This window comes from Onychomys torridus, chromosome 1 (genome assembly GCF_903995425.1).
Source record: "Onychomys torridus chromosome 1, mOncTor1.1, whole genome shotgun sequence".
Taxonomy (NCBI): domain Eukaryota; kingdom Metazoa; phylum Chordata; class Mammalia; order Rodentia; family Cricetidae; genus Onychomys; species Onychomys torridus.
In genome coordinates, this window is record NC_050443.1 from 120048595 (window position 1) to 120331373 (window position 282779).

The 282779-nt window shown below is 51.1% G+C and overlaps 8 protein-coding genes, 1 long non-coding RNA gene and 1 pseudogene across 12 annotated transcripts; 6 read left to right on the forward strand and 4 right to left on the reverse strand.

The window, feature by feature from the left end:
- Positions 1-18542: 18542 nt before the first annotated feature.
- Ifitm10 (interferon induced transmembrane protein 10) lies at positions 18543-36195 on the reverse strand. The gene is made up of 5 exons (XM_036177831.1): positions 36049-36195; positions 33562-33705; positions 33372-33464; positions 32120-32572; positions 18543-19148 (listed from the first exon to the last, which is right to left on the reverse strand). The coding sequence occupies exons 1-5, from the start codon at positions 36193-36195 to the stop codon at positions 18999-19001; spliced, it is 987 nt and encodes a 328-aa protein (XP_036033724.1). The 3' UTR covers positions 18543-18998.
- Positions 36196-37112: 917 nt separating this feature from the next.
- Positions 37113-49345, reverse strand: Ctsd (cathepsin D). Its single transcript, XM_036204895.1, has 9 exons — positions 49152-49345; positions 46925-47084; positions 44671-44794; positions 43953-44071; positions 42134-42354; positions 38582-38704; positions 38185-38329; positions 37993-38091; positions 37113-37902 (listed from the first exon to the last, which is right to left on the reverse strand). The coding sequence occupies exons 1-9, from the start codon at positions 49217-49219 to the stop codon at positions 37735-37737; spliced, it is 1227 nt and encodes a 408-aa protein (XP_036060788.1). The 5' UTR covers positions 49220-49345; the 3' UTR covers positions 37113-37734.
- On the forward strand, positions 49338-104622 carry Syt8 (synaptotagmin 8). The gene is made up of 13 exons (XM_036177846.1): positions 49338-49527; positions 91695-91746; positions 92132-92227; positions 98005-98319; positions 100656-100783; positions 102433-102543; positions 102663-102835; positions 103212-103310; positions 103449-103607; positions 103681-103848; positions 103966-104071; positions 104173-104306; positions 104389-104622. Exons 1-13 carry the CDS (start codon positions 49338-49340, stop codon positions 104620-104622), a joined length of 1965 nt encoding a protein of 654 aa, XP_036033739.1.
- Positions 86597-86682, forward strand: LOC118576835 (annotated as a pseudogene).
- A 1519-nt stretch (positions 104623-106141) lies between the features above and the next one.
- On the forward strand, positions 106142-108697 carry Tnni2 (troponin I2, fast skeletal type). The gene is made up of 8 exons (XM_036208424.1): positions 106142-106203; positions 106810-106839; positions 107041-107047; positions 107489-107530; positions 107620-107748; positions 107889-107978; positions 108211-108387; positions 108504-108697. Exons 2-8 carry the CDS (start codon positions 106832-106834, stop codon positions 108597-108599), a joined length of 549 nt encoding a protein of 182 aa, XP_036064317.1. The 5' UTR covers positions 106142-106203; positions 106810-106831; the 3' UTR covers positions 108600-108697.
- Positions 108698-130883: 22186 nt separating this feature from the next.
- Positions 130884-166386, forward strand: Lsp1 (lymphocyte specific protein 1). Of its 3 annotated transcripts, none has more exons than XM_036177000.1 (11): positions 130884-131036; positions 155821-155964; positions 157771-157929; positions 159858-159954; positions 160292-160384; positions 160573-160616; positions 160744-160825; positions 161649-161783; positions 162104-162181; positions 162323-162429; positions 166007-166386. In XM_036177000.1, the coding sequence occupies exons 1-10, from the start codon at positions 130969-130971 to the stop codon at positions 162410-162412; spliced, it is 990 nt and encodes a 329-aa protein (XP_036032893.1). In that variant the 5' UTR covers positions 130884-130968; the 3' UTR covers positions 162413-162429; positions 166007-166386. The 3 variants fall into 3 exon arrangements, with proteins under 3 accessions (XP_036032893.1, XP_036032895.1, XP_036032894.1); XM_036177002.1 differs by having other exon boundaries at positions 130931-131036; positions 160750-160825; XM_036177001.1 differs by lacking the exon at positions 130884-131036 and adding an exon at positions 143023-143510.
- LOC118577559 (proline-rich protein 33-like) lies at positions 163543-164841 on the reverse strand. The gene has a single exon (XM_036177861.1). It carries the CDS (start codon positions 164839-164841, stop codon positions 163543-163545), a length of 1299 nt encoding a protein of 432 aa, XP_036033754.1.
- A 4214-nt stretch (positions 166387-170600) lies between the features above and the next one.
- Tnnt3 (troponin T3, fast skeletal type) lies at positions 170601-187795 on the forward strand. 2 transcript variants are annotated; one of them, XM_036190997.1, is made up of 18 exons: positions 170601-170658; positions 173403-173437; positions 173585-173598; positions 174518-174535; positions 175872-175889; positions 176087-176101; positions 177077-177088; positions 177292-177306; positions 179908-179949; positions 180532-180550; positions 182845-182890; positions 183473-183589; positions 183681-183758; positions 183995-184108; positions 184213-184322; positions 184468-184558; positions 185560-185600; positions 187562-187795. In XM_036190997.1, exons 2-18 carry the CDS (start codon positions 173421-173423, stop codon positions 187614-187616), a joined length of 822 nt encoding a protein of 273 aa, XP_036046890.1. In that variant the 5' UTR covers positions 170601-170658; positions 173403-173420; the 3' UTR covers positions 187617-187795. The 2 variants fall into 2 exon arrangements, with proteins under 2 accessions (XP_036046890.1, XP_036046882.1); XM_036190989.1 differs by lacking the exon at positions 185560-185600 and adding an exon at positions 186230-186270.
- Positions 187796-206189: 18394 nt separating this feature from the next.
- Mrpl23 (mitochondrial ribosomal protein L23) lies at positions 206190-213782 on the forward strand. Its single transcript, XM_036196017.1, is given in 5 exon segments — positions 206190-206242; positions 208715-208837; positions 209778-209860; positions 210405-210478; positions 213564-213782. Coding segments are annotated over 5 exon segments (432 nt in total). The 5' UTR covers positions 206190-206225; the 3' UTR covers positions 213699-213782.
- Positions 213783-248035: 34253 nt separating this feature from the next.
- On the reverse strand, positions 248036-250677 carry LOC118587520. The gene is made up of 5 exons (XR_004945460.1): positions 249353-250677; positions 249137-249272; positions 248920-249049; positions 248715-248842; positions 248036-248632 (listed from the first exon to the last, which is right to left on the reverse strand). It is a non-coding gene; the product is annotated as an uncharacterized LOC118587520 (long non-coding RNA).
- Positions 250678-282779: the final 32102 nt, after the last annotated feature.

Below are 282779 nucleotides of genomic sequence, written 5' to 3' on the forward strand. Positions count from 1 at the left end.
CTCATGCTGTTTAATTACCCGATGTTTTCCTTTGGGGGAGACCTGAAATTGCAGAGATCTTGGGGATTTTGGAGGAATGCAAGGCCTAATTTTGCCTAATTAGGAACCGTCTGGGCGGTGACGGTGATGCATCCCAGAGTTGGGCCATGCAGACCCTGGGCCTCCTGGGCGGCGGGGGGCTGGGGGCCGCTGACGCACATGTTTACCTGAGGTCCTGGGCCACAATCTGGTTCGCATTGGGAAATCAGACTGTTTACAGGAGGCCGCAGCTGTCTCCCTGTCTCCTTGCCTTTCATTTCTCTGTGACGTTTTGCAGGTCTCCCTGAGCCCCCTCGGGAGGGTCAGCAACATCCTTCGAGTCTGCCTATACCATATGGCCCTCAAGGGGACTCAGAGTTCCAGACAAGGCCTCAGAGTGGGCAGTGTGGAGCTCAGTGGACTGTGGAGATGTGGAAAATCCAGGACACAGGACACAGGGGCACTATGGGCATAGGCCCCAGGGAAGAACACTAAATCTGCACCAAGACCAGTGGACACAGTGGGAGCCTAAGCTCTTTGGAATGTTCTGGAAGCAGAGGATGATCAGCATGGGCACAGGGTCTGTGACTTGCTTGGAAGCTTAGCTTCCGTCCACAGAGGTTGAGGCTAGACACACTCAAAGCTTCCTATTCTGGGCAACTCTGCGGCCTATAGTGTCCTGATGGCCTTAGCCTTCCTCCCACTGAGGACACCCCTTCTTTCCTCCTGCTGCCTCAGCAGCTCAGGCCCTCCATCCACTGGGGAGGCTTCCTTGAGGGCTCCTGCCTCCAACACTCTCAAAGATGAATCCTCAGCCCTCAACTGCATTCATGTCCTTCAATGGAGACCCCAACCAAAGAGGGCCAACTATGTCCCTCCTCTTCATCTTCATCCTCCAAAACAGGACTGGGAGTAGAGAAAGCCCTTTCCTCCTGAAGGCTGTCCTTTCTAGCAACCCTCCCAGCTCTAGTGCATTGTCCCCTTTGCAGGCCCAAAGTGCCCGCTCTGCCACTAATACCTGTCCCAGCTGGGAAAAGTGGAGAAGAAGCAGAGGGCCAGAAAGCCTGATCAAAGCTGTGATAGTGCTTGGTGTCCAACCTGGACACAGGACCTGTCAGTGGCAGAGAGGAAAAGCTCCAAGATGCTGCAGAAGGGACAGGATGGGCAGAGTCACTTCTCCATGGGTTTGAGTGGGATGTACAGGGGCAGGACAGGGTCCAGCAGGGCCCCAACAGTTGGAGACACTTCAAGAAGAAACTGTTGTCTTCCCAGAGGTCAGAGGACCATGCTCTTACCACAATTTCTGCCCTGTTTCCTTGTCAGCCTCTTCCTGTAGGGCCTGAATCATCTCAGGGACTCTTTACGAGGTGGGTCTGGAGGTGAAGAGTTGGAGATCACAGCACTTAACAACCTGGCCCACAAACGGGCCAGTGGGAGCCTCCACACACCAGCTTAAGCTCCACCCTTCAGACACCCACTGCGGGGTTCTGAGCTCTCACTGCCTGAAACCCTGAGGTCTCTGCCTCAGTGCCTCCAAAGTTGGGTCCTGTTTTTCCCAAAGTGTGCAGCCACCAGGGGGCACCCATGCACTACTCAGCTGAGGACTTGTCTAAATTGGTTCCTTGCCTGGTTTGGTGGGCTCTTCCAGAACTGACTTCTGCAGGCTCACAGGAGTGACAGATTGTGTGTGGGAAAAAGGAAGCAGCAGATGATGGATGCCTGGGTTTAGAGGAAAAACCAGCCTCTCACAGAAAGCTGGCAATTTGTTCTTCATGACCTCTGATTTCCAAAGTCCTCCCCACCAAACTGACTTTTTAAGATAGAAGATGGAGGGCTGGAGACTTTCTGTGATTGTTTGATGCCATGTAGCTGGGAAAAGAAGGCTATAAGAGACTAGCCCAGCCTCTCAGTCTCTAGATTCCATTTTTTAAGGAGGTGGGTGGAATGGTCTCTGCAACCTTGTCCATGGATGCAGAACAAAGTGCCTTCCATCTGAGGGACTGAGATGCTCCTTGGAGTAGAATGCTACTTGTCTAGGGTGCACAGACACCCTGGATGGAGCACCCAGCTTTCCCCTCTGAGTATCTGAGTTCCTCCTAGACTATGTGTTTTCGATTTGTACCAGGGCCTGCAGACTCAGGGGTGGTCCTGAGCCCACATAATAATACCACTCGGGTTTTTTTTGTTTTGTTTTGGGTTTTTGTTTTGTTTTGTTTTTTGTTTGTTTGTTTGTTTGTTTATTTTCGAGATGGAGTTTCTCTGTGTAGCTTTGGAGCCTGTCCTGGAACTCACTCTGTAGCCCAGGCTGGCCTCGAACTCACAGAGATTTGCCTGCCTCTGACTCCCGTACCACTCTAGCCATGTGTATATCTATCCATGCCTGTGCTCTGGCTACTCCAGGACCATAAGGACATACTGACAGGGTTCCCTTGACCCTGGCTTCTGATGGGACTCTACATATGTAGTCACCCATGCACTTTGACCCTTTCCAATGTTCACCCGGATTGACCATATGTTACTTCTCTTCCAGGGGACTCTGTCCTGTGTATGGGATGGGGATAGACCTTCCACAACTGTGGCTCTCAGAGCTCTGGTCACTGTGCTTGCCCATCAGGCAGACTGGCCACAGTGGCTCCCTGCTAGCTTCTGTGTGTTGTGCCTGCTTCCATCTGTCTCCATTTCTACCAGCCAACCAGCCAGTGCCATCAGTGATCACAAGGTGCCCAATGACATACCATCTTGGTACCTTGAATAAGCCTGAGTCAGCCAGTCCTGAAGCCTTAATTCTGCCGGACCCAAGTTCTTAAGCTGTAGGCGTCCTCCACCAGCCATCCAGGATCTCACAGGATCTGAGAAATTCTGATTCCTGCCCTGGTCCTGATCCCTGCTCTGATCCCCAGAGATGCACTAATCCTGAGTCCTGCTGTGGTCCTGATCCTGAGTCCTTTCTGATACTAATTCTTACCCTGATCCTGAGTCCTGTTCTGACCCCCACTGGTGCCCTGACCCTGAGTCCTGTTCTGACCCCCACTGGTGCCCTGACCCTGAGTCCTGTTCTGACCCCCACTGGTGCCCTGACCCTGAGTCCTGTTCTGACCCCCAGTGGTACCCTGATCCTAATTCTTATCCTGAGTCCTGTTCTGACACTCACTGGTGCCCTGATTCCGAGTCTTACTCGATTTCTGAGGCCTGAGCTGATCCTGAGTCCTGCCCTGTGGGAAACATCAGAGACATAAACACAGAGGACAGGACCATATGAGGAGAGTCACAGAGATTGGGAACATATGAACATAACAGTATACCTAGCAATCAGCAGAAGCTGGATTAGGCAGGTAGGATCCTCTTTTAGAGAAACATGACCTTGTCGCCCTTGATCCCGGCCTTCTATCTTCCAGAGCTATATTACAGTAGTAGCAGATACCTGGTCGTCTGTGTGTGTTTATGCTTGTGTGCACACACGTGTGTGTGCCTACACATGTGTGGAGTCCAGAGGTCAATGCTCGTGTTTTTCTGAGACAGAGTCTCTCTTTGGATCTGGAGCTCTCCAGTTCCACCAGTCTGGCTGGCCAGTGAGAACCCAAGATCCTCCCATCTCTGGCACACGTATGTTGGGACTACAGGTGCATACTGCCACATTTAGAGTTGACCTGAGTGATGAGGGTCTTATGTTTGCTCTGCAGTCACCTTACTATCTCCCCAGCACCAGAGGCCTGATCTTTATGGTCACTTAAAGTCACCAACTGGTCGGTCATTTGCTGCAACAGCATAGGAAATGTGTGAAAGTGACAGAACTGTGTCTCACATCACCTAAAAATGACAGGGACTGTGCTACTGTTTCAAGAGCCTGTGAGGAAAATCCTAAGCTAATCAGAAGAAATTATGATACAAGCGTGGTTATCTCAACACAAAACAAAGAGAATTTCTCTTGGGGAATGGCACAACCAGGAACCAGGAAGTGACTGTGTGCCAGCCTCCAACCTGGTCCTGAGCAGGGAGACAAAGGGAGTTCCACATCTGCACACCCCTCTCCCTCCTTGCTCCTCTGACCTACTCCATTATCAACTGACTACCAGAACCATGACTTGCTGTGGCTGTGGCTGTTCTGGAGGCTGAGACTCCAGCTGTGGGGCCTATGGCAGATGTTCAATGTAAACTGGCCAGGTGCATTCTGGGACTCACATTGTGTTTTCTGGCAGATGCAGTTTCCTGGGTGCCTCTGTGGCCACTACACTATTAATACCAGAGAGCAAAGGCCACCTATCTTCACTTTTGTCTTGGAATCAAATGGGCAGGAGACTTGATGGCAGAGGCCAGGAACCAGGCCATGCTTCTTTTGGTCAATCCCTTTCTTGTGTCCCAAGTTCTGTTCTTTGTCTCACCCTCGGGGCAGCTGGCGGCAGGGGGAGGGGAGGCTCCAAGGCATCCAAGGCCTCTAAGATGGGCTCCTGCTGACCCACACGACTGGCTTTAGATCCTTTGCCTGCTGCAGTTGTGGGGTAAAATGGATGTGTCCCTTTCCAGAGCTCGCAGAGCTCACAAAACTAACTGGAAGCTGGGGCTTGTAGCATTGATCCCTATGCTGCCATCCGGAGCCCTAAGGCACTGTCCTTGCTGCACTGTGGCCATATTGATTTGGCCTAACACTGCAAAAAGCAAAAACATCTTCTCTTGGACTGAATTGAGTTTCTGCAAGCTGAACAGCCTCCTAGATCAAGATCGAGAACATTCCAGCTCCCCCAGAACACCTCTGTCCTCACCACCTCCACACAGGTGGGACCTTGAACGCTCTCATCCAGTACTGGTTTTGCAGGGCTGGGGCTGAAGAAGGTTTACTGAGTATGCAGGAAGGCCTAAGTTTAATCCCTAGCAGCACAGAAACAAGATACCGTGGTGCACTCCCATCATCCCAGCACCTGGGAAGTAGAGGCAGGAGGATCAGGTCATCCTGCCTACACAGTCAGTTTAAGGCTAACCTGGGCTACAGGAGAAGTTGTCTCAAAAACAAAGGTTGAAAGTGTGGACTTTGCTGATACTGCTCTCTGCAAGTGCTCCTTTGCCTGGGGCAGCTCCCTAGCTCAGCAGGACCCAGCCACACTGTCTCCCGTGGTTCGGCTCCTTGCCCCTTTTGTGGCCTATCTAGCAGTACATTGTGAGGACTGTGGGCAGGTGAAGAGGCCAGGACTCCTGCGTGGAAGAGGACACTGCTTCAGGGGAAGGGTAGGTCCAGACCGGCGGCCACAGCAAGGAGGGACACTGTTCTGAGCTGGACGGCCAGGGCCACCTGCTCACAGTGTGAGGCTCAACGATGCATTTATTTTGACATCTAAAAACCCCACCTGTGCCCAGAGCTGCCTAAAGGAGGCACAGGAAAATCCTAGGCAGGACCACAGAGAGCCAAGGGGCTGAGCTCCAGGAACACGCACCTGGACCCTGAGGAAAGATGTAGCTGAGGAACAATGACCTCAACTGACCATGCTATGACAATAACAGAAATGTCAGTCAGGTGGGTAACTTAAAACATTGGTGTTCGTATTGATTTTCTTTTTATTTGTATGTGTGTGTGTGTGTGTGAGAGAGAGAGAGAGAGAGTATGAGTGTATCCGTGTGTATGTGGGTGTCTGGAGAGGCCAAAAGAGGGCATCAGATCCCCCTGGAACTAGAGTTACAGGTGGTTGTGAGCTGCCATGAGGGTGCTGGGAACTGAACCCAGGTCCTCTCAAGAATAGCAAGTGCTCTTAACCACTGAGCCACCTCTCCACTTTGACAGTGGGTCTTTGGCTGCATGGGACCTTGGTCAGGGTGAAAGATGGCTTCCAGTTGTGGTAAGTATAATCATGTAGCTCAGGCTGACCTCAAACTTCTATGCAGCTGAGGGTGACATTGAACACCTGATTCTCCAGCTTCCACCTCCCAAGTTCTGGGATTACAAGTGTGTGCCGTCATTACGTGTTTACTTCTTATGTGCTAAGGATCAAACCCAGAGCTCCACGCATTCTAAGCAGACACAAGCCTAGTCATAGGAACCAGCCATTCTCATTGAAATGTGCCTATCACTGTGACAGCTAGGCTGTTTTGAGGACTCCGTGTGTGCACATAACCAAGAGACAAGGACAAAAGAGACCCAAGGAAGGGCTGTGTCCTGTGAGGTTTCCTTGTTCACCAAAGGCAGGAGTATGCTGATTAGAATTAGCCAGTGAAAGGGGACTACATATCCTGCAACCCCAGAAAAACATGCACAAGGAAGGTGATTCTTTTAAAAGATCAGGTATTTAAGGACATCTCAGCAACACCTATACACCAGATAAGAGAAAGGAGACACAAATGACCACTATTAGGAATGAAAGGGGAATCGCTTCAGACTCAACTCCATGGACAGAGAAACAGATTAAATCAAGCTTTAAAATATCTATTTGAGGGTAGAGAAATGGCTTAGAGGTTAAGAGCACAGGCTGCTACTTCAAAGGACCCCAGTTTGGTTTCTAGCATTCATGTTGGGTGGGGCAGCTTATAAAGGTCTGTATCACTCTCTTTTGGCCTCTGCAGGTACTATACACACATGGTGCACACACAGTAGACACACGCACAATTTAAAATAAATAAATAAATAAAGCTTCTGTCTGCTCAAGAATCAATCAAGAGAGCAGAGAGACATCCTGCGGGGTAGGAGGAAGAATTCACCAGCTTCAGAGGGCTAACATCCAGGATATACAAGACATGCAAAAAAAAAAAAAAAAACCCAATTCAACTAACCCAACCCAAAATGGGACACTTAATCATATGAAAGAGTACACATGGCCACAAATACAGAACACAGCAGTCAAAACAATGTAGAGACTAGGTGTAGTGCAGGAGTAGAGTTCACCTACCCAGCTTGGAGTCCTGGGATCCATTTCCAGCACTGCTGGAAAGCAAACCAACCTACCGTTCATTCCATTAGAATGGCAAGTAAAGATAATGAAGCCAGGCATGTGGTCAACATGGTTCACACATATGATAATACTATGACTTGGTAGGCCGAGACAGGAGGATTGCCTTGAGTTTGAGACCGAGCTGGCCTACAGTGTAAGAACCTACATTGAAAGAGAAAGAAAAAAATATTCTGGCAATAGCACAGAAGAAGAGGATGTCCGTACGTTGGCAATGGGAATGTAAACTAGTCCAGCCATTAAGGAGAGCAGCATGGAGACTGCCCACACAGTTGAAAATAGACCTACTTCATGATCCAGCTAGTCTACTTCTAGGTTTATAGCCAAAGGAAATGAAACCCACATACAAATAGACACCTGCAGATCCATGCTGTCTTCAGTCCTGTTTGCAAAGCCTAAGCTGTGGAATGGCCCAGGAGCCCATCAATAGATAGATGGATGAAGAAAGGGTATGTATGCACACTGGAGTATTACTCAGTCATAAAGAAGAATGAACCCCTGCTGTTGTGAGCAAAGTGGAAGGGGCTAGAGGGCACTGGTGGGTGAGATGAGCCAGGTTCAGGGGAAGTCCCTCTCCTTCTCATTCACAGTGGAAGCCATGAGCTTTGTAACTGTGATACCATCTACCGTACACCGACAGATTTTCCCAGTGAAGATGAAATGAACCAAGTTCTATAGTGACATGAGCCACCAACTTCTCTCAAGATGAAATAGATGAGCGGAACCATCTTTTGCCTTTTCAAGTTTAAGAAAAGGAAAAGGAAAAGCAAATGCAGAAGAAAGCCCTCTAAGTCTGGATGTTTTCACTAGTGAAGTATATTAAGTTATTGAGGAAGCAATAACACAAATTTCACATCATCTTTCCCCTAAAATAGAAGAGGAAGAGCCACTTTCAAAGTCTTCTTCTTCTTTAAAGTGAAGGGCATGACCAGGACCAAAACCAGACCAAGCAGGTTTAGACACATGGACACACGGACATGGAGACGACGCCTGAGGAGTGTCCACCATGGCTGCCACATCCATGTCAGTCCACACCACAGCCAAGCGTGATTGTTCAGGGAATGCACAGCTGGGAAAAGGTTGGACATGAGCATAACTGGCCATAAAAAGACTCAAGAGGCTGGATAGCCCACCAGACAGAGCTCAGCTCCATTCACAGGAAGGCAAAGAGTAGGGTTCCTTCAACAGAGGCCTGAGATGTCCACAAGCCCACAGCAGCAGTGTACTTAATGATTAAAGAAAGGGGGCACTTACCCTGTGACCAGGAACATGACAGGAAAGTCCACTCACCCCTCATGTGACATAGCCTGCTCAACTGCAAGGCACCCGGTAACACAGAGATGTCGAAGGGAGCCCTGAGAGGCAGCTCAGTGAGTAAGGAACCTGCTGTGCAAGCACGGGGACCCCAGTTCCATTTTCAGCACCCTGTAAAGGCTAGGCAGGGTGGCACACACCTGTAATTCCTGTGCTGGTGAACAGGTAGGGTCAGGAGGATCGCTGGGCTCACAACCAGATGTTCTAGTCAATTGGTGATCTCCAGGTTCAGGACAAGACGCTCTTACACAGGTATAGAAGGGAAAATGAAAGCATGCTGACCTGTGGGTGTTGTCGTTATGTATTCATTTAAATATTTGATGTGCATTGTGTAAGTCTTTGTGAATTCAAGTGCACCACATTCACAGAATGCCCCCAAAGGCCAGAAGAAGGGCATTAGATCTTCCGGAAGTGGAGTTGCAGATAGTTGGGAGCCCTTATGTGGGTTCTGGGGAGTTTTGCAAAAGCAATGGGTGCTCTTAACTGCTGAGCCATCTCATTAGCCCTCAGATGTCATAATGAATGTGATTTAAAAATTTACTTTGGGGATTTAGCTCAGTGGTAGAGCGCTTGCCTAGCAAGCGCAAGGTCCTGGGTTCGATCCTCAGCTCAAAAAAAGTTTGTAAAAATTCACATCATTCCACCAAAATTGCTAGAACTAGTAAGTGAAATCAAGGTCACAGGGCATGAGACAACCCCCCCCACACACACACATACACACACAAACCCAGTCGTTTTATGACTCGTTTAGTGAGGAACAGAGAGAGGCCAGACTTATTAGAAATATCATTCAAAATGGCTTCTACACAAACAGGCCTGTGAAATATTCATGATGTCATTCATTTTCAGGGAGTTGCTTCTCACAACGACAAAGCAGTACGCTGCACAATGCAGGGCATGCAGCATGAGGACCCGGCTGGTGCGGACGTGAGCATCAGGAGCTCTCATCCTCAGTTGGTGGGAACGCAAACTGGTTGGGCCACTTGGCAGATGGTCTGACAGCATCTCACACAGCTGTGTTCGCCCAGTGACTTGTAAACACATCCACACACAGCCTTGTGTGTGGGTGTTTGTGACAGCCATAATTGCTGAAACTTGGAGACAAGCCAGATTTTGCCCTTCAGTGTGTAGATGGATAGACAAACAGGTCTATCCAGACCGTAGATTATGATACAGTCACAGAAAAGAGTAAACTAGGACTGGAATGTAGCTCAGTGGTGGAACCCTTGCCCAGCATGCTCAGTGCTCTGGCTTCTATCTCCAGCAGCACAATGAAGAAATGATACAGTTCTCAAAACCTTAAACAGAACTACCGCTCTGTGATTTGAGTGTGGAATGTCCCCCATGAGCTCCTATGTTTGGGCACTTGATGCCCAGCTAGTGGTGCTGTTTTGGAAAGTTGTGCATCCTTCAGGAGGCAGGGCCTCATTGGAGGAAGTCTGTCCCTGGGGATGGACCTTCAAGATCCCTTTCCTGTCCACTCTCTGCTTCCTGACTTCAGAGTATTGTTACCAGAACTCTCGGGACTATCACCGTGTACTTGCCTTCCCTGCCATAATGTGCCTGCTGTACCTGCACAAACTGTGATCCAGAATAAATCCTTCTTCCTCCCTCAAGTTGCTGCTAGTCAGAATTTTGGTCACAGTTACAAGAAAAGAAACTAATACACAATGTAATCCAGGAATCCCATTTCAAGGTTTATACCCAGAGGAACTGAAAGCAAGGAGTCAGTGGCGAGCTGCATATGCAGCAATATTCACAGTGTTGCTCAAAAGTGGCAGCAGTGTCCATCAATAAATGACAGGGGCAGCAGTGTAGCCATGTACACAGCAGAATTCAGCTATAAGAAGGAAGGGCTTCTAACATCTGCTGAAATGGGGATGAACCTTAAAGCCACTGTGCTGATGGAGATAGGCCTGTCACAAGGGGACACACACTCCCTGTGAGATCCCACCCTGGTGAGACCCCCAGAGTCATGGTATCCACAGGGCAGGATGAGTACCAGTGGCTGAGAGTGGGAGTCACTGTTTTATACCAACAGATCTTCAGTATGAGAAAGATGTATGGGGGTCTGGGGACTTTGTTTTAGGGTTTCTATTGCTGACACCATGACCACAGCAACTCATATAAAGGAAAACATTTAATGGGGGTGGCTTACACTTTCAGAAGTTTAGTCCATTGTCATTGTGGCCAGACATGGTGTGCAGGCAGACCTGGTGCTGAAGAAGGAGCTGAGAGTTCTATATCTTGCAGGCAACAGGACATGAACTGTATCACTGGATGTGGCTTGAGCATATATGAGACCTCAAAGCCTGCCTCCACAGTGACACACTTCCTCCAACAAGGCCATGCCTCCTAAGGGTGGCCCTCCCTTTGGGGATCATTTTCTTTCAAACCACCACAGGCTTTTTTGTTTTTTGTTTTTTTTTACTTATGAAAGCAACCAACCAAAACATTTTTCAATCAGATATGATGAAAACTTATAACCAAAAAAGATTTGAAGAAAAGCATGTGGCTTAAAGACAAGTATCCTGATTCCCACCATGACTTTGTTGTTCCTGAGAAGCCTTAGAGTAGAATACCAGGAGGCAAAATAGGTCCATTGGTTTGATGAGTAGATTATAATGGGCTCCACCTCAACCAAGACATCAAGGTGGTTTTAACAAGTGAAACCATTGGGTCATGTGTCGATGCCGCAGCAGGAGATAGAGAGTCAGGGGTGAACCGTGATCACTGGAAAAAGTCACCGTTCTCAACACTGAATTTCCACCAACCACTTTGTCACTGCCTCTGTTGCTTGGTACTCAGTCAATAAAATGACAGCACAGCTGGGTAGTGGTGGTGTACGCCTTTAATCCCAGCACTGGAGAGGCAGAGGCAGGCAGATCTCTGTGAGTTTGAGGTCAGCCTGGGTTACAGAGAGAGTTCCAGGACAGCTAAGGCTACACAGAGAAACCCTGTCTCAAAAAAAAAAAAAAAAAAAAAAAAAAAGACAGCACAGAAGACACCCAAAGGGAAAACAGGAGCTGAAGCTGAGAGCAGGTCCACACCCACCCACCCATGGTCTACAGCAAAGTGACATGAACCCCAGCCTTCCCCTTTAGTGTGTGCAAGCTCGGAACAGTGTCCTGGGGTCACCAAAAAGAGGTGTGTAACCCAAACTGTATAATATCCTCTCTCTAGTGAAAAATTCTGTGTTGCATAAAAAACAAAAACAAAAAGCAAAAATCCATGTTTTTATCTAAAGCCCCTATGCCAAACTTACTTCCTTGGTGTTCATGTGTGCATGTCTGTGAGTGTACATATGTGTGTGTTGTATGCATGAGTGCATGTATGTGTATGTGGTGTGTGCTTGTGTTCCTATGTGAAGACCAGAAGTCAACACTGGGTGTCTTTCCTCAATCACTCTCCACCTTCTTCTTTAAGACAGTGTCTCTCAGTGAACCTGGAGTTTGCTCACTCAACTAGCCTGTCTGGCTAACCAGTTCCGGGGTTCCTCCTGTTCCAACCTCCCCAGCACTGGGATTACAGATGCCTGCCACCACACCTACTTTTTACATGGGGATTTGAACTGGGGTCCTCATGCTTGTATGGCAAGCACTTTAGACTGAGCTGTCTTCTGTAGTCAGACTTTTTCTTCGGGACCATCAGCTCCCCAGTAATGGCACAGAGACTTATTATTGATTATGAAAGCTCAGCCAACAGCTTAGGCTTGTTTCTAACTAGCTCTTATAACTTAAATTAACTCATTTCTATAAATGTACTCCCACTGGAGGCAGACCAAATTTTCAACCACTTTCGCAATGAAGATGCAATAAAGGGCAGCATACTCTCTGTGTTTGAAATAAGAAAAGATGGCTGGCACGGTGCCCCACACCTGTAATCCCAGTACTTGGAAGACTGAGGCCAGGGGATTATAAATTCTAGGCCTGCGTGAGCTACACAGTGAAACCCTGTCTCAAAAAAAAAAAGTCAATAGAAGAAAGTCCCTTAAGAGGAGGGAGGGCCCGGCGGTGGTGGCGCACGCCTTTAATCCCAGCACTGGAGAGGCAGAGCCAGGTGGATCTTTGTGAGTTCAAGGTCAGCCTGGACTACCAAGTGAGTTCCAGGAACAGGTGCAAATCTATACAGAGAAACCCTGTCTCGAAAAACAAAAACAAAACAAAACAAAAAAAGAGGAGGGAGGATTTCCTTTGCCTGATGGTGCCATGTGGGGAAGGCCAGGCAGCTGAGGCTTACAGCGTGGCTTATTACATCTCTGTGGATCAGGAGGCAGAGGGGTCATTCTGGAAGGGGAATCAGCCTGTGGGCCCTTAAGCTTTGCCTCTGCAGACACACTATGGCTCCATCTAGACTGACCCCATGTCCTAAAGGCTCCAGGGACTCCCAGGACAGCACCAGCCTCTGGAGGCCCAGTGTTCATACATTTAAGCCTGGAGAGCACATTTCAAATTTAAAGCATGACTTCTTCCCACTTAGAAACTCCAGGGCACGTGGCCCCATCATCTGCTGCTCCAAACACAGCACAAAGACACCCCACTCCCAGTGACATGTCCCTAAGGGAGCGGGAAGAACACCAAGTCTATCACATGCCTCTGTGTCTGAAGAACTGCAAATAAAGCAGTGTTTTAAGAATACTAATACAAAGAAAATACTTTAAATTTGGCCCAGACACACAAGGTTGTTTCAATGATAAAAAACAACAAACAGTATAATTTACAATCCTTTTTTCAGATTTATGTGTGTGTGTGTGTGTGTGTGTGTGTGTGTGTGTGTGTGTGTGTGTGTGTGTGTGGTGTGTGTGTGTGTTTGTGCATGTGGTGTATGTGTGTGTATGTGTGTGGTGTGTATGTTCGCATGTGTGTGGTGTGGTGTGTGTGTGTGTGTGTGTGTGTGTGTGTGTGTGTGTGGTGTGTGTGTGTTTGTGCATGTGGTATATGTGTGTGTATGTGTGTGGTGTGTATGTTCGCATGTGTGTGGTGTGTGTGTGTGTGTGTGTGTGTGTGTGTGTGTGTGTGTGTGAAGTGTATGTGTGTTTGAGTGCTTATAGTGCTTGTAGGGGCAAGAAGAGAGCAATAGATCCCCTGGAAATGGAGTTACAGGGAATTGTGAGCTACCCAATGTAGGTGCTGTGAACCACATCTGGGTGCTCTACAAAAGCAGCCGGTGCTCTTAACCATGGAACCTTCTTGCCAGCTCCAGATTTATTTTTAATTTTTAGTTATGTTTGGTGTGGTGCGGTGCGTGCCTGTGAATGCCGGAAGAGGACATGAGAACCCCAGGAGCTGGAGTTACAGGTATTGTAAGCTGTCTAATGTGGCTCCTGGGAACTTTTCCAAAAGCAGCCAGTGCTCTTAACCACTGAGCTATCTCTTCAACATCTACTTTAACGTAATAAGGAAGAAAAAATTATGTAATCAAATTAGAAGATGGAGAAACACTGTTACAGAGCCCTTAGTAGAAACAATGTAATTTGGCTGGCAAGGTAAGTGAAGGAGCTTGTTGCCCAAGCCCAGTGACCTCAGCGCAATCTCTGGTCCTTGGAAAGAGAGAGAAAATGGACTCCAAAGAGTCTGACCTTCTTGTGTGTTCAATGACACACATGTGGCCATGCTCACACTATACACAGAATAATTTAAAAAAAAATTTTTTAATTGCTGGAAAGCTGACTCATGGTTAAATGCACTTGTTTCTCTTCTGCAAAGGACCCAGGTTTGTTGGCCAGCACCCACATGATGGCTCACAACCGTCTATAACTAAGGGGGCTGATGTCCTCCATGGGCACCACATGCACACAGTATATAGATATATGTACAAACAAGATACTCAGCCAGAGTGAGGGCTAGGAGAAAAAAAACCCAAAGCTTCCTTCTTCCATGTCCTTTTATATAGGCTGCCATCAGGACTGTATCCCAGATTTAGGGTGGGACTTCCGGCTTCGGGGAACCTGATCAAGAAAATCAATAACAGGAATGCTCAGCAGCGTGGGTTTTAGTTGATCCCAGATGCAGTCAAGTTGACAACCAAGATTGGCCATCACATATCATTGCCCTCTGCTGACTTCAGACTCCACCCTGGCTGAAAAGAATACCACTGTGGATCTGCATGACACTTTCTTTGTCCATTTCCCCGTGGACAGACACCTAGGCCAGTTCTGTAACTTACCAACTGCAAACAGTATTGCAGTGAACACTGATATGCAGATGTCTCTGTGATGTGTGCCCAGGAGAAGTATGAGCTTTGTCATTTTATTTTCTTTCATCTCATTTGTGTGAGGGTATATTTTTGGATACGTGTACAAATGTGTGTACTCATATATAAGTGTGCATGTGGAGGCCAGACGTTGACGTGGGGGGAGGGTCCCTCAACTGCTCTCCATTTTATCTTCAGAGACAGATTTTCAGTGAAACTGGAGCTCACCAATTCTTCTTGGCTGGCTGGCCAGCGAGGCCTGGGATCTGCCTTTGTTTTCCTCCCCAGTGCTTAGGTTACAGATGTGTGCCAGCACCTGGCTTTTCTACGGCTTCTGGGGACTCAAGTTCAGGTCCACATGCTTACAGGACAGGCACCTCACCCATTGAGTACCTCCCTAGCCCTAAGCTTATTACCTTTTAATGTACATTTTTATGGAATGCAAAAATCCATCCTAGCATCTTTGCAGTCTAGCAAGAAAGCCCTTGATGGCATGTTATGAATAGTAGTGAGCTTCCCTATGCAAATTCAAGAGAACTACAAACAGCTAGAATAAATATCATAGGCAGTCCCATGGCCTTGAAGGACTTGCCTTTCCCCTGAGGGTTACACAGATAAAGCCTGCTTTGCCAGCTGCTATACATACAGTAAATGAGGCCTTAGGAAAGTCAGTCAGTCAAGAAAACCAGTGTTTGCAGATAAGATTAGATATTCTGGGAGCATACACAGATAAAGCCACAGAACTACACACACACACAAAAATCAAATCAAAAGATAGGTTGAGAATGATGCTGACTGTGCACTCAGTTACATTTCATGACAATAGGAATACACACCCAGAGAAGAAAATAGTTCAGGCTGTGACATTTACAACCACAAAAAGTCCTAAGTCGAGAAATCAACCTGACAAACTCTTTAAGGCTGTACAGGAAACTAGAAAGCATTCTGAAATTAAGAGAGGCCTAAGTAAAGGCAGCCTAGTGCACACTCGGGGATTTGGAAAATTCGATGCTGTTCTACAAATGTAAGTTCTGCCCCGATGTGTCTATGAATGTAACCAAATCCTCACCAGGCCTTTGCTTTTGTTTTTGTTTGATATTTGCCAGATGGATCCTAAAAAGCAAATGAGAAGCAGAAGTGGAGTAGTCGGGGGTTCTGAAGAAGAATGGTGTGAGGTAACCCCAAAGACTGGCTGGAGCAGGCCTGGAGCGCACCCAGGGAAAACCCTTCAGAGACTCGGGTCGGCAGGGACTAAGAAAGAGTGGCTGTCCAGAAAAGCAGGCAGGTGTGCTTCTACTCCGACAGACTGTGTACCTATGTGTGCAAAAGTGCAGGCAAATTAAAGCTGTCTGTGATTTAAAAAAAAAAAAAAGTCACCATGGGAAGGGACTGCCTTGCACAAAGGGATGTCATAGTAGGTGACATAAACACCACAGCCACCAGGAAAGACAGATGGCAGAGCAACTAAAACAGTGGAAACCTATCCTCCACCTCTCCCTTTCTGGTCTTTCTGGGGCAGGGCAAGAGTCCCGGGGCTGGTCCAGTGTCCACCATGACAGCCGGTGGAGAAGACATCAGCAGAGGAAACAGTGGACGGTGTCTCCACTAGATCCCCAGCCCTTCAGGCTTTTGTATCCATCCATCCCCACTAACAGTGACGATCCTGAGTGCCATAAACTTTAACACATTTACTAATACGGCCTATCCCTTTAAGGCCAGCCTCCATCCCCAGTCCTCATACCCGCGTCCCTGGAAACTTCTCCATCTGCCCTTGCTTGCCTTTATGTGCCCTGCCCCGTGGATTCTCCCCCACTCTTTGTAGTTGTATGAATGACTTCAGGATGACTACCCTCAGGGAAGTTACTGGAAACTCAAACCAAGATGTGTTCATGGACATATTTTATTTTCTTATGTGTATGAAAACATATATTAATGGGTGATTTGATTGTCTCCTATTTGTGGCACTTATGAACAACATGCTGTAAACATGTACATACATATGCACATTAGACAGAAGCTGCATAGAGCAAAACCTGTGATTTAAAAATTTGGAAAATAGTCGGGTGGTGGTGCCATGCCTTTAATCCCAGCACTCAGGAGGCAGAGGCAGGCAGATCTCTTTGAGTTCGAGGCCAGCTAGTTCCAAGACTGCCAAAGCTACACAGGAAAACCTGTCTCAAAAACAAAACAAAGCAAAACAAAACTGGAAAATAAATGTTCATGTGACCCCCACCAGCACCCCCACAAGTCCCTCATGGGTACTTCGATGGTTATATAAGTGGTCTTTTCATCCCAATGTCTTCAATTAAGAAAAAGAATTACTTTTAAACTATTTATTTCTTGTTTTATTTATGCTATGTGCCTTCTGTTTTGTGAATGTATGTGCAGCATGTGCATGCAGGAGCACCAGATCCCCTGGAACTGGAATTACAGATGTTTCTGAGATGACATATGTGTGAGAGAAACGGACCTGAGTCCTCTGGAAGAGCAGTGTGAATTCCTAATGGCTGAACTGTCTCTCCAGCCCCCAAATGTCTTCTGTTGACAGGTTACAGAGAAGCAATAGCCATGTGATGCTGTCAGAGATGTGAGGAGCTGCCTGCCACACCCTCCAAGCACTGGCTGACAAGGAAGATGTTAAGAAATGACAGCCCCATAGGAAGTGGTCAGGACTCTACACTGTTCTACCAAAGGGGCCAAATATCCAGGGAGGTACAAGCTGAAGCTGCCATTGAACACCACCATGGGCTTGGTGGAGACAGACAGCAGGCAGCAGGGAGGACATGGAGCCAGAGGGGCGTAGCCTCTGATAAAAACAGAGGTATAAGTGCTTTAAAACTGGCATCTCCATGAACCCCATGGCGCAGCAGCCTGCCTAAGGATGAGCTCCAAGAAATACATTATTTCCTGCAGTGCTAAATATTCCATCATTTTTTAATGAACCTCTCCCCTTCAGCTTTGAAAATAACCACCCCTGCCGCCACACACACTTTAAAATCCCTTTGCTTCTTGTCTTTGTTGTTCTGCAAACGTGCAGTGGTTCTCTTGTCTCTGTGTTCAGATGCCGGAGGAGGTGCAATGGAGCACATAAGTGTATTTGGCTCATGGATTAAGGGTGGGGAGGGCATGGCTGCGGCGGCGGAGTAATGTGGGCTGCTAGTTCACATCTCGGTGTACCTGGTAGAGAGCACTGGATGGGGCTACTCAGCTCCTGTTCTCCTTCCCTCTTACTCCACCCCAGCCCCCAGCCTTGGTTTGTTGTTTTTGTTTTTGCCATGTAACTCAGGATGTGTTGAACCCCCACTAACCCCGAGTGTCCTCATCTCTCATTCTTGTCCACGGTCTTGTCTAACCTTCCAGCTATCTAGTTAGGATCAGCTCACGCTTCTGCATGTGCTCAGCCCTCCACTGACCTCCATCTACACCCTGTGCCCACTGTTAGTGACAGCTTCTATTCCTGCCCTGTCCTGTCCTGACACTCCTGAGAGTATGATCAGAAATCACAAAGTGGGCCAGGCCTCCCCACCACTGAGCATGTCACCTGAGCCCTACAGTATCTCTTTTTTCAAGATCCATCAGGACCTCACAGGGTGGAGTCCCTGTTCACTCAGACCAGCATCCACTTTTCAGCTTACCTGCACTCCAGCTCGTGGGGCAGCACCCTTCTGTGGCAGCACCTCTTCCAGGACCAGCATGCTGTTACTGATCTTGACCTTTGGACAGTGACCTTCAGTTGACAGGGAGTCTCTTTCCCCATTTCAGGGCCTAAGTAGGTGAGAACCTCATCAACACCCTGTGGGGTACCTAGAGGCTGGCAGGGCTTCACTATCATTGTAAGATATTTCTCCTGGACACTGCACACCATCCCTCCTACTCCATACAGGCTGCCCTACTCTGAATCCTGTGTGGAGTCCCTCCACCTAAAACTCCTCATTTCGCCATCCCAGGACCACTTGGTTTCTGAGCAAGCCTTGTCCAGAATTAGCTGTGTGCAGGTCCTGGGGTCATGGACTGCAATGAACATCTGATAAAGGTCCCCAAACCTCCGGGTGACACCTAGACCCTGCTTAGAACATGGACAGAAGATGAAGCTGAGCTGGGCACATGTTTTAATGAAAGTTCACAGATACAAGAGCTTGGAGCAGGGGGTCACAGCTTGGAGGAATTTGGGGTCAGGAGTGAGGGAGCCCCAGGTGCTGGCAGCCCCTATCTGGGGGGCTCCCACATAAGCCCTTCTTGCTGGGTGTCAGGTCTGAGGGGTGCAGGAACCTGGGTGGGGTGCATAGGTCAGGGAGGGCAGCCACTGGCAGCCAGGCAGCGTCGTGAGGGGGAGTCCAGAGACCCAGTGACAGCAGGATGGGGCAGGAGGCAGATAGGGTGGTTGGGAGGAGTGCGCCACTCCATTGGGCACTCAGCTTCTGGTGGCCTTGCTGCCATGCATGGCTCTGGGCCTTGGTCGAAGCCCATTCTGCCCCGTACTCTCAGCATCCTGAATCTCTGTGACCATCAGTCTCAGTGATGTGTCTCCAAGGCCACTGCCTGCTGGGCTCAGTAGTCGGTGAGGGGGTACCGCAGGAAAATGAAGATGAGGATGATGCAGGAGGCTGCCAGGGCAGAGCTGGTGATGTTAAACAGCCGTGCTGTCTTGGCATCTTCCACGGCTCCATTCAGGTCATTCAGGAGCTTCTTGTCCCGAACCTGGAGGCAGAAGGAGAAGGAAGAGAGGCAGGGGTCAGAGGAGGTGGTAGGTGGAGGTCAGCAGAGAAAAAAAGACAGAGGTCAGTGCAGGAGGAGGAAGGAAAATTGGAGCTGTCAGAGGAAGCAGGAGGAGGAGGAGGCCAGCAGAGGAGAGGGGACAGTGGTCATCAGAGGAGGAGGAAGAGAGGCAGAAGTCAGGAGAGGAGGCAGGGCAGAGGTCAGCAGAGGAGAGGAGGAAGAGAGGCAGAAGTCAGGAGAGGAGGCAGGGCAGAGGTCATCAGAGGAGAGGAGGAAGAGAGGCAGAAGTCAGGAGAGGAGGCAGGGCAGAGGTCAGCAGAGGAGAGGAGGAAGAGAGGCAGAAGTCAGGAGAGGAGGCAGGGCAGAGGTCAGCAGAGGAGAGGAGGAAGAGAGGCAGAAGTCAGGAGAGGAGGCAGGGCAGAGGTCAGCAGAGGAGAGGAGGAAGAGAGGCAGAAGTCAGGAGAGGAGGCAGGGCAGAGGTCAGCAGGGGGATGGGGATAGAGGACAACACAGGAGAACTGACGTCAGTAAAGAAGGGTCTGGAGATAAGAGGAGGGGATATGGAGGCTAGCAGAAGAAGGGTAAGAGGTCATCAGTGGAGGTAGACAGAGGTCAGTAGAGGAGGGAGGTTGGGGTGCTGGGGAGCAGGGATGTGAGAGTTGGGTAGTCTCAGGACCTCTGTCCTGCAAGCACCCACCCTTGGTCTGGGAACATAGTCAATGAGAAACTCATCTTTCACAGTTTGTAAATGGTGTCTAGTCAGAGAAGGAAATGAGGACAAAGGACACAGGTACCCTGTGAAGGATGCCCAGGACTTTCTGTTTTATTTTGTGCAACTGCTCAATGAGTTTCAAGTGATTTAACATAAAAGAGGAAGGTGACCCCGGAGACAGCAGATGCATGGTGGTGAGGACTGTGACACCAGAGACAGTGTGGGATGTGATGACATGTGTGTCCAATGTGTTGTAATTGATCAGTTCTGCCTAGCTAGACATTAACTAGGATGCTGAGTGGACAAGACATCCTAGGGAGATGGGGACAGAGCTGGCCATTACTAAGAGGCTACTTGGTCAGGGCAGACACGTCTTAGGACAGCCCCCTTGTGCTCCATCATCCAGTGAGTGCCAACTGCATACGATGTCAGCTGAAGGCAGAGCCTAGAAGAAGATGGAGGTGGAAGACAGCACAGGAGGAGATGGGGATTGCCGTATCCATGGAGTGGGTTGGGTTGAGAGATGGAAGGAGGGTGGAAAGACACTTGGACTGCTGATGGCAGAGTCAGGGAAGAGGTTACCTGAGGAGGAAGTGGGGTGGGAGGAAGGGTGGTGGGGGAGTGGGGTTGGGGTATGGACAGGCAGCGGACAGCTGAAGCCTGCTGGGAGGAGGGATTGAAGCAGAGGGGAAGCGGTAGGGCAGGAGCCAGGGAGAGGAGGAGGTGTGTGATGGGTACACAGCAGTGGGCAGAGGGGGCAGAGGGGAGGCAGGACAGGGCTGGGGGAGAGCAAGAGGAGGGGAAGGACCCAGAAAAGGGCAGGGGGTGTCAGGAGAGCAGAGGTGGGAGCGAGGCTCTGCCCTCTGGTGATTTGGGAGGGAGCCAACACCTCCGTCACCAAGAATGAGGTGTGTCCGCATTTACTTCGCTTCCACGGTTTGAGTGAAGTATTTGACAAAGTTTTATCATGTTCTCCAGAAAATTAAATCCCGTCTTCCCTCGGGTTTGGTATTAGCCTACTTGTTTTTCAACTATCACTTAAAACTCTTTCCCCACAGCTGCTTGCTGTAGACGCTGGATCTCTAGCAAGTAAGATTCTATATCCGGTTCAGCTGTCCCACCACGATCATTAGCCAGGTGTTCTCTTAAACAAACCAGCTGTTCTACTTCCTCTAGCAAACCCCTCCTCCAGGCTGCAGCCATGTTAGAGAAACTCTGGGCCTGGGTTTTCCCTCCGCAGGTGCCCGCTGGTAACCTCACAGAGTTAATGGGCCTGTTGCCTCTCCTCATGCCTGCCTGTGGCGTGAAGACAGTGGAGTGTCCACCTCACAGTGTTGGAAAAGGCCATGCTTAGGCTCATGTTCCTGGCATAGCTTCTTGCCCATAGACTCCTATGAGGAAGACAAAGATGATTCTAGAACAATGCTGACTAGCAGAGAGTATGCAGAAGAGCCTTGGCTCACCCTTGTTCTCTCTCTTTCTTTCTTTCTTTCTTCCTTCCTTCCTTCCTTCCTCTCTCTCTCTCTCTCTCTCTCTCTCTCTCTCTCTCTCTCTCTCTCCCAAGTGCTGGGATTAAAGGCGTGTGCCACCACCGCCCAACTAAAACAAGGTGGTTTTGTTTGTTTGTTTGTCTCTTGGAGCTGAGGACTGAACCCAGGGCCTTGTGCTTGCTAGGCAAGAGCTCTACCACTGAGCTAAATCCCCAACGCTCTTTTTTATTTTTTAAGAAAATAAATACTTATTCTTTTACAATTCTGGAGGCTAGAAGGTAGCTATAAATTCAGAAGTGAATATCAAGTGAACAGTGTGGATGGGCAGGTAAATGAACTCTCTCTCTCTCTCTCTCTCACACACACACACACACACACACACACACACACACACACCCCAAGTAGCTAAGGCAAGCAGGGCCACTGGTGTTTTTATGCGTGTTATGTAGACAGGAGAGGCAGTAGGTGAACTGTGTCACATGCTGCATGAGTGGAATAGGTACACAGAGGGACATATGTCAGATGGAAATAAAGGACAGACAAAGATATGAGTGGATGCTTGTTGTGGGGGCAGGTAGACAGGTGGGTGTATGAATATGTGTGTTCTGGATGAGTAGAACAGGTAGTGTGAAGAGACAGAAAATATGTTGGTTTTGTAGGGTGTGTTGGATGATTGGATAGGTACATGGGAAATAATAATGTATTTTATGTAGTTAGGATGCATACCTAGATAGAAGTGTGCTGGATGGGTGGGGCAGGTGGGCAGATAGGTTTATGGAGGTGTGTCAGATGGTTGGACTGGTACATGGGGTATAGTAGCACATGTTGTATCTTTGGGAAGGATTCTTGATATGCATGCTGGACGAGTGGAATGGGTAGACAAACAGATTTAGGATTACATGTGGGATGCATAAGGGGAAAGGGGGAGGTTAAAAGAATATGACATTGACTAATGAATGAGAGATAGGCACAGTTTTTGAAATTCATTGATCAGTCAGTCAGTCAATCTTTACTTAGTGCCTGATCTGGCATCCTGGGTGTGTACCAGCAGCCATGCATATCCCAGCTGTGCCCTGGTGTGTAGCAAGGATAAAGAAAAGCCTCCATCCTCATGGTTCACAGACCAGGAGAAGAGTCACAAGGCACAGGGCAAGTAAGGCAGGTATCCACAGGATAAGGAGGCTAGAGAGACATCTGAAGACGCCAGAGGTCTATGGTGTCCTCAGTCTCAGCAGGTACCCTAGAAAGACTTCATTGAGTGGATGTCTGTCACCAGATCAGTGATGGGTTTGGTCCCTTAGTGTTGGCGGAGAGCAGAGGCCCATGAGGGTGGCTGAGGCCAGCCTGGGGCTGCTGTTGGAGGTCAGAGCACAGACAAGTAGGGAACAAGGGAAGCTGTCGAGAAGATGGTGGGGCTTTGTGAAGGCTTTTCAGAATGACATAGAGCCAGAAGAAAGGGAAGGCTGGACAGACTCTAACAGAACCGTTGGCTAAGGAGTCAGGTCAGACAAAGAGGAGACAGAGTCTGGCCTGGAGATCGGAGGCTAATTCATCAACCAAGGGACATGGTTCTAGCAACATGAACAAGAGCTGTGGAGTGAAAGGGATGAGCTGGCAAATGGGTTCTGGATCTGTGATAAAGGCAGCTCTGACAATGCCAAGTTCCGTGTGGTGGATGATGAGGAGATGAAGCTTGAAATGAGGTGGCCTTGAGAATAAACTAAAAGTGAGTTGCAGAAGGAAAAACAGGAGGCCAGGGAGCTTGGCTGCTTTCTAGACTTGTGGCTGGGCACTGGGAACAGCAATGCTGCTGAGTCTGCAGTTCAAGGATGAGGTGGAGGGCAGATCTGAACATATGAAAGGCATCACTGCAGGTGTTACAAGACCATGTTGGGTACTGGGGGAGCTGGCTCCACAAAGATGAGAAATCCAAATTCAAAGTCCAGGAAATCGATGTGAGCAGTAAGAAAACTTGGGAGAGTGCACAGAGAAACAATGGGAAAACTAAGAGGAACAAGGGAGCTGGGTAGGGCAGGGGCAGAACACTAGAGATGTAACCAGAGCAGGAAAGACACACAGTGCTCAGTGGGCCCAAGAGGTGACAGATAAGATCTGTTGTGGAAAAAAAGAATGGAGGGTAGGTCCTAGAGAGACTGGTGGGAAGTTGGATGAGTCGATCAAAGTAAGTAGGGGAAGAAGATAAGTACATTAGATGAGATGGGCAGATGAACCGGGCGATGAATGGGTGGCCTTTTGGTAAATGTTCGTGGTTTGACAGATGAATCCATGAAAGGAAGGGAGGAAGGACAGGCACTGGGTTGGCAGACCAGTGGGTGCTAGCTCATCCCGGGGTACTGAAAGAATAGGGAAGGGAAGCTGATGAGGACCGAATGGTCAGGAAGTGCTGAGCTCTGGGTATTCACTCCACCAACTCACACAATGAAGGTTCTGGCCCCCAGCCATGGGAGGAGGTGAGGCCTTTGAGGGTGAGGCCCTCACATAGAAGGGGTCCCAAGAGACCTTTAACCCTTCCACCATGTGAGAGATGTGAATAGCCTACAGCCCAGAAAAGTGCAGACCTGACCGGAGCCTGACCATGCTGAGGCCTTGTGAAGTTCCAGTCCACAAAACTGTGAGGAAAATCACACAGTGTGGAAACAATTCACTCATGCAGACCAAGGCAGGTGACTCATACTGGGGGTGCGTGACTAGCAGGTATGGACACATGACGGATGGGAAAGGGAAGTGACATGGTAGGTAGCCAGAGGATAAGTGAGTGAAAGGAGAAAGGAGAGAGGCTGGAGGGTACATGGATAGGGATTTTGGAGTGTAATGATGAAACACCCGGGAAGAGTGGTGGGGTGAGTATTTAGAACAGGCAGGGCAGAACAGAATAGGCTTCACTTGGATAGAAGGATGGAACAGTTGAGATGGGAAGGAAGTACTGGAAAGTAGACAGAGAGGGGCTGGGAATATAGCTCAGTTGGGAGGGTGCTTCAGCGTGCAAAGAGCCCTGGGTGTGACCCCCAGCACCACCACAAATGAACGGGTGAATGTGCTGATACACACCTGTAATCCCAGCACTTAGGAGGCAGAGGTAGGAGGACCAGGAGTTCAAGGTCATCCTTGGCTACTTAGTGAGTTAGAGTCCAGCCTGGCTAAGAGAAAGGGAGAGAGGGAGGGAGAAAGGAGGAAGAAGAGGAAGAGGAGAAGAAAGAAGAAAAGAGAACAGAAAAGAAGATAGAACATCCAGGAAAGAAAGGTAAAGGATGGACAGACAGAGGGACAAAGGAAGCCCAAAGTCAAAAACAAGAGTCCATGACACCCTGGTGTGATCTCCAGGGTGTGCCTTGTAGTGCTGCATCTAGCTTCCCAGTTTTTTGGAACTTACTTCATAAGGTTAATTAAAATATTCAATTTAATTGAGGGGGGTTGGGGCCACGCCTGGAATATACTAAGAGCTCCACTACCGCTTGATATTTTATGGTTCTTGTTTTGCAGAAGGTAAGAGGGTGACTCAGAGGAGAAAGATGAGGTAGACAGTGGGAGTAGGAACTGAAGAGAGAAGTGGGGTAGACTAGCAGGTGAACAGGGAGCAGAGGAAGAAAAAAAGAAGGGACAATATGTGCCCGTGACCAGACCTGGGAATTAAATATGTGAGAGAGCAGACAGGGGCGTGGTCGGTATTTCTGAGGGGAGCCAGGAGGAAAGGAGCAGCTGGGTAGGTGACTTTACTGGGACATGAATGGTGGAAGCAAGGGCGGGAACTGGCAGATAGATTCTTTGTAGGATGGAGGCTGCTCCTCCCATGATGCCTCTCACCTGTGTGGATTGCACCTTTAGACAGCTTGGGTGAGACCTGTCCTGGCAAGCATCTCCATCCATCCTCTAGATTCTCTCACTCTGAACCTCCCTCCATCGGGACAGTCTGTTGACTATGGGTCTCAGATTTGGGAACTCCCTGTCTGTAGATTCAACTAAAGCTACCGATCAAAACAATATTCAAAACAAAGTGGAATCTGTGCTGAATGTGTAGGCTGGTTTTCCGAAGTGATTCATAAGAACAACTGCTCTCTTCCTCTTAGTAGGGTTGTATATCACTTAGAGACGATGTTGAGATCATCTGAGCATGTGTGTGGGTCCCACACACATGCTGGGCTGTTTTAAATAAGAACTTGTGCATCCACAAACAGGGAACTAATCCCCTGTGTGAATAAATACTAAATACTAAAGGAAGGGCTAGGCCTTCCACCCCCACCTCCCTGGACAACCCAGTATCATTAGGAAGCTTCTCCCATTTGGGCTCCAAGTTCTATCTCTCTGCATCCTTAGTCTGTCCCCACGTGGAAATTTCATCACATGAACCCACACATAGTAGATGACAAAACCCTCACTGTGGAAAACAAGGCTGTGCCTCAGGCATGTCTGGTCCCTGTTTCCCTCTCCTGTTTCAACCACACAGGCTGTGGAACCTTGCCCCTGGGCTTCTGCAAGGTCTAGTCCTCATCCTGTGACACACTTTCTCAGACACACATGTCTATGGCCTGGACCACCTTGGGCTTACACGCAATACACCAACATGGACTTCTGTCTGAGCCCACCTTATATGAGATAGCAATCCCAGCCACTCTCCTCAGTCTTCACAGACAGCAGTGAGTTTCATCTTCACAGTGAGTTTTATGATGGTCTGGTTTCCTGCTACAGGGAAGGCTCCTATGGTCAGGGGCACTGTGGCCGGTCACCCCTCACATACTGGGCAGTTATCTGCTCCATGTGAAGTAGGGCAGTGGGAGAGTGCTGTGGCATTCCCATGAACCTATGACTACATGGCGGACTAGGGAGATGGCTCAATTCATGTAAACTGTTTGCCAAGCAAGCAACAAGTCCTGCCTTTGAGCTGAGGAACCTGTGCTTAACATCAAAAACAAAAAACCAGGGAGGGGCTGGAGAAATGACTCAGAACACTTGCTACTCTTGCAGAGGACCCAGGTTCAGCTCCCAGCACCTAAAGGGTGGTTCACAACCATCTGTAACTCCAGTTCCAGGGCATCTGACAGCCTCTTCTGACCTCCTTGGGCACCAGGCATGCACATGGCACACATACATACACTCAGGCAAGATACACATGCACATGAAATCAATAAATCTAAAAACATATTTTTCAAACTTCAGGCATAGCAGCACACATGCCTATAACTCAGCACTGGAGAAGCCAAGGCAGGCAGATCTCTAGAGTTTGATGGCTATCCAGTCTAACTTAACCAGTGAACCCCCGGTCCCAGTGAGAGACCTTGTCCCAGAAGACAAAGTGGGGGTCTGAGGAGATGGCTCTGTGGATAATGGTCCTTGCTATCAAGCTGAACAATGTGAGTTCAGTCCCTGGGATTCCCTTGGTGGAAGGAGAGAGTAAGCTCCACACAATACACACAAGTGTGTTTCATGCACACACAAAATTGTGTCATATTTTTGCTTGCTTGTGCATTGCACACACAAATATGCAAACATACATTCCATACATGAACATGAATACACACATAACCCAACACAGACATGGAAGTGAAGGGAGATGGATAAACATGTGGACACAGGGCAAGTTCATGGACAGAAGAGGGTGAGGAGGCGGCAAGAAGAGGAGGAAAAAACATGATAGGTGTGTGGGTGACCAAGGGTGGAGGAGGCAGCTGGTCTGTGTGCAGTGGCAGGGTGACCATGGGGGCAGGAAGGACAGAAGAACAACTGGGCAGGACACAGATGGAGACAGAATGTAGAAAGGGAAAGAAGGAAGATAAGCCCGGTAGATTACTGGATGAACCGTTAGTAGGATTTGTAGTGATGCTGGTGGGTTTTTTCTTTTTTCTTTCCCCTTTTCTTCCTTCCTTTCTTTCCTTTTTGTTCTCTTTTTTAAAGACTATGTAACTGAGGCTGGCCTTGAATTCTAAATCCTCCTGCCTCTGACTCCCGAATGTTAGGATTTTAGGTATGCAGCACCAAATCTGATGCATCTAGGGTGTGTCGATGTCTAAGAACAGGAGAGGGCAGAACATGAGGGAGCACAGGGAGAGCAAATGAGCACACGGCTGAAATGAGTGTGCAGTCAGGCAGTGAGAGTGTGCAAGCACGATCACACACACAGGGACTGATAAATTATTGGATGAGACAGACAGAGACGTTGGGGGAGAGGAGAGAGTGAAGAAGATATAGGAGAGTAGATGTTTGGGTGGACCTAAAGCTGGAGGAAAGACAGAGGTTTGAGGCTGATAGATCTGAATGTTGATAGAGGGATGTGAGAGTAAAATTCTACACAGTGGAGGGGGGGAGCAGAGGGTAGGAAGGTTGGAATGAAGAGAGGATGTATGTATGTATGTATGTATGTATGTATGTATGCATGGATGGATGGATGGATGGATGGATGGATGGATGGATGGATAGATGAGTTCAGCCTGTGAAGTTGAAGGGGAGACTACAAAAGAGGAGAGAAAATTAATGTGGACAAATGGGTACATGGGTAGAAAATAGAAGAAAAAAGGGTAGAAGGATGGATGAACTGAAAGGGGAAAGATGCAAATGAGGAAGGCGAGGAAAATGCATGCATGGCTACTTGGTGTGATAGAAGGGAGGACGTGGCAAAGCATGAATAGATGGAAGGCAGTGCTGGTGAGCGAAATGGGAGTGTCCTGAGAAAATGACTTTACAGAATAGTTTACCGGATCGGTATTAAAGTTGGTAAGGATGGAATGGGGCAGCAGAGGAGAGAGTTAGAATGGCTGTGTGTCAACAGATGAGTGGAAGGCTGATGCTGTCTGGAGGTGGTGAATGGAGTGGATCATGAATTGACACAGCCATGCATCACTTAATGAGGGGTATCTAAGAAACTCCAGATGGCCTCATCATCTGTTAACACCACAGAGTATATACATAAATCAACTATGACACTAGTAGGTGATATGTACGTGACCTGTTGTTGCCTGAAATGTCACTCTACTAATAGATGGAAAGGTGGGGGATAGGCTGTGAATGTGTAGAGGAGTGAGTGGATGAATAGTGGGTAGATGGAAAGACAGATGTGTGTGCAGATGAATGTTTAGGAAGATAGGTGTAGTGTGGATAGATGGATGGTAGATGAGTGGATGGGTGGGTCAGTGGATGGGCTGATGTGTGGGTGGATGGATGAGTGTGTGGATGGGTAGAAGGGGGTGGATAAATGATAGGGTGGGTGAGTGGATGGGTTAAATTGGTGAATGGACAGGTAAATGCTGACTGGGTGGGTGGGTAGATAGGTAAGTGGGTGAACCGGTAGGTAAGTGGATAGGCAGATGGTTGGGTAAACAGATAAGTGAATAGCTAGATGTGAATGAGTGTGATTTAGATAGATGAATGGTACATGGGTAGATGAATGAAATAAATGGATGGGTGTGGTGTGGATAGATGGATAGCTCGATGAATAAGTGGAAGGATGGACAGCTGAACTAGTGGATGGACAGGTACATGAATAGATGGATGGATAAGTAGATGAGTAAACGGGTATGGTGTGGATGGGTAGATGGGTAGGTGGATGGGTGGATGGATGGGTAAGTGAACAGACGGAATGATAACAGTGATATTCAGAAAGGATGAGATGGACAGATACATAGAAACTGAACCAGAATCTACCCTCCTAATCTATTCTTTAAGGCTTTCCTGTGACAGGAAGTCCTCAGGCCTCCTGAGCTCAGATCAGGCATCTGCCACATGCTGGCTGCACTGCACTTCCTCTCCTGTCCTTCATGCCTCTGCTCCTCACAGAGGATGTCTGCTCCTTTCTCTAGGTAAAACTTTCCCTCACCCATCCTTCAAGGCCCATGGGAAATACTGCCTCTTCCCAGAAGCCCTTACCCTGAAGAACTCTACTTTGCCTCAAGCTCAGTGTGATGTTTCCCTTTTCTAAGACACTAGACTATCTATCCCATCTGATGGCACCCTCTGTCCAGCCAAATAATATTCTTAGACCATGATGATCACTATGCCTTGGGTACTGAAGGGTGGTCCTGGGGTGAGGCAAGCAAATGTGACCAGGGAAGGAAGACCCTAGAAGTTCTGCAGGAGAGACACAGGCTTCATACACAAGAGAGGATACCTGTGAGCCAGTGTGTGCACATAGCTCAGTATTTCCCCCAGAAAAGGTGTAATGACAAACTATGAAGGGACTTGAATACCAAAATTGGATCCTGGATACTGTGCAGCTAACAGTGAGGCTGTGTGATTATGAGGCAGTGTATGGAGTCTGCATGGAGACTTGATCTACTGGATCTTGCTCTTCCCTAGATACAGAGCAGCCTGCACAGAGCTGACCTGACCCATGTGGTTGGAGGAGTGGGTGGTGGCCTGATGGGATATGGACAGACAGGGCAGGCAAGAATGCCATCATCTCACACTAGCCTGCCAGCCCCACCTGATCACATGGTGGCTTGAACAGTGTTGTCTCTATTGTGAACAGATGAGGGGATGGGATCAGCTAGGAAAGATGGCTGGAAAAGCAGCCAAGTCCTCCTGAACCCTGGTACACCTGCTGTCCTTGGACATGCTTGCATTGGGCTGCATGAGTGGCAGGTGCAGCTGGTCAGGAGGCTGCAGCTAGATACACAGGTGGACTGATTTCCAGGCATCAGGTCAGAGTTAGCCTGGTCTATGCTGACTCTGCACATCCTTCCAAGAAGCCCTGAGGCCTGACCACTGTCACCTGAGAAGATCTTAGGGAGCAAAACAAGGGAGAGAGATTAAGCTCTCTCTCCTCCCCAAAGCATCAACTTCACATCCCAATACAAACCCATAGCCATCCAGAAATGCCTGACCTACCTACAACCCACACCAGATGGGCTACCCTGCCCAGCCAGCCGGATGCAGCCTGAGCCAGGGGAGGAGGGGACAGCTCCCGGACCAGAGCCCAGGCAGCCGTGCCCAAATCCTCAGGCTGTAGACAGTGCAGGGAAAGAGGGCACCAGGGGAGGCTATGTTCCACTAACAACCTGGCAATGGTGCCCTCTGCCCAGCACTGCCCCAGAGAACAAAGTTGAGCTGATCTTAGGACATCCCAAGTTCCTAGGTCTCCTCGTGCTGCCTCTCAGCACAAGCATGCATGCATACACACACACACACACACAAACACACACACACACACACAAACTGTGGTGCATGTATATGCAAACACATATTGACTCACAATATTTTCATGCACACATATTATACTCAAACGTGTCCACTCACAATATACCTACATGTTGGCTCCCCTTGCATGCAATTGGACATACATTTCTACCTATGTTCATGCACACTTACACACAATTGCATTTGCTCACACATGCATATGTGCATGCACATGATTATAGGCATACAATAACGCTCAGACATATGCTCAAGTGTGTGTTCAAACCCAAACCCATATAAATATACCCACCCATGCAACAAACTCAAATGCACCCACTCATACTCTCCACACATTTGGTAAATTACACATATGTGAGCACATGTGTACACACATGGAATCTCATGCTCTCACAGACATGCCCACTCATGTACACAACTCCCATGTGGTAAAGCTCAAGGTGAGGAACCCAGGCCTGGAGATGAAGGTATGAAGATGGTATGATATGCTGAGCATAGGTCAGGAAGAGGTGGGGAGAACCTGGTGGCCAGGCATGTGATATAGGGCAAGGTGGGGCTCGTGTCTGCAGATGAATTGTGGGCTGAGCTGCCTGGGCAGCCTTCCTCTCGGTCAGTCTTGTCCTCACTTTTTTAGTCCCTGCAGCACCCTGCTGCTCTCCCAGACCCTGGTACCCCTCCTTGTTGGGCAGCTGCAATCTCTGGACTGCATTTGGCTTGGCCCATTCAAGCCTGGGCTCAGGAAGTGATGATCTGTGTAATTGTGAGCCAAGCCCTTCCTTCCGGAGATGCAGGATGGGAGGAGGGCACCCAGGCACTATCCCCGCACCCGGCTGGTGGGGCTCCAACAGACCAAGGTTGCTCAGTCCTCACCTGGGACACAAGGGCTGAGCCGCTCTGAAGCTACCTATCACAGCTCCCCTTAGGCCCACGCAGTGTTCATTTCTCTCACTTTGCTGTGGGAAGGGTTAGGAGTAAGAGTGGTCGAGGGGTCCCACAGCCTTGCTGCACTGTTTGTTCCCAGCCACCCTCGGTGCAAAGGGGAGTTGTAGCCACTGTGGGTGCAGAATAGGTGGGGGGTACGATGAGTTTTCCAACTTTTCCCCTGGGCCAGCCTTTGGCCTTCCACCACACACCTGGCTGGGTAGGCATAAGTGTCTGGCAACAGATCCCCCAGGGAAGGGCTGACATAAGAGGTTCTGCAAGGGCCCTGAGACCACCCCTCTGCTTTCCACAGCCACGGGATTTCAACTCCTTTGGCTCCATGAAAGGCTCCATCCCATTTACCTAGGTGTGGCTACTGGCCGTGTTGACTCCCATGTCCCCTGACGGAGGAGAGGACCTTGAGCTCTGAATGCCTGCTCCCAACGACTTAACTAAGTTAGTTGGACAGAGAAGACAACCCTACCCCACTCCCCAAGCTGAATCAAGCTTTCTCAGTTTAGGAAAGGGAAGTGGCCATTTGCTGCAAGTCCAGACCTGGCCAACAACCTTACCTCCCTGAATCCATAACAGATTTCCTGGCTGGGCTTGCATGCTCTGCCCTGGGCTCCACTACATGACATTCCATCTTGCTAGTCCCATTAACCCTGTCCCGCTCCCCTGCCCAGGCTCACTTTGAGGGAGTAGGCCAGAGCAATGAAGCCCAGGCAGCAGAAGTTGAGGTAGACGAAGTTGAAGATGGACCACAGATAGTAGTCGTTCACCTCCGTGGTGTCGGGGTAGACCTCGATGACTGTTGTGGGGTTCGTCATGGTCTTCTTCTCAGCTAAGTGCTTGCAGGCCGGGGGGACACCTGATGCCCGAACGCTGTCAGTCTTGCTGCTTTTAGATTCCATGGGGAACAGAGTGGGCGCCATGGGGGGCGAGGCCGAGGGCTCAGGGGCTGGGGCCGCTGCAGCCTGCAGGGCGGGAGGCTTGGACACACAGGTGAAACAGCCCTTGGGTGAACCTGCTGGTGGCCTGGGAATCCAGAAGGCCCCGTCCAGGGGGACTCGGGCTTCCTGGGTGCCGTCCGTGGTGCTGGCCGGGGCTCCCAGCAGGGCTGGGGACTGGCTGGGGCCCTGGGCCTGGAGGGAGGGACAGAGTGAGGAGGAGCTGGGTCCTGAGTGCCCAGTAGCACCCACCCTGGAGCCTCACAGCATCTCCCCTGCAGCCCTATAAATGGCCTTCGGGAGATGGAAATCCCTGCGAGCTTGCCAGCTGCCAGCCTGCCTGCCACCTGCCTCCCCCACCCAGCCGGCCACGGCCAATACCAAAGCCATTCGCAGTAGCCTTGGCAAACACATCGGGGCTTTTCATCGCGTTGCCATCTGCATCCACTGACACACACAACAGCACCCCCTCAGCACCCTGCCTGACACCCTGTTGCGAATAAGCAGAGCTCCCCTGCATCCCCACGCACTCAGGGTATTCAGACCTACAGGGACACTGCTCTAGTCACCGACTGGCGGAATGAACAGCTCTTGCTGAAGCACATACACACCAAGACGCACCACAGACATCATCACCCGCCCGAGCTCTCCAGTCCCAACACACCCGCGCGCCCAGACGCGCCGGGTAAACAACTGCCCACCAAGAAGCGCAGCACTACACACATCGCCCCACAGGCTCAGACATAGCTCCGGAAGATACACGCAGGTGCAGGGCTCCAAACTCTCGCACATCGCCACCCACCCCCCCACCCCACCCCCCGCCCACCAAACCAGGCAGAAAGAGACACCTGGTACCCTAAGAGCGCACACGGTCACACGGAGCCACTCACCTCCCCCCTGCACCCGTGCCACCAACAGACCCACAATGACACTCAGCGAAATGGACACTTCTAAGGGACAGCTTGGCGCCGGAGCCCTGCGCCACAGGGCGCACCTGGCACCCGTGAGGAGATAGCAGGGGGCAACGGCCGAGCTGGGTGGCCACTGGTCTGACCCCGGGGCTGCAACAGCCACCAGGACCGCTCACCTACTGGCGACGCGGCAGCGACTGGGCCAGACCCCTGCGCCTAGGAGCGCTCGTCCTTCCGCCGTCCCGGGCCGCTGTCTGTCCGCTGATCGCGTACCAGCGGCCCAAGCTTGGGGGCGGGGAGCGAGCGGGGCTGGCGCCGCTGCCTCCCCCGCTGCCCGCGCGCGCTCCGCAGCGCCAGGCCGGCCGCGGCAGCAGCCAGAGCCTGACTCACAGCGTCGCAGACACCTCCGCCTCCTCCCTAGGAAGGGAGAGGGCCCTCGAGCACCAAAGCCAGGAAGGACCCCGGGAAGTGGAGAGCTGGGACCCATGCAAACCAAGAGTTGTGTGGCTCCCATATCCACCGACCTCGGAGCTGCTGCCCTAGGCCACCTGTCCTCATATTCTCCCGCGGGTGGGACCTCAGGTGCCCGACAAGTCTGTCTGCTGAGTACTCCTCCTTGTTTCCAAGGCTGATTCCCTCCCTTTCCCTGTATTTCTCCCACTGAGCCTTACTAGCTCCAAGACCTGTGCCTTCAGAACCACTTGCCCTGGAACCTCTTCCTCTTGCCCTGTTGAGTCCCACCTGCCACCCTCAGTCTCCGTGGTAGCCCTTGCACTTTCCCCATGAGGCCCTGTCCTGATATCGGCTTCCCAAGCTCCCACTCACCTCTTCCTCGATCCTGCACAACTGGACTCCATCCTTACTAGTGGCTAAGCCCCTGTCTGAGCTGGTCCAGTCCCCATCCCTAATCGGACTTCCTTTTGGAGTCTCTGGGTCCCTTGAAGCCTCCTGACTGCAGATCACAGTTCCTACCCAAATGGGATGCAACACACCCAACCTCAGTGGAATACTCATCTTTGTTCAGTCCTGTCTCTCAAGTCCCTCAAGGTCAATGTCTAAGGTTTTTCCTTCTGAGCCCACCAAGTCCAGGGCCTTCACCAAGAATCTTCAGAATGCCCCCCCATATCCCATCCCCCAACTCAATTCCAGTCCTGCTGGATTGGAGATCTCCCAAGTCTGACCCCACCAAAGCCTGGTTCATTCATGCTAATCCTGTTCATCATAAATCCAGCTTGAAGAATCTGACCTATAACAGGCTGGCCTGTCCCTGCACAGCAAGCTCCCCTCTGTCCTCAGTGTCAGGTGCTACTCCAAAGCCCCAAACCCTGGTCCCTCTCAGAGCCCCCTACACTGATCTCCTTGGAGCTCAGCCTATAAACCTGCTCATAGCCCCTCCAACCCCCATCCTGGGCCCCAGTGCCCTGACATTGCTCTGTCCCTAAACATTACTTGCCCTAAGCAATATTGTCTTCTATGATTCTATTCCATCTCTCTTCCCTCATTCTCAATCCCTCTTGGACACTTGTCCCAGACTGAATCCCCAGCTCCAGATAAGTCCAATGGGTTCCTTTGGAAGACCCCCTATAACAGTCCTCCCTCCTTCAGAACCCCTACCTCACCATGAGGGGGTTCTCCAGTAGGTCCACTTTACCCTACTCAGCACAAGAGCCCTGTTTTCTGCCCTCTTGTCTGGATTCCCCCCACCCCCCTTCTCCCTAGCTCTTCTCTGGGACCCTTTCCAGAGTGACACAGGACTGCCTGAGCCCTGAGTCTGTCTGGTCTCCTGGAACCTAGGCTGTCTGAACCCTGAGTCCTTCTCCAAAGTCCTGTCTCCTGGATAAGCCCTGCCCCATGCCAAGATCCTCCCTTTCCAGCCCAAACCCCACCTCCGACCCCCGCTGACCCCTGGCACTGCTCAGTTCTGCATGTCAGGAATTTTCAGTTTGAAGGATCTTAAGAGTAGATTAAAAAACAAAAACAAAATAAAACAAAACACCAAACAAACAAACAAAAGTCTTTAGGTGGGTGGAATTTCCAAGCAAGCAGGGACCCCACCCTTGTATTCTTGGCTTTCTTCTAGACACTCCCTAATGGAGCCTAGCCTTGTTGGGCCAATGAGCCTGGGGGCAAATGGGCTTTGGCAGAAAGCCAACTCTCCCTCACCCAACTCCACCACCCCTTTGGATCCCAAGGGCCTGGCAACCAGACTTGCTGAGGTCTGAATTGAGGAAGGTTCTTCCCAGCCTGGATGTAGCTGTGTACCATGCAACTAATTTCCATCTATTTTTGCCCTTGACTTTCTCCTTGTCATACTACCTGGGTCAGGTGCTGCCCTTGGCATATCTGAGAGACTCAGAATTCAGGAAGCAGTAAGGTTCTTTGGCTCTCAGGGCAGGGTCTGCTCAAGGTCACTGGCAAGGTGAGGGCTAAATTGGGGCCTTCTTCCCAGAAGTCAGCTTCAGGGCTTAGGAGTCAGTGTCCCAACTCTCAGATGGTGAGGAAAGGGCTAGCCTTGGGTATGGTCATGCCTCACTGTCCCCCAGATCAGGGGTTTGAGGGAAGAAACACTCACCACGAGAGAGCTAGGGTACAAGGTTTTACAGGCAGCCTCCCTACCCCTGCCTGCAGCAAGTGTCCTGCTTCTTCCCAGGGACTGGAGGTTGATGTGTCATTCAGCTAGAAGACTGGATTTTAACTAGATTCCAGGGCATCCCTGGGTGGTGGTAGTGGCTACAGCAGCAGCAGTAGCAGCATGCAGGCCTGGCAGTGCAGCTCAGCCTCAGGCCCGCAGGGGAGGGAGGAGCTGTCTTCAGCTTTGGTGCACAAGCCTTTGATAACATTAGTCTCCAGAAGCCCTGCCAAGCCCTGCAGGACTCCTGCTCGGATTTCAGAGAACACTGGGCACATGTTTACTGGCCTTCTGGCAACCTTTGGTAAACTGCTCAGCTCTGAGACATAGTCCCCCAAACTCCTCCTACTGAGACAATGATAGCCACTGACCAGCAGGTGAAGGGTGCCAGGAAAACCCCAAAGGGGGTCAATATCACCTGTATCCTGCACCTGGTGTGGGGAAGGGGCTCCAAGACCAGACTTACTGGTTCCAAAAGGAATCCCCGCCCTCCCAGAAAGGCCTCGGAAATTCTACTCTATCTGAAACCCTGCTGGTTGCCTCCACTGCTGTATTTCAGCCTGTGCTCTCTCCTTTTCTCCTGTGACCACCCATCACACTAATGCTTGTACAGTGACTGCGGCCCAGAACTAAGGAGTTCTAATCTATGAACCCCAAGATCCCAGGCACGCAGACTCCAGCACGAGCTTGACTCAAAAAACAGAGGTCCAGACAGGAGGGAGGCTGCCCACAGTACCCAGCAACAGCTGAAGGACTGACTGACTGTTGAGAGGGAATGTATGGAGGCCTAGATACCCAGTGGGGCTCATTCCATTTCCTCTGGGGACAAGGTGGTTTCCCTGGCAAAGTGTAGCAGGTGTTGGCCTGGCTACCTCTGAAAATGATGCAATACAGGCCCTACCACAGAATTCTAGGCTTGCACCAGTCTCTAGCCAAGGCCACATCCGGCTGCTGACTACTGCCTAAAGTCCCAGAACCTGCCAGTTCCAGCCCAGACTCATCTTGCCCACAAGGCCAGACAGCAAGCCAGAGCCTTGAGAGTCCTCTCTGTGGGCTTGCCTGACCCTGAAAGCCAAACCTGGGCTCCAGCCCCGCCCCACCCCAGCCAGCTTGACCCTGAATGATCGAATGAGCCCTCAGAAGCACATCCCCAGATCCCAATTCAGAAGCAGTACAGAGCACACAGACACAGAGAAAGAGGTCCAAAACAACTGTATTTGTATACCAGCTTTGGCTCCCAGCCACACAACCCAGGACGAAGGCAGCAGAGGCCAGCCAAAACCAGTCAGCCATCCTGCCTCTGCCCCAGGCTAAGGCCTGCTTTCCCGGGTGGATGAGGTCAGGCCCCAGGTGACACCCCAGGTTCATGGCTTTCCTTCCGGCTCATCTTCAGGCCTCTATCAGGCCAGGATACAAACAGTGAGGCAGTGGAGCCTGGTGCCATCCCAAGGCTGGGTGAGGAACCTAAGTGAGGTTTCTAGGAGAGATCCCAAGAACTACTGGCCTGCTTTGGAATGCTGCCCCCGCAGCAAAGGGCAGCAGGACAAGGAAAGCTACCAAACCAGTAGGGGCCTTTCAAGGCAGCCCTTGTACTGGGTGGTCCTTGGCCTCCTTCAGACAGGCAGAGGGCAGCAATCTGAACCCAGGGACAGAACCACAGAACAGAACAGCTGGACCAGCTCCAGCCAGGCCTCCCAAGGGCCCAGCAATGCCAGGCAAGTGTGAATGTGTGTGAGTGGGGCAGGTAGAAGGGTGGGGCTGGCTGGCTTCCTCTACTGGACTCTGATCCATTTCCCTGCTGGTGGGCAAGGGGCAAGCTAGAGTGTGGTAGCCTTGGCAAAGCCGACTCTGTTGTTGTCTCTGTCAAACACAGTGTAGTAGGTGCCAATGAAGACATCGCCCAGGATCCAGAGCGGCCCACTGGGAGGAGGTATGTCCATCCCCATGAAGCCACTCAGGCAGATGGTCTTTCCACCCTGCGACACCTGCAAGGCCAGAACGGTCACATGATCACAAGGTTCCCATCTCACCCAAGGTGTCCCAGATTCACACTGCCAGTGCCCGCACCCACTCACCTTGAGTATATACTCCTCTGGGGATAGTTCATAGTTCTTGCCTCCTAGCTTCAGGGTGACAGAGGGCAGGCTGGACACCTTCTCACAAGGGATCATGTACTAAGAGACACAAAGAGAACATGGCATTGAGGGTATGACCTCTGGAACCCCCTCTGCCTGCCGCCAGCCAGCCCACATAGGCCTGTGGCTTACCTCGCCCTGGATAAGAGGTATTGCTCCAATGGCTTTCTGCAGCTCCTTCACCTCATCCACAGGCCCCACCAGAAGAGACGTCCCTGTGTCCACGATAGCCTCACAGCCTCCTTTGCACAGGGTCAGGCCATTGGCCACATCCAACCTATGGGGCAAGAGTGTTTCCATTACTTCATCCTGTCACAGGTGAGTCTGGGGTATAGCGTGTCTAGATATGGTCCTGGAGACATATACTTCTTTTTCCTCAGGACCACCAACTCATATAGAACCCTGAACAGTCCAGGGTTGCAAAATGAAAAGACTCAAATGGCAAAGTAGTCCCAAATGGCTGGTAGTTCCCACATGCCACACCTATATAACATTCCCACCCACTCCCCCAGCCACACCCATGACTCACTGGTCCATGTGCACCTGCCAGTAGGCCATGCGGGTGACATTCACGTAGGACATCTCCCCCTCGTAGTACTTGGAGTCAATGCCGCCAAGCATCAGCTCCCCTCCAGGTTGCCTGTTGGGGTCCCTAGGAAGAGAGAAAGTAGTCAGTCTCCACCCACTAGCATAAGAGGGCCATCAGAGGGCCAGAGATCAGAAGGAAGGAGTCACATGGGGGCAACCAAGGAGGGCTTCCTGGGGGACGGACCTGGAGAGCTGCTGAATACAGCTGGACCTGCTCTGGGTCACTATATTGTCCATAATGGCAACTTTGCCTAGACTCGAGTTACTCCACTATATAAAGTCCAAGTTATTCCACTCTGAGTGTAAGCAGCAGGAGTGACTCCACATCTTATTGACACCAGCAAACCCCCACATCTATCAGCACACCAGGAGAAACAAACTGATAAATGACAACTGCAACTATCAGATCCCAGCTCAAACAGACTCCAGCTTATCAGCCACACCAGAGGGAAACCCCTTACCTGGGACTCCAAAGAGACAACCCAAGGCTGAAATGCAGCAGGCATACATCACTCGGCATGAGCCTGGTCCAGGAATACTAACATGGCAAAGGACCCTTGATTCTGTCCCCAGGCTGTTAGGCTCAAATAGATTCTCTTGCCTCTGAACTCAGTGTACTTCCAAAGTGACCCTGAAAAGGGCCTGCTGCCAAAACCTACAACTGATGTTGAGTCCGAAGACTTCTTATGTGGTTCCCTACATTCTTTCTGGTGTTTGTTTCAGCTCTCTATCTGCAACTTCTATACAGCCTCTCCCGGGCTCTACAGCCTCAGCAACACTTTCTTAGCTATTTTGGAATGTGAACATATAGAAGTATTGTGTGAGGGGTAACATGTGGCCTGTTAGTGTTTATAATTAAGATTTGAATCAAAGTGAATGGAGAGATGGCTCTGTGGTTAAGAGAGCTTGCTGCTCTCACAAAGAACTGATTTTAGTTCCTAGCACCCAAGTCAGAAAGTTCACAAAGAGCTATAACTCCAGCTCCTGGGAATCCCAGCGCCCTCTTCTGGCCTCCACTGGCAACTGCACTCATGTGCACATACTCCCACACAGACACACAACAATGAAAACATTGTAGTAAAAACCTGTGATTCCAGTGGCTGGCCATCAAGCAAAATTGGGATTACTTGGCAAACTGCAATGAAAACTTATTTAGCTTGTGAATTTATAGTTATTCAATAAATTCTAACACTGTGGAAAGACACAAACATGTCCAACTATATTTCCAACACGACACACTCATGATGCCCTACCTGGCCAGGGATAAGCCTAGAGCACAGCCAGCCTAAAGCTGAGATCCTAAGCAAAATTCCTATTTCTAGATCTGCTGCCCTGCTGAGCATCCTTGATCCCACAGGAATGGGAAGATCCAGAGACAAGAGAAAGGTGGAGCCTTTCACCCCAGGGAGGGGCTTCCAACCTAGTCTCACATAAGCTACTGGGTACAGCTGGCCCTTCTCTGCAGGATTGCTGGCTGGGGGTGGGGGTGAGGGTGGGGTAGGCTCAGCCATTGGTGGCCAAAGCCAAGACTAGAGTCAGGCTAGAGCTAAGACAGGGATGCTCTCTGCCTGGCAAAACTCAAGGCCACTTCTAGGAGGAAGCCAGGGCCATGGCCCTGAGAGGCTAAGCTGGCTTCATCCATAGCTGTAGCAATTACTGTCTAGGAATACTCTGCACCCACTCTCAGCTTCTCCTCCAAAGCCTTCCTCAACTCCCCCACCTCTAGTCTCATTGGAAAACCCACCACAATACCTTAAGCAGATAAGGGAGTGTGGTATGTAGCTACAATGCTGAATGTTCTTAAACAATAAGTCTAAGCTTGTCACCTCTAACCCGAGGGGCAGGGGAATGTGAATGTCATGCCTGGCCAGGCATCACCCGGGGGCACAACCACCTAAAGCTGAGAGAAAATTTTCATTTCAGGATCTGCCATCCTACCAAGCCTTCCTACCTGGGCTCCGCACCTTCCTCCCAGCCTGTGTTATATTCAGGAGCCCCAAGCCTCATCCTGTTCTCCTACCCCAGACTCTACCCTGACTGGCTTTGGCTTGTCATCACTGCTGAAGGCACAGATGGAAAAATGATGGGTACTGGCCCTGCCTCTCCCCTCCTCACCCAAGTTCCACCCACACAGCTGGTCACACAGCCACAGTCCCTTACTTTGCTGGTTTCACACCTGCTTGTTCAGCAGCCACACCTGTGGGCCATCAGCCTGAGACCTGGCTGGCAGAGTAAGTGTCCTGGGGCCTAAACTGTAGCTACCACACCCTTTCCTACTTGCTGAGCCTGGGGTGGGGGTGGGAGGGGCACTCCTCCTAGAAAACAGATTCCAGCAAAAGAGGTTATCTTGAGATCCTAGAACCAAGCCTTGAGACTTACAGGCAGGTGGCATTTGAAGACCACTAGGCCATAATGCACCATGGGCCTGGGAAAAGGCTACTATTGATAAGTAAAACAGAGGTCTCCAGTCTGTGACCTGGCCAATATTTTCAGACAGTCTCTATATGTAGTACTGGCTATCCTCAAACTCACAGAGACCCTCCTGCCCCTGCCTCTTGAATGTTGGGATTAAAGGTATGTGCCACTAGGCCCAGCCTGGCCAAGTTCTGGGCATCCTCCTGCTCTAGAAAGCAGAGCCCATGGGTCTAATAACATTGTCCATTCAACCATGCCCCTGCCTCTAGGAAGCCACTTTGACCAGAGCTGAGCAAGGAACAAAAGTAGACAGGGAAAAGCAAAACTAGAAGATTCTGGGCTGGCACGGGGCCAGTGACCCACAGTCAGGAGCTAGGGACTCAGGCCTGGAAACAGCACGCAATGGGCATTTGGAGGCTACCCTTGCTGAGGCATGCAAGTAAGTGAGCCCAGAAAGGAGGGTGTGGTCAGCAGCAGCAGCAGCTCAGAGTATGAGGCCACCTACTTACACCCTGCTCACACCCAGGAGCTGAACCCAGTAAGTGAGGAGCCCCATAGACTCAGCTGTCCATCTTGTATGAAACATTGGACAGGCCTGCAGAAGGCAAGAAATTGATGGTGGTGGCTCCTTGCCAGGTTGTGTGTGTGTGTGTGTGTGTGTGTGTGTGTGTGTGTGTCTGTGTGTCTGTGGTGTGTGTGTGTGTGTGTGTACTGTGAGAAGGATCTCTGCTAACAGGAAGGTCTACCACTCTCAGTGTACAACCAGGGCTCTCATTCCACTCCATTCCCCACCCCCCTCCGCCAGTGACTTCTGACCATGGAAGGCTCCAGAGTTGTGTCACAGATCAGGACTCATACCTATGTCTCTCCTAGCCACCAGCAGTCCAAGCAGGGACCACATCCGCTCTCACCAGTCCCAGAACCCCAACAGCCAAGACCTCCTAGCTGAAGCCCCTGGCATATAGCTTTCTTTCCCAGGCAGATACTAGTAACTTCTGCCTGCCAGACACCCCAGCCATATCCCTCCCTCTGGAGCTGAGCCCGGGGGAAGGTGTGAGCCACACCTCTCCTGCTGCACCTGTTCAGGTAGAAGGAGAAGACGTTCTTGTCCACCAGCTTCTGTTTCATCAGGTTGTCAAAGACTGGAACCACATTGTTGACAGAGATACGAGGGTATGCCATGCCCAAGATGCCATCAAACTTGGCTGCGATGAAGGTGATTCCAGGCTGCTTGGTGGCTTCCCCAAAGATCTGTTTCTCCACCTTGATACCTCCCGGTTGCTGGAATTTACATGGCACCTGCAGGCCAGAATACATATGTCACAGCTGACATTCCCTTTCAAGACAACCGAAAAAACAGAGAGGGTAGAGAGAAGGGCTGAACATAGCCACACAGCTGGAGACAAGGACATGGTGTCCAAAAAAAAAAGAAAAGAGTCCCTCTCTGAGGGACTTATGAGGACTCTGTGTTAACCAGAGATGAGAAGAGGAAGCAGAGTGAGATGCTACAGCCTCAACTCCCAGCTCCCCTACAAACCCCCCCATATCTCTATCAACCAGGACAGTGTTGTTCTTGCCCTCAGACATGAGGACAAGCCACTGAGCCTGCAGCCTGAGCAGCTAGGTAAGCCACAGAACTGCCACCCTGAAGCCACACTCACTCTGCCCACCATCTGCCTGCCTATCATGCTGAAGCTGCAGACAGAGCCAGAGCAGGAAGTGCAAAGAGCAGGAAATGGAAAGAGCCGCTGCGGACATGTCAGAAGGATGTAATGCGGGGAGTTAACATCCTGTGTACTGAGGGGTCCCTGAGAAATATCACAAGGAGCCCTCCACAGACAGGAAAGGGCAGAGCTCAGATCTCATAGGTATAAGGTGTCACTCTCCAGACAAAGGCCAGATGAACAGGATGCTAGCTGGACTCCCGGCCCCAACCAATAGGGCCCAGTTGATGGGATTTGCAGCTTCCTGCCCTCTGACCCCTACAGCCCTTCTGTCCTGATGCTAACTCAGGAGTGGTGAATGGACTTTCCTTGGGGAAGAGGGCTTAGCCCTTAAGATTCCCCTATAGACAAAGAGCCCATCCCAAACACACTCTCTCTCCTGGCTCCTTCATGGCATTCGTGCCAGCATGGACAGGAATTTCCAAGCCATCTCCTCAGCCTCAACAAGCTTCAGGGACCTTTTCTATCCCCAGGCCTGGCCCCTTGGCCCAAACTTTCCTCAAGGTCTTAAGACACTCTGGTGGCTGCTGGGTGGTGGTGGCATATGCCTTTAATCTCAGAACTCAAGAGACAGAGGCAGGTGTATCTCTCTGAATCTGAGGCCAGCCTGGTCTATAGAGCAACTTCTAGGACAGCCCGGGCTACACAGAGAAACCCTGTCTCAAAAAACAAAAACAAAACAAAAAGACACCCAGCTGGCACCTCAAATCTAAAGCATCCAGCACGGTCCTCCTCAGCCAGTGCCCCAACACCAGGCAGCAAGCAGCAGATCTGCCTATGGCTCCAGCAGCTGCTCAGGGTGGTAGTCCCTACTAGTCAACACTGTACACCCCAGCTTTGCTTCTCCACTCACTTTGCCAACCCTGGGAGCTCCTAGCAGCCCCTCCAGTTTGCACACAATAAGGCTGCCCACTCCCATGTCCTTCCCATTTGCTTTCTTAGCATCAAGCATGCTGGGCTCTCTTTCCCCAGGGCCCTGTTCAAGTGGCATCCTAATCTAGCAGGTCTGTCTCTGTTCCCTGTCACTCAGCACTGCCATAGCCATCTAAATTCAGCCACCCTCTCAGATGGCTGCAGTTACCATGCCCTCTCTCCTCAGCTGCAGGTGCTCACAAGATGAACCCCTTGCCTCAGCAGGGCCTCTGAGCTCCAGGACGAGCCGCAGGGACTCACCGACACAGTGTCCTGACTCAGGTACCCAGAGAGGCTACCTGAGCCGTAGTGGATGTTGAAGGATGTGCCGTTCTTCACAAAGGTGCTAGACTTGCCGCTGTTGTACTTATGGTGAATCCCTGCAGGAGAGCAGGACTGTTAGTCTGCTTGCCACTACCATGGTCTCTGGCCTCCCTGGGATGCTGTGGGAGGAGCCCAGGCCACTTCTCTAAGTTGGCCTTTGGCCATGACCTATGCCCACACACTGATGACCCCTTGAACCATATTCCCAAAGCCTTGATCTTGGCCTTACATGTGGCCCAGCCCTCAGGTTGCTCCATCCTTGACCAGCAAGATTCCCAGCCTCCATGACAAGGCTGCAGCTGACAAGACCTGGTAAGTGGGTACCTCAGGGCAGAGCAGAAGAGCAGGGCCGGTTGGACGTGGTGGATACGTGGGAAATCATTGTCTAGGAGGTGGTCTGGATCTCAAGCCCAACCCACCTCCCATAGCCTCCCAGAAAGGTTGGACTTCAACCTTTCGGATCAAGAGATGCAGCTGGAACCCCAGCTCTCCAGAGAGAGGGAAGTCAATACCAGTTGTTCAGGGGCCCCCACAACAGGGGCTCTGTCACCCTGATTGTTCCAAAGGCCACTGAGCATGGCTGAAACGGTGCCCCTAGTCTCTCCTCTAGATCCTTGGCAGAGGTGCTGGGACAGAAGACAACAGGGAGACTCACAGCAGGCTATGTCCAGCAGCTTGCAGTGAATGGAGGGGACCCACAGGTTAGAAGAGCCGGTATCAAAAACAACTGTAAAGCACTGTGGGGGTGTCCCGATGCCGATCTCACCATAGTACTGGGCCTAGGAGAAGAACAATGTTCACCAGGGTGACAGGAGGTATCTGAGAGGGCTTCTGGCTGTCTTGGAAACCAAGCCTAAAGGGCCCAGGCTGAGGGAAGGAGTGCCCTGGGGTCCAGGACTCAGCTAGCACATCTATCTCCACCCACTGAACCCTGAAGGGGTAGGGAGATTTCCAAAGACTAGATTCTAGAAGGGTGGGCCTGAGACCCCAATACAGAACTCCAAGACTCTGGGTCCCTTCAGCAAATGTACTATGGGGCTGGGGAAGAACTGGACAAGTGGAAGGTGACACCAGTGGTCAGGCAGGCCTGGCCCTCCACGAGCCCAGTGATGGAGAAGGCCAGCCAGGAAGGCCCCTCCGCTGTTTGAGAGTGTCACACCTGACTCTGAGGGCCTTCGTGCCTGCCCTGTATCTGCTCCACAGGCCTTAGTCTGCAGGCTGTCTTGTGGAATCAATGATGAGATGGACCACCCCTGCAGGCAGTGGTACTGCCCTCAACTTGGTCACTGCTTCATAGCAGAGAAGGCTGGCCTTAGCTTCCCATTTATTCACAGAGACAGCGGGGACCACCAGGGCTGCCAACTCCAGGGGCTAGGCAGACGTACAGGTTCCCAAATCCCTCTGAGGGGAAACGTAGTTGTGAACTAGTGGCTATGGGTCACACATACTCAGTCTCTCAGGAAGGAGCCTGAGCCACTGGTGGATACAAGACCCAGGGTCCAATCTCATTTAACTCCAGCTAACATCAGAAAACCCAAGAGGAGAGACTAGAAAGGGGAAAGAGCATTACTCAGCCAACTGTACTTTACATGTCTATCTCTGTCTCTCTCTCTGTCTCTGTGTGTAGTAGCCAGCTGGACTCAGACAGGTAGACCCTCCACCTTCTTCAGTCAGTCATGAGCCTGGGTTTCATGCTTCCTGTCACTGCCACAGCTTGAGTGAGACAAGACAGAGGGCACTGCCAATTTAGCCTAGTGGGCACAAAGCCCAGGGCTGTACAGCCATCCTGGGCTTATAAGACTTGGAGACAGGAGCATAAGAGATGTCAGGCTCTAGCCTAGAACCTTCCACAAAGCTGGGACCAGCTCACCATGTGACTTCCAGAATGTTTTCTCTCTGGGCCTGTTTCCCCTTCAAAGACAGTGGTGGGCTGCTGAGCAAGACCTGTAATCCCAACTACTCAGAAGGTGAAGATAGGAGGATTCCAAGTTCAAGGCTAGCTTGGGCAACTATCTCAAAATAAAAAGTAGAAAGCGGGAGTTGGGGATTTAGCTCAGTGGTAGAGTGCTTGCCTAGCAAGCGCAAGGCCCTAGGTTCGATCCTCAGCTCCACAAAAAAAAAAAAAAAAAAAAAGTAGAAAGCAGGTACAGAGCACAGTGGTAGAACAATTGCCTACCATGCATAAGGCCCTAACCAGTTCAATCCCCAGAAAGGGGGTGGGGGCTAAAAAAGCAAGGAGGCAGTTGGTTCTGGAGGATGGCAAAGTGATGGTACTGAGCCCAGGGGATCAGTCTAGTCTCGCACTGGACCACGCACACAGAGGTTCCAGCAAGTTATACCTAAGTAGATCCAGTGACTGCTCCCCCAGGCTCCCACATCTCAGCCCTAGGGCAGGCTCAGGCCAGACTGGGTTTGATTCTAGGACACTCTACACACCATGGGATAGTCCCGATAATGAGACTGGACACCAGCAGCAGTTCTGAGCTAGCAAGCCAGCTCTGAACTCAAAGTCAGTATCTTAATGTAGGGTTGGGGAGGGCATGACTGGAGCTGTAGCTCAGTGATCAAGCCTTTGCCCATCCTGCATGAGGTTCTAGGCTCAATCCTAGTACCACAAACAAAACAAAGGAAAACCCTCAAGACCCAGAAGAACCTTCTGAAAGTACCAAGCAAGGCCACCCTAATCCATCCTTTAGCCTGAGCAGGCCCCTGTCAAGGCAGAAGGAGCAAGGACTGTACGATGGCAGGAATGAGGAGCTGCTAACTAAGGAAGGAAATGGCTGAACCTGGAAGCCCACCTGACTGACTTCTGCCCCATGAAGAACTAGTTGGCTACTGATCCCAGGGATCAACTAGCCCCTCCCACATTCACCCCTCAAAGCAAGCCCCCCAAATACAACCCCACTCACATCCAGGTAGTTTTTGAGTATCTCTGACACTGGCCCTTTGGTCTCAGCAGGTGACTCCATGGAGTACTTGGTCATGGGACCCTTAAGGATCAGATCTTCCACAGAGCCACCCATCTCCGTCATGGTCCGACGGATAGATGAGAATTTGTGCAGAGATATTCTGTCAAGATGGGATAGAGGTATGTTAGGGCACAGCTTTGACCGCTGTCCTGCCACCTCCCACCCAAGGATACTCCAGGCCGGGCTAAGGCAGGCCTCTTAGTACAGAAGGACTCCCAACCAGCATGTGCCCAGTGCTTCTGAAAACTAGGTCCACTCAGGTGACACCGTATACCTCAAACTGGCCACAACATATAATAAACTCCTGCCCCAAAGCCATAGGCCTAGTGGCCCACCAAACCAGCTAAGAGCACCAGACCCCTCAGTTCACAGTCAGTCACAAAAGGCTCCAGCCTGCCTCGCTCCCCACATCCAAGTGCAGCCTAGTGTGCCCACCCTTCCCTTCACCAACCACATCCCAGTCAGGTGCTTCTCACTCCAGAAGCAAAACAAACAACACATACTGGTCCCCAGCCTTCTCTGTCAGCCTACTCTAGTCTTGCCTGGGTTAGTGGCTAGTGGGTTGCATTAGGCTGTAGCCAGGCACTTGTGCCCTATGCCCTGAGGAACCCAACCCTGCAGGAGGAGAAGGCAGCGGCCCAGGTGCATCCAGAGCAAGATGCACACAGGACTCCAGGACTAAACCACCAAACCTGGTGGCCCTTAGCTGCATCTGTTGCCACGTGGACTCTACAAAGATGTGCTCCCCACCCCACCCCCAGGCTTTGACAGCATCATCCTGACCTCCCCAAAGGTTCTTCCCCTAACCATGCAGATGCTTGTTAGCCAGCCCTGTCACCCTTCACAAAACCCAGCACTCTAACCCAGGTATACCTACATGTCCTACCACCACACAAGACTCATGGTCCACACATGCTCCTTGCAGCCCACTAAATAGGGAATTTTCCCATTAGACAGCAGAGCAAGGAGTCACTGCCCTGTCATCCAGGCCACCTCTCCACCCCCAGTTTGCTGCTGCTCCCAAGGAGATCTGGCCTGAGTCTGTAATCACTTGACCAAATTTCCCTGCCCTGGGATTTGTATTCAAGGTCACAGCTGGCCTTTCCTGGCACGCTGAGGGAGTACTCTTCAAAGATAGGAGTCTTGCCTAAGAGTGGTGGGTTGGAAGAGCCAGGCTTCTGGCCTGGGAGTGGGTGAGGGGCACACACCCTGCAGAGGTCAGGAAACATGCCAACAGCTGAAGGTAGTACCAAGGATCATAAGCGTGGCTTTGGTTCTGGTGCCTAGTCCCCCGGGAGCTTGGCGTTCCCTTCACCACTGCAATGTCACCTCTTCTCAGAGAAGGGAAGCTTGAGGGTAGGGAGGGCAAGGCCAGGGCAGGATCAAGGCTAGGCCACTCCCTACAATGGCTCCACTGAGGCTACCCACTCCCAGCTAGCAGCCTACAGGCTGTACTTCTTCCCACCCAGCTCTGGTGCCCAGCCGGCCAAGCCAGCTCTGCTCCAGCAGCCTATGGCTTCATCCACCTGCCACAAACAGGACTCTATTACAGAGTGGGAAAACAAAGGCCACCACAACGGCCCCATCTAGCACAAAGGCTGAGTCCACAGGCCTGAGAAGGGTCTGGTCACAAGTGGGGCAGACCTCGGGCCCAAAGTATTTGAACTGGGCCACTCCATACCTCCTCTCTCTGGGACTTGTGCGACTCAGGGAGGAGGGAGTGGTTCACCACCCAAGACCAGAGAGGAACATCTTTGAGTAAACTTCTGTGCAGTAAACACCAGGGCACAGCTGTTAAACAGGGTCCCTTAAAAAGAAAGGCCTGCCCAGGTTCTTGGGGACACGAGCCAACTGGGTCTTCCAACTTCCACAGCTGAGTTGGTAGTCACCATAATCCCACCCAGGGAGCAGCTCTGCTTCTCGGAAGCCCCCCACGCTGGGGAGGTTAGAACCAAACTCATTTATGGCCACTCTACTGTCCCCTCCGTCCGACCACAGGAGTGGAGGGGGGCTCAGGAGACCCCTATAGTCTGAGTCTCTCGCCCCACAGTCTGCAGGGCCCTGTGGAAGGCCTCGTTGAGCGGAACAGGTGCATTCCAGCACCCGCTGGAGCACGCGGGACTCTGGAGGACGGCCCCGCATCACCGGATACAGGCCGGGTCCTCACCTGATAAGCGCAGAGGCGGATGCGGCCAGGAGGCCGAGGGCGAGCAGCAAGACGCAGGGGGTCTGCATGGTAGCGGCGGCCCGGCGAGAGCGAAGCTGAATGCTAAAGGTCGCGCGCTTATAGCCGGGATGACGCCGCAGTCCGGCGGAGTCAGCTGATCGCTTGTTTGCACCCCCGGCCGGTCACATGGGACGCGGGCGAGGGGCGGGGCGACCCGGAGACCGCCTACAACACCTCCCGGGCGCAGGCGTGCACTGCTCCAGGCTTGCGCACTGCCGCTCAGGAATCGGGAACCGGAACGCGCCCTCTGACTTTCCCGGGACCAGAGAATTCTTGGATGAGGGTCACGTGGGGAAAGGAGACCGCGCCTATCCTAGTACCGGAAGCATCCATTGGGGCGAGCCCCGCCCTAAGCACTGTCCCTCCCCAGCCTGTCTTCTTGCAGAACTGGGGTTCTTATTACCAAGATGTCATCATTGTCTGGTTGAGCCCTGACGCTCTTCTGGACAGCAGCTTAAGCCCAAGCCTCTTCCCTGTCAGCGCTTTTCCTCCTCAAAGCCTCTCTCTGGACTCTTGAACCATCATCCTCCATTCTCTTTTAAGGGCCCACTACCTACTCGCCTCCCCAGAGCGATGCCCCTTTTCTTCAGGCTAGAATACCTAGCATGCATATTCATAACGGAGCACTGTCCTGGGACCCTGTGTAAGGGTCCAGGATCTATGTGAGTTTGTCGAGGAGGTGGGGGAGGGGAGTGCACAGTGAGAAGAGGACGGGATTGTGATTGCCCTTTGGGTCTTCACTAACTCACTCCTAAATGCCCTGCTTGATGTCAGCAACTGAATTAGGTGCTGTTGGAGAGAGTCAGCAGGGTCCATCTCTCAATCTTGAGGAGTTCACAGCCTGAAGAGGCATTTAAGGAGAATGTCCTCTCTGAGAGGTAATGTCCAAGTAAAGACAGGAACACTGAAGTGCTTTGCAGAGGGACATATGAAATGTTCCGGTTCCCAGGTCCAGGGCTGCAATTCTCATCTGTTCCGGCACCAAGAGGTCACTCTGTCAAGGCTCCCCACTCAGGGTCAGTGTCATGGCCACAAGTGTGTCAGCACACCCTGCCTCCACAGTCAGCACTCCACACATTGCCAAACTTTGGATGTTCTCCAGCTCTTGCCCTCTACTTCCCTGGGTCTAAGACTATCCTCTGGTAGCCCAATAGACAGGACCTGGCCTGGAGTTGTCTCTTGCTTTCTAGGGCTGCTATCTAGAGATAACTGCTGGACCATGGGTGGGCAAGGTAAAATGTCCTCTGCGACACTCTGCTGGGTCCTTTAGCCATGCCATAGATAGTGTTGCAGGGTGCTCAGGTGCCAATACAGGCATTTGTGAAATGACTAGGCTGCTGAAGTGAATGGACAGCATGTGTCAGCTGTGCTGATGTGTGAGGCTGACACAAGAACCAGGCCAGAGCAGCTGCACTCAGTAGGGATACAGGCCTTAGCTGGTGCATAGCTGAGGGGAATGAGGAGGCAGGTAGGGGAAGCCAGACTAGATATTCAGCCTGTGCAGCTACAGAGTAACCAGCTGATAGGGACCCTCAGACACCCTCTGCCGTCTGGTCTCCTCTCCAAGGAACACTAGCTGCCTCTGTCCCTGGGGTTTCCCATACCTGGTACATGTAGGAGCCCCACAGTCTGTGTGAGTGAATGCCTGGATGCATCCAGTCCTAAAGTTGCTAGCTCCTAGAACCTGGCAGGCTCAGAGGTGGAGGTGGAGGTGGAGGTGTGTGTCCTTTTAACTTACAGAGCTCAAGGGTGGGCCACAGCTTCTCGAACTCCTGAGTTTCCCCAACCACCGCCATACTGGAGTATACCCTTTCTCTCTGCCTCTCTCAGGCCCCCAGACCCTCCACACTTGCTAGGCTGACTGAAGCCCTCTTTGCATCAGGCTTGCTTTTGGCATTCTCTAGCCAGTGAAGGAAGGGGGTCAATGTGTTCAGGCCCTGCAGTTCTGTATTTAGTCATCCACCTTTGGTTCAGAGATACACTCAGCAGGGCCCATGGCCCTTGCCTACTGTACCATACATTGACCCTGGTGGATTTAGACCGGCCTTTTGACTTATAACAGAGCAGAGGGATTTCTTGGGGCTCCATGTGCACCAGGCCAGAGCAGTTGCATTCAATAGGGACACTGGTCTTATCTGGTGCACAGTCTGATGGGAATGAAGAGGCAGGTGGGGAAGCCAGCCTAGATAGCCAGCCTGTGCAGCTACAGCACATGGGGCTGCCTCCAGAAAGAGGAGTGGCCCTGGGTCCTCCCTAAAGGCTGGGCCCTCGGGTTGGGGAGCTCCCTAGCATCTTCCCATCCCAAGCCTCTCCTGTCCATGTAACAAAGGGTCCAGCAACAAGGGAAGGGCAGAAAGGGAAGCAGACCTGTCTAGTACCCTCTGTGTAACACCTCCTCCTGTGGAGACATTCCTTGCTTAGAGACCATCCCCACCCAGCCTTGGCCCTGAGGTGAGATAGCCCAGGCTCCTGTGAGCAGAAGCTACTTTCCTGGACTTCTGCTTCAGAGCCCACCCCCACCACCCCCCCGGGGGGGGGAGAACTACACTATGCCTCCTGGGCCAGGCCCTCTGAGCCTTCCAGTATTGGTGCATTCATCTTGAGTTCCCATGACTACTGAATACCAACTGCATGGCAGGCTCTGCTCTGAGTGTCAGGAAAAGGGAACAATACAAAAAATCCTACCTTCCTGGAGTCTGTACTTCAGGTGAGAACCGACAGAACAGGAACCAGGCAGTTCATGCAGACCTCGAAAGCTGGTGCAGGAAGTCATGGGGTAGAGGAAGGGGTTTGCAATCACAGAGGCCTCATTTGAGCAGCTCTAAGGAGGTGGACAAGAGCCAGGGATACTGGAAAAGTAAGAGGCCAGAAGGTGGCTTGAGTCTTGTTCTATTGGGGGAGGGGAGAAAGACAGGGAGAGAGTGGAGAGGGACACTGGGTGCTCAGGAGAGGGAGGAGGCCAACTGAGAGATGTAGCAGCTGCCCAGGTAAAAGGAAGCAGTAGGGCCTGGACCATGAGGCAGGGAAAAGAAGTCAGCGTATGCTCTGTAAAATTTCTTCATTGGCTCCACAGATTGGAGATCAGTTGTGACAATGCAGAATGGCTATCTGAAACAGCTGGACTAGTGGTATCTGATGGGACAAGAAGGGTGTTCTGTCGGACGAAGGAGCCTAGGGAGGAGAGCAGGAGCTCAGCTTTGCATGTTCAAGTCCACTGTGTGCCTGTAGGGTATGCCTAAGGTACTGGTGAGTAGCAGTGACTGAGTTGGGAGTCCAGGAGACAGGGCCACCTGAGTGGAAGTAGTGCATCATCCTCATCCAGAGTTTCATCCCAATCAGACTAGGTGAAACCAAATACTAGGTTTGCAAAGCCTGCACACAGAAGAGGTCTAGAGATTGAGCCCTGGGTTTCCCAACATTATGAGGCTAAATTGAGGGGACACAACAAAGGAGACCAAACAGTGGTCATCTGAAGACAGAGGCCAAGAGAGAGGAGTGCCTGGGAGCCCTGAAGAAAGTGTCTTATGGGAGGAGTGGCCATGAGGTTACTAGGCACCTTTGCTGAGGCGTGGGGTGGAAGACAGAAGCCACCATGAGACTCTGGTTTTGGCAATCTGACTTGGACATCAGTCATTTCAGTGAAGAGGGGGTGACTATTATGTTCAGTAATCAAGACAGTATGGTGTTGACAGATAAGTGGGAAGGAAGAATGTCACCCGTGTATCTGTCCAGGTGATAGGAAGGGCATTGGAGAAAAGACAATCTTGAATAAACTGCAGTTGAAGTAGAGTTAATGACTCTTCTCTTACATCAAACTGAACAATCAATAAATCCCAGAGGCACTGGAGATTTAGGGGGAAGCAAACACACAAAGATGACTTTTTTCGTGACTTGGGAATCAACAGATTTGGGAATCAGCAAGTGTGGGAAGGGGATTACTGTGAGTTCCAGATCAGTCTGAGCTATAGTGCGGGAAACCTCCTTTAAAACACACACACACACACACACACACACACACACACACACACACACACACATAAAATAATAAACAAAAATGGCCAACTGCTCTGAAAAACCACATGACCAAAGATAGAATCTCAAGGGCAATTATTCAGAACAGATGCCTGGTACCTGTCATCACCAGGGAATTAGAGATTGAAACAACAATGAGACACCACTGCACACCTACTAGATAGCCCAAATCCAAAAGGGTGACAGCATTGGTTTAAGGCAGGGCAGGGAGATAGTGGGCAGTCCCACTCATTGTGGTTAGGGTGCAGAATGCCATAGCCACTCTGGAAAATAGTGTGCTGTTCTCGTTCAAAACCAAATGTTCTCTTGCCATACAATCCAGTGATTGTTCTCTTGGGTATTTACTCGGAGAAGTTAAAGATTGAAGTGAAGCATGAAGGCTTGTGACCGTGAGGAGGAAGAGGTGGGTAGGAGAGTTGGAGAGCAGTCTGGGCCACTAGGCCCTTTCTCAAGAACCAGAACAGAAAAAAAACAAAACAAAACAAAACAAACAACAACAACAACAACAACAACAAAAACAAACCTTACGTTCTCACAAAACCTTACACATGCAGAACAGTGGGGACTTCGTGCATAATGGCCCCAAGCTGATGGAACCCAGATATCTTTCAGGAAGTGGTTGGATTGAAGTGTGGCATGTGTCCACAAAGTAGGATAGGACTCGGGTGACAAAGACTTGAGCTTTGGAGTCATGATATGAGGACCCAGAGATGCACATCGCTAACTGAAAGGGCAAAAACACTGAGACAGTGAAGTGAATTAGGAGAAGAGTGGGAGAGGAAGGCAAACAGATGTATCCGAGGGCTTCTTCATGATGGTGACACTCTTGTCTAATGGGAATGGTGGAAATGTGACATGCAAGAGGCCGAAGGAGCAGCCCAGGCCTGCCTCTGGTCCTGTGTGCCTCGAGCTCTTAGGTAAGGATGACTAGGAGTAGAGCAGGGCTCCCATGCTGTCTGAGTACCTGTCAGCGGTCCCTCTGAGCCAGTTCCCAGACCCCATTTTCCCATTTTCCCAGCTCTGTCGGAGGCCAGGAAATGTCTGTGAGGGGTTCTGGTTGGAGGTTCCTACTCCTCTCTCACATCAGCTGGCCTAAGCTCTGCTGGAGAACCTCTCTTCCTTGCTACCAAGATGCATGGTCAGCAGAGCTCAGCTTTGGCTGGGCTTTGGCTCACACAGCTTTCCTTCTACATGCTTCAGATAACTAGATGACCTTGACAGTCCCTAGCCCCAGCCTCCCCATCTCTCTCTCCTTCTGCCTTCCAGGCCCTGTCATCTGTGCATCCTCCATTTCACTCTCTACAGAGGGCTGGGTATAAACTGGGGACATCAGGATGGGAAGAGACTCCAGTGTGTGTGTGTGTGTGTGTGTGTGTGTGTGTGTGTGTGTGTGTGTGTGTGTGGTGTGTGTGTAAGCCTTCCTTGGAGTTAGCCTCCAGGCCTGCCGCCCTTGCATATAGGCTCTGAGACCCCTGTCCCATTAGCAGTCATTAAATAACACAAGGAGGAGCCATGTCCAGAGCCCCTTGACCCCCACAAAGCACCGAGATACCCATAGACTCTCTAAGTGCAGGGGCAGAGGGGCTGTGCAAGAGAAGGGGTGGAAGGGGCAGATGAGCTAGAAGGTTGTGGGTGGCCCCAATGCTAAGTGGGAAATGGTTCCACCCCAACCTCCAACCTTGTGATGAGCTGCTGAGTCACCCCATTCCTCCTCCTTGCCCCTCCTCCTCTTGGCTGAATCACTGATATGAGCCCTCAAGGCCTAGCTACTCAGGCCCTAGGAGGAAGGGGGTGTGGATCCCTGGCACCCAACAAGTTTCCCTACAAGTTTTTCACGGGGCATCTGAGGCCGTCTGAAAGAATGAGCTGCAGCTCAGCTGAAAGGATGGCCCTTAGCTGGTGGGGGGAAGAGCAGGGTTGGGGCAGCTGGCATAGTTAAGGCAGGGGGCTCCCCTTAATACAAAGGTAACTGGGGATCGCCTTCAGCCTTCATGACATCCTGTTCAAGACTCCCTGGGTGCCTGAAGGTCTCTCTAGTGATTGTCCTAAACATGAGGCCAGCTTGGTTTCCAGGAACAGCAGAACCCTGCAGACAGGTCACTCCACAAGTAGATCACCCCCAAGCTAGAGTAATCATCTTCAAATCTCCCTACAGAGCCAGAAGTGAGATACTGGCCAGCTGGACCAGAACCACTCACCCAGTCCACCTCCCACCCTGCCCAGTTCCTCCTATTTAAGCTCAAAGCTCTCACCAGTGCCCTGAAGTGCATCTTCCCCAGCATGGCTTTGGGGATTAAAATCCCTTCTTGCCACTTTACTGTGACTTCATTTTACTGCTTCTGTGGGGTGAGTGGCCATAGGTGACATGTTGGCAATCCTGAGTTGGGCCTCTGGCTTAGGACTCATAACTAGCAGATGTAGGGTATAGGGCTGAGAGCAGACAGGGGAAGGGAACTGATGAAAAGAAATCCAGGGTCCCAGTCACCCATAGGCCCTCTGGAGAGGTTAAGCCTAAGAGTCAAGCCCTGGGCTGTGGTTTTCCTCCATCTTGGTTGTTCTGGGGGAGCTGGGCATCTGTCAGTCATATGGATACCCCAGGAGCCCACAGATATGTGTGCCTTATAGACCATTGCAAAATGGCTGGGTAGGTGACTTGCTATCTTCCAAGTTGGCCATTTTGGAGAACAAGGTCAGGAGAAACAAAGGAAAAAAGAGGAACCTGCCCAAGAGAGGGGTTGGTGGTCGAAAGGGACAGCACACACAGACTCTGGGGGGGCAAAAGTCTCCGGGAGCCTAGCAGGTGAAGGAAGGCTTGTGAGGAACCTAGAGACAACAGGGCCAGCTAGTCAGCTATGAATGGTGTGTGTGAGCATGAAGCTGGGGTGGGGGGGGGGGACAGAAGGCAAATTTACCCTGCTCCACTTCATGCCTGGAAAGCTCCATCACCATCACCTGGGGGTAGATGGGATGCTTGCAGGTGCTCCACGTCTTCCTGTCAGCTCTGAGTGTGATGGCCAGTGTGTGTGTGTGTGTGTGTGTGTGTGTGTGTGTGTGTGTACCTAGCTGTTAGTAGACACCTGTCTTGTGAAGGTATTTTCTAATGGAATTAAATTCATCCTCAGCAGGTTATGAGGAAAGCACATGATGTGGGCAGGCCATGTCTAATCAGGGAAAGACCTTAGAGAAAAAATGTTTCCCCAGGAGCAAGGAACCCTACCCCCTTCTTGGAGGTGCAGCTGCTCCTCAACTAAGGCCAGTTGTTTAAAATAAGCTTCCCTCCCTCCTCATATCCCCTGTGTTTGACTTCTAGAGGACTGTGATGAAGACAGACAGACTTGAGGAAGGAGTCCCGGGAGATTTCTGGACAGTCAGAAGCCACGCCGTCTTGCCACACAGTTCCCATGGTGGGGAGGGGAGTAGCAAGGGGCCAGAAGCAGCTGAGAGGCCCAGAAGCTAGAGGGCTGATCTTGAGGTAGAAGAGAACAGGCTTGAACGAAGACTGTGGCACCCAGGATAGGAGGACTTGAGCACAACAACAGAGGAGGGCTTGCCTGGAGCATAGGACATCCTGGATCCTACCCTCAGGACTGTAAGAGGTGGAGAAGGAAGGAGGCAGGATGGGGGACAGGGAGGAGGAAGAGGGAGACAAAAGCAGTAGATGCTGGGACACAGAGATGCAGTCACGCTGCTTCCTGTATCTGTGTCTTGTGGCTGCTGTCATAAGAGAATACAAACCGTGGGACTTAGAACACCACATGTTTATTCTCTTGCAACTCTAGAATCCAGAAGTCTAAACTTAGTGGCTCTGCACTGCATGGTGTTCCATGGGCATACTGGGCTGGTCCAGGGAAGGCTCTAAGAGAGTCTGTTCCCTTCTTCCTCAGCGTCTACTGGTCCTAAAATCCTAGGCTAAGACCCTACACTGCACCTCCAAAGATTCCACTCTACTCTCCACTTCCCCCTTCACACCTCCAGCAGCCATCTTGCTTTCTCTGGAAGAACCCAGCTTTTGCACTGTGAGGTCCTATCTTCCATCTCAGCTGTCAGGGGTCCAGAAAGAGACATCTCAGAATAGGATGTTATTCTATCTACCATACTACGATTGGTGGAAATGGAGAAGGCTGTTTGGAGTGGAGAGCATGTGGGATCTGGGAGTTGAATCTGCCACTGGAGTCCCCAGGACCAGCAAGTGAGGTTAGGGAAAGGCTGGAGAAGTTTGCATGAGGAGATGATTGGTTGAAAACAAAGGCTGGGGGAAGAGCAAGATTACAAACGGCTGAACCCTGATGATGAGGGGAGGTCAATGGGGAAGGAGAGGTGAAGTTAGGTGTCATGGGCCATTTGGGTCAGAGTTAGGTGCCATGGGCCAACAGGAAGAACATGAGGGACATATTCTGGGGGTGGGCTGGTGGCCTGGACTGTGCATTTAGGATAGTCATAATGATCATCACAGTGACTTAGCAGGCCTGGGCTGGGTTCACTTTGGGGCCTTGTTGGGTATATCAGGTATCTTGGAGCATTGCCTGAGAGCCCTACAGCTGCCATCTCTTTGCTTTCAGAACTCAGGCATGGGTGTGTTTGCTTGTTTGTTTGTTTATTTGTTTGTTTGTTTTCTCACAACTGAAGGATCTTTTCTGCCCCAAGTTCTCAACCCCCAACATGAACATCACTGCAGATATGGTAACCAACAATATCACTGAAAATAATAACCACCATCAACATCACTATAGATACGGCCACCAATGTTTTATTAGGAGAGAGGCCAGTCTGACCTCCATTGCCAGCTGCACTAGGCCAGACCTTGGCAGATTCTGACTTCCCAACACTGAAGGGACACAGTAGCCATTCTGCTCTACAGAGTGTGCCCCTGCTGCAAAGTGAAAGGATGGAGATGGCCTCTCTGTTTTATGTTTGTGGTCCAGCTCCTATACCTGAGGCAGGGCCACATCAATCCTAGGATGACCTTGACATGTATGGTGAGCCTGGGAGAAGAGAGCTGGCTCCTGAGATGCCAGAGCAGGGGTTTATCCTTCAGTCCTGCCCAGGGAACCTGTTTTGCAGGGGCTCCAGGAAAAGACTTTAATGTCTGCTCTCCACCCATAGCCACAAGGCCTGTTCCCCAGGGTAGGCTGGTGGTGGCGGTCAGTACCTTTCTGACTTTGGGATGCCAGCTTCCTGTGGCACTTGCCCCTCCCAGACAGCTGGACAAACGGGTCTGGGGTTACAACACCCCCTTCCTTGGAGCAATGACTCAGGAGGAAAGGGAGTAGTGGGTAAGCCATGTGTCCCCTCCATTCTTGAACAGAATGCCAGTTCTTCTGGCCTCGATGGCCTCGGTGAAGCTGGCCAGAAGGATGGGGCAGTTCATCTCAGAGGTGAATTTGAGAACCTCCACTTCTCACTGTGGAGAGCGAGTCTGGCAGTGACACAAGACTGCCCTCAGCAAGTTCCTGCTTCACTTGTACCAGTGAAGACAGATCACCCCATGGCTGTGGGTGGAACTGTCACCTCTACAGACCTCAGTATCTCTACATGCGCTGTTGGTTCTGTGGTTCTGATGAGTGCAGGGTCTGTTACCTAGCCACTCTGTCCCAGTGTGGATGTAGGCACAAAGCTGAGGGACTTTGTCTCCCAAGGCTAGAAGGGATCGGCAGAGCATGAGAGAAATGTAATATCAGGTAGGGTCCCAGAGGCAGGGCCAGAGGGCTCCCAGGAGTAGCCTGTCTAATCTGAGTGCCAGGAGGGAAGGGTGCCCAGAGGCTGGAGCCCAGTGGGTGAGTTCCACACACAGCTAAGATCAAGGAACACAAGCAGGACACAGGGGAGAGGCTGCAGATGCGTAGCTGAACCCTTCCCTCGTATCACAGGGACACTATAGCTTTAACAAGGCATTCAGTGGGCTTCAGCTGTACTTAGCCTGGAGCTTTCGGAAATCAAAAACCTGAAGGATGGAGGTGTAGCTCCATTGGTACTTGCCTAGTATGCACAAAGCCCTGGACACATCCCTAATACCACATAAGCCAGGTGTGGTGCACACCTGTAATTCCAGTACTTGGGAAGTATAGGCAAGTAGGGTCAGTAGTTCAAAGCCATCCATGTGTACCTAGGGAGGTAGACTCCTAGGCTAGCAACACCTTCCCTGCAGGGGGATCTGGGACAAAACCTTCCAGAATCAAGCTCTCAGGACAAGAATTTTGTGTTGAGTTGTCACAAGAGGGTGTAAAGCTTGAACTATAGTTGGGTTTCATGTCTGGACCTGGGCAGGGTCCCAGGTTTCTGTGGCCTGCCTCTAAGAGAGAGAGGTCAGGGGTGGGAGGCAAGAGGGCAGGAAGGCGTCACAGGGGGTCCCCAAACTCCCTGAGTCCATAATACTCAGGCGTACCAAAATGCTACTCAGAACATGTGAGGTACTATGTTCTAAGCCTCAGCAAAGAAAAGTTGAGCTGTGGATGCTGCAGAGAAGGGTGTGACTCTGTGTCCAGTTGAGGCAGGTCAGAGGTTATTGGTAGTGCTGGAATCAGGGTCCATTAGTGGTCAAAGTCTGGACATTGTATTCCCTCTAGCTCTCCCATTCTTCTGCATGGGGTTTCCAGGAGTAGACTTTGTCTGTGAGACAGCTTCTTCTGCAGGAGTCAGTGAGCAGGAAGAGAATAGTGGGGTTCCCTGTGACCCCATCACATCAGGCTTCTCCTCAGGGGTGTTCTTGGAACAACCTGAAATCCAATGGGAGGCAGCCTCTTGGGTGGGGTTCTGTATCAGTGTATGCAAAGTCAATGCCTGTCCCTTCCCAGGATGGAGAGTCTGCAGTAGGGCAGGGGCTTTTCCATGGTTATCCCCTCATTCCAGGCATGCTTCTGGACACAGGAAGAAAGCCAGGCTCCTGAGCACAAGGTCAAGGGACAGCAAGAAGAGATGGAAAGGACTTAGATGGCTTCACTCTTGTGTCCACAAGGCCTTCTACAGACTGAGCACTGCAGAGGGATGGCCACCTTTGTAGTTGCCCAGGGAAGGGTGTGCTGTGGGAGATGTGGCAGAGACAGACCTTAGCAGGGCTGATGATGAGCACCTGACTTCAGAATGTCACACCCAATATGTCTGAGGACAGAGAAAGGCCACTTCCTCTCTGAGTGTCCATCACCATGTGACTGTTGGCCCCAGGGTGCTGACCTCTGAGCACATGACCAAGGGCTCTTCCTGTAGATTTCATGCCAGCCAGCAACCTCCTTCCCTTTCTGGAAGCTGCTGCTCTTGCTGCCCCTATATTGGGACTGTCATGTGATGCTAGTCTTGGCTCCTTGACCAAGCCCTGGTCCTCAGGGAGGCAGCCCCTTCCTCTGTTGGCCACAGATGACCACCCCACATGAACAGAACTGAATCTCCCCACAAGCCAGAGCTTTTTCGGAAGTAAATCCTGCACATATGCTCTGCTGCCTGGCCTTTGAGCCAGGCTCTGCCTGCATGGGATGGTCTTCCTGCCTTAGAGGCCTGGCTCTCAGCAGGTCCTTCCCCTGAAGAGACCACTGTGAATATGCGCTTTCAACTAGGACATGTCCCCAGAAATATTCCAAGGAGAGTGGAGAGGTACAGTCACCTGGCCCTGCTGCCTATGGGTCTGTGATCCTTGATGCTGATTGTAAATGTGACAGATTCTAGAATCACAGAGAAGTCATACCTCTGCACATGTATGTGAGGGATTTTCTAAATTGGATTAATTGGGATAGGAAGACACCCTAAATATGAATGGTACCATTCCATGGTCCAGAGTCTCAAACTGAATAAAAAGGAGAGAAAAAAAAAAAAAAAGCTGAGCAGCAGTGGTTTATCTTGCTTTGTTTCCTGTCAGCAGATTAAATGTGAGCAGCTGCCTCATGCTGCTGCAGCCATACCTTCCCCTCTGTGGTAGACTGTGCTCTCAAACAGCAAGCCAGGGCTGGAGGTGGTGGGACATACCTTGAATTTCAGCACCTGGGAGGCAGAGGCAGGCAGACCTCTGAAAGCTCCAGGTCAGCCTGGGCTACATAGTGAGACCCTGCCTCAAAGAAAAACCAAAACCAAAGAACTACATCAAAGGAAGCTTTCCCTGACTTAGGTGGCTTCGGTCAGGTCATTCATCACAGCAGAGGGCAAAGTAACGGATACAGGGTCTGGCCTACCAACTTCATGTATGAACTTGAATAGGGTACAAGAAGCCTAGGATGGGAGGTGACATTTCAGACCCCCAGAGGGGACACCAAGATGAGATCAAGATGAAGGGCAAGAGTTACTTGTAGATTGTGGCCATCGGCTGCTGTTCACACCCACAGACACCACCACAGCCACCAGACTGTCTAGTCTCATCCCCTCCACCCTGGCCCAAGGGGCAGGCTGGGCCTTGTCCCTATGCCCCAGATGAGGACACCTAGGCCACCCACAGGAGGAAGTTGCTCAAGGACATGGCATCTCCTGGTCTGGACTCTTCTGCCACCTGCACAGTTTTGAGGAAGTGCTTGTCTCCATCAGGGATATGGCTGATTCTCCCCTTTAGAAGCTGTATCCATGAGTCAGGTATGAGGATCCATGGTGGGCACAGGTTCTGGTGCCCTGGTTTAGGATGTCCTAGCAGCACTGCTAACACAGCGCCTCACACCTGTGAACACCAGAGTGGGGCTCGCAGGTCCTGCCCGGTCCTCTCCCTGCTAAGCCTGAGCAGGAAGAGCCTGCAGGTCCTGAGCCTGAGAGGTTCTAGCCACATACCACTGGTGGACCAGAAGGGAGGCCCACACTCAGGCCCACAGAGGCGGTCTCTCACTGCCTCTCACCTATATGGGTGTCCACCCACACCTCTATCTTCCATCTCTGCCCCTCCTACTTCTTAGTCCATGTCTTGTCCTGGGCTGGAATTAGCCCCAAAGATGCCCACATGATCCCTAGAATCAGAGGATAAGGAATTTAAGATGAGCACTGGGCTTGAATCAGATCATATCTCTCTCTCTCTCTCTCTCTCTCTCTCTCTCTCTCTCTCTCTCTCTCTCACTTTATAGCTTGAGCTCTGTTTTAACTCCCATGATCAGATCCACTCACTGCAGTGTGGTGATGGAGGCATCTAGTGTATGCAGGCTCTTCTCTCCTCTACAGGACAGCCAGAAACTTCCAGGGTTCCTCCTACCCAGACCCAAAGCTCTCACAGCCTTAGCCTGCCTTGATCATAGGGTGGCAGCTCCATTACCCTCCCCAGGACCTACCTGGCAGGTACAGACCCCTCTGCCCTTCTTGCTGTCTAAGGATACTTCATTGTCTCCCAGCCAACTCTCCCACATTCTGACATATCAAGATATTAGACATTTTTTTGTTCCCATCCAAGTGTTTATCATCATCTTTCTTGAAGTTTGATCGTATGCTGTAAGCTGAACATGTTGGGGTGTAGACACCTGAGACATTCTGGGATATGTCTCCTGGTACGATGCAGAATCTTCAATTCCCCATACTTCATGCTGCTCCCTCCCCACCCCCAAAGTTCCCCAGCAGATTCTGATCAGCTTGTCCCCGCAGATGAGTTTAAGTTTTATATAGATGGAGCCAGACATCATGTGTCTGTCCTTGTCTGGCTTCCTGCACTCAGCGTGATTATTTTAAGATGCATCCACACTGCCGGGTATTTCACTGCATTTGTTTTCTACAGCTGCAGTAACAACTTGCTGGGACTTAGTAGATTGTGGAGGTCAGAATTCCTAAGGGGTCACTGAACCTAAATCTGGTGTCAACCGGATTATAGGAGGAAACCCCCAGCTCCTTTCCTCCCGGCTCCCAGACCTCTGCTTCCCTTGGCTCTGGGCCCAGTCCACCTGCAGAGCAGGCATTGGCCATTGGAATACTGATGTCACCAGGTCAGATACATCTCCCAGGCCTCAACTCCAGCTTCTATAAGCACCTCGTGATTACATTCCTCATTCTGTTATCCTTGATAATCTCCCACAGTGAGGTCGGCTGCTTAGCGACCTGAATTCCTTGTACAGCTCTAATTCCAGGCTGCGGGGAACTAACCCACATGGGTTCCCGGAGCCTGGGGCATGAACCTCCTTGGGGGCCACTCTTCTGCCCGCCACTCTCGATCCCTCATTAGTGTTAATTGCTGACTAGTTTTCCAACATGCATAGGCCACGGATGGTTTAGTCATTTAACTGAGGTCTTTTGTTGGATCCCAGGTTGGGGCTATTACAAGAGAAGTTGCAGGAATTTTCACACACAAGCCTTCTCTGGGGCTTATGGTTTTACATCTGTACAAAGACTAGCCAGGGTTTGGGGGACACCGGGTAAAAACTTGGATAACTGTTTAGTAACACTCAAGTGGTGTCTACAATACCCTTGTCATACCACCATTTAGTCTGGCTAGTTCAGTTCCAGCCATTCTGGTCAGTGTGTGAGACAGCATGTGGAGCATCCTTCAGGCTCTAATTTGCATTTCCTTAATGGGCTAGCAGGCTGTGGGATGTGTTCATTCAGATGTTTGTCTTACTACTGAAGAGAAATAATTGTTTCTATGTTATAAATCTAAGCCCTTTCTCAAATCTAATATTTTGCAAATATTTTCTCCTAGCCTGTGGCTTTTCTTTTCATTCTTCTGATTGTGTATTTCAAAGAAGATGATTTTTGTTGTTGTTACTATTTTTTTCCTCTGTAGCCCAGGCTGGCTTGGAACACACTATGCAGCCAAGACTGGCCTTGCTCTCATGAGAATCCTACTTCCTCACTTTCTTGAGTGCTAGTATTACAGGTGGGAGCTGCCATTCCCATTTTTTCCTACGAAGCATTTTATAAATGTATTGATTACTTTTCTTGAATTCCATTTTATGCTGTGTTTTAAAAGATTTTGCGAAATTCAAGTAAGTGTCAGGGTTCTCGTTAATTGTCAACTTGACACGACCCTGAATCAACAGGAAAGGGAGTATCAGCAGGGGACGATCTATGAGGGGTTGGCCTGTGGACGTTTGTGAAGGATTGCCTTGATTAGTTGATGTGGAGGAACCCAGGCTGCTGTGAGCAGCACCATTCCTTAGGCAGAGTGTCCTGGAGAACCTCCACCTGAGTGTCAGCTGTAGTCTGGGATTTGACTTGCAGGCCTGACTGGAGAGATTTGCATTTATGCCTCAGACTGTGTTGGTTTCTTTTCTTACAGAGCTTTTGCCTGGGTGTGGAATCAAGACAGTGCTGCTTTCTGAACAAGTTTGGAAGATGTGGCTTCTCACCTTCATGGAACAATTCCCTGACAGTTAATGCCACACTTTAGAAGTTGAGAGGAGCTTACCCATAGGGTCATCTGGAGTGTTCCTTGCAGGAATATTCTGTGTGTGCATGTTCATGTATGTGGAGGCCAGAGAACCACCTTAGGTATTATTCCTCAGGAACTATCTTACCTCCTTTAAGACAGGGTCTCTCACTGGCCTGTAACTGGCCAACTAGATTAGACTGGCTGGCCAGTGTGTCCCAGAGAGCTACCATTCTCCACCTCCCCAGCACTGGGATTACAAATCCACACCATTACACCTGGCTTTTTACATGGGCTCTGTAGAGGGTGGGGTTTGTTTTGTTTGGGTTTGGTTTGATTTTGGTTTTTCAAGACAGAGTTTCTTTGTATAACAGCCCTAGCTGTCCTGGAACTTGCTCTGTAGACTAGGCTAGCCTCAAATTCACAGATATCTGAGGAAGTTGGTTATTAGTTAAGAATATTCCTTCATGCTGAGCAGTGGTGGCACACGCCCTTAATCCCAACACTTGGGAGGCAGAGGTAGGTGGATCTCTGTGAGTTCAAGCCCACCCTGGTCTACAGAGCAAATTCCAGGACAGCTAGGGCTACACAAAGATACCCTGAATTGAAAAATTAATCCTTCAGGACTGGGAAGACAGATCAGTCAGTACAATGCTTGCCTTGCAAACATGAAGAGCTGAGTTTGGTAGAGCACCCACTCACCTAAAGTGCATGAAGCTCTGGGTTCCATCCCCAACACCCATAAACCAGTGGGCTGGAGCACACTTATCATAACACTCGAGAAATAGAGGCAGGAGGATCAGGAGTTCAAGGGCATTCTCAGCTACAAAGAGGGTTTGAAGCCAGCCTGGACTACTTAAGACCCTGTCTTTTTAAAAAAAAATTCAAATTCTGGGGTTCCATTAAAGAAGTTTAGGTAACTGGCTCCATTTGGGCCTTCCTTCTTCTCCAACTTGTGTAGAGTTAGGTAAAGCTTCACATGCTGTAGTTTTGTTTGCGTTGAGATCAGAATGCTTCCTGATTTCCTGCTGGAGTTCTCTGGCTCCTGTCTGCCAATCTCTGCATTATATCAGTGTTCTGTTGCTGTGTAACAAATGCAATGAGATATCGCAGTGCCAATCCATCCACACTTGTTGCTGTACAATGGTCAGAAGAGTGGGCTCAGCTCTGAAGTCAGGGCTTCTGCTGCCTGTGCTCATGCCTGGATCATGGGGTCCACTCCTAAGATTCTGTTTGTGAGTAGAACTCAAGCCCTTGTGGTTGCAAGACTGATAATAGATCTAAAAAGGGGTGGGGGGAGGGTCTGAAAAGATGATCTGGCCATTAAGACGGCTTGATGTAAAATCAGCAGGATTAGAGTACAGATCCCAGCACCCATTTAACAAGCTAGCATCTTATGCACTCATCTCCAAGGAGAGTGGAGACATGAAGGTTTCTGGGGTTTGTTGGGTTCTACACTAAGCTAAGAAAACATGAGCTTCAGGCTCATGGAGAGATCCTGCCTTAAAGGACCAGGTGGAGAGAGGTAGAGGAGGATATTGGAAGCCCTCCTCTGAACTCTGTGTGCACACAAACATGCACACCCATACACAGATATAATTTTTTTTTTAAAGGAGAGCTGGGTATGGTGGCATACACCTGTAATCTCAGCACTGGGAAACAGAGAAAGGAGAATCATTTGTTCAAGGCCCAGGCCAGCCTGGGCTATATGACATTCTGTCTGCAGAAACCTCACTTAGAAAAAGCAACTGAAGAGAGAAAAATGTTTATTTCGGGTTCACAATTCCAGATAATAGCCCTTCATAGTGGAGAAGTTAGCCTCAGGAGCTTTAAACAGCTGGTCACATCATATCCACAGTCAGGAGCAGAGAGAAATGCATACATGCATGCTTGTCTGCTTGCATGTACTCACCTCAATCTTTACACTCTTCACTCAGGAGCCCCTTCCTAAGGAATGGTGCCGCCCCACATCGCGAGCCGGGTCTTCCCAGTTAACAATAGACAGTCTATTACAGACACGCCCACGGGCCAGTCTGATCTAGACAGTTCCTCAAACAAGACTCCCTTCCCAGGAGAGTCTTGGTTGTGTCAGGTTGACAGCCAAGATTAAGCAGTACAGGTGCTTTCACTACGTGTGTGCAGCCTTTGTGTGGACATCTGTGAAGGTGCCAGGTGGATTCTACAACCAATCAGGTTAAGATTTAGAAGAAACCGCCAAACTGCCTTCCAAAGTGGCCTTGCCATTCTGTGTGCTCATCAGTGGTGAGGAATGCTTTCTGCTGCCTGGCATCCTTGCCAGCCCTCTTCTAATAGCAAGGCAGTGCTATCTCATTGTTGCTCTGGTTGACATGTGACACTGAGCATCTTTTCATATGCTTATTTGTCTCCTGCGTGGTGGTGTCTTTGTTGGTGAGACATCCTTCTATACCTTTGCCGTTATTCTAAGACATCTATAGGATATATTAGTCTTTGAACTCAGAGCTTTGTACATGCTGGGCAATCCCAACTGGGTTATGTGCCCAGCCTCACCAATTTGTAATTTGAAAAAAAAGTATCTTTATTCCATTTATTCATTGGTTGAGAGAGGGAGAAGAGAGAGTGTGTGCCACAGTTTGAGTAAGGAGGCAAGAGGATAACTTTCAGGAATCTGTTTTCTCCTTCCATCACGTGGGTCTTGGGATCAAACTGACATCATCAGACTCAGCAGCAAGTACCTCTCACCACAGAGCCATCTTTCCGGCCCCTTTGCAATTTTTTAAGCGTTTATATACTTTGGGAGTCAAGTACATTATCAGATAAATGTTTTACAAAAGCTTTCTGCTCAGAAACTTTAAATTAAAAAAAGAATGACTTATTTTATGTGTACAAGTGTTTGCTTGCATGCATGTATATGCACCACATCTACAGAGGCCAGAAGCACATTGGATCCCCTGGAACTAGGTTTACAGACAATTGTGAGCCATGAGTGGGGGAGGGGTAGGAATGAAACCCGGTCTTCTGCAAGAGCAGCCAATACTCTTAACTGCTGAGCCATCTCTCCAGCCCCTAGAAGTTTTACATTGTAATGAAGCCCAGTTTATCAACCCTTTCTTCATAGTATCTCTGGTGTCTTGTCTAAGTCAACTAACCGGCTCTTCTGTACTGGTTATCTTGGGGGATTTTGTGAGTTTGTTGTACGTCTGTGATTCATTTATTTGTTTGTCTATCTATTATCTATTTATCTGCCTGTTTGTTTATTTATTCATTGTGGTGCTGGGATCAAACCCAGGACATTGCTTATGCTAGCTAAGCCTGTGCTCTTCCAGTGAGCTGTACCTCAGTCCTGGGGTACACCCTGAAGTGAGTTTTGAAGTCAATGCCTAGTATTCTTTCTTTATTGTGCTTTGCCTGTGGAAGTCCAGGTGTTCAGCACCATTTGGCACAAATCTAATCTTCCTTACCTGGTCAGAGCCCAGTGGATTCCATCATGTGAGTCTCTTTCTGGGTTACAAAAAGTCTATTGGGCTATTTGTCTATTCTTTTGCCTGAACTACACAATTTGTAGTCTTTTTAAAAAGATTTTTATGTGTGCACACACACTTGTACATGTGTCTGTGTGCATATGCTATGTGTGTGCAGTGTCCAGAGCAGCCAGAAGAGCGTGTCACATCCCCTGGAGCTGATGTTACAGAAGGTTGTGAGCTGCCTGATGTGGGTACTGAGAACCAAACTTAGGTCCTCTGAAAGAACAGCAAGTGCTCTTAACTGAGCCACCTCTCCAGTTCCTGTAGTAAATTTTGAGGGCAGGTAGTGTGTCAGTCATTGGAGTGTGTTTCTCTTCCACACTGTGTTGGCTGTTTGTGGGTCTTCTACCTTTTTATATCATTTTTACACTCTATTTTTCCTTAGTCTTGAAATCTCCTGCTGAGTTTTTTGTTTGTTTGTTTGGTTTGGTTTTTTGTTTTGTTTTTGTATTTGCTTTGGTTTTTGGGTGGGATCTTGCTATGCAGCCTGGACTTGAACTCAAGGTATCAGCCTCTCAGATGCTAAAGTTACGGGTGTCTACCACCATGCCTGACTTACCTGCTGAGATTTTTTTTTTCTTAATTAGAATGGCATTAAGCCTACAGATCTAATTAAGAAGAACATGAATATTCAGGATATTAGCTTTCTATTCAGGAGCATGAAGTATCTGTTTAGCCTTAGAGTTACGATGTTTGTCTCTGTAACTCTTGTGAAAATTTTGTTTTGTTGGAGCTGAAGTGGCTCCTCTATGTTAAAAGCACGTGTTTCTCATATCAGATGGCTCACACCTGTAACTCCAGTTCTAGAGGGTCTGATGACCTTGTCTGGTCTCCACAGATACCAAGCATGTACATGGTGAACAGATATACAAGAAGGCGAAAGACCCAAATACATTTTTTTTTTTCAAGACAGGGTTTCTCTGTGTAGCTTTGTGCCTTTCCTGGTACTCACTTGGTAGCCCAGGCTGGCCTTGAACTCACAGAAATCCACCTGGCTCTGCCTCCCAAGTGCTGGGATTACAAGCATGCGCCACCACCGCCCGGCCCAAATACATTTTTTTTTTTAAATAAAAGAAACATTAAGATTGAAAAAGTGACTAGGGAAAGTCATGCTTTGGTTGGTTTAGTCTCTGGATCTATTTGAGATTTAAGGACAGAGAACTGAGTTTTAATGGGTCAAATAGGAGGAAATGGTTCTAACCAGCAAGCATGTTTCTGGGGTGCAGGTGGAGCTCAGCCACCCCTCCCTAGATGTTCAAGGAAGATTTTCATCTGCAAGGGACCAGCTCCAGGTGTGAGCACAAAGTACCCAGACCTGAGTTCACTTGCTCATGGTCCACCCCAGGACACTTGACCTCAAAGAAGATGAATAAGGGAGACACACACCCCAAGCCTTGGGCAGTCCTTGTGAATCAGAGTGAGAATCCCGGAACTGGAACAGGCCAAGGGCCCCTGTTTCCAGAAGCAACATGACTGGGCTTGAGGCCCTAATTGGACCAGGAGACAAGAACAAACACAGTCCGTATCAGAGATCCTATCTCTGCAGCCTTGCTATAGATGGGCATTTCCTTGAGTAAGGGCACAGAACAAACTCACTGCCTTGATGTGTGCTGCTAGCAGTCTGGGGCTCTGGAAGGGAGCCAGGGAAGTGATAGCTTCAGCTGGAGATGACATATGTGGGTGTGCATGTTCATTCCGGTGCATGTGTGTGCATGCTTGTGAAGGCCAGAGGCCAGCCTTGAGTATTGATTCTTAGAAGCCAAACACCTTGTTTCAAGACAAGCCCTCTCACTGAAGCTTGTGTTTGCCATGGATGCTGGAGCGACTGGCCATTGAGCCCTAGAGAGCTGCCTATTTCTGACTTGCCAACACTTGGATTATAGGAGTGTGGCATCAGTCACACATGGCTTTCTTATGTGAGTTCTGTGGTTGAATTGGTGTCTTCATGCTTGCAAAATAAACACCTTACTAACTGAGCTATCTCTCCCCAGTCCATGTTCTAATATTTTAGTTTTTTAAAGAAAAAAATTACAATAAGTGTGTGTGTGTGTGTGTGTGTGTGTAAGAGAGAGAATATGTGTGGAGGTCAAAGGACAATTTGAACTAGAGAACTTTCTTCTTCCACCATGTGGGTTCCAGGAATTGAACTCGGGTCATTAGGCTTAATGGCAAGCACCTTTAGCCACTGAGCCATCTTGCTGGGCCAATACTCTAGTTCTGAATAAGAATTAATTGAGTATGCTGATGGATTATGTCTGGGGTTTGAGGGAAATGGGCAAGTGTTTACCCTGGGTCTGAGCTCAGCTGATAGCCAAGCTAAGGCAAGCGCAGGGTCCTGTGGAAAGCACCATTTGACTGCTGGTAATTCCTGGCCAGTTTTGCAACAGGTTCAGCCACATGAAAATGTGGAACAGAAAACTAGATTTCTGAGCTGAGCTTGGAAAAGAAATCTAGGCTGCACTTGAACCTTTGGCAGTTGGGGCATCCAAAGCCATGGAATAAATGAACCCATTCCCTGGGGACAGAGGCTGCCTCAAGAAGAGGCTGGATGGAGGCTGTAGCAACGTGGCCTCTTAATATAGGGGAAAGACAAGTAAACACAAAGCAGTACTTAATAATGGAAGGCTAAAATAATACTGCAGGCAGGGGTGACAGCAGGAGAACCAACCCATGCCCCGCACACCTCTCAGTAAGGCAAGTATGAACCACACAGCGACCTTGGAGAATAAGCAAGGTGCTGCGTGCTCAGCACGTACAACAGCCTGATGTGTATGAATCACCAGGTGTCAGCTTGATGACAGTATTGCCTTACGTTATTGTCATGTCACCATGTTGGTATGTAGAGGACCTTTCTATGTGAGAGACCTAGTTAGTCATTGGCCAAAATGGAATACATAAGTAGCCCAGAAGAAGGACAGTTCCCTTAATGGACAGAGGCTTCCAGTAAATAATTGCAAAGAAAATATTAACCACTACTGAGCTATACAGATTCTGTGTGCATGTTGTGTGTGTTTGCTGTACGTGCATATGTGTGCATGTCATGTGTGCTTGTGCGCTTGAGCATGCAGGTATGTGTTTGTGTGCATGCATGTATGTGTAGGCCAGATGTCAACCTCAGATGTCATTCCTGAGAAACCGTCCACCTTTTGTTTGTTTGAGATGGAGTCTCTCCCTAGCCCGGAGCTCTCCAAGTAGGCTAGGCTGGCAAGATCCTCCTGTTTCCACTTCCTCGAACTGGGGTTACAACCGCATGCCACTGTGCTCAGGTTTCCTTTTCTACACCTGAGTTCTGGAGATAAGACTCAGATCCTCACATTTGCAAGGCATGCCCTTCCCTGACCGAGCCATCCCCTAGACCTTGTACTCCACCCCTCTCTGCCCAGAGCTGAGGATCAAACCCAGGGCCTTGCTAGGCAAGTGTCCTACTATTGAGCTAAATCCCCAACCTGCTCAATTTTTTATTCTCTTAACATGACAGAAAATAAATTCAAAACAAGTACCAGAAGTAATAGCGTATGCCTTTAATTCCAGCCCTCAGGAGGTGGAGGAGACAGAGGCGAGTAGATCTCTATGACTTCCGGGCCAGCCATGGCTGTACAGTGAGACCCTGTCTCAAAACCAAGCCAGATCAAAACAAAACAAAATGAAAGAAATGCAGATATGAACCCTGAGATACCTCCTGTCATCTGTATTCATTACTTCTCTTCTGATAAAATAATTTAGGGGAGTAGGGATTTATTGTGGCTCACAGTTTCAGAGGGACTTGTCATCGTGGTGGGGGGCATGGTGGTGGACTCCATGACAGCCATGGCCTATTAGTTGCTGTTCATGTCAAATGGCAGAAACGGCGTAGAGAAAGAAAGATGCATTTTAGTTCAGTCTCATGGTAGGGGTGGGCACAGTGCTGCAGCTCCAGCTTTGGCCTTACCGCTTCTGGCTGGTCACACCTTGTGGACAGATAAAGATGCCGAGGAAGGCTCAGCCTGGAACTGGAACTGAGACCAGGCTACCCCATAAGCCTCTCATGCAGCTCATGGCCAGCCACAACCTTCTGAAACAGTCACCAGCTGGGCACCACATGTTTAAACACATTAAACACCAAAGGTTAACTGTTTGAATAAAAGAGGTCCACCACAGAATTGTGTGTTCAAATTCCTTTTTCCACATGGAGCTGGAGTTTGGGATAGTTGTGAAACTTCATGTGGGTGCTGGGAACCGAACTCCAGAAGAACAGTAAGTGCTCTTAACTGTTGAGCCATCTCTCCAGCCCCACGAAGGAAACTTTCTTAATTTGGTAACCATTAACTGCCCAAAGTCTGTGGGGTGGCCAGAGAGATGGCTCCGCAGGTAAAGGCATTTGCTGCAGCCTGAATACCTGAGTGTGAAACCAGAAATGGTAGAAGGCGCAAACTGACTCCTGAATGTTCTCTGACCTCTGACCTCCAATACAAGCTGGGACACAAGGGTGTCCTCCCAAAATAAATAAATAAATGTATTTAGATATTTTTGTTGTTGTTGCTATTTTTCCAAGTCAGGACTTCTCTGTGTAGCCCTGGCTGTCCTGGAACTCACTCTGTAGACGAGGCTGGCCTTGAACTGAGAGATCTGTCTGCCCCTGCCTCCTGAGTGCTGGGATTAAAGGCATGCACTACCACTGCCTGGAAAGAAAATATTTTTTAATGTTAAGACAACTACTGTGATTAAATGCTCATTGTTGAGTTCCAGATTAGCTTAAGCTATGGTGTAAGGCTATATCATAAAAAATAAAAGTGAAAGAACAGAAAGTAAGAAAGAAGGAAGAAAGGAAGGAAGGAAGAAGGGAGGGAGGGAGGGAGGGAAGGAGGGAGTGAGGAAAGGAAAGAAGGAAGAAAGGAGGGAGGGTGGGAGGGAAGGAAGGAGAGAGGGAGGGAGGAGGGCAAGAGGAAACAGGACAAGAATTCCACTGTCACTGTTTCCTCTTTAGCACTGGCAGAACTCTGACCCATCTGGGGGTGGGAGTAGAGAAAGTCAGTATGTAAGGGAGAAAACGTGTGAGGATATAAAATAAATGGGAAGAAAATCTTTTTATTCTCGGGTAACAGGACTGTTCACCCAGAAAACACAAGAGAATCTACAGATAAAAAAATAAGCCGGGCGGTGGTGGCACACGCCTGTAATCCCAGCACTCGGGAAGCAGGTGGATCTCTGTGAGTTCGAGGCCAGCCTGGTCTACAGAGCTAGTCCAGGACAGGCTCCAAAAGCTACAGAGAAACCCTGTCTCGAAAAACAAAAACAAAAACAAAAACAAAAACAAAAACAAAATAGCAAGAGGACCTAGCAATGGTCCTGAGTGAAAGATGACACAGCACACAGGTCAGAGCACATCTCTGTATGCAAGGACAACAGAACACATGCTTTTAAAACCACATTGGCTTTGAGGCCGGAGAGACGGGTCGGTGGTTAATAGTGTGAACTTCTCCTTCTGAGGTCCTGAGTTCAGTTCCCAGCCTCCTTTAAGTTGGCTCAGAACACCCTATATAACTCCAGCTCTCTCTCTCTCTCTCTCTCTCTCTCTCTCTCTCTCTCTCTCTCTCTCACACACACACACACACACACACACACACCAAAATTAAGCCTTAAAACAATTGTTAACAATTGTTAGTTCAGCATGGTGGCTCACACCTACATCTCCAGCCCTCAAAAGGAGCCAGGGGCCAGGCGGTGGTGGTGCAAGCCTATAATCCCAGCACTTGGGAGGCAGAGGCAGATGGATCTCTGTGAGTTTGAGGCCAGCCTGGTCTACAGAGCTAGTCCAGGACAGGCTCCAAAGCTACAGAGAAACCCTGTCTCAAAAAACCAAAAAAAAAAAAAAAAAAAAGGAGGCAGGAAGATTTCTGTGAGTTCTAGGCTAGTCTGTCTCAAAGAAAATGCATTATCAATAACAGTGGTAATAAAAACATCCTAGAAATAACTCTGAGGTACATGTCTGTGACATTGATGAAGGAAACCATAAACAACAGAATGGACAGAATTAAAGGACCTTGCTTTGTCCCCCAGACCTGTAGCCAGAGCCACCTCAGTAGCTGTGGTTGCTGCCACAAGGTGGGTGGGGCTCATGCCTTCCTGACTCTGAGAAGGAAGAAATGGTTAGGGCCAGAGTGAGCACTGAAGAAGGGTTGCTGTGCATTCTTAAGGGGGCAGTGAGAGGAAGGATGTATCTACACCCAGAGGGTTGGGTGTGTAGCTGTTGGAGGAAGTAAGGACTGTGGCCCAGGGCCAGCATTCAAAAGGCCTGTTTCATGGCCCTCTTAGGCTCAAATCCATTTGAGGAAAACTTCAGCAGGCCAGGTTGCAGGGTGGTCAGGCCACTGAAGTTTTTGGTCAGGATGCACAAAATCAGTGGAAGAGAGCCCAGGATTCCTGCAGGGACTGACACAAATGGAGAGGCTTGTGTCAATTTTTTAAATTAATTAATTAATTATTTTTTTTCAAGACAAGGTTTCTCTGTGTAACAGTCCTGGCTGTCCTAGAACTCACTCTGTAGACCAGGCTGGCCTCGAACTCACAGAGATCCGCCTGCCTCTGCCTCCCAAGTGCTGGTATTAAAGGCATGCAGCTGAGGCCCATATTTATGGATATGTGACAGCTAGTTGTTTTTCAATGCTGCTGGCTCAAGAATCAGCATGGAAGGAAACCTCTAGGCCCATCCTTGAGGGAGTTTCTGGGTTGAATTAATTAATGGGGATGGCAGCCTCCCATGGACTGGAGTCTAAAACTGAACAAAACAGAGGAAGTGAGCTGAGCGTGGATATTCATCTCTCTCTGCTTCCTGACTTTGTGGCTGGCTACCTCACGCTCCTGCCTCCGCACCTTCCCCACCATGATGGACCCACTGTGAACCAAAGCAAAGCTTCTCTCCCTAAATTGCTTTTATCAGGTATTTTGCCCCAGCAGTGAGAAAGGCCAGTGGGCCAGTACCTGAACCAGAGAGTCAAAACATACAGAAAAGAAACCTCATTTTGAATGCAGACTCTTAAATATATATCAACTTGTCCTATTGTGAAATGGAACAAAAGTTCCTGACCAACATGGGTTTGCCCCATAAGAATTACTCAGCATCAGTGTCTCTCGGGTGCTAAGGTGAGGTCAGGGATGTGGGTGGGCTTAGGGTGGGGCCTTGTTTCAGATAAGATTTGGGTGAGCACCTTCCAGCCAAGCTCCTGGGGCTCCCATGAACAAACTGAGGAGCCCTTGTTGACTGAGGATATAACTAAGAGTGGACAGACAGGTGGGTATTGAGACATCACCAGGTGTGGTGTGTGTGTTCTGGATGAAGACAAAATCCAGCAACAGGTGAGCTGTTTCCCAGTCACACTTCCTGGTGGGATAAAGCCCTAGCCTGTTCTTTTTCTGTCTCCCGTCTGCCATCTGTGTCCCTTGGCTGGCTCCATGTGTAGCAGGAACATAGAAGGTCCACTAACCATGAGGTTATTCTTGACCACACTGCTCTTGGATGTAAGTTTTACAAAAGACACAGTTCTAGAACAGTTTGGAGAGAGTGAGCCTCTTCTATATTGAATGGTTCCATTTCTATGAATTATTTGTCTCTTTGCTACAATAAAATACCTAACAAACGAAGCTTGAGAAAGAAGGCGTTTTTGTAGGCTAAAAATTTGAGGGCATAGCCCGTCGTTGGGGAGAGGTCTGGTGACAGGAGCGTGTGGCTGGTCACGGTGTGCCCAGTCAGGAAGCAGAGAGAGCTGAATACTTCTGCCCATCCCAATTTTTCTTTTTTTCAGTCTGGGACCCCAACGCATAAGGTAGTGCTGCCCACATTCTCAATGGGTCAGTTAACCCAATCCAGAAACTTCTTTATAGACACATCCAGAAGTTTGTCTCCTAGGTTGACACTCGTATTAACCATCACAAACACTGAAGATAGGCCTATCCCATAAGATGATGTGGAAAATGCAAAAGCAGGTCCTGGTTGAGACTTCTGTCCCTTGGCCTTTTGTAAGAAGTCTCCAGGTGTCATCTGTTGCTACAAAAGCAGTCAGGTTTTCTTTTGCTGTCTGAGTCAGATGGGGCGTTAACTTCCCCAAGAGCCACATACAGTTTCAGGGTATTTGCCAGGGAGCAGTCTACAGCCTTCGAGTGTTTAAACACCAGGTTCATTGGCTTAGAAGTCTTTGTCTCTGATGGCGATGTGGGTTGTTGTCAAAATGTCCTGGCTCTGTCTTTTCAGAATTGCCATTCTCAGACTGCCCACTTGTTTGTGGGTCTCATGAGCATCTCTGATACACCTTTGTTTGAATCTCATTAACGTTATTGTGGCACCGGAGGGTGTCTCAGTGGCAGAGGCCTTGCCTGACCATGCACAAGGCCTTTCATTCCATCCCTACCATAGAAAATAAACAAGAACATTGTGTATGTGTGTGTGTGTTGCGTTGCTGTATAAACTTGTTAGTATGGGTGTATGCACGTGTGAACATGTGAGCATGGCAGCCAGAGATCAATGTTAGGTGTCTTCCTTGATTACCCTCTACTTTAATTCATTTTATTTATTTTGAGATAGGGTTTCACAATGCAGCTGGTACTTGGTGTGTAAACCATGCTGGCCTCGAACTTAAAAAGATCCCCCCAACCTTTGCCTCCCGAGTGCTAGGATTAAAGGCATTCGCCACCATGTCTGACTCCATCTTTTTTAAAATGTTTTATACTATTTATTTTTAGATTTATCTTAGTGGTGTGTGTGTGTATGTGTGTGTGTGTGTGTGTGTGTGTGTGTGTGTGTTTACAGATGCCCACAAAGTCCAAAAGAGGGCATTAGAACCTGGATCTGGAGTTAAAAGTGGCTGTGAGCCACTGATATGGGCACTGGTAACCTAACTCAGGCCCTTGGCAGAGTGGTATGCACTTTCAACCTTTGAGCCGTCACCCCAACTCCCACCCTTATTTTTGAGACAGTCTCTCACTGAACCTAAAGTTTACTGACTTGGCTAAAACGGCTGACCAATGAGCTTAAGGGATCTCTCATCTTCACGCTGGCCCAGTGCTGGGTTACATTACAAGTAGAAGCCCTTACGTGGGTTCTGGGAACCTGAACTCAGGTCCTCATGTTCATACACCAGGCACCCTACTAGCTAAGCCATGTCCCTATCCTACACTGTATTATTTTTAAAAATCCATTTGAATTCCAGGGATGGGTGACTACCTGCTAATTTCATCCCCCCATCCCCACCCTATCTCTGTCAAAATGCCTGGTTTTCTTCTAAGTATAGTTTTATCAACTACATTCCTTAAACTTCGATGGACTCTAGGAATATGATGGAGTTTCTGATTTCATTATTGTTCCATTTGAATTCCATCTCAAAGATCTTCTAAGATAACTATTCCCTGACCTCAAACTACCTAGAATGTCTTTGCTCTGAGTTTAAAAGAGTCTCTCCGGTTCCCTTTCTTTGGTTTTCTAAGAGCATTCTGCTCAGACTGAGGTCTCTATGAGACAACTAGACAAGAGTGCGGGAGACTTGTATGAATGGAGGTTCCCAGAGGGAAAAAGCCACACCTTTGTTAAAGATTCTACAGGCTGATGGACTGATAAGAGCTTCTGTGAGTGTGGGGAGCTGGAATGTTGCAGGTCCAGAGCCAAATTAACTTGGGCAATCTTTAAAAGTCCCATAAAAAGCCCTTTATTGGCCATCGTGTGTGTGACCCAACATCCTCGTGACTATCGGACTCTTGAGACCCTTTTCCTCCTGCTGGGTTGCCTTGCTCAGCCTTGATGTGAGAGTTTGTGTCTAGTCTTACTGTATTTTGTTATTCCATGTTTGGTTGTTATCCCTGGAAAGCCTGCTCTTCTTTTCTGAAGGGAAACAGAGGAGGAGTGGATCTGAGGGATGGGGGGGGGTGTCAGGACTGGAAGGAGTACAGAGAGGGGAAACTGTGCCTGGGATGTATTGTATGAGAGAAGAGTTTTAAAAAAGAATAAGCACAAGAATAGGAGACTCGCTCATTTGCACACTCAAGAGTCCCACAAAAACACTAAGCTGACAGCTGTAATACATACACAGAGGACCTGGAACAGACTCCTGTAGGCTGCTTTAGTCTGTGTGAGTTTAAATGAGCCTTGCTCAGTTGATTCCGGGGGCCGTGTTCTCCTGGTGTCCTCCATCCTCTCTGCCTTTTCCACTCTTTCATCTTCCATGGGATTCCCTGAGCTCTGTGGGGAGAGATGCGATGGAGACCTCTCATTTAGAGCTGTGTGTTCCAAGGTCTCTCTCTCTCTCTCTCTCTCTCTCTCTCTCTCTCTCTCTCTCTGCATAATGTCTGCCTGTGGATCTCTGTATCCTTCTGCTGCAGGAGAAAGATTCTCTGATGATGGCTTAATATGAAGGCACCAATCTATGAGGATAGCAGAATATCATTAAGAGTCATTTTATTGCTTATTATTTATTATTATTATTATTAGCCAGTAATATTTGGTTTTACCCCAGGTCTTTGGGATATATAGTCTCTGGTTCTTGGTCACTCACTGTCGGGTATAGATTCTGTCTCACGGAGTGGGCCTAAGTCAAATCAGACATTGGTTGGCTATATCCACAAGTTCTATGCCACTATTGCCCTCTTATATCATGTAGACAGGACATATTGTAGATCAAAGGGTGTGTAGCTGGGTTAGTGTTTGTATTTCTTTTTTGGTAACCTGCCAAGTACCTTTCTGCACCAAAGACACTAGAACATGGGGGTGAAGGCTCTATGTAGGCTCCAGCTTGACTTCTCCATGTTCAATGAATTGTGTGGATGTTATCCTCAGCAATGGGGCCCTGAAATCAGTTTTCAGAGAGCAACCCATTGTCTTAGCAATAGCCTGGGTTGTTTGGGGATTTCTATGGAACCCTCTTGGCCAACAGCTCAATTGAATACAACCCAGTCCTGGTACTGGAAGACTTGTTTGGTGGTGAGAGGGCCAGTTAGGACTCCATCACCCCATTATTAGGAATCCTCTTTAGGATTTCCTCATGCATTTTAGGGATTTTCCCACAGCACTAGGTTTCCATACCACCCCTCAAATGTTCCTCAATTTTAGCTGTCCCTCCTCACATTCCCTCCCACAATTGAGCCAGCATCTCTCTGTTACAAGAACTTGTGTTACACAGACTAGCCTCAAATTCCAGATTCTCCTTCCTTGGCTTTCCAAGAGCTTGGATTATAGGCCTGCACCAACACATCCAGCTAAACAGATACCCCTAGCCTCTGACGTCAAAGAGTGCATTGAGTCTGAACCCCACCCACACAGAGAGAAGGTGGCTCAGCACTGTGATGTACCCAGGACCCTGGGGGACCTTTGCATAGGAGGGAGACTACAGTCCAAATCTGAGCAGCAGCCTAGAGGTTAGTCTAGATGTCCCTGTGCCTGTAAAAAAGCTGAATTTATAATCAAAAGGCTACTAAAGAGGCTGAAGAGGTGGTTCCGTTGTAATTAGGTTATATTGCTCTTGCAGAGGATCAAATCTGGATCCTAGACATGTCAGGTGGGTCACAATTACCTCTCTTTCTCGCGCTAGGGTTCCAACACCCCCTTCTGGCCTCTGCAGGCCTCTGCACTCTCATGCAAATAACCCACACACAGACCTACACATATATACACAAAACTAAAAATAATAAAAGAAACCATTTTTTTAAGTTCTAAATATTAAATCCCCAGGCCATAACGTTTTCTCTGGGCACTTCTACAACCCTTTGTGGAAGAGCTGATTGTTCATGCTCTCTCCCAGTTAGGAGCCTGTTGCTCAGCCGTGAAACCCACACCAGCCTGACAACACAGCAGGTGAAGGTGTGTGAATGCACCAAACACTCCAAAGTTTTGTGCCTTCTGGACTATGTGATCTGAATCCTGTGGAAATTAGAAACCAGCAAGCAAGGCATGCTGGAACATTCCTGTAAACCCAGCACTAAGGATATAAAGGCAAAAGGATCAAGAATTCAAGGCCAGGGAGCAGGCAAGATAGCTCAGTGGCTATAAGTACTCATGTAAGGTGGAGAGAGAACACTCTGACCTGCACATATACATTCAGATGCACACACACACACACACACACACACACACACACACACACACACAAAACAATAATAATAAAATAAAATAAAAAACTAATTCCAGGTTACCCTGAGATACACAAGAGTCTGCCCCTCAAGCTGCCCTTGTTTCTTTTGTTCCCAAAAGGCTGGGCACAGAGGTGCATGCCTGCAATCCTGAGCCACTCAGGAGGTGTAGACAGGAGGATCAGTTCAAAATCATCCTCAGTTGTATAGTAAGTTCTAGTCCATATGGGCTACATAAGTTCCTGTCTCGGCAAAACGAAGGAGGAAAAGGAGGAAGGGAGAGAGGGAGGGAGGGAAGAAGAAGAAAGAGGAGAGGGAGGGAGGGAGGGAGAGAGGGAGGGAGGGAGGAAGGAAGGAAGGAAGGAAGGAAGGAAGGAAGGAAGGAAGGAAGGAAAACACAGTTTACCACCATCCTAACAGACCATGCAGCATAGGTCTGACATTCCTGCCCCTGGCACACAAGCCATTTAAGCCAAAGGCGCCTGAGCAGCAGCAGGTGCAGGACAATCGCTCTGACCTTCTGGCTGCTTCTGAAAAGCAGAAGATGAAATTCTGTTGTGAGTGACACAACATCCTTATCTCCAACGGCCCAGAAGATGCAGCATGGACCTTGTTAACTCTTATCTTTTAAGCCTCCCAATGTAATTTCATTTTCTCCTCCCCAACTTACACCTCGTATCCAATTCAGCTCCTGAATTGAAGATTTCCAACTGCTTCTTTGCGGGGGAGGGTGGGGGATCTCAGTTCCTTTGAAAAGCTCCCAGGCTCCACAAAACCAGGTTTCTCTCTGGTTCATCTGAGCCCTCCTGGGACCAGCAGAGGAAGCAGCAGAATGCATTATCCCCATGCTTTCTGCCTATGATGTTTGTGGAACAACCAGGCTCAGGGAGAAAGTGTTCAGAGAGGGTGGGATGACTCAGCAGGTAAAGGGGCCTACAGCCAAGTCTGACAACCTAAGTTCAATTCCCAAGACCCATGTGCTAAAAAAAAAAAGAAACAGTTCCTTCAAGTTGTCCTCTGACCTCCACATGCTCATTGCCCCACTCCCACATGCAGAATACATAAGTAGAATGAAAGTTAAAAAGGGAGACTGGAGAGATGGCTCAGTGGTTAAGAGCACTTCCTGCTCTTCCAGAGGACCTGAGTTCAGTTCCCAGCACCCACATCTGGCAACTCACAATTGACAACTCTAGCCCCAGGGGCTTGATGCCCTTTTCTGACCTCTGTCCACACTTGCAAACATGAGGCACACATTTATGTGTGTAAAAGACCCCCAGACCTTAGCGCAGTTGACTATGATGGAAGTTCCATTCAGGACATGAAATTTAGTATGTAAACAGCACCACTTGCCAAAACTAAAACAAAGACTTAATCTAGCAAAGTTAATAGTTCTGGGAAAATCTCTAACTGTATTAACTTTGTTTTTGGGCTTCTGTAGTTCTGGCTAACTGCTGTTGTTAACTGAAGTATGCCAACCCAGGATATTGTTTTTGTATTTAATAGTTCACCCTTAGAAAGAACCACACTGGAATCTTGAACACTCAGTGTAGTTGCTGGCTCATAAAGGCTTTCTATTATCTTAAACTCATGTCTCAGTAGTCTTCTCTGGTGGACACACCGCAACACATAGACACACACAAAACACAAATGAAAATAAGTCTTTTAAAAAATGCAAAAAAAGGGAGGGAGCAGAAAGTAGACTTTCTGGGAGAGTAGATACAGTCCTCCACCAGTTCTGGGAACAGTGAGGGCTGCTCTCTTAAGAGACTAGAGTTTTCCAAGTCTGGGCTTGCTGGGGGATGTAACCCACTGCTCACACAGCTCCTCTCCACAGTTCTCCTCTTCAATGGGACATGAGACTCAGCTTCCTGGTTCTGAGGAACAGTGCTTTGGTCCCCAGGGATGCCTGTTGCTCCTGGGAAAGGTAAGGAATAAGATAGGAAGAGAGAGAATCAATGAAGAGAACAGAGATACTTAATGAACTGAGAGCCCGGCCTCTGTGCTCAGCAGTCAGGAGACTCAGAATTGTTAATAGCAACCATCTTTGAATTCCTCTAGAGGTTTATTTAATATAAGTCCATCAAGATGCCAGCAGGATTCCGAAACATGTGTAGAATCTAAAAGAGCCAAGATGTTTCAAAAGGACAACATTAATGGGGTCCTGCCACCTGCTTTTCAAGTGGAACGTATTTTACTAGGACGCTGTGGTACTTGATACCCTGTGCCATCAGTGAAGGTCAGTTAATTGTAATAGAATAGCCATAACAGATACTACGAAAATAGTTTCACAGTCTCAATACACTTCAAAAGTCCAGTCTCTTCTGAGACTCAAAGCAATCTTGTAATTGTAGCACAGAGATCTCAGAACCCTAAAAATACAAGTGGCAGGTGAGAACACAAGCCTTTGACTTTGTTGACTTTGAAAATGTTTGCTCTTCCAAAGGCATGGACTGACAAGACAGGAGAAAATGCTCAATAAAGAACACTTGCCTGGCATATCCTAGACCCAGTTTCCCATCCCTAGCCCTGAAGAAAGAGGAGGAGGAGGAAGCAGGAGAAAAGGAAAAGGCAGAAGAGGAAGAGGAAGTGAGGGGAAGAGAAGGAGGGGGAAGAAGAGGTGGTAGTGGTGGCATGGGAGCTCAGGAAGCCTTGAATGAGTGTATAAAGAGTGAATGAAGTCCTGAGTGACTGTGTATTACTGACCAAATCCCCAAGGCCTCAAACCCATGCCTTCCTCCAGTTGAGTAAGGTTCAGAGGCAGCAAAGTCCCTTCTATTCCAGCCAGTCTCATAATTGGCAAAACCTTCCTCTTGTCCAAGTACCAGTGTTTTCAAAGGATTGACCAATGTGTCAGGGCTGACAGTGTATGCTGTGGAATATTCCCTTACACTCTGTGCAGATGTGTCACTGGTTTAGTAAAAAGCTAAGCAGGAGGTATAGCAGGGACTTCTGGACAGAGAGAGCTCTGGGAAGAAGAAAAAGGTAGAGTCACCAGCCAGATCACAGTAAGCAGAATGGGCAAAATGGAGATGAGGTAATGAGCGTGTCAAAGAATGTAGATTTAAAAACATGGGTTAAGTTATAAGAGCTAGTTACAAACAAGCCTAAGCTAAGGCCGAGCTTTCATAATTAATAATATATCTCTGTGTCATTTTTTGTGAGCTGGAGGCCCAAAGAAAAATTGGTAAAATCAGTCTGTAAGTGTATGCAAAAAAAACAAACAAACAAAAACAAAACAAAACAAAAACAAACAAACAAAAAATGGAGCAGCTGCAGCTTCCTCCTCCTCCCAGATGATGGTAACCTGAGACTGCTCTCCTGCAGAGATCTCCTATGAGACTAGCTAATCTCTCCTTCTCCTGGTGTGTAAAATAAACCTGCTGAGGTTGGTGCTACTCAGTCAGAGTGATCGTGGCCCACCTGATTCCAGCTTCAATCTCCCCCACCTCTCTCTCTCTCTCTCTCTCTCTCTCTCTCTCTCTCTCTCTCTCTCTCTCTGTGTGTGTGTGTGTGTGTGTGTGTGTGTGTGTGTGTGTGTGTGTGTGTGTGACTGACTGTCCTTTCTTCATTTCCTTGCTGTCTAGTTAGGTTTTCAGGACCAACTCAGGCAGGACCCGGTGAGGAGGGGAATGGGGAGAGAGGAAGACCAGTAAGAGGAGGAGGAAGAAGAGAACAAGGAGAAGGAACTAATCAAGCACACAGCAGTCAAGGGTTAAAGAAGGGTTGTTGGGGAGTGGCTTAGATCTGTGTTTCTCAGTGTGCTGTCTGTGGCCCAAGTGGACACTGATTCACCCAGGGAGTGTGTTATTCTTCTTTCAACATGTTCAAAAAACAAAAAACAAAAAACAAAAAACAAAATTTATTTGGGTTTAAAATGCTTGACACACCTTTAAAATTCCCCTTTTAAAACAAAGTCTTGAGCAAGCAACTATTTTCTTCTAAAATGTAATATCTTTGTTTATTATTCCTTCTGTTTGTTTTTGCAAGCTCTTTCTAAAGACAATTAGCATTAGGCTATTGTGTACTGTAGTATTAAAACATCCCTTTTGTACCAGCAAGATGACTCAGCAGGAAAACTCCCCACTAAGCCTGATGATCTGAGTTCACTCCCCAGGACCACACCACACAAGGAGAGAACTAATTCCTATAGGTTGTCCTCTGACCTCCACATGTGTGCCATATCAGGAGTTCATACCTCTGCAAAATAAATAAATAAACAAAACTTAAAATGAAAAATTTCTCTTAATGAAAAAAAAAAAAAAAAGAAAGAAAAGAAAAGACATAGCAACAGACAATCCAACAGCTTAGAGGAAATACTTGCAATTCCCTTATCCAGTGATGGACTTGTGACAAGACTAAGCCATGGGCTCTCCAAATTTAAGAAGGGAGCAAAAACTCAAAACATCAGGTGTAATGTTTAAGCAAGTTTACCAGCATCAGCAGACAGTACAGACAGAGACACTATAGCACACATACACATACACACACATACACACACCACACACACACACACACACATACACACACACACACTCTACAGGCAGAGACACTGTAGCACACACACACACACTACAGCAGACACTGCACACACCATACAGGCAGAGACACTGTAGCACACACACACACACTACAGGCAGAGACACTGTAGCACACACACACACACACACTACAGGCAGAGACACTGTAGCACACACACACACACACACTAGGCAGAGACACTGTAGCAGCACACACATTACAGGCAGAGACACTTTTAACACACACACACACACACACACACACACACACACACACACACACTACAGGCAGAGACACTTCAGCAGTTGCTTTTCTTGTTGCTGTGACCAAATACCAAAGAATGAGCAGTGTTCACAAGGCTAGGTTATTTTGGCTCAGAGACTGAGGTAGTTCAATCTGTCATGGTGGGGGAAGCCATGGTGACTGTGGGGTGGGCAGCTTGTTCACATCTTAGCCAACCAGGAGCAAAGCGAAGCTGCCAGAAATCCTAGGCTGGCTCTAACCCTCAAGGTTCCTTTTGTGCAGCTACTTCTTCCTAACTGAAGCATTCCCTCCTTGAGAGTGTGCTTAAGATCAAAGATGTAAAGGAAAGTTACAAGATTTGGAAGATCATGAAACGTAAGACTCGGAAGGCCCCTCCAGAGATTATGTGAGTAGTAAAGACAAGTAGAGAGGAGACTCTTCAGTGGAACTGCCTACATGTTGTGCAGGGAGCTCCAGGGATGCAGCCTTCGCATGCTGCACTGATGCTGGGTGGGCTCTTCAGGGCTGCCTTTCGGTTATCATGCTCCGTAAGTACACTCACCATAGCTACTATCAGATGCACCACAAGCTCACTAAGCTGGACAGACTTTGCGTCTGTTGTCTGTGATGTACTAGGATGAATAGACATTTGTTCATAACTCTCCTGGAAAAATCACACAACAGCTCCCTATCCCAGTAATCAGCTTCCAATTAATTCCCAACTCTCAGAAATTCCCTAGCCTCCGAGACGACATCACCACTAGACCAAGTGTTCCAACAATTGAGCATGTGAGGGATATTTCACAACCAAACTGCAACAAATGCTCAACACACTGAGAATTGTGGAAATTAAAATAGAAACCACAAGTTCCGACCTCCTGCCACTCAGAATGACTGACAGTTAGGAAATAGGCAGTTCCAAGAGTTGGGGAGGATGTGGAACTGAGGCCTCACCCTGGGCTTGTGGGAACCCACAAGGGCCTGACTCTATGAGAACAAGCTAATAGTTTCCTATAAAGTATAGTGGACATTTACATGGGACCACACTTGGCACTTCACAATGTCAGAAATGACAAGGAGGCTCATGTTGAAACATGCACACACACACATATGAATATACAAACATAAATGTATGCACATACATGTACTCACACACACATGCACACATATCACACATACACACAAGAGCTCATGTTCACATATGCATTCACATACACATAAACATCACACATATACACTCACAGACATACACACCACACACAAGCTGATGCACACATGTTTAATAATACCACATATACACACTACACACACATGAACTCATGCACTTACATACATATATACCACTTACATAAATTTATGTATGCATACACACATGTATACATGTACATATGCAACCAAATGTTACCTCTGGGCATTGTGATGCTCTGAGAGTTGGCTGAGTTGACCTTAGGCTTCCTGCTCCTGGAGGGTGTCTTGCTCTTGGCCCTGTGTGTTCATTCATGTGCACAGCTCCACAAACCCAGGTGGAATAACGAACATCTTTAGCATCTTAAGATTTTAATGTGCTCACTTTGGCGTATATTAAAATTAGAACTCTAGGCTGGGCATTGGTGGCGCATACCTTTAATCCCAGCACTTGGGAGGCAGAGCCAAGCAGATCTCTGTGAGTTTGAGGCCAGCCTGGGCTACCAAGTGAGTTCCAGGAAAGGCGCAAAGCTACACAGGGAAACCCTGTCTCAGAAAACAAAAAACAAAAACAAACAAACAAAAAATTAGAACTCTACAGAGAAGGTTAGCATGGACCCTGTGCGAGGATGACACACAAATTCATGAATCAGTTCATATTTCTAAACATTTTTGGCTTTCGAAAAAAGAATTTAAGAAATAAACATGCACAGCCAGGCATGATGGCACATACTTTTAATCCCAGCACTCAGGAAGAAGAGGCAGGAGGATCTCTGTGAGTTTGAGGACAGTCTGGTCTACAAATCCAGTTCCAGAACAGCCAGGGCTGTTGCACAGAGAAACCCTGTCTCAAAAAACAAACAAACAAACAAAACCCCTTCCCCTCCCTAAAAAAAAAAAAAAAAGAAAGAAAGAAAGAAAGAAATCAACTTTTATTTGTTTTTTATTTATTATGTTGAGATATTCAGAACAATGCTCACAGCATGTACATTAGTGATAGCAAAGCATACATCCATGCAAACCCTTTAAAGACATGAATGATAATTTCCACACCTCTGCACTGTCTCCAAAGTGTGTGGTACGAGTCAGTGCACTGGCCACATGTGCATCTCAGCAGCGACACAGCCTACCCATGCCCAAGGAGCCGGGCTACTTCTAGCCAGATCACGGCCTTCCCATGCCTGGCAAATGGGCTTTGGAGTCACTGCTGACCAGCTACTTGCTTACTCTTGCTGTGAATTGAATTTCCCTTTTCTCAAATGAGCACCTTGCCATATGCTTATTGCAATTTCAATGAGCAGCCAGGCCTGGTGGCTCAAGTTCTCATCCCGGCTACATGGAAGGCTGATGTAGGGAAATCTCAAGTGCAAGGCCAGCTCAGGCAACTTAGGGAGACCCTGCCTCAATATAAAAAATAAAAAGAGGCCCAGGGAATACCTCAGGGTTAGAGCGCTTTCTCAGCACATGCAAGTCCTTGGTTTCCATCCCCAGAAATGCCACCCAATCCTGCCAAACACTTGGGTGCACTGTGCTGTGAAATGCCAGCTTGGGTCACTTGCCCTTTTATGATTTAGTCACCTGCCTTTTGCAATGTAGCAGAGCCCTGAAGCATGCTCCCTTGCATGACCTTCTTCACTGCTTATGGAATTTTCCCCACTTTATTGAGCTGTGATAATGTAGAAGGAAATGTACACACCAAGTGCTGCTGAATGTGCTCATTCAGTCACTACTGACTTCTCACCCTGTGTTGGAGCCGGACCTTGGTATTCCTTTTTCCTTAATAGCAGGACACCGATGTGATATACGCTCTTTCATCAAATGCCTGCAGCCTCCAGCCCACCTTCGCCCTCTGCAGGTGACTGTGGCCAGGAGCTCAGCTCTGGTCAGCAGGCTGCAAGCCTGGGTCTTGCAGCGCCTGAGCTTTGCTCAGGAGACAACAGCAGTTTGTCTCTTTGATTCTTCTTCTTCTTCTTCTTTTTTTAAAATTATATTCATTTGTCCGTGTGTTCCTGAGTACACACATATACTTTCATTACAGATGTACTTGCACACACACATGCACTTACATACACACGTTTTACACACAGATGCACTTATACACACATAGGTACTTGCAAACATACATGTACCTGTACACACCATCCCACAGACACAAACAGACACGGACACACACACACACGCACACACACACACACACACACACGCACATGCATACGTACACATAGGTACTGGAACACACATACACCATGCCGAGGACAATTTTAAGAGCCATGCCATATTGCCTGCCTGAGTTAAGTTTCTGTTGTCCAGTATTGAACCACTAACCAGAAAACTTTTGACATGCCTGGACGAGTCTTGAGTTATTAGAAAATAACTTATTTCCTTATCTTTCTGCTACAGTGACCATTAGTAACAATGTTTTGTGGTTAGGTTGCTTGGTTGGGTTGCTTGGCAACTCAACAGTGCCCTGATCTTTTCCCAAAGAAAGTTTCCTGATCTGCTTACTATAAAACCCACCTGAGAAAAATAAACTTTTGCAGCTTGATCAGAATACTGTCTTGCTGTCAATTCTTTGTGTCTCTTGTCCCTTTCATTCGCCATTCTCCCTTCTAGGGTCTCTGCTGAAGATCCCGCTGGTCGGGACACACCACAAATACATTCCCCCCCACCCCCGGCTCTATACACACACATATACACACATGTGCCTATATACACATGAACCCCAAGTGTGTACAAACATACACATATATAGCTGCATTTGCAAATGCATCTTCACAAATGCACCTCCCCACACTAACACACATATGCACTTACATTTGCACACACTCTAATATACACCCATATCTACCCTGTCTCAAAAATAAAAGGGCGGATGGTGCCTGAGGAAATGATACCTGAGATCCTCTGGCCTTCACATATGCATGTCCCTGTGTGTGCACATCCTTCAGACACGCCAAAATAAATAAATAAATAAATAAATAAATAAATAAATAAATAAATAAATAGTAAGTAAAAAGAAATGATGGTCTAACTGGCAGGGAAAGAGCAGGGGGCAGGGACTTTCCTGGGCTTTTGTCATTTAGACTTCAAAGTTCTAGAAATGGTTTACTTGAGTGTGGCACAGTGAGACCACACTGAAGAGCAGACATGGCCAGTGTCAGGACCTCTCCCTCCTGGCAGGCTTAACCACCAGGGGAATCTATTTCAAATACCTTACAGTGCAGTCATCTGAGGATACTCTTGGCTGCATGGAGGAAAGGGGTCCCAAGACTCCTGGTGCAGTCCTCCACCTTCTGAGGGGGATCACAGGAGAGCTTCTGGCCTCTGAGATGACTCTTTTGTCCGGGCTTGGAGGGCTCACACCATTCCCCCTAACCAGAACCCAAATGGCATGGGAGGTCAGATTGTGTTCAGACCTCCAATGGAGATTTTTACAACCGTCTTGAGGCTCATCATGGACAGCTATTTTAATAACAGGTTCAGGGTTTGTAACCCCCACAGCTTGCTCTGCCCCATGTGGCTGATCTCCAAAGTTAATTCCATAGATGATGACTCCTCGGACCAGCAGGCCCTGTGCAGAAGATTCCATGCTCCTAACAAACTGGCCTCAACCAAACCACCCTGGTTGGTCTTTGGGGCCTAATGACTCTAACAACTTCTCTGATCAGGGAAATGGGCCAGTGAACCAGGCTGGCATGGAGTCAAATACGGCAAGAGAAAAGGAGGGAGGGAAGAAAATGGGAAGGAAAAAGGGAAAATGGTGGTGGATGGGTCGTGAGATGAATGAAGGAATGGGTAAACGGAGAGATGGATGGGCAGGTGGATGGATGTACAATGTGCATCTGTATACATAGATGTGTGAATGTGTGTGTGGGGGTAGATGGATGCTTGGATGGGTGAATGAGTGAATGCATGGGTGTATGGATGGATGGTGGGTAAATAGGTGGGTGAGTGGATATGTGAATGGATAGATAGACAATGGGTGGGTGTAGGGATGAGAGAGGAGGGAATGAGGGAGTGATTTTCAGTAGGTAAAGCCTGGGGGAGAAATGGCAGGCTGCGCAGACACTACAGCAGCCTGCAGAGTGAAGTGTTCTCACGGGCAGTGGGAGCAATGCTAAGGTTCCGCTGCCATTCCCACCATGTGAGTGGTCACAGCAGCCCTCAGAGATAGGGCCTGATACCGCTCCTGTCTACAGAGAAGAAAAGTCAATAGTCCCTAGCCTTGTTCAGAGTTACATGGCTGGCTCTTAGGTGGGGACCACACCAAGTGGTTCCTGGCACTATGCTGAGGCTAACAAGGATGCAGGATCACATGGGTGCACAAACATACTCTGGGTCTGGGATGACCCAGAAACCCAGATTCAACCACAGGTACAAGGAGGTTGACCAGGATCTACAGACACACAGAGGCTATAGCAAGCAAAGCCCAAGGAGAGAAGGCCCTTAGTATTAAATCTCCAGGACTGGACCAGACACTGGCCTAAATACTTCTATGACCCAGATACCAGCTCAGTAACTGGAGATAAAGGGACCCTGAGGCCCTGCCTAGCTAGGAGTCACAGGCCCAAGGCTGACCTCACTGATTGCCATACACATCCCTGAGCACTCTCCTGAGGATGGACTGGAGCATCAGGTAGACCTGTTTGACCCTTGAGGTTGTTTCCAAAGCTTGGGGACCTCAGCAGGGCTTCCAGGGAGGGCACATGAGGAGAGGGAAGGCTAACAGAGGCCAGCTCAGGCAGACAGAATAGATAGGAGAGGCAGCATACTTAAGGCTCTCTATTCCTCCATCCATGCAGACCCTGGTCCTGCAGAGGCATCAGGGGTAGAGACATAGGACACTTTGGTCCCAGAAGAGGTGGGCACAGGAAGTTCTTACCCTCCACATTATGATGAGCAGGGGCAAGAAAGGTAGGAGAGGGCATCTAGAGTGTGCTATAGGAGAGTGGACCTCTTCCCCATCCTGCCCAAGGTTGTGTCTGCTTCTGGACCAGGTTCTGGCTGCTATCAGACCCATGTATCTTGTATGAAGTAAAGGCTATGGCTGTGGTTAGGAGTGAAGCAGGACTGGGCAAAGCATGGACTCTGGTCAAGTATGACTTGAGGAGGCTGGCAGTCTAGCCTGTGCAAGGGCACAATCCTCATCTGCCAGGGTCTGCTCGCCCTGCCTAGGGCCAGGGCCTCCAGGATGCACATGCCAGTTAAGAATCCTGCCAGGTGAGGCTAGTTACATGGAAGCTGGTGTGCTGTGAAACCAAGATATGGTTCTTGCTGTGGAGGGCCCATGGCCTTGACGAACCACTACCGAGGTTAGAATAAAAAAATCCTCACTACTGCCTTGTCACCTGGAGGTCAAGACGGCCTCTTACCTTTCAGACAGAGTGTATTTTCATGCATGTGTGCACTTGTGCATTTGCATATCTGTGCAACTTTTGCATGTGCACACATCCTCGAATGTGACTGTGAATACTCCACGCAGGGTGTGTGAGCAGGCTGCACTTCCTGGAGATGCCAGATAGCAGGTGCCCCATCATGTGATCAAGGCTGCCCCCTTGCCTGGATCCCTGGGAGCCTAGTGCCTGCGCTCTTTACCTTCCTTGATCTGGGTCAGTGAAGTCTCTTCGCCTCAGCCTGGCCACTTCTCCTCATGTGCCTTGAGCCACATGTTTCCAGCTGTTTCTGCCAACTTTCTCTACTGCTCCGTGAGCCGCCAGCCCTCCAACAGGTACTACTTTCCTTGATGGCAGGGCTGTCACTGCAGAGGGTCTCATCTCCCTACACCTGAGGGGTTGACGCCCTCTTCATTCATGATACTAGATGGTCCTCTCTTCTGATCCAACACACCTGCTTTTCTGCTCTGGAATATGTAATGGCATCTTGCTCTGGGATGTTCCCCATTCCTTCTCAGCAGTGGTCTCTGATACCTAAACACTGAGGCCTTGGCCTTGGCCTGACCCTGGGTTGAAGACTGGGGAAGAGTCAACTGGGATGCTAAAGTCTCTTGAAAGAGAGCCACTGAAGTCCTGGGGTCCTAGCAATTTCCCTGCCTACTTAGAGTTTGTTTGGGAGGGTCTGGAGGAAGGCATAGCTTAAACTTCCCCCTCCCACAGATTTTTGCTCAGAAAGCCGGAGATCTGTACTGCCAGGGGCTTACGACAGCCGCTCCGTGAGGAGGAGGGTCAGATTTCTGCGTTTGCTGGGACCCTGTAAGAGGCATGTGTACAGAAGGGGGCGCCCAAACGCCTGCCAGCCTTCTGGTCTGGGCAGCGCAGCCAAAGAGGAGCTAGGCTGAGAGGCCCAGCAGAGAGCAGGGGTCGGGTAGGAGCAGGAGGTCAGGCTGAGCTGTCTGCAGACAGCAGGGGGAGCTGGGAGCCCAGCTGGTTCAGCCTTGCCTGGCGCCTGAGTCAGCCTGGCGCCTGCCATACCTGACTTCTGGGTGCAGATTGGATCATTGTTCCTTCTAGGACCAGTAACTGACCTTGGGTTGACCCCAGAGGGCAGAGATGAGCTCTGAAGGCCAGATTCTGAACCATCCTCATACCAGCTCAAGGACCATCACTCACTCATCTATAGACTCTACACCAATAGTGAGGATTTCCAACTAACCTCCAGGCTCCAACATCAGTGAGCCAGGCACCCCTGGGTTTAGGGAGATCTTCTATGTTCACAAAGAAAGGCTGTGAGCTATGGTTACCTGGGTCCCTTTCTTTTTCTGAACTTGGAGTTCACTGCCTTTGGGCCTAGGAAATCACTGTAACTCTCTCCAGGAGTCTCTATACTGTAGTACCCTGCAAAGCAGGGTCTGCACACACAAGGGTACCCTTAGAGAAAAGTCCCTGCACTCCAGGATCCCCTAGAGCAGGATACCCACACAACAGGGTCCCCACACAGCAGGCGTCCTATACACCAGGGTCCCCTTAAAGAAGGGGGCCTAAATAGTATGGTTTTACCAGAATAGGGACCTACACAGGACTCCCCGCAGAGCAGGGTCTCTGCACTCCAGGATCCCCCTTGGACAGGGTACCCACACACAGCAGGTCCTCCTGAAGCAAGGTCCCTATACAACTTCCGCCCCCCACCCCTGAACAGAATCCCTGAACAGCAGAGTACCCACACAGCAGAGTCTCTGCACAGCAGGGCCCCCACACAGCAGAGTCCCCCAGAACAGGGTCTCTGTACAACAGGGACCCCACAGAGTAGGGATTCCACATAGCTGAAGCAGTTCTCTCAATACTTTGTCTGTCAAAACCCCATCAGACAAGTTTAGGAAAACCTTAGCCACCATTAAAAGAATGTGGCTTGTTTGAAGGCACTTCATGTCTATCTTGACAAAAACCAGGTAGGCTCAGGGGCCAGATCTCTGTGATGGGGGGGGTACCTTGGGACAATGGAACAGCAGTGGACAGGAGAGAGCCAGGATCCTGATGAAGTGGCAGAATAGGAAAGAGGATACCCTACACCAGGACCAGAACACAGGCTGTCCAGAGCTGCAGAGAGCAAGCCAGGCCAGAGAGGCAGAGCAGGAAGGGAGATGCTCTGGACTGAGGGCCTGAAAGAAGGAGCCCAAAGCTCCAGCCCTAATAGCCTCCCTGACTCAGAGACACCAGATAGCCAGACACATGCTTTCACATTCAGAGAACATGAATGGTCATTTATACCCAGCAAACACAGACGGCCCACAATACTCAGAGAACGTGGATGACTTACACATACTTGGGGAGCTGTGACCAGTTTGTCTATCAAGAACCATGGAAAGTAGGCCAGGTCTTCACTCACACAGACTTCTAGACCACCAGGCAACATCCATGTGACCCCAAGAAGTCACTTCTTCTCTGACTTCCACTGGCCTGGAGACAAGATGAGCCAGTGGCCATCTTATAGAGAGCCTGAGTGGGTCCAGGAGCCAGATAGCCACTTTCCAGTAGCCCTCCCAGCACTGAGGGTCCCCATTAGGGTTGGTGAGGGGCTAGGGTCTATAGCAACAGAGATGGGACCCCATATTCACCTCTGCCCATCTCCCCAACCCCCCAGCCTGGGACCTCGCCCAGGCTGAAGCTGATGAGTCTGCCAGTGGGATGTCTGTGGGTGGGCAGCTGAGGGAGCCTGGTCAGGAAATAGCGGCTGTGGTGGAGGGCTCTTCCTCCCACACTGTGCATACAGCTGCTCCTGCTGGCAGCCAGTTCAGGACAGGCCTCTGTCCCAGGCTGGCTTTGGCTTCCCAATGTTCCCTTGGGTGGAGGACAGTGTGTGTCTAGGGAAGCCTTTGATCACATGCCCCCAAACTGAGGGTCTCAATTCTCCCTCCATGCCTGCGCTCCTCTCCTTGGTTAGCCCGAGCCCCGCTTGCTGCTAGCGCCAGCAAAGCTGGGGTTTGCGTTGGCTTCAGGCCAAACCCCGGAATGTGCCTGCTGGCTGCCCGGCAGCTGTTCCTGGAAGAGGGGCGACAATGCACAGACTGTCTGTGAGATGGGGGTGGACGGGGTGCAGGCCGCCCAGAGCTGTGCATGAATAGAGCACAGAGGCCCTGAGACAGGGATGAATGGGTTCACTGGGCCCAGACACCCCTGAATGGGTTAGGACATCCAAAGATGCACTGGAGCTTGGAACTGGCCACCCAGGAGTCCCAACCTGGGATATGGGCCTATGTGAGGTCTAGAAAGAGGTAGTTGTGAACACATGGCACCCAGAGACCCTAGTGGAATAGGGAACAGTGGACCTCAGCACTGCGCTCCACAGGTATACTCGATCCAGGCACTCAGATAGGGGTTACAAGGGACAGTGCCCCAATTCCAGACACAACGTCATTTCACCTACACACTGGTATGTCAGGCACAGCATTGTGGACACCCAGATTCTTACATCAGTGGGGTTCATATCTCCCACATGCTGCTAGATTGTGGGGGGAGGGGTCTTCAGATATCCACAGCAGGAACTCTGGTGCTCAGAAAGTGAAGCAGTCAGCCTGGCGCCATGCATGAATAGAGACTGGGACCAGAAGGGATATGGACTCACATGGGCCGTGACGCCTGCTAGTGATGAATGGGCAGTGGACATCCAAAGACGCAGTGGATCTTGGAACGGCTGCTGGGGGCCCTTGCCTTGGGATGTGGGCCTACGTGAGAGACAGGCAGTGGGGTGTTAGGCTGCCAAAGACCCTGGTGAAGGAGGACAAGCTGTCCAAACCTCAGGCGATGATGAAGAGGAAGACTGGGGCCTCAGAGTGGGGTTCATGTCAGCATCAGCCAGCACTCTTGGGTTGGCGGAGACTCTGGAAACTGGGGCGGGGGAGCTGTGGTGTGATTCCTGAAGTCTTTTCTACCTAGCAGTTTAGAGGAATGAGAGACAGACTGCCAGACACCCAGAAAAGCAAGGGTTCCCAGGAAGAGGTTGCAGGGTGCAGCTAGCTGGGAACATGAGCATAATAAGCTCTCTGTTTAGCCCAAGAGACACTACCCATCACCATATCTCCAGCTATGTAGGTGAAGGGACAGGGCTGTGCCCAGCCTTAGATGACCAGGTATGCTTGTGGAAAGGTACGAAAGGTCCTCAGATCTCTGAGAACCTGTTCACAGCACACAGACCCCTGGGGGTGGGTGCCAGCTGTACTTTACCTCTGCAGAGAAGACTGGGGTGGGCCATGGAGCCCCTCACGCAGGATACAGGACAGTGAACCTGTTAAAGTGGGGCTTTTGGAACTAGTCACTGTAACTCTGAAAGTAAGGGTACCCAGACACCCAGACAAGTGAGGAATCAGTTCTCCAGGCTCTGATCACCCTAGTACTCAGGTGAGCAGAGTACCCGCATAAGAACTCCAACAAAGGGTGACAGAGAATCTACCAGGGAAGGCTGGGGAGGAAGCTGACAGGCAGAGTGCTTACCTGTACACATGCAGCCCTGAGTTGACCCACAGCACTGTAAACTGAGCTTGGTAGCCTACAATCCCAGCACTCAGGAGGTGGAGGCAGGGGGATCAGAACTTCAAGGTCATCTTGAAGGTCAGCTACATAGTGAGTTCCAGGCTCACCCAGGCTACGTGAGACCCTGTCTCAAAAACATAAGGAAGCTCCTTCTTCTATACCTTTCAAGGCAAGGAATTGGGTAAAGGCCGTAAAGGGCAACTGTTCACAGAAGCCACTCTGATGACATGGGGTGGCAAGGGTGGAAATGCTAAAGAGATCGTGAATGGGAAACTCAGGTCCACAGTACAGCGGGCTGTGTGGACTCTATGTTTAGCTGATGGGGTATAGGTACAGACCCATGGGGTACAGAGATCAGCACTCAGCGATCACCTCTTGAGCAGGCTCAGCTCATGGGGCACAGGTACAGGGTACAGACACCTGGGCGGCTGGGGGTGGGCAGGCAGCCCAGAGCTCAATGAATGGCACACAGAGAGCTGAGACAAGGGTGAATGGGACACACACAGCAGTGTGATGCCCAGGAACGGCGTGTCCAAAACCACAGGAACGCGGCGCCGGCCCTAGGCCTCCAGCTTGACATACAGGCCTATGTACCTTGTGTCAATAGGCAATTCAGTAGGCCCAACAAATGGGGTACAAGCTGTCCAAGACCCTCATGACCACAGAATGGAGCTCCTGTTCCCAAATGAACAGGGAACAGGTCATCCAGCTGCAGACACTTGGGTATTTGGAGCATGTACCCCAGGTATTCACAAATGTAAATTAAAGACACCATTCTACAGTTTCCTTGGACAAACAGAGACCTCAAATCAATTTGTATGAGGCCTTCATAAAGCTATATGATAGATGGGTCCCTGGACTCCAGTTCTCTGAAGGCTTTGGGAGATACATCCAGCCATTCAGTGAGTTCCACCATGATAGGGCCTGTGTCCCCATACGTAGAGGAGATGGAAGACTCACCTGGGCACTGAGGAGATCAGGGTTCATATCCCATTCCTGGAGTCTCTGACAGAATCTCAAAACTCAATGTGTCATGTTCAAGAAAACTGCAGCATAACATCATGCTCAAGTAGGTCCTGATGTAGCAGTGATGTGTACAACCTATGCCAAAGCACAGGCAGGAGGCCCTTCCCTAGAGACCCCAATAATGGTGTCATTTCTCTAGATTCTGGGATGATGGGGTGTAGCCTCCCTTGATGGTTAAGAGATAGGGACTGGCCAGGCGGTGGTGGCGCATGCCTTTAATCCCAGCACTCTGGAGGCAGAGCTAGGCGGATCTCGGTGAGTTCAAAGCCAGCCTGGTCTACAGGTGAGATCTAGGACAGGCATCAAAACTACACAGAGAAACCCTGACTCAAAAAACAAAACAGTTGGGGATTTAGCTCAGTGGTAGAGAGCTTGCCTAGCAAACACAAGGCCCTGGGTTCCATCCTCAGCTCAAAACAAACAAACAAACAAACAAACAAACAAAAATGCTTTAGCCGGGTGGTGGTGGCACACGCCTGTAATCCCAGCACTCGAGAGGCCGAGGCAGGTGGATCTCTGTGAGTTCGAGGCCAGCCTGGGCTACAGAGCTAGTCCAGGACAGGCTCCAAAGCTACAGAGAGACCCTGTCTCGAAAAACAAAACAAAACAAAACACAACAAAAAAAAGAGATGGGGACTGTGCTCCTTGGCTGCCTAGGTGGTGGATCAGTGTGTGTTCTCCAGTGCTCAAGAGATAGGATGCAGCCTTACCAGATATTCAAGTAATAAGGTACAAGCTCCCTAGGTGTTTAGAAATTGGGGTTCAGCTCCACAAAGTGCCTAGATAATGAGGCTCAGACTTGTTCTGATGCTGGAATGTTAGGGACGCTCTGCCTAACGTGTCTCTCAGTGCAATAAAACATAGATAACCCGAGTGGACAAACAAGCTACTTAAAGAGGTCTGAGACAAGTTGAGCACCCATCTTTGGCTGTCCAAGACCCCAGGTAAAAGGGGTGCCCAGAAGGATAGGGCCCTTAGCAGGGTCAGTACAGGCAGGGAGCACATGTCTCATCCCAGCACGTCTCCTGCTTCTTTGCCAGAGGCTCCAGGCTCTCCCGCCAGCGTCTGCCGTGTGTTCTGACCTCAAACATTCCCCAGGCATCCTCAAAGGAAGCATATGAGTCCAGGAGCCCCGCCAGGGTCTCCACGGGGCTTCTGGCTGCCAAGCCGCTGTCTGGGGGCCGCGGGCCTGGCCGTGGGCTGCCAGCTCTGTTTGGTTTTCTCCTTCCTGCCTCAGAACCTCAGACGCCGTCTCGCCACGGAGGCGCCCTCATTCTGGAGAGGCACAAAGCCCCTACACAGCCGGGTTGTGGGAGCTACTTGTGGGGCCTGAAGCTCTGCTCTGCAGGGGCCTGGTAGGTCCCAAAATGCAGGTGTTTGCTACCAGGGTGCCTTGGTATCCCTGCAGGCACACCTCTGGCCCCTGTGATCTTATTTACAAGTCTCTGTCACATCACCTGAGTCACAGCAGAGGATGAACCCACCATCTCATGCCGGTGCCCATGTACCCAGAGCCACTTGTGAGCAGCATGCCTGTGCCCCACATGTGGGGGTCCCAGAGCATTTCTCTAGCTGGAGTTTCCTCAAAAAGACCCGTCTGATCAGCTCAGAGACTTGGAGACTTTGGGGCTAGTGAGATAGATAGGTTGTTAACCATTAACCATCCCAATGTCTGACTGGCAGCCACAGGTAAGTGGCTGTGGGGTGACAGGACCAGACTAACTGGTCAGAGCACAGTGAGGAACTCAGACACCAACTCCGGTGGGTCTCGAACCGATGGAACAGACCCCTGAGGTTGGATTACTGCAAGGACCTCGGACACCAGGAGGAGGGCTTGCTCTTTGGGAAGCTAAAAACTCAAAGGAATGGGTCAGAATGTTCTCTGAGGGTAGCAACAAAGCTAATCAGGTCCCCACAGCCCCAGGACAGCACCACATAGCACCAGGCAGCTCCCCTACAGGGTTCCACCTTCTTTGTTCATGGTTCTCTAGGCCTGCACTGCCAGGAGGCACATTCTTCAACCATGCTGTTATGACTCAGGCCTTCTGGGTGTGTGAGCCTGCACAGAGGTCAGCCCAGTGGGCCTATCACCCACCCCACCCCCGTTTGCTAAGTCTGGTGTGGGTGGGGTAACCCCCAGCCTTGAGGAACCCCTAGAGATAGCCCAGAGTCCAGACACCAACTCTAGGAGTGCAGAGAAGGGGGGGCCTTCTCTCTCAAGGGAGTTTCCTGGCTTCTGAGGGCCAGCAGTTCCGGCCATGAGGTGGGGCTCCCCAAAGCCCTGCCTCCACGCTCCTTCCTCCCCCCAATATTCTTTTGATCACTAGCAACAGGTGCTGGCTCTACCGTGGGCTCCAGGTGCTGCCTAAGAGTGAACCAACCAGCCTCCCCGTGGCTAGGGTCTGAGCAAGAAGGCCAGAACCCACCAGCCACAGGAAGCAGTAGGCATCAGGTGAGGAAGAGATCACCACTGTATGTACTTGGGGGCAGGGGTCTTGCTTTTCTGGGGAAAGAGAACATAGAACCCGCTTCCCGTAAAACGTTACAAGGTCTGGTTAGACTGAGGGTGGATAGCAGGTCTAACCCAGAAGTAATGAATACTCAATCTTGGGCTGCCAGGGAATTTGGAAGAGAGGCCCAGAACACCTGTGCATGGCTCCTGTCTTAAAGAGGGCACTGGGTGGCATCTAGCCTAAGACTGGGTAATTTTGTGGGACCTGGAAGGGATATCTGGGGAAAGTGGGGTCCAAGCAAGCCTTGGAGGGTGAATACAGTGAGAGAGGCTGGGCAGTGGAAGCAGGCCTCAGACCCAGGTGTGAGTCAGATGCCCTGCCTGGGAGGGATTTACAGAGCTGGATGCACAGAGCCACTGGGAGGGAGCCTGGAGATGTAGCAGTGGCTCCCAGCTCCCTTTCCTGGGTCAAACAGTGCTGGTTCCTTGAGAGAGTCTTCCCCAACCATTGTCGTAGGCAGACTCCTGAAGTCAGTAGGAAGGGCCTGCCTGCTGCTGAGGGTGGGTGCTGCCCCAGGCCATACAAACAGGGATAGCCAAGTCCCTGGGTTGGGGCTGGAGAATCATAGAGCCTCTTTTCTGTTGTCCTGCTCAGGCTCCCCTTCCCTGAAGTCCTTTATCTGCAGGCTGTAACCTCCTGGTAGGTGGGAACCAGTGGGGAGAGCGGCTCCACCTGGTGGCTGTATTTTTACGTGCACCTTTACCACCGTGGAGACCTGGGGGTCCTAAGGGACCTTTTTCTCTCCAGGCCTTGAAAATCTCTCTAGTACCAGGAGCTGGTGTTCGTGAGGCCCCAGAACCCTCCAAATCTAGCTTCCAGACAGCCTGAAGTCCCTTGTGGACATCCAGGATGCCTTCCTGACCTACCTGTAGTGAGAAATCACAGCTTACGGGCCTTTGTACGCCTGCTACTTGTTCTCACCGTAAGGGAGGGGGGACTTCTACCAAGAAGGGCACAGAAAGGGACTCATATGTGTGTGTGCACGCACGCGCACACACACACACACACACACACACACACACAGAGAGTCAGAGAGACAGAGTCAGAGACAGAGAGGTCTCAATGTTACTTGAATCCCAACATTCGTGCTGGCTCCACCATTACCAAATGGCCAGTGTGGCTTTGCTCACTCAGGGAGCCAGACTTGTTTGAGTCTAGCTTTAGCCCTCTTATGTTAGGGACTCTCGAGCAGCAACACCCCAGCTCCAGCTCCCACCAGCCTATCTCACCAAGTACCACTGGAAAGCACTCTGGCCATCCCCTGAGGACTTGTGTCCAGCAGAAGCCTTCAAAAGGCCAGACAAGAGTGAAGTTAGTGGACAGGGAGGCCATTGAGGCCTCAGATCACCTCCTCCCTCTTCAGGGGACCCACCAAGCTTCCACTTCCACTTCCACAGAATTACAGACTGGGGTCTGAAACCAAGTTAGGGACTAGCTGCGTGATTCATAGGGCCTGGGGATGAATTAAAATATGGTACCTGTGCTAAATACTGAGGGATTTCAAGAGATGAGGAGGGCATTCAGCCTAACACTGTGGCCCTCTCAGGTCCCCACCAGCCCGCCTTCCATTGTCATTATGGCTTCTTGTAATAACCCTCTGCAGCTCTGCCCCAGGGCCATGCCAAATTCGGGCTCCAACCTCAGGCCATCCTTGGAAAGCTCATGGGTCCAAGGGTGCAGGATCCCTAAAGAGAGACCTGGGGAGGCAGAACCTGGTCTCCTGATCTGCAGCCACCCACAGTCACTGAGGGGTGGATGCTTCTGGCCTCTCTGAGCTGTGGCTGCTCTCTCCAGGCTACCAGGTAGTGAGGCACTGATGTTGCAGGAGGGAGTATCCCTTAGAATCATGTTGGGGATTCCAGGCTGAGGGCACAGGAGAGAGAGAGGATCTGACCTCACAATTAGTTACTCCTGGAGGGGTAGGCTGATCTAGTAACTTGTATGCAGTCTGGGCTTAGATATGGTAGGAGGGTGGCAGGCTCTTGTAGCACAGTGGGGTAGACTCAAGTTTTAGAAACCAAGTTCTGGCCAGCAGCTGCCATCTAGGGAAGCTGCTTGGGGGGATCTGAGTTCAGGGAGTCACAGTGGCTCCCAGCCCCCAGCTGGGGATCCCACCCTTCCTGCTCATGGTGGAAGAAGCCAGCCTGTCAGATGTGTACCTCCTCAGGCCCCAGGAAGGTGGGGATACAGAGGCCAAGGCAGCTTCATGGCCTCCTCCTTCCCACTCCCATGCCAAGGGTGGCCAAGCCAGCAGGTAGGCAAGTTTAGGCCAGCATTGATTCAGCATGGAGGAATGTTCAGGCTCTCCCAGCTATGCCTTGCCCCTGCCTGCCCCCGCCTCGCCCTCATCCCCAGGCACTACTGGCCTGGTGCCTATGCCAGCAAAGCTCCTTGCTAGAGCGCATGCTCACTTGCTGGTGGCCCTGTGCCCTGTACCCCCAGCTCCCTCCCACATGACCTCATGGCCCAAGCTGCTCTTGGCCTGGAGGCTACAGTGACCTGGACTACCTTGTAGAATGTGGTAGGTCTTTGGAATGTAGGGGGTTATGATGGGTCCTCCTCATGAAATGAGACATGTCTGAAAATGAGAAAAGGCCTCTGAGTCCAGGAAAAAAGGGCAAAGTTCTTCATGCATTGTGTGTTGGAGGGTTCCAGTGGGCAAGGGCCAGCAAAAGCAGGTACCAGGCTGCCCAAGCCTGGCCTACTTGGCTAGGGTTGGGGCCTGGGGAAGGTGGCAAGAGGCTGGGCTTGTGGCAGCTAAGTCAATGCTTTGGCCAAGGCCCAGAGCTTCTCTCTGCCTAGCTTCCTGACTAGCAACCTTGCCCCTGGCCACCTAGGCTGCCTTCTAATCTAGGGTGGACTCAGTACTTGCGGCTGCCAGTTGAAGAGGCAGTACACAAAGGTCAGAGGGCCACTCCTCAAGTGACCTGGATTCCAGTTATCTCCTCCTCTAAGCCAACGGGGGCAGGAAGATGGGGCATGTCCTAGACCCCCTCAGCGCCTCAACTCCAGTCAACACCCCTGCTGAGCCCAGTCTCATTCCAGACCTCATTACCAGGATCCCCTGTGAGTGGTCGGAACCCCAAGAGTGGTGTGGGCATGGTCCAGTCTAGTAGACTGGTCCAGTCCAGTCTAGGTCCCGATGGTCTAGGGAGGCATTTCAGCAGCCTGTGCCCCTGGCCTAGGGCCCCGCTGGGCACTCTTTATCATCATTCTTGCTGCTGGAGTCCTCCTGGTCTCTTGTCTGCTCTGTATCATCCACTGCTGTTGCCGACGCTGCCAACGCCGGAAGAAACAGCCCAGAGACAAAGAAGCTGTGGGCCTGGGCAGTGCTCACAGGAGCACCACCACTCACCTGGTGAGAAGCAGAAACCTGCATCTACCTGTGCCCCGTCCTGTCTTGGCTCTCTCCAGGGAGGGGAATGCAAGGTCCAGACCAGGAAGCTCAGGGCAGCCCTGGCAGGCCTTCCTGGCAGAGGAAGATGAACAAAGGAGATGGGGGAAGAGGAATTCAAGAAGCAGGCAGATGCTGGTCTGTGGGCCACTGGAAGCTACTGAAGTAGTATCATGTTGAAGGCAGATATGGCTGTTCTCAGAGAGCTTGTGCTGAGGACATGAGCCATTTTGTGAGCTGGCCTGCTGGTGGTGGTTTGACCTATATTACGAGAGCCCAGGCCTCTGGTCGGAGATGGGTCTCAACCATACTTATCTGAACACCCTTCCATCCATCCCAGGTTCAACCAGATGTGGACTGCCTGGAGCCCTGCTCTGGGGGTCCCCGACAGTGGGGGCGACTGCTGCTCTCACTGGAGTATGACGTTGGAAGCCAGGAGGTAAGTCCCACTCAGTCAGTCCAGAGGCTCGGTAGTTGATGGATGGTGTGATGGGTGAACTGCCAGGTGGAGGGGACATGGAAAGAGGATTCCCCCCACCCACACACACACAGGCTGAGCCAGCCCTCTGGCCCCCAGATTAGGGTGGGCCTGAGGCAGGCTGAAAACCTGAAAGCTGAGGGTACAGCAGACCCCTACGCCCGCATCAGTGTTTCCACTCAGCCTGGGAGAAAACACGAGACAAAGGTGCACCGAGGGACTCTCTGTCCCATGTTTGAAGAGACGTGTTGCTTCCTAGTAAGTCTAACCTGGGTAAGTGGAGTGGGCTGGGGCCAGAGCAGCAGGGCTCAGCTCAGAGCCCTGCCTCCAGGTCCCACCAGCACAGCTGTCCAGGGCTACCCTGAAGGTGCAGCTGTGGGACTTCAAGCGGTTCTCAGAACACGAGCCACTGGGGGAACTCCAGCTGTTACTGGGTACTGTAGACCCTCAGCATGTCCTGGAGAGCTGGTACCAGCTGGGTGCTCCAGGTACCACTGAGGTGAGCCTGGCTGGCAGGGACCCAGACCCTACCTGTGCCATGGGGAGGGGGTAGCCAAGGTCTACCCCAAGGGCAAAAATGACCCTCCCAGCTGCATCCCTGTCCTGTTGCCCATAGCCTGAGCAGATGGGGGAGCTGTGCTTCTCACTGCGCTATGTGCCCAGCTCAGGCCGCCTGACTGTGGTTGTGCTGGAGGCTCGGGGCTTGAATCCAGGGCTCGTAGGTAAGAGCTATACTGGGATGGACAGAGGGCTGGGCTTTTGTGCTCACCCTTTCCCATGTGCATGTATGGGACATCCTTCTTGAACTCTCTTGTCCATGCAGGGCCCTATGTGAAGGTTCAGCTCATGTTAAACCAGAGAAAATGGAAGAAGAGAAAAACATCCTGTAAGAAAGGCACAACTGCCCCCTACTTCAACGAGGCCTTCACCTTCCTGGTTCCATTTGGCCAGCTCCAGGTGGGGAGCAGAAAGGAAGGGCAGAGTGGCCTGGACATTGTGTTAGGCCAAACTGAAAACCTTTTCTCTTCCATGTCTGCAGAGTGTGGACCTGGTGTTGGCTGTCTGGGCTCACGGACTGCAGCTCCGGGCTGAGCCTGTGGGCAAAGTGTTGCTGGGTCCCCGGGCTTCAGGTCAACCTCTACAGCACTGGGCAGATATGTTGGCCCATGCCAGGTGGCCCATCGCCCAGTGGCACCACCTGCAGTCCCCCAGGGAAGTGGACCATGCTCTAGCCCTGAAGCCTCACCTACCCCTGCCCAGGCCTCGCTCCTAAAAAACAAAAACAAACAAACAAAAAAACAAAACAAAACAAACAAACAAAAAACCCTAGGCTTCAGTTTCCCCAAATGGAGTTGTGGCATTTGTCCAGGCTCTTCGGAGCTTTCTGTAATAAATGCCTTCATGCCTTCTCTTTCCCACTCATGTGCCCTGATGGAACCCTGTGAGAAGGACCAGAGACACAAGATGGGCTACATCTTGGCACCACCGTCCTCTCAAGGATGGGGTAGCATGCCCTTGTCAGATCTGCCAGTCCTGAGCCTCTGCTCAAGGCCTGATTATTAGGTCTTCCCTAGGAAGATGGCACTATCCTCTCTGCCATCCAGGGTTGGCAGAGGATCAGGGGACTAGAGCTGGTGCTGTGGGGACAAAGTGAGCAACTGGGGTGAATTGTGGGTAGGGACAGTGTGGGAAAGAGACCCCGACACCATGAGGGATGGTGGGATAGAGTGTCCTCTGTGCAATCAGCAGGGGGCAGTATGTGCCTTTGGAAGCTGCTTGAGGCCTTTGGGGGCTTGCAGTCCTGGCCTGTGATATACCTCTTAATCCCAGCACATCTGGCGGGCTTTAGCAGCTCCAACCCTCCTCTGATCCTCTGGGGCCCCAGAGCAGCAGGGATGGGGCCAAGCCATGATCTCGGTGTCTCTGGGTGGGGTTCAGGAGCGGGAAAGGGGTGAGGGCCTGGCCCCATCAAGCCAGGCAATACAGGGCCTGCCTAGGCAGCTAAGGGCCCTGAGCCCCTACGGGTCAGAGAGAGGTTCCTGGGGCGGTGGCACCACTCTCTGGGATTGAAGGACATGTTCCAAGTTGCCTGTGCAGAGAGACACCCATGGGCAGGGTGTGTGGCAGGATGGGAGAGGCCCAGCTGCTGGTCCAGGGGCCCATTTGCTCTTCTCCTTAGGCAGAAGGGCAAGTTCACTGCAAGAGGTGGGCATCACTCTCCTGAGCCCTGACTACCACACAGGGCCAGGGAGACTTGTTTTTTGTTTTGTTTTGTTTTGCTTTTGTTTGGGGGGGGGGGTCCAATTTTTCAAGAGGACTGATGTGGTAAACAGTCAGCCCAGGGGGCCAAGTAAGGAGAGAGCACCCAGCAGGCAGTGAGGGGCCAAGTGTAGCTCAGTCTGATGGGTGTTGAGCTACAAGGCCATTTGACAGTGACTCCAGTTCAGCCCACTTGCGAGGTCAGGTTTCCCTTGGATGAAGCCTTTAGTGGATGCTTGAGCTGGGTACCTTGGAGATCCACATGCAACTCAACTCTTGCTGTCCTGAGGGCTCTTTCAGGAACAAGGGTGGCATCTTGAACTCGTCACTGAGACATAAATAGAGTAAACCAACCCCCCACCCCCACCCCAAGACTTCTTGGACAGGCCAGCACTTGGGCTGACTGGCCAGGAGGCTGGGCAGGTGGGGAGACTCTCCTCCTCTCTGTGCCCCCATTGGTCTGAGGAGACTCCATGCCCTTTCTGAGCAGGGGCCCGGCCCAGGGAAAGCCATTTATACCCCTCCCCCTGGCCCACCAGCCCAGCTCACTGCTGCCTGCCTGACCTCGCTCCCAGCCCTGCTGCACAGACTCTAGGTGAGGCCTGGTCCATCTTCTTGAGGCTGGAGAATAGGGTACTACTCAGGCTAGCTCACAGGAGGACTTCCCTGGGCAGGGACTTGGGGGTCTGGGGTCTGCTAACAACAGCTCTCTCTGGGGGCTCCCACAGATCTGGGATTGAAAAGCAGCAGGTGCTGGTAGGGTGGGGCAGGGGTCTTCAACAGGCCTCTGATGACAGGTTCTGACTTTGGGGACACCCAAGCAAGAGAATGTTCAGGTCAAGCAAGCAGGGACCTGAACCCCCAGGCCACGCAGAAGAGCTCTTTCTCCATGTATTTACTTCTCCAGCCAAAGCAGCAAGAGTTAAAAATAACAAGCTCGCTCTGGCAGCCACCTGTGCTGGCCAGCCCCACCCCTCCCTTGGGGACAGCTGCAGCTCCTCAGGCCCCGCCTGGGACATTTTGGGAACACTTTCTCCTCTTACTTCTCACCCTCAGGGTGGGGGTGGGGGTGTCCTCTAAATCCTTGCCCTCTGAGAAGGTCTGACTTGGGGTAGAGCAGAAGTGGACTCGTGAGCACAGGCCTCCATATCTGGCCTCATGCAAGACGAACTCTGACATCTCCACCTCTCTCTCCCCACAGGCTCAGAGCTCGAGACGTCAGGATGGGGGAGTAAGTGGCACCCAGTGTGACCCCCCACACACACACTGCAGTCCCCTCACCAGGGCTCGGGTCCCATAACTCCCTGCCCTCTGTGGCTACCACCCACCCCTTCAACCCCATCTACCAAAAGGTTCCATGGCTACTCCCATGAGCCACAGCCTAACTTCTCTTTTCTCTCCCCCTTCCACCTCCCTCTTCCTCCTGGGACAGTGAGGAGGTGAGTATTGTTCAAGGCTATAATGGTTTCCTGTGACTAAGTCAGAAGACACACCTGTCAAAGTCGCCAAGTGCCCCGCCCCCTGAGCTACCCCAGAGAGAGAGGAAGTGCCTGCCTGGTGCCTAGTGAAAGGGAAGTGAGATTTGGGCCTAATCACAAGGGAATCACTTCTCCTTTCTGATTTCTGTTCACCACTCACCTCCCAGGCCTCCCCTTGCCCACAGCCTCTGAGTCCTGGCCATGCCCCCTCCCCATTCCCCATCACCCCTTTCAACCCTATGTGCCACCTCAGCAAAGTATTCCTGAAGCAGGCTCTGGACTGGGAAAAACAGGGCACTGGGCAGTGGCCCTGTGGCCTCCTTGGGAGCCTGGATAGATGGCTCCAAGGAGGCCGGAGCTCTAGTCAAGGCCTGACTCTGCCCTCTCTGTCTGATTCCGCAGAAGCGCAACAGGGCCATCACGGCCCGGAGACAGCACCTGAAGGTAAGGATGTGCTGCCGCAGAGGGCTGGTGGTACAGAGGTGGGGCTGGGAGTTACTGCAGGCCCTCACTCCTACCATTCTGCTTCTCAGAGTGTGATGCTCCAGATTGCGGCCACGGAGCTGGAGAAAGAGGAAAGCCGCCGTGAATCTGAGAAGCAAAACTACCTGTCAGAGCACTGCCCACCTCTGCATATCCCAGGCTCCATGTCTGAAGTGCAGGTAGTCCCTTCCTGCCACATACCACCCAAGGCCCTGCTACCCCTATTCCTCAGCAGGTCAGGCCTGGTGGGACAGGCCTGGGAGGGGACCGTGGTCCTCAAGTATCAGGGTGGCCACCCACCCGCTGCTTGCCTACCCAGGAACTCTGCAAACAACTACATGCGAAGATTGATGTGGCTGAGGAGGAGAAATATGACATGGAGGTGAAGGTCCAGAAGAGCAGCAAAGAGGTAAGAGGGAGGAGCCAGTGGCATGTGGGGGACGACAGAGGGCATGGGGTGGAGTCAGTGGCTTCAGGGGTCATGAGAGGGGCAGGAGGGACAGCTCGGTGACAAGGGGTGAAGCCAAAAGGTCTGGCGGTGAGGCCAGCTGATATGGGATGAAACCCGCTGGTGTGAAAATAAGGCCAAGGTCAGGGACATGGGGTCTGCCAGCCCTAAACCTCCTGCTCCTTCCTCTTAGCTGGAAGACATGAACCAGAAGCTATTTGACCTGAGGGGCAAGTTCAAGAGGCCCCCACTTCGGAGGGTGCGTATGTCTGCTGATGCCATGCTGAAGGCGTTGCTGGGCTCCAAGCACAAGGTGTGCATGGACCTGAGGGCCAACCTGAAGCAGGTCAAGAAGGAGGACACCGAGAAGGTAGGCCACTTCCAGAGGAGTTCACTCACTGTCCCCTTCATAGAGAGTGAACTGAGGCCCAGGGCAGTCCGGAGAAGATTGGGGTGGATCTGAGGGCTCTCTGATCCTACCCTCAGGAGCGGGACCTGCGTGATGTGGGTGACTGGAGGAAGAATATTGAGGAGAAGTCTGGCATGGAGGGCCGGAAGAAGATGTTTGAGTCGGAGTCCTAACCGCCCTGCCCCACCCCACCCCACCTCACCACTGGGGGAGCACCCAACAGCCAAGCTGGGAGTACCTGGCCTCACTCCAATAAAGGATTCACATCCCTACCATTGGTCTGGTCTAGTTCTGTCTCTGCCCATTCTAGAGTCCATCAGCAGTGTCAGTGTGGAGTGGGGGGGGAGGGGGCACACAGCTTGGGTACAGTTCAAGGACCCTGGGCTGCATGCACCCTGTAACTGGTGGGTATGGTCCGTGTCTGGACTTGTCTAACATGACAAGGCCTGGAGAAAAATGACCATGGGACTCCAACAATATCTGAGCGGGAGTTTCTAGGATCAGCTCCTTTGTCCCTTGGTACGGTCATCCACTCGGAATGGCTTTGCAGGCACACCCCGGGACAGGCTTGGTCTCCATTCCTCCAGCACTGCCCCTTCTCAGGGCCTCATCTTTGGCCAGAAGCCAGAAGCCAACCTGAAAGGCTGGCCCTCTGTGTTCATCCTCAGACTCAGCCTACATCAATCCTGCCTCCTCCTACACACTCTATCTATTGCCTGCCCCTCTTTGGACACTGAGGGATGAGGGTAAGGCTGAGCCTGCACAATTTGCCTGGATACCTCGTTGCCTGAATCCTATTAGCCTAACAAGGTCAATAATACACTCACTCTGAGGAACATGGGGACTGGGATGGTTCAGCCCTTGACTTCATAGCTGGGCCACAGGCCTTCCCACAGAGGTGCACAGGGCTATTCTGAGTCAGTAGCTTCTCACTTCCTCCAGAGGCTTGTACTGAGCTGGTAAGGTCCTTTTCCTGGGTAGAACTGTGGCAGGCCCAACCTTGGCCCAGAAGGGAACTTGTTTTTGTTAAGTGCCAGGCCCTGGCCTAGCTAGGACAATATCCTCAACAGGTCAGAGAACAGCCATCTTGGTATGACTTACAGCCTCACTCCTGCTTTGTGTGAGGTGTTCTCAGGGTACTACAGTTTCAGTGGGGATCCCTGAAGAGGTTGCCTCCTCGTGCTGGAGCTGTGAGGGGCTCTGGAGGGTGTTCATCAATACACAGAATGCGCTTCATTGAAGATGGCTCCTGGCCCTCCCTCCAGCATCAGAAATTTGGACCCACCATGCTCCTTTCACCAGCTCCCAAAGCCCATTCTAGAAAGAACCTCAGCCCTGAACCTTCTCTCCAAACATCTAGATTGACTGCTACAACAGCAGGCCAGACCTCTGGGGACAGTTCTGCCTCCTTATGGGGCTGGGCAGGGCAAGTCAGAGCAGGTGGGCTCAGATACAGAGCAGCATGACTTGGCATGTGCCCAGGGGCCAGGGATTATAAGACAATTCAGTGGGAAGCTGTGCATAGTGATGTCAGAGGAAAATGGGTGCTGTAGGAACCTGTGTTTAAAGGACACAGGAGTTCCAAGCTCAAGTTTATACCTGGCAGAGCTGAGCAGATACATAGACAGTGACTTCAAGGGAAAGACTGGCTTGAGCATGATGCTCTGGAGATAAATAGTGAAGACTCTCCTGGGTTGGTGCTTAGCAGGAACAATGTGGCTGCATCCAACACACCAGGCATCTGAGGTCTGGGAGAGGGGAGGCAGGGCCTCTGTGGGCCCTGCTCTGGGCAAGTATGGCTCAATGCCATGGGACACTTTGGGAGTGTGTATTAGCTACTTCTCTTGTTGTTGTGACAAAATACTGATGAAGCAACTTCAGGAAGGAAGGAAGAAGAGTTGGTTTGAACTCACGGTTTGAGAGTCCAGTTCATCATGCTGGGAAGCGATGGTGGCAGAAGTGTGCCTGGTCACGTGGCATCTGCAGCCAGAAGCAGAGTGATACAAGCTGGTTCTCAGCTCATTTTCTCGTTTTCTTCTCTCTGGTTTAGCCTGTAAGACAGTCTTCCCACCTCAGTGACTCCACTAGAAACCGCCCTCAGACATGCCATGGTGTTATTGCTCTTCTGATGCTGTGATAAAAATGCCATGACCAGAGACAACTTATGGAAGAAAGGTGGGTGAGGGCCCATCATGGTGGGGGAAGCACAGCCTAGGCAGTAGATAGGGTGGCCAGGGCAGGAAAACAGCTCCCATCTCAACTACAAGCATGAAGTCGCGGGAACACACTAGAAGGGATGCTGGACTTTTCTTCCCAAAGCTCATCTCCAGTGACTCACTTCCTCCAGCAAGGTTGTACCACCTAAACCTCCCCAAACAGGGCTGCCAACTGGGAACAAAGTGTTCAAGAGAGGGGAAGAGTTCTCATCTAAACCACTCATAGGTTTGTCTCCTAGTGGATTCTAGACCCTGTCAAGTTGACAATCAATATTATTAGTATTATTTTAAAAAGAAGATACCTTTTTTTTCTTGAAACAGGGAAATATCAAATATAAAATGCTAGATGATGTTTATCTGGGGTCGGTGGGGGCAGTGGGCACAGAGCAGGGGGCATATGGGAGTAGAGCTCTTCACAAATATAAGCTTGGGAGGTATAATTCTTGGGTGGGGTGGCAGATTTATGGACACTTACTACATTTTTCAGTGAACGATTGAAATATGAGAGACCGCTACAATCAAACCAGACCGACTGACCCAAGGGCGATGTGCAGAGCCCTGCCTCTGTGCTTAATGCTGTCTGTGACCCCATGGAGTGACCCTGGCTGCCTCAGCTGGCAGGTCATACATCCACAAAGCAAGGCTGAGTGGGGCAGTGTATGGCTATCCCCAACAGCTTTGTATCTGAAAAGATCTCAGATCTCCTGTAAGGAGGTAAGTGGGGAATGTAGGGTATGAGAGCCAACACCATCTCCTGGGAGAAAGAAGTTAACAGAGACACTGAACAAGTGGGGAACCAAGACTTAGTAGCCAAGGAGCAAGGGATCTGGGTTGTGCTACAGAGTTTGAGGTCAGGTAAGAAGCTGTCTGTGGACTGTGGGGTCTGGAAGGCTATGGGAATTCCCTGGGTAATGACAAGAAATGGGATTTGGGCTGAGATGCAAATCACAGTCTCTTTAGATATCAAAAGGGCTGGAGACAGGAGAAGAGGAAGAAATGGGGGTGTGAAATGTCTACAGGGGATGCAGCCAGGTCAAAAGTTGAGGAGCCCCTGACATCCCAAGCGATGTGTGATGAGCAATGGCCAAAAAGGGAATGGAAGGCTTTACTTTTAAAACTGGCTGCTGAGCCGGGCAGTGGTGGAGCACACCTTTAATCCCAGCACTCGGCAGGCAGAGGCAGGCAAATCTCTGTGAGTTCAAGGCCAGCCTGGTCTACAGAGTGAGATCCAGGACAGGTTCCAAAACAATACAGGGAAATCCTGTCTTGAAAAACCAAAATAAATAAATAAATAAAAATTTAAAAAGAAAAAGAAAAGAAAACTGGCTGCAGACCAAGGAAAAAGGGCTTAGTTGGTTCAGGTATTGGGCGGGGGGGGGGGTGGGGGGTGTTACATGCATGGCCAGGTACAAAGGTGGGCAGGTGGAAGGGTGGCCAGGTTTGAGGGAGGGCAAGTGCCAGGCTATGAGTCTGATGTGCAGGCACCTTCTTGGGACATCCCAGGGATGAGGACTGAAGACTGGATTCTAATAAGATTCTCTTCTGCAAGCAGGAGGTGGTTGTGGGTGTTGAATATCTCATCAGCTAGAAAATCGACAAATGGCCAAAACAAAATTAAAAACTAAAAGGAAGGAAGAGTGGAAGCCAGTCACAGGACAAAAACTGGCAGATCAAGGACTGGCTACTTTGGTAACTGCCCTTTGGCTAGCAGAAGACTGCTTTCTTGTTATGAACGTGGCTATGAAGTTGTGAAATTTCTAGGAATAAGGGAGGGAAAAAGGAGGCTGATAGAGAAAGTTGTAAGCATGTTACAGGAGCTCTTAGTCCTGAGTCCATGCAGCCCTAATAGCCATAGGCTCAACCACAGTCTTCAAATAGGTAACCATGAAAAGCAGACAGGAGCATCATTCAGTGAGGCCACATTGGGAAGAGGGACAAAGAGGTCCAGAGACCCCCAAGTCTGTCCTCAGGGTCTGGACACGAGGTTCAGGCTTAAACATAAGGCAGGGCGTGTGCATTCCTCAGCAGTCCTGGTCAAGGTGTGGTCCTGCCCGTCACTGACCCATCACTGTCAGCTCCAGTCTCTCCTGCAAGTGGTCTGACAAGTTCTCAGAACTCTGTGAAATCTCTCTGGGAGACAAGCTCCCTCTCTGGCTGGCACCAGGCTTCAGCCTTTCTTTTCTCCAGCATGAGACTCCTGGGAAAATTCCAGTGCCTTGGGTATCTATTGTTTTAATAATCTGGTGGCCTAAGAGAGAAGCACACCTATCTCTTTAGAGTTTCTTAACCTGGGTGGTTACAAGGAGACAGTGAAGGTGAAGGGCCCTGGGTGGCCCCTCAAGCCACTCTGATTCTAGACACTCCTGAAAGCACAAGATATGTTTCTAGAAAGTTAAACTTTTCTCAAATGCATCAACAATAAAATTCTTTGTGTGTGCTGGCAGTGTGTGTATGGAGGCCCAAAGGTGACAACAATGTCTTCATTTATTACTACCGCCTTATTTTGGGGTCTCTTATTGAACCTGGAGCTCCCAAGATTCGGCTAGACTGGCCATCCAGTGAGCCCAGGAATCCTCCTGTCTCTGTCTTCTGAGTGTTGCCATGCTTTTTTTTTTTTTTTTTTTAACATGAGTACTAGGGAACTAACTCAGGTCCTCATGCACAGCAGGCACTTTACCAGCTGAGCCGTCCTCCAGACCCAACAATAAAATTCTTAAACAGAAACACATGAAGCAAAAGGATGGAATAAGTCATGGCAAGTAGGACTTCAAGATTGAGCTGCAGGCAGTAGGGAGCTGAGAGGGTGCAAGTGGAGGTAGGGGTACCACACCCACTCCAAGAGAGCTCTACAGGGTGGGGCAGAGGCCATTCTTCAGAGTGAACCAGGGATGCTGACAAAGCACTTTCCACCTCCAGGGACAGCAGGAGCAGAGGCCAGATGCTGGACAGTGAGGTACAGCAGTGTCCTTTGGAGACTTGGTGGGACTGTGAGGGAGTGTGGCCATGGTCTTCCCTCTGAAGGGGCAGACTGGACTCCACACCTGGCCTAGAGATACCCAGATTCCCTCTGAGATATCTTCTAGCACCTGGACTACTGCCCTGAGCTTCCAATGGACACTCTGCAGTGCCGCACACTATGGGATACCAGGACCTGGCCGGCAAGCTTGTTCCTCATCCAAGTCTGTCTAGGACATGCCCATTAGCTCTAGCTCTCTCCCTGTGGCCCTGGAGCCTGGAATCTGGGGGGTTAGAGTTGACCTCGGTGGCCCAGCCCCATTTCATCTCAACACTCCTCCTCAATTTACCAGGCCACAAACTAGGCATTGATAAGGGAACACCTCCTTCACCAAATGGACAATGAATGCTTCCCATCTGCCTTTCTCCTCAGTATGGGCCCTCTGGCCACCAGTCTGTGGGAAGTCAGCCCCAAAAGAGCCAGCTTGCCTCTTCCCAGGCCTAGAGAATTCCCCTGTGGCCTTCTTATAAATCTAAAAAGTCACCTTCTCCAAGCAGCCTCGCTGGAGTACCCGTCAGGCCCTTTTTATCCCTAGCCCTGCAGTGTACCACTTTTCCTAGTTACTTTCCAAAATGATCAAAATGTTTTGTATTTGTTTAATTCTGTAAGCACACAAGCTTAGGACTCAGGGGAAGGGACAGTCCCTTCCCAAGAACAACCCTCACCCAGGATGGGATTTTCATAACTTGTCTTCATAAACTGATGGGATCTTCACAAGCATCAAGAGACAAAGGTGTGAGGTCCTCAGGATGCAGAGGGGTTTGCAGGTCCACTGTGTCTGTGGTATGCCAGGGTACTTACACTGTGCTCATTCGGCACACTGTGGCAGCTATTAGCAGAGCTGGACACAACCACACACAACCAGGTTGTGTCCTGTAGTAATAGTTAATTTTAATGGCCAACTGGACACAGTCTAGAATCACCTGGGAAGAGTCTCCACGAGGAACTGTCTAAATCAGGTTAGCTTGTGGGCGTGTCTGGAGGGGGGGATAATTGTCTTGTTTACATCAATTAAAATGGGAAGACCCAGACTGAAGGCAGGCAGCACTGTTCCATGGTTTAGGTTCTGGACTACCTAAGAGTGGAGAAAGTGGGCTGAGTATTAGGCACATGCATTTTTTTTTTCCTTCGTTTGACTGTGGATGTGATGGGACTGGCCATCTCAAGCTCCTGCCTCTGTGGTTTTCCCATCATGATGGACTGTCCCCTGGGACCACACACACTAAAATACTCTTTCTCTGTTACAGTTACTTTTGCCGAGTGTTTTATCACAGCAACAGGGGTGAAACTGGAACACCTGTCCTCCAGTACGTGTCCTCCAGCCTCTGCACAGCCCTGTCTGGTACATGGCTCCTTTCTAGCCTTGTTCCTGACATAGCTACCTCCCAATCACCCACTCCTATTGCAGTCTCTGTCCCGGCTCATGGCCTTCTTGAAATGGGTACTTAACCCTGCCCCTGTCTTGAGAGGGAGCCTATCCCGAGAGAGACAACTTCTCCCAATGGCCTCCACATCCTGGGACTCACACTCAAGGTCAGCCTAAGGGTCCTCCTGCCACCCCCGGCCCTGCCTTGCCCTTCTGACCTCTCCTTACTCCTTGGGTATGTCCTTCCCACTTCCAGCAACCAACTCTGAAGATTGTGGGGTTGACAGAAGCTGGGGAGGGACCAACCAGAGCCCAGCTTAGGCCCCACTGTAGCATCCTCTACTTCCCCCTAGCTCCCCAAGTCTCTCTTCTCACACCAGATCATTTGGCTGCCCACCTTTAATTAGAGGCCTATAAAGACCTCTCCTCACAAGGTGGCCCACATCTTGGGGGAATAACTGTCCTGTAGGCACAATGTAAGTGCCACATGTAGCTTGGGCTATCTTCCGGGCCCAGAACCCCAGGAACTTCCCCTTGTCTGGTCACTCTGCTGTTCCAAGTAAGAAAAACACATGCCAGACTCCCCTGTCCCCAGGCTGCTGAGTGTCTCAGTCCATCTCCATCTTGGCACCTGTTGTCAACTACTGGGAGATACATTGTTGTCTCTGCTTAGCTGCCAACCCTCTCCCTCCCATATCTGCCCCCAAAGTAGCTGACACTGACCCCTACATCCATACTTCCCCTCAGCTCTCATCTTACTGACCTTTGGGCCTGGGCACTATGAGACTTCTTTCCATTGTCTGTCTTCTAACGCCCTTCATTTCGACCATGCTGCTCCTGCCCCTTGGCAGACTTTCCCGGTGTACTGGGTGGCTTTGTGTGTCAACTTGCCGCAAACTGGAGTCATCAGAGTAAGAAGCCTCAGCTGAGGAAATGCCTCCTTGAGATCCAGCTGTAAGGCATTTTCTCATTTAGTGGTCAATGGGGGAGGCCTCAGTCCAGGGTAGGTGGTACCATCCCTAGGCTGCAGGTCCTGGGTTCTATAAGAAGGTGGACTGAGCAAGCCAGGGGAAGCAAGCCAGTAAGCAGCAATCCTCCATGGCCTCTGCATCAGCTCCTGCCTCCAGGCTCCTGCCTTGTTTGAGTTCCTGTTCTGACTCCCTTTGGTGATGAACCGCAATGCTGAAGTGTAAGCCAAATAAACCCAACTTTCCTTCCCAACTTGCTTTTGGTCATGGTGCTTAATCGAAGCAATAGAAACCCTAACAACTAAGACACCCAGGATGCCCTCTCCTCTCCCATCCCTGATCCTCTCTTTACTGATGGGAACAGAGTCCAAATGCTTTCTTAGCTCACCCCAGGCTGGCTTGGGGTGAGGGGTCCACCCCAGCTTCTGTGTAGAGAAAATGCATCACTGCTCAGCCTTGCTCCCCATGGCAAGACTCAACAACACCCATGCTGGTTGTTGATTGGAGTGAGTCTACAGGTAGGAGCTGTGGTAGAGCTATCACCATGTTCTGCCCATAAGTGACTCAGCCCACAGCACATATGTCCCAAGTACATTGCCAACATCCCGTCTTTCTTCCTCAGCTCCCATGTCTAATGGCCAAGGTTCTGGAAGCTATGTCTACCTATGGACTCCCTTTGCTCTTAGCATACCTGATGGAAACAAGGGCCTTCTCAATGACACATATCCCGGCCTGGCCCCCTTCTCAGTGTTCCCTGCCAGAGGACCAGCCATAGGTGAAGGTCCTCAAGGAGGAACCTAGGGTTCCAGAATAGCTGTGGTAGATCTGGCTTGAGAATGGGATGCAGTGGGAAGCCCAGCCTCTAAGATGGAGGCATGTTCACTATAGCAACTGGCCTTCCCTACCTGACTGAGACCACCCTGGTACAGCTTTGCCAAGGCCACCACAGAAAAGTCCATAAGCCACGGGCTTTGACAGCATCTGTTCATCATCTCGTATTCTGAGACTGGAGGTCAGAGGTGGCGGCGTGGTCATGCTGGCTCCTCCAGAGGCCTCTCCCTGGTTTGCAGATGGGTGCCCTCACACGTTTCAGTGCCCTGATCATTCTTCCAAGAAGAACCCCAGTCAGATTGGATCAGAACCACCATGGTGACCTCATTTACCATTATTGTTTTTTTTTTTAAAGGTCTGAGCTTCAAATATAGCCATGTTCTGAGAAGCATATGAGGTGTCAGGGCTTCAGCATGTGAGTTTTCAGGGGATACAGCTATCCAGTACAGTCCCCAGGGCCATCACCTCCCCACACTCCGGAACCTTAGGTGCCACTCAGAAGTTCAGCTTCCTGCCTGGCCTCCAGCCCCTTGCCTTTGTCTTTCTGCTTCTCTGTCTAACTCCCATCTTCAAAGACATCCATCAGCAACTGAATCACCCCCAGACCATTCCCAGGGCTTTGCTCTGCCATGTGCATGGCCCATGGTGTGGTTCCCCCACCTCCAGGTGGGTCCTCCCACCTCCTGTTGCAGCCTGTCATGCTCCTGAGAGTCAAGATGTACTGTTGATACCCGATGACTTGGCCCGGGGGGACCTTGCCTCCTTGCTGCTGGCTGGGGCTCTGTAGAGACCCAGATGGCAATCTCCATGTCCCCTGGTTCTGCCTGTGCTTTCTACCAAAGCTGCCAAGGAGCCATCATCAAAGTTGGCTTGTTTTTTGCTTTCCTGTCTTGGCCTGTCCATATCCTTGACCTCATACTTCAGACTGTTCCTAGTTCATCTTATGCCCCATCTCCCATCTGTCACCCATCTGTCACCAAGCCTGTGCTCCTGACCTAGTCTTCTCCCAGAAACCCCTTTTATGGACCCAACTGTCCATGTTCCCTGGGCCATGTGATCTGAAGCCTCCAGAGAAGGCCTGAATCCCATCTTTCTTACGTTTTCAATGCTTGAGACTGAACCTAGGGTCTCACATACGCTAGACAAGTACTTCTACCATTGAGTTCTTTGTGGTTATTTGAGACAGAGTTTCACTAAATTGCCTAGGCTGGCCTTGGATTTTTGATCATCCTGCCTCAAGCCTCCCAAGTAGCTAGAATTGCAGACTTGAACCCCCATCTTAGCCTTATAAGAAAATATCTCTTTCTGGGCACTGGATTTTTCCCTTCTTTCCCTCTCCACCCAGTTCCCTCCAAGAACCTGGGAAACTTTACAACAGGTCTGGCGCAAGGACCAAAAGCAATTTCCTGGTGTGCTTAAGTCTGACCGCTTTAGATGATGCCATCCGGCAGTTGATTTTTCTAACTGGGTAAAAGAGCCACACAAGGCTACTAAGGTTTTAAATCAGGATTAACTATTTTAACTAGTTGGTTTCCTGAGGTTTTAAATTGCAGCCAACATGGAGAGTCACAGATCCATCTGATCTTAGCCCACACCATGCTTGAGTGGGATAAAATGGCGCCAAGCAAAATCTTGTGCCTAGGGGCTGAGGGGACGTTTAAACAAGATCCAGATGGCAGCACTTGGCGTCCACAATTACAATTTGTGTGGTAAGATATATAGACTCAACTTTCTTGGTTAAGACCACAGAATTCCTTCCTCTGTTTCTTTGCTATTTGGCAGCCTAAGCCATAAGAACCATCTCCTATAGCATGCTAACATAAGGGTTTTTTTTTGTTTTTGTTTTTTTTTTTTTTGAGAAATGGGTGGAATTGTTCACATTTAATCTGTGTTATGTGTAGATCCCAGGGGGACTTGTGCCCTGATGGAGAAGGGCTCACTTTATCATGGGGCTGAGCCCATGAGCAGAAAGTAACCATGTGTTTTGTCACCATCTTGGCTAATGACATCATAAAGATGGTGAATGCCATGTGATGACCAACTGGCATAAATCACAATGGTGGCACCTGTAAATTTCCTGGTACCACTGAGCCCTCAGGGGATTACCCCTTTTACATTATACTGAGGAAGTAACACCCGATCTCCACAGTGTTTGTTCGTTCTAGGTTTTTATTTTGTTTTGTTTTAATTTTGACTCATTGCTTTAGAGGGAACTTAAGAGTTTTCTCAGTGCAAGGGCAGTGGTGGTGCATACTTAATCCTAGAACTTGGGAGGCAGAGGAAGGCAGATCTCTGTGAGTTCGAGGCCAGTCTGGTCTACAAAGTGAGTTGCAGGACAGCCAGGCCTACACAGAGAAATCCTATGTCTCGAAAAGAGCTGTCTCAGCCATGTGCCTCCAGCACTCGCCAGGTATCAAAAGAAGCTGACACTTTGAAGTGGTTTAGACTTGCAAAGCTCATGTGAATTCATATCACCCCACAGTGAAGTCTTGAAAGCACAGATCTCAGGGTGTGTAGGCTAGTTTTATGTCAACTTGGCATAAGCTATAGTCATCTGGGAGGAGGGAGCCTCAATTGAGAAAATGCTTCCATAAGATCTAGCTGCAAGGCATTTTTTTAATTAGTGATTGATGGGTGAGGACCCAGCCCATCGTGGGAAGGGCCATCCCTGATCTGGTGGTCCTGGGTTCTAGAAGAAAGCAGGCTGAGAAAGCCAGGAGGAACAAGCCAGCACCACTTCCTGACCTCTACATCAGCTCCTGCCTCCAGGTTTCTGCCATTTGAGTTCCTGTCCCGTCCTCCTTCAGTGATGGACTATGATATGGAAGCACAAGCCAAATAAACCCTTTCCTCATAAACTTGCTTTGATCATGGTGTTTCATCATAGCAATAGTAACTCTAACTAAGACACAGGGGGAACCAAAAGAATACATTGCCACATGCTAGACAAGCTGCTGCCAGTGGGCAGCTACAAGAGCTGGAAACAAAGAAGAATCCATCTGCTTGGGCAGGAGGCTGGCGATAAAGGCTATGATGGCTCTTAATGGCTGCTTTTGGTGCTTAGAACCTCCAAGATTATTTGTCTCTAAGCTGTTCAAGACTCCTTTGCCCCGTGCGTGCTGTCCATTTATTTTTGCCCCATTGTGCCCTGGCAACCTATGCATTTGTTTTCACTTTCTAGTTGTTTTGGCATATGCAGGCTAAGTAAAAAGATATTCGGATGCTGTCTTTCTCTAAGTTAGTGTAGATGTTTTCAGTGTACTGTATTCTGTGAATTGTGGATACTTATTCCAAGATTGTGTGTGGTAAATTGTACTAGGCCTTTTTCAACTCAGGCAGCCTGACTGATAGATAGTCATCTTTTAAAGGAGGAAATCACCCTGAGTGCTGTATGCTTACTGCCTAGTTAGATTGAGAAATGGGGATTGATAGATTACAAATGTGAAGGGTCAAAGATAGTGTTTGAAGGAAACATAGGAAGTTTACTCCATAAGGGAGCCAAAATCCTCCCTAACTTGTACAGTCATTAGAAGCTGACTGATTGCTTTTTTAAAGCCACATCTATAGGCATGGGTAATCTAGAGAGACTGTCTTCCTCATGGTGGCTAATGAGGAAAGGGGAAGCTATAGGTATCCAGGCCCATATCAGCAAAGTGACTAGGTGATAGGTGTCTCCTTTCTTCCTAGTCACTCATGAGGAGAGGAATAAGAGCTAGGAACTCTCCAGCAGCAATTATATTCAAACCACCACAGACCCTCTGTCTAAAGATCTCTCCATAGTAACTTCAGCATCACAGTTTTAACAGGGACTTCTTGGTTGAGTTTTGCTGGATGCTGTAAGCATAATATAATGATGTTCTGTTGTGTATCTGCTGCTTCTCTGAACCTGCTACACACACTCATTCAAAACCAAAAGTGTGATTATGGCAGTGACTCTAGGCAGCATATAAAGACTGCCTAGAGGTTTACCTGAGAACTCTGAAAGCCTAACAATTAATTGCTGATATACAAAGACAATCTTTATATGATGACCACATCCTAGCTTTATGCTGCACAGCAGCCTTGAATGCCTAGGACAGACTGAAGAAGTAGGAAAGAAAATCGAGTCATTTACTAAAGTTATACAGGGCCCCAAAGAAACCACTGATTTCTTACAAAGATTGACTTCAGCAGTAAATAAAATGATACCACATTTAGAAGCTAAACAAATAATAATTGAATTTCTGGCTTTTAAAAATGCTAAGGCACAATGAAAACGGGTAATTAGGCTGTTAAAGGCAAGGTCAGCACCCTTGGAGGTATGGATCTGAGATACAATCAATATTGAATCTCATGACCATGATGATGCTTGGATAGGTGATTTCCAGAGGTTTGAAGAAAAATAATAATGTCAAATGTTTCAGTTGCAGTAAACATGGTCACCTAATAAGGACTGTTAACAGGGCATTCCTACAAACAGTTTTTTTTTGTTTTTGTTTTCAAGGAATAATTCCAACAGAACATCCTTCCCTTCTGGATTGTGCAGAAGATGTGGCAAAGGCAGACATTGGACTAATGAATGTATATCAACAAGGGACAGACAAGGTAATCCCTTATCTTTGCCATTGGGAAATGCCCTGCGGGGCCTTTCAAAGGCCCCCATGTCAAACTCCATTCAGTCCTTTCCTGTTATTGTGGAAGAAACTCCTTCCCAGAGCAATGAAAAAACCCAATACCTATTGTAAGAAACCATACTGCTCTGAATGATAGAACAATTATAAAAGATAAAACAAAAAAATCAGGAGAAACCATAAATCACATGGATAAAGATTAGATTTGGAAACTCCCCAAAGTTAGAGTTAGGGGAGGGTTTTGTTTTTGTCATTCCAGGAAAAGAAAAACAACCATATTAAAGAAATTAAAGACCTTTGGACAAATAAGCATCCAAAGAAGAAGAGAGAACTACCTGGAAAAAATTACCAAGAAAAGGAATAATCTGATCTAATTCGATCTCTGAAGTCTCAAAAGGATGATGGGATCCCACAATGACAATTCCACATGAACTATGATAATGCTACCAAGCTGAAAAACACCACAGAGCATTCAGTCTGAGGATTTGTGGAGACAGGATCAGCTGAGGAGTTGGTGAGGTGAGAAGTAGCTGTGGCTTTGTTTCCTCTGATCTTCAGGCAAGCTTTATTTCTTAGATTACAAATATCACCACAATTAATAGTATGACAATTAATAAATGATTATCATATTTATTTCTTTTGCTGTTCAGCCTTCTTTTATTCAGGTGGTGTCGCACAGCTCTATGCTAAGCCAAACCATTGCTGTCTTCATAAGATCATCTGTGCCTGCTCACAAGAGGGCTAATGCTGGGTCTGTTGACTGTTGATGTTCTTTCATAGAAGGGGGTAAATAATGAGAGTCATTGGACCATCATTCTGAGTATCTAGTCTCTCTCCTGGACAGTTTTGTGCAGTTCTGCCCTGATCACATTGCCCTCATGATTTGGGAGAGGATTTAGAATATGTACACTGAAAAAGATGGGGGAGGGGGAGGGAGGAGAGCACCCTTGTGCAGCTATGGGAAAGCCATTCTACATACTGGGTGAAGACTTTCCAGTTTGGCTGCTTTGGGGAACCCACATTCCTGTCAGTAACCCCTCACCCATGGTCAGTAAGTAAGCCCAATAAACTCATTGATTCCCCAGAGTGAACTTTGATGAAATTTAGTTTGTTATTGGAACTTTATAAAGAGGGAATAGCTGTTGCTTAATAACCGCCCCCTCCCAAAAGAGAAATTTGTCACAACAGATAGTAAATTCACTTATTAGTGCTATTATGCCTCATGGTATTTAGAAAGAAAACCAGTAAACAAAAGAAAATGTTAGAAGGATGCAAACATGGAAGTTGTTTTAGTAAAGAGAGATTTATATATATGAATGGCTATTATGTTTCCAGAATGGAAAAGACTAGAAAGCTTATATAAATTATGAAGATTTGACCAAATTACTTAAGATATATAATGGATGAGACTTTGAGATGATGTATATGATATTAAAGTTTCTAAGGTCAAAGAGCATCAATATAAGGACTAGCTATAATATACTTCTTGTCAAAGTTTATTTAGAAATGTCTGGCTTTTTAAATATTATACAGTACTTAAAAGTAGCAGTTTAGTGTAACCGATCTTCTGGATGTTCAATAACTGTGCTCAGAGACTACACTAATGTGGGTAAAGGGATTAACAGGGAGAATATTTTCCCCTTGTCCTCCAAGATCAGTGAGGTCCCAGTGGTTTGTGGGCTATCTATCTCAAAATGTTCTGTAAGTGTGGACAGTCACCTGTTCTCTTCGCAGGGAGGCCATGGAGACCCCATTCAGTGAATTCTAACCAGCATCCAGCCTACAAAGAAGAAGGTCAACACCGAGGAAGGGTTTCCTCAGTGCTTGCAAGGGAAGCCACAGGTCAAGCGAGGCCTTTGACTTGTCCTACACAGATGGATAACTGGTAAAGAAAAGTTCGAGGAGTCAGATTCCTTTCAAGCCCAAGTAACCCCTGAAAACCATATCCTCATCTGGCCTTGACAGTAAAAAAACAGGAATTAATACTGGCCACCTGCATGGAGTGGCCAAAATGTCCACATTCAGTAGAAAAATACAACCAAAGACCAAGAGGAGTGGTAACAGTCCAATGGATCACACTCCCCAGACTAGACGCACACACACCCCTGCCCCCTGCCTTACACTTCTCCAGCTCCTGGGCTTCCCTTCCCCCAGCTTCTCTCTCTTATATAACCCAGCCATTTCAACCACAAACTCCTTTTGCTCCCTCTCCTCAGCCTCCTCCCTCTTGGCCGTCTCTCCTCTTTGTTCTCTTTCTCTTCTCTTTTTCTCCCGCTCTCCACTCTCCCCCTTTCTATTTCCTCTCACGGCCCACTTCAGTCTGCTGTTTAGTTTAGTTTAGTCATGTTTAGTCTACTACTGCCCTCCCTGCTATGGACTCTTCCAGATGCCTCTGGCTGCACTCTCTTTCATATCTACAATAAAAACTTTCTCTTCAGTCATACCTTGGAGAGGTCATGTCCTCACTTTATACATCTGGTGCCAAACCCCTGTACCCCAGTTTCTTTTGGACCCGACAAGCTGGAAGATGCCAGACCAGTCATCAACCCAATCTCATAATGGCAGTTAGGGTTACTGCTTCAGAGGGAGGAGGGATAAGAACAGGAGGTAGAAACTGACTAGGCAGTGTAGGGTAAAAAGATCCCAAAGGAAAGTAACCAGTTTCTTTCTTGACTAGAAACTAGAAATGTCCTTAGGACTCTTGGCAGCTTCCTCTTTGCCAGAGACCAAAGATACCAAAAGTGTTTTGGGATCTCTGATCTTGTTCCTAGGTACTTCTAGTGTCTTTAGAGGGTAGAATAATAAAGTAGCAATGAAGCCCTGTTAAGAGAAAACCCTTCCTCCTCAAAAGAATAGGATCTCTGACCTAGACACAGACTTAACATTCCAACAGGGCCTGTGTTGGTTAAAATGGAGGAGATTGCTGGTCGGCGGAAGAATCAGGAGCCATGGCTACCTTTCTAGAGCTTTATTGAGAGAGAGAGGGAAAGAGGGAGAGAGAGCAGAAAGAGAGAACAGAGAGAGAGCAAACCCAGTTTTTAGGCTGGGACACCATGGCAGGCTGGTGATATAACTGAGGACATAATCCTTACAGCCTGGTCAGTCTCCTGGTCAAAGAGGCACCCTAGGAAGATGGGTTTACCTTAAGCCATGTTAGGGAAATAGATGTAATAGTTAATGCTTTTGAAGGCCTAACTATGGCTTGAATCATCTATTGCTAGACAGGTACATGGGCCCCATTTCAGTGTCTTCCTATAAGATGGGACAGAAAAAGAAGGGCGACATCATAATGAGTTTGAAGATCAGAATGGTTAAAAATAAGGAGGGGTTTGTAAGCAATATCAAATTAGTCTTTTCTTTCAAACACTATAAAACTTGTGTTTAGGACAAGGAATGCAAAACTTTTTATCTCCCCCACCCTTATGCAAATTGTTTAATTCCCTGACTCAGTAAAACGTTTGTTTACACAAAGGCTCCCTGCTGCATTCCAGGAATTTGATGGCCTGGAGCAGTGGCCCTTTTCCCTTCCTCCTCCATTCCCTGTGTGCCAATTCTTTTCAGACCAGCCAACTAAATTAAGACACGGGTCCAGCCAATGGGGGAAAGACCCTTCGTTACCTGAGTCAGAACAAAAGCTAAATTCACTTCCTGTTCTCTGTGTTCTACTTGGAGCACACCCTCTTGACCGGTAGTGAAGTTCACCCTGCCCCAGCATTACAGTGGGAGTGATAGTCTCTTTCTTTGTGACCCTGAACATATTTCTAACAGTACCCAGCCATCCTTTCCTTTAAATCCCACAAAAAGAAATCCCAGACTATAACATGGGACCCTCCATGTTATATAAACCTCCACCCTCCAAGCCTGCTTTTCACAAGCCCGCTGGTGAAAGCTTCACATGGGCTCACCATCCAGGACCTGGGTGTCATACTGTCCCTGGGATCCCTTATTCAAGCGAGACCATTCAGTCTCCAAAATATCACTCTCCTTATCCCCTCACTCTGGCCACACCTCTGCCGTCCTGGGGCCACCTCAGCAGCCTGCCTGCAGTTGTATCTTCCACTGGGAACAAACCAGAAGTGGACTTTGCCCAGCTCTTCTTCCTGCAGTGGCCTTTGGGAGGTATTTCCAGTTCTAAAGGCTCTAGGTGATCTGCCTGGCCTGCTTCCCAGACATTCTCCTCAGCAATGCCTGTTCTCCCTGTCTTTTCAGGCAGAGCAGATGCATCCTAGGCCAAGCTCTTGAGCCTCCCTTGTTTTATCAGGTCTTTTGTCCCTGGACACTGTATCAGGTAGAGACACAGGAGCATGCCCTGGTCCTATGCTGCCCTTGAAGCTTGAGAAATCAATGACTCCAAGTGAATGAATGATGTGTGTAATCTGGGGTGATGCGATGCTCAGGGGGAAGGGCTGTGTCTGTGGGCTTTTGCCAACAGGGAGCTCATACAGCATTCACACACACACACACACACACACACACACACACACACACACACACACCATAGATAGCCAAATGGCCAGCACTTCCTACTAGAGGACTCTATCTCAGCACTGTTGCTGGTTCTGATGGAACAGAGGAGATAGGAGAGAACAGAGCCCTGGAAGGGATGGGGAGGACTGTCCTGTAGCCCTGGGAGGGGCTAGACCTGTTTGTTTGACTGACACAACAGAGGTCAGCATTAAGTGTTCTGTAGATGGGGACGAAACTATCATACACATAAATGTGATCAAATGCCTGACAGATACAATGAAATGAATAAACTATTTATTTTGGCGCTTGCTTTTAGGAACATTTCAGCTCATCACAGCAGGGAGGGCAGGGTAGAGAGTTTCCTTTCTGGATAGTAAAAACTTGTGCTAGAGATCTCTCACATAGAGGTTGTCACAAGCACACGATATAAGGACAAAGTTGGTGCCTTAAACAGTGTTAGAATGTATTAAATAACAAGACCTTTTTATATGGTTTAGTGGTTTCAATAACAGCAACTTGCCAGGCAGTCCCACCTACCCCGCAGCCTGGCTGAAACAAATACAGGTTCTATTTTCCTATCTTAATTGTTAATATTAACTCTCAGATTACCCCCACAGAGCACATGAGAAATGCATCTATATCTATGATTGCATATGCAGTTTACAGATTGAATGCAAGTCCCAGGCTCCAGCAGAGTTCAAGAGACTTCAGAAGTAGGCTGTGAGAGGTTTGTATTGATAAGATAACCAAGCAAACCAAGGCTGGAGAGAGCAGCTGCTGCAGCCAAGGTGTGAGAGTAAAGCTGTGGAGTCCAGGTGTGAGACAAAAGACCCAAAGGGGTCTGGAGCAGGGAACTGGTGGTTCAGGTCCAAATGGCAGACAGTCAAGGACATGTCAAGAGCAGGGGACCAAGCTGACTGAAGCTCCTGAGACAGTCCAGGATTCCTCTGCTTGTCAGTCCTTGACATACATACTCGGTATCAGATGATAGGTTGGTGGGGGCCATGCCATCACAGTGTTAAGTGTCCATCAGTTTGTGGGGGCCAGGTGAGGACGTCCCACCCTTTCCTTGGCATGGCATGTTTGATAAGTTCTTGGGCCTGGTTTGCCTGATACCGTTTTAATACACTCATTTGCCACTATGGTGTTTTCAAAGCACCCTCTATATACGTATAGTGTGGCTGGCTCCCTTTCTGTTCCCAGGGATAAGTCATTTGTCTGTCTGTACTGGGTAGGTTGTACCTGACAGATGGTGCAGATTCTGAGTCCACCCAGGGGCTACAGTTTTTCTTCTCCATCAAAATGGAGTCAAAAGCAAAGTTGCTTGTGAAATGGTGTCTCCCAGAGCAATGCACAGCCACCACTGTTTTATACAATATGGAGTCACTTAGAGTAAGGGCACAACCTGACCTCAACAGAGGCTGATTAGAAAGTAGAGAAAACCCAGAGACAAAAGCAGAGGGGATCTGGAAATTTCTGCCCTTACTGACCTACTTCTGTCAGAGACTGGCCCCACCTCCCAAAGGCTTCATAGCATGTGTACAACAGCCCACACAAACACCCTTTAAAATTACCACAAAGGGCTGGGGATATAGCTCAAAGGTACATCCTTTGTCTAGCTTGTGTAAGGCCCTGAGTTTTATCCCAACAACAACAACAACAACAACAACAACAACACACACACACACACACACACACACACACACACACAATGTCACAAGTTAGGGACCTAGCATTCAAAACATGAACTTGTGAGAGACACTTTGATCTAAACCCTAAGAGTAATGGACATATTTCTCTCATTCTGGAGGCAGCAAGCTAGACAGGTAGAACAGGCACTGCTGGGCTAAGTGGGGGATATTCCCACGGGCCTCTAGGCTTCAGTGGGGGTGGTGACCCCTGTCTTGTAGAAACATCACCAACTTCTGCCTTTTTGACTGTTGCTTGCTCTCTCTCTCTCTCTCTCTCTCTCTCTCTCCCTCTCCCTCTCTCTGCCCCCCTCTTGTGTGTGTGTGTGTGTGTGTGTGCCCAAATTTCCTCTTTTTGTAAGGACACCAATCATATTGGAGCAGGCCCTTCCCCTCAATGACCTCATCCTAACTGGTTACATCTGCAACAAGCCGATTTCCAAATAAGGTCACATTCTGAAGTTCTGGGGTTTAAGACTTCAACATATGCATCTTGGAGTATGCAATTCAATCCTTAATGGGAGGGCTCAGCCTCTGCATCCGCCTGGGAAGATGGAGACAGGCCAAACAGGCAGGGGCACCCTCTTTGATGGCTGGGGTCTGGATGAAAGTCAGAGATGGAACTAAAATAGTGGATGAGGCAGCTCACGTAGCAGCCACATGTCCCAGGCATGCTACATAGTACCCCTGAGGCAGGGTGACTTATAAAAAATAAAGATTTGCTTAGCTCACAGCTCTGCAGGCTAGACATACAGGAGCATGGGCCTGACTCATGGTGAGGACTTCTTGATGCCCACCAAGTGACAAAACAATAACCCTCTTAGAGAGGACTCATATAAAACTGTGTGCATGTGCGCGTGTGTGTGCACGTGTGTGTGCGTGTGCATGTGTGTTTATATGTGGGTTTGTGCTGGTAGGGCCTGAAGTTCCCTTTGGAAGATGTTAGCTGATGGATCAGAAGTCTGAAAATTAAGAAGCCAGCCCAACCTACAGGCAGCCGATGGCCTCCACTTACCCACCCACCCCTCTAGCCTTAAGGCCCAGCAGGCCAGAGGAAGGTCATACAGAGTAGTGGCTGGAATCCACAGAAAAGGTATGTGGATGTGCCAGGGCATGTATGTGGAGATCAGAGAACAACCTGTAGGAATTGGTTCTCTCCTTTTACTATGTGGGTCTCAGGGACTGAACTCAGGCCTTCAGGTTTGGTCTCAAGAGTACCTTTGCCCAGTAAGCCATCTAGTCAGCCCATGATTAACTTTTACAGCAAAGTGATCTGACTTGGGTATAGGACCCATCCCCTTGCAGGGAGTCCTTGTAAGGATTATGTCCCTAACGTCACCAGCCTGTGACAGTGTCCTACGTAGTGCCCTCTGTGCAGTCTCTTTTTCCGTGCTCTCCTTCCGTACTCCCCCTCTGCACGGTTCTCTCTCTCTCTCTCTCTCTCTCTCTCTCTCTCTCTCTCTCTCTCTCGCTCTCCCTCTCTCCCTCTCTCCCTCTCTCCCTCTCTCGCTCTCTCCCTCTCTCTCCCAATAAAGCTCTAGAAAGGTAACTATGGCTCGTCACGGATATATCCAGCATTCTGCTCTTCTGCTTGGCCAGCGGCTCTTCTGCTTGGCCAGCGGCTGCCAGCTATGAGCGCCGACGCCCTCCACACTGCTACTCTTGGTGCAGACTTAACAACACTTCAGCTTTGGGAAAGCCAGACTGGGACTTCCCCTCAGGCAGAAGTTGGCTCTGCAGGCCTGAAGGGTCTGTGCTAGTAGGGTCTGAAGTTCCCTCTGGAAGATGTTAGCTGCTAGATCAGAGGCCTTGAAAATTAGGAAATCAGTCCAGCCTATAGACAACCAATGGCCTCCACCTGCCCATCCCCTAGCCTTAAGGCCCAGCAGGCCAGAGGAAGGACATACAGAGTAATGGGATCCACAAGAAAGGTGCCTGGATGGAGGAGTCCTGTAGCAGACATAAGAGTCTGTGAGAAACTCTTAAGAGGTGTCAGGACTGAAGTGTCATAGTTATGCCACATGCACTCCCAGCCACTCACCAACAGGGCCCTTGGGAGAGTCCCAAGGAAGCAAAGTGCAAAAAGGGACAGGGGGCTAAAGAGGAAGCAGTCAGGGGTCTGGCCCAGCCTGCTGGACACTGCTCATCTGGATCTTCTTTGTGTCTCTTCCTCGGGATTGGGATAGAGTGAGTCGGGCTTTGCCTGCCTTTGAACCATGTGGGTGAGAAAGGGCGTGTGGCCTTCAGGCAGGCTTGTAAGCACTGGTCTGCTTCTGGATGTCACTCTAGGGGTTCCACTGAGTTTCCCAACACCCCCAGGATCTCTGCTGCCTTTCTGCCCCTCTTCCCCTGAAAGACCTCATAGTTGGATTCCTGAGGCCACCCACTGGCTAACGCTGACCTTTCTTTCTGTCTCTTGGGCCAGCAGACCGCAAGGAGGGAGTCTCTACCATACTGTGACTGCCCCAATTTGGCCCAATGACACCTCAGCTCAAGTCCTGAAGCTTTGGAATCTGGTCCTCAAACTCTCCAATATTTCTTGATGACCCAGAATCCTTTTGGTTTCCTCTCAAAAGCCTCGGTCCCTCCCCTGGTCCTGTTACTATCTTGCCTCTCAGGATAATCCATGACCCACCCTGTCTTATCTGGGAACGTCAACCAACTCTGATATTGGTTCCAAATGCTCAGAGCACAGAGACAGGATTAAAGAGGACTGAGCTGACAGAGTAAGAAGGAGACACAGGTGTCTTTTAGCTAGGAATGGGGACAGGCTGAGACAGGGTCTAGACCTACAGACTATGGGAGCACCATGCGCAGGACCCTGGACATGGCTGGAAAGCAAAGACTAGTTAAGAGTGCCCAAGGCCTTGAAGTATCAAGAACTGGTTCCACCATGTTCTGGGAGCCCATGTGGAAGCACAGAGGACTTCCACGTAAAACAGTTGAAAGCAGTCCACAGGGGAGCACAGTCCGCTGAAGGGACCATGGATTCTGGACACTGGGAGAACTAGCTACTCACAGGATTCCTAGTCGGAACCCTAGAGATACACAGGGTGTCCCAGCTACATGGGCTAGAACTGTGAGGAGCATCCTCACCCACCTCTGCCCTCGGTCCTTTTCTGTCACTCCAGGCGGCTGCAGTTTGCTCAACACTTCCTGATGAGTGGTGGTTTGGGTTTAGCTTTTTTCTTCTTCTCTTGCAGCAACATAGTAAAAAACAACACCCCAACCCAAGTCCCAATAGGTTCCAAACCTCAACCTGCTGCCTGCCGGAAGGAGGAAGTGAAACCTGCCCGGGGTGGGGGCTCTAGGCCACGGCCCATCTACAGAGAAGCACTAGGAGCTACAAAGAGTGCACCCACACCAAAGACATCAGGCCCATGGCGGAGGCTGCCAGCGATCCCAGCTGTGAGGAGCAGGAAGAACTGCATGCAGAAGACAGCAAAGAGTGAGTGAATACCATAGCAGGCAGCTTGCTTTGTGCTAAGTCCTGTGGAGCCAGAGTCTTGGATAGCGCTTACTCACTGGGTGCTTTGAAGTCCTTCAGAAACTTCCTTTTAACCATAGAGGTGTGTGTCTTCTCTATCTGCCTCTGCAGCTTAACCTAACTGGGCAAGGATAGATCTCCCTGGCTAGGGTCCATAGCCAGGGCAAAGGGAGTAGATGCTTGGTGTGGAAGGACTGGGCATGCCTGAATGTGGCCTGATCAGTGGGAGAAAGCAACAGCTGTGTTGGGAGAAACTGAGGATGTTAATCCTGGCCAGGCTGCTGACCCCTCACCTGTAGTCTTACCTGAGGGGTCTGGCCTGCCTGAGATACTCAGAGGTGGCCAGGTCTCAGGGGTTCCAAAGCTGCTATGTGGGGATATAGAAGGCCAATGGCATCTCATGGACCAGGCACTGCTGTTGGATACAGAGGGTGTGGGAGGGGAATGTTGGAGGAGATAAGGGGGCCACTCCTCTGCCACAGACAGAGCTGAGCAGAGGCCTGTAGGCTGCCAGCTGCTTAAGGGCATCTGTGATTTGAAGAACTGCTGAGGTTCCTCCCAGTGTTGGGTCAAGCTGGGGGTCATGGAAAGGGATGCTGTCTGTGGGCAGGCTTGGAGACTAAGCCAGGCCATGACTGGTCCCAGGAACAGGTTTCAGAAGAGAGTGTCAGGTCTCAGGGACAAGCTAGGCCTTCAAGGGGCAGAGGGGGACATTCTACAGCTAGGGACTAGAGGCCTCTTGGGAGCAGGATGTGGGCGTTGTGGTCCAGGTGTATAAGAGGAAGGGAAGAAGGAGGTAAGGCCTTGGGGGCCTGAAAACTGCTGTCAGGGCTGTCAGGGAAGGTGTGGCCCTTGGGCTGCAGCCACAGGCTCAAGGAAGGAAGGGCCACTTCAGCATGTATGACAGAGTCTCTTAGTCTCCAGGCTGCCATGTAAAACGGAGCCAGGCTCCAGCTCTTGGGCCGGGACAATAATGCCTCAGTCCTCCCAGATAATGGGAGAGAGGCCTCACTGTGAGGGTGCGTGTTAGGGGCAGAGGGCCAACCTCAGGCTCCCCACTATTGCTTTCCATGTGGACCCTGGTTTGAGAACTGTTCAGGAACCCCTTCATGCAGGAAAAGAGTCTGAGCCTAAGTAGAAACTGGCCTGGCCTGGGTCAGCATCCATGTGCCAACCTGGGGCTCCCAGGACCACATTGTCCTCAGCAAGGCTCTATGAGAGCTGTCTCCTGGGAGGGGGGACATGTATCATGAGGGCCCAAGAAGGGCTCTAAGGACACTTTGCCCAGGCTGAGTAAGGACACAAGCTGTGGGGTGTGTGGGACAGGGTGATCGGGCAACAGCTGTGACCCTGTCCAGAAATGCCCTCACGTCAGGCCCCTGCCACCTTGTGCCCATAGAAGGGCAGGTGCAAGCAGCCAAGCTCGCCCCACCCTCCTCCTAGGCCCTTCCTCGGCCCCCTCTCTCAGCTGTCTCAAATGCCATGCTGAGGTCTAAGCAACACAGTCAAGGCTGCCCACAGCTCTGGCAGGCACAGCAGATCCCTGGGCATCTTGCTGTAGGACTGGAACTGGGCTGCACCTGTGCCTGTCTGTCAGGAACTCCTGTTCCACCGTTCAAAGACCTCAATGGGCCTGGGAGTCCACTAAAGATGTCCTCCCCAAAATGGTGGAAGAAAAGAGAACCAAGTGTACCGCTGACCTTTCAGAGTGAAACCGAGACCCAGGGTAAGGTGGAACCGTCCTTTCACAGGGTGACTCAGGGACCAGGGGATTCTCCTGTTTAATGTGGTAAGAAGTCCCTGATGCCCCGACGGGAATATTTGACCTAAGAGTCCCCACTCAGGAAACCCCAGAAAGCCAGAGCTGAGCAGGAGCTCAGGGGAGTCCCTACCCCATATTTCCCATAGAGGACTGGGTACACCAGTCAGAGGCCAGGTGCTTCCCTCATACCTGCCCTGAAATACCAGGGTGAGCATACCAGGCCCAAGGCAGGCCAAAGCCAAGCCTCTCTCACAGAGCCCTCAGATGGCTGGAATGCTACGGTGTACCACTCCAGTGTCCCCACACCATTGATACAGGACCTCCACTCTTCCTCTGGTGGGGTGCTATCTCCTGGCCTGCCTCCCCAACATAAGCTTGTTCCTGTCCTTTGGGAACAGGGTGTGGCATCTCCACAGAGCTGCAAATGTCTCTGTTGGGACTGCTGGGTGACACTGAGGGAATGTCACCCAAGACCAAGCCTCAACTCCCCTACATCTCCACCATACAGTGCCTTGGGAACTACAGGGCAGTCGTGTAACTCACAGATAGTGGCTCAGCATGCCTTTAAGGGCCTCAGAGTCAACCACTATCCATGTCCTGGAACCCCAACTCTGCATGGAGCCATGCCTCCTCTCCCTGGGGGCAGACTCAGGTGAACAGGTGTCTCTGCACAGGCCTGGCTCTCTCTACCTGTCCCTCAGTTGCACAACTCATCTGGCCCCTGAGATGTCTGCACCCTGATTTCGTTAACATATGATGCTGCTTTGCTCAGGGCCCTGCTCTGGGTCCCCATCTACCCTGGAAACTTCGTTGACCTAATCCCATACCTGCTGACCAGGACAATCTGAGGGTCACCTAGGCAAGGTTCCTTCCTGAACCACCTGTCCCTCTGACCCTCTGAGCTCTACTCAGAAGGCCTCAGGCAATATTGAGAGCCTTGATCTCAGAGGCAGGAGCCCAGTAAAGGGACTCCTCCAACCTTGCCCTCCTGGGGTGTGCACTGAAGGTGGGATGATTAGGAGCTGAGGTCTGGAGCTCTCTCTACAGAAGGTAGAGCTGAGCCAGGCCAGGCCAGGCTAAGTCAGGGGTTCCTCAAGACAGAGGGGAGGCTGAGCTTCACCCAGAAGATGGGCTTCCTCCTGGTGGAGCCTATGTTTTCTCCCACCTTCCATCTAGCTCCTTCAGATCTCCATCTTGGGTTGAGGAGGAGAAACCAGATGCCTGGCACATCTGGGACATCACAGGCCTACCTTTGCTGATTTCAGAAGCTCCCATATTACCCTGTCTGCTTGAGGTAGGCAGTAGACAGATGGTCCAGGAAAGGATGGCCCTGGCAGGGTGACATTACTATTGTACTAGTGGTTGCCTCTGCCTCAGTTTCCCTGAGAGGGTTGTCACAATGCTTGGTGAGTCATGAGGAAGTAGGGGCTTGGTAGGGGATGAGACCCAGGGGAAGTGGACCAGACCTTTCCCTCTGGGAACTTGAGCTATTGGGACAGGAGGAGAAGGTAAAGGGTCACCATCTAGCGCCTTGGTTTCCTTATCTGCAGAATCAGAATGCAGCTGCTCAGGCCTAGCATTTATGGCCTAAGTGTCCTTTCCAAGTCTTTAAAGCTCCAGCATGCAAAGATCTTGTACACCATCCCCCACAAGAGTGGCCCTTTTAGAGATGGTTTACTGTGACTAGACATGCCCTCTGTGGGCTTAGGGTGAGGTGCTAGGACCTGGGTTAGGCTGTGCCAAGCTGCTTCTTAGGTTTCTGTGGTGAGAATCTGCAAAGGAAGTGGACAAGGAACTAGTGGTCTTTGTGGGAATAGCCCAGGGTGGGTGGCGGGTGCTCTGTGGGAACATCCCAGGCTCAGGCACTGTCTAGGCCCATGTAGCAATGAGTCTCTGCCTCTGCTCTAGTAGCACTGGACCAAGAGCTGTGGTGAGTTCTTCTGGCTCTAGAAGCCCCAGTCCTGCTGTATCAGGTCACAAGGTAACTCTCGGGTGGATTCCCACTGGCCTTGAGGCATCAGGGCCTCTCTTTGGATGTCGGTCCTTTGATATCTGCAGAGGACAGGTTTGGATAAAGGAGCTGCCTGGTGATAGGCTAGCCCATTTCCCAGGATTAGGATTAGGTTTTCACTAGCCATTCAATCTCTCTCTCTCTCTCTCTCTCTCTCTCTCTCTCTCTCTCTCTCTCTCTCTCTCAGTTCCCCAAGACAGAGTTTCTCTCTGTAACTGTCATGGCTATCCTGGAATTTAGTTATGTAGACCAGGCTGGCCTTGAACTCATGGAGATCCACCTGTCTCTGCCTCCTAAGACCTGGGATTAAAGGTGCCACCATCACCCAGTTAGTCAGCCACTCTTACCTAGCACCAAGGAGCTAGCAGAAAGGGGAGGGGCTGTAGGTTTAGAGTGAACAGTTGGTGGGTCAGGAAAGGCCCTGGTCCTTTCTTGTGGCCAGGTCAGTCTTACCAGTTCCATTTGCTGACCACCTCCAAGTTAGTTGCCAGGGAATGAAAACAGTCCACCTCCATCAATTGGCAGATAATGGATAGGTAAAGTTATCTTCAAAATCAAGATTCCTTGGCCCCCTATGAGCTTCCTCCTCACATCAGGGCTCCTCAGAGGTGGAACAAGGTAGGCTGCTGGAAGTGTATATGGGGTCAACACAAACCACAGCCCAATGTGGCCAGGTTCTCCGGGAAAGCTGTCTAGAATGTCCAGGAGAGCCTGTCTGTTGTGGGTGAGATGGACCCTACATCCAACTCTCCTTCCATAACCTTGATTTTACCAACTGCCACCTGGATGAGTACATAAGGGTGGGGTCCCTCCATAGCAGAGTCACACCCTTCTACCTACAGGGAGCATCCCCACCTCCCACCCCAAGGTGGCTGCGCACTCTTTCCTCAAGGCAGCCTACTGTATGCAGTTAGCTTCTGAGGAAAGTCAACACTGTCTCCTCTTGCCTCTCTCGTCTCCTCTCCTCTCTTCCCCCATTTCTTTTTCTCCTCTTCCCCCTCTTTCTTCTTCTCTTCCTCTTCTCTCATTCTTTCCTCTCTGTCCCTTCTCTCCACTCTCCCCTTCCTCTTTCCCCTCCTCCTTCCTCTCCTTTTATTTTCCCTCTTCCTTTCTCCATTCTCATCCCCTCCCCCACCTTCTATCTCTCCCTCCTCTCCCAGGAACCTCTCCTCAAAAGAGCAATAGAACTCAAGCCAGATGGATCTAGCTAGTTATTCCAAAGAAATCTGGAAAGACTCCGTTGCCCTTTCTCCTAGTCCCAGCTCCAACCATGCTTGGCTTCATCGCCACACCCAGCTCCCTGGTTCCGCCCTTAGCTCTGGCCCACCAGACCTTGCTCGGAAAGGGGAACACATGGAGCTGATGAGTGCAGGAAGCATTTCAGGCTTCCCACTATGTAAATCAGAGCCACATTACTATTAAATGCCACCATCCTGGCCCCCTCCACCAGTAGGCTCCCACTGCTTAATGTGTCTTCCCCCATGTAATACACTGGTCTGTGAGCATGTTTGCTAGGGGTTCTAAAGATGTATGGACAATAGAACTTATCTGAAACAAGGTGATGATGCACACCTTTAATCCCAGCACTTGGGAGGCAGAGGCAGGCAGATCTTTGTGAGTTCAAGACCAGCCTATTCTACAGAGTGAGTTCCAGGACAGCCAGAGCTACACAGAAAAACCCTGTCTGGAAAAATCCATGAAAGAGAGAGTATCCGTGCTTCCCAAGCTCTGTTTATGGTCTATTATAGGAGGGACCTGACCTCCTGGGACCTTATCCTTGAGCCATGAGCTTTGGCCACGTCTTAGTCATAGAAGAAAGGAAATAAGGAAATAAGAAAAAAAAAGTAATAAGTGGTGGAGAAATATATAAATAAAGGGAAAGGTGGATGGAGAAGGAAATATGGAAAGAGCTAGGTGGGTAAATGAATGAATGTACGTATGGGTGGGTGGATAGATGGGTGTGGTGATATTGTGTCCCCCAATATATTGTGCACCCTAGTAAACTTATCTGGGGTCAGAGAACAGAACAGCCACTAGACAGACATAGAGGCCAGAAAATGGTGGCACACACACCTTTAATCCTATTACTTGGGAGGCAGAGATCCATTTGGATCTCTGTGAGTTCAAGGCCACAGTGGAAACTGCCAGCCATGGTGACACACACCTTTAATCTCAGGAAGTGATGGCAGGAAGCAGAAAGGTATATAAGGAGTGAGGACCAGGAACTAAGTTTGTTAAGCTTTTAGGCTTTTAGCAGCAGTTCAGCTGAGATCCATTCAGATGAGGACACAGAGGCTTCCAGTTTGAGGAAACAAGATCAGCTGAGAAATTGGTGAGGTAAGGTTAGCTGTGGCTTGTTCTGCTTCTCTGATCATTCAGCGTTCACCCCAATACCTGGCTCCAGGTTTGTTTTTATTAATAAGACCTTTTAAGATTCATGTTACAGATGAGTGTGTGGATAGATATGTGGGCAGATCAATAAATGTGCAGGTAAATTGATATATGGATGGATGGATGGATGGATGGATGGATGGATGGGATAGATGGACTGATAGATGAGTGGGTGGGTAGGTGGATATATGCATAGGTAGATAGTTGGATAAGTGAATGAATGGGTAGGTGGATGAATAAGAAGTGGATGAATAGATGAATGGATGGACTGAATGGGTGGATATATAGATGGATGGATGGATGGATGGATGGATGGATGGACAGATAGATGGATAGGTGGAAGAATGGTGGTGAATGGATGACTGAATAAGTGGATATATAGATGGGCAGATGAATTGGGGGTGGGTGGATGGATGGATAAATGAGTAAGTGGGTGAGCAGGTAGATGAATGAATGTGTGTATGGGTGGATGGGTGAGTAGAGCTAGATAATGAGTATATGGGTTGATAAATAAATGGGTGGGTGGATGAATGGGGGATGAGGGGATGACTGAATGTTGGTAGCTATATGGGTAGGTAGATGGGCGAATGAGTGACTGGGTAGCTAGATGAATGAGCAGGTGGATATATAGTGGGTGATGGCTGTAAGTATAGATAGATTGATAAAAGGGTGGATAACTGGATAGATATGTGGATGAGTGGATTAATGGATGGGTGGATGGATGGATGAATGTAGTATATGAATGGGTGAATAGGAAAATGTATGGGTGGGTGTATGAATAGAGAGAGGGTGGATAGATGGATGTGAGGTGAATGAATGTATTGATGAGTGAGTGGATGGGTTGGTGGGTGGGTAGATATATGGGTGGATAGATGGGTGAGTGGTTGGATGGATGGATGGATGGATGGATAGATGGTTGAATGAGTGGATGGATGAATGGAGGAATGAGTGAGTGGATCACTGAATGTTGGTGAATATATGAGTGAGTAGATGGGTGGCTGGATGGATAGATGGGTGAGTGGGTGGATGAATGAATAAGTATGTGTTATGAATAAACATAAGGTAATGGATAGATGGATAAATGGGTAGATGTGTGAGTGGGTAGTTGGATGGAAGGGTGAATATGTGGATAGGTGGATGAATGGATAGGGGTGGATGGATGGATGACCAGGTATATGGATGAATGGAGGGTGAGTGGATGACTGAATGGGTGGATATTGGTGAGTGGATGACTTGGGAGTATATAAATTGGTGTATGGATGGGTGAATGAGTGGATGGGTAGATAGATAAATGGGTGGATATATGAGTGAATGTATGGATGGATAGATGGATGGATGAGTAAATAGGGAGATGAATAAATGAATTGGGTAGATGAATGGGGGATGAATAGATGACTGAATGTTGGTGGATATATGGATGGGTAGATGGGGTTGTATTGATGAATTGAAGAGTGGATGGATATATGAGTAGGTGAATGGGTGAGTGGATGAGGGGTAGATGGATGACTTGATGGGTGGATATATGGGTGGGAGATGAATAGAGGTGGATGGATGGAAGGGTGGATGGATGAATGGGTAGGTGGTGAAATTATTAAGGCCACTCCACGTAGTTAAAAGGGAGGTTTATTTTGTGGGGTAACTTACAAATGAAGGGGTAGGGTGCAGGGTCTGGCAAAGGTATAGCGCAGTCCGGCAGTGTTCTCTAGAGAACTCTGCTCGGTCTACCTCCAGCGTCCAGGGTCCTGGAACCAAAAGAGAGACCTCCTCTTGATCCTTGGTCTTCCACTTCCTCCTCCACCCTGCCTTGTGGGCGTGACCATTACCGAAGCCTCAATGGGGGTTGGAACTTCCAGGCCAATGCTGGGATGGCTATCCACTACAGTGGATGGGTGGATATATGGGTGAGTGGATGGATGAATAGTTGGATGGGTGGGTGGGTAGGTGGGTAGATATGTGGATGGATAATATATGAGTGAGTGGGTGGATGGATGGATGGATGGATGGATGGATGGATGAGTAGGTGGGTGGGTGGGTAGGTGGATGGATATATGGGGTGATTGGATAAATGTGGGGTGGATGGGCACGATGAGTGGTTGGTAGATGGGTATATTTATGAGTGGGTGGATGGGTGAGTGATTGGATGAATGAATGGATGGGTGTGAGTAGATAGATGAGTGAGTGGGTGGGTGTGTAGATGGATGGATAGATATGTGGATGGATGGGGATTGGATAGATAGGTGCATGAGTGAATGGTGGATGGATGAATGGATGGGTGGATGGATGGATGCATGAGATAGGTAAATGGATGTATTGGAGGATGGCACATAGGATGAAAGAATAGGTGGATAAAGAGGAGGTAGATAGGACATAGATAAATGACTGGACAGATATAATATGAAGAGAGGCAGACGTGACTATAAATAAATAATGGATCAATAGATACAACAATAGATGTATGGTGGCAAGATAAACATATGACAAATCAATAAAATGGATAAATTAGCATGGGATGAACTACTGGAGACACTGATTGGTGAAAAGACACCTCTCCATAATAAATTTTGCACTACCTTTCTGGAATACTTTCTCCAACTGGGAGAAAGTCAGTCTCTCTCCCTTTTCTTCTCTCTCCCTCTCTCCCTCTTCTTAAACCAGGAAGTGCTTATTCCTTCCCACCAAGCTTTTCTTCTTCATCTACTATCATACAAGACATCTCTGGTGCTCCCTGTTTCCTTACTCTGGTTCATACTTTGAGCAGCACTAGCCATCATCTGCAATGTGTGGGTACATACTTACTTATTTGTTCCCACTAAAATGTTAGTATCATGAGCATTGGAGAGTGGTGCTGAATTCCCAGCACATTAAAAATTATTGGAATTCAATTTATGTTTCTTGAATAAACATGTGGATTGGAGGACAAATGTGTGGCTAATTAAGTGTATAAGTGAGTGGAAGGATGACAGGGAAGAAGAGTAGGCGATGATGACTGGGCTGGAGGATGATTTCTCATACATAATGTACTGACTTGCTTGGATGACAGTGCATACAGTATCACACAAACAGATGTGTGCAGCTGGATGTGCAGTTTCCTAGGTAAGAAGATGCCTAGAAAGGTGGATTTATGAACGAATATGGAAAAGGAATAAAGAAAATGTAGAAATCTGTACAAAGGAATGAAAATAAGAGCAGAAGAATATTTGGAGATGAAAGCATGAATTGAAGACATTTTCCTGGTGGAACAAATGAACATAAAAATTGAAGGGCGAACATGTAGATAGTATTAATTATTCTATAACAGGAGGTTAGTAGGCACCAAATGGCTGGCTGGTTCACTGAACACTTCTAGGTGTTCTGATGAAATAATTAGGTGTGGTAAAATGGTTATTGCCACTCAAGCTTGGTAAGCTGAGTTTGATTCTCGAAACCATGCAAAGAAGGATGGAGGGAATCAACTTCACAAAGCTGTCTTCTGACCTCCACATGCTCACTGTGGTACATGCAGCCTCCCTTAATAATGATAAACTTCAAAAAATTTTCAAGATTGTTAAGTAAGTAGGTAAGTGGATAGATGAACAGATAGATGGATAGATGGACACATGAATGGATGGGTCAATTGATAGATTCTTTTTCAGTGGAGAAATTATGTAATGAAAGATGAATAGACATGGGAATATTTGTATGAACAGTTGCTTGAAATGACTGAATAGTAGGATGTGTTTTATTCACATAGGAAAATGGATAAGCATGATGAAGAGTTGATGGGTTGATAAGTGATACATCAAAATATAAGCACCATAAAGACAAGATGAATGGATGGATGGATGAATGAATGGATGGATGGATGGACGGGTGGGTGGGTAGGTGAGTGAGAATGAGTATATGGGTGAGTAGATGTAAGAGTGAGTGTACACATTCATGTGGGTAGATAGACAAATAATAGATAGTAATACCAGTATCAAATGTTCTGTCCACTTGTCCATACATGTCATGGCTTCAAAACCTTAAATCATTCTACATTTCTTCATAAGAACTCCCGCCCCCCAATTAAGGCAGCCCTCCCCTTTCTGGAAACATTCTTCCTTTTTTTGAACCCAAATTGCCCTGATCATGTGTCTTTCCTGGCTGTCTAGCTTGAAATAGGAATAGGGGCAAGGAGGTAGTGTGGTGAATTGTGTAGATGCAGCACAAGCTGGTTCCACTGGGTAATCTTCTCAGCATGGGCTCACCAGAGGGAGATTCACCCCAGCCCCATCCTTATTACTTCAGAATGTGCTGTGTATTATGTCTCTGCACTGTGGGAGAGGGCAGTGGACTCTGCTGTCTCTGCTGTATACCCTGGCTCCATCTCCTCCTGGGAGATGCCGGGGGAAGGAGATGCTGTAACCACTATGTTCAGAACAGCTGGATCTCATCCTGTAGCAAGTGTGGCAGAAAAGGTGGGTCATCAGCTTTTTGGTTGCTTCAGATTAGAGCCGTGGATCCATGTGACACCATATCTGTGTTATCATAACCTTAAGGCATACCTCCTTCCCGCCAGTGATCCATTCAGGAGACTTCAACTCCCTCCTCTGTCCTCAGTAGTTCTGAGATTTCCTGTAATCTGACTTCCTGACCTACCTAGAGGTCACAGCAACTCATGTGTGTCCATTCTCCCAGATGGAGGACAACTGGGGGCCAGCTGTGTACAGGGAGACATAGTAGGCAGTGGTTGGCAGCCAATAGCTCCAACTATGGTCTTGGGCCTGCCAGACTCTGTCTCTGTGACCTGGCACAGTGCTGCTGGCCAGCCTTGGTTTTCCCATCTGGCTCATGGGTCTAGCAGTACTACTTGTCCGCAGCTATGCCTGTGAGTGATCTGAGAAGCCACCAGATGTAAGCCTACTTGCCCAGAACTGGCCCATGGCAACTTCCTCCCAGCCCAGCCACTAGCCTCCAGTGTTCTCCAGTGAGTCACAGTGACTAAGCCCAACCAGAAAAACAATGGGCTGGGCTGCTTGTCCCTGGGTCTGAGCCAGAGGATAGGGTAGGGGGCTGGCTGGTGAGGGCACCGACCACCAGGGTACCCTCCACCACTCTGGGGACTTTGGCTCCCTACACCAAGAAAGATGCTCTCTGTGGTGTCTATACACCCCTGCTCTGAACTCAGCCTGAGTTTCTGGGGAGGGCAGTAGCCTCCCAACGAGGCGACCTGGGAAGATTCCTGGGGTGCCCAGCCTCCCCTGGAGGTTATACAAGAGCAGAGAGCTGGGAATAAACAGAGGGAAAAAGAAGACCCAGAGGGGGGGAGAAGAGGGAGGGGGAGGAGGGAGAAAAAGAAGGGAGGGAAAGGAATGGGGGAGGGAAGGGAGGAGGGAGACTGAGATAGGGCTGAAAACGCCAGAAGAGAAGGAAAGGGCAAGGAGGGGTAGTCAGCCAGGTCAGGGGCAGCTGAGGCCCAGACCTGGGAAGAGAGAGCCAGGGGTCAGGAAGAGCAGGACTCAGAGCAGGGACCAGCAGGCAGGCAGAGATGGGCAAGAGGCTCTGCAGATGCGGAGATGACCTGTAGGCCAGGCACCCAGAGTGGAGTAGTGGGCAGAAGAGGTGGGATGCGGCAGAAGCTGCCAAGATGGTCTGAGGGGGGCATACCACCATGCTGCCCACAAGCGGGCGTGGAGGTCCAGCCAGGCCCCCACACTGCGGGGCTGGGAGGGTTTCTCTGACATTTTTACTAGTCTTGGAAGGAGGAGGAGGTGGTGGAGGTGGAGGAGACCGAGGGGGCGGAGAAGGGGGCTGGGGGACAAAAGGAAAGCAGCTGCTGTACGTCCTGAGAAAGGAGAGGGGAGAGAGACCCACAGAGACAGGGTCCAGGGACAGTGGAAGGGCCTGGAGCTGCCATCTGGGAGCCAGCCCCAGACCCCTGCCCCCAGGGGCTGGAGGGGCTGAGACAGACAGACATCCTTCAGACAGACAGACAGAGCAGACAAGGAAGGGGGTGTCAGAGCCAGAAAGACCAGACAAACTGACAGGAAAGGGGGCAGGGACAAGGACACAAAGAGAGGGGCAAGGAGAAGAGAGAAGGCAGGGTAGGAGAGAGAAAAGGAAAAGAAGGGAGAGGAGAGCAAAGATCTGGGGCCACAGCACCAGGAGCCTTTGAAGCTGCAGGCGGTGTCCCCAGGGCCAGGGGTCAGGACAGGTCACCAGCATCGTCGTGGGCAGGCCAGGCCCGCAGCATGAATGGCCCCGCACTTCTGAGGAGAAATGCTAGCAAACGGGGCCTGGAGAAGCTGCTGAGGTAGGTCCCTCCCAGCCCAGGCATGGTGCCCGCGGCGCCCTTGCCGACAGTGGTACCCCCCTGCACCCAGACTGGCAGATATGTGGCCCACAGGCTGTGCCGGGCTGCCTATGCACGTGTTACGGGAGGATACTGAAGCCCAGCACGAAGCCATCACCTTGGCCAGCCAGGCAGCTTCACCTCTTCCTCTCATAGCTCCCTGTGTGTCTTCAGGACCCACAGAGAATGTATTCTCAGAGTAGCTGCCCAGGCCCCCTCCCCATGACTTCTTGCTGCCCCTGGGAACTAACGAGTGACACCCCCTTTACAAATGAGATTGGACTCACAGCCATAGGCCCCAGAAACCACTGGCCTGACAGTCCTGGGAGTAGGAGGCACTGGAACCATCGGGAATGCTGACTATCTGGCCACTGGACTTCAGGCCTTTGAGAGTCCTCACTCAGCCTGTTTTCTCCTATGTAAAGTGTGTGAGAGACGACGGTAGGCCCTGCAGACCTCAGGTGCTTCCAATTAACTGCTCATTGCTGCCCTCTGAGCTGCCTGCTGTGCCCTCCCTCTTTCTCCCTCTTCCAGCTTTAAAGCTCTGCTGCAGTGCCACCTCCTCCAGGAAGCCTGTCATGGTCTCCCTAGCCAGGAAGGCTCGGCTCCTCTGCTCATGTGGTGGCCTGTTCCCTGGCCCACTTCCATGGCTGCTTAAACCCTATGTTCCTAGAGGGTGGGTCTGGCATTGTTTCATGTGTCTATGTGTTTTGGTCCTGGCTTTCAGGGGTGAGACAGGGCACAGATGAGGTGGTGGGCAGGTCCTGGCCCTATCAAGGTCCCAGCTGGCAACCAAGGTCAGCAGACTAGCAGCAGGGTCTAAGTTAGCCTCCTGGCCTCTCTCTGCCCCAGCTCCCAGCCAATACCCTATCCATGTCCCATGCCGGTCTTTCAGGATCAGCCCAGCCTGCTCATGGTCCTTATGCATGGCCACCTTGCTCAGGCTAGTCATCCCTCCTGTCCTTTCCAGGCTGGGATGTATTCTCCGTTGTCACCATCCCTCATGGTGCCCTGTGTCCTGAGAATTTAGGAGCACCTTTGATCAATCTTATCAACTCACCAGTATCATGTAACAAGGAGGAAACTGATCCCAGAACCATGGTGGCTGTGGGGTGACAGGAAGAGCTCAAGACCCAGCACCAGGCTGACATTCTGCTAATCCAGAGGCGGAGAAATGGGGCCACGAAAGCTATAGGCCAGGCAAGACCTTGGGCAGGAGTTAGCTTTGGCACCGTTCAGTCTTGAGCTGAAGAAAGAGGTGAGAGGAGACCCAGAGACCAAGGCCTACAAGGTTAACCAGTGGGCAAGACAGGAGGGCAGGTCCCTAGGAGGTCTTGGGGAACCCTGATGAAGTGGGACAGTGGGTCCAGGGTGTTGTCTCTTGTGTGTGATGATGGAGAACTGCTTGTCCATGTGTGGAGTAGGTCCACAATGGATGACATGGAGTGATGTGATACCTGGGGTAGATATATGCTAAAATGTACATCTTTGGGAACCTGGCGCTGTGATGGAACACACCTCTCATGTGCACTGAGTATAGACACAAGTGCAGACATGTACATACTACCACCTAGTACTATGACACCTTCCATCCCTGCTCCCATCGTGCCCTCTGTCCATACGTCTATAGCATCCAACACTGTCCACTTTGCCCAGCCCTGAAGAACAGGTCTCCACCTTGTCTCTGTTGGACAGATGAGGAAAGTAGGCACAGAGAAGTCAAGTGACTTGCTCAAGCTCACCCAGCAGGTGACCTACCTCCTATCATTCACTGCCTTTGTTCAGATCCTTCCCCAAGAACCCAAAGCTTTCTCACCACACCTAGTACCAGTCCCCATCTGTGACAAACTCTGGAGGGTCTGCTGTGTGCCAGCAGAGGCCAAGATGCAAACGGAATCCAGTTTAAATTCATATAAAACAACTTTATGGACTAGTTGGAAAATTAATGGCATGTCCCCCTAACTCTCTTAGTTTGAGTCTGAGTGTGAATTGGGGGCTTAACATATCATTGGCCAGACCCCAGACTTACTTCTACTCCCTTGTGCTAGGGCTTTGGGTACCCACTTCCTGCCTCAGAGGAGTCAGGGTTCTCCCAGGTCTACCACAGGTCAGGCCACAGATAAGGACGGTCACCTGGGCTCTCAGCTGGCTACCTGGTTCTGCAGCCCTTAGGGTCCTAGATTTAAGAGCAACTGAGCTGGTCAGGAGTACCTTGAGTTGATGCTGGCCTAAGAGACTGAGCTAGGAGTCACCTTAGCAGGCATCATGAACCAAGCCTCCCTTGGGTGATGTAAGCCTCTGTCTTATTAGTCCCAGCACCCATCAGCCAGCAGATAGCATGGCATCAGTCTATAGTTCCCCTGAGGTATAAAACTCTTCAGGCAGGTTCCCACCCCACATGTGGCCCACTGGACCTCTAGGGATCCCAGTGTGGCAGAGGGTAGCAGATGGGACTGGCAGTCTGCTGGGTGGCCCGGAGGGGGGGGGGGGCCAGGCCTCCAACCACAGTGTCCAGGGAGGCGTGGCTCCACGGACCCATTGGAGGCCGAGATCCCGAGGGTGGGGTGGCCCCACCCTGGCAGGCCGGGTGGCCGGTGGGCGGCACCCCCGCGGGCCGGGTGGTCTGTCTGCCAGAGCCTGTCCTGCCTGGAGCCTAGCCGAGCCAGCAGCAGGGGGTACAGGGACCAAGTGGCCCAGCCCCCTGGGCAGGGTGTCAGGGCCAGAGCCCAGAGGACTGAGGTTCCGGTTCCAGTCCCAGCCGGTGCGTCAGAGCTGGGTAGATCGGGCGGCAAGCAGCAGCCAGGGCGCCAAGGCACCCAGAGACTCACCCACCCCATGCTTCTGCTGGAGTCAGGAGGGGACACCCTGGGGCTCTTGGGACCCTTGGGATAGCTGCAGGGGTACAGCCCTGAGGGACACTGCTACAGGCCCAGAGCATCTCTCCAGAGAACAATGCCAGAATGGACCACCAAAGTCTCCAGAGCACAGGTGGGCACATGGGCTGAAGGAGGGCAAAGGGCTTCAGGTGGGCACAGGGGCAGAGGTGGGCAAGTGGCTGCAGATAGGATAGGCGCTTCAGGTAGTAGCCGGGGTTAGGACCTGTTAGGTGGTTCTATGGGCAGAGAAAGGTTCTTAGGCTCTGGTACCAAGTGAGACCAGACCTAGCCCTCAGCCCGTAGATCTGGCTGTGCAGGTTGCTGTCCCAAGGAGCAGGAATGTGGCTATGAGGGTCTGCTACTATCCATCCAGGACAAGGAACAAGCTAAGGCCAGCTGGTAATGGCACTTCAGGAAGATGGAGGGCCTGACCTGGAGATGCCGGTGCCAGGGAAGTAACACATTGGATGCTCCTGGGTGCTTTGAAAGTCCCCGATAGAATGTGTCCTACCGGGTAGGACAGGAGAAAAGGAAGAAGAGAGAGCAAAGAGGTAGGATGAGAACAGATACACGGGGAGGGGGGAAGGGGCCTAGCCAGCATTGGAGGGAGGGTACCTTCTCTGCTTGTCCCCACTTAGCTGACCTGGGCATCGGGTGGTTGGTATTGAAAGGGAAGGATAAAGGTGTTGGGAAGAGGCTTGTAAGCCAGTGAGAGAAGGGTAAAGAACAGATGGAAAGAGCTGTGGGAAGGGAGGGTCTGGTGTCCCCCTGACCTGGGTCCTGCCCCTCAACTCCTGTTGCTGGCTCTTCTCCTTACATTTAGTTCACAGAGGGGGAGGAGGCCACCCTGTCGTGCTGTGACCATACAGGTCCCCCGGGTCTAGGATGCTGTTCTTCTCTTAGCATATGTGGTGGGGATAGTGTGAGAACCAAATATGGCTGCTGAGTTTAGCTCTAGGTGTTGGCCAGGAAATGGGCTCAGGGACCAGTGCAGGTCCCACTGGCCTCGACTAATGGGACACCCATAGGGATGTGTGAGTCTCTCTCAGCCCGTGGAGACTTACCCTTTCCTGTTTCATGCAGCTTAGAGCACTGACGCTGCCCTCAGCTTCAATGACCGGTGAGGGATATCTCAGGCTGAAGGTTGAAACAGGCCAACCTAGGATAGACCCCTTCCTCCCCCAGAACCCCAGGAATGTTCAGTCCCTGGGGGCTGGGTAGCACTTAGAACTCAGATGTGGCTACAGGGCCAGGCAGGGTTTTCCTGGATCAAGGAGCAGATAAAATGTTGAAATTAATCAATAGGTACCCATCTCCTTGCCTGACTGCTCAGGGAGCAGGAAAATTGAGGCACATCAGGGACTCAGAGCCAGGCATAGGACCATGGGTTTGGGGATTGACTTGGTTACACACTGTCACCTGCCATGCATCTGTCCAGGTGGGCAGACAAGTTCAACAATGTGTAAACCTGTGACCAAGTGAAGGATGAGGCATCTGAGCAGCATTCATTAAGAGAGCTGTAGCCAGGCCTTCGGGGTGAGGTGGATCTGGGTACAGCCAGCCAGGGAGGAAAAAGGAGGGGATGGCAGAGTCTCAAGCCAGTGCCAGCCACCATCGCGTGTCAGGGAGTGTGCCAGAGCCTTGCCTCGTGAGTCCTGTGAGCATTCTGCCAGGGCTGTCTGCTGCTGCAAGCCATGGTCTCTCTGAGGCCAGTCCCCACTGGGAGCTTGGTGATGAGTGGGCCAGTGAGAAGACATCTCTGAGCAGCAGAGTGCGGGCACCAGGGAGGTTTCATGGCTGCTGTGTGGTTGGCCCTAGCCCCTGTGGCAATTCTGTTCAGTGACACGGAGGACACAGTGTGCAGAGCCAGTGAAGGGAGAAAGCAAGCTCAGGTCAGCACAAGCTGCCGGTCATGACAAGACGTAGCAGATGGGAGGTCTTGGCCCTGGTGTCCACCCCTAGGCCACTGTGTGTGTGTGTGTGTGTGTGTGTGTGTGTGTGTGTGTGTGTGTGTCAGGTGGGCCAGAGATGTTTGAGTTAGGAGTCCCGAATGAGGAAGCTGCCAGCCATGGGCATCATAGGAGGTAGGGTTCCCAGACCCAAGAGGGACTTATCAGCAGGACAGGCAGGTTGGTTCTAGACCCCACTTGGACGGCAGAACCCTAACCCAGTCTCTAAGGAAGGTGTGGGATAGAGAGGTCTGTAGCATTCCCATTTTCCAGTCCCAAGGTCTTAAAGAAAGGCTCTGCGGAACCCAGCTGTAGACTCTTCTGAGAAAGCCATGCCTTCAGGTTGAGGCTCTGCCTGACACCTTTTCCAAATGCAGACTTGGGGTCTGCTTGGGCAGCTTGGGTAGTGTGACAGACAGGTGTGGACCACATCTGATTGGCCAGGCTCTTCCGAGGGATCCCTAGATGGATTGTCATATCATTATTTCCCTGACGTATAGCTCCAAGACTCATCCCTTCTTTACCGCAGAGGAGAGATGGTGCCTGCCTCCCCTGAGTGTGCATTGCTCCCGGGAAGGGGTGTGAAAATGGCAAGATATTAAGTGGGTAGCCCCAGCTTGTGGGGTAAGGATGGATGGAATACGGATACAGGAACCCTCTTCCCATGTAAAGCTCTCAGAGGAACCGCAACCAGATGATTTAGGATGCGCCTAGATCCAGAGACATGGGAACAGGCGTACATGCTGATGTACTAAAGACAGGAAGATGGGAGCACCCTGGAAGGAAGCAAGCTTTGCCACTGGACACCTTCCCCTCCCTAGATCCCCCAAACCATGGCACCTTCTAGAGATGTCTCTCAGATATCTATGCATTTGCTTGATGCCCTGACTGCTGTGCAGCAGCCCCTCCCACCACCATGCCACCAGGGCGGTATGGGCAATGATGACAGCTTTCCTCAAGTATGCTATGTCAATCGTGTGTCCCTACTCACTGCCCTGTGTGCTTGAGGCCTGTGATTGCTTTGTGGCCCTTGATCTACACCAAAGGGTCAGAGCTGGCCTCTCGGCCCCACTAAGACGCACTGGGGCAGTGGAGAGCTTACGATAGTTGGCAGTGGTGGGCAGGGGGATGCTTTAGAAAGAGGGGAGAAGTGGTCTGTGGGAGGAAAAGGAGATACCATGGTCTTAGGAACATAAATGCAGTTAATGTGGGGGCAATAAAGTGGATAGTAGATATTGGGGTGTTATTGGCTGGAGTAGATTACCAGGCCTTTGGAACCAGGGATGACAGAGGAAGCCTGGGTCTCTCTGACTCAACTTGCCAGTGGTACTCTCCAGGTGTAACCTCAGCTTTCCCAACTCCTCATCTGCAAAAAAATAAAAATAAAAAATAGAGGGGCAGCCCTGTTGTGTTCCACAGGACCAAAGAGATGCTGGCTGGGTGGGGTTTGTATCCAGCAGTCAAAAGAGATCAGGTAGGACAAAAGGCAGAGAAGGAAGCCAGGAAGACTCCTGGGGAGCACAGCCTGATGCTGTGTTCTGACAGGCCTGACAGGCAGGGATGGCCTTCTCTAAGAGGCCTTGGCACAGAACTCCAGGCAGAGGCCATCTGGGAAAACTGCAGGTTTGGGGGAGTCCTGGGTAGAGGCAACTAGATGTCTTCCAATGCAGTGTGCTGCCCCATGAGAAAAGGCATAATCGGGGGGTGGAGAATGGCCTCCGGGGACAGCACAAGTTATGACGGAGGCACATGGCTTCAGCTATCACAGGGGAGTGGGCAGTTCTAGGTCAGTTCGTGAAGGCGTCCCCCATGAGTTCTGCCCACCCCAGAACCTTTTACATTCAAAGGGTACCAAGAGTGACAACCACCTGGCCCACCTTGGACAGACAGCGCCTCCATCTGGTGGGAAGGAGAGAGCTGGAGTCCATAGCCTCCTTCGAGGAGGCCCTCAGCAGGATGTCTTAAATCCTAGGAGGTCATGGGGTGGGAGGAGTTCCTTCATTTCTCCCTCTCTTCCCAGAACTGGGGCCCCACCTAACCCCTACCCTTGCTCCCCTGGGACATGCACCATAGGCTTCCCCCAATTTGCCTCCCAATACCTTCCCACTTGCTAGCTTGCTTCCTTCTCTTCCCGAGGGCAGGAGACAGGTATGCCCATCCTGATTCTGCAGCTTCCTCCATGTGACATCCCCATCCCAGGGTCCTTATGATGGGCTGCCCCAGTGACAGCAACTAACTCCCCACTTATTGTGTCTCCCCCTCTCTCCTCCTCCTCCTCCTCCTCCTTCCATCTGCCTTTTACTCTTGAGGCAGCCAGAGCTTCCTGGCTTTGAACATCTTCACTCCCAGTCCAGAACCTTCTGTGATTCCCATAGCCCCAGCCAACCGATCTGTACTTTTCAATCTTCTCAAGGCCCGCCCCTAGGCTTGGCTACCATGGCCCTTCAGAACTATGCCCTGCTCGGATAACACTAGCCAAGTCCCCAGAATGTGGGCTGCTTGAGTTCTGAGAGTAGGGCAGACCGAGTGCTCAGCACAGAGTAGAGGGTTTGATTCTTGAACGTGAAAGCACAGATCCCAGAGGCATGCTTGGCTGTCCAAGTTACCTGTGACCAAGGGCAGCAGCCTGGGAAGCTGAGCCATTGAGGCTGAGCCTCCAGTATTAACTTGGATATTTTCCCCTCATCTTCTGAATGCATATGCTGCCCACAGTGGACAGAACATTGACCTGGGCAGTGCCCTGGGGACCAGGCAGCCAGAGGTATTGCAACCCAGCCTTCCTTGTGCCATCCACCCCCCCACCCCCCACCCCGTTCCTGACCTACTTAGGCTGCTTCTGTGAGACCCCTTAAAGATCTCCACCCTGGAATGGAGTTTCCTATAGCCATGACCTAGTAGTGTCTTATCTCCAGGGAGCCTCTTACTCCATGCTTCATATCCATGCCCCAGTCAGTGTCTCTCCCAAATGAGGCCCAGGTCTTGCTGTACATGTCATGATACTGGGCTGTTCTGGAGGTCACTTCCTGACCCCCATTCCCAGCTAGGCCCAGACTTGGCTTCTCCCTCTCACTTCCTTCTAGCCTGCATCCCACTCCGTTAGCTGCATCCTTCTCCACTAGCTCCCCGAACAGAACCAGGGCTTCTTTGGTATGGCATCAACTCACACCTCAAGGGGCCACCCTGTGGGCCATTGAGTCCCTCTGGGGTCTTCAGGCTTCTTTGCTATTTGACTTTGTGGCACTCTCCTTCTCTCTAGCCTAAAGGTCCCAATCATCCTTCACAACTGTGGCCAAGATCATGCCCTCCCTTCAACCAACTAATTGCAATGCTTTTCTGGGCAGTGGAAACATGGTCTTTCCCAGTGAACTATCCCCTTCATACATTGGCCCTGACAGTAAGGAAGAGTAACCCCTATCATGCCCATGTTCTGCTAGGGAGGATTGGACCAGAGCCAGGTGTTCAGGCATAGGGAACAGCTTCCTTTATCCTTACCTTAGCCTCAGGGATCGAACTTGTACTCTCCTGCCTGTCCCACCTAGCACTCACCTACTACTGACCAGGGAGGGGCTCTCCACTCTGAGCTCACTCCACACACCCTCCTCCATGCTTCTTTCCAGGGTGGGTGGCAATTGAGCATTTGTACCCCCACACCGTTCTGTAGATTGTCAGCAGGGAATGGGAATCCTGCATCCAACAATCCATGGATCCAACTAATAGCAGCTACAGGGACTAGCACTGAGAAGTATGGGCCATGGGTGGTGGCCTACAGCATCACTGAAGACTGACCCTGAGTTCCCTGCTCAGAGTTCTGCCCGTACCAGGAGGGCTTTCCTTGCTCTGTCCCTTCTCCCAAGGGCTAAGCAGCTACTTTCAGGTCAAGTGAACCCCTGGTGGGCAGTGTTGTGACCCTGGGGAAGCTACTCCCCTGAGGAAAAGAGACCCTGGTGGTCTCAGGAGAGTCAAATCAACCCCCCTGGTGGCTGCCCCCAGGCTCCTCACTACTTCCAGTTCTCTGGAGGGGCCCCTGTAATCTGAAGGAGAAGGTCACCTGGGCTATCCTTGCATGATCACACACACACACACACACACACACACACACACACACACACACACACCACAACACACACACACACACACACACACACACACACACACACACACACACACACACACACACACACACCCTCTCTAGTGTCCCCCTGAAGAGTGTAGAAACAGTATAGGTACTGGCCTTTGGGCTCAAGCTGGCTGGAAGGGGCAGTCACATGGGCAGCCTGCAGGGGGCAGAATTGCAACAGGGACTGAAGCCTGTCAACCCTTTAGAACTATCCTTGGGAGAACAAAGAGGGTGGGGGTAGCTGGGAGGACTGGACCCAGCATGGGCACTGCTGGGCTCTCAGCAGGGTCTAGGCAGCAGGCGAGGGGGCACAGATGCAGAGGATGAAGAGGGACAAAACACTGAGTAGGGGTGCAGAAGACAGGAGCAACTGCCTTAAGTTAAAAAGAGCCCCATTCAGAGTGGGAACTGGTGGGGGTCTGTACACCCTTGTGCACCTGGGTGGGGCCTCAGCACCAGGCCCAGCTCCAACCCCAGCCCCAGCCTGTGGTAAGCCCTGTAACAGTGTGGGCAGGATGTGGGGGGATAGGGCCCCATTCCCCAGCCCCTAGGCTGAGCCCTGGGCCCCTCGAGCCAGAACAGACTCAGGAAATGGCCTGATTGCGTTTGTACGGGCACGCCAAATCCCTTGCAGCTGCGCGGGGCCAGGGCCACGGGCGGGGCGGCCATCGCCAGAGTCTTGACAGCTCCGAAGAACGTGCCAAGGGGTCTGGGCCGCTGGCCGGGGGGCGCCTTTCCCAGGCCAGAGGCCCCCACCCCACCCCACCCCAGGAGAGCCACCCCCTTCCAGTTCCCAGAACGGAGCCCAGCTGTGGAATAGTGACGGGGTGAGGTCATGGGGAGGGGGCGCATTACTCATTGCTTGAGGCAGGCGGGAGGGAAGAAGCAGGGGAAAGGGGCCCCAGGCCTGCTCAGCTTCAGAGCAGGGTCAGGAGCTAGGACAAGCTTTTTTCCAGCAAGGGGCTAGGGGTGGGTGGGTGATGCTAGTAGACCCCTACCCTGCACCCCACTGTCCCCAAGAATTTGTCCAGGGAGGGCTAAGTTAGGGTAACTTTGGAGGGGGTGGGTCTCACAAAGGATGTTCCCAGAAAATACACATTGGCCTCCTGCCAGTCCCAGGCTCAGGCCGGCACCACGTTGTCGGGGTGATGGCTAGGAAAACAGTAAATAGTGAGGCAGGGGCGGCCCCCTGAGAGAGCTTGGGAGTGGATGGGACCTGCTGTTTGTGATCCCTGTTCCCTACCCTTGCCTGCACATGTTTGAGGGTGACCCTGTGTACTCATGTGTGAGCACGTGCGTGGGAGGGCCTGTGTGTGAGTGTCTATGTGGCCACATGAGATGTGTACGTGTCCTGCACCCTGCTCAGAAACAAGCTGTGATGGGATCCCGGAACTTGTTCCTACACTTGTTGCAAACCAAACCCCGATACCCCTTTCCTTGGGCTTTGTGTGTTGGTGACATGCTGTGGTAGCCTGGATTCTCTGCTCCAAAAGCGAAGTACCCCAAGGGGTCCTGCACACAAATGTGCTTGCAGGGAGGTTGCACTTGGTACAACAGGCGAGGCTCTGGTCCTATTCATAGTGAAACCCCCTATTCAAGATATCCATACTCACAAAGCTGAGCTAAGTGAGTCCCGTGCCCCAGTCTCAGGCTTACACAACCACACAAGTGTTTGAGTGCTTGTACACACACAAGAACTTTGCACATAGGCTCAAACACATGTACACCCTACCCTGCACATACATATATTCAGAAAGTAAGTACAAACCCACTCTAGGGGGGTATCTCTTTATGGTCTGCCTCAGAAACAGAGAGAGTAGGGAGCCCTCTTCTCTCCATACACTCTGCCCTGACACTGGGGGAGGGGGCAACTGGTAAATGTGTGTGTGAGGAGCAACCCACCGCCCCCAGAGCACAGAGCTGTACTTCACCAGGTGGAGAAGGGCCAAAAGCGGCCCCCACATTGGCTGAGGCCACAGAGAAAACCAGGAGGCCCTCGGCATCTGCCTGTGATGGGAGCCAGGTGTAGGGAATTAAGGGGGCTTTCTCAGGCTGGAAATTGAAGGCCCTTCTGAGGCTGAGGCAGGCAGCTCGGCTTGGGGGTGCAAGGTAGGAGCGGGCAGGCAGCTTGCTTGCGTGGCTGGAATCCCATGTGGCTGGCGGGCGGACGGGAGGTGGGGGGAATGAGGGAGGAGTGAACCTCATCCTGGAGCCTGTGGAGAGGCCTGGCTTTCGTCTGAGAGGCTTAGGGGAGACCTGGAGAGATTAGATCATGTGCTGGCAGGGCTTCCTGGCCAGGGGACTGAGGCCTGGAGGGGAGCGGGCTGTGGGGTCATTCGGCGGACACTGCCGGGAAGCCCAGAGACCCCAGAAGGGAGCCACAACTCTCAGCAGCTCAGGAACCTTGGGCCCGGGGCAGTGAAAACTGTGAAGCAGAGACCCCCAACCCCTCTCAACTCCAGGCAAACTGGAGGGGCTGTTGAGGGGAACAGTGACCAAGGCCTGAGGTATCTATTAGACACCAGTAACACAGATTTGCTGTGAAGGGTCTCCAGACCTCCTGGGCCCAGGCTAGCCTGATTCCTCTGACTGTGCCTTGACTTAGGGAAAAGGATTCTAAGTAACCTGAGTGTCAGCATATTCTGAGGGCTGCAGATGTTGCTTGCCTCAGTTTCCCCACCTTTGAAACAACCCAGAGAGACCTCTGTGGAGAGGACCCTGGGGTGAGGATGGGGTGCTCTAAGGTCCCCAAGTGCAAGGTAGAGTGAGGAAGGGGCTGGTAGGATGATAAAGAAGGGCTGACCTGGTAACCACTAGACGAAGTCTCACACTTGGACCCTGTGTGGTGGCTACTGTCTCCCAGCATGCCATTATTAGGAGGCAGGCAGGAAGGTTCCAAATGGAGACTGTACTGGTGGCCATGTTCAAGACTCTCTCTGGACTCCCTATCACCTTTCCCAGAGTCCTTCTTGGTCCCCACATGGAACAAGGTGACTATGTTCTAACGTAAGAGGCAGCCAGCAGGACAGAACAGTTGATCACCAGCTCCAACATTAGTTGCCTGAAGCCTAGGTGGACACAGATGTCTCCTCTCTTCCCAGAGGGTCACCTCTGTGTACAGAGCCCTGGGATTACTTCCTTGGCCAGGGGCACTTTCACAGCTGCTTTGCATAGCCTTCCTCTTAGGGTAAACTGAGGCCCATTGACTGGTCCAGGGATTTGTGATTGCCTGCCAGCAGCAAGGGCTTGTCCATTACCCTCACCATCTCACGGCATGACTGTCTCAGCAGTCATGTAACATGACTGTCTCTCTGCATCTGCCTCTCCAGGCTCACAGCTCAGTGGAGAGAAGAAGACAAAGAAGAGGCTGCCCGTGAGCAACGCCAACGGGAACGAGAGAAGCAGCTGCAAGACCAGGACAAAGATGAAGACGAAGGCGGCCATTCCCTGGAACAGCCAGCACAGCAGGCACTGTAGGCTGGGGTCCTGGACCTCTATTTACTGCCACATAGGACCTAGGCAGAAACATGCTGGGGGTCAGGCCTTGGATTTAGAGCCACAGTGTAGGAATTAGAGGAAGGGACCAGCTCTTAGGACAAAGGTCATTGCAGTTTCCAGTAAACACCATCTGCGGGATGCTGACTAGCCAGAGGGTCTACAGAGTTATGTGAGGCCCTTCCCTCCCAACAGCCTCCAGGGGCCCTGACTCAGGCTCTGGACACCCTGAATGTCTCCAGCCCTGGCTTGGACTGGTGCTGACCCCAGCCATGAGGCCCTGGCCCCCGAGCCCCCCGCCCAAACTCCTGGCTGCCAGTGACTCACAGAGACCACGTCCAAGTTGGCGGCCACGGGCCGGCTCGTTTCCTCCTCGGGCCCAGGAGGCCTCCGCGGCTGGGCTGGGCTGTTTTTCCAATAACTCTCCCCTTCCTCCTGGCCCTGTTTTGTTCCATTTTGTCGGAGTCAGCAGCTTGGGGCGGGGTGGGGTGCTGCAGGGGTCATGGCCTCTCACTCGGGTCTTCAGTTACTGGGTCCTTGCTAGCCCCCAACCCCTTCTTGCCCAGTAGCTCACCCTGATGTTTAAGAAAGGCTGTGAGACCAGCTTGAGAGCCACAGCAGCCTCAAGGATGGATGGGGAAAGGCACAACCCTTTTTGCAGTCCTAGACTGAAGAAGGAAGCAGAGATCTACTTTTGGGGAGCCCTGGATTGATGAAGGAAGCATAGTCCTGCCCTCAGGGAGCCCTAGACTGTTGAAGAAGGCGTAGCCTTGTCCTCGAGGAGCCCTAGCTTGAAAGGAGGTGCAGCATTGTGCTCGTGGAGAGACCTAGACTGATGGGAGAGGAATATCTCTGCTTTCAGGGAGCCCTAAATTCTGCCTTCAAGAAGCCCTAGATTGAGGGAGGAGGTATAGCACTGCTCTTGAGGAGTCATAGACTAATGAGGAAGGCACAGCCTGGCTCTCAAGGAGTACTAGACATTGATGGTGCAGCATAGCTCTGGCCCCAGGGAGGCCCAGGCTGATGGTGGAGGGATAGTTCTACTCTCTGGGAGGCCATAGACTAAAGGAGGAGGCACATCTCTGCTCTCAGGGAGCCTCAACTAATGAGGGAGGTATAGTCTGGCCCTTAAGGAACACTAGACTGATGGTGGAACCATAGCCCTGTCCTCAGGGAGCCCTAGACTGATGGTGGAGACATAGCTTTGCCCTCGGGGAGTCCTAGGATATTGGTAGAACCATAGCTTTGCATTCAGCAAGTCCTAGAATGTTGGTAGAGCCGTAGCTTTGCCCTCAGGGAGTCCTAGAATGTTGGTAGAGCCATAGCTTTGCATTCAGGGTGTCCTGGAATGTTGGCAGAGCCATAGTTTTGCATTCAGGGAGTCTGAGAATGTTAGTAGAACCATAGCTTTGCATTCAGGGAGTCCTAGAATGTTGGTAGAATCATAGCTTTGCATTCAGCAAGTCCTAGAATGTTGGTAGAGCCGTAGCTTTGCATTCAGGGAGTCCTGGATTAGTGGTAGAGCCATAGCTTTGCACTCAGGGAGCCCTAGACTGACAGGACAAGCACAACTCTGTTCTCAGGAAGCAGTAGGCTACTAGAGAAGGCACACCTCGACCCTGGGTGATTCTCTGACCACAAGGAGACAGAACCTAGCCATGGAGAGCCACCTCAGCAGCAGATGATGGCTCACTCTGGGATTCAGGGTCTAAGGGAAGAAACAAGGAAAGGAACATAGGTTGTAGCATGTCTTTTCCTAATCCCCTTTTCCTCTGTGCTTTCAGCCTCAGCCTAAAGTCCTCTGAACTGGATGAAGATGAGGGTTTTGGTGACTGGTCCCAAAAGACGGAGCAGCGGCAGCAATTCTGGGAGAACGAGGGCACTGCAGAGGGTAGAGAGCCCTCGCAAAGTGAGAGTCCAGAGGAGAAGCAAGCAGAGGACAGGCAAGTGTGGACTAGGCTGGGCAGGGCACTGGCTCTCTCTGACCCCAGCCTGGGCCTGGACAATTCCTTTCTGTCTGCACTTCCCCCAAAGCCCCCCAAAATGTGAAGCGGGTAGGGAGGTAGAAAGAAAGGGAGATAAATGGTAGGATGGCTAGGGAGGGGGCTACAGGGATAGAGCAGTGAAGACATTGCATTCCTGGGTTCCCCAGGGCTGGGGGCCTCATCCTGACCAGCTGTGGCCAACTGGGGTGGGGGGCTGCCACATCAGCACACAGCTGCGGCCCACTTACGTAATGTAGGCGCTGCAGCCCACGCCTGCCCGCCCTCCCCAGGCTGGCTGAGCTCCATTCCCACGAAGGGGAGCAGGTACTTCCAGATGTGTGCCTGTGAGACGGCCCAGGGGACACGCTTTCCAGATGTGTGGACGTGTCTGCCTGTCTAAATCAGGATGAATGGGGGCCCACAGCCCCCTTGGGCCTGGAGATGAAGGATTGCTGATGAAGTCTCACCTTGCCTTCCCCCCAGTTCAGGGCCAGGTGTGGGGATAAGTCTGCCTCTCCCATCGGGCCTGGGTAGTGAGGGTCTCTGGCCCTGCTAAGGAGCTCCAAAATTGGAGGCCAGGGCCCCATTGCCTTGAGTGGGCCAGAGCCAAGGCTGAGCTGTCTTCTCTCAGTGATCCAGCCCCCTTCCTGGCCCCTCCAAGGCCCCAGGCCAGCAAGAGCAACTGCTCAGCTCAGCTCTTTCTTATTTAATGTTCTCCAGTTTCAACCATCCTCTGCATTCCAAAAACCCTGTTTTCCTGGGGCCCTGGTTCTGAGCCTGTCCACTGCCAGCTATCCTGGGTCTGCCCATCACCAGCCTCGATTTCCCTCAATGTGCCCGGGGGCTTTGTGCGCATTCTGGGTTTCCAGGCAGGCAGCTACAGCCCTGCTCAGCTCACTCCCTTCTCCTCCTCAACAGCAGGGGGCACTTTTGATCTTCCAGTAGGGCTGGACTCTATGGCCTCCACCCTACCCTCAAACCCGCCTGGCTGCCTAGCCCGCGCCAGCTCTTGAATGGCCCCTCTGTGTGGCTGCTGCTGGCTCCAGCCCCAGCCCACCTTGGGCGGTGGGTTTGGGTTTTGGCTGGCGCATACACCAAGGGGCCTGACATAATGGAAAATACAAGAATTTACTATCTTCTCCTCCAGGTTCAGAGCCACTCACTCAAATGCAGAGTCACGCCCGGCTGCCCACTGGCTGGCTGCCCCTCCCAAGGCCCCTCGCCTCAGAAATGCAGTCCCTTTCCTGGTTTCTTCCACCCGCTGACCCAGCACCCCCAAACACTCTGGACCTGGGCCCCCAATATCCTCTCCTCAATGTTATGTTCTGCTGACCCATTTGCCCATACATGGGCAGGGCAAAAGCCCCCAGAAGCTGGACTTGTCCAGATAGAGGAACTACAGGAGACATCCAACTTCAGTACTTGGGTGGCCCTATACAATAAGGAGTGGGCAATAGCTAATGTCTTCTAAGGGACCTTCTAGAGCCGCTCAGCACAGAGGCCCTAGGACAGTGCTGGTTTTTGACAAAGCCCTACATACCCTTCTAGAAAAGTGCTGTGGCTTGACCTGTGAGATGCTCAGTGATTAAAGGTGCTTACCACTGAGCCTAACACCCTGAGTTAGCAGCCCAGGACCCACACGGAGAAGGGAGAACTCTGACTCCCTCAAGTTGTCCTCTGAACCAACCCTGTCTCTTTAAATAAATAAATGTAAAAAAAAAAAAAAATGTTTTTTAGTCGCTGGGTTCTTAAGAGCCCTGTGCACCAACTCATTGGATTTCCCCCATTTTACAGATGGCACACCTGAGGCTCGGAACTGGAAGTAGTCTAGAACCAAGCAACAAATGGTCCTCTACAATTGACTTTGTCTCCCTTTTCTCCCACAGGGCTTATGAAACCAAAGTCCAGCTGGAGGAGTTAAACCTGAGCCAGGGGGAGCCCAGTCCAGAGGATGCTATTGGAAGTTCTGGTGAGGCAGAAGAGGTAAGAGGTGAAGGCTCCCCCAGGGGCTGGGGTTGTGATATTCCATGAGTGCTGTAGTCTCAAAGACTGACCTAGAAGACATCACTCCCAACACTGTACTTGAGTCCTTCCAGGACACATTCTTGGAGGGTGGTGAAGCTGGTGACCCTCTGGGCAAGTTCCTCTTCCATGACCAAGAGACTCTTCCCTGCAGTCGGGGATTCCAGAGTTGTAGCATGTCAGGGCCAGACCAGGCCTTGAGGCCCCAGAGGGGAAGGCCGCTGCTCTGACAGGCCCTGGGTGGGGCAAGAGGGTGCAGGGAGGGGTCATCTAAGCTGCCTGTGTTTCTTATCCCTAGCACCTGACAAGTCATCAGGCCAGGACCCCCAGCCCTTTGGCCTTGGAAGAGACTGTTGAACTGAGTTCACCTCCCCTAAGCCCCACCACCAAAGTAGGTGAAGCCTGAGCATCCCCTTTCTCCCTGCTTGTGTCCACTGTTCATGGTCTCCTCATCCCCTGCTGCCCTGGTAAATCCCTGTGATACAGAAGTGTGGTTGGGTCAGTGGGTAGACTCATTAGGGGATGGAACATGGGTCTTAGGTGGCTTCCATGACCCACACCTCTGTGCACCCTCCACAGCTGGCTGATAGGACGGAGTCCCTGAATCGCTCCATAAAGAAGAGGTGTGTCTGCTTGCTTTCTAGCATTCTCAGAGACACGGTGGGATAGCAGCTGTGGGTCAAGATCAGGGGAGGCGGTACTCTGGGTGGGCTTGGAGGACATAAGGCTTATCCTTTCTTCTATTCCCAGCAACAGTGTGAAGAAGTCCCAACCAGCCTTGCCCATTTCCACAATTGATGAGCGCCTGCAGCAGTATACCCAGGCCACTGAGGTGAAGTATGCTCAGTTCTGAGGCCAAGCCTCCTCTTGAATAAGCCATCACCCATTCCCCTGATGCTACCTAAGCTACTCTCTGATGATCCACCTAAGCTACTCTCTCCATCCCATCATACCCCTCTCTACTCAAGCAGTGTCTTCTATCAACTCCCATTGTATCTTCTTCCATCAACCCTAGGTCTCTTACATTACAACAGGCACGCCTCTGTCCTGTCACACACCCCATTCAACCAGGATCCCTCCCACCATACAACACACCCTCATGCGGCCAGCACTCCCTCAGGCTACAAAGCCCACTTACTTAACCAACACCCCTCCATCAGCATTGCTCTTCATTTTATACCCCTCTACCTAACCAACACCCCCTCCATCCAATCAGTATCTCTCTAACTAGTACCCCTCCACCCAATCAGTGTCTTTCTACTCAATGAGCACTCCTTCACTCGACTACCAACCCTCCATTCAGGCAACATTCCTCTATATACTCTTCCTCTATTCCATTGTGAGTCCATCAAACCCACACCTTTCTAATCAACCAACACCCTTTCTTCAGGTATTCCATCACACCAAAAATCTTCTCCATCTAACCCATATTCTCCATCAAACTAATGCTCTTCCAGCCCCAAGATGTGTAGCATGAGGCAGAACCCACATGACACTGTGCCTCCTGTGTTCTTCGGAACTGGGGATAGCTCATGGGGCACCAAATGAAAGATAGTGCATCCATTCAGAATCACTCCCTCCAGCAAACACAAAGGCGAGCAAGGGCTGCCGATGCCCACCATGATGACTCTATTGGGGCTCTGTCTCCTCTGCAGTCTGCTGGCCGAACTCCCAAGCTGTCCCGACAGCCTTCCATAGAGCTGCCCAGCATGGCTGTAGCCAGTACCAAGACTCGTTGGGAGACAGGAGAGGTACAGACTCAGTCTGCTTCCAAGACACCCTCCTGCCAGGTAGGATTCCTCCCCAAGCAGGCCAAACTGGGAAGGCTGAGCATGGGAAATTAGCCATCATGGGGGTGGGGGGTACAGTCCCTTGGAAAAGCAAATCTGTGATAGCCAAGGTGAAGTGTGGATGGGATGGATAGGATTCAGGACTCAAGAAAAAAAAATCCATGTTGTCCTGATAAACAGGCATTATGACTCTCCTTTCCTCCCTGCCAAAAGTGAGGTGGGTAGGTCCTCCACCTTCCAGCCAGAGAATACCAAGCAGAAGAAAGGCTCCTTAGCCAGCATCTGTCCTGTGACAGGCCCTGCCCTGTGTCTTTCCCCAGGATATTGTAGCTGGAGACATGAGCAAGAAAAGCCTGTGGGAGCAGAAAGGAGGCTCCAAGATCTCATCCACCATCAAGGTAGGAAAGTCTCTATGTGCTAGGCACAGGCTAGTAGTGAACAAAGATGGCTGCTACTGCATCCCATCCTCAAAGACTTCCTGGAGGCAGCAGCATTCCCTTCCTGTAGCTATTTCCTTAACACTTAGTCTCACCTAACAGAGCACCCCATCTGGAAAGAGATACAAGTTTGTGGCCACTGGACATGGGAAATATGAGAAAGTGCTTGTGGATGAAGGATCGGCACCATAGATCATGTATGAATCTTGGTGAGTCAAAGGACCAGAGCATGACAAAATGGGTCCTCCTGGGAATATGATGGTATGGATGGGCCATATCTCAGGGCTTGAGGCCTGAAGACCTGGCCTTAGAGTTGCCATGTCTTCTGCCTGGCTACCAGCTGTCTTCCTGGCTCTCTGAAGCCTGGAATTCAGTCCCCTTAAGCAAAAGCAGGTTGGCCCGGTACTATCCATAGGAGACTCAAAACTCCATTTAGGAACTCCTATCATATCCAGTGGGGCTCATCATAGTGTGGGCCGGCGGCCCTGGGGAATGAATGTGGCATAGCTTCCACATACATCCATTAAAGGAGGTAAGAGCTTGGCTTGCCCCCCTGCCCAGCTGAAGGCCCCTAGGGACTCTGCTGCTCTCCCCATCCCATGGAGAACACAGAGGTGATACCTGTGTGAGTATACATACATTTATTGGTGGCTCTATTCACAGCCATCATATCCAAGGTAGGACTACTAGCCCAGCCCCTGCTGAATCCTGTTATGGTGGCTGTGATGGGAAGCCTCTTCTGACTCCTTCAAGTCCCTCTTCTCACAGCTGATATAGGCAGATCTTGGGTGGGGTCCTTCTAGTACCTGGCCCCTGCCTCTTCATAGCCCTCTGGCTTGACCTATCTTTACCCAACTGTTAAAACTTGGCTGTGATTTGCACTGAGCCCTGCCCTTACTGGCAGGAAATCAGAAGAGGCACACGTGAGACCACAGAACATCCTTTCTCCACTGCCCAGTCCTATGTACCTCTGAATACCCCTCATCCAAACCAGCTTGCACTGGGCCTAGAGCCCTCCATGAACCCTGGTCCTGAGGTCAGGCTCCCACCATCCATGAACATTCTCCAACTTGCATTCCCCTCCACACCCTCAAATTGCCTCCACCCACATGCTCCCGGCTTCATCCACCTCTCTCACTTGTCATTTCTGCTCCCACCAACTCATCTGTGTCTATCCAATAGGCTCCTTTTAGCAGCCAGTAGCCAGCTGCCATCCTGACCCATTGTGTTCACTCGTGAGGACTGAGGCCCTCTCTATATCCTCAGCCTCAGTCAGTCTCTGTCCACCTCAGTCCAGAGTCCCAGGGACCACTCTGGCTACATCACTGGAGCCTCCAACCTGCTGCTGTCCGGTTGAAGTTCTTGGGCTGGGAATGCGGCTCCAGGATGGGGTGCAGGGTAGGAGGGGGCCGGACAGCCTCCTGTAGCTTCCGGGCGTTGAAGCGAGGTCGGCACAGAAAAGGCAGGCGGCTGAGGCAGGCCAGGGGGTGTCCTCCTTCTCCAGGCGCCACAGGTTGGCCTCTACGGGACTCAGCCAGTGACATGCGATATAGCACTGCATCCCACATCCTCGAGGCCCTGGAGGCAGGGGGCTGTGGGCACACAGGGGCTGGCACCTCTGGCTTTGTGGGCTCCAAGCTCAGCTCTGGCTCTGGAAATGCAGGCTCCTCTGCCTCCTCCATCAGCTGCTTCTTTAGGCGTGTCCAGCCACTAAGGCAAGGCTTGGGTGCAACTTTGGGAACAGGGCATGGGTGGAGGCCTGAGGGGCCCAAGGCTTCTGGGAGGCTGGAGGCATGCTTAGCCTCCGTAGCAAGCCTTGCTGTGGGCAGCTCCTCTAGGTGTTCTTCTTCAGGAGCTGTAGGAGCTGGGCTATAAGGTGAGGGTCCAGATGAGCGGTAGGTAGGGGCTATGGGCACCACCACCCTACCACCAGCCTCTCTAGACATTGAGGCCTGAAAACTGGGTGGTGATCTTGTTACAGGGGGCTCCTCAGGCCCAGGACTGACTGCTTGCACCCCAGTGGGCAGTGGCCGAATATGTGCTACTGGGATGAGAGGCTGGGTGCTGGAAGTACACGGGCTTTTATCCCCATCCAGGGCCATCCTGGGGGACTCAGAAGTCCCAGTATGCAAGGATGATGACAGCCGAATATGAACTTGGGTGATGTGGGTACCACTTGCTGTAGGGGCAGATACATGGGCAAAGCCACTGCGGGGCCAGGCAGTTTCTGGGGCTGGGGCTTCAAGCCTAGGAGATGCCTTGAAATGAGTTGCCAGAGACCTTTGCTGAGGAAGGCTGAAAGAGAAAGTGGACTTCTGCAGGGGTGAGGCCACGTGGTGAATAATGGGGGTATGTGGGGAGCGGGGTAGGGAGACCACCACCTGAGGGGCTTCAGCAGGACGTTGGACTGTGGTCTCCAGGTCATGACTGGCCTCACTCACGGGGGACAGGGAGGTACGGAAGGCCCCAGGTGAGGTGGCAGTTGTTCCTAGCATCTTCTTCCGAGCAGCTTTTCTTAGTAGCTTCTGAAGTCTCTGGTTGTCTTTTCCGGGTTTGGGCAGCAAGGGTGGTGGGGGCCCAGTGGGAGCCTCAGGTCTCGGGCCACCTGCCGCCGGGGGCATCGACACGACTGAAATAAGCATCCCTGGGCTGGGGTAGAGTGGAGAAACAGTGGTCAGGCTGGGCCCCCTCCCCTGCCCACAGGAGGGACTGGGTGTTTTCCTAGTTGTATTGAGGAAGTGGGAAAATATGCAGACTCAGCTACTAGAAGCCAACTTCCCAGGCTCCCCCAAACTGCAAAGTACCTCCTAACCTTACACATTCATCGCTGTGGGTGGCTTCATCATACTGTGCTGTGGAGGTGAGCTTACAGTGGTTCCGGGTCACTTGGTGGATGACAAGGGCTAGAACCTGCCTGCCTTCAGGGCTCCGGCCTCTATGATAGCCTAGCACAAAGCTGGCCTTACCTACAAGTACCAGCTTGGGCCCAGTCCTAGAGTAGTGCAGGATAGGAACAGAGACCTACTGATGAACTCCAAGCAAACTGTCTGTGCCTGGCCAGCTGCCGGACAGTGGTGGAGGGCAGGCTGCCTGCAGACACGTGAGGGGCGCCATTCCGTCGCCAGCCTGACCACAGGCGCGTCTGTGTGCTTTGAGACAGTGGTGAGGGGTGGCAGCCAAAAGGCTCAGGCAAGCTGAGGCTGTATCTTTAGAGGTAGATTGGCCGGAAGATGGGAGCAGTTTTCGCTGAGCTATGCTGAATGGGATATCCCCACAAGCCCTCCTGCCAAGGGTGGTCCTGGCCAAGCTGCCTGTCTTGGTTTCTGGGCGCCACGTGTTTGCAAGGACATTGACAAATGGCATCTGGGCCGCACTGGAGGCCATCTGGTTTGGGGCGGAAGGAGGCCTATGGCTGCTGCAGTTCCTAGGAGCTGGTTTAGCTGAAGCAGAGCAAACACTGGCAAGGGGGCTGGAGGGGTCTTTCCACACTTGCTCCCAGCTTCTGGGTTACCTTTGGAAAACTGGGATTTGAGAATTGGGGCAATTTTGGGTTTGGTTCAAGGGGCCTACCTCAGTGGGTGGTCAGTATTCTCTCCTGAGCCAGCCTAGGCCCAGAATAGAGTTTATCCTGAGAGCAGGTCTCCCAGGTGACTGACCATTGTAAGCAGGAGCTTCCCCAGATAAGAAAGGGTATGGTGAGGTCTGATGGCCACTAGGAGAGGGGCAGGCCATGCCTCTTCTTCAACCACAGCCTAATGCATTCTGTACCCTTGCCTGTGTTCCCAGGAGAGACTCTAGTCAGATGCAACTCACAGCCCTGACCAAGAAGTTGCTTCCCGTTGCCAGTCTGGCCTGCTGTCATGCCTCCAACAACCCAGCTGCTACCTTCCCTCTCCTTCTGCTCCTGGACCCTCCATCTACTTTGCCTCTCATCATTTTACCAGCCTCCAGCCCCACCTAAGCTGCCTCTCACCATCAGCAAAAGGGACCACTCCCTAGAGGAGCCAAGAGCTCCCAAGGAAGGATGGAGGAGAGAAGGCCAGCATCCCAACCAGATCCAATGGGGACCTGTCCCCATGCTGAATGCTCAGGACTCTGAGTCCTGCCCTTCCCTGTTTGCAGATCCCTTGTTTTGTGTAATAAAGTACCTTGAGTGTTCTTATTCACTGGATCTCCTGTATTTACTAACAGGGAACAAGGTCAGAACAGAACGTGCCACATCTGTTGGCCACCTCACACTGCATAGCATATACCAGCTCTGTGGGCAACCATTCTGTCTTGTCCTATGGCCTTGCAGTATGTTATGCTCCAGGATCTTAGGTATGGGGTGACCCAAGCTGGGGTATCAACAATAGATTTGGCTTACTCCTCTTCCAGAACATTGATGACACTCTTTGCCTGGATAAAAATAAACTTCCTAGTACCTGAACGAGGGCATTTCAGTCTCTTCCTGGTAGTGTGCACTAAGGACAAGTACTGCCACCAGGCAGTTCCCATCTTAGTACCCAGAGGGTACTTTCTGAAGGTGTGATGGATGAACAGATGGATGGAAGGATTGTTGAATGGATAGGCAGTTAGGTTGTTGGGTAGCTAATGGATGGAGAGATGGGTGCATGGATGGGTGGACAGATAGGCAGGTACATAGATGGTAAATAAATGGATAAGAAGACAGAGGGGTGGAAGGATCAATATTGATGGATTATTAGGTAGGTGAATGGGTGGATAGATGGGTGAATAATGAATGGGTAATATATGGATAGACAGGTGGGTGATAGGTGACAGATGGATGGGTGGGTGGGCTTATGGATAAGTGGATGGACAGAGCAGAAGTAGATAGATAAATGGATGGATAAGTGAGTGTGTAGGTCGAAGGATAGATCATTGATGGGTAGATAGAGAAATATATACATGAGTGGCTAGCTGGCTGGCTGGGTAAATGGATGGATAGATGGAGAAGTTAATGGATAATGGGTGGGTAGATGAATAGTGACAGATGGATGGGTAAATAGTGAACATGTTGATGGGTAAGTAGTTGGATGGATGAATGGATGGATGGATGGATGGGTGGGTGGATTGATGGATGGATGGGTGGATGAGTAGATAGTAGGTGGGTGAGTAGAAAATGGTGAAAAGGAGAGAAGAAAGGAAGGAAGTAGTAAATGTGAGAGCTGATTGTGAGGATGAGTGAATATATAGTGGCTGAACAAGTATGTGAATGGCAGTTGGGCTATGAGATGTTGTCCTCAGGGGCCCCTTGGCCTGACACTGAGCCCTGTTGCTTCTAGAATCTGTAGATCCTTGATTGGTGATGGTCTAAGCTTGACTGACATCCACCTAGACATTCAGGAGCATGACTTTCTGAAAGCTTCAAACTCCACTGGTGGGAATACATAGCTCTGGACCATTAAAGCTCAACAGACAGAGCTGCTGAAGTGCACAGGTAGATGACCCCATTCCTGCTCACAGCCTCACCGTGATAGAACCCTACTTTGCTCAACCAGGAGCTTCTCCCAGGACATGGGACACTCCCTGCCCTTCCTACTCAGATGAGGTAGTGGCCAAGGGCAGCAAGCAGAAGCTTTTTCAAGGTCCTCAAGGTGACAGGGAGCAAGACACTAGCATAGGACCAGAATGGGCATGTCAAGAGGCAGAGGGAAAAGTGTTTAGTGCACCCTGTTCCCCTGACTTGCCCAGCCTCGCTCTTGGGCCTCAGGAGGAGAGTGCAAGGTGTGCCCTCTAAGTACAACTTCACTAAATCTTGCTCGGGTCTCAGGTATGGAGTCTATCTCCTGCTGTAACACTGGCCACTTTGCCAAAGACATTCGGACACTGCCCTTCTCTCCCTCTGCCTGCCTCCGGAGGGGCCCCAAAGCTGCTGCTTCTTCCTCCAGGCCCTGCTCAGAATGAAGTCCCATGGACACAGGAAGTGTCTTAATACCTAGAGGGCCAATCTGAGCTTTTAGAACCAGGAGAAACTGACATGTGTGGAGGCAGCTGCTGCCCAGATCATAGCAGCCGAGTCCCAAGTGCCACGTCAGCCAATCCTATCTTGAGCTTGGCAGAGCTAGTCACAGTGGGTCAACTAGGGGAGCTGGGGGAGGCTCAGGGTCCAGGGGTTCTTCCAATCCCAGACTGCTTAGCACCCAGACTGAATGGCCTCTGAGCACCCCACTATCCTAGGAGTCACTCATATTGGCTCATGGAGCCAAGACACAGGCCCTTCTCAGCCTCCTCTGTCCTCTGGGCTCAGTTCTTCATGCACCAACTTGGAGGGATCCTCCACAACCACTCTGCAAAGCCTCAAACTCCACTGCTTCTCAGTCTCCTGGGTAGAAGTCCAGCCCCCATCCAACAGACTTTGTCCCCCACCTCCGCCAGGGTCTCCAATCCTCTCCCAGATCCCCACGGAGCCTTTTGCTCTGTCTTCTCTCCCCACCAAGCCAAGTAGGATCTGTTGTATATTACCTGGCATGCGTTACCTGCTCAAATCTTTAGTGGCCGGCAGCAGCTGGTCCAGCAATGCCCACTCTGTGCTGTCCTGCTGTACCTTGGGCCTGATCCCCTGACAAGGAGATGACTGTTACCCAAAATAAGACCTGCCTTGCCTCTCTGACCTCACTGAGAGTGCTTGCCAAAGGCTTCTGAAGTGGCTGCCACCCTCCTCTGCTGGTCATAAGGAGCCGTTACAGAGATAGTAGCATGCCCACCTATAGACCTCTAAGGACCCCCATTCCTCCCAGACAAGAGCTTCTGAATGCAGGGGTTCAATAACTACACAAATCTCTCATGCCTGCTCTCTGTGTCAATCAGCTGAGGGATATGCTTGGTCTCAGTAAAGCCAGATGAAAGGGAGGCTGGCCTTAGCACAGAAGAGATTTGGAGTCGCCTTGGCACCAGTGTGGGGCTTTATAAACTCTACATGACTCCCAAGGCCAGAGCGAGCTGGGCATCCATGCGATTTGGAGCTCACTGAACCCTATCTATCCAAGGACATGGATGGGTGTGGAGGGAAGCATAGGCTCTGGCCAGGAAGGTTGGGGTAGCCCAGCAACTCCAGCTTTGAGGGGTCTCTAAGGGGCAGGTGTTTGGAGGAGAGGAGAGCAGGAGAGAAGCCCTGTTTTATGAGCCAGCAAGCTAGAAGACTGACTCCACCCTGCTTTTGACCAAAGGTGGGTCTTGTGTGTCTCTGCCACTTTATGGCAAGTAGGAAGTGGTTGGTGGGTCAATTGCAACCTTCCAGAAATTTTGAGATCCAGCTGAGACTGGGATATTTATTGTGAGCCTCCTGCTGGTCATCCTGATGTCTCTAACCCTATGAGGCCAAAGGACAGGAGCCCTGTCTCTGTCCCCCAGGGTTCATCTACCATTTATACTTCACATTGGCTTTTTTGCTGAACTGAACAGATCTATGGGCTCTAGCAGCCATGTCCAACCTGTAGGGTCTGCGAGGGTTGAGGGAGTGAGTGGGAAGCGCTAGGTTGATCTCTTGCTAATTGGTACTTTGATTTCCCTAGAGGCAGGGCTATGCAGGCACACATGGCCCAGGAGAGGTGTCCATGGTTGGATGGTGCCCCCTGGAGTCTTGAGGAAAGAAAGGCCAGGCACATGACCAGGCCTGCTCAGAGCCCAGCAGGGCCTAGGTCTTCACGACTTAGTAGGGAGCTCAGAGGCCAATAACAGGCCTAAACATGACCCAGCCTTCCCCAATCATTGGGGAAGATGGACAATCACCGCAGGGTTTAGGTCATCACTTCTCTTGTTTTAATCATGCTGTGTTCCAATGATATCCACTTGAAAAAATAAGCCTGGCCTGTAAAGGGTTTGGTGTGATGCGGGCCAAGCACCCAAGGTCCTTCATTCTGAGTGTCTTCAGCTATCTCCATGACAGAGATGTAGGGCAGAGCTACAGGGGTGCCACAAGGAGTTAGAGCCCTATCTTGAGCAAAATACCTACTCCTACAAGCCACCTTGGGCAGAGGAACAGGGAGCCAAGGAATTTGAAACCCAGGCTCTGATGACCACTCCCCAGTACCAGCCTGGCTCAAGAACAGCCTTTGGCTCCACCTAATCCACTCCTCCCCTCTCCTTCAGCCCATCAAACATGTGCCCGTTGCTGGTGGGGGGGTAGGTAAAAATAGCAACTGACACCTTTCTAGGACAGTTGGGGACCTTGCCTCCTCCTCCTCTAGGCATGTCTCCTCCATCCTGGCCTCCTTGGGCCTCCCCCCTCTGGGGCATTCCTATACTTGGTCAGGGGGCCTGCTTGGGCACACCCTCCCCCTCCCCATGCCCCATGCCCCAGCCACCCATCTGCTGGCCAATGGGCTGCCAGGGAAGATCAGATGTCACTATAACATGAAGGGGTGAGGCTGTCGGACAGTGCCTGCTGCTGGTCCTGCCCACAAGGAGCCCTCAGCCTTTCTCAGACTCCATTGCAGGTGGGTATGGATGTGAACAGCCTGCCTAGGAGCGAGTGTTAGGGCTTGGGTACCCAACATCTAAGGGACACTCAAACAGGTCCTGGGCCTCATGTTGTGTTAGTTATTGATGACTAGAGGTATGGTGGCTGAGCCTTGGGATGGCAGAGACGGACTGGTGCCAAACCAGATAAATAAAAAAAGGGGGTATGGCAGGAGGGAGGAAGGAGGAGGGGGGAATCTGGGGGCCTCAGGAAGAAGGAGCCTTCCTATTCCTGTAAAGTAGGATCTAGGGAGAAGTGCAGAGGGTGAGATAAGGATCCACTCAGGGACATTGACCAGAGCTCTAGGACTGCCTGGGGTACTGCAGCTGGGTGGAAGCCCCTCTGGGGCTGTGTAACAGTGATCTTAGGAAAGGAATGGAATTTCAATCATCGTTGGAGCCTAGGGCTCTGGGAGCTAAGCTACTCTTCTCATTTTGTAGATATGGTCTTATCTCAGGTCACCCTTGGAATGTGCTCAAAGGGAGAGGTATCTGGGGGTCCCTGGGGCAGGCAGATCCTTAAGGTTCAGATCAAGGATAGACAGGCACCAAGCTGAAGCAGGACAGAGGGAATGGGAGGAGCTGGTCCTAAGCAGGAAGGTCATATCTGATCTTGCTTATGGCTGGGAGAATAGGTGGTCCCAAGAGACCCCAGTCCTCCAGGCCCCAGCCTTTCTGAAATCTCCAAGTTGAGAACCCTAACTTCCTGAGTGTGAGCTTTCTAGAAGTCCTTGGGAATCTTTGGAGGAGATGGGACCAGACAAGGTCGGTCAGAGGGTACTGATCCCAAGACCGGAAGTGATCAGGGTCCCATAGCAAGTGAGTGGCAGGGCCTCCTGCTCTTTCCTAGCTTAGTCACCTTTGAAGGAGTGGGTTGGCATGTACCCCCAAGGAACCTGACCACACAGGCTATTTTCATAAACCCCTTTTAAGGCCAGAGCTCTCCACAGGACAACTGCTTTCTCTCTCAGTTGTTGATTGGCCATCCCTGTCCCATCCCGGCTACCCCACCTCTGCCTCCCCAACTTACAGGGATGTTGAAACAAGGGTAGAGAGACCCAGATCTGCTCAAGTGGGCCTTAGGGAGCTCTACAGAGGATCAGGAGCCTCAGTCTCCCAACCTGAAATGAGGACCATTGCTACCTCACTTTGGAAGGATGCAAGGCAGCTCTTGCTGAATGTCTGCAAGAGCCAGGAGAGGAGCCAAGATGGCTGGCTTGCTCTCAGAGCCCTACCCCCTGCCTTCTTGGGTTTCAGGACAGAGGAGTCTTGCTAATTTTGATGCCTATTTTTGGACACTTCAGCTGCCACTGGCTCCTTATAAATGCACCCCCCTCCACTACTCCCTCCCTCTGCTGCTGACAGGTGTGTGGGTCCAATGGAAACCAGAGGTGGGCAAAGGAGGGTATGGTCACAGCACCACTGCTCCACCCTACTGACCTTCCCACCCCACAGAGTGTCCCTGGGTGGCAGGGTGCAGAGGGCAGTAAAGGAGGAGTTAGAAGGACTGGTGGGGTTCAGAGCAGAGTGAGAAGTTTGGACAACTCTGGCTGAGTAGCTTATTTATGGTTGATGGACTCTCACATAGAGGCTCAGGGATGAGCAGGGCTGAACCTGGTGCTTGGCCTAGCCTCCCAGGTATCTGTGGGTTAATTTTGCAGGACGTTTTAGTAGTTCTGGGAAAGCTAATGTTATCAACAGGGCTTAGAAACAGCTCCCACCTTAGCACCAAGCTGCTGGTGCATTTTTAGCCCCTGAACAACCATTTTCTTGTATTTGCTCCCTGGGGACACCAGAGCTATTGTCTTCAAGTCAGCTGTGTTGTGTTGTTATGAACTTTGTTTGTCAGACCTTGACTCAACATTCTGATACAGTTCTTTGAAGGTTACCAGGCCCCGGGCACTGCAGGCATGTACAGTGGCCAGTTCACAGGAACCATGAAGTTCTCTGTCCTGGTAGCCATACTTGAGCATGTATATCCAGTCCCAGATGGAGTGCTAGGAGATCAGAGGTGCTCAGTGTGTTCAGCATGTGTGTATCAAACTCAGGCTTCCCAGAGAAGTTTCTCAGACTCACCCTGGCGAGTTCAGTCTCCATGTATTTTAGGAGAAAGGAGACAAAGAGACTGAACACTTATGGGCTCTGTGATTTGAAGGGGTTACCGTAGAGGGTTTCAGAGAACACAAAAGAGGACCTGGGGTATCCCAAAAGGAATTTGGACTGTCAAGAAAAAAATGAGGCACAGCGTGAGGTTTGGGCTCATTCAAGGAAGAAGAGCCAGCAGACTGAGAACACCTGTACCCTTGGAGCTGGACTCAGCCATCTTGTGATTCCCTAGCCAGAGGCCATCAGTTCAGACCAGGAGGGTGCCCCAGATCCAGAGGGTCCTGTAGCTCTTACCTCTGACCTGAGAAAGTCTCTGCATTTTGGATGGCTTTCCAAGAAAATACTGTAGAGGGGACATCTGTCCAGAGTGGGATATACACAATAACCTTCCAACAGCCAGTCAGTTATGGAGCCAAAGCTCCAGGCTGGAGCCAGAGAAGGAAGAGGGGGGATCAGAGTCATGGGGAAAAGGGCCAATCAGGGGGACCAAGACGTGGCCCTCAACTGCAATCTATATACATCTCCTCTAGGCCCCAGTCTCTGAGAGCCTGCCCCCTGGTGAGGCTTCTAATCAAAGGCAATTCCTAACTGTCCCCTGCTGTCATTCCCTCCCCAGACACAACCCACCGCCACTATGTCTGACGAGGAAACGTGAGTACCCTGCTGTGTGGTCGCCTTCCTTGCTGGTGGGATGGTACCCCTGGTACCTACAGATGTCTGTCCCAGGTCAGCAGCTCAAGCTCACCTTACTTTTCTCCTCTCTCTCTCTCCCTGCCCCCACCACCACCACTGTGACAGTGAACAAGTCGAGGGTAAGTGTCTTCTCTATTTTCTCTCTCTTTACTTCCATCTTTAGGCAGAAGAGCCACCCTTGGTGGGGAGGGGCTTTGAGTATTGACAGCACTCATTTCGTGGGGAACCCTTGCCCAAGAGTCCCAGACCAGCTAGATCAGTCACTGGGCTTCAAAGATATCCCTCTCCCAAATTGTCTTGAACTTCTGGCATATACCTTTTTCTGTGGTGTTTACACCTTGACCTACGCCAACCTGTATACTTTCATGTCTGGGGTACCCTGAGGACTCAAGAGGCAGCCCCTCTGTCCTTGTCACCTTTGGTTACCCACATGGCCATACAGAACATGACATTTAATGATGTCCTATGTCACCCTTGCGGCTGAGACATTTTCCCCTCTAAGGCCACAAAGCCTGTGTGTGTGTGTGTGTGTGTGTGTGTGTGTGTGTGTGTGTATGTATACACAGGTGGACTACACATGTGTCTGTAGGTGCGGGCCAGAGGTCAACCTTGGATGTCATTTCTCAGAAGCTGTCCACCTTGTTTTTTGAGATGGCGGTGGGGGGGGGGGGAGGGGTAGGAAGCTGAACCTGGAGCTTGATGATTAGCCTAGACTGGCTGGCAAGCAAGCCTTGGGGATCCTCCTGTCTCTGCCTCCTTAGCACTGGGATTACAAGGGTGTGTAACCATACTTGGCTTTTTATTTGAACCCAGGGATCCTACTCAAGTCCTCATGCTTATATGGCAAAGCACTTTAGACTGACTATCTTCCTAAGCTACCACTCAGCCTCTTTGGGCTGAAGATCTCAGACTTGATCCCTAGCCAGTAGAAGTACCCAACCATCTAGGGGCAGAACAGGCTGGTCCTTCAGTGGCCTCACCATCAACAGTCCCATCTGTGCTAACTGGGCTCCTTTCTTTTGTTCTATTCTAATGCAGAACAATACGAAGAGGAAGGTAACTCAGGAAGCCACAGGCCTCTCAAAGCCCATCCTTGGGAAGGCCTTTGGGGATCCTCCCTGAGCTGACAATTAACTGTCTACTTCCCTCATCATTAATGCAGCATTAACCATCATCACTCATCATTAGCTCTGTTAATGATTAATAATGTCATTATTCAATTAATGGTCAATGGCTTGATCATTAATTAAACTATTAATCCTCTCTCTCTTCAACTGATTAATAGACACTCATTAACCCCTCACACATGTTCTTTGGTCACTGTGTCCATGGTATGTGAAGTGGGATGTGTTCTGGCCATTAAAACTCTCATTCATTAATAACAAGGGTCTTGGCCCATGCACTGTAACCCCTCAGAGTCACTGGAGCTTCTCTTCTAGTTTCCTTGTCTGTCTCTCTATCTCTTTCTCTGTCTCTGTGTCTCTGTCTCTATCCATGCCTTTCTCTGTCCCTGTCTCTCTATCTCTGTCTCTCTTTGTCTCTGTCTCTCTCTCTCTTTGTCTGTCTCTCTTCATCTTTCTCTACTTCTCTGTTTCTGTCCTTATCCCTTTGTCTCTGTCTGTCTCTCTTAGCATCTCTTCTTCACTGTACCTTTGGGCTGCTGGAGACCCCTCCCTGGCTCTGTCGTGCCTGGGCAGGTGTGGGCGGGCAAAGCGCTGAGTCCCAGTGCACCTGGGAGCAGCCCGGCACAGCGGTTCCCAGGCCTGACAAGCTGTCTTTTCCTGGCACCTGCTCAGCTTAGGGAGGCTTCATGCAGCTCACCAGACAGGCCATCCCGCAAGGGCTGCTGGGTGCTTGTTTTCAAAATATTTGGGAAATATCTGCTACCTTAACAACCTGAGCAAACCTTTTGCTGTCAGAAGATGAAAAGGCTGGTTTCTGAGTGGGATGTGGCCCCAGGGGCTGCCCTTTCCTAGGGTTGGCCAGAAGGGTCTTATTTACTCAAATCCCCTTGACACCACCTTTAATCCTGATAGCTAGATGGGCTCTTCTGGGTCAGAAATGGTCTGAGCACATGGAATTTCTCCCAAAATGCCTGGGCTTTGTCCCTGGTGCTCACTTCCATATCCTGTAGAGCAGAATCACAAACACCTGGACATGGGATGTAGGGTGTAGAGGAAGGTACAAGCTCAGTGCCCTGGCCAGGACAACAGTGGCTGATGCTCAAGGGCCCCTGCTCACTATGGTGAGCTGCTGTAGGCCAAGCATGGGAATCTGGCCTGCTCATCATGCTTAGCCCAAGTGAGCACAAGAAAGCCCCTGTTCCTAATGTCTGTCCTTGTTCTTTCTCTTTCCTACATGCCATCTCTCTGCCACCTTTGCTCACCCTCAGAGGAGGCCCAGGAAGAAGGTAAGTTGGCTTACGAATTGACTCCCATTGGCCCTTGTCCTGTGTCCTAATGATGAACTTGGTGTATGTAACCTTCCCTCTTATAGAGCTGTGACATCAGCCCCTGTTTCTAAGGGCCTGCTATGTGCTCCTTTCTAATCCTATCCTCTCTCCTCCCTGCCACCCTGCACTCCCTGGCATTCATTCCTCGGCCGCAGAAGTCCAGGAGGAAGGTATGAGGATACAGGACTTCTGGTCCCCATGTGGAGCCCAGGGTCTGGCTGGAGCCATGTGGTGTGGGGAAGAGGGCAGGGAAGCAAGGAGGCGCCAGCCAACCAAGGAGCCCCCCATGTGGCCCCACATAACCCACTAACCATGGCCAACGCTTGACCAAAGAGAATGAGGACTCCAAAAATCCCCCAAAACAACATAGCTGCCCCAACCTCTGTCAGATGCTTCCAACACTAGAGAAAGCAGCCTAGAACCAAAGTGGTTGAGCTAGGTGTAGGTTGAGTCCCCCTTCCCCAGAGAAGCCAGTGAAAGCCCATGGTGGTGACTGAGAACTTCGCTAGATCCATTAGCTCATATGTCAGAAGAGCTCAGGTCACTAGGGAGTAGCCAGAGGCCCTGTTTCAGGACCCGATGGGAAGACAGGCCTCCTCCCAAGTCAATCTCCCTAGCCTGTATCCCCCATCAACCCAATCACAGGCCCCACCCCAACCCTCTTTAGGGGCTACCAGGCAGAGACCCAAGGAAAAGTCTTTTGCACCTAGCTCTGGGATGGCAAGAAAAGAGGTATTTGGAGCAGGCCTCCGTTCTGTTCCCCTTGGGTACCAGAGCCTCCAAGTGGACTGCAGCTCTAGGCTGGTCCTGGTTGAGGGTGGACAGGGGTGGGTGGATGAGGAAGGCGCCAACTGAGACACTGCAACAAAACAGAGCCAGACTCCCAACTCTTATCTCAGTTTCCCCACTTGTGAGGAAGAACATGTTGGGGGCCCCTCCTCTTCCCCAGTTCTGAGCGGGGGCCCCAGAATCTGGGTTGTGGGCTCAAGGGTGGCAGGGCTGCAGCTAACTCTGACAGTATCTTGCTCGCTTCCTGCACGTATCCCACCCCTCGGTGACCGGCTGTTTCCTTTTAACCTGGATCCCTTCTCTGACCTCTGACCTCTGACCCGCGGTTTTGCCTCTTGTTCCATGGCCCTCCTTAGCCCCCGAACCAGGTATGTGACATGACTTCAATGCCCCATGATATATGTGGCCATGTGGATACGTGTGCAGGAGCTAGCCTAGAAGGAACAAGAGGGTGCCGTGTAACTCACCCCATCTCTCCCCTGTCCCTCCCTACCACCTCCTCCCACACTGCCCTCCATTCACTCATTCTCTCTCCTCCCTCCCTCTCTTCTCCCCTGGTGCTGTTCCACAGAGGAAGTCCAAGAAGGTAGGTCCAGGTCCACCTCACAGCCACAACGAGCCTTCCCTTCCTTCCTCTCCCATCTCTGACTGTCTGCCTTCTACCCCCTTTCCAATGTACCCACTGCCAACTAAGCCCTGCTGGCCTCTGGACCGAGGACAGTACAGAATAGTGATGCTAGCCCGGTCTGCTGGCCTAGGTGGCTGACAGTGACAGTCCCTAGTCAGTGTTTAAGGACAAGGAGCCAAAAGGCTCATCTTGGACCTCCATCTGGAAGACTGAATGGAACATATGGGCTATCCTGGGACTACAGAGCAAGCCTTAAGAAAACGGTGCTAGAGATCCCCTCTGGGGCCTCATCAGGATAGGCAGAACAAAGCCCAGAGGCTGGATAGGTAGCCTCCAACCTACCCCAGATATCAAGCCAAAGGGAGGAAAGTAAGGAGGGGTGAGGCTGAAGGGAGGGTGGAGGGGCAAGTGGGGTGAAGCGGAAAGTCAGGCTGAGGCCCAAGGTGGGGATGTCAGAGACCTGGAACAGCCGGGGGCCATGCATGTGAACAGGCAATCAGTCAGATCCCAGCATCCCACCCAGCGCCTGGGCCTGAGCCAGACACACCCATCAAGCAGAAATGACATAGGTTGTGTTGGGGGGGAGGGCAACTGTCAGCCTAGCAGCAAGGCTGGTTACACTGGGGGAGGGAGAAGGGGCTGAACTCGGGGAGCCCATTTCAGCCCCTCCATTTACATGCTTGCAGGCTCCTGGTGGCTGGGCCTGAGAGGAAGCACCTGAATAGTGTTAGAAGGACCCAGGATGTTCTCAGGCCACACATCTTAGGTCACCAGGCCTCCCTGGGACCATAACTGAGATTGACTGGCAGACAAATGGACAGAGAGGAGGATGGGGAGACAGAGCACAGACCTTACCTTACCACTATGCAGCTGCCTCTTATGCAACTCCGGGGAGCACCCCATCCTCCCCTATCCCCAGAATCTCGTAAGGGGAGGGTGAGACCCTTAACTTCCTTCCCCAGGCCACTCCCCTGGACCTCATGCAAGAATAGCTCTGCAGCACCCCACTGCTCCCTGGACAGCCACTCCTAAGATCTTAGGCAAGAGTAGCATCAGGCTTACCAGCAGATCTAAGCTGCCTATTCAGGCAGTGATGGCACATGCTTTGGTTGTTAAGTCATCAAGTATCTTTTGGAGGGGTGAGAAATAGGTGCTCCAGAAGGGTACTGGTCAGAACCTGCAGGCAAGACCCCCCCACCCAAACTTTGGATGGGGTTGTTGGCTACTGCCCAAGTGCAAAGGGGCTAGGAGTCACAGATGCTGCCCCTACCGGGTCTGACTGTGTTCCAGGCAGAGTGCACACATGTCAGTGGCTTTGCTTCCACCTAAAGCTAGAGCAGAGCTGAAGGATGGTGCAAGGAAAGGTAATGCTGAGCAGCTGCAGGCCCCGACTGTGGTCAGTACCAGTCCCAACCTCTGCGAGAGTGGGTCACACTCAGAGAAAGCAGCCCTTCCTCATGGCAACCAGCTTAGGCAAGGTTCTAAAGAAGGGAAAAAAGAGAGGCCCCTCCAAGACTCATGGGAAAAAGCCTCTCAGGGGTCAGAGGGCAGGTTCCCAGGATCAGGAGGCCCCTGTCCTAAGGGCTGAACCTGTCAAAACTCACAGATATGGATGAGCCAAAAATATTTTTGGATTTCAAGCAGGCTCTATGAACACAGACTTTTACAAAAAGTTTGAAATAAAGTGACTGTAAAAACCACAGTATGAGCTGGGCGGTGGTGGCGTACGCCTTTAATCCCAGCACTTGGGAGGCAGAGCCAGGTGGATCTCTGTGAGTTTGAGACCAGCCTGGGCTACCAAGTGAGTTCCAGGAAAGGCACAAAGCTACACAGAGAAACCCTGTCTCAAAAAACAAAAAACAAAAAAACAAAAACAAAACAAAAACAAAAAAAAACACAGTATGTGCTCAAGTACAAGACTAGGTAGTGAAGAGGCAGAGCTAGGTGGATCTCTGTGAATTCGAGGCCATCCTGGGCTACTAAGTGAGTCCCAGGAAAGGCGAAAAGCTACACAGACAGAGAAACCCTGTCTCGAAAAAACAAAAACAAAACAAAACAAAAAATCAAACAAAGAAAAGACTAGGTAGTGGAAAGTAATAGAAGGTTCCATGACAGCTGGAAGATAGAGTAGCCTCAGGATCTTCCCAGTGCCAAATCTAGATTTAGTTGCCATGTGCATTTTGAGCAAGGCAGGTCCCCATGCTCCCTACTCACAACCAAGCCTTCTTGCCTAGCATGCATAAAGCCCGAGGTTCACTTGCCAGTACTGCATAAACCAGAAATGGCAGAGCATTTCTGTCATCACAGCACTTGGGAGGTAGAGGCAGGAGGATAAAGAGTCCAAAGTCACCCTTAGCTATATTGAGAGTTAGAGGCCAGCCTGGACAGCAAGGGCCAAATCTTTGGGAAGGTATAGGAGCTGCCCTGCCACCCTCAGGCACGGGGCCCTGTGCGTGCCTGCCTCTGCTGTTCATGTGGCCACCGCTGCTGTGTGGCCTCTGCACTTCTGCAGCTGCGCGGCTTTTTTCTTGCATGTGCGCTTGCGCCCACACCATGAAGATGCTGTCGTCGTCGAGGAGGAACAGGAGGAGGATGAGGAAGGTAAGGCCTGCCAGCCGCTGTTGCAGCCCCTTGCTCCACCTGCACAGGTCTCAGGCTCTGCCTGTGTGAGGCAAGAGGAGCCAATGGCCCAATGTCTATGTCGCTGACTCTCCAGCCCTTTCCCTCTATCTGTCCATGTGTTGGTCTGTCTTCCTTTTCTCCCTGGCATGGGATCTCAAGATGCTGAGGCTTTATGCGCATCCGCCATGAAGTTAGGGGGCTAGGGCCAAGCGTCTGCCCTCTCAGAGACAGGTGGTTGGTCAGTGGAGATAAGCCAGCACCTAACATGTGTCCCAGACTTTGCAGAAATCTGTCCTCTAGGCCTCTGTCTTCCTACCTTTCCCTCCCTCCCAGCCCTCCAGGGACACGTATATCTTGCTATGGTTTCTCCCTTCATCCCGCACCCTAAGTTCTTCTTAGAGCCCCTGGGGCATTTCACAGACTTTGTGCTTCTGAATAGAGGAGTGGGTCTGGGTGGGCTGAGTAGAAGTCCCCAGCCTGGTGGTTCCTGTGGCAGGAGAGACCATCTTATCTCATTTGATCTCTTTTTCTTCCTCTCCCCCTGCTGGCTGGCATGACTAGAGGAGAAACCAAGACCCAAGTAAGTGTGGGATCCAGGCAGTGCTATGGGGGGTGCCAGAACTGGGCAGGGTAAGAGACACAGAACTGTTTTAAAAGAAAAGCCCAAAAGGCAGAAAATGACAAGGACAAGAATTGCCAGTAGGAATGAATGAATGACAGTAGGTTGTGGTTCTTCCCATCAGCCAGCACAGTCAAGAAGGTCACCGGCAATGGACTAAGGCTCAGAAGTGGGACTGAAGGTGTCACATGTTTGCCATGCCTGGCTATGCTAGGAGACTGTCCAGGTCTCCAGATTTTTTTTTTTTTTTTTAATGGGCTTGAGGGACGAGAATCTCCTGCTTGAGATAAGAAGCCACTCTAGGTTGACCTGATCCAAAAAGGGGCTGAGGCCCCTGTGGGCCACTCCGCAGAGGTTCTGCCCCGGCCTTACTTACTCACTTGTGAGTGCACCAGGGGGCAGTTAAATCCAGAAGCTTGCACTTGGAAGTCCACAGCGGTCCATATACAACCCCCTTTTGTCCCTTTAAGCCTTTCTGCCTGTTCCACACTCTGAGCCTGGTTGAGCTTTTGACACTTGCCCCTCATTCCCTGCCCCATCCCTGAGAGAAGAGGAGAGCTAGGTGAAGAGAGCAGCTGGCCCATAGCCCTCCCTTGAATGCTGTTTTAAATCAAGTTCACATAAAGAGATGCAGGACTGTGAGATAGTTTCTCATCTTAGGAAAATTATTTATGTTCTCAATATGAAAATAAAACACCTCATTAAGAAAATTTGGAAAATACATAAAAGTCAAATGAAGAGGGAAAAATATCCATCCATAATTCTCCCACCCACCCACCAGTCAGACTGTGGCAAGCAGAGAGGGGGGAAAAGGTCTTTATTTCTTCCTGCTCTTTTTCTACACAAAGTTCTTGGAAAATAAAGATCTTGACTATGTTTTTTCAAGCACGGGACTGTCTATACAGCCTTGAATTCTGCTTTTAAAATAATTTAGCACTATTCATAAGTATTTTTCCATGTTTTTACATAGTCTTCTTAAATATTTTGAATGGCCACATAATATTCCATCAATTGGACAAACCATAATTTTCCTAACCATTCCCCGATCACAGGCTTCCCCCAATATTTTACAATCATAAATAATGCTGGTCGGAACGCATTTTCCATCTTGAGGGCTGTTTGCCTAGGCCACATTCCCAGAACTGGAATTACTGGGTCAAAGAGGACCAATGCTCTGAAGGCTTTGACATTCACTGCCAAGCTGCTTTCCACCAGGGCTCAGCCAAGGCGGTCTCCTACGTGGGCTGTGAGCAGTCTCGTGTCCCACACCCTCCACACCCAAAGGCAGGAACGGGCATCTGCCCCTCACCCGTTGATGAACAGCCAACCACATCTCATGGTTGCCTTAGCATTCCTCTGATGGCACCACCACGAACTGCCCATGTTTGCTAACTGCTCGTCTTTCTTTGCAAGTCAGTGGCTTGTGCCCCTTGCTCGTTTATCTCATGGCCGACACGTCTCCGTGTTTGCTTAATCGTCCGTTTACTCAGGGATATAAATCTTCTCTCTATTTGCTGAAAAGTTTCTTTTTTTTTTTTTTTCAGTCTGGTTTTTCCCCCCTCTGCATTTCGATTTTTGCTTTTTTTCCCCCCCTCCACATACATAAGTTTTTCATTTGCACAGCATCATCTGTACAGCTTTCCCTTGGAGGGAACTTGGGGCTTCAGAGCTTAGAAAAATCCCTTCCCTCTCCAGGTTTTGATCGCTGTTCAGCTCCCCTTTCCTCTGTGGCCTGCTTCTCAAAGCCGCGGTTGTCTGGGCTCCCTGCTCCATCTGGAATGTGTTGGCAGGAGGAGGGGGTCGCACAGCCAGCGGGCTGGGGGCTCCTTTTCCCCTTACAGGCTCTCCTTCACTTGGGCGCCCAGAAAGAAAGACTAAAAGAATGTCCAGAGCTACAGGACAGGTTTCATCCCAGAAGCTGATGCCAGTCACTGCCCCTGGAGGGCTCATGGTGGCCACCCTGCCCTCTGCTAGGGCTTGATTGCATTTGTTTATGTGTCTGAGAAAGGTGGCATGAAGCAGTGGGCAAAACAGAGGTGACACCTTCTAGGAAGGAACAAACTATTCCTGGGACACGGGTTAGAAACCCAAAAACAAAGAGCCAGGCAAACTGCTTTAGTGAAGGCATGCTCTGTTGGGTGCCAGGGTGCAAGAAAAAGGAGGAGGCCAGCCTAGATTCGAGGCTGGCTGGCCTCCACTGTGGGAAGGTTCCAGTTGTCCCTGCTTATGAAACAACCTTTGTGTCTCTTTTCCAGACTCACTGCTCCTAAGATCCCAGAAGGGGAGAAAGTAGACTTCGATGTAAGTTTATGGGGACCAGATTACCCTCATTCCAAGCTCCAACCTTTGAACTCTAGGCTAGGCTTCAGGTCATATCTTCCCAAAAAGCCAGAAGCAAGGTAGTCCATCTCTAGGCCACACTCCTATAATTCACTCACAGACCCAAGGAAATGGAGATCCCCTTCCCTTCTCCTCCACCCATCCTTGTACCCACCCATCCATCCACAAATCCACCTATCCTTTCACTCAACTGTCTATCATTTTATCCACCCATTTATCTGTCTGTTGATCTGTTCAAACACCCATTCATGTATGCAGCAAGTCAATCTCATGGCCTCCTCTCTGTTTGACCCAAGAGGACATCTCTGAGGATGACAGAGCCAAGTCTGAGACTGGTCACCTCAAGGATAGTGCTGGCTTCATGATTAGTCAGGGCCTGGATTCCTCCACAGGAAGGGCATTATCTTGATCATGGGATGTCCAGCCTAGGTCACTCTGGGCCTCAGGAAGGCAGCAGCTGTAGGGACCTGGTAGAAGGTGCCCCTTGCTGCAGGTGGGTCTCAGGCTGGCCAAGAGGGGTAGAAACTTTTCTCTCGTCCCCAGGATATTCAGAAAAAGCGTCAGAACAAAGACCTCATGGAGCTCCAGGCTCTCATCGACAGCCACTTTGAAGCTAGAAAGAAGGAAGAGGAGGAACTAATTGCACTCAAGGAGAGAATTGTGAGTACTGCTGCCCTGGGAGGTGCTAGGTGCTCCTGCAGGGACTGAGCATGACAAGGCAAGTTTGACCATTTTTCTCTCTTGGCTGCAGGAGAAGCGCCGTGCAGAAAGAGCTGAGCAGCAAAGAATCCGTGCTGAGAAGGAGCGGGAACGCCAGAACAGACTTGCGGTAAGGACTATGCCATGCTGCTGCCTCCAGCCTGTGTCGCCAGAGAAGCACAGGATCATGGGTCTTCCTTTCACCAGAGCCACTGGGTTAATGCCTCATGCTCTACATAACTGCCCCCACCCCACCCCCCACCCCCCAAGAACAACCTCCGTCTAGAAGTTTCTAAGTCCAGAGCTAGTCTTTGAAGCCTGCTCTAAGGGCAGCCCCTGAGGATCTTAGGGGTGGGGTCTCCACAGGAGGAGAAGGCCAGAAGAGAGGAAGAAGATGCCAAGAGGAGAGCTGAGGACGACATGAAGAAGAAAAAGGCCCTGTCCTCCATGGGTGCCAACTACAGCAGCTACCTAGCCAAGGTGAGGAATACGCTCAGAGCCCTGAAGGTAGTCTTCAAGTGGGGCTGGTGTTTGTGCCATGTGCCTCCTGAGACTGGGCCCCTTATCACCTCTCCCCTCTGCAGGCTGACCAGAAGAGAGGCAAGAAGCAGACAGCCAGGGAGATGAAGAAGAAGATTCTTGCAGAGAGACGCAAGCCTCTGAACATCGACCATCTTAGTGATGACAAGCTGAGGTGGGTTGGCCCTCCCAAATGGTGCCCGGCCCTTCCCCCAAAGAACCAAGCCACAGCTCTCTGTGGTGGTTGGAAGAGGAAGCAGGGTCTTGGGCCCCGCCTCTCTGGCTTCATCCTGTCAAACATCCTCTTTTCCATCTTCCAGGGACAAGGCCAAGGAACTCTGGGATACCCTGTACCAACTGGAGACTGACAAATTTGAATTTGGGGAGAAGCTGAAACGCCAGAAATATGATGTGAGTCTAGCCATCTCTGGTTCTTGAGCCTGCAGGGTCTCAGTCTCCAGGGGGGTCAACTGTCTCCCCACAGCCCATTCATACTCTAGTCTTGCCTTCACCTTGAGACCTGGCTCCACTGAGCCCAGCTGGGGGCCACTTCTGGAGACTGTCCTTCAGGGGAAGTGCCTGAGCTATCAACCTGACCTGCATCTGAATTGGCCAATGCTGTAGCTGGAATTGTTATGGGTTCTCAAACTGTTGAGGTCTCCATGACATCTGCCTCTTCAGAGCAGGCAAGCAGGCTGGTAGGGTGACTCACACCTTCACCTGAAACTGGAAAAGGAGTTTAGTACTGTGTCTCCTCTGGGGAGCAGGGAATCTGGAATGGAGTTACAATCTTCATAGGTATGAGGGCAAACTAAGGTAAAGGGCTATAGAGATAGGGCAGGGCCTTGGGAGATGAGTTAGAAGCGAACCTTCTTCCTACCCACCATGGATACAAGGAAAGGCACCTGTCCTGGTATCTGCTGTGCTTACTGCAAATGCAAACACCTTGAGTTCACTAGCAAAACTGTACTGTCTCCCCCTCATGACCCTCAAGTGCCAGGTGAAGGGAGAGGTAGGAACTCATGGAGGGGCATCTCCCACAACCATCAAGATAGACAACCTACAAGTTCTGGCTCCTTCTTGCAACCTCTGGGTAAATGAGATGGGTCTTAGTTGCTCAACTTTGGAGAGCTTTGGTTCCATACCTCCATTGTTTGCCATCTCTAGAGACTCATCCCTCAGCCTCAAGGCTATTCCAGTAGCTAGCCTGGAGATACCACCAAGCAAAGGCCAGGCCACTCCTAGCAACGATAGCTGAGTCAGGAATCCATAGCCTCCAGATACACTCTGCCCATGTCTGGTCTTTGGGGTTCACAGAGCCTGGCTGATCATTAGGAGACTTGCCCCATACTTATCAGGGCCTTGAAGCCTCAGCTGCCCACCCAACCTGGTAACCATCTCGATTTTTCTAGATCATGACTGTCCGGGCCAGAGTGGAGATGCTGGCCAAGTTGTGAGTAGGCAGAGCCAGGCTTGTGGGTGTGCAATGCTCAGGCAGCCTCTCGCATGGCAAAGATCTGCATTGTTGAGGACACTGGTGGTATAGGGCCTTTTCCTTATGCCATAACTCCTCCCTCCTGACCTCAGTTGGTGGCTATGAGGCCGGCCTGATGCCCTTGTTGGCAGATGAGAAAGCAAGGTTCTTGCCTTCCTAGAGCTCCACTTGGGGCCAGGGCCTCTAGGCCACCAAATCAGGAGCAGACACTATGGGCCAAGGAGCAGGAAGGTTGGGATCAGGAGTCAGAGGTGGAACTTTGGGAGGTCTGGAGGCCTCACCTCCACCCTGTTCCTGACCCTGCCTGCATCCTGCCACAGCCACAAGGTAAGTGGCCAGTTGGGAGCTTCTGTGTGTGGTAGCTAGAGAGCAAGTCAAGACGCAGCCGGAGGATTAAGCAACAGTGGCCTCTCACAAAGGAGCCCGGAGACAGTAAGGAAATTGGACAGGAGTCTGTGTCGCTGCAATGAAGATACAGTGGAGATACCACAGTTGGCCAGCCCTGTGGTAAAGACTTGTGTCCCCTGGCCAGTGCCCAGCTGGGCTTCCCAGGTCTCTGTCACAGTAAGTTACCTGTGTTGTTACAGATCACCACCCTCAGGAGCCGCATTGACCAAGCCCAGAAGCAGTAAGTAGCCCAGTCCATTCTCGCTCTGTGCTGGGCCCAGAGTCCCCAGAGCCAGCTACCTGCAACCCTACCCAGGGCCTAGACATTTTTAACTGGTCCCTGAACAAGGGCTCTTGGTGGCTGGCCCTTAACAGAGCAATAACAAGACTAACTGGGTCCCAGGACCCACTGGCTCCTTCCTCTCCTGCATGCAGGAAGTGCCAGATGGAGTTTGTTAGTAATACCTTCCCCCTCTATGATATGCTGGCCAGCGGGAAGCCTGTGTCAGAGTGTGGTAATGAATATCTACAATCCCAATACTTCTCCAGAGTTGGGAGCAGGAGCAGGAGTTCAAGGCCAGCTAGGTTACATGAAACCCTATCTCAGTTAACAAAAGAAAGGAATGAGGACTAAGAATATAGCTCAGTTGGTAGAGTGCTTGCCCAGCATGCACAAGGCCCTTCCTTTGATTCCAGTGCTTTAGCTGGAGGGACCTGTTGCTACAGTGACCCCTCACCAGGTTCTGAGTTTGATATAATGCTGGGAGTCTGATATTGAGCCTGGATATGGGGTTGTCACACTCCAAGGACAGAATCAAGTGGAACTGCTTAGATTTCCTGTGTCTTGGGACTTTTCTCCCTCCTTTCACACTTTCATGATGCTCAGGGGAGATGGGTGTTCCTCTAGTGAAGGAGCTATTGGCTTGCATCTCTATTGGGTGGGTTGGGCGGGGGGGGGTTCATGACAGGCTAATTTGATGAGATGCCAGGTCCATGTGAACGTGGGTGAGTGCATATGTTAGGATTCTCAGGAAGGGTCTGTGAGGGCACAACGTCACCACCCCAAGGTCCCACTAGGCTGGCTTCAGAGCTCATGTACTTTTATCCTCGTCCGAGCCTGGACCCTCACACAGCACTCATCCTGCTTCCAGCTTGGTGGGGTATAGAGGGCCTCAGATAATAAGGTCTCAAGTCCTGAGGACATGTACCCTTAGCTGCCATCAGAAAGGCACAGACTTCAAAAACAATAGTATTTAAAGCTAGGGTGGCAGGGGCCTGTTTGCAGTATTCCCCCTGGCCAAAGCAGGAGAACAGAAGGCGAGCCCAGGTAACCAGCTAACCCTGTCCTAACCACACTAGTGCCCAGGCCCTGTCAGGCCCACTGCAGGTGAGTCAGCTCCTACTGCTCAGGCTGGAACGAGGTGTGTGCACTGGAAGTGGGGGGCAACAGCTTGGGGAGAACGGAGCTGAAAGTCTCCACTAGCTGGCTGGACACTTCTGAACCTTAAGCACAACTTGCTTCCCATTTGCAGCAGCAAGAAGGCTGGTGCCACAGCCAAGGGTAAAGTTGGTGGGCGCTGGAAGTAAAGGAGCCAAGCGATGCGCTGCAGCAGAGACCGTCCCCCCTGACTCCCGCCAGGGCCGGTTATTCCAGCTCTGCACCCTCCAACCCTCACACCCAGGCTTTTTCTGGAGCTCAGGGCCCATCCTGCCTCAATGCCCTCACCTTCTGGGGTCTGGGAATAAAGTTCTCCGACTCCCCTCTACTGTGTATGTGCTGTCATGCATAAGGGGCCAGAGGGAGGTCGAGAGGTGATGCTGTCACACAGAAAGCACCATGGGAGCACACCTCAGGACAGCCCTGGAAGATTCAGGGTATTTTACTGCTGTTAGCAACTGTGGCTCAACTGCTGGGCCTGAATGTACCCCCAGAACTGGCCCTGTAGCTGTTCTTATCAGAGGCTTTTTATTTTGAGGGCACCCCTTCTCTTCCCTGCACCAGGGCCCTCCATGTTAGAAGGCTGCCTCGGCAGCCCAAAGCACTGTTTAAAGAAGAAACAGCTCAGCCTTGGGAGGGTTAGGGAGGAAGGCTGGCTGCCTGGAGACGTTGCAGACACCCTGAGGCGGGGGGAGGCGAGGGGGAGCTCCAGCTAGCACATCAAGGGGGGAGAGGAATGCAGGAAAGCACGTTTCCCACGAGGGAGCAAGCTCGGCAAACAGCGTTCTCCTATATTACAGGGAACACAGAACACAACTGTGCAATAAATTTGAAAGTCCTGACCAAATAGAATTATGGAAAATATAAATCACAGAAATTGGATCAAGACGCGGAGCCTTGCACAGCGAGGTATTCATAGAGGAAGGGGCTTATGCACAAACACCTCCGGGAAGACCGGGGAGGCAGTGCAGCCTCAGCCAGTGCTCTGAATGAAAGACAGGGAGTGCAGTCAGCCCTCACCAGGCCCCTGAAGGCAACATACAACCCCCAGAGAGCACATGTAGCCCATCTGTAATGCACCCCAAGAGAGAGCAGTGTGGCCTCATCTGTGCATGCATCCCAACACACAGTGGTACAGACTCCATTTCTGTGTGCACCTCAGCAGAGAGCAGTGTAGATCCCATGTGTGTGCACTACAATCCACATTGCTGTGGTTCCTGTGGGAAACACACACACACACACACACACACACACACACACACACACACCACAACACACACGCACGTATGCACGCACACACACACCACCACACCACACATGCACGCATGCACGCACACACACACTTGCACTAAAAGGACTGTAAATACACTGTGTGGTGATGTATCTAGATGCTCTGTGCCCAGCATGTTGTTCAGTGGCCCTGACTGTGATCCAGTGGAGAAGGTTCTGGGAGCGCCATAGAACACGCGGACAGCAGCACATCTCACAGTGGAAAAAATGGGATCAGCCAGTTTGGAATGGGCAGGGGAACCAAAGGGCAGGAGTGGACAGTGATTGAGACATCAGGGGAGAGGACTTTGGCTAAGTAAACGTCACCTGATGTTGTTGAAACTAGACTAGGGGATTAGACATTGCTCGGGTGGTGTCTTCAATATGTTAAGGGAGAAAAGTAGACAAACATGTTTGTGTCTTTCCGCAATGTCAGAATGTATTGATTAACAGCAGTACATTCTCAAGGTAAGGCTGTTTTCAATGGCAGCATTTGCCAGATAATCCCGCTTTCTTTGATAGCCTGACCGAGGCAAACACAGGCTCTTTCACTCCAATCTTAATTACTAATATTGACTTTCAGATCACACACCACACAGTAAATACATCTATCTCTATCTCTATCCATAGATGAATCTTACATAATGGTTACAAAGGTTTAAAGGGGCAGGAAGTTTCAAAGAGTCCTGAGAAGCCAAAGCTGGGAAATCAATAGGGCCCTAAGAGTCTCTGTATTGATAAGATAAAGAGCAGAATGGAGCTGGAGCCGAGGTTGGCGACACTGCACAGTGGGTTCTGTGGAGTCAGGCCTGCTGTGCTGACTGAGTGAAGTGAGCTGAGCTGCATGAGTGAAGTGAGGAGCAGGGCGGGTCCAGATGAACCAATGTGTAAACAGATGAATGGCAGGTCCAAACAAGGAAACAGAAGGATGGCAGCTGAATAAGCCACATCAACAGTGGGCACCAAACTGAGCAGAAACCCTGGGACAGTTAGATGTTCTCTGACTGTCAGCTCTTCACAACACACATACACACTGTTTGGGGCAGGGAGCGGGCATTACCATCCATCCCTGTACTAGGTCTCTACCTCTTTATGAAGTCTAGATGAGGGATTTCTACCTTGTTCTTGGTCTGGTATATCTGGTGAGTTCTTGGGTCTGGTTTCTCCGGTATAAATTTAATATGTCCATGTGTCCCTACAGTCTCAGTTCACTCTGATAAAATTTTAGGATAGCACCCTTTCGACTCCCAGAAATAAGGTATTTATTAATCTGTACTTCCTGTGTGGTGCTGGACAGATAGTATCATTCCTGTGTCCCTAGACACATAGTCACCCTCCATCTTCAAAATGGAGTCAAAAGCTGCTTATAAAATGGAGTCTCTCAAGACAACACACAGCCTGAAGAAAAAAAAAATGTGATGGCTCACACTTTTAATCCCAGCACTCTGGAGGAAGAGGCAAGCAGATCTCTGTGAGTTCAAGACCAGCTAGGTCTCTGTTACACAGAGAAACCTTGTCTTGAAAAAACAACAACAACAAAGGAAACAATAACAAAACCCAAAACCAGTTTTGTATAATGCAGAGTCACTTATGGCAGGACACAACCTGATCTCAACAGATAGGGAGCCCCCTAAAAACACATGGAATGCTTGAGTGTCAGGATAGGGGCTTGCTGACCTGACTTAGCAAGGTTCCTTCTTTTGTATGAGGAAGTTCAGGGACAGGCCATACCAATGGCCCTCACAGATACAGCCTCCCATTGTATGTGAGTACACTTCAACAGACACCCTGGCCCACAAGTCCTCATCCCTTCCTACACACCCCTACACAGCCACTCTCCTATATGTGTAAGTTTAAATACATCTTGTGTGACCAGGAACTTTTTTATATTTTTCCCCCAGAAATGCATAGTTGGAAAAATTAATACAAAGAGTGTTGGGTCCTATGAGTTCAGAAACCAATCTCATCTCCTTGCCTTGTTCTGAAAGGCAGCTAAAACAGCCCAGAACTGCCTGAACAGAATGGCTAAGCTGGGAACAGAATGGGCTAAACGACCCCATGGACCAGGAGCTAGCTGTGGTTCAGAGGTTCAGAACTGAATGGGGAACTCAGAGCCTTAGTAAGTCCTGGTTCTGAGCATGCCACTCACAGTAACGATAGATGAAGGATCAAAAAAGCAGGAGAAGGTGTGTGAGATGGGAAACAAGAGGCTGTTGAGCTGTTTCCACTAGCCAGGAATGCACATGAATCTCACAAAGGCTGACCTCAGCCTGGGACTCAAAGCACACTCCAGCAGAGGCAGAACAGGGTCGCTCCAGCTCAGCAAGGAGGGGATTCTTTCCGCATGTCTTGGAAAGGAACTGAAGAGCTCTGAACCCACAATGAAGTCTTAGAGGACGGCAGGAAGCACTTTGGGTTGAAGGATAATGGATCACGGTGCTGGGGAACAGGAGAGGACACCAGGGGAAACCATAGGGCCCTTTGCTCACATTAGAAAAGGGAACACAGCCTCCATGTCGGTTAAGTGCATGAGTTCCACGTAGGACTTGAGAAATTGACAGAGCAGCCAAGCACTAAATGAAAAACAGAGACGCCAGGACACCATGATAAACAGAAGTTAATAAGTAGGGACTTGTATGGAGAGGGTCACAGAGGCAAAAACCTGGTCTGTGAGACAGACAGGTGAGTTGCGTCAACTGCCGCTATCAGATGAAAAGTTCAGTGGCCAGAGGGGACAGATACAGATAATGAGAAGTGGGAAGGTAATGAGAAGGCAGCTGTAACTGCAGAGATGGTCCAGACGTGATTGCCCTACAAGAATGTCACAAACACATTGCAGCAATCTGTCTGAAAACCGGAGAAAACAGCCCAGTCCCCAGGGGAAATACGACATGCAAACAGGTAAAGAGCAAACGTTGGATAAACAACTCTTTCGAAAGGTGCTGACACTATGTCCCCCAACATCGACCTGCATTTTGAAAGACAATGATGGCTTCACATCAGGAACCAGAAGAGTGGGCTTTGAATTTACAACGAAATAAAAAAGGGTGTAAAAGCACCAACAATATGTTGAGGACTGGCATGCAGCCCCGACGCAGAGCATTTGCTTAGCATGCAAGAGGCCCCTGGTGCTGCAAAAGTCAAAACCTCTTTTAAAAAAGCATAGAACACACCATGGTTCTGGAAAGCTGGGTGGGGTGGCACTTGCCTTTAATCTCAGCACTTGGGAGGCAGAGGCAGGCAAATCTCAGGGAATTTGAAGCCAGCCTGGTCTACATATACAGTTCCAGGCTAGTCAGGGCTACACCAGGAAAGCCCGGCTCTCACAACAATAAAACCAAAAATAACGATGGTTCCAGTAGTCAAGAAAAGGAGGCCACCTTCCAGAAAACCTACAGAGAAGCTTCACTCTGGGGAGTGAATGGCTGAAATGTTCTCTTTATGGTGAAGAGCCAAGCACGGGCCTAGCATGGTGACACACATCTGCGATCCCAGCACTTAGGAGAGTGAGGATTGCTGGGAGTTTGAGGCCAATGATTCTGGGTTACAGAGAGACCATGTCTCAAAAATAAATTTAAAAAAAAAAAAAAAAAGGCAAGAACTGGGCATGGTGACTCATATTTGCAGCCCCAGCATTTAGGAGGCTGAAACAGGAGGATTCTGTGAGTTCATACGTAGCGAGTTCCAGTGCAGCCTTGGCTAGAAAGTAAGAGGCTGTCTCAAAAACTGAAAAAAGGGAAAAGCAAGGCTGGGCTGTGGCTAGGTTGGCAGAATGCTCGCCCAGCACACGGAAATCCTGGGTTCCATCCCCAACACTTAAGGGCAGGGGCAGGAGGACCAGAAGCTCAAGGTTATCTTCATTTACTTAAGAGTTTGAGACCGGCCTAGACTACATGAGACTCCATCTCAAAAAACAAACAAACAATAAAAAAATTTAAGGCAAAAGAGCAAGAACGCCAGCTTGTACTTCAAACAGACCAGATGTCCTAGTCAGAGCTTGAGACAAGATAAAGGAATGTTTTGAAGAGGGATTTGCCGGCAAAGAGAAACTCTGTTATCATTATGAACAGCTGAACCAAGGGCTCTGAGCTGTCAGAAGTGAGCAAGATGGAGTACTGGAGGCTCCCCTAGGATCAGAGCCGAGCTGAGATCTGATGGCTTGAAGATGCTGTCCGGAGCCAGCTGTGGTGGTATGCTCTGAGAATCCCAGCAACTGAGCAGGCTGAGGCAGGAGGATCACGTGGTCAGATTGGACTGCATAGTGAGCCTTGTCTCTTCCTTCCCTCCCCAAAGAAAAGTATACCATCCAAAATGGAAAAAAAAATTTTTTTAATTAATTTTTATTATTATTTGTGCACATAGTGTGTGCATGTGAGCCTGCCATGCTATGCATGTAAAGGTCAGAAAACAATTTTTGGGAATTAGTTCTCTCTTTCTTCCATGGAATTTGGAGAGCTTAGGTTGTTGGGCTCACATGGCAAGCAGTTCTGCCCACTGAGCCATCTTGTCAACCTCCAAGTTGAAAAAAAAATTCAAGCATAGGATAAGAATAAATCCACCAAAAGACACACAGCCCCATTCTGGAGAAAGCATAAAAATAAAGCCTCCCATTGAAAGACATTCAAGGGACTGGGGCTGCTTGCTGGTCCTGTGTTCCAGTCCTCAGTTAAAGAGGAACTCTGGGACACTGGCAGCAGAGAAGTACACCACACAAGACCATACTGGTAGCCACAGGGACCCATTGGGTCCCTACAGTGGGTAGAGACAGGCTTAGCCCCATGGGGTGTGGGCAGGGGACTCAGAACCTTGGGGCAAAGTGAATTGTGACTAAAGAAAGGCACAGGAGGTGGTGCCTGGGATGAGGAGCACCCTGATTAGACACCAGGGGGCGCTCAGGTGCCAGGATGGAGAGCTGGCAGGCTTGACTAATGGGATTCTTTGTTAATGTCTAGGGATGGGCTCAGGGAGATCGGAGGACCTGGCTGAAGTGTGGCTAAGCAGATATTTTGCCAAAATAAGTAGTATTTCTTGTCCACAGAAAACCCAAAGCTGTGCTAAGAAAAAGTGGCAATTGTACCAAATCAGAAATCTGGGTTGAGTGTGGCAGCAGGTAGGACACGTATGTAGTCCTAGCACTTGAGAGGGAGAATCTAGAGAATCCCAAATCTGAGACTAGCTTGAGTAACACTGTAAATTCAAGACCAGCCTGGGCTACACAGCAAGACCCTCAGAAAACCAAAGGTTGGGTGGAGTGGGCACGGGGAGAAGAAGAAAGAACTCTGAATACCCACCCGTCAAGGGCCAAATGCAAACGGGGAATGCAGCAAGACATTAAAACCATGTTTTATTTAAGAGATAGACTGGGCTGGGTGTGGGTCAGTGAGAGTGCCCTTGCTTCATTATACACAAGGCCTTGGGTTTGAGTCCCAGAAACTCAAAAAACAAAACTTAAACTAAACTAAAAAAACGTATCATATGTGCTTGGACTTGCAGAGCACCGTGGAATTCAGATGAAGGGTCCCTGGAGCCCTGCAGGGGAGGGGACATGCGGGCTAAGGGGCCACACAGAGCCTAGGGGTGCATTCCTCACGTTCCTTGTCTTGCGCCAGCACTGGACAGGCGGGTGGAGGCTTTTCCTGTTTTAATTATGCCTTCTGTACATCTCAACAGTTAAACAGTTCAATAACTACTTTTCTATGGAGGGAAGGACATCGCAAAAACTCTATCTTTATGTTCACAAGCAAACAGAACAAAACCTGCAGTAACTAGGGAAAGCCATAAATAAACCCTACCTTTGTCTGTCCAGCCAGTGAAGCCCCAAGCCCCCAGCTCAGGCAGGAACCACACACGGATGCCTGCTTTTGCCATTACTGCTCTACCCGGGTCTGAAAACCCAAGACAATGCGAAAAGATGTTCAACGGAAATAAGATGTATAACTTCTGGAAAGGAGGAGACCAAAATACCACATTCTTGCAGCCCCCAGAGAGTCGGCGGAAGAGTTCTCAGGATGAATGAGGGGTTCAGGGAGCAGTCAGATGCAAAGTGTGTATTGTAAATCAATATATTTTATTATTTTCCACCAGAAACCAGCCAGAAGATACAGAAGAGGGGGGAAAAGTTTCCATTTAAAAAAAAAAGTCATAGAAAAACAGCCGAAACCAAAGGCATAAAAGTATTTAGACACTATCCTCCTGAGAACTGTCCTGGTCTACAGAAAGAAAATTTCAAACTACTAAAATGTGTTAAAAAATGAAACGAGGAAAAGATAAAAACAGCAAAAAAAAAAAAAAAAAAGAACAAAACATGCTTTTGCACAGAAAGCTTGACTCTTAAAATAATCTTTTTTTTTCCAAAAAAGATTATAGTGCATATTGTATGGTTTACCAGATTGTTTTAACCAAAATTATTTTCTATTTGCTTGTCTGTTTGTTGGGACAGCTTATGTAGTCTAAGCTGGCCTTGAACTCATTATATAGCCAAACCTGCCTCCACTTTCCAAGTGCTGGGATGGCAGGTTCGTGGTCTAGCGTTTAGGACCAACCAAAATTTGAATAAGGAAGGTTTTCTTGAGAGTAAGGGCTGAAGCAGGGTTAAGACAGCCCTTGGGGTAACAAATCTAAGATTCAATATAGAAGATGCAGACGCAGCTAAGAAAGACAGGGTCCGGTCTCATAAGGTGTACGCCCTGCCTGCGGCGACTGCACAAAGCATCCTTGGTCTTTGTCTCCTGTGACCCTCACAGCAAAGGAAGTGGACCCTACCATCATTTAGATTCCCAGGGTAACACACAGCAGCTCAGGCCAGTCCCCACAAAGCCCCCAGACCACCCAGCTACCAAATGACAGGCTCAGCAGGACACCCTGACCAAGCTTTCTGTGCCCTCTGCCTTCCTAGGCTGTAGTGTTCATCCTTTTCCCACAGTGTTTATCAGCATAAAACTGTGAGCACAGGAGAGTTTGGGGAGGGGGTGTGGGGCAGCCCGGTTGAGAAGGGGGGGGTGTATCTAACAGAAGGGTGGGAAAATAAAATAGGAATTTAGGAAGAAAAAAAGAGAAGGAGGTTTTTGCTCTATGCCAACAACTAAAGGGAATTAGAAAGTTCAGAAGGAGGAAGATTGTTAAAAATAAAATCAGGGTGGATGTGATCGAGATACATTGAATATATGTGTGAAATGTTCAAAGAATAAGTAAAGTAGTATTTAAGAACAAAATAAAAATTCAGAAGGACAGTAAAATCTGTTTTGTGTGTGTGTGTGTTGTTTTGTTTTGTTGAGCTTGAGAAACATTTTCCCCAGCTTATAAAAAACAAAACAGAATTGTGGAGGAAAAGGAGGTTAGTAAATTCTACCTCTTACCTCTTTAGTTAATGTTTTTGAAACAAAGTCTCATATAGCCCAGGCTGGCCTTGAACTCACTATGTAGCCCAGGTTGGCCTTAAACTCATTATGTTGCTCAACATGACCTTGAACCTCTCTGATCCTTGTGCCTCCACTGCCCAAGTGCTGGGAAACTTTAAATTGCTATATGTCAAAACATTATCCATCAAAATGAAAAGGCATATTTCCACTCCTGGCTAAAATGGAGTAATAGAGACCGGATTTACCGGGCTGCCTGCAGCAGCCAACAAAACAACAGAACAAAACAGACACAAAGCCATGGAACAATGGTGTCTAGGGCGCCGCACATCAGCTGGCAAAGACAATGACCCCCGTGCAACGGAAACGTCTAGGGGCCTCTCACTGCCCAGCTCTCTTCCCTGAGAGAATTCCCAGGCCTCAGGCAGGAAGGGAGCAAGGTGGAGCCTCAGGATACTTGAGTGAAAGAGCTGAGCCAAGCTGAGGGTCCGAGGGACTGAGGTAACTGGAGTTCAAGAGACAGTCTGTGGGGGAGTGGGGGCAGGGCTGTACTGCACAGTGGGAAAACCTGGGGTCCTGCAGGCACTCGTCAGCGGCACAGCAAGCATGGCTGGGGCCAACATGAGCCTGGGAAACAATCCTCTGAGCTCTGCCGCTTCCCAGGCCCAGGAATGGAAGCTTGTTCCCACCAGCCAGGGCAGAGGGCTGCAGGCTCACAGGTCTTGGGTCTGGGAAACCTTGCCCAAGTCTTAGGGACCTTTGGCCTGGAGCTGAACATTCTTCCAGACCTGCCTGTGAGAAATCATAAAAACAAGACCTGAAGGATCCAACTCCCAAGCCGCCCCCAACCATCCCCCGCCTCTGTGTGTATGTTTTGAGATAGGGTTACAGCCTGCTTATTCAGTTTCTACAGTGCTAGAGATCAAACCCAGGGCTTTGTGTGTGCTGGGCATGCAGTCTATCAACTACAAAGCTCAAAAATATTTATAGAAATGTAAAGATATTAGGCACTTGCTGAGGCAAAACTCAGGATGTCCGGGGTCCCATAAAACTCATCAAGCAGAAACAAAGCAGGAAAGGGGCAGGGGTCACCAGGCCAAAGCAAATGGGGTGAAGCTGAATGAGACCCTAAGGTACCCACTAAGACTGACTGCAGGGAGCACAGCTGTAAGACCCCGATGGAAAAAACCGGGAAGAAGAGAGGAATATAAGTTCAAGTCAATGCAAAGTGGTGTTGGGGGTTGGTTGGTAGGGAACTATGGGATAAAACAAGCAACTGAAAATGGTCCCGAGCAGATGGGAGGGGAGGGCCGCTCACATGGAATGTGTGCTTAGCATGCACAAGGCCCTGACTTCCATCTTCAGCATCCAAAACACAAAGCCAAGCAAAGCTAAGTGAGTTGTCTAAACATTCCAGGTAAGAAGCAGACTGCAAACTGAGGCTGGGATGTAGCTCCAACTGCAGAGCATTTGCCTAGCGAGCATGAAGCCCTGGGGTAAGTCCCCAGATCACATAAATTCCGGTATGGTGCACAGCTGCCATCCCTGGACTACATGTGACAAACAAAACAGTTACTTTGTCTTAGAACAGTCCATATTCATATACTCATACTCCTTTCTTTTCTCCTCCTTCTCCTCCTCCTTCTCCTCCTCCTCCTTCTCCTCCTCCCTCTCCTCCTCCCTCTCCTCCTTCTTCTTCTTTTTTTTACTTTAACCCTTGTGCTTAAGATCACTGTTAAGAGTGCCTTTTCAGAAACTAGAGAGACGGCTCCTTGGATAAAAGTACTTGCTGCTTTTTCAGAAGACCTACATTTGATTCCCCGCAGCCACATGGCAGCAACAACCATCAGTAACTCCAGTCCCAGAGGAGCCAACACCTTCTTCTGTCTTCCGGGGACACTGCGCTCTCCTGGTGAACAAACATGCGTACAGGAACACACTCACACATGCAAAATAAAAATACATTTAAAAGAAAATAAAAATGTTTTTTTGATAGATCCAAATCTGTTTCATACTTGTAAAGAAAGGAAGGAAGGAAGGAAGGAAGAGAAATCAAGCTTGTCAAACTGGTGGTTAAAAAAAAAAACCCTCCCACCCCCTTACCCCCCAACCTCCTACCCCTGTGCCCCCAATGCTTTAAATGTAGACACAAATGGTTTAAAAGAAATAACGAAGTTTCAAATGATGCCAGCAGAAACTCAGAGAATTGAAAGGATGAATAAAGGAATCCCCAGCTGAGCCAGGCTGCAATGTGCCCAGTGTGCCATGACCATCCCAGCCCTGGAGAGGCTGAGGCAGGAGGATTGGGAGTGTGAGGCCAACTTGGATTATATAGTGAGACATTGTTTCAGAGAAAGACAGGGGTGAGAAACACCGGCTGGTGGTCTAACACTTTAGCGGCTGTCTCCCAATAATTAACAGCGCAAGTAAGCAGAAAACCAGCAAGCCTGGGGTGGACCTGACCAACAATCACCTGAGGTGGCTTGATTGACAGCGGCAGGGCATCCCCTCTGAGGCATGCTCTTCGCAGTGTGTAGAAAATACCCACCCACACCAGCCTGAATTCTGGGCCTTTACATCAGCCTTAATAGGTTGAGAAGGATTCAAGCCCTATAAAGTATGTGCTTTGACCATAATGGAATTAAATTATAAATCAATAACAGAAAGATCCTTGGAAAATCCCCAAGTATTTGGAAACTCAATAACATACTTTTAAACAAGAAAAAACTCAACAAGGAAATTGGGGAGTGTTCTCAACAGGATGAAAATGAACACCCAGCGCTGAGGGCTAAGAAACGCCACTCAGGAGGCACTCAGGGGAAACGCTTGTCGCCCCAAGGCCTGTGTGAGAAACTGAGAAAGGGCTTGACCCGGGGATCTCAGTGCTCACATCTCAGAACACAGAAAAAGAAAAACAGCCAGACCAAAGGAAGCGGGAGGAGGGAAATGGTCCAGCCGGGAAGTGGAAGCTGAGGGGGAGGGGTGTCAAAAACAAAAAAGCAATGAGAAAAATCAAGAAACCCCAAACGTGGTTCTTAGAGAATCAGCACAAACTGATCAACCTCTGGCAATGTGATGGGGTTGGGGGTGAGGGACCTAGAAACTGTCACCATCAGGAAAGAGGGAGGTGGCACCATTACAGCCTCTAAGGAAATATTTTGAATAAGTTTATATTAATAAAACTGACAAGTTAACTAAATGGACACATTTCTTGAAAAACTCAAAGTGCCAGAGCTGTCAAGAAGCAGGGCCCTGAGAGTGTGCTCACAGTCCAGAGACAACTCAGGCCTTTCCACCCCAACCCCAGGCACACGGCTTCACCAGAAGATCGGACCAAATAGTTAAAGAAACGATAATAGCCATTATAGACATTATTTATGTATTTATTTATTTTTTGGTTTTTCAAGACAGGGTTTCTCTGTGTATCTTTGAAGCCTGTCCTGGAACTCGCTCTGTAGCCCAGGCTGGCCTCGAACTCACAGAGATCCACCTGCCTCTGCCTCCCAGGTGCTAGGATTAAAGGCGTGTACCACTGAAAGATTTGAGGTGGCTTACATTTTTTAATTTTATTTATGTAAACATTATTAAAAGAATAAAGAGGAGAAAGTCCCTCCCAACTGCACAAGGTCAGATTATCCTATACAAAATCAGTGTCATTATACGAAACCAACAGTGGACCACTCCCAACACACACACACACACACACACAAATAAAACTAAAACAATTTTTTTAGAGAGCAGAATCCAGCTCTCCATAAAAAGAATAATGCATGGTAATCAACTGTGGTTCACTTCAGGAACTAATGAACAGTTACTGTAACACTGGAAAATCAAAGTGACCCATTGTATGAGGAACTCAACAAGGAAAAACACAAACTGATCTTTGCTGTTCCTTGGTTGTTTGAGACAGAAAATCTCTCTCTCTCTCTCTCTCTCTCTCTCTCTCTTTGGTTTTTTCGAGACAGGGTTTCTCTGTGTAGCTTTGCATCTTTCCTGGAACTCACTTTGGAGACCAGGCTGGCCTTGAACTCACGTAGATCCGCCTGGCTCTGCCTCCTGAGTGATGGGATTAAAGGCGTGTGCCACCACCGCCCAGCCCTGAGACAGAATCTCTTGTAGCTCAGCACTCCATGCCAGCACTAACCATGTAGCTAGCCTAGGTTAGCTTCAAATGTCTGACCCTCCTGCCTCTACCTCTTGAGTGTTGGGATTACAAACCACCACCAGGTCCAGCTGACATGATCATCTCATTAAGTACAGGAATGGCATTAGCAAGCATTCATTCCTGACTTAAGGGGGAACACAGCAGTGGTGCAGAGAACTCCCTCAGCTCCTCCAGAAGGTCCAAGCAAGCCTTCTGCCCCCGCTGAGAACCAGTAGGGGCCTGGGATAGTGCTGTCTCCAGGCCCCTGCTGTGCCCGCTTACATTTCTCCAATGGGGCTGCTCACTTGGGCAATCTAGGAGAAGCAGCTGCAGATAGGAAAGGCAAGTTGAAAGTGGTTTTGCTTACAGATAACATAGGCATCTTATTTGATAAAATCTACCCCCCCAAATTGCAAATATGGGTTTGGTAAAGTTGCAAGAGACAAGATGGATACACAAGGTCAAGTTTATTTCCACGGAATGGTGTGGCATTGACATCTTCAAGATGCCACTTTCCAGTGATATAAAAATATGCCATGCTTAGTGACAGTTCTGACAGTGTGAGATACCAATGCATTGAAAAGTGAAAAACAGAACTGAAGAACATCCTTGGATAAAGGGGGCTGCTGAGGGCTAATGTTGATAAGCAGCCCAGTTCTTCCCGAATTTGTAAAAATTAACTGGCAATTGTAAAATTTAAACCGATGGTGAAAGCTGCTGAGACTGAGATAAAATTGTTCTTGTCAGCCCCAAACAACTTGAGAGCCGGGAAGCAATAAAGACCTCCTGCCTGACGGGCTGAGATAACTACTTTCTCAGGCACATTCTGAAGGCCCACCAGAGATTCCTTCTCATTCCACACTCCCATCGACTCTGCACATGTGCACAGATTTCTGCAACAAAGTTTATCTTTAACATTCTTTAAGCCTGCGGCAATGCCTACAAGACACTCTGGATAGAACACATAAGCCCCCAGAGGTACCTCCACCAAGGAGCTGGCGCCAAAGCTGCCCCTGGCTCCTCAAGATTGACCGGTGAACTTTGTTCCCAGGCAGCTTACGTAAATGTCTCCCTTTTCTGCTCTTAAAAACTTCCCGTTGGCCCAATCTTTGAATGCACGCATACTTTACAGTGGCACCAGGTTTCCTTACAATGTTCTGCAGATCAGATCCCTTGTAAACATCATCACTGGTGATGTTTTTGTGGACAGAATCTAGCAAATGGCCCCAAACATCCAAACATCCTTGAACAAGAACAATAAAATCAAAGAGCCCATAATCTGAGAACAAAAACTCTAATCAGGGTGGCATGGGTATAAAACACCGAAATAGATCAAAGGAACAAGATGGTACAGAGATGAGCACGCAAGACTTGAGCAAAATATTTTTTATGACATGTACTTATTTATTTTATGTGGAGGGTATGCACGACACAGTGCTTAGGTAGAGGTCAGAGGCCAACTCTTGGGAGTTGGTTCTCTCCACGTAGGTTCTGGGAATCCAATTCTCATAGCAAGCGCCATTACCCACTGAGCTGTCGCTGATTTTTCAGCACAAGATGCAAAGGCACCTGGGTGCAAAACTGCTTCAAAAAAAAAAAAACAAACTGGCTAGAACAGCTGAATATCCAAATACAATAATAAATAAATAAATAAATACATAAACAAACAAACAAATGAAAAAAAAATAACAGAGTTCACACCCCATATGGATATAAAGTCTATTCAAAAAGGAATAGAAAGAACACAGAATACAAGAGAAATCTTTGTGGATGGGGGTCATTCAAAGTTGTTTAGGCACAACATTAAAAGTACATTCTCTAGAACAAATCGACAAATTGGAATTCATTATTATGATTATTAACTTTAATTTGGTTCTTCAAATGGTAACTACAGGGAGGCTGAGAAGACAAGCTAGGGACCAAGAGAGAGAATCTTTGCAGAGCATGAGATTCCTTAGGTCTGACCCAGGATTCCTAAGGAACTCTCAAAAATCACCGACTGGAAAGCAAACACCCCAAATGCAAAACATTGGGCCAGGATCTGAACAACAAGACAGAAAGAGGCACATGGAAGAAGCTGGTCAGCAAAACGTGCTGCTGGAGAGACGTGAAGTGGTGACTGGGCTCGGTAACACTAGGTACCACAGGGCAGGCTGAAATGAAAAGGCCAAAAGACCAGCCTGACATGATAGCTCATGCCTTTCATCTCAAAGTACTATCAAAGCAGGGCAGGATGACTTCAGAGAGTTTGAGGCTATCTGGTCTACCTAGTGGGATTCTGTCTCAAAAAGCCAAAAGAGCCAGATGGAGTGGTACCTGGCATGATTTTAATTTGAAGTACTCTACTAGGAAGGCATAAATGGGTGGATCTTTGTGAGTTCCAGGTCATCCATGGGTGCATTCTGTCTCAAAAACAAATAAATAAACAAGCCAAAAGAAGGACTAGAGATGTATCTCAGCTGGTAGAATATTTGCCTAGCATGCTCAACATGTTCAATGCCCAGCACTGCTTAAACCAGCATGGCAGCACATGCTTGTGAACTAACATTCACCAGGTGGAGGTAGGAGGATTAAGAGTTTAAGGTCATCTTGGCTATATAGTGAGCTAAAGGGTATGAGATTCTGTATATATATGGGAGAGTTGGATGAGGAGAAAGACAAGGCAGCAGAGGCTGGGGAGGATAGACCACAAGATTAAATACTAACTGACTATATAGCAACCTGGGAACCTGGGAGATGAATCTCAGCAGACACTGGGAAAGCCGTCAGACGGAGAGTCCACACCTTACAAGTTCATTTTTATGACATGTCAAAAATGGCAGGGAACAAGGGTCCAAGGAGGTGTGGGAAAACCCACCAAGCCATAGGGATGTTTCGTTGGCATCTCAATGGCAATCTCTGCTAACACAAACCCAAATGCCCACTGTAAATATGGCCTGTCAGTTATACATTATGAATGCCTCCTTCAAATTAAAAGGCTAATGACAACTTGGAAAAGGTGTGTGTGTGTGTGTGTGTGTGTGTGTGTGTGTGTGTGTGTGTGAGAGAGAGAGAGAGAGAGAGAGAGAGAGAGAGAGACAGAGAGAGAGAGACAGAGAGAGAGAGAGAGAGAGAGAGAGAGAGAGAGAGTTTCTTATGTAGTTCAGGCTGGCTTCCAACTCACCATGTAGCTGAGGATGACTTCTGACTTCTGATCCTCTTGCCTCTACCTCCCAAGTGGTGGGATTACAGGCATGCCCCACCACGTCTGGGTTATCCAGTGCTGGAGATGTGGCTTGCTCAGAGGCCATAACCACGACATATGAGCCAGAATGGAACTGAGGTTGATGTTGGGAGGATCTGGGATATTCCCTGCAGTCCTCCCCTACACTGTCCCTCTTTCAGTCCCAGAATCAGCTGGCATTCAACCTGAAAAGAAATTCCAACCAGAAGAGAATTGTGGAACCTTGGTAGGACCGGCTCAGGGTAGTCGGTTGAAGTGGCAATAATGTTCCCTTTTACAATGTGTCCCAAGATCATTTGCTCATCACTCTTCAAAGGCCCTTCCTTCTCTCTTTCTTTTCCAAGCCATGAGAACCCCAGCTCCCAGGTCAGCACATTCTTCATTCCTGGTCCTTTCTACTCCTGCCCTTTAGGGTGTCTTTTCTCCCTGAGTTATACACCATATATTACATACATGGTTGCCTCATACTTGAATGCTTTCTTCCCAAGGGATGCCTCAGAACCACCTCATTTTAGATCAAGCCTGCAAGATAGTTCAGTTTGGATAAAGGTGCTTGCTTCCAAGCCTGATGAACCTAAATTCAATCTCTGAGACCCATATGGTCTAGCAAGTCTCCTTCCCAGCAGACATGGCCAGCTTTGAACTCAACTTCGGACTACAACCCTGAGCTGATCGACTGGCAGTTTAAAATATGGCTACCAACAATGCTTATTAAGGAAACATCAAAGCTGAACTTTTCTGGTCCTCATGTCCTTTCTTCTAGCCAATGGCCTCTTAGAAGAGGTGTGGAGTGGGGGAGTGTAAAGGGCTGTGGTAGGTCAGTCAGACTGAGCAACAAGAGAAGGGAGAGGAAGGGGGAGAAAAATCTGACCAGGAGACGCAGGGAGAGAAGCCTCAGAACTCAGGCTGGGCTGAGACCATCTGCTGCTGGGCAACAACCTGTACAGCCAGGAGTCTCCGGGGCCACAACCACACTCAGTATGTATCATAACACAGGAGGCCTACATATGGGCATATGGTCAGGGACCTATGCTCATGACCTCATTACTTACCTTCAATTCCTTCATCCTAGGTAACCCCAATGGTCATTTTCATCACTAAATAGGTGGGGCAGAGGAGGCATTCCAGATGCTCCTAGAACAATGGTTCTCAACCTGTGGATCACAACCACTTTTACAGGGCTCTCCTAGGATCATGGAAAACAGATATTTACATTATGATTTATAACAGTAGCAAACATGCAGTTATAAAGTAGCAATAAAAATAATTTTATGGTTGGAGAGTCACCACAACTTGAGGAGCTGCATTAAAGGGTCACAGCCTTAGGAAGGTTGAGAACCACTGTCTTGGAGTCACCATTATTCTACCCAGCTAGACCTAGAAACACAGAACACTACCCATCTTGGGAACCAGAACCTCCCCAAGGTCCACTGTGGTCCCTTATAGTGTGCCTGATATTTCCACCCAGGCCTCCTCCTTCCCCTACCCCCTAAAGGCAACTATGTTGCCATGGGGTGCAAACAGAAAGCTACAAGGACGGAGGGAGCTGGAAACCAGCTTAGAGAACTTGTAGGGGAAGTGGAGTCCACAAGCAGGAAAGAGCTGCAATACCCTCCCAAGTCAGGGACAGGAGCAGTGGACAGGGGTCCCTTAGTAAGGGCCAGGCTAGAGGGTCCCTGACCTGCAGGGTGGAGGGCCAGTGGACAGAATGGCCTAAGAAAGCTAGTGGCCTCTTGAAGGAGGTGTGGCCAAGGGCTCCTGGGACAGGGAGTATGCAGGGCTGCTGGGCTGCAAATGTGGCTGGGCAGCCAAGAAAGGGAGGGAAGGAGAAAGGAGGGGGTCCTGGGAGGCTGGAAGGGAAAACAAGCCACTCCGGGTTGGGAGAGGGGCCTTAGACCTCTGACAGGAGGTCCAGCCCACCCCGCCCTTCCCCATCTCTGCTGCCCCCCGGATTGTTGGCTAGGCTGTGCCTGAATTGTTGAGGAGGGCTAGGGTCCTGCGTGGAATGGGGGATGGGAGTAGCCTCTTGATGTGCTTGAAGGAGGGAAAGAGACAAAGAGCTGGGCATAGAGGAAGGCAGTGTGGATGTTTGTACAGCTAGGCTGTGGGACACAGGGTGAGGACTGGACCATCAGGCCTTGGTGAGCCTTATGGGACGGATTGATCCAGTCGAGAAAAATGGGATTGGGGACAAAGGTAGTGCTAGACTACCTACAGCGAGGGGACAGAGTAGATTTGGGGGTGCAGGGTGTATAACAGTGCTTGGTGGGACCTTGCAACGTTGGGATGGGGAAGCAGGACAATAGGTGCCCTTTGTAGAATCCACCAGCCAAAAGTGCAGAAGTGCTGGGTGGCTCATGGCAAAGCGCTGTGCCCCTGTGGGTGGGGAAGCATGTGGGTGGGTGTAGGGTGCTTGCAGGTTGAAAAGCAGAGAGGTACATTGTACACCGAGTTGTGCGCGGGACTCTGCTGTGTACGGGTCTGGGTGGGAAAAACTGGTACAATGTACACGCAGGTTTTTTGCGGGTCCGGATGAAGGGCGGGGCTGTGCACTGTGCCAGGCGGAGAGACAGGGTGCACTGTGCCGGGGGCGGTGCACGGGCAGCTTGGGGTGCACGGGTGGGGGTGGGGATTTGCGGGACACCGAACGTGCGGGGCCCTGCGGTGCAGGGAGAGGGTAGCGCGGCCTCCGGAAGCGAGGGGGCGCTGTGCCAGCTCGGGCACGGTGCGGGGCGTCGCTCCTTCCGGCCTGGTAGGTGCGGCTGCCATGGCGCGGAATGTGCTGTGAGTAACGTGGTCGGCGGGCTGAGCGGGCAGCGCAGCCCAGATCGGGTGGGCGCGGGGCCCGGGCAGGAGGCGCCCGCACTCAGCCAGTTTCCCTCACGGGTCCACACGGCAGGCCCACCGCGGTGTAATGTACTGGCTGTCAATCACAGCTAACGGCGCGGGCCTCCTCTGGCAAATAGCCACGGCCGGTGCTCGCAGCACCCCTGGCCTAAGCCCCCAAAAGTTGCTGCATTCACAGATCTCCACGTGGCCAGCAGGGCTGGCCTCCCACAGTCTAAGCAGGAAACACGTGTTCAGTGAACACGTGACCCACTGGATGGGTGGCCCCGGGTTGAGCGTTAATGTGGGTTTTGGGGGGGGGGTTCTCATGGAGATGGGATTTGGGGAACCTTGCATACAGCTGGGGAGAGCGTTGCAGGAATTGCCTGGTGGGCACCCGTGTAATTTCTTTCAGACTGGCTAGGATGGACCAGGGTCCTCAGAACAAGACTGTCTGGTTCAGCTCTCATGCTCACGCCCAAGTTTTGCAGGGAGCTAGTGGGACCCGTGTGTGAATGGATGATGGGTGGAGGGGGGGCAGGGTGAGATCAGGGATGAGACCTGAGCTACCTAGGGCAAGTCACAGCTTAGTTACCAGGGGGGAGTCAGGTTCCCAGATTGTGAAGGGAGGAGAGCCAAGAGTTCCACTTGAAATACGCTCTTTGGGGTGCTTGTGAAAAATAGTAGGAAAGAAGTTAAGTTAGGGAAACCGTGAAAAGCCAGGCTTCAGAAAAGCAGCGGGGCTGGGAGCGCAGGGAGGGTCCTGGGACCAAGAGGAGGCTGCAGGGTTTCCTAGGGGAGTCACCAGGTTTGGGATGCACCTGGCAGTCTGTGGGGAGAGTTTGTGTGCAAGGGCAGAGTTAGGGAGAACAGAAATCTGCACATAGTGCACATGACTCCAGTGTGGTCTTAGGGGCTCTGCGCTCAGGTCCTGTTCCTGAAGATTCAGACTAGGGAATTTAGTGTGCAGTGTACCCCTGTTTCCACTGTTAAGGAAGGTCTTCCCAATTTTGTCCTTATGCTGTGCCTCAGTGGGGCCCCACTCATATCCCCCTTCAGAACCTGCCCTTCTTTCAGGGTCTTCTCACTGCCCCCTTGCTGCCTGTACCTGTAGGCACAGAGTTCAAGGTTCTCTCAGGGAGGCTCCACCATGGCATTGGCAGCAATCTCCAGGCAACTGGTCTGGCAACAGTGTATGGATTTGATCACTGGGTTGACTCTTTTTTGTTTGTTTGTTTTGTTGTTTTGTTGTTTTGTTTTTTCGAGACAGGGTTTCCCTGTGTAGCTTTGCGCCTTTCCTGGAACTCACTCGGTAGCCCAGGCTGGCCTCGAACTCACAGAGATCCGCCTGCCTCTGCCTCCCGAGTGCTGGGATTACAGGCGTGTGCTACCACCGCCCGGTTTGGGTTGACTCTTGAGCCGTTGAGTTTGGCAAACATTGGGCTATGGGTCCTGCCTCTGAGGCTCCCACCAGGCTACCTTCAGAGTCATCTGAAACCCAGGCAACTGCTACTCTGTCCTGAAACCCCCCTGTGTTCTCAGCCTGGTCCTTCCAGTGTGGTTCTTTCTTGAGTTTGAGAGCCAGTATGTACTTCTCCAAAGCTGAATCAGCATGGAGTTCAGTCTTTCACAGGCCTAGGTTTGACCCACATGTCACAACTCTGGTTATCAGTGTGACCCTAGGTGGTTCTGTGTACCCACCCTCCACCTGGGCATCCTGGACTTGAGTTTCTCCACTTCCATGTCTGTTCAGTGGGCTGGGAGGTGTACAAGGCCACCAGGCAGAGATTCTGCTTTGTCTGAAGGTCTGATAATGGTGAGAAACAATGACTACCCCAAGTCCTTAGCAGCTTCTGCCTGTTTGGGTAGTTTTAGGAGTCTAGTGAGGTATTGCCAGCTCAGAGCACTGTGTTAGAAACACTGTCTTCACCAGCTCCCAGCCCGTTCGTCTCCCTCTCAAGGGCTCTTCTGGGCTGGCGGGGAGAGTAAAGGAGTCCTTCGCCCTGGCTGTGGGAACACCTAGAAGTAGGGGTCGCTCTTACTCTCTTAAGTTTTTACAAGCTGAGATGACAGCCATTATTCTGACACCATGCCTCACCATCAGCCTCAGCTCCTGGTTTTATTTATTTATTTATTTGTTTGTTTGTTTGTTTGTTTTAAGCTGCCCTTTTGCCCTTTCCTTAGGCAAGCTGTAGTGTCCATAGCCCTGGCACCCCAGAAGGGAGGCTAAAGACTGGGAAGTTTCCTGCCCCCCAAAACTGATCAGACCATGCATTAGGGACAGGCCCTGTGACCTCCATGTCCCTTGTACAGATCCTGTGTATAACTGCCCCTGGCCTGCCTTGACCCTACTGGTGTGAGTGGACACATGAGCCTGTAGCACTCTGTGCATGAGCATGTAACCATAATCCTGTAATCTCTTCTGAGCAGGTACCCCCTCTACCAGCTGGGTGGCCCCCAGCTCCGTGTATTCCTAGCCAACTTCTTCATCCAGCTGGTGCGGCCTGGTACTGCCCAGCCTGAAGATACTGTGCAGTTCAGGATCCCCATGGAGTAAGTGAGTCCCAGAGGAATTTGGGGGCTGGGGAGCGGCCTCCAGGATGTGGGGCCCGTCCTGTTTTCTAGCTCAGCTCCCCAGGGCCAGGCTTTTCCTGTGGTGGAAAGACCTGGGGCCACTTTGCTTGCTCAGCGGATGGTGGAGGGGCCTGGTGTTTGCAGAGCTTCAGGCAGCCAGAGAGCAAGCATGCTCTTGGCTGGCTTCCTGGCTCGCCCTCCACCTGGGGAAAGCTTAACAGAAAGCCTGAGATTTGTTGAATTCTTGCCTCCATCCTTTTCCCAGGAACGGAGTCCCCGGAGGCTGGGTTGGAGCATGCTGAGATTCGCAGAGCTTCTGGATTGTTAGCCCTGAGTTCCTCATCTCCTTCTCAGTTCAGTGTGCCACTTTTTTAGGGTGGTGCAGTACAATATGAACTGTTGGTGCTGCTCTGAGTCCTAAAAGCCTCAGCTGGGGAAGAAGGATCAGGGGGCAGAGAGATATACCTATATAAGCTGGGGTAGGGTCTCTTCAGCCTTACAGACATGTGCAGGAGCTTATGGTGACCAGTTGTGCTGAAAGCCTATGTGGGCTTCATCCACCCTGTCCTAGAGGCCACTTTCCAGCAGAACTTGTAGACCACAGTAGCAAGTCTTTAGTCACAGATAGGAACCCAGCCTGGGGACAGGCCTGATAGTGTACATTTTACCAGGCCACCCAGCTGGCTCCTGGTGATGATCAAGGATCCAGGTACAGAGGAAAAAGTAAACCAGGCTGATGAAACCAAGCTGTCATTGCCCTAACTTATCCTGGTGTCTGGAGAGAGGACAGTACTGGCGCCTAGCCTCATCTGGCCACAGCTACTTCTGAATTGTTACCCTTAATCCCTGGGTAGGATATCTTTCTCTGTATCTCTTATCTAGGCTTAGCTCAGACTTGTTTTCTTTCTGTCTCCTCCAGGATGACCAGGGTGGATCTCTAGAATTACCTGGAGCAAATTTATAACATTCCTGTGGCTGCAGTGCGCACGCGGGTACAGCATGGTGGGTACCTTTGTTGGTTTCTTGCCTACTGCATGGTGTCTCCATACTCCCCATGAGGGGAAACTGAGGCATGAGGGACTTGGTAGAAGTCTGCTCCCAGCCCCTTTCCTTATAGTCCGTTGAAGGTCCCCAACACTTTTAGCTGTGACCCTGAAATGTTGGTCTCCACAGTCTCCTCCTATAGTAGACCCTGATGTGGCCCTTCAGTGACAGGGCCAGTGCCCAGGGCTGGTTGGCAGTGCTACCTCCTGAGAAATGCCCTCCCTAGAGAAGCTCCATTTCACCAGAGAGAAAAGAGGTCCTTTTATTCTTTTAAACTCTTTTGCTGTCATTTCTGTTTTCAAAGACTATTTTTACTTAAACATAGGAACTGGTTTCAGTGGCACTAATGGGAGGTCTGTCTGAGACCCCTCTTGGTGTACAATCTACCCTTTGAAACCCCGATCTCCAGATGATATCCTGTGCCTTGCTGGAAAATGGTTCCTAGACTGTGGGGGCTGATCAGGGACCAGGAACTAAGGCAGGGTCTGCTGTCCCCTCACAGGCTCCAACAGGAGGAGAAACTACAAGAATGTAAGGATCAAGAAGCCAGACTACAAAGTGGCCTACGTGCAGCTGGTGAGTGAGAGCAGCCCTGTTTCTGCTCCTTGTCACAGCTGCGTCCTGGGGCTGTTTGTGCAAAGCACTCCACCTTTGTGAAGCCTAGACCTGGAGACCTGGGAAGGGAGAAGAAGCCCAGGTCCTAGTGCACCTCGGCCGGCCGAGCTCACTGAGTCCATTCGTTACGTTGTGTTAAAGGCTTGGCTTTGTGTTTGATGAAAACAAATCAGAAGGTGAATGTGGAAAGCCACAGCTCTGTGAGGTCCCGGCCTTGGGCAGATCCTGGGCCTAATGCACAGTTGATGTTCCCTGTAGGAGTCCGATGCAGTGAAGAGGTCAAGATGTCTGGGGCACAAGGGCCCTGCACATTCTGCTGTTAGTCAGTCTAATCATGACAGGCTCCAAAGCCATTTCACCTCATCCTTGCCTGGGGTCTTTATTCACTGAGATACAGACTTGCCTGGAAGTATGCATTTTCAAGCCCTCTTTTCTTTGCCTCTCTCCTAGACCCACGGTGGTCTTTGAGGCCAGATTTTAAACCACCACCCTTCGGTCTTAGTGTCCAAGTAGAATCCCCTTTGGCCCCTGGGAATCTTGCCTGGAAGAGTCCACTCGGCAGGGTCCATTAACTAGCCCCCCACTGCTTGAACCCCACAGGGGGGTTTCCTCCAATTTCTCCAGTTTCTGTGTAAACAGCCCTCCAGGGAGCACAGCTGCCACAGCTGGCCACTAGATGGCAGTCATGCTATTGAGAATGGGCTCCTCCTACCCCACCCCAGGCTGGATGGTTGTTTGTTCAAAGACCCTGTGAGGAAGGCAGCTTTGCTGAAAAAAGATCCACAGTTGTTCTAAACAGGGTCTAATATTTGCTGTGCACAAAATCAGCCACGCAGGTGGGAAAAGAAGGCCTAGGCTGTCTGAAGGCCTGTGTGTGTGTGCATTTGTGCACTGGTGTTGAATCCACCCATCTGTCTTTGTCATGGCCTGTGGGGCCACATCCATATGCTGACATTTGCCACAAGTCACTTCAGAGACAGCTATGGTTACAAGTGGCTTTTGAGACATCTGAGCCCCTACATTTCCCCCCTCAGCCCCACCACACTCATGAAAGCTGGACGGTAGTTCTTAGATCTGGCGTCTGCAGCTGCCACCAGGCATGCCTCCTTCCTCTGTGAAATCATGATAAATGGGGACCCATCGTGTCCCCACTGGGCAAGGCTTCTCGATCAGAATTAAAATTTGTAATGCACCCCCTTCCCAGTTCCAGTCTAGAAATGGTTAGTGTTTGGGACTTCCCGGCTGTATCTGCAAAGACTTTCTTTGTCTTCTAGCGTGTCCTTTGGGGGTGGGGGCTTCTGGTAACTGTATTGTGAGGCTCAGGAAGGGGCAACCAGAGAGAGACAGTTCATTGTGAGTGTGGAAGGGGAAAGGCGGGTCCCACGTGGTGGGCGTCCACATTTTTCTTCTGACAACCTGATAAACATCTTTTTGGTCGGGTGGGGAGGGAGCCTTAGCAAGCTCTCAGTCCCCACATAACAAAAAGTGCATTGACCATGTTTACACAGAATGGTGTTTGACTGAGTGGTGCATACAGCCCCTGAGCCCTAGGTTCCAGGATAAATGCTATGGGCAGGCACAGTCCAGTCCAACAATGGCTTTTGGGGCCCTGGGATTACTGGAGTCAGGACTGGCTTCTCCACTTTTGGCCTTTTTTCCTTTCCTGCCTTGGGCCGCTCAAAACCGGCTCTCCCTCCTTGGAGGGCGGGTGGCTACATTTTTTTAAAAGTATGAAGTCATTATCTCTAGAGATAGTCCTCAGAGCAGTCATAGGGGCGCCCGTAGATGGTGAAACGGGTCCCTTACTGGTTGTCTCTGTTCTTTCCCAATACCTACCCGCAGAGGCTGTCTTATCTCAGTCTCTGGACCTCAGGCTATCATTTTGAGTTTCAGCTGCCACCAAACACAGCTGTCAACTCTAGATGGGCCATCAGCTCTGCTTACAAGCTACTGCCTCCCCTTTTTTATTTTTCAAATAGGGTCTCATCTTATAGCCCAGTCTGGCCTCGGTCTCCTTGTGTAGCCAGGGGTGACCTTAAATTTCTGATTCTCTTGCCTTGACCTCCCAGTGCTGATTACAGCACCCGGCATGAACCACCCAAAGTTTTTGTGGTACTGGAGATCAAACCCGGGGCCTCAGTCATGCTAGGCAGGAACTCTACCAAGTAAAATACATGCCCAGTCCCAAAGCAAATCTTTGGAGGCCAAGTGCACATCTCTGACCGAATTTACTGAGGTGCCCCAGATGCAGAACTCCCTGTTTGTCTCCATGTGAGACAAGAGGGGTCTCTCTGCCTCTGGGTTGGCCCTTTTGTGGCCCTTTCCTCTTACACCTCTTATCTTGGAGATGTTGGCAGGCTGCAAGTGAGCCTCCCAGCCCTGTATCTGCTTAGAGCCTTGCAGAGCTGGCTCATTCCCCTCCCAAGGCCTTCACTGGTGCTGGCCCACGTTCTTGGGGCCCCAGGCTGGGACGTGGCCATGCTGACACACTCTGAACTTCTAGTGAAAGACGTAAAAGCAGTTAATTTGCAAAGCCAGACTTGATTTATAGACTGCTGCGTATGTAGGTTTCTCTGTACGTTTTATTTGCCAAGTTCGGAGCCTGGAGGAGGGCGGCCTTTAATGTGGCTGAAGGCCTTTAGATATTTTGGATGGAAAAAGTTTTAGCATGGCACCAGACGTCATTTGTGTCCTGTTTTTCTGCTCCTAGTTCCTGCCCCCAGTTCCACGGGCTGCCGCCTGGTGAATGGGCCTTTGCTGGACTGCTTTTAATGAGCCTCGGACTGGTGCAGACCCCTGTAAAGAGATAATGTCCATGAAAAGGGCCATTGTCCGGGAATAGCCTGCCGCTGATAGATAAAGGTCGGAGGGCTGGCCTGCAAGGTGTTTGTTTTCCCAGCAGGAACCCTGCCTAGAGACACTGGTGGCTCATCATCCTGTTTGTCATCCAGGGTCCAGGACTGCTAGCCTCTAGGCATTAAATTCCTCTGAGTGATGGGAAGGTCAGCCTCAGTCTCTCAACTAAGCCCCCTGTTTTTCTCTCCAGGCCCATGGGCAGACATTCACCTTTCCAGATCTTTTTCCTGAGAAAGAGCCCAGTTTTGCAGAGGAAGAGGAGCCTCAGCAGCAGAGGCAGAGCAGCAACCGGTGCCCTGGTATCCCTTCTTGGTTTGGCCTGTGACCTGTGATAACAGGGGCTGGGCCACAGACCTAGTGAGCACAGTGGTTCTGACAAACCCAAATAAAAATCCTTTGTGGAAAAAGAGCTGGACACTTTGCTTTCTGTCATGGATGGCACCTCTGGGTCTCTGACACATGTGGTGCAGGAGGCCTGGCAGTGGGTAGAGCCTGAGGCAGGTCAGCATTCTGGGGGCATAGACAGCAGTATGGACATTCATAACTGATAGGACAGCTCAGGGGGCTCTGTGGGAGCAGAGGCCCACTGTCAGGCAAGTGTGTGAGCCCCAGGAAACAGTCCCACGTTGCAGTCCTCATTGGGGGGAGGAGGGAATCGCCTGTCCAGGCAGGTTTTGGTGGGATACAATGGCAGGAAGGACCAGAGAGGGATGGTGAGCAGGAAGGATGTGGAAGGGCATAAGGGAGATCAGAGGCAGATCTGCAGGCTCCAGGGGCTGTGTCATTGAAAGGAGACAGCCAGGCCACCATGACCAGAGGCTATGGGTGGTGAGGCATGAAAGAGCAGAGTGGAGCCAGTATGAGTACAGGGACAGAGATTACAAGGCGCAGAGGACCAGCAGGATTGATTGCTAGATAAAGATACTTCCCTTTAAGCCTGGAGGCCTGAGTTTGATCCCCAGAACCCAGGTGGATAGACAAAGTAGGCGCCACAAAATTGTCCTCTGATTTCCACACATACGGGTAGCACACCTGCCCCCACATACCCATCATACCTACACAGGCAGTAATTTTCAAGATTTTTTAAAGAGCAAAGTCATGCACCTTTAGCTGTGTTGACTGGAATCTTGAGAGTGTGTGTCTATTGATTATTTTTCAGCATTGATGCCTGAGTTTGTGTGTTTGTTTGTTTGGGTTTTGGTTTTTCAAGACAGGGTTTCTCTGTGTATCCCTGGCTGTCCTGGAACTTGCTTTGTAGACCAAGCTGGTCTCAAACTCAATACCCCTGCTTCCCGAGTACTGAGATTAAAGGAGTGTGCCACTAAGCCCCAGTTTATATTTGTAACTGTGTCTGTATATGATTGTGTCTAGGTGTCAGAGTGTTTGTCATGTCATTGACTAGTTGTATGGGTCTGTAAATGAAGTGTCTCTGTCTGTGTTAATACACTGTGTCCGGTGTTAATACATCTGAGAGTACACTGTATCTCAGAGCATATGCGTCTGATCCTGTGACTGTGACTCTGTGTCAGTGTATGCATCTGAAACTGTTTCAGTGTGTGTTTGAATGTGACTGTGACTATGTGTCATTGTGGTCATTAGACTATGTGTGTGAGTGTGACTATATGTCTGTGACTGTGTCAGTGTGTGTCTGTAACTCTGTCAAACTGTCGGTGTGTGTGTGTCTGTGTGTCAAACTGTCGTGTGTGTCTGAATGTATCAGTGTGTATGTGACTGCCTCTGTCTCTGGGTGTGTCTCAGTGTGTATATGTCTTTTAAGTGTGTGTGATTGTGATTATGACTGTCTCAATGATTCTGATTGTGAGTGTGTCTTGGTGTGAAATTGAATTCTAAGGAGGAAGTTTGCTTAGAGATTTGGGGAGCAGTCGTGGTATCACCAGATGCTGGGGACAGCCCAGTCTCAACACTCATGTGCTCATGTGCCATCTTGCCCCTGTCTCTGGGCGCCTGTCTGCCTGGATTGGAATCTGTGCTCTGCAACGTGGCTCGGCTGTGGGCTGTGGGTTCTGAGCAGGGCTTGGGGCCCCCTGAGATGGAGTCGGTACTCAGCCCCACCCCTACTGGAGTGCAGAGCTGGGGGGATGGGGGTGGAGAGCATGCTGGTGAAGCCTGAAGGCCAGCAAAAGCACCCTTCAAGTGTTGATTTAGAGGATGGGGAAGGTCAGGAAGTGGGCAGGAGAACTGTATTTTCCTTAGAGAAATAATTCATGGGGCCCCGGGCACGGAGGACCCTCACTGTTGGGGGAGGAGGAATCCCATCTTTCACGCTGCATGCACAAGGAACTGTTCACAATCTCCACAGGGGCACAGACAGCCCTGGGGGCCAAGGTCACTCTTCATCATGTCCTGCTGGCTGCCTCAGTCCCCCACCAGCTTTGCCCCAGTCTCTCTCTCTCTCTCTCTCTCTCTCTCTCTCTCTCTCTCTCTCTCTCTCTCTCTCTCTCACACACACACACACACACACACACACACACACACCCACCCACCACCACCACCACCACCACCACCACCCACAGGCCCAGGCTACAGCCCACTCTTCTAGCCAGGGGAGGAGGCAGGGGCCTCTAGTTGCTGGTGCTTGCTTCCCCCATGCCCAGGAGGCTCCTGGGTAGGGCAGCTGGGGTGCTCTGGGGTGCAGTAGTCACTCTAGTATAGAGCCAAGTCCCCTAGGGTATAGACAGCCTAGGTGGGCAAGTGACCAGGGACATGAAGACAGGGTCACCTCCTCCTTGTTGCCAGACCCTTTTGCCGTCTCTCCTCATGCTCATAAGCCTCCTAATTCTAGAGGAGCTGCATAAGGGCAGAGCCTCAAGGGAGGCCCTTCTAAACTCCTGGAACCTCACAGACTCAGCCCCAAAAGGGATGCTCAAGACAGGGGACAGAAGGCTGGGGTGTGAGCTGCTTCAGCAGGCTGTGTGCAAGTGTACATGCACACATACATGCACACCTCATGAACCACAGAGAGTAAGCCTGTCTGGTCGAGCTTAAGGAGATGGCCTGCCCCAGTCACTTGAGGGGTCCTAAAGCTTCTGTACCCCCTCTGGTGTCCGTGTGCCCTGCTGGCCCCTCTGGGCCTGTGAGGCTCATCTTCACAGAGTGCTTCTTGTCTGGCTAACCAGAACTGGCCGGAAAGCCCAGCCTTGCTTAACACACCATGGATGTGGCCTGAGAAATCCACAGGTTGTGGCCTGGGATGGGTTGCTCTGGAAGTCAGGAAAAGGGCCCTGGCCCTGTCTGAGGCTGCCCACAACCCCAGGCACACACTGTTCTCTGAGAGGAACAGGCTGGGTGTCTCCTCTCTGACCCCCAGGTCCCTCTCCCCATCTGAAGGATCAGGAGGGGAAGACCAGCCTGTGCCTTAGCAAGTTCATCTCTGTCCCTGGGTAAGGGATCCAGGGACTGGCTTCCCTGTGACTCAGTGTCCCTTTCTGTGTCCCTGGGTAAGGGCTCCAGGGACTGGCTTCCCTGTGACTCAGTGTCCCTTTCTGTGTCCCTGGGTAAGGGCTCCAGGGACTGGCTTCCCTGTGACTCAGTGTCCCTTTCTGTGTCCCTGGGTAAGGGCTCCAGGGACTGGCTTCCCTGTGACTCAGTGTCCCTTTCTGTGTCCCTGGGTAAGGGCTCCAGGGACTGGCTTCCCTGTGACTCAGTGTCTCTTTTCTCTGTAATAACCCTCAAAGAAAGTGCACATCCCCCACCCTGGTGATTCTAATGACATCAGCTGAATGTGAGGGCAGGAGAGAGGGACTGTGGAGACAACTAAGAACCCCAGAAAGTGGGCGGCATGCCAGCAGGTTAGTACAGAGGATGAGGGCAGGGTGCTCTCAGGTCTGGTGAGAGGGCTGTTCCCTCATTTTGTTACCCTGGGCAGGAGAGAGCTGGCCTTGGGACATCAATGTGTGCCTTTGATTTTAAATTATGTTGATTGGACTGAGAAACGGCTCAGCAGTTAGGAGCATATGCTGCTCTTGTAGAGGACCTGGGTTCGGTTCCTAGCACTCACATCAGGCTGCTCTAGCTCCAGGGGGGTCCAGAGCCTCAGAGCTATACAGGGGTTCTCTCGTGTGCACCACACAGATGCACACATAGACACTAAAACTCCTGAAAATACAGTAAAATTGTATTTACTTATTTATTATGTGTGAAGGGGTGTGGAGATCAGAGGACCGGTTTTGGGAGGGAGTTCATTCTCTGCTTCTAAGGGGATCACACTGAGCTTATCAGGTTTGGTCTCAGGTGGCTTTTCCTGCTCAACATTGTCCCCCCCCCCCCCCCCCCCGCCCTATTGTTTCTGCCTTTAAACAGCTTTACAGAGTTGTGCTTTGCACTGCACAGACTGAATGTCAGTATGTGTGTGTGTGTGTGTGTGGTGTTTTTTTGTTTTTTGTTTGTCAGTATGTGATTCAGTAGCTTTGAGTGTGTTGCCAGAGTTACGCACATTTTAACAAACTCTCATCCCTTAGCTGTGGGCCGCCCCCCCCCCCCCATTACCCTCCTTAGCCACTGGCCCTGCATCTTACCTTCTCCTGTCCGTGTGGATGTGATAATTCTAGGAACATCACATGAACGGTAATACAGAGGCTCTGTCTTTCCTATGGCTGGTTCAGGTCCATCTAGTCTGTGGCAGAGGACAGGATTTTCTTCTTTTTTTGGGACTGGGTAGTATTTTGTGGTATGGGTGGACTACATTTTGTTTGTGACTTAGTGGGCTCACAAGTTTTTCAACCATCTGGCCCTTGTGACTGACACTGCTATTCGAATTTGTGTGTGGACATGTGTTTTTATTCCTTAGTCCCAGTGGACAGCCAAGGATACTGCTGTCCTGTGAACATGGTCTCTTCCCTGACCCCCACCCTTGTCTCCAGGCTTGAGCTCACCATCCCAGTGGCTGCTTTGGTTGTGGGCTTCCTCAGGCATCACTCTGAGCTCAAGCCTCAGGAGATAGCAGGATTTCTGTACAAGGTTGAAGAAGCAGCTGATGGACCCACAGGTCCTTGCCCCTACTCTGGAACCAGCTGTAAAGTATTATCCTCCTGGGCCTGGGGAGATGGCTCAGTGTGTATAAAGTACTTGCTGTAGAACATGAGGATCTGTGTTAGCTCCCTTGGACCCCTGTAAAAAGTTAGGCACGGTAGAACATGCTTATATTTCTAGTGCTGAGAAAGTAGGATACCTGGGACTGGCTAAATTAATCGAAGAGCCCCAAGTCCTAATGAAAGAGCCCCCCACATATACAGACAAAGAATTACCTGTACTGTGCCTCTACCCAGTTTTTGGGACTCTTGGCAAGGCCTGTGCTGCCTTTTTTTTTTTTTTTTTTTTGTGGTGGTGGTAGCAGAGGTAGTAGTGGGGGTTGTTGGGGTGGGGTGGGGGTTGTTACAGTTTTCCCTCTACCACTTTCTGCCCCTGATCCACCCTCAGGCATAGAGTTTCCAGAGACAAAGGGAGAAGGCCTCCCCAAGGACCTTACTTGACTCCCACTAGCTCAGCCTTGCAGCAGTGAGGCCACTAAGGGACCAACAGACCCCCATTTCACCCGGGCCTGCCCATGAGGAACCTGCTCAGTGTCTGCATTGGTCACCCCCTGTCTGAGCTCACCCCCAGCACCAATCCCCCAAATGGCTTCATTATTTCTTTGTAAATAAGGTTTTTCTGTTGCTGTCACATCTGGCTTTGATTGGCTCCAGCCTCTGAGGGTGCTGGAGTTCTGCTGTTATGGCCGATGAAGAAAGCTGCCCTGGTGCCTGCACTCATCCCCACTCCAGACCAGTCCCTGCCCTGTACTTTCACCCTCTATCTGCCACCTCCTACTTCATCAGGTGGTCAGCCTTTGTAGGGTTGGGGCCCTGAAGGTTTACTCTGAACTAAATTGGCCCCCTCCTCACCCTGCCATGCCTTCAGAAATGCCTTAGAACTAAGGCACCATACCACCTTCCCTTTCACAGAGGAATAAGATGTTGAAATGTTCTACCTACAAGCTTCTACGTACAAGTCGTGGTGTGAGGTGAGGTGGCACCTGTGGCTGCCTGTACTGGAGTTGTGTGTGTTCACCACCACAGCATGTTCTGTAAAGATGAGGGCTCTGGGGCAGAGGCTGCCTCTGTGAAGCTCGGCTGGTAAGGTGGTGAGCTTGCCCAATCTAACTGTAACATCCACTCTGGGCATCCCACAGAGCCACCAAGGTACCAGGAACTCACCAGCTCTCCCGAGGCCAGGCCTGGTTCAGGGCCTCTGATAGGTAGAATTGTTCCCTCCTTTCTCTGGCTGTATTTAAGGCAGCGGATCATCTTCCAGCTAATGGGAGAGCCCCCGGCCCTAGTCCCCTGGCATCTTTGAGCCCACCCTTTCCTTCCCTGCCATGGGGTCAGGGGAGGAGGAGCACAGGGTCTGCTCTTAGCCTTTGTGGGTGCTAGCACCAACTGTGAAAGGATCAGTGCAGTGTGCCCAACATCACTGGGACAAGTTGCTCTGTATGTGTGTGGGGAGGCGGCGGGGTGGGGTGGGGTGGGTGGGGTGCAGTTTGGACACGAGAGCAGAAACTGCTGTGTGAGGGGGGGTCTTTGTGTCTATTTCTCTCTGCTCATGCCTCCTTGTACAAGGCCAGCAGTTCTCCCAGGGTATGTGTGCTTGGATACCTAGGGCTATCCACCCTCCCATCCCTCTACTAACCGCTGGATCTTTAACTAGCCTTTCAGGGCTGCCCTTAACTAGTTTAATTCATCAGTCAAACAATGTATAACACTTAGTGCAGCGGTTCTCCACCTCCCTAATGCTGTGACTCTTTAATACAGTTCCTCATGTTGTGACGGCCCCAACAGTAAAAGTACTTCATTGTTACTTCATACGGTAATTTTGCTACTGAACAGTGTCTCAGTTCCTAAGATCATCAGAAATTTGTGTTTTCTGATGGTGGGGACCCACAGGTTAAGAACTGTTGAATTATTAGGTCAAGCCAGCAAAACTTGGGGTGCACCATTGAGTCCCTGGCACAGACCAGACCTGCAGAAGTTTGTCCATTGAACCTAGGAAGTCCTGGCTGGATAATGGAAATTTGAAAGATCACTAGGAGGGGCCTGACTTCTGTCCCCAGAATTCAAAGAATGTCCTGGGGGTGGGAAACTTTGGGGTGTTGTTGGCGGCTAGTGGGACAAATTCTCAAACTCCATGGCTCTCACTTTCCTGCTATAGCTCAGAGCCAGGGCCTCCCAGGCTGGCCCTTAGGATTGAGAGTATGAGCTTGGCCCTCGCAGTTTTGGGGAACCCCCCTTTTCACTTTCTACCTTTACTTTATGAAGTGTTTGGAATTCCATGGGCCAAACAGCTGGACGTTCCCTACCCCAGTTCTCCCTGGGACCTCAGTGGCGGCTAGGGCCTTAAATAATTCTTATAAAAACCATGTCAGCCCCAAACTGTGTGACACCTGATTTGTGGCACTCATAAAACTCTAAGCCTGCTGCCAGAAAGGGGGAGGGCCGAGACCAGTGCACAGAGGCCTCGTTTCCCGCCAGTGTGTGTCTAAGTGTGTTCACAAGTGACTGAGGGATGCCCTGGGGGGAGGGTCACCTCAAACTGTGAGACCCTTCCCCTCAGGTCTCACTACATGTTTGCCACCCCCATCAGGGATAGCTGGTCCTACTCAGTCCCCATGAGTTCCAAAGGCTCACTTTGCCCAGCCTGGGGTGGCTCACTGCTTCTTGAGGCATAGCCATGGCCAGAGGAGTTCAACATGGCTGCCAAGATCAAAGGAGCCAACCAGAGCGACGGTCTGCGGTCTGCCTAGGAAGAGGCAAGGTGAAGGGGGAAGCTTCTGCCCGATGGACAGACGTCTTGGGAAATGGACAAGAGGCTGCTGACCCAGCAGTTACTCTGAATAAGCTCCAGGAGAGAACAAGGGGCTGGCCTGCAGGATAGCCCCCAAGCTCCAATGGAGTGTACTGTTCAAGTGAGTGAAGAGCCCTCAGACCTGGGCTACATTGTATGCATCTGTGAAAGTTCCCAGCAGGCCCTAAATGATGAGAAGTAAAGAGGACATTGGTCAGAGAATCCAACCTCAGGCATAGAGATGCCCAGGTGACTCTGGGGACAATCTATCCTCACAGACCCTTCCCTGGACCCAAAAGGAACATCCTCCCCCACAAGGGAACAAGAGCCCTTAGTGTCCACCCCAGGTGGCAGCCAGGCTGGTCCCAGGCCGGTCAGGTCATCGGGTCTGGATAATAAGCCTTGTGCAGGCTGCAGGCAGGATGAGAGGCTCCTGGGTAGGGGGTGTCGTTAAAGCCCCAGATCAAAGGGCCTGGAAACAGCTCATTAGGAAAGCCGGCCAGGCGGCAGGCACAGACAGGGTCTGCTGTTTCTGTGCTTTGCCTTTGCTGGATGAGAAAGTGCAACCCCTCCCCCACTCCCCACTGGACCATTCACTAGGGCCACAGATTACCTCCTGAAGCTTTGAGCATTTCAGGGTGGCCCTCTGGTCGCCCGGCTTGCCATCCCTCAGCTTGTCATCTCTCAGTTTCTGAGGATACGTGGGGGATCTGGCCTAAAGGCTCTTATGAAAGTTTATGGAACACCTTAGGTGCCCACAAGGGTGGGAATGACACCCCCTTGTCGTCCCCCCCCCCGCCCCTGGCTTGGCTTCTAGTGTCTAGTAGACAGCAGTCACAAACTGAGCATGAGACACAACCATGAATCCCACACTTAGGAAGTTCAAGGCCAGCCTGGGCTACATAGTGGGACTGCCACCTCAAAAGACTAAAGAAAACAAAACAGACAACAGCCAGAATCTAGCCATGGAGCGCCCATTGTTCAGGGAGCATTTGGGCTGTTGGGGGCCAAGAGAAGACGGGGGCTTCTGGAAGGGAGACACGGCCTAAGTCAAGAGTCCAGTTTCCACTCTACGTTGCTGGCCTTATGACTGCGAGGTTCTTCTTTGTATAAAATGTGTCATGAAGGCTAGACATGGTGAAGTAGGCCAGTAATCCCAGCACCTAGGAGATGGACACAAGGATCAAGAGTTCGAGGCCAGCCTCACCTTCGTAGTGATTTCAAAGCCAGCTTAGAAGACATGAGACACTGTCTTAAAACAAAACAATAAGCAACAGTAATTACAAGAGAGCATGTAATAAGCTGGGCATATAGCTCAGTTAGTAGATCACTTGCCTGGCATATAACAGACCCTAGGTTCAACCCCCAGTATTGTTGAAACCAAAATAAAACAAAACGTGTGGTATTGTAATGCCAGCCACATGGGGTCCTGGCTGGCAGAAGAAAAATAATAGGGTGATCCATTCCCAGGGTTCCTATTCCCTTAATGCCTAACCCCTGTCCTCTGTCCCAGTGGATCCAGGAGTTAGGCAAAGCCTCAATGACTCCCTGCCAAGCCTGGTCCCTGTCCTTTCCTCCCAATGGCCACGGTGTGGCAGAATGTGGCCAGGCATGGGCATCTCATGGACAAACTGCTCCTCAGAGCTGGCACTGCTCCTGCTGGCATGGAAAGGGAGCCTCCCTTTGTGCCGGCCCAGCCCCCGACCACGAGGTGGCGTGGCCAGCCTGCCCAGTCACCAAGACCAACTGACATGCCAGTTGGAGTGATTCTATTCTCAGGATGGTGGACTTTGGAAGAACTGTAAAGTCCAATCCTTAAGGCCTATTCAGACCCCTGGGACATCCTGCTTCCTGAAGGAAGACTCCAGGTCTTAAGGCATTCCACCACACTATGCCCAGCCCCAAAAGCAAACTCTCATTGAGCTGGAGGTAACTAGAAGGGCCCCATGTGGAAGCAGTATCATTGTTCTGAAGCTGGCAGGGACCCTGGAGGTCTCAGGGTTCTGCTGGGTCTCTGCGGCTTTGGGGCTTCACCCTGATGTTCTCCATACTTCTGTCACTTGACTCTCTCCCAGAAGGTGTCCCCTTCCTTAGCCTCCAGCGGTCCTATTGTTGGGACATAGGTACCCTGACTGCAGGACTCTGACTTCCCCTATGCCACAACTCAGCTGATTTGGACTTAAATGAGTGGCTGATGCACATCTCAGGGGAAGAAGCACCTGGCCTGGGTCTGGGGGTTCAGGGGACATTGGGGCTCATGCTAAGGTGTGGTTGTGCATGAATGTACCACTGGAAACTATACCCAAAGGACTGGCCTACTTGTCCCAGAGACCAGAACCAGACAACCCACTGGGCACTCTTGGATTTGAGGGGCTGTTCAGATACTGGGGTATCCTGGTGTGTGAACATTCTGAGTTTGTCTCTGTGTCCTTGGGTTTGAGGCAGCCTACATTCTGGAAGGGGGGTCTCCTAAAAATAAATCCCAGGCTCGAGGTTCAGCAGGCCCTCTCGGGTTAGGAGCAGCTGTTCTCCCCATTTGGGCCTGTCTTCACCTCCCAGAACATCCCCTGCCTGCTGGGCCCTGGGCCTCACCCGAGCTAAATCCTCCTTGGCCCCTCGGCCGGTACATAACGGGAAAAGTATGTGTTCCGAGCCTCCTTTGGGGTTTGAGGAGGACGTAGCCACTTGTGCTGGGATAAAAGGAGCCAACAGCTGCCCAAGGAGGGTGATGAAGGATGCCAGGAATGTCCTTTATCCGAAAATATCGGATGGCCCTCGAGATGGTGGGAAGCCCGCCCCAGCCGCCCTCTGCTGAAATAGAAGTACCTCTTGGAGTGTTCACAGTTGTTCCTGTCCATCAATATGGCCCCAGGCAGAATGGTGCTTCTCATTGCCAGACACTGGGAGATTTCAGGGACTATTTCTTGGGACCCCCATGCTATAAAACCTGCAAGGCCCCCAGAAAGAGACTGAGAGGGTCGCCTAGCTCTCCAGGTATGCTCTCTCACTCATGACCTGGATAAGAAACAGGGCAGTGTTCCTTACATGTTCCTGCTTCCTCACAAGCTCTTCTTCCTACCCTAGGGTCCCTACCCACTGACTGCAATGAACAACTGTGGGGATTAAAGACTGGAAAGACCCCAGGATGTAGAAAAAAAGCATTATAGATAGGGGTGCCAGATACAAACACCCTTCTTTGTGGAGTTGTGGGGAGATAGAGGAAAAGGTCAGGGCGCTCCCATTTGGGAAACTGGACCTGAGAGTTAAGTGGCCAGAAGTTCCAAAGAAGGACAGGGTGACCAGGTGGGGACATGGGGCTTAAGAGCTGGCGCCAGTCTGGCTGACTTAGTCTGGCATACTGAGCCACGTGCTTGCCTATGGAGCTCATGGAATATTCTTGGTGGGTCTGGAAGGGCTGGTGCCAGGGTATGAGAATCCTAAGAGGGTACAGGGCACCTGATGTTAGCACTGGGCTTCCAGCACCATTCGGTCACCTCTGAGATATGACTCCTTCTTGGGTCTCTGTATCGTTGTCCTGGCAACCCTGAGAGGGACAGGCAAACAGTAGCCTCAGGCCTATGATGTCTCCTCAGTGGGGTGGATGATAAGAGAGACACAGCCAAGTTTGGGAGAAGTGTGTACTGGGTTTTTGGAAGTCCTGCTTGGCCATGTGTACCCTGCCTTTTCTGCCCAACCCGCCCAAGTTAGTATGTCATGTAGGGCTATGGGGGAGTCTGTACGGGGCTTGGGTGAGTGTGACCCTATCCCCAAGGTAGAGATCAGGGGTCCCAAGATCTTGGGGTCATATAGAGAGCTATATGATGTTTTTCCCCGCCCCACGTTCTTTGGTTTTTGTTGTTTCATTTTTGAGACAGACTTTGAACTTGTTATAAAGCTGAAGATGGCCTTGAACATCACATTATCTTGCTTCTATCTCCCCAGTTCTGAGATTCCAAGCATGTGCCACCATATCCAGTTTATGCAGTGCAGGAGATCAAACCTAGGGTTTCATATATACTAGGCAATCACTCTACCTACAGAGCTGTATCCCCAGCCCCTACCCACTGAATTCTGGAGGGTCTGGGACTATTAATTCAAAGGACAGCACCCCCCTGCCCCAGAGGTTTCTGTGTTCTGGTTCCTTCCATTAGACATAGGATCCCATTTGTTGGGGTGGCTGAGTCTCCATCAAGAGTACTCAGCGGGGTCTTTAGGGGAGCTGGCCCTGAGCCTTGGGCCACCTGAAGGGGGCAGTAGAGGCGCAGGCATGCCCAGCTGGGCTCACTGCTTGGGGGGCCTCCTGCCCCCAAGCCAGGCCAGTTGGTTCCACATGGCGCCTTCCTCCGCCCCCACCCATGGAATGTTGCTGCAGAACTGCAGGTCTGGCGCAAACACACCCAGGGCCCCGCCAGGGCAGCCCACCCCCACCCCATACCTTCCCGGCAGGGAGGTCTCAGGCTCTGTGCTCTCCTAGCCTGTTTTCTGATATTTTTTTTCTGGGTGGGGAACAACCTAGACGAGTTGGGTCTGCTCACAGGAGATAGGGGCTGACGCAAGAGCCAGGAGTTTTAGGTTCTTTGTCTTTGGAGGCGCTCCCAGGGAGGGATAAGGCAGTTCTTGGTCTCCTACATCTACACCCAAGCCTTGGTGGGTCTGAGGACTGTGTGCACCCAGGGCCATGCGGTGGGTAGGGGCAGTGGGAGCATGGTGTCCACAAGTCTTTACTAATGGTGGCGCTGCTGACCAGAAGGCAACAGGACATTGGCATGTGAGGTCACATACCCTGCTGGCCTAGCTGCCCTTCGCAGCTTAGCTGTCCCCAACCTGAGCCTTTCAGGACCCCAAATTAGTCTCCGAGGCTGCTGGTCAAGAGGCCATGGCGTCATTTCGAAACTTGAGCTCCCTAGGGCAGAAGGGTCCTGCCCAAAGAAGGAGCGACTGTGTACACAGAAGGCCAATAGCCTTCAAGAAGGCTCAAGTGTCCCTATTGTGGATGTGCCCCCAAAGCGGCCTTCTTGCTGTTGCCTACCCCCCACCCCCCTCCCAACCCTGCAGCCTGGGCCTCACCGCCTCAGGCCCTGCCTCCTTGACTGCTTTCTGTGTTACAGGGATCGGGTTCCCCTCCTGGCCGTGTCTTATCTCTGGAAAAGCGATTACAGGGTTTCTACATTAAATTTTCAGCGTGAAGCTTTTTGTATGAAGTTTGAAGTTGTTTTTTTTTTTTTTTTTTTTTTTTTTTTTTTTTTTTTTTTAAATAACACCTGGAGAGGAAGGACACAAAAAAGAAGAATGTTGGCTCACAAAACTCTGGGCTGGGGGTGGCTGTCCTGCAATCCTTCCTCACTCAGCCCTTGGTGTCCCCTGCCCTGAGCTATTGTAAGTTAACCCTTTCATGGACTCCATTGTGCCCCAAACTCATATGTGATATGGCCTACAGGTGGGTACCACAGTTTACAGAATCATGGGTGCTGGACCCCTCAATCATGCACCTCTCCACTGGTCTCTTGCTTGGTGTGTCCAGTTTCTAGGCAGCCTTGTTCCCCTTTGCTTAAAGCTGGGCATGCCTGCTTGGGACTTCTCTGGGCCTGAGTTATCCCATCCGCAAAGATTGGTAATGGCTGGGGCCTGCTGTTTTCCTCTCTTGGTAATTGAAGGGGCCACTTGGGAAATCTACTCTCAAGCTTGTCTGTTGGGTCATTTTGATTTGGGGATTTCCAAACATTGGGGCCATGAAAGGTCACCCTGCTGACCCCAGCCTGCCTCATTATGTCACAGCCAGATTGCTGTGGTACCTGATGGAATCCAGAAGGCCCAAGCTGTGGGAGGGCAGGCAGGCAGGAGGCTGAGGTGTGGGGGCAGGGCACTGTTTGGGCTGTGCACCAGGTCCAGCTCACCCCAGTTCTAAGCAAAGCTGCCTTCCAATCTCCCTATTGTCAGAAACCTCAGCCTTGGCACTGCAAGTATGGGCTGTGTGGGTCCTGCCAACTTTGACCCTGGACCTTAGGCACCTGTCACTTGTCCTGATTTTCTAGGCCCTTGAATGGACCTTGTCCCTGTCCAGTCTCTCACATCCGTCCTTACCTCCCTCCCCATTGCTACTGGATGAGTAGCTAGCTGCCTTCGTCCTAGTCCACAGGCCTCTAGTCTTCCTGCAAGTACCTTGACACCTTCCCAGTCCCTTAAAGCCCCCATGGGCCCTTTTGGCAACCCCTACATGGGACTACAGGGATTTGCCTACCCAGCCAAGAGAACAGCACTTCAAGCTACCCAGTCCCTTATTCAGCTTATCTGTTGTTTTCAGCATTTTGATGAGCAGCTGGGGGATCCCTTTCTGCTCCATGTTATAATTTCCTCAGGGAATTACTGAAATCAGGTTCAAGCTTCCTCCACCAACAGCCCCCCTCCTCCCCAGGAGAGAGGTGAAGCCTTGGGGAAAAGACATCTGTAAATTAGCAGAACCATGATTACCTCTGGCCCATCCCCTCTCACAGTGATTCCCTTTCTCTGAGCCTCAAAAAGACATCCGTGCCTAACCTGGCTGTCCCCTAACCCATGACTCCCAGCCAGTGTCCATCCGTACTTCTGAGTCCCAGAGGATGATACCTATGGTCAGAGAAGGCAGCTAAGAGCACAGGCATGGCTTCTCCATTTGCCCATTACCTGCCAGTTCTCAGTGCTTCAACTACCCCATAGACCCCCACCCCCACCACCACCTGCCAGACTGGGGTGAGTGGGATTGCCTAGTCCCATCCTTGTTCTCCTGGAAGGAGCTAGTTGGCCCTGAAATCCAGCGTTCTTCCATGAGTGAGAATTGAAGGACATTCGAGTGTGTTGCTGGGGCTGGAGTGTAATGTGGAGGATCGGTCCTGTCAGTTCCTAAGAGATGTACTCTTCAAGGCCTTGGAAGCCAAAGTGGGAAAGTAGCTAAGTGATCAGGGTAGAGGCATTGGAGAGGAGAGGAGATGTTTAACCTTCTCCTCCGGTGACAGTCAGTAGCCCGGCTAAGCATCCAGGCCTTGCCCGTCCCCAGGTGCCCTGGAAATGGGAGACGGCTCGGCAGTGCCCGTGGCCAGGCACTGAGCATTGAGCTCCTTCCTGTCTCTTGGAGCCTGGCTTGGCCCATGGGGCTTAGCTGGTCAGCACTGTCCACAAATCTCACATGTAGCAGTCTGAGGTTGGCCAGTGAGGCACGGCACTCTTTCAGAGGCAGAGTTGGCCAAGGCCAGCACCTACCCAGGCCACTGTGTGCCAGACCCAGCCATATTTGTCTTTACTTCCTCCTTACCTTTGCAGCATCCGGCCTCCTCTTCATGCTTTGAAATGCCTCCCTCTTCTCTTCTGCCTTTCCCTGACCTTCTTACCCACACAACCCTTCCTGAAGGCCTATGAAGGGCAAGATGGCTGGAGCACCTTCTATCCAGGAGCAGCTTGTTTCCTCTCTCTCCCAGCAGGGGCAGGCAAGCCCAGGAAGAAGGGCACCCTAGACATGCTTCAGCCCCAGAGGTGGGATCTGGAGCCTGGCCGCAGCACCTCTTGGGATGGGAGTCTCTTGTTCAAGTAAGACCTTGGTAGTCCTGGTGTAGTGGTTGGGTTGATTCTAGACCCCGAATCCATCTCCCCTGAGGCATCAAAAAATGTCCATGGCCAGCCAAAAGCCCAAAGTCCAGTGCTATTGTGGGTCTTTGGGGTACAGTGGGACTCTGTGGCCATACCGTAACAAGAGCAGTGGTGATAGTTGTCTGACGTTGCAACACGGTGGCTTTCAAGGTGAAGCAATGCCGGTCCATTCCTAGTGATCATTGTAAGGGTGGTGCATGGTTCTCCCTCTGTTCACAGTGAGCCCAGGACTAGGGAACCCACATACTACCTTGCTCAGCTCCAAGGCAAGACCATCCTCCTCTCTCTTGAGCTCCGGTGGTGCTGGATGAAGCCTTTTCCTAAGCTTTTTACATGGCAAACACTGTTTCCCTTCCCCTGAGTCCATCCCCTCAAAGAAGTCTCCAAGTCATTTTACATTCTGGCCCAGAGTCTCCTGGGCCATCATCTTCCTTCTGCCCCTCCTGCTATCCTGTGAGGAGGGACCAAGAGGAAATAGAAAATTCCAGGAAGAAAGGAAAGAGCGGCTGTTGGATTGATGGGGCTGGGGCTGGCCCATCAGGTGAGAGTATTTGGGGAAGATGGACGGCCTTTACAGGAGCCAAGTGAACACTTAAGAGAAGGATTCTGGGAAGAATAAAAGTAGAAACAGACTAAGGGAGAGAAGTAGGCTGCATAATGTGGTGCCATCCCTGGACCCAAGTGGTAGCTTTAGGGGAGGGTGACATTCTTATAGAAGGAAAGACAGAAGAAAAGGTCAGCAAGATGGAGAGAATTCCCAAATTTGTCCTGAGGAGAAAGTGTTCTGTCCCTGTCAGAGCCGTCATCAAGATGGGCACCTTTTTTTTTTTTTTTTCTTTTTTAATGACAATGTGTCTTCAAGGATAGAGGTAGTGGGGACCCTCAGCCAGCCTGGAACCTGGAATGCTGAGCAGTCAGTAGCCAGAGTACCCTGTACCAGACACAAGACACAAGGCCAGCAAGTGTAGGAAGAAAAGATAGATCTGTGTCTTGCGGGGTGGTAGAAGGTAATTGTTTACTGGTATGGGCTAAGGTAGGATAGGTGGACCTGAGCTGGGGGCTCCTGGGACCCACTTTCCTCTCCTGGTAGTCTCACCTAAAAGGCTTGGGGAGATAAGAGGGAAAAGGGGTCTCAAGGTGGTGGGATTGGGTCTGCCCAAGGCTGGTTGAGACCTGGAAGAACCCTGTTTAGATGAAGGAGGCCTCATCTCAAGGGACCTGGTCAAGATGAGGCACGAAGAGGATCTAGGAACCTAGGCTGGTCCCTCTTCCCTGCCATGTTCTGGGAGGTTCCTTGCACACAAGGTAGTCCTGCAATTTCCTCAGGTGATGAGGCCTCATCTTGTCCCTACTGGCTGGTCCCCTATCCCATAGCTCTCTCTGATCTCTGTACATTGGTTCTGGTGTGGACTGAGGTGCCAGCCCACCCATTTCTGCTGGCTTGGGCTGGAGAATGTCTAAAGAAAACACCAAAAAAAAAAAAGAAAAAGAAGAAGAAGAAGGAAAGAAAGAAAAGAAGGAAGGGAGGGAGGGAGGGAGGAAAGAAAGAAAGGGAAAGGAAAGGAAGGAAGGAAGGAAGGAAGGAAGGAAGGAAGGAAGGAAGGAAGGAAGAAAAGGCTTGTTGGTTATCTCAAGACCTAAAGGGGGAAGGGGAGGAAGGATAAAGGCAGGGAACAAAGATCAGATTCCTAACTTCGATCCCCTTGAGCCTTCCAGTCTCTGGACTAATTATTTGCTTAGGTCAAAGCTCCCAGCCCGCTGGGCTCGAGGGGCCGGGGGTGGGGGGGTGGGATTAGGGTGAGGGGCACAAGGCTCTTTCCGGATGAGATCTGCTTATCCCAAGGCCAATTGGCCTTCAGAGCAGATCAGTGGGGGCAGCTAACTTGTCCCGGGTTCAGGCAGGCTTATCTGCTCAGAGGGGCACCCTTCTGAGACTGGGGGCTGGGAGCGGCCCCTCTGTTCTGTATCTCCAGGCAAACCAGGAGGAAGGGAAGAAATGGAATTAGATGGGGCTGGGGACACATCCTGATGTGGGAGGAGCCCCTAGGGCCAGGACAAGACCCTCCAGACCCAGATATGATGGGAGCTGGTGGGAAGGGTACCCCCTCTGCAGGAGAGGTTTCTGGTACCTGCAGCCAACAAAGTTGGATACTGGTAACTGCCTCCTGTGTGGTGATCTCAGGGAGGCAATTGCCTTCCACAGGATGCTCAGCCTTGTTTGGCCCCTAGGTGAGACCTCAAGTCCTCAGAGACCCCCATTGGGCCCCTACCTGGACCTCCAGTGCTGGGATCAGACCCCAAATTCATTGAGGGCTTACTGTCTTCAGCTCCCAGAGATCCATCCTGAACATCTTGATACTGACCTGTCCTGAGCTGGTCAGCCAAGATGTGATGGTGGACAAGCTGGGCTGTAGTGGTCTTCAGCTTTGGTGCTGAGAGGTGAGAGAGAAGAGCTAATTCTGAGGGATGTCCTTCTGCTTGGCCTTCATGTTTTTGTAGCCATGACGTGGCTTCATGCTGATCTCCATCCCTGCCCCATCCTTGGTCATCTCTCTAAGACCTGGGGACCCACAGTGGCTGCTCCCCCACAGTGGCCGGCTGGGAAAAGGCCCACAGTTCAGGGCACACAGCGGGGCGGCCTGGGATTGGTCACTGCCTGAATGTCCCCGGACGGATGCCCGAGTGCCCTTGGGCAGCCTTCCCCTCGGACAGTCTGTCCAGGCTGGGGAAACCCTAAGCCAAAGGGATTAAGAAGAAGGGACACAATTGACTCTCCCTTGGCTGTGCTAATTTGTACTTCATTTAGTGTATATTCACCCAGTGGGTCAAAACATGAAGGTGATGATGCCAGCGGTCCGCCAATGTCCCCTTGCTCAGGTCAGCCTCCCACAGATGCCCAGCTCCGCCCTGCCCCGCCCTGCCCTACCCTGCCCTTCCCATTGCACCCTTGCTTCCCTTCCCTCTAGCAGCCCCTTGCAGATTCCTGTGGCTGCGCAGGAGGGGAGAGAGAGGCTGGTCCCAGCTCCTGCGTACAAGGAGGTATACAGGGACTCTCAATATGGATGTCCAAGATAGTCTCAAAAGAATAGCAGGCTTGAGTCAAGACCCAATGGCTCTGATTAACCATCTACCCCAGATTCTGAATACTGATAGATGTCCCCTTTCCCACCCGCATGATAGTCACTGCTTGATCAAAATGGAAACTTCTATCTGGGAACTGGTGTGGGAGCCAAGCTCACCCTTCCTACATGGAAACCAAGTTGCTCTCTTGTAGACTGAGATTGTCCATGGCTGCTGGGGGTGTATCTTGGGGATATATCCTGAACAAAAGAACAGATGAAGAACTAGGGTCTTGGGTTCCATGTTGTGCTACCCCTTTTCTTGGTCCCCTTAATACCATTCCACTGCCATCATTGGTTAGAGGCCTCCCTGGAGGCATCTTTCTGCTTGTGAACAGGGGTTCAGCAGGGGTAAGGGGGTTTTTCTTAGGTGGTCCTGTGGGGAAAATGCTCTAAACCCTTCCTACCTGTCAGTAACAGGGTGATGATGGTGGTGGCCTTGTTCTTAAACTTCCCAGGTCACCTTTGGGAAAGACAGGGAACCTTAAGTGACAGGGAAGGAACAGAGCCTTACTTACTGTCCCACCTTAGCCCCAAATTCCTTTTGTCTTGCTCGGCCCCTTCCCAGCAAAGTCCTTCAGTCTATCTTCTGGGGCTGAGCCCTCTGTAGATTCTTTCTGTGTTAAGCACTCAATCACGGCAGAAGGCCCCAGTGTGCTGGCTGAAGTGTGGGGGTGGGGCAGCTTTCTCTCCTCTCTCCCCAAGCTCAGACTGGACCACTTAAGAATAATGAGGTCCAGGTGGCCCCACGTGAGCCTCGATCCTTGCTGGCTGTGGGGCCAAGCCTCCACCCCTCCACCTCCCGCCAGGAGCAGCTAATGACAACCAGAGTTGGGAAGGTGTGACTCCTCAGCTGTCAGGGTTTTGCAGGAACCCTGGCCGGCAGGTGGGACCCAGGGCAGGCCTGGGTCAGGTTGCAGGGCCTACTCTGTGTTCAATCTCCAGGACATAGCCCTAGGTTCTGCTGGGTCTGGGCCTCTTCTGCCCTCCCTCTCCTGGCCCTCCGTCCATGTAGTGCTCTCAGCCTGGTGGTGAGATGACATCCAGTTCCTTCACCACAAAGGACCACCTCTGTATCCACTCTGGACTTAGAAGAGCAAGCAAGCTGAGAGGCTTTGGAACTGCAGCCAGGGAAGGAAAATAAAACACCCAGACACTGCCCAGCATTGGGCACATGTTTTGTGCTTGCATGGCCTAGTCTGTTACATATCATACCCCAATAAAACAGAAGGCCCACAGTGAAGGAGTGAATTCATAAAGAGAGTCCTGCTCTCTGTCCCTGCATGTGGAGTGGTGAGTCTCTGCTCATCTATGTCCTGGTGATCCCTCACCTCCTTCCGGGAGACATGACCTCTCTCCTTTCACCTGTGGTTCCTCTGTGCCCTAGCCTCCAGTTTCCTGGCTAAAGGAAGCTATCCTGCCTTAGACAGGCCAAAGTGAACATCTTGGCAAGGTATGGAAACGTGTGGTGTGTAAAGAGTACCTGCCCCTTGAGCACATGGACCCAATGTCTCCAGTATGTTTGGTCCTCTTAAAGATCCTCTCTTGGGTGGGTGGACACCAGTTCTTTCTGTGGTTTCCAGGCATGGCAGGGACAATGCAGAATCTCATTTAGAATTCAAAACCACAGGAAAAGGGTCCATGGGGAGAGAGAGTGGTTCAGTAAGTAATCTGAGGGCCCAGTGGTTCCAGCTCAGGAACACCTTTGGGCTACATTGTTGGGGGGGGGGGTTCCCATTGTGGCATGCAGAGGAAACTTTCTGCTTTCTGTCATGACATGGAGTAGAGAAAGAGGAAAGCAAAGATGGACGCCTTTGGTGGGATGTCAGGGCCTTGGGCAGGAAGAGCCGGGTGGGGGTTCGATCTGGCTGCAGTGAACAGGGGGCAAAGGGCAGGCAGCAGGCGTGGGGGGCAGCTAGGGATCAAGGCCGTGCCGGTGGTGGGAAGAACAAAGGCTGAGACCGCTAGAATACTTGCCGATAATGACATGTGGGGCGGGCGGGCAGGCAGGCGGGAGGGCAGCCCGGCCCCCACAGCCCACCAGGCCGTAAGCATTTCTACATCTAGTGATAAGGCACTGGTTACACAGTTACAGGCTGACTGGGAGCGACCCCAGAGACGCCAGCCCGCCCAAGAGAGTCCAGGAGAGGTTGGGGTCCAGGGTCTAGTTGTGCCTACCACTCCCTCCTCCTGTTATCTTCAGTAAACCTTTCTTGTCTCTCCAGGCGGTCACCACGTGGCCCCTCGGCCACTTCTCACAGAGCCCAGAGTGTGTCCTCCCCAAGGTCCTCCTGGTCATGTGGGCAATGGGGCTTGAGAATCCATCCATCAGCTCCACAGATCCTCATGCTCACCTGGGTAGGTTTGCCCACAAGGCCTTTCTTGCCTCAGGGCTATAGCCTGGCAGCCAGCTGGTACCCAAGCCCAGGAAGGCATTATTCTTGTGTTAAGCCCTTCCTGGAGAACATGCAGGGTACTTTGTATGGTGACTGGGCTGCCCAGAGAGTCCCGGGGGTGGACTGGACCTGTTGTAATGATGTGTTGAGAAAAGCCTGATCTGATGAACTGGTACCCATGCTTAGAGCCAGGTAACTCCAGCACAGGCAGATGGACATTTTTGGCAGAGCCTGTAGCCAGCAGGACACAAGTATCCCCAGCTGGGACTCCCATCTGCCTCTCCCTAGGGCACTTGGAGGCCAGAAATCCAGGCAGAGTGGAATGGGGCCACAGGCCAAAAGCCCTCTGGGTAGCTTTCCTTTACAGCTTTCCCACGACAGCCTGGTAATCGGGGCTCTTCTCCCTGGCACCCCTGCACCTCCAGCTGCCTGGGCACAGCAGCCAGCTGCTGCTCCACCTACCCTGTGCTGGATGAAGCCCCGCCTGGAGATGCTGTCTGCGTAGAGGCAATGGTGTCTCTTTCCCATGGCTGGGATTTGGGTGGCTGGGGCAAGGAGGAATTTGAGGAGGAAATAGCAGCAGCCTGAGAATTTTGAAAATGTGTCCAATTTCCTGGGCTCTTGGGAAGAAGCAGACAGGAGGGTTAAGGGTGGGGGACAGTGTTGTCCTTGGGTGGGCTATGACTAGTGGGGGACTGAGTGTTCAGCAGGAGAAGGGGGCCTCTCCATGAAGGCCAGCAGCTGTCCTCATCCTTCAAACTGTCTCCCCTCCTTCCAGCAACTTATCAAAGACCTTCAGTTCCCCCTGCTGAACCAGATTCCAGTCCCATACTTGGCCACACCTTGCAGGTGAACTAAAACAAAGCTTCTTGCTAGGTTTCTCAGCCTTGTTTGCAAAATGGGGCTCAGGGGCATGTCCTCTGAAACCAACAGCTGCCCAGGGATCCTCTCTGGCGCCTTTGGTACCAGCTCCATCTTCTCTGCCACCTACTTTTGTGGGGCTTGAGCCTTCCTGAGTTTGACCTGACTCTTGCAAGGCAATGGTTTGGGAACAAGAGTAGGTGACATTGGGGGCTTCCCTCTGATACCTGGTGGGTCTAGTCCCTGGGAACACTGGGGACAGCAGCTGTCCTTGTCTCTTGGGGCCGGCTGATAGGTCCAGTCTGGCCCCCCAGGGCTAAGCCCTCCACGGTGGATTACAGTGGTTATCCACACCAAGGAACATGAGCTCCAAGAAGCCTAGCAGCTGCTCTAAGGAACTGAGGGGCCACAAGGACTGGGGGGCACCTCCCGTGTTCCATACACTACCTCCCACCTCCCCGCATACATCTCTACCCTCTCACAGCTTCCTCCCACACCTACCCCTCCTCAAGGATAGGCCAGGCCCAGGGCTTTGCTGACGTTAGTTGGGTAAATGGAGTCATCTCCTGGCAGCCCAATCCCCTGCTTGGGGATGATGAGGGGATTACAGAGCCCCCTCCCCCATCCATCCTTCCCAGGCCCAGGGCAATTAGGAACAGTGTGGAGGCGGAAAATCGCAAATCATGCTGCCAGGGCCAGACAGGCTGATCATGCACAGAGGCTCCAAGTGCCCCAGGATGAAGGACTCTGCAAGTGTCCCTGGGGAGAGGGGCCTGTCTCAGTTGGGACCAAATGGGCAGATGCTGTGCTGGCTTTTGGCCAGGAGGGCAACAGAGCTTGACAGAGACCGGCAGAGGGGCCATGGCTGGCCCCTGACCCTTGGCCTGGCCTCTGCTCAGCTAAGTTTGCAGAGGGGACACTGTATGTAAAGAGAGGCCCAGGTGATAAGGATTCCAGGTCATTGACGTCTGTTCTATGGCCCTCATTGGACTCAGGTCCCTGCCCACCCCACAGCCCCCTGCCCCCTGCCCCCTCCAACTGTTGTCTCACTTTTCTGGAACATTATCAGGTCTCTGGGAAATGCTTGTTTTTTTTCCTACTGTGTAGGTGTGCTTAGCACCCTTTTTTCCTGAAGCTAAAGTAGAATCAACATTTTCCCCTTGGACTTTGGGATGTCCTGGTACTCCCACAAACCTCCTCCCCCAACGACCTCCTCCTGAATTTGGGTCCTGCAGCTCCATGAGACTTCTCCAGTGGTGGGCTCTACAGGGCCCCATACCTGTCTGTTTTCTTTATGTCTAGTCAAGGACCCTTGAGATGTGAGTGAGGACCTCCGAGGGTCCTATTTTGTCAATGGATTGTGCTAGATGCTCCTGTAAAGGGCTTCAGCATGGTCGGACTGAGAGTCAGGCCCCACAGAAGTAGGCGAAGAAGAGCTGGGTTGGCTCTGCTGCCCAGTGCAGTTCCTCCAGCTATTATTTGTGGGGTACAGAGGGGTGTCCTTGCATGCTTCTCTACCCCCAACCTGGCCTTTCCGAGGGTCTCCCTCCCACCGTGTCCCCATCTCATCCTGCAGCAGGCGGGAGTAATTGTGGGAGATGCAGGCCACATGCTCTGGACCTTTTTACACTTAATTCAGTACAAGGAGCTTCCTGGGCCTTTGATGTTGCCAGGACCCGTGGCCTTTAGTGCTTTGTGGGCTGTGAGGCAGGAAGCTGGGGACTCGGGGGCAGAGAAGCAGCCCCTCCACTCTCCAGCAGCCCACTCCTAAAGTACAGGCTATCAGAGCTCTGAGACACACCCCTTACTCCTAGAGAGGGACCTGCTTATGGCTCCCTGAGCTCTGCTCATGGGAAAGTTGGGAAGGGAACCCCTGAGAGAGGAACAGGGGTGGTCCTTTGCACCTCACAGTGCTCAGCACTGCTGAGGTTCAGTGTCCTCACAATGAGCACACAAAGGCAGTTTCTAGGGATCCCCGGGGTAGGCTAGGACCAGAGGAAGGCAAAGTGGAAGTAGGGAAGAGTCACAAGCCAGCTATGGTCAGAGTTGAGTTGGCAGGATCAGCTCTTGGGTACCTTTCTGAATCCCCACCCATCCACCAAAATCTCCCCCGAGACCTAGCCAGTAGGTGGGGATCAGGCAGTGGGTCACTGATGGCTAGGCAGTAGAGAATTAGCTAAAGGAGGGAATCATGAAACAGGGTCTTCACTCCTAAAGCCTGGTCTCTGCCTGTGGGAACTATGGGCCAGAGGACTTGGGACCCTTCTGTGGACTGAGCATTGGGGATCCTGTGTGCTTCCCAGAGTGGGGAGCTCAGAGGAGGGCTGGGGCTAGCTTGGGTGGCCAGAAGCCCAGCAGGAGCAGCGGTGCTAAGGCAGCCTGTGGTATGGCGCGTGTGCTGGGAGGCCAATGCTGTGAACTCCACACTAGGGGTGCTGGGCCCTGCTGGTCAAGACAAGCTGTCCCTGCATGCATATGACCCCAGGGCCATGGGGGTGTGGGCATCCTGCTGGGGCACAGCAAGGCTGGGAATGGAGCCCAGAGCCAGGATCTTGTACCCTGACCACTGTGGCTGGTATATCCCCAGGAGGTATCTCATAGCCCCTGCCCCCAACCAGGGTCTTCATGGGGCCTGGGAGTCGAGACAGCTGTTTGTCTCCCCACATTCCAGGCATAGGGTCAAGCATTTGGGGGAGGCCATTTTTCTTAGAAATGTCATTTGAAAATAAACACTTTGCCTGCACTGCTGTGATTTCCTCTGATCCTGCAGAGAGGGGCGGGTAGGGACCAGCCGAACTGCAATTGTCCAGGTGGCTGGAGGCTCTTCCGGGCCAGCATGGCCTCTGACCTTCCTGAGCAGGCCACACCACACCCTCTGGGTTAGTGTCTTCCTCAGCCAGATGGCTCTGGCAGCTGGGTACCCCCCATTTGTCACCACAAGAAAGGCATGCTTTGCCTGGGCAGGGGGTTCAGGAGGTGGACTTTTGCTCATAAGTCATTCATAGCTATAGCTCTAGGTCCAGAGGGTCTTACTTTCAAAAGAAGGGCTGTGTAGCATCTCTGGGGGTGATGAAAGAGCCCACACCCCTTTCCTGCCCAGTCCTGGATGCGGCAGTCCCTCCCTACATCCCTCAGAGACCTGTAAGCACTGTTCCTCTTCTTGAATGTGCAGGGCTTTCCAGCCTCCATTTTAACCCTCTAGCCTGAACTCTGAGGCTTTCTAGACCTTGACTATGGGTCCTCCCAGCTCTCTAATTCCTTTCAGGGAACTATGATTCTGTCTCCTCTTGAGCAAAAGCCAGCCTATCCTTTCTATCAATGGTGGGTCTGACCCACGATGGTCACAGTCATCTCGTAGCACAGCTGCTTTTTTATTTTTTTTCCTACCCAGTGTTTAGCTTCCAGAATGTGCCAGAGGTACTTGTGGAATCTTATGAGCAAGAGTTTGGAGTATACTTGGGGAAGGCACCCCTGCAGCCTGAGGGCTGGGAGCTTTGAGGGTAGCAGTCAGAAAGATCTGGAAGCGGGGCTAGGATTGCCCCCACCTCTCTGTGTGTCTCTTCTCTACCCCAGCTTCAGTGTCTCTGAGGACTTTTCTGGGGACTTCTTTGACTGCCAGCACCGTGTGGCAAAGGGCCATTTTCCTCTGCCTGTTCCAGCCCTGGCTTCCACAGGACAGGAATGGAGGAAACTCATTTCTGTTGTCTCCTGATTCTCAAAGGGCCCCCAGAAGTAGAAATGGGACGGGGCTTCCTGAGGCTGACAAGGGAGGTCTAGAATTGGGCCCCTGGGGTTAGAACTTGAGGGTACCTGAAAGAGGGAGGGCACCTTGAAACCTTGCTTTCCTAGGAAGGATTCATGTAACAGGGAAAGTGGGGCTCCTCTCCACAGAGGCTGGTTGCTAGACTGCTGTCCCACCGTGAGGGTAGCAGGCCTGGCATATGCTCCCTGGTCTCAGAAGTCCCAGGTTACCTCCCCAGAGAGGCTGTGGACTGAGGCAAAGACAGCAATGTAGGGCCACACTCATGACGCTAAGGGGCTCTCTTGCTCTGCCTAAGTTTACACCATGACCCCACTGCCTGTCCAGGGGGTCGGGTCTTTGTCCTGTTTGAGTTGTGCGGTCAGTGTCCTAGGACTTTGTCCCTTTCAGCCCCGCTTGCACAGCATGACTAGGGAGGGACTGTGGGCTGGGTTTCTGCTGACCCTAGCAGTGGGACCATTTTACGTTCTAGAAAATTCCTCCTCTGTTTCTCTATACTCCATAGCTGGTCCTCAGGAACTATCTTTTGGCTGCCCCATGATGTTTAGGGACCTGTTGTTACCTACACGTGTGTGATATCAGAGGGTGGTTGGGCCTATAGATGGTGGGAAAGGGCTGAAGGAACACAGCAAAGCTGGTATGCTGGACTTGTCACCTAAGTCCCTTTTATCAGAGGCCTATCCTATAGTGTCCAGTATGCTAACTTGCCTCATTTCTATGTTCTGTTGGTGGGAATCCTACAGCCAGAGCACCCTCTTCCTGGCCTGGAAGGCTGCCACACCCCAAGTTCTCATCCACAGAGCGTCCTTGGTATCCCTGGCTAGTGCTCCCACCCGTGGCACTCCAGGTAACCTTCTGGAAGTCTTTCGAGGGTGGAGATGCCCAGTCTGGAATGGAAGTCTCAAAGTCGAGAGGCACAGAGCAGCCAGGCCACACCAAGTGGTCTTCCCTTCATGGGCTACCTACATGGACAACAGTTGTTGAGTAGGTCATGCTGTACTGTAGGAGCTGCTTGCTGCCTGATCTTTTTTGTTTGTTTGTTTGTCAAGATAGGGTTTCTCCGTGTAGTTTTGGTGCCTGTCCTGAATCTTGCTCTGTAGACCAGGCTAGTCTCGAACTCACAGAGATCTGCCTGGCTGGGATTAAAGGCATGGGCCCCTGCTGCCTGGCTTGCCTGGACAGTTTTAAAATTTAAAAATAGGACCAGGATGTAACTCAGTTGATAGAATGCTTACTTAGCATTGCACCAAGTCCTGGATTTTCATCCTTCACACCATGTGAATCAGATGTGGAGGTGCATATCTGTAATCCCAGCACTTGGGAGATAGAAGCAGGAGGAATAGGAAGGCGTTCAAGGACACCTTCAGCTACCTAGTGCGTTCTAAGGCTATCCTGGGCTACACGAGATTTCTCAAAAATCAAAATCAATTAATAAGAACCCATTTGTGCTAGAGGAGTGAGGCGGGTGAGGGCTTGGGGAGCTAAAGAAAAATAAAACCAGGAACCGTGGTTCAGGGCTCATCAACTGGAGGTACGGGCTAGTGTGAAGCATGTGGCCTTTCTGTCAGCCTCTCTTTTCTGGAACTTTCCCCAGAGTTTACAGACACCCTGTTTACCCCTTCCTTATCTTCTGCAAGTTTCCTGGATGGGGTGGGGATACTGCCCTTAAAGAACAATGTAATCTCCCACCTCTATCTAGTCTTCCCTGGCTTCAGGGTAGGCTAAGAGTCCTTATATTATCCATTCCCATCTCAATGAACACTAGTCTTGACTATACCCACTGAGGGCCATGGGAGTCAGGGTCCTGCAGACTCTGCTGCCATTTTGAAAGAGTTACCCAGGTAGAAGAAGGAGAAGTTGTCCTCCCTAGAGGTGGGGACATCACGCTGAATCATATGGTGTATCTACTTGTTAGCAACACCAGCCGCCAGCATGCTGAATATTCAGGGTAACCCATTTCTGAGATAGTCACTGATAGGCCCAGATTCCTAGCTTCACAGGGGTCCTTAAAGCGGACTCCCCTAAGGGACAGATTACACTCAAGAGATTGGTAGCCAAGGCCCTGCTTGCCAGTCTCTTTCTAGGGCCCACCCAGGCTCCCACCAGAAGCCTCACTGGCATAAGTTGGACTGGGCTGAGGGAGTACTCCCAGTTGTATTAGAAATCTTGGAGGACTCTCTTTTGCCTAGAGAGGCCAGGTGGATAGAGATGGGGGTTTCTTCCAGGCCCAAAACATTTTGGCTACCCAAAGAGGTTACCAAGGAGGCCTACCTAGGCAGGTAAGGTTTGAAGTCCCTTTTCCTGGAGACTTCACTAGTTCCCAGGACTCCTCTATGAGCATCTACCCTCAATTTGAGCATAATATAAACCCTTAATCTTATTATCTTGGCTCTTTCCACATCTGCCAAGTTTTGGTCTACATATCTCTGATACCTGTCCCCCTTGTGTACATCATAGGCTGGCAGTCCCTTGGACAGGGCTATGCCCACCCAAATCACAGGCCACATGCAGTCATAGTTAGGCAGTTGGATGGTGGAATGTCACAGAAGGGAATGCTAACACCTGGGACTCCCAGGCACTCAGGGAAAGTCTAGGGAGCTAGTGGAGCTGACAGCCTCGTCCAGGCCCTGTCCTGCCGCTGCACCCCCTCCTGTAGGCACAAACACGTAGGAGGGGGAGCCCAAGGTTGCACAAAGCCCTACAGCCTGGCCTTGACTCCCCCAGCCCCCTCATCCCCCTCTGGCTCCTTGCCCACTGGGAAAACAGCTTTTTATCTTAGCTGCTTCTCATGAACTGTAAACAGCCACGTGGCCCACAGGGGCCCCTCTTGGCACACATGTACTCTGCCCCACGACCTGAGGGAGAGGGAGGCCATTCACCCTCTAGAAGGGGACAGTGTTGCCTGATGAGGGGAGGGGTTCGTGGCAGGGCAGAGACAGGTTACAGCTTTCACAAATAGAGACCACTCCATGGGGCGGGGCCAGGGAGGGATGTGAAGGAACAGGGATTGTATCCAAGGCCTGCTCCCAGGGAAGGGCAGTTGGGACAGAAAGGCAGCCAATGGGAGTTGGGATTTAGTGACAACTGGTAGGTTCCTTCCGAGTTTCCCCAGAGGACTCTCTCCTCCAGTTTGCTGTGCCAACTCTGTCTCCTTCCACGCCTTTCACCCTCCCTTCCGTTTTGCCCTTCCACACTGACTTCATTCAAATGTGTTAGGACCCTTCAAGTGCTCCTGGGTATGGCTCACTGGTGATGGAGGCCACTGGACATGGAACTACGGAGGAGGCAGGACAGAGGGCATCTGAGTCTTCTCCCTCTTATTTCTCTTGCTCCTCAGCTGTACCTCTCTATGAAAGTCTCCTAGCTTCGAGTAGGCCAGAGCTCTTTGCCCAGGCTACCTCATCCCGTCTGGGTCCCTGGAAGACTCCCGGGGAAAACCAGCAAATCAGAACCCCAACAGGCAGCTCCCCTGATGGTGGTAGCAGGGATCAGCATAGCTTACAAAGGCAAAGCAATCTCACTCAACTGTCCTGGGCTCCTGGCTCTGTGTGAGAAACGTACCCACTCCTGGTGTCGGCCGCCACTTTTGGGATTATAGCCTCTCTGGGGAGGAGAGGCTTCCTCTGGGTCACTGTTTCTTAAGTAGACACTGAAAATCAAGAAGTTCAACTCCTCCCTGTCCTGGTTTTTGGGGTAAGGGTGGCCTGATAGCCTCTAGGAGGGATAATCAGAGTTCTGGTCATCAGAAGGGCCCTTCTAACTGCCCAGAAAGTGTGTCCTGCTCCAAGGGGAATCACAAGGCCAGGTGGGCAAGGGTGGTCATCACAGTGGCGTTTCTGACTATTCTCTGACCAATGCCCACCCTGCAAGGACTTAGGGTCAGAGAAGGCAAGTCTGTGAGGCTAGCTCATAAGAGAGAGACCCTACAGTCCCTCTAGGGTTCTTGTCCAGCCTGAGATCTCTGCTCTGTGCTGTACTTTTGACTTTATAACCATAGGCCCAGGCTACAGGCCTCTATGGCCCCAGGGCCTCAAGCTCCTTTCCAGAGGGAGAGGGAGGTAGGGGCTGCACACCCTCTGGCCAGGGATGCCTAGAGGGAAAGAACTGTCCCAGGAGCTCAGAGGTGGGTGAAAGAGTAGGAGACACCAGGATGTTATGGCGCAGCCTCCACCCCTCAAGACCCTAACAGTGGGCCAGTGTGTGGGCCAAGTGAGGTGGGGGCCCAGGCGGGGTTGCGTCCCGCTCCATAAACTCTGGCCAGCCAGGAAGCTGCAGACATGGTGGTGTTGACACAGGAGTGAAGTCACCAGCAGCCAATGGGGAGCCTTTTGAGGGCTCTGTGTACACCTCCCTTAGTCCCATGGGCTCCACCACGCACGCGCACAACCTGAATGCCACCTGAATAAACCAGTCTTTCCCAGCCTTTCATGGGGCCCCACTGTTCCCCTAGGCCCCATCCCTGGCAGCACTACTCCAAGCCCTCCACCCATGTGAGGTCGGGACACAGTATAGAGTAGGGGCTCAGATGCATGTTCTGAGCCCATTCTTTCTCAGATGCATGGCCCCCAGAGTCTGACACCAGGTACCATAATCCTACCAGTCACTTCCTCGTCTTTTGTGACCCTTCCTAGTCAGCACTGCACCCCATGAGCACTCCTGGGAGCCATCTTCTTCCATGTCTGCCCTGGCCTGGGCCTGTGGCCTGGAGGCCTGGCCTGACGTGTGGCCCCGGTGTTCGCTCCACACTCTTGTCTCTCACCATCCTTCCTTTCATTTCTCCCCCTAGAAAGACTGGAGTCCAGGCTTTCTCATCGAGTCCCTTCCCCCAGATGGGGTGCCCACAAGGCCCCGACTCTGACTCTCCATCACTCCGTACTGCCTTTTCCCTTGGCTCAAGGTGAAGTTTTTCTTTTTCACCAAGCTCCATCTTTTCCTTACTGAGATGCCTCTCTCATGTGACCCCAGATCCCCAGGACCTCCCATTCAGGCAGAAGATATCTGCAAAACAGTGGCTCTCCATAGACCGGCTGCCAGCCTCTCCCTGGTGTCTGCATGGTGTCCTGTCCTTGGGGATCTCCCTTTTGCACCTATAGCTGGTTTGGGGGTTTGATATGTGCTCATCTCAGAGGTGTCGCACAGAGGGTGGGGGTAGGAGCCTCCTGTACTTGGCGCCTGTGCTTGTTTATGGGTCCAGCCCCCGCCTCACACTGCTCCCCGTGGCCCGACTGCCCGCCCGCTGTCTTGCCAGGTGTGGGGTGATGGAGCTGGGCTCCCTAAGGACAAGGAGCACAGTGTCTGCTTTATTTGCAGGCTCGCGCTGACAAGGAACAGAATACCCACAGTGACTGCTTCCAGGAAACGGCTGCGGGCGGGTGGGAGCCTGAGGGAGAGCAGGCCCCTTCCCAGCAAGCCTTTGCAGGTGGGCTTCCAGGAAGGGCCCCCGCCGGCTCCCCTCAGCCCTGGAAAGGGGCCAACAATGTCACCAGGAGAGGGGGGAGGAAGAGAAAGGAGAGTGGAGGAGAGGAGAGGGAAGGAAAGGAAAAGAAAGAGGGTGGGTAGCCCAGCTGAGCCAGCCCGGCTACAACAGCCTGAGGGGAGGCCAGAGCTGACCACAGCTTCTTCCAGAACCTTCTGTTCCCTTTTCTGGAGATTCATACAATCTTAGAGAAAGCCCTGGTTCCTCATGGGACACGGACACGGACACACACCCACCCATGAACGCACGCATGCACACACACGCACATGCACATGTCATCTGTGAAGAGGCTGGGATCAGGCTGGCAGAGGACAGCCTTCGAGCCCAGCTTCTGGTTCTGGTTAGGTGCTGGTCTGCATGGTTGAAGAGTGCAGCATAGATCTCTAGACTGGACTCCCAGCCTTCTGGCTTCTCTGGAAAGGAGACCCCCTTGGTGCAGTTTGCTAGGGAGAGGCGAGCCTCTGCAGTCCCACACAATGTTTGAGATTGTACTGCAGTCAGACCTGAAGCTTTCCCTGCCCCCCTCCCGGGGCCTAAGAGGCCTCCTTCCCTGCACAGTATTGGAATGTTCTCTACTCAGTGGGATAGCAAATATTCTGACTGCTGTCCCTCCCCCATGTCCATGATTCCTGCCTGAAACGTGCTCTTGGGTTACTCAGTTCAACCTGAGACATGAAACCACAGACGCCCAACACAGTCAGACTCAAGGGTGTACTTTCCTGGAGACACTGTTCCCACACAGGGCCTTGACCACATACACCCCCACAGAAAATCCTGAAAAAGGACAGGACCTCAGCCTCAGCACCAGCCCCTGTCCAACTGGTCAGCACGGAGATCCTACCACACAGTCCTGGGCAGAGGTGAGGCCATGTGGCCCTCAGACATACAGACATACTAACCCACAGCACATGGGTCTCCAGGGACAACCCTGAGTTATTACTGTGGCCACACCATCAGATGAGGACTCTCTAATGAGCTACTCCGGTCCTTGTCCAACCTAAACTTGTCACTGAAACATAGCTGGGGAGGGGGGTTGGGTGTGTGAGGACCCCTGTGGTTCTGTGCCTGCAGGGTGGGGGTTGTGCTGGGGACCCTGGGCCCCATGAAGATTTGAAACATCTCCTCCCAGGCTGTGCAGTGCTGAGCAGCCGGCCCCTCCCCACCCTCCCCACTACCCACCCTGGCTGGGGTTTGGGGATGAAATTCAAGCCCCTGTTAGCTTCTCAGCACGGGGGGTGGGGAGTGGGGGTTGGGGGTGGGTGGGTTGAAAGTGCCTTTGGGTGGCAGGCTTGGAGCCTGTCTAGCAGCCCTCTCTAAGCCCCTTTTCTAAGAAGCAGGAAATCGGGTTGGGCTAAAGGTAAACACATTCCAAACTGTGGGCTGATGGAGGGGCTGTGCTGGCTGGGGGTGTGGGGGGCTGGGCCACTTCTGTTTTCCCAGCCCCCACCCCGGGGCGAGGCTCTTGAGGTCCACGACTCACAGGCACACCTGTTTGCAGAGCTACGGTGACTTGGGGGCCTGCACCTTGAGGTCCTGCCCCCACACATCCCCTGTCCATCCAGTTCTCTTGCAGGGAGCCCCTGGCTCTAGACGTTGGCTTCAGAACCCTCTGCCTTAAATATAGGAGATGTGGATAAATCCAGAGTAGACCACGGCCCATGCCGTCCTCACCATCTGTGACATTGACAGGAGTGGCGGGCGCATGGAGGCGTCCACCACGGACTGGTGGGAGGAGAGGAGGAAGGGACAGTTTCTCCCTTGCCACACTGGCACCTTCATTTCCCCAAATTTGTCTCAGTGTCTTCTGGGTAGAACTCCAGAATGGTGATGTGTGATTCCAGCACCCCACACCTCAAAGTCTGGGTACAATTCAGTTTTAGTATGCCAGGCTTTCCAGGTGACCAGGAAAGCATGGCCTGGAGGAGGCAGCTCATGTCGTTCCTGAACCCCCTTTCTGCCCTGATTCTATTTCTTTGTCTCTAGACAGACTCTGGGCCTTCTTGGGTGCCCTTACCCCAATCCTTAACATTCATCTCCTGGGCTACCTGCAGTGCCTACTAGCTACCCCAGCCAACATCTCTCGTAAGGAAGCTTCTTATCTTCTGAGCCTGGCTTTTGCAGGGTTGGAAGATAGTGGTAAAGGCTGTAGATACCCACCACCCATGACATGTAATAGATGGCTACTTCATCACCTCTTGTAGGGTGGTTAGGAAGATGGACATGATCTGACCAGAAGATTTTGAAATCCTTTGTGGAGATGATCAGAGAAACACCCATATGTAATTGTGTCTAGTGGGTGTCTGACCACCCGGTCCTAGCACAGGGAGACGGCAGTGGTCCCCATCCCAGCAAATTCGAGGGCCAAATGATGATGTGAAACAGGGTCCAGAAGAGAGACCAGACATGTGGTTAGGGTGGGGAGGAGCTGGCCCACTGCCCAGAGAGGGTATGGGGTGGAGAGGGTGGGTGTTCCTGACAGTTAGTCCTGTCTGGTCTTTGTCAGCAGAGGAGATTTTCTGGACTGTTGTAAGCACAGGGACTGGGGGAAGGGGAGGGGGCTAAGGACCCCAGCCTCATTGTTAAGAGCTGCTCTTCAAGTCCCTTTCCAGTATTTGTACAGGTAAGAGTCTAGGAGCTAGGAGGCTGGTAGGAAGTTTGGAGACAGAGGGATCAGCCCTGCCAGTTGCTGTCTCTATGAGGACACTAATCACAACCCTATGGGATGCTATGCTTGTGCCCTAGGAAGCAAGACCCCACAGGACAGCCCTCCATCTATCTGTCTTTCACTCTGACCTCCTGATGTCCTCAGGTACTCACTGTACCCCATGTTTTACACTGCAGTTACCCTCAGACCTGTGTATGTCCTTATCCTCTGTTGTGGCCCTTCAGCTCCTACCCACAGCAGACAGCAAGGGACCACCGCTGCATGCATCTATCTGAGCTCCAGCCTAGAGCTCAGCAGGCTCAGAGCAAAAGAGGCAGGCCCAGAGGCAACCTCTTTATGTGGCCGTGGCCTCCGCAGCCTCAAGTATGGCTGCTTACCCCTTATGAGCCCCACTGCATGTCAGATTCACTTTACAACCTATGTTATGGTGCATGGTTTGGGACTAGTGTGAGGATTCAGGGAGTTATGCAGCAGCAGTGTGGAATCCTGAGGTTTCTGGTTGGGGCCCAGCCATCTCTCTCATTGCTAAGGACGCCCTTCACCTCCCCAGCCCCCTTCTCTTTAGGGAGCCTCTTCAGGCCTGCCTCTGTCTTCGCATGGCACTCTGCCATTCTCCACGTGTGATATCTATTCCTCTGCCCATTCCTCAGGGACCCTTTCATAGTCACAGGCCCCTCCCATACCATAACTTCTTGGCATTTCATGAGCCCCCTCCCTCATGGCCCCCATCCCAATGCCCCACTCCGTTTCATAAGCCCCTCCTATCCATTATTTCCCATTCCACCCCAGAGACCCTCCCCCCATTTCATAATCTTCTTCGTTGTGGGTGTTATACTCCACCCATTTTATCCCCCCTCCCTCATTTTTTCCCTCTGCCCCCCAACTCCCCCCAAGTGAGTCGCAGACATCATGATTCAAGTCCCTGAGACCAATGACTGTAACTGTATTTATTGATGGACCCAGGACCTCTGGTGAGGCCCTGGTAGGGAGGGACAAAGGATGAAGTAGGGCATGTTGAACACTTATGATGGAACTATTTCCAGACAAGGCGAGGGGAAGGCAAGGCCTCAAGCACGCGGCCACACCCAGTCGCCCCCAGACAGAGGTGGATGACAGGCAGGCACTGGGGCGGCATGGCCAAAGGGGCCCCTGCACATTCACTGTATACATTCACACGGAGAGACACAAGGCTGTCTCCGCAACTCCAACCAGTGCAAACGACTTAGTGCAAATTGAATTCAAAGGGGGTAGGCGGGGAAACAGAGTCACGGATGCTTTTGAGTCTCTCAAGCAAAGAAAAAACAAAAGGAAAGAAACATAAGGTTGCAGGAAAGGACGAAGAAGAAAAAGACAGGAGGGAGATGATGGTGATGGATCCATCCCAGAGCAGAGGCTTGGCTCTAGGATGATGTGGGTGGTGGTCTCCCAGGCGAGGCAGAGTTGGCCATGAAGATGGAATTTCAGGGGTGGGTGGGTGCTGTGGGTCTGCTTTTTCAAAGTGCTGACACCGTCTGCTCCTTCAGCTTCACCTGAAGAGAGAAAAAAGACAAATGGGTGGGGGCCAGGATGGGGGAGGACTTGGCAAGTTTCCAGAAGGGTGCCCTGGCTCACCTTGGAGCCGATTCCTGAGGCAGGTAATGTAGTGGTTCCAAGCACAACATACTCTTGATTCAGAACTAGACGGACTTCAAGAAGTCCCCGGATTCAAAGGCCCAGACATGAGCTGGGTAGCACCATTTCTGTGGAAGGGAGAGAATGAGGCCCCCGGGCTTGGCAGCCTGCCATGCCCCACCCATATGAGGCGAAGAGTCCTTACCTTTCATCTTGAGGGTTCAAAGTAGGGGGAGGAGGATCCAGAGAGCAGCAGAGATGTGTTAGCTCTTTGGGAAAACTAAAAGAACAGACGGCTTCTGTGGCAGTGTCCCACGGCGCCAGCCCATGGTGTTCTGCAAAGGACAGAATCTGGTGTGAGTGGGTGGGCAGCTAGATGGTTGAGTGTGCTACCCCCATGGCAGGGAGTCTAGTATGCTCACCAGGAAGGCTGGATGACCGTCCTTCTGTCCTCTCCATCACACCGGACCATGTCATGTCTTTCTATCTGTATTGACCACACCTGCCATCCTGGCCTTCAGTGGCCGGCAGGCACATCCACCTCTGCTGGAGACCTGGCTGTGGGAAGAAAAGAAGACATGAATAAAGTGTATCTGGGTGGGAGGAGACTGGTGACCACAGGCGAGATGGACACTTACCCTAGTCTCCAGTCCGAGCTCTCAGAGGCACCGATCACTGCTCCGTCGCCGCCCGCAAGGCCCTCCTTGGCCACGGACTCTGGAGGCCAGTGCCTCGCTGGCTCATCACCCCATTTGCTTTGCCTCGCTCTACCTACGCCCCAACCTCCCTCCCTAGAAAGCTCACTCATTCTGCCCCACCCGCCTCGCCTTGTCTGGCTTCATCCTGTGCCCTTGACTCCCCTGGAAATGAACTGTCTGCCATGCCAGACCCAGGGGCTGAGCGGTTAGGGCATACAGTGCACCAAGTCCACTGTGGGCCCTTTCCGCGCCAGTCCCTGGGCCGCAGTGCCTCGTGGGAATGGTGTGTCTGCAGGCTGGACCCACTGCAGCCTCCTTGCTGTGAAATCCCCTGGAGTCCTACACCTGCAGCCTCCACTCCTCTCCTGGTGACACCCTGCTACGTTTACCTGTGCACTGCCTTTCTTTCCCGCTCTCCGGCCCTCGAAGCTCTGGCAAGGGCCTTGGAAGGCCTTGCCAGAGCCACTCTTGAACCTACTTCTAAATGAATTACGGTGGGTGGGATGTGGTGGCGGCTGGGGACCCATCTGTGTCTTGTGACCCCCGTCCTGCCCTGTTTGACCCCAGCCTGGAATGCTTCTATTCTTGCTGGATCCCATGGCCTCTGCCACTGTCTCCAAGGTCACCTATCACCTCCCTGGAGTCAGCAGCCTCAGTCTTTACTGGCAGCCCTACGCCCTCTTCTTCCTTCCCTCTAAATGCTCTGTCCACTCCGGGGTGGCCAATGGTCCCCCAGCCTTGTTCTGTCTCGGCTCCCCCCGAGACGATGTCTCCTTTGCTAACTGTCCTGCCTCTCATGTGCCATTCTGCTGGGAGGCCAGCCACTTCTTCTCACTGGCCTCGCTCTCTAAACCTTCTTTTAGAAGGTCAGAGCAGCGAGGCCCAAAGAGAAGAAGGAGACTCACCTGCCCAGCAGACGGCGATCCTCACCTGCCACTGCTGCCAGCTACACCTCCACTGCCAGGTCTGGGGTCGAACCCTTCCCAGCAGCTCCCCTTTATCCGACCAGCCGCCACGTCCTGTAACCAAAAGTGACCGGGATGAATGTCTGGCTCCCCATTCCTCTCACCAACCCTAGTTCAGGCCCTTCAGCGCCACACCGATGTTTTCCAGCCTCTGCGTTGCCTGGAAGCTACACCATGCTCCTCCCTGGCTCCCAGGTCCCGATGCCTTTGCACTGCCCGAGCTAGCCCCTCTGCCCTTCACCACTCCTGCCAGACTCCAGATGCCGAGGTGCTCCTCAGCCCCACAGAACTCCCCTCCAGCACCCCATCTTCCCCAGTTTCCCCAAACCCCCCCCCCCCCCCCCCCCCCCCCCCTCCCGCACCCGGTACTTCGGGCCCCCTAGCCCGGGCTTTTTCTAACTGGAGTGGCCCCGCCCAGAATTCCCGCCCCTACTCTGTCAGCCAATCAGTGCAAGGCCCCGCCAGGGCCCCCGCAGGGCCCACCTCCACCCTGGATTGTTCCAGCGCACGTTCGCCTCACCCCGCACCCGCACCCGTCCTGAAAATTCTCCAAAGACAGCCTCACCATAACTCCCACTTTGAATCCCTTAGACAGGGCCTGGCATTGTCCCCAAATATCTCCCTTTGGGTCGAGAACTTACAGCCTCCTAGCCCACTGGCGCCCTTCATGGAACCCCGGGCACCTTGCCATGCAGGAGTTGCTCACCACTCAGCTTGTATGGTGACCACAACAGGAGTATAGGGGCAGAGTTCTCATACTGCGGCAGGGCGGGTGAACAGCCTACTGGTGGCCAACTCCCAGCCTTTGTCCCCGTCTGCTTGACTGACCTAGTCTGGCCACGGTGGCTTCAAAAGAGGCAACTAATTTGGGTGCTCCTTACCATCCCCTTCCTGGCCATCAGGTTTACTAGTAGTCTTTGGTGATGAATTCTATTAGTGACCTCACAGCTTGGCCTCAGTCTCCCCAGCCTACCAGGGGCACAATGTGGTCTCCCTATCCTACTGAGCTACCACTATCAGTGACAGAATGAAGGCGGGAGAGATGCCCAGTCCCTCTGCCCCTTGGGGTATACCATTGTTCTTAGCCTCTGTTGAGAGAGAGTTCTGGGGCTCTAACCCATAGGGTCAGCACCCACAGATCAAAGATATTAGAGGCATCACAGAGTGGGGCGGCCCTCGATGGAAGTGATTGGAACTCCAGGTGTGAGGACGGCCCCAGTGCTGACCAGTTATGACAACTCAGCAGATCCTCAGGTTATGTGGGGTGCAATAGCTTCTTGACAGATCCTCAGCCCAGTTGCTGTATGCCAGCTGAGTGCTAACTTCTGGCTCTTTTGTGGGATCCCCATTTTTGCTTCATGAAAGCTCTGGTCATCTCTATGGGTGGAACCTAGGTATGATACTAAAAGACACCCCCAATTTGGTCATAAGTAGACCCCACTTCTGTTATCTTGGAGCAATAATACCTGTGTCTGTGCTGTCGCCTCGCGGTTGTAGCTTTCCCTACACCTTTTTTGTTCTTTTGTTCGTTTTTTTTTGTGGGGGGGTCGTGATTGGACACTGAACGGCCAGGTGCATTGGTGTGGGTGCTGGGAAACTAGGTCTTCTGTAACATCAGTCAGTGCTCTTAACCACTCATCTATCTTCCTCCTCTCATCTCTACACCCTTAAACAAATGATCCTTTTCAGAGATGGAAGACAATCACCCCAGAAATCTTTCTATGCTAGGCATAAAAGCCCAAGCAGCTCCCATAAGTATCCCATCCCCTAATGAACCTTAAGAACCCTGGCAGCACCAGCAGAACAAAGGCTGAGAGTTGGCCACCCGCAGGCAGGCTATTCATGGGCCAGGCAGCAGTTCGTGCCCCCACCCCCTGTTCCCCCCTTGCGTCAAACCAAGCTGAACCCTGACATCTTCTAGGCTCTGTACAACTCTTCAACTTCTCGTTATGGTTCCTAGGTGACTTGGGACATTGCCATAGTTGAATCTCAACTTCTGCTTTCACCACCATTGGGGTTTCTATGTGTGATACTTGTGGCAACTCGTGGTATGTGCATCTCCCACCCGTAACCAATTCTGTGCCATGCAGGGATTGAGGAGAACTAGCTGGTTTGTGGGGTCCCAAAACAGAAGGGGACCATTTCATAAGTGCACAAATGTCTGACCCCAATGACTCTTGGTAATCATTGAGGCACGGAGCCCGGACATTGTCACGGGCGAACCCCAACCTTTGGCGCCTCTGCCTGGCAATGTGTAGAACTGTACTGCCACCACGCGGCAACATCTGTCTCTCTAGCCATAGCGAATGCTGCGCTGTGTGGGGAGTGAGCTGACCTGAAGGGTGCAAGACTGAAGAGAACCACTCAAGAAATGTGTATGTGCTATTATCCCATGGCTCTCATGCATCAATGAATGCTATGACTGAGTGACCTGGGCCATTGCCACAGGTGAACCCCAACTTTCATTGCCTTGTGCCGAAATGTGTAGGACTGCACTTCCTTTGTGCGGCAACGTCTGTATCTCTAGCCATAGCCGATTCCATGCTGTGTGGAGAGCAAGCAAACCAATCCGAAGGGCGCGAGACCGAAGAGAATTACTCAGGAAATGTGTGTGTCCGATTATCCCATGGCTTTCATGCATCATTGAGTGCTAGGTCTGAGTGCCCTGGACATAGTCACAGGTGAACCCCAACTTTCATCGCCTTGTGCTGAAATGTGTAGGACTGCACTGCCACCGCGCGGCAACGTCTGCCTAGCCATAGGCAATTCCGCGCCGTGTGGAGAGCGAACCGATCCAAAGGGCGCGAGACCGAAGAGAACTACTCAAGAAATGTGTGTGTCCTATCATCCCATGACCTTCATGCATCATTGAATGTTAGGTCTGAGTGCCCTGGACATTGCCACAGGTGAACCCCAACTTTTATCGTCTTTGTGCTGAAATGTGTGGGATTGCCCTGCCTCCGCAAAAGAACTTCTTCGGTCTTATGAACCACAGCGTAGGAGTGAGCCAAGTCCTCTAGTTTCAAGATGCAAGGGGACCACTCCAGAGGTACACACATCTAACCTTCCCCCCAAGAACTGTATCAGGTTTGGGAGTGAATCCCCCCAGATGGCTGCGTTTGGACTACAATAGATAGGAGTATGCTGCCACCGCGCGGTAACATCCATTTCCCTGCACATATAATGGTTTCTATGCCTTCTGATAGTGAGCCATACTGACTGGTTTTGGGGTCCAGAGATCAAAGAGACTCTCCAGAAACACAAGTATTCCACCCTTTTATGACCTTTATCAAACCCTGAGGCATCGGGGGCCTTAGACATTGCTGCAGGTGAACCCTAGCTTTGGCCCCCGGGACCGTGCCATGGGCAAACCCCATCTTTGGCTGCCTCTGGGCTGCAATGTTTAAGATGCTACTGTCACCAGGTGCAGCAGTTTAGGTCTTTCTACTCACAATTGCTTCTGTGCCATCCGGTATTGAGCCATATACAATGGTTTATGCACTGCTTTATGGGATCTGAGACCAAAGAAGACCCTTTTGGAAATGCACAAGCACCCTGCCTTCTGATTACTCTTGTATGGAGGCTCCCAGGGACAGTACAACAGATGAACCCCAACCTTTGCCACCTATAAGCTGTACCATGTGTAAAATTATGCTGCCACAAAATGGCAACTTTGGGGCACTGCCACACCTGCAGCTGATTTGGGGCTCAACTGGCACCCAAGGCTTGAGACGGGGTTCCGAGGCTCCCAAGCTTGTGGCTGAGCTCTGGTAATAGGAGAACGCTTAGTTTCCAAACTGTTTACAGCTGTGCTCCCGGCTCATTAGCACCTGAACTGTCTGTCCAATTAGCATCTCAAAGCCCAAGTTGACGGCTTTGTTTGCTTTGTTATTGCTGAGAGAATCTGGGGGTGATCAGGGCTGGAGTGAAGTATTCTGATTAAGTGGTTCCTTGGACAGAGATGTCAGATGTCAGTACCAAGATTCAAGATTTGAGGACGGTCCTTAGTGGGGTTGGCACTATCATAGATAGCTACAATGCACTCTGAACACCACATGGAGTAGAAATGCCTTGATTTCCACACCACAACACCGATAGCCTCGGAGCCCTTTAAGTCAGATGCCTGGTATAGCTCTCACAAAAGTTCTATCAAGGACTCTTGTGAACCCCGGGCCCATGGGATCATAGATACCACTATGGGTGAACCCCAATCTCAGTTGCAGGCTGAGTTAGGACTACAATGTATGAGACTTCACTGCCACCACGCGGCAACCGCGGTCTTTACGCACAACTGATTCTTCACCGATAGTTAAGCGATGTTGGTTTGGGAGGTCCAAGACCACAGAGGGCCAGCCTAGAAATGCATATGTCCTGTTCTTCTAAAGATTTTTGTGATCCACTGAGGCACTAGACCTGGGTGAGCCAAGACATTGCCATGTGTGGATGGATCCTAATACGGGGGGGGGGGGGGGGTCTTTACGTTTGGAGCGAGAGAGCGTGCTGCCACCGCGCGGCAACTTCATTCTCTACAACTTGCAACAGATTCATCAGGCACCTAAGAATAGGCCATAATTTCCTATGTCTGATGGAAGCCTATATGTATGTGTGGGTGCCCCTTTGGATTCCGGGCTTAAGCGCCCTGCAACTCACACCCAGGACATGGGAACTGAATCTCTCCTTGCTTGCCAACCTTTTCTGTGGTGATTCAGGAAGCATAGGCAATGACTGTCTTCTTGGCATCAGTCAGGTTGTGGGCAGACCTGTGCCCTCTGATCATTAGAACACATTCTTTATGGCACCACGGCCCTTTATCCTCTGCTGTGCTCCTCCTGGTATAGTCAAAGATCTTTGGGGTTGACTGCATCACATCCAACCACTGATGAGATAGAGGTTTTTACAGGAGAGTGGAAGGACTCCCTTTGGTGAGCTAAACTCCTAATGGTACAATTGCATGTTTATAGGCTGGAACTAGAGCTCTACTACCAGATACAAACTAGGTGCATCTTTGTCAATTCATGGACTGCTGGGGCTTGTACAATGAGTGGAGATTTGGGGGATGACCTTGAACTTCTGATCTTCCTGCTTCCATCTCCTGAGTGTTGGGATTACAGGTGTGCATATATGTCTAGTTGATGATTCTGCTTTTCAGAACACTTAGTTCTTACCATTTCTTACAGCTCCTGGTCAACTAGCCTTGCTAAGATAACCTGGAGAGTGGGAGAGTATGGTGGTGTGAATCAGAATGCTTCACATAGGTTCATAAATCTGATTGGCTACTGGGGAGTAGTACTATTTGAAATAACCAGGAGGTGTGACCTTGTTGGAGGAAGTGTGTTGCTGGGGGTGGACTTTAAGGTTTTAAGGGCCCGATCTGGGCCCTCTGACTCTCTCTTCTTGCTGCCTATGGATCTGGATGTAGAACTCTCAACTACCATGTCTGCCTGTGTGCTGCCATGCTCCCCTCCATGAAGGTAATGGACTAAACCTCTGAAACTGTAAATGAGCCCCAAATAAATGCTTTCTTTGATAAGAGTTGCCATGGTCATGGCATCTCTCCACAGCAATAGAACACTGACTGAAACAGAGAGCAATGGCTAGTTGTGCATTGAAGGTGGTTTCTAGATGTTACCCCGGCCCATACATGTGGTGTCAGCCCCTTGCAGCTCTAGCCAATGCATTATCTCAGATTTCCCCTGCAGCTGGTGTGGGTACTCAGCTGGCTGTATTGCAGCTTCCTCGTGAAAGGTGCTAGTTTGCCTTGGCAACCCCCACCCTGGTTTTGGAGTATGTGTGGGTATCTTAGGATTGCCCCAAGTTATCATGAACTGGGACCTTAAAAGCAGGATTTTATTCTCTCACAGCCCTGGAGACTACAAATCCAAGATGAAGTATTCTCTCATAAGGCTTCCAGAGAGGAGTCTTCCTGCTCCTTCCAAGCTCTGGAGACACTAGGGATCCTTAATGTGTGGCAGCATTTCCTAGATCCCTGCTTCTTTTCCATGGAAGCTTTCCCTGTGTGTCTATGTCTGTGTCCAACCTCTCTCGTCTGATAGATACAGACACCATCATCGGATCTAGGACACTGTCATCCTGTGTGGATCAGGAAGAATCACCGAGTTACACCTGCACAGACCCAATGTGAACAGGTGAGAACAGACCTGCATTGGGGGTATATTTCAATGCCATCCAAAATGGCAAGGTATAGACATAAGTTTGACTGTCCACTTGGGTTCCCACATGTCCTTGTTAAGTTTACATGGCCTGTGTCCTCTCCTGCATCTTGGCCATCTGATTTGTTGACCTCAGAACGTGAGTAGCAGTCTCTCATAGACAGCTAAGCACTATGGCTTCCTCATTTCTGGTTTGACCCCTGAGCACTGTGTCCTGCTCTGCAGCCATTAGGGGTATCTCTGGATGAATCTTGGCAGGCATATTGGATCTCCTACAACAGAATGGGTAGACACAAAGAGTGATAGCTATTCCCAAAAGAGAATTCTGGCAAGACGAGGATAGAGAGAGAAAAGGGAGCTGAACATGTCTGAGGGGCTGTCCTTTGTGGCCTCTAAATATGTGGTGAGTCTGAGTTTTGCAGTTACCACTTTGAGGCCACTTATATATGGTGTCTTCACTGTTTTGGCAACCCTGGATGCTTTCTGCTTCCACCCTGTAGCCCTCCTCTGGCCTCTTCTGACCCTCAGTTTTTTCCTCACCCTTCCACATCTATTACTGTCCATTTCCACAGCATCATCTCTGTGCCCACTGTTTCTGCTCTGGCTGCAAAAGACATATGAGCGTCATCTTTGACCCAATGATGTTACCATCTACAAGAACCTGAGTTCTTATTCAGGAACTGAGCAAACATACACAGACACTGACCTCAAGGATAAACTATGTGTTTTCAGGAGTCCTGACCCTTGTAGACTGGCCTCACCAGGTTGGCCAATTCCATGTCCCCTTGCATCTTAGGACCACCACTATCCCATGAGCTATCATATTAGGTGGGTGAGACACACAAAAGTGAAGAAGGCTTTTAGAGCAGGTGGTAACTCATCATCTTGATTTCTAGGGACAGAGTGGGTGCTGACCCATATTGGCACAAGGGCAATAATTGAAGAGAAGAGGCATGAGGGGAGAGGCTGGCAGATCAGGCAGTGAAGGGAGGCCAGGCTAAGTCCAGTCTTGTGACAGTGACCTCTTAAGTAGTGAAGGACCACCTCATTCACTTAGCAAAGAAGGGTGTTGGCAAAGGGATTTGAATATCCCAGCCACAGCTTCAGTATGCATTTATTGAAGGGACCAGTGATGGACTGAGTGAGTCAGATGGTGTTTAAACCAAGAAAAATAGGTCATCTGGTCTGTCTAGGTGGAGGATGCTGTCCTGGTTTGCATTCAAGAGGGAACAAGGGCCTCCTTCCTCCAGCCTTGTGGATTGTTCCTGGCTCCCCTGGAATCATCTGGAAGTTAATCCTTTGGAAAACAAATATTTCAGACATCTCAACAACACAAGCCCTCCAAGTGAGAGCTGAGCAGATGGGCCAAAAGGCTTGGAAACTCTCCCCTACACCCAGATGCTTAAGCCCCCCAAACCTCAGCAGTGTCCATGGGGGATGCAGACTATGGCCAGGAAAGTGTCAGAGCTGCCGGCCACCTGCCTGGGCTTCACTCCTGGGTCCTGTCCATTCTCTTTGGCAGCTTTGGCCATTGACAGGACATTCCTAAAGGCTGAGGCTGTGCACTGGGGGCTGCTGTTAGGAAGGCCAGAGGAAGGTCCACTGTCACCCTGGGGCCCTTGCTGTTCCCTGGCTCTTCCACTTTCCCACACTCTGTTCAAGGCTTGGGGACTCATCAGGAAGTAGGACATTTCTCTTGTTTCCAGTCCCAAAGTCCATGTTTAGGGGCTCATCTGATCTTTACTCTTGGTGAGCATCCACTGTACACAGGTATCTATTTGGGCTGGCTACACCCATGTCCATGTGCCCTCTTGTGGGTAGAGTCCCTCTTTCCCATCCCATCATGGGTCTAGGCTGCATTTGAACCACCTGGTTGAAAGCTTTAAGAGCACAAACTTTCTCCTCTCAACCTCATCCTTTCCCAGAAGCACACTATGGCCCAGCTACAGAGTCCTGCTGCTATAGGCCAAGGATACTTACCATGCTGAGCAGGTCAGCTCCACCTGCAAAGCCTAGGAACCATCATTGTGAATCTAGCAGAAGGGCCTGTGGGATAGAAGAGAGGCAAAGGCTTAGAAGTGGAAGGCAAGGCCATGAGGTGCTTGCAAGGACCCACTCTGTGGCTATGTCCCCCTGACTATGACCTGGAGCCTAACTCACAGGTGGCAACATAGTCACTTCTGCTCTGGCCCATAAAGGTTTCCAGGAGGATCTTCCCCTTTCTGCCCTCTGCCCCTAGAAGAAAGGGAGTATTGCCCAAGGATCCCAGAGCTGCAGAGCCACAAGATGGCAGGAGCCCAGGACTTCTTTACATACCTACTGCTCTTTAGTGATGACCTACACAGAGAAGTGTGTTCATGGGGGTACCCCACTGTCTCATCAGGGAATAAGGAAGGGGAATTTGGGGAGTCAAGAAGACAGAGGGGCATCAGATTCTTCTATAAACAGGGAAGTACAAGCTATAGACAAGGGTGAGATATGGCATACATGCGCTGAGGTTATTTAAATAGTCACAGGGGAATTCCTGTTGGTGTGAAAAGGCAAGGGTTGGGCAAAGTTGGGGAGGGAGGGCCCTGTTGGGAGGCCATCATCCTTATGGTCTGTTTATCTGAGGGAAAGCAAGCTCACTAGTTCACAGTCCCCATTCCTACCTCGAACCTTGGATCTTGATCCCAACTGACCCAGACCCTCCTGTGTCACCAGGAGTTGGGACAAGTAGGAAGAGGGGACAAAAAGAGAGTGAAGCAAGGTGATGGTAGGGGCCCTGAGAAAGGGGTTCGTGGTGTGTGGAGCCAACAGTGTCAGTCTTAGGGAACATGCAGGCCTGTCCTTTATCTCACCCCTTACGCTACATATTTCCAGAGAAATCATTTCCAATTTCAAAGGCTCCATGGAGGCGGATTTTTCCATCTGGGCTCTGCTGATGAGCTAGTTGGAAGGAACTTATGCGTTCACTCACTTCCCTCATCCGAGCCTCATGTGGGGACTGGGAGGGGAGGCAAAGAGCCCATGGTGCCTGGGAGCCCCTCAGACCTTGGAGGCAGCTGATGGCTCCAGTCCCTTCCTGGGCGGGTCTCCACCTGGCTAGTGGTATGACTATGAGTCAGGGGTCTGGATCCCCCTAGGAGACCAGCAGGCTCCGGGCAGAGGGGTCATGCCTCTGCACGTGCAACCAGTTCGATGGCCTCCCACCCCTCTCCTGGGTCCCCCTCACATCCTGCTCTGGCGAGGCTGTTTCCCACACTGTGGCTTCCAAGTGCTCAGCCCACACTCAGCTCCCTCCTTCCCCTGGCTCAGGAGATGACTGACTGCCTGTCTTCCCACCAAGGCCCCCGCACTCCCCGCCCTGGGCCTCACCCTTGGGGCCCTGGAGAGGAGGGAGCTTCAATTGCCTGCTCCTCTCATGGCCTAGCTTACTCAGCTCCAGTCTGCTTTCTTCCTCAGTGGCAATGGCTCCTGTGACATTGCCCTTCTCTGCTCCTTGCTTCCTGAGTGTCTGTGGGTGTCCTGCCCCAGCCTTCTCCTAATGTGGTACTTCCTGGTGTAAAAAAATCATGAAATGAATTCTGTTCCCTCCATCTTCAAACCAATAGGTGAAACTAAAGCCCTCAGTTCATTAGGATGTGACTGCAGTCAGAGATGGCAGTCTCTATAGAGGTAAGTTAACGTAAGTCTCCAGAGTGGGCACTAACCCACACAGCTGTGCCCTTGCCAGGAGAGATTATGACACAGATTTATAGAGAGCAACTACACAAGGCCTGAGGGGAAGACACCGTCTTGCAAGCCATAGGAGAGCCAAGCCAGCAGCCCCTCAAACTTGGGCTTCTAGCTTCCTGGACTCAGGCAGTGGCTGCTGTTTGAAACTGTTTAACTGCACTGTTTTGTATGGTAGTCTGAGCCCATTAAAACAGTGACAGTCTTGCTCTGCCTCAGTTTCCCCACTATCTCTTGCCTCTTTTGCTTTCTTGGCACCACATCTCTCCTTCCCAGCAAAGACTCTCCTCATGCACTCTTGCCTTACAGCTCCCACTAGTCTTGCCTCTGAGTGACCAGTGTTCTTCCGCCTCTCAGGGTCCCTCTATGCTCCAACACTGGGCCCCTGTCTCTAGGCCTGATTCCTGAGTCTGCTGCTCTTGGATTCAGGGTTATTCCATGTGAATCCGCAGCCAAGGCAACAATATTCTCCTCAGTGGTCCTGTCTGTCCCTGAAGACCATATTCTTGCTTTGGCTATAGCTGGACATAGATTGGTACCATTGCTAGGGAACGATTGCCTGGGAGAAACCAGGTTAAAGCGCATGTCTGGCCAGGTCTCAGACCTCCATGGAACATTTGGCCAGGAAGGACTCCTCCAGCTTCAGATAAGATGGAGGACAGAAGAGGGGACAAATAGGGTGAGGAGTTCGAAGCCCCACTTCGCCTGAAACCCCAGGCAAAGTGACCAGGTGCCTGGCTCCCTTTGCCTCAGAACTGAGCACTAGTCCAACTCTGCTCTACAGACCCTGAGAGAAGTACCTTCCTGTGGTGTCAGTACCCATGTGAGTATTCAAGGGTACACACTTGGCCCAGAGCAGAAGGGTTTTGGATTTCAAAATGGGGGAAACCTGGAGTGTGAGTGCTGAGTTGAGAAGGATTGCTGTGAGCTAAGTTGCTCGGGTCTTCTAGTGTGGTGAACTTGGAGTCTCCAGGCAGGAGAGTTTTCTGGCCTCTTGGCCCAGCACCTCCCCAGACACCATCTTCCAACGTAGAGCAGGCTGTGGTGGGTGTGTGTCCTCCATATCCCTATCCCTTTGGAGAATGCCAGGCCAGCAAGTGATATAGAACAATGCAAAGGCCATGAGGAGCCTTTGCTTCTTTAAGGGTCACATCCCTATCCCTTATCAAGCCTCAGTGACAGTGTGTCTAAGAGAATCCTCAAGCCATGACAAATCCAGCCAATGCCTGATCCATCTGAAATACCCACAAGGGACCGTCTCTCTGGTCCTCTTAGAGTCCCACTTTAGAGCCAGCGTTGAACTGACTCAACCTCGCCGGAAGTTTCCATGCTATTCCTTCAGTTTTCTACAGAGAGCTGGGTCTCTGAGGGTGACCCTGGCCCCTTGGAGCTGCCCCCCTGACCACCTGGCCCCTAGCCTGTTTCTCTTTCCTATGGGACTTCCTCTGACTTCATTGTTTTAAGTTGGTGGTTGGGCCAACAAACAGTTTGAATTTCACCCCTTGTGGCCTCCCTCCCTCCCCTCCTTCTTCCTCTTCCTGGACTCCTCCATGTAGTTTCTGCCCTAGGTCCAGGGTGGGCACTGGGGCAGGAAAATTATTGCTCGGGCTCCAGGACCTCAGGGGAAAAGAAGAAAAGAGCTCACTACCCCCAGCCCCCAGCTCCTCATCTCCTTGGGGCTACAAACAACTTACTGGCTCCCCCGCCCTCTATACTGGATGCTGAGTCCTCGGGTTTATTTGGGGGGAATGTAGGGACTTGCAAGGAGCAGAGTATTTGTTTTCTATTGCTTTTGGAAAAAACAAAACAAGACAAAACAAAAAAACGAGCAGGTCCTGGCCATGTGAAAGCTACTCTTCTCTTCTGCTCCCCACCCTGTTCAAGGCATGGAGGAAAAAGCCTTGTGAAAAAGCCTGTGTCCCCCCCCCCCCACCTACCACCACCCTTCTTTTAAGGGGTTGTAGTGAAACCAGGGGTAACTGGAACCTGTGACCTTTGCCCTCTGGTATCTTTGAACTCAATAGTCTTTGATGTCTCAACATTCACTGAGCTTTCCCCAAACTATGGCATGGGGTCAGGCTTAGGAGAGTGAGACCCTCTTAAATAACCCTTCAGGAGCCCCCAGTGAAGTTAAGGACCATCCTGCTAGTCCTCATTAGACAGTGTTGACACTAGCCCTGAGCTAGACAAAGGAGCGCAGATGTGGTGCCTGGCTCCCTTCTGCCCTTCTTGTCTTTCTCCAAAGCCAGGGCTTCCGCCCTGGTCCTTGGTCATCTGCGGGCCTTGCACATCCATCGGAGGCTGCAAGGCTCCCCCACTGAAGGAGAGCAAACAGATTCTCCAGCCTCACAGTGGTTGCGCCTCTCATTGAATACCCTCCATTTCTGTCAGACACCTAGAGAGGGTCCCATTTATCTCTCCATGCTCCATCCAGGACTGGAGCCTCTGGGTGGTAGAGAGCTAGTCTGTGTGGTGAAACAAATCACCACCCTTTGCCTCTGTAGGCTTGGGTTTGGGCCTCCTGCTGACTCTGCTGCCACCTTGGCACCCCCTAGACTCTAGTCTTGCTTGCTGAGGCACACTTTTTACAAAACAGGCCCTCAAAGAACAGATAAGGCCCTCCATCCATAGCGGTCACTTCTTGCAGCATCTCATCATGGGCATCATTTACTCACTAGGTACTCTACAAGGCACAGGGAGATAGAGGCCTCACACCTAAACTCTCCAGGTTGCTCTGCAGGTCCACCTAGCCAGTCCCCTCTAGAGAGATAAGGGCAGGGAGGTGCTAGGCCCACAGGCCAGACTACTTCCTGGCCAGGCTGGGTAGTCTTGACTCTTTGGAGACAGTTTAGGGATGAAGCTAAGGAAGAACAGGTCCTTGAGAAATGAGGGGTGAATTGTACCCAGCCCTAATAAGTTCTCATTGCTGCATTCACCATTTTCTTCCCAGACTGGGGTCTCTGTTTCCTTCTCCATCATTTTCCTGCAGTCCTTCCTATTCAGGAGTGGCCTGAAACCATGCTGAGCATGATGGTGTGTGTCTCAGGGTGTATCCTGAGGTGGGGCCAGATCACACTGAGTTTCAGTCCTGTCTCAATGGGCCTGGGTCTGAACTTTGCAGACTGCCCTGAACAGAGAGAGCATCAGAATTGGACTGTGGCTTTGGGCTGCTGTGGACCCAGTGGGTGGGTAGAGGCTGGAAGCAGGGCCCCAGCCCTGGACGCCAGTATAGCCCCCTGGCCCCCGCCCCATCTCTACCCACAAGTGGAGCCTCTGCCAGGATTTCTGAGGGACATTGTTGTTAATACTATTATTACAGCCACTGCAGGAACGAGGACTAAGCCTCCAAGTGATTTATTTAACATGTGGCCTTATTGATTAGGGCCAGCTTTCCATGGTGGTGGGGGAGGCCATGCCTGGGCCTCCAAGAATCTCTGGCCTGGGAGAAGGGGGGCAGGAACCTGCAGGACGCCTCGGGGCAGACCCCAAAGACTCAGGTCTTTCTTCCCCTGCCCTGAGGGAGGCCCTGTCTGATGGGTGGTGGTGGGAGGAGGCAGGGAAAATACCTGTTGTGGGTGGGGGCAGCCCCACTCCAGGGAGACTGAACAGAGACTCCAGTAGAGCCACCGAGCCTCTAATACTGGCCCTGGGTGTGCTGGCAACATAATGCCTAGGCTTTGGACCTGGGTGGATCCAGAACCCACTTTCTGATCAGACCTTACAGCTGTCAAGAGACAAGTTGGGGATGGGGGGGGGCTGTAACCTCCCCCTCCCCCCAGAAGGCTGCCTAGAGACCTGGGTTAGCTCCAAGCTTGTCACCAGGGATGGGAGACACTTGGCCCAGACCAGCATTTTGTGGACTCCACACCAATTCTTCAACGAACCCAACAGCCCCAGTCTTCTCAGATGGCACCAAGGCAGAGAGGCTGGGGTCCTGCCTCTCGTACTGGATATTCTGAAAGACCTAGATTACAGCATAGTCCCCTGAAAGTAGCAGCCAGCTCTACTCAAAACCTATGTGGGTTTGAGGTTCTCCCATCTCACCTCCTAGAAGGGGCAAAGGTCCTGTGCTGAGAAAAGAAGGGAACCAGTTAGAGAGGGACCTCACCAGACCAGAGTAGCCTCTTCCACCATGCAGAGCTACTTTCTCTTCAGCACCAGGAACATTTCTTCCCCTGATGGAAGAGCAGTGGGAGAGGATGGAGTGGTGATGGTGGCAGTATCACCTGCTTGCCAACCGCACTAATTCCCAGGGATGACCTTGATCATGGAGCTCAGAAACAGGCTGAGTGGGGCCCCTCGGATATCAAGGCCTCTTCTAGATAGCTACCTTCTTGCACCCCAGGAGACATTCCCATTGCATCCTGAGCACATCAAACCTGGGGTTCTAGGCAGCTAAAAAGTTCGGGTTTGTGTGGAAAGGTAAGGGATGGAGTAGCTGAGTACGGAGTAGGAGAGATCAGGGCTACAGACACAGCTCCCCTGCTCCAGACACTGAAGTGGGGCTGTCTTTATGGCTGTCCTTCCCAGTGTTTTGTCTTGTTTTCAGTCTGTATACTTGTTTCTCAACCCAGAGCTTGGGTGGGTACCCTCTACAGCTCTGATGTCTTGAGTCTGCTACCTGGACTCTGGCAAACTAAAAACAGCATTGGAGAGATGAACTTGGAGGCCACTTATGATCTGGGATATAGTGAGAGGTCATGGAACCCCCTAGAATTCATGGAGGAGCAGAGGATGTGATATAGTGACACATGAAGCTGGCATCCAAGAGGTGGCCAGTCTGTGCAGCCTAGACCATCCCATGTGCTTAAAAGAGAGAGAGCTCAGAAGTAGGGACGTCCCCGGGCCAACAGTGTAGACTCATGAATTCTCATCCTCCATATCACCCTTACCCCTGTTCCACAAAGCACCAAGTGTTGGGCTCTCTGGAGCCGCTGGTTGCCCTCTAACCAAGATTCACAAGGGTTCAAGGGACCCTGCCCTGATTTGAAATCCATCCATCCCCTGACCCTAGATCCCAGGAGTAGGTCTGGCTGGGGCTCTTTTTGAAGGCTATCATACAGCTCTGGGCCTTTTTCTTCAGCCAGGGCAGCAGCTGGGCTCCAGCCCCAACATGCTGCTGTCTCTCCTCTTGTCCCTTTTTATGACTAATAAAAGGGATTGTAAAACCCGTGCGTGTACAAAGTGCACCCTGTAAATGGGTCCTGGTAATAATGACATCTGCAGCAGCACTCCTTGGTCAGTCATGCTCAAGGAAGAGGGGAACCTGCCTTGGACTCTGCAGCATCTGGCCCACCCAGGGACAGATCACTGCGATCAGGTACACCCCCTCTACACCCCTCTCTTTGTAGGGCCAATGGGGGCTGGGCAAGAAGGAACCCTCCATGTAAAGTTACCCCTCAGGTCTTCACCACAATGGACATACATGCTTCTTCCATGTTGAGATGTGTTTGAGATGGTGCCAGCCTCCTGAGGGAAAGTGAGATGCACTGTGGTCCTTTCCCTTTCATTTTCTGATGTGCCCTTGGACCCAGAGACTCAGTTTCTCCAGCTGGCTCACTTGGCCTGTAGTACCCAAGAAAGCCTGGAATTCTAACCCAATGCCCCTTTCTCACTGAGCCCCTTAGGTTCGGCTGTCAGAGGCCCTATGCTCTCCCCCTAAGCCCCACATTGCCATGCCAGCATAGGGTGTCAGGCCCCCAGGCCATGGACAGCGTGGGAGGTGGGGGGCCCAGGCTGGATCATGAGCTGTGACAGTCTCATAGGCAAAGCTCCCAGGAAGGTGATGGGGATTAACTCAGGTTTTCCCTCCTCTCTGACATGCCACTTCTTGCAGAAGGTGGCCCTGGGAGAACCCCCATCACCTTTTAAGGTTAATTTCCTATTAAGATTCTTCTGTTTGGAGAATGCCAGATGGAATGTACTGTGGGCTAATCCCACCCATCCAAGCCAGCAGGCGCCGGCCCTTCATAGTGAGAGAGACAGGTAGAAAGGACCCGCCTGAGGCAGTAAGCCCCGTGAAGGACTTTTATGGAGTGTTCTGTGTCCCCATGCATCCATGACAGGGCAAAAGGCCTCTACTGTGTCAGATGTGCCCTTGTTTAAATAGACAGAATACTTTCCTCTTAGCAAAATCCTTGGGAAACACTGCTAATGACTGTCTTTTGTAGAAGGAACTGGCCCTAGCCATTCCACAGAATGGGGAAGCTAAAAGAACGGGCTTTCAAAAAAAAGGCCTCTATTTGTCTGTCCACTAATTACCATGGTGTAAAGATTCCAGCACAGCCATCTTTCAAAGGGGCAGTGAGAGAGCTGGAGCTGAAGTGCACCACTCACCCCACCCGCGGCTTCTAACCTTCAACCAGATGCAGGGCCTGAGTGGACTTCAAGATAGGTGGGGTCTGGACTGCTCTGGGGTACTCCAGCCTTTGTCAATCTGCATAGTGCCCACCACAGACTCATGTTAATGGATGCTTCCATGTCCTGGGAGGACAGAGGTATCAGGAGAGCAGGGACACAGGGCCCCTTCTGCAAAGGAAAGCAGCTCTGAGCTGGGGTGCTTGGAGGAAGCAGCAGGCCCAACACTTAAGCTGGCAGCCTTCCCAGCTTGGCTGAAGCCCCCTCCTCCCTTCCTGCTGCTTCCACACCCGGTTTTCATTACCTTACACCTGGGCTATTGTGGCAGCCCTGCCTGCCTGGCCCTGCCTCATGCTGGGGGGCTCTGCACACAGTAGGCTTCTTCTGCACACTGAAATGCTCTGAGAGCCCCAGTCCCTGAGGTGGAGTGGCTGGGAGCCCAGGGCTGCACACTCTGCTGTTGTCTACTCACAGTGACCTGCTCTTAGTAAAAGTCCTGAGCCACTGCTTAGGAGGATGGTCTACTCCCCCAAAGAACAACAAAACAAACAAACAACCTGTGTGTTTAAGGAGAATCGCAGGAGACAGTGTCAGACAGGTATCCAGGACCAGTAACTTGGAGGCCTGGGGGCTCTGCTGACTACTGTCCTTGTATCAGGCAGCTTCAATCTGAGCTTTCTGTTTTGTGGTTCTTTTTAAAGACAGGATCATATGTAGCCTAGGCTGGCCTCAAACTCACTACATAGCCAAGGATGACTGAACTTCTGATCCTCCAGAGTTCAGACATCACAAAACTGGCAGAGTCAGTTTATTGGTAAGGTAGCAGAAATAGTAACCATGAGTTTAGGAGTAGAACATTCATGAGATCTCAGTCAAAAGCCTAACTTGTGATAAATGGAATCCTGGGCCATCCAGGGCCATCTAGGATGACATCTAGATTTTTCTATTAAAGCAATCAAGAGAGAAGTCTCCAGTGACAAGGACATTCCAGACCATCATTAGCTAGTCAGGAGCCCAGTTACAGAGCCCCTGAGGTGTGGCTAATTTAACTCTGATTTGGTGGTGGGAAATCATGGCCTTGGATGATGGAACAGAAGGGCCATTGCAGGAATAGTTAGAGGATCCGTCTTGTTCCATTGAGTACTCATTCTACTCTGGGTCTAGAGTCACTGGATAAAGTGCAGCATGCTGGCTAGACTTGGATCACAGGTCCACACAGAAGGTTGCAGTATGAGCTATGCCTCACAATGGCAGAGTCAGTACTGGGCAAACATCTACACTGTATGTGGCCCAAGGCAATTCCACTCTATCCAGTGTGGCACAAAGAACTCAAGAGGTTGGACACTAAATAGTACATGTTCTTGATCAGAATGTATAGTTTACAGGCATCTTTTATTTCATCAATGAATTTGTTTGCCCTGCTGGGCGCATTTGATCCACTACCCTATAGGACAGCCAACACCAAGACCAGCCATGCAATGGGGGATCTGTACAGGTGGTGGAAATTGGGCCTCTGGTGGTTTTCAGGGCAAACGAAGTCTTGGCTGAGCCCATGAGTAGCCGCAGACCTGCATGCTCTGGGTGTTCTAGAGCCAGCACGATGCCCTGGCTCTTCAGAAGTTGTATGCCTTCTCTGAGCAAGCCTGAAGCAAAGTTGCAGCAGACGAATCTCATCTCAGCCCTGTCTCTTTCAGCAGCCATCAAAGCTAGGAAGCACCACAGGGAGCATCCAGGCAGATGTGCCTCATGTCATGTGTAAGTCCTGCTCAGAAGACTGAGAACCTTGATGTTTTATGATTCTCATTGGTCCTTCTTAACCGGGCAGACAGGTAGAGGGACCCTTGGGTATCAACTCTAGCAGGTATCTAAAGAGGAACCAGTTTCAGGTCTTGTCCTGTGCCCCTACTGACTCTCTAGGTCTCTAGAAGTGGCCCATGCCACCCAAAGCTCCAGCTGGGAGCACCAAGGAAGTGACCTCTCCTACCCCATCTGTCTGAGCAGCTCTAGAGAGTGTATAGACACATGAAGAGAGAGGGGTTCAAGGAGGAGGTGAACCCCAAACATTTGTTCCTTTCAACTGGCGGCAAGGCTGAATATCTGTAAAGACTAGGCTTGGGAGGCTCCGGCTTTTGTGCATTTGTGTGCACAGGTGTGCTTTCAGAGGAGAGAGAGGGTTGGGACCAGACAGCCTGGGAGGCAAGGCCAGCACTCAGCAGACACCACCTTGTGATATCTCTGCCCACCTGCTACCCTTCTCAGCCAGGGGAAAACCAATTCACAGATTGTGAGAACAGAGCTGGGCTCCATCTGGGGGCAAGGCTGGTCCCAATCCTCCCCTCTGTTAGAGGCAGAATGCTACCAGTAGCTGGCAGGGGGCTGCCCTGCAGGAATCAACTGCTGGGGAACTCATCTGGACCCAAGACACAGCAGGGCACTTGGCCTGGGACACAAGAGGACTCTCTGAAGGCCCCAAGCACCCCCCATCTCTGTCCTGGGGAATGCATCAAGTAGTTTGGAACTTGAGGGTCCCCTGAGCCAAGGCTGGCTGACCCAGCACCCTGGGCAGCTTTGGGGGCCTTGGCCTGGCTGGTCAGTTGTGAGCAGCTCCTGGCTACAGGCTGCCCACTCCACCTTCATCTCCAGACACTTTTCAGCCCCGCCACCCCCAGCTCCTGCCCAGCCATCTGGCCAGAATGAGGAGTGGTATGTCTCGCCTGTAGTGGGGAGAGAAGATTCCTGAACTTTGTCTGAGGCCCTCTGTGATTTTGTACATGGAGACTGTGTTCGGTTACATTTAATAGCGGACAGGAGAATTTCTTTCTCAAACCACCTCGTTGGCTCCAAACCAAGTGTGGGAAAGCAAAGCGAACATCAATCTTTCCCCTTTTAAAACAAATTTTCTTTCTTTCCTTTTTTTTCCCCCCCGAAGGGAAAAATTCCAGGCGCCATCTTTCCGCATGTGCATTCCAGACAGGGACCCCCTCCCAGAGCCAGACTAGCCCACCAGAGCCATGGAGCAGGCAAGTCCCTGGCACCATTTAGAACTCGCCCCTTGCCTTACAGGGTGCCCTGGGGTTGTGTGTTACAGATGCATTCCAGAACTACTCTCATGGGGTGGGGTGGGGTGTCCATGAGACTATGTGGACCTCACCTTCTTTGCCCAGGCTCCTGTAAAGCTGACAAATGAGGCAGGCAGATGGTGCAGGGATCTTCTGGAGAGGGACTGAGAAGCTGTGGAAGGGGCATGCAGGGAAATAGGAGTGGACCTCAAGGTCCTTTACTCAGAGCTGGGATCCTAGAATCTGCCTGCTGATGGGCGAGTCTCTTCCACACAGAAAACGACTTCCTCAGATCTATAACTGAGCACATTCAGTCAGCAACCCTGAAGCACGTGTTGGAGGCCCAAGCTATGTCCAGTCCTATCATCACCTGGCCCCAGAGGTGCCAGCAGCCCCCTTTGTTCAAGTCTCCAGCCTCCCTGTCTTGAGGTGTGTCTGTTGGGGCTGATCTGTAAATGGTTAAGGTCCAGGCCTTGGAGCACCCTGTTAGCTCCCATGTGATGAGGACACTGGCCTGCCTGGCTTGCAGATACTGCCCACCAGTCTTGCCTGTCCCAGAGTATCTCTCGCTCTGAGCTATGGATAGGCAACCCAGTCACTTTAAGGAGGCTCCTCCACAGAGTGGAGACTCAGAATGTCCACAGAAAGGCCCCAGGAGCAGAATGCTTGCACACGGACCACTGCGAAGGGCTAGGAGGTCCCAAGGAATAGATAATTCTGGGCAGCGCAGTCTATCTACCCTGCCCAGCTCTTGCCAGCAGTTGGGTATGAATGACCACATCACTGTGGGGGAGCCTGTGAGAAGGAGACCCTCCCAAAGCCCTTCTTCCTGTCTGACTCCAACATATAGCCTTCTGGCTCCTGGGACCCCTTTCCACCATCCCAAGTGGTTACTAAAGAGGAAGGACGCTTTGGGTAGGGCCCCGGCCTCTCAAGAGGATGACCTGGGAAGCTGTTGTGAGGTTCCTGCATGCTGGTCCACAGCCCAGATGGCATGTGGCCTCAGGAAGGCCCCTCGTAGACAAAAACAGTGCCCACCCACTGATGTCACTACCTCTTTGTTTAAAGGACTAGGTTAAATCTAACTCTCACACAGATCCCTACTACATGTCCACCACATCCTGCCAGAGGCAAGTCCAGGAAGGGGCCCATAGGGACAGAAAGGCAGATTGAACTCTGGTCTGGTGCATGGGTTTGGACTTTAAAAAAAAAGGGGGGGCAGTAGGGTTGGATACAAAGCTAGGCCCTTAGTGAAGACCTTAAGTGAAGGGCTGAGGGTAGGTCTCTTAGAGGAGGTTGAGTAGCTGCTGTACAGCCTGTACCCTAGGGCTGGTTAGAGATGGTGGGACTGTTCCTTCTTATTTGACACATGGGGAAACTGAGGATACAGTGCGTTGAGTTGAGGGGCTGAGCTTCGACTCAGGACGTTTGACTGCGGTATAATTTTATTTCTACCGGGACTCAAGTCTGAGCACAGGGACAGTGCCGAGTCTGGATCTCTGTACCATCTCCCCTTTCCTTGCATAGTTCAGAACCCTCATTTAGGTCTTGGGTGTCTTGCCTGGGAGTGGAGAATGAGGCTGGGAGGAGGGTTCGGTTCCCAGGGCAAGCCTTGCCAAGTGTTCCAGGAAGCGGTCTTCAGAAGAAGCCAAGTCGCACAGAGCCGGCTCCCCGGCTGCCCATCCCAGACCAAGGAAAGCAAACACGGGCAGCGGGATGCAGTTGAAAGAAAGAAACTTCAGCAAGTGAGGGTGCTTGAGGCCAGGGCCTCCAGGAAAGAAACATCACGCGCAAAACGTGGCACAGGGCCGCCGCCCCTGCTGGGCCGCCCGCTGAGCACGTTCTTCCCCTCTCAACAGCTTGCTCCAGGCCCCTGCCTTGGGCTCTTGCCTCCAGCCCACCCGCCTTGCTCCCCACAAGTCCAGGCCCAAGGACCCCCAGACAAAGGGAGAAAGCCAGAGGCAGGCGAGCCAGAGGCAGTTGAGGCAGTGTGAATGAACCTCTCTGAAGTATCCCTCCCAGCTGCCCCTCAAGGGAGAGACTGCTGCCCCTCACTGCCCTGATGTCCCCGGGGACCTCTTCAGAACACAAGGCACAGCTATTTCCAGCCTCAGAGATCAGCACTCTTCCTCAAGAGGTAGGGAATGTAGGCATGAGAGACAGCTGGGATGTCCAGGCTCTGAGAGACCCCAAAAAGGGCATGAGCTGCTGAGCTGACAGGAAGCAAAAATGGCAGAGCAGCTGGCCTTCTCGGATTTCCCACATCAGCTCTCCCTTTTTCTCTTGTGGCCCCCTCAGCTGCTCTTGCCCCCAGATCCATTTATGGACTTGTGAGGGGAAGGGGGCTGTCAGCTCTGGCATTGGGTTCTCAGCCCTGGCTATGCCCAGAGACAGAACTTGGGGACCCTATCTGGAGACAGAATAGTTGGCCAGCCAAGGAGACCACTGAACCTGCTTGGGGGCTCCAGGACAGAGGGAGCTGGCAGGCAAGATGAACTGGGTCCTGGTCAGCATGGACTCGGCAGCCTCTCAGGCTCCCCTCATTGGATCCTCTTCCCCACCCAAGTCCTGCTTTACCAGGAGGATGTCCCCATTGTCCTTTCCTGCCATCCCAGCTGTCTTCTCCCATCTCCACTGGTTCTGACAGGTGGAGAATGGCAGCTTCGGTCACTAGGCCCACTTGGCCTGGGACCCACTGGCAGGTACCACTGCCAATCTCATCCTCAACCCTCAGGCCCCCACCCTTCCAGGGCATGGGGACACTCAGAGAGGCTGTTGTCCTTATTTGGGCCTGTTTGCTGCAGGGACACATGTGCCACAGACAGCAGACCAATCAGCACAGCCATACGCACAGGCATGTTGGCCATGGATGAGTGGCTATTCCCAGCTCTGGCATGAATTGTCCTGTCCTAAAGAAGGAGAGAATGTAGACACTGCCCAATAGGGTCCAGCCAGGCACTCTAAGACCCCAAAGAGAGGACAAAGAAGGGAGTAGAGAGGTCAGCTCAGGCTTGCCCAGAGCTCCTTTCTGCTTATGAGATACTCCTGCAGCTTCAAAGCCCCTCACCCTAGGTTTGGTTACAGCCTTCAGGGGCTCACCTCTTTTCCAGTTGCTAGGGTGGGCCTGACTGCCCATGGCCTCCTTTCACCTTATACCTTTCTGCCCTTGGGAAGCAGAGGACCCCAGCCATGGATGACCCTCGGTATCAAGTCTCTTCAGGTAGCCATTGCTATGCTCTGGCCCATCTGGCCTTGGGACCTCCACCATGATGGGGCCAGATTCACCAGGTATCGAATGACAAATGAAGCCTTTTCTCACTTGCCAACTACTGGATGATAGGGCTGACACAGGTTAGGACTGAGTAACAGAATGTTTTCAGTTGAAGCTGGTCCAAGATGGTGAGGCAGGGCATCCACAAGATGTCAAGAGGCTGTGCTGTCCAGTGCTCTGTGGGACTCCTGGAGGACGGATGGAATAAACGGATTACTTTGCAACTGGGTGTCTTTGCTTGCACTCTCTCTCTACAAAGCCAGGGAAGTAGTCTTGGGTACTCAGGGTCCAGACCTGTGACCACCATGTCTGGACTCCAGACTCAACCCTGAGTACCATTGCCACTAGTCCAGGCCCTTGTACAGGGATAAGAACTGCCCACACATAGTCAGAATTGACCATCCCCTGAAGAATGTGTGTGTCCAGTGGCTGGAACATCTTGGGGTTTGGGGGAGCTCCCACCCCCTACCTTTTTCTCGTGGCTGAGAGAGATCATATTTGAATTTCCACTTCCCCCACATCCAAAACCGTCCAGGGACTCCACCAATCCCTAAGCTCCCTTCCTGCCCTTTCCATTATGCCAGGCCTAGTGTGTAGAGGTGTCTTAAATCATCATGAGGCACCACAGTGCAGAATCATGGGCAGATACTAGATACTGAAGACCCTTGTCCTTAGCTGAAGGCCTGCCCGCCCGGTTCAGGTGAGTCCCAAATGGATGGGGTCAGGAAAAAGAAGGACAAGGGGCCTAGCACCTTACCTGGGGCCTGAAGTTTTGGGCAAGGCCACTTGGTTGCCTAAGCTCCTGTAGGCCCCAGGGACCCCAAGATGTCTGCCGTCCACTGTGCCCTGCCAGGAAGTGAACTCTCTGCCAGAGATGCCCAGGCTGAGAGCCTTTCCTGGAGGCTGCTGAAACAGCTCACCATGTCAGCAAGATAGCCAAAACAAGTACACTAGACCTGTGTCTGATCCAGATTTGTGCCTGCAAAGCACAAATAAGTCAATAAGACCTTATTGGAAATGTATAGGGGCCTAGGGGTGAGACAGAGGAGCCCCAAGAATAAAAAAAAAAAAAGGTTCATGCTCTGACTGCTCTGCGTGCAGAAACTCTTTCCACAGTTAGCCTTTCCGTGGGGGCTCTGAGCCTTCGAGAGAAGAGCAGGGTGGTTCTAGAGAATTTGGGTTGTGACAGAGGGTCTTGGAAATCCAAGCAGACAGCAAATGCTGGCAGATGATGGTGAAGGAGCTCTGGCCAAGGGGTGGCTGAGTGAGTTGGCGGTGGGGCTGTGGGGTCCTAGCCAGGGTGGCAGAGTGGATGGGTGGGCCGGGGCTCAGAGTGATAAAATGGCTTTCCTCAGAGATGAGCAGCTCTGCCAGGGCCTTAGGCCTTGGAATTCAGTCTTGTTGACCCTGAGGCCCAATGGGGGCCTTTACAACAGGGAAGCTTTGTGGATGGACAGCGTGGTGATTTAAGGGGTGTTGCTGGTGGTGGGTTTGTATGTGAAGAACTGGTATGGGAGCACAAGAGGCTTCCAGGGGGCCCTGCCAGGCCAGGGTAGGAAACCCAGCTTTGAGGAACAAACAAGCTTCAGGCTGGAAGCCTGGGGTCTTGTAGATCTGGGAGGTCTAAGCTCCAAGCATACAGTGGAGCCCTAGCCCTGTGTTGAGGCTAGCTAACCAGTAAACAGAGCTCTGCTGTTTTTGTTTTGTTTTGTTTTTTGTTTTTTGTTTGTTTGTTTTTTTCTGCCTCCAACCCTGTGGAGTCCTGCCTGAGGGTGAAGGACAAGCAAGTGGCTTCTTATTGATGGTTGGTATTGTGCAGAGATCTCTCTCTGGTTCTATCCCCTGAGTCCATGAAGACATGGGACCTAGAAGGTATCTATAGCAGTTTGGTGGGTATCCTAACCATCAAATATGCCTACACCAACCCCTTAGCCCTCACCACATCCCTGGTCCTTATGGCCCAGTGTACTATGTGACCTTTCACACTATGTCTGGGGAAAGCTAGGGGACAGATTATGCTTTCTTCAGCATACTGAGGGTGAGGTGTCCCCCTTTCTCACCTTCTCCAAGATTCCTCCCAGCCCTTCTGGCTCTGGGACACATCCCATATTGGTCTCGGCCACTCCCATACTTGGCTCAGAAATACAGAAGGTCCTAGGGAAACCATGCCATTGCCATAGGTCTCAGAGCCCCAGGCATCACAGGCACAAAGAGACCTGGACACTTGAAAGGTAGACTACTGGTGGCTGGGGGTAAGCTGTGATGCCCCTTTCATCAAGGCCTGTGGCTCCCAGGGCCTTTTGCGTGCACTCATCTCCATGCAGAACCCATGGAAATGGAAAGGAAGGAGGCCTGGTACTGGGCGGCCACAGTGGTTTGGGTAGGCTGGCCGCCTGTGTCTTTGGCTCCACGGGACCCTTTGCACTGCTGGGCCAGGGAGGAAGCGGGCTGGGCCTGCCATGGAGTCTCTTGGACCTCACAGGCCTGCGGCTCTCTAATTACTCTTTCTAAGAAATCCCTCAAAGTCTTTTCTCAGGAAGGCAAGGCCTAGGAAGAGTGGGCCAGGGGCCTCTTCCAGGCCACTGATGTGTGAACAGGTTGGGTTTGGGGAATGCAGAGAGGCCTTCAGCTTGGCATAGGGTTCAGAAACCATCTCCTCCAGAAATGTGTTTTCTGGGGCCTCACAGTCCAGATCTTGGCCACTGGTACCCCAAATTCCTTCTCCACAGTGGCTTCTTTCCCTCCCTCACTTACAGGACCCACCCTGTCTGGGTGGGCCACAGGGCTTGAGCAGCCTGGCTGGTATTAAGGGAAGAGGAAAAAGTGACGGGTGGGCGGGCAGGAGACAGAGCCGCCACATGTCCGTGGTGCCCACACACACGTGTTTACCCACCAGAGCCTCACTGGCCTGCAGGGCCAGTGGAAAGCATGAGTTGGGCTGAGCAGAGCAGCCCCCATCCCAGTCTGGTGCAGGCATGGAGCCCTGGAGCTTGCCTGGTAGTCTTCATGTGACCTCAGTGAGGGCAGGATAGTACCCTAAGACCTGAGCAGGGTGGGGGGCTAGGCCTGGAGCTTTGGGGAGCCCCAGGAGACAAAGAGACAACCTTGCTCACACTTCCATTAATAGTCTATATCCTTTAGCCCTGGCTGAGGGCCACCTTTGGCAAGGGATGTTTGAGGTTTAAGGACTCATGGTGTATGTGTGTGTGGGATGACAGGAGTTCTGGCCTCCTTACCCAAAGGCCCTTGCAGTATGGAGACCCAGATCATATGGCAGTGCAGGACTGGAGGTGGGATACAGAAGTAGTGAAGCCTGGGTCAAGGCCTGCTGGTGCTATACCAGCCCCTGGAAGAAAGGAATGGGTTGCCATGGACTGGGAAATAGTCACCTATCCATGATGAAGATGGAGAGAGAGCAGCTGGCCTTCCTTGGGAATAAGGCAGTAATGGCTGCAGGGAGCTTGCAGTTCTATGTGGTGATATTGTGTTCCCCAAAATATTGTGCACCCTAATAAACTTATCTGGGGTCAGAGAACAGAACAGCCACTAGATATAGAGGCCAGAAAATGGTGGCACACATGCCTTTAATCCTAGCATTCCAGAGACAAAGATCTGCCTGGATCTTTGTGAGTTCAAGGCCACACTGGAAACAGCCAGGCATGGCAACAAGAGCCTTTAAGCCCAGGATGTGATAGAAGGAAGTAGAAAGGTATTTAAGGCATGAGGATAAGGAACTAGCCTGGTTAAGCTTTTAGGCTTTGAGCAGCACAGTTCAGCTGAGATCCATTTGGATAAGGACTCAGAGGCTTCCAGTCTGAGGAAACAGGATCAGCTGAAGAATTGCGAGGTGAGGAAGCTGTGGCTTGTTCTGCTTCTCTGATCTTCCAGCGTTGACCCCAGTACCTGGCTCCAGGTTTGATTTTATTAATAACTTTTAAGATTCATGCTACAGTTCTATATACTGGGTACAGGGCACGGGGCAAGAGAGAGCTATGCCCCAACCCCGGGAGAGCCTTGTGTAGCACTTCCTGCCTCCAGACCTTATGAGCTTCCCACATAGCCTTAGCAGTTCCCCATAGGGAGGGTCCCAGGATCAGCTCTCCTAGCAGAACCTGTGTTCTTACATCTGCTGTGACTGGTGGGAGAGGTAGTTTCCATCCTGTCCCTCTGCCCTGCAGTCCTCACCTATGCATCTCCAAGTCCTCTCTTTGATTGATCTTGTGTCTTCATGGCAGGATAGCCAGGGCCATCAGAGTCCCCAGTACCACCTGAAGTCCCAGTATGTGTTGTTTCTGGCTGTCCCCACCTTGCATCTGGTCACCTCCTAACCCTGCAGTATGGGCTCAGACGTCTTTGGTAAAGGCAGGCATCTTGACCCTGGGTGGACCCAATATCCCCTTCCTCTCTAGTCCTATGTCCTAAAGGAGCTTCCCTAGGGGCCTTGGTGGTTTCTGATGAGGGGCCTACTGTGGAACAGACCCGCCTCCTAGGAGTACTGTGGGACAGACCCACCTCCTAGGAGTACTGTGGGACAGACCCGACCCCTAGGAGTACTGTGGAACAGACCCAACCCCTAGGAGTACTGTGGGACAGACCCACTTCCTAGGAGTACTGTGGAACAGACCCTCCCCCTAGAAGTACTGTGGAACAGACCCTCCCCCTAGAAGTACTGTGGAACAGACCCGCCCCCTAGGAGTACTGTGGGACAGACCCGCCCCCTAGGAGTACTGTGGGACAGACCCGCCCCCTAGGAGTACTGTGGGACAGACCCACCTCCTAGGAGTACTGTGGGACAGACCCACCTCCTAGGAGTACTGTGGGACAGACCCACTTCCTAGGAGTACTGTGGAACAGACCCTCCCCCTAGAAGTACTGTGGAACAGACCCGACCCCTAGGAGTACTGTGGAACAGACCCATTTCCTAGGGGTTCAGGGTCTCTGGAAGAGGTTGCTAACAACACAAGGAACCTGGCATCATGAACAGTTTGAGATGTGACTCAAATGTCTGTCATGACAGTAAGTGGAGGAACCCTCATGAGAAGGTAAGTGAAGGGAATGGAGGCCTAGAATGCAGAATGGGTCAAGATGGATGGAGAGGAGAGGAAAGGCTGGGCTGCTGTGAGCCTCTCTCCTCAGGAATGTGAGGAATGTTATTCTGGCCACAGAAGCCTTTGGGGTGATAAAGGAGTGAGCCTAAGAACCTTGAGCTGCCTACCTGAGGTTTCAGGGCCTGTGTCCACTAAGTCTCCCAGCCTCAGGGATGCCACATGTCTGCAAAATCACCTGAGAAGGTAGAAGTCTAGGCACTCATGACTTCACTCAGGACCTGGGTTAGAGTCTTCCTTGGGACAGATGAGAAAGACCTACTCCCACCACCCATAGACCCAATATCTCCATTGGAGCCCATCTAGAGGTACTTCGGGTTCTAAAAGTAACCCCTAACATTCACCCCCAGGCTTCCTGTGATAGGGAAAGCCTTATCTAAGATTGAAGGCTGCTTGATGGGAGGCTGCTGGTCAGAGTGGCTAAGCTACTCAGCACTTCAGGAGCAGCAAGGAAGGAGCTGTGCAGATGATGGAGGGACATTAGGACCCAAGGCTGGCCACAGTCCCTCCTGACCAAATGCAAGCTCAGAGCTGGAAAGGCATCTCTAGCTTTGGTCTCCAGGACTCCTTCTCTCAAAGTCCAGAAGGCAAGGGACAGCTACATGGTCAGGCGAGGGGTCACTACTCTACAGCCTGAGCACATGTTACTGGCAGCCTGGGCAAGGAAGTACGAGCCTGGGCGGCAGGATCTAGAGATAAGGTTCTGGAGTGACTCAGAGGACACCAGGTCTGGGTGAGACTGTGGAGAAATGCTTAGACCAGGCACTTGCAGAGCTTGGCAAATTGGTGGAAGGACATATCCTGGTTACTTCTTAACCCTCAGGGTCCTGATGTTGGGTCTTCCCTGTGATGAATGTCCGCCCATTGACATGGAGCTGACACCCTGATAGTATCTGCTGCTCAGTCAGGAGCAGGCCTCATTCCTAGGCCTCATGTTTTTCTTTGCCTGTTTTGAGAGTGCTGGGGGATGAACCAGAGCTTCTAGCATGGTAGATAAGTACCCATTAGGGAGGTGCACCTCACTCCCTGAGATGAGTATACATATAGGCATGTCCTACTTGAGTGGGACATGTCCCCCAAGATAGGCTAGTCTTCAAGACCTTGTGTGTTTGTAGCTGTATTGGGGTCCAGGGCAAGGAGAGGCCCTGGCAGGTGGAGTCCACTGGCCTCAGCAGACACTGAAGCTGGAGTATATGGTGTTGGCTGTGACATGAGCCATCTTGGCTCATGAATAGTTTCGGCATCTGGGACCATGTAGATGGCTGCCTTCTTAGGGGTAGGTGCTTTGATTCTAGTCCTAGCAAGATTTTTCTCAGGTGGGTCCATCACCCCCTTCCTTGCTGGCTCCTATGATTCTGTAGGAGCCTCCTTTCAGGCCACAGGAGTAAAGTGACTCGTGGTCAGGAATATGCATGGGACTGCAGAAGTGGTACAGAGAAGGTCTCGGGTGGGGACAGTGGCTGATAAGGCAGGAGGAACTTGGCATCATGAACACATTGAGAGATGGCGATCCAGATGGTGGCTCAGGATCCTTCCTTCTGGGATGCTCTGGGGTTTGCTATGCCCACAGAGCCTTTGAACCTCTGGGTATCTAAAGATACCACCTCCTCCATGATTCTGAGTCAATATGACCCTCACTGGTGGTCCCTTGTTCCCTCTAGCACTTTGTGACAGAGGAGTATGGTAAGCTCAGCTGGATAGTAGGAGAAGGACCCTTCCAGAGCCCTAGAGGCCACATGACCTCCATGTCAGCATGCTGGCCTCTTCCTGGGGCAGTGCATCATTGAAATCTTGTTCCTGGGGTGGTCTTGCTTTGGTTACTGCCCATCACTGAGTGTGGAACAAAATTATACAGGGTTCTGGAAGCCCTCTCTCTGGCTTCTCTTTTGCTGTGGGTACAACCCTGTTCCTCCTTGCTCATGCTGCCTTCTGCATGGGACTGCAGCCAAAGCAACACTATGCCCCTAGCCTGCTCACCTTCCACTGCAGACTAGGCCACGTCAACATTGTGCAGCATCAGTCCTTGCTCACTGGACCCTGACTACAAGAAAGAAATGACCACTGCCTTTGTTGGGTCCCCAAATACAGGCCCCAAGCAATCTTTCCCAGAATTCTTTCTATCCCACCCCCCTGCTCAGCCTGGGCCTTCTAACTAGCTCCAAGCTGCTCACAGCAGGGCAGGCAAACCTTAGCTTGACCCGGGATTCCAGGCTTGGGGCTGGCCACCGGCTGCAGAGATAAATCCAGGAAGTCTCCCCCAGGCTTGGCCCCAGCCAGACCCCTGTGGTGGGCAGGCAAGGGAAAGGAGAGACCCCAGAGGCTTGTTTGCTGTCCCAGCTGGGCTGGCTGCACGGCCCCCTTCCTCTGTCCTGGCTCTGGCCCCATCAGATCTGAGAACACGGACATCCTTCCGTGGGGACCATTAGCACTCTGGCCCTGACAGGAGGGACATGGAGGGACAGAGATTCTCTCCTGACAAGGGGATGTGGCTTTCAACTCCAGCTCTTCATTGAGAATTCCTGGGATAGTGTGGACTCTAGGGTGTGATCCCAGCCCTCCTCAGCCTACCTGAGGCTTGCTCACTTAAACCCGTAGTCTCCATCACTGGATGTTTTGATTCTTGAGAGGGGGCATTTAGCTTTTTTTCCTTTGAGAGTGATGGAACCCTCCTCCCCAGAAGGGGACAGGATAACCCTAACCTGGATATAGAGAGTCTCATTTGTGCTTCCCTACACCTTCACGGTCCCTTCCACCTCTATCAAGAGCCCCTGTGTCCCTCATGATGGATTGGAGAACTCTGGTGTCACAGCGTCTATGATATGCACCTCACTAGCACAAGTGCCCACAGTATCCATCCAGTCAAGGTTCTTTATCCTTTGTCTGCCCGCGATTCACTGTCCGGTTACACTAGCTGCCATCTTACAGTGACTTCCTAGGTATAGGCTTGCAGGGGCTATCCCCCAAGCCCTTGGAATCCGGAGGTTATGTCTTCCTCACAGGAGATAGGGGAAACTCTGAACTAGCAGGCTGCAAAGAAGGTTGCGGTTCCTTTCTCTAGCAGCTTGCCACCAGTGGTGGATTTGTAGCCATGCTGGGGGCTGCTGATGCCTGGGGGTGGGGGATGTCATTCCTTGAGAGGCACAGCCCAGCCTTCTACTAGAGCCTTAACTTTAGGGGCCTTGCCCCTAAAGGGCCCTGGTACAGCACCCTGTAGCCCCCAAACCTTTAACAAATGTGACTTCTGAGGGTAGGACTGGTGAAAGACCAGGGCCTCAGAAATAGCTGAAAGGTCAATGAGAGGCCAGACTACGGAAGCCTGGAAGGAATGAGTCTAAGACTTGAGGGGTACGACCAGCTAGGATGGGAGTTCCATGTAAGACAGGACAAAAGGAGACAGGGGTGACGATCCACACCTCCTCTGAAGAGACCCTGGGAAGCTGAATACACGTGGAAAAGCCTGATGTCTCCAGGGCCCCAGAGGACCTGAGGGGAAGCAAGAGTACCATGTTTGAGGGCAGTGAGCATAGGCTGGGGGCACTTCCCACCCGTACCCCCCCAGGAGCCCCACCTCAGTCACCAAATGGATGTCATGATGACCACTGACCTCACGGGGGCGCAGGAGACAACAAAATTTTAGCCAGTTTGGAGGTGAAGCCCAACTGTGGTCAGAGAGAGCCTTCAGAGCTCAGCCTGCCTAACAGGGTTCCCCCTCCACACTTCTGCCAAAGACCCCACTCCTGGGTAGCTTCCTGATAGGCATCCTACCTCTGATGGTTCTCTGGCCTCTAACTTCCTTCAGCCCACTCCCCTTCTCCCTTCCTTCCCCTGGTCTTCCTCAGCTCTCTCTCCCACCTCCTCTCCCGTTTTTCCCCTTCCTGCTTCTCCCGGGCCAGACAGTGGAAGAGGATGCTGTTCTGCCTACCCTAGGCTTACACAGTGACACCCCCACCCCCACCTCAATCCCCCAGACAGGCAGGCCCAGCCTCTCTGTGCAGCTACAGAGCTGCAGGGCTGGCATTGGGCTCAGCGAGCGAATGATGATGGCTGAAGCCCTAATGACCTTAGGTAAGGGACTGCAAAGGGAAGCAGCCGCCCTGGGACAGCCTGGGAGGGGGCGTGGCCTGAGAGAGGATGGGAGGAGATAGAGCTGGACAAAGGCTCTGGATAGGGGCTCTGGACTGAGAGCTGGGTGGTAAGATACCTGATAGCAGAGGGAGGGGCTAGTGGGGTGGGGACAGGAAGGCTGGCTGGATTCCAAGGAGGGATGTTTCTGGGAGGGTGGGGGAAGGGAGGCCCAGCTTTAGTCAGGAGCAGAGCGGGGGTGGGGGGGTAGGGGGGTAGGGAGTTGGGTGGGGTGGGGTGGTGGTGCCACTCCTAGGTTCACAGGGCAATGGCTTTGTTTGGGAGTCTTGAGAGAGGTTGAGGGAAGTTGTCCAGGGTCAGTAGGGAGCTACTCTTTGGTGTGGGCTGGTGGATGAAAGGAACAGAGAGTGGAGAGGCATAGAAGATTTCTGAGTGAAAGCAGCGGAGGTAGAGCTGTTTGGGAAGGTGGAAGTCACTCCTGGGCCTCATTCCTCCGAGGAGAGTTCTGAAGCACACTCTAGCCTGTCCTTTCCAGGGCTGCTCCCCACCGTTGCTGGATGTGTCCCTGACCTTTGTATGTCCTTCCCGGGCCCCCTTCCTCCTAGCACTAGCTGCACTCTAGGCTGAGGTGACAGTCCCAAGT

Coding starts and splice junctions, on each gene's coding strand:
- Ctsd (XM_036204895.1), bottom strand. CDS start 49,219: ATGCAGACCCCCTGCGTCTTGCTGCTCGCCCTCGGCCTCCTGGCCGCA. Junction 38,092..38,184: donor TACCTCTTATCCAGGGCGAG/GTAAGCCACAGG, acceptor TGTGTCTCTTAG/TACATGATCCCTTGTGAGAA. Junction 37,903..37,992: donor CAGAGGAGTATATACTCAAG/GTGAGTGGGTGC, acceptor CTGGCCTTGCAG/GTGTCGCAGGGTGGAAAGAC.
- Tnnt3 (XM_036190997.1), top strand. Junction 182,891..183,472: donor GGGAGAAAGTAGACTTCGAT/GTAAGTTTATGG, acceptor TCTCGTCCCCAG/GATATTCAGAAAAAGCGTCA. Junction 184,323..184,467: donor CTTAGTGATGACAAGCTGAG/GTGGGTTGGCCC, acceptor TCCATCTTCCAG/GGACAAGGCCAAGGAACTCT.
- Ifitm10 (XM_036177831.1), bottom strand. CDS start 36,195: ATGTGCCCAGTGTTCTCTGAAATCCGAGCAGGAGTCCTGCAGGGCTTG. Junction 33,706..36,048: donor AGGCTGAGCTGCACTGCCAG/GCCTGCATGCTG, acceptor CTCCCTTCCTAG/GGAGGAGGCGGAGGTGTCTG. Junction 19,149..32,119: donor CTCTGGCCTACTCCCTCAAA/GTGAGCCTGGGC, acceptor TTCTGCCTCCAG/GTTCGGGACAAGAAGCTCCT.
- Tnni2 (XM_036208424.1), top strand. Junction 107,749..107,888: donor GCTCCATGTCTGAAGTGCAG/GTAGTCCCTTCC, acceptor TTGCCTACCCAG/GAACTCTGCAAACAACTACA. Junction 107,979..108,210: donor TCCAGAAGAGCAGCAAAGAG/GTAAGAGGGAGG, acceptor CCTTCCTCTTAG/CTGGAAGACATGAACCAGAA.
- LOC118577559 (XM_036177861.1), bottom strand. CDS start 164,841: ATGCCCCCGGCGGCAGGTGGCCCGAGACCTGAGGCTCCCACTGGGCCC.
- Syt8 (XM_036177846.1), top strand. CDS start 49,338: ATGGGACGCGGGCGAGGGGCGGGGCGACCCGGAGACCGCCTACAACAC. Junction 103,311..103,448: donor ATGACGTTGGAAGCCAGGAG/GTAAGTCCCACT, acceptor TCTGGCCCCCAG/ATTAGGGTGGGCCTGAGGCA. Junction 103,849..103,965: donor GTGCTCCAGGTACCACTGAG/GTGAGCCTGGCT, acceptor TGTTGCCCATAG/CCTGAGCAGATGGGGGAGCT.
- Lsp1 (XM_036177000.1), top strand. CDS start 130,969: ATGGCGGAGGCTGCCAGCGATCCCAGCTGTGAGGAGCAGGAAGAACTG. Junction 131,037..155,820: donor CATGCAGAAGACAGCAAAGA/GTGAGTGAATAC, acceptor CTGCCTCTCCAG/GCTCACAGCTCAGTGGAGAG. Junction 157,930..159,857: donor GAGAAGCAAGCAGAGGACAG/GCAAGTGTGGAC, acceptor TTTCTCCCACAG/GGCTTATGAAACCAAAGTCC.